Raw genomic sequence first — 250,456 nt, forward strand, 5'->3', positions numbered from 1 at the left:
TTCCTCCCTCCATGCAGTCTACAAGGTAACAGTGATGGCACCTGCAGATTATCTGCAAGATACAAGTGGAAAGAGAAAATAACCCCACAACCAACTAGACTGTAAAAGAATCTCGAATCCATGACAGCGTTACACAAATGACCAAATGAAAGAGGAACTCCGCTGGGGGCCGACTCCGGGACCGGCCGAGAGTGCAAGATGATTTATCTATTTACAATGGGCCGTCGGCGCCAGCAGCTGGCCGGAGCCCGCAGTGACATCACGGGGCCCGGGCGTCCGTCACGTGGTCCGCGAGCCGCTCCGCCCCCTCCTGCTCCTCCTCCTTCTCCCGCAGCCTTCCGAGCACTGGGTCCGGCCGAGGCAGGCGCTCCGAGCTCTCGGGGGAGGCGCAGAGCAAGGGCCGGCGGGCGGCGAGCGGGGCTGGGAGTGCGAGCGGGAGTGGCCGAGGAGCCGGCAGTAGCCGCGCGGCGGGCCCGGACCAACGCGGCCGAAGCTCCTGCAAAGTTGGGCGCGCGCTCGCGCCACTGCGCCGGCGGCCCGAGCGATGAAGATGGTGGCCCCCTGGACGCGGTTCTACTCGAACAGCTGTTGCCTGTGCTGCCATGTCCGCACCGGCACCATCCTGCTCGGCGTCTGGTACCTGGTGAGCGCGGCGGGCCTTGGCGAGCACCGGGACGCATCTGTTTGGGAGGAGGGCGCGTGCCCCGCACCTCGCCGGGACCCCGGCCCGCGCCCCCGCCTCGCTTTTCACGCCCTCTAGTTGGTTCCCGGTGCGGCTTCGGGGTTGGATGATACCAACGCTAATCCGCCTGAAGTTATATTATTAGAAACTTAATTCTCCGGGCGAGCGGTTCAGCGATGCCCCGGGCTCAGCCAATCTGTGGCGAGGGGTGCAATCAGGGCCGGGAGTTCGGGGCGTTTCGGAGGTGCGGGAAGGCAGGGGGCGGCCAGAGCAGGGGGCGCCGGAAAGCCCTCAGCTGGGAGCCGGCTCGGCCGCGGGGAGCTCCGCGGTTTCCGGTGAAAGTGCACTCGGTGGTCAGAGAACTCCGATCCGGTCTGCGGAGCACGTGCTTTCCTTTCCTTTCTTCTTAGCAACACCCGCTGGGCTTTGTGTTTCGACGGGTCCCGACAAACGTCGAGGCGGTGACCGGCACCTCGTGCTACCCCCAGTTGTCGGTCCGGGTTGCGGGCCCGCGTGCCTATTCTCCCTGCCCGCATCTGGCCTCGGGTTTGCTGTCCAGTCTCCTGCGCACCTTCACATCCCCAGTGGAAATGGTTGGGGCTCTTTACCCACACGTTTGTTGTAAAGCCCTTACTCTAGGAAGGGATTTGCTTGTGATTTATTGTGTTTCAATCTGCCCGGGGCAGCCATTTTACACCCACTTGCTTTCCTGCCCCTTTACGGATGATCCCTGTACCTTCTTAGCCAACATCGGAGGAGGCAAATCTGATGTCTTTAGGTTGGAGCTTTTAAGATCTTATTTGTATGGGGAGCAGTGATTATCAGAGGCAGTGAGGAAACCCGATGGAGTCTTGCCCTGTGCCAGCTCCAGGTTGGTTGTTGGCCCCCGAAGACTGCACTGAGTAGGATTCCACTGCATTTCGGTTTTGGTCACATCATTCATGATGGAGAGTTAGACCCGAGCCTTTTTGAAGTGAATATCTCTGCATCATGAGGAAACACCTTAAAAGTGGTAGTAAGATGGCATATAGAACTTTTTGGTGGGAATAAATTCTTTTCTTCTTAGTCATCATAGTTTTTTGGTCGGTTCATAATTCAGTTTTTTGATATATATGGACATTATGTCGAATTGTGAACTCGTTTGTTGTGTCATTTTAAGCAGAACATCCCCCCGCCCCACATGGTGTTCTCTGTGCTATTTATAGTTTCAAGTTTCCTTTAGTCTGTGCCTATCACAGGCCACACAATGGAAATATATGGCCTTAAAAGCTTTCAAACAGATCTTTGGTATGTGTGGGTTCTTACTGTGCACTGTGAATGCAGATAGAACATCTGCGTATTGGCTCAACCCTGATTTTGCTAAAAGCAAAGAAATCTTTACAGAAATTTAAAATTACAGCGGAAGGATAGTGGGTGGCCTCGAAATAGTGCTTTTATTGATGGTCAAGACAGATAATTTTATACACGTCTTGTGTTCTCCTTGAAAATGTTTAAATCTGCAGACTTGCAAGTACATCAGTGAATGTAATTTGTAAAATCTAGGGCACTGCATTAGGCAAATGGACTACATGATCTACAGGAAAGATAAATCTACTTTGAGCCCTGCTGTTGGCTGTAATCCAACTAAACAGTATTGTTGTGATAAAAGGAGCACACTCACATGCTCTGTCTATGGCTTGAGCATGCTCTTTGGGGAAAGTAGTTATTGGTATGCATGTTTCAACATTTGGAAATATATGGCTTTTTGAAAGATAATTAGAAAGCTTTCCAGCAAATGTGAATAAGAATGCCACTTTAGGGAAACCTAATATATGGGAAACCTGCTGGTCATCTTTATAAGGCTTTTGCATTTCACAAAACAATTTAAACTTTTTTAAAAAAATAGTGGGGCTTCTCTGGTGGCGCAGTGGTTGAGAGTCCGCCTGCCGATGCAGGGGACACGGGTTCGTGCCCCGGTCCGGGAAGATCCCACATGCCGCGGAGCGGCTGGGCCCGTGAGCCGCCCGCTGAGCCTGCGTGTCCGGAGCCTGTGCTCCGCAACGGGAGAGGCCACAACAGTGAGAGGCCCGCGTACCGCCAAAAAAAAAAAAAAAAAAAAGTGAGTTTCCCTCATACCTTTAAATATAATTTGGTTATCCAAAACACTGATTAACATGAACGTTTTTAAGATGAAGGAGCCAAAGAATAAGGCATCTCTTCCTCCTTACCTTACCCCCTCACCCCACCAGCCATCTGGCTGGGATGGGGTTACTTATCAGAAAGGGGGAGAGTTTTCAGGAAAACAAAAGGGTAGGAGTATAGATAGGCGTTCAAAAAAGAATCCACTAGAAAGGATAGGTAAAGTGGATCTTTTTTTACACATATTCTAATTGTTTCCTACCATGACCATTTGCTAAGGTCCTGTGTTCCAGGGACTATACTAGATATCTTTTTTTTTTTTTTTTTTTTTTTTTTGGCCGCATCCCACGGCTTGTGGGATCTTAAAGTTCCCCGGCCAGGGGTCAAATCTGCACCCTCGGCAGTGAAAGCTCAGAGTCCTAATAACCACTGGACCACCAGGGAATTCCCTAGATATCTTGACTTGAAAAAAACCAAAATGAACAACGTAAGAACTGTGAGTTGAGTTTATTCAGTGTCTTACTGTGTAAGATAACCCAGAAGACAGCCTCTCAGCTCTGAGAAACCATTCTGAAGAGGTAAGGGAAGAGCCAGGATATATGAATTTTTTGCTGTGAAAAAACCTGTAGTCGAAGTCAAAAGGTGACTATTCATCACAAAGAACAGGCATCTCAGGTTGATGATTTTAGTGCTTTTCTATGTATGGGAAGATGCAAGAATCTGGGGTCATTGAAATTTTTCCTTAGATATGTTTCTTCACTATCTTGGGGCAGGCGTCCAAAGCACAGACTGCTTCCTGTTTGTCTCCATCCTGAATTCCCCTCAGGCCCACAGTCAGTGGGTGACTATAGTGGCTAATGGCTTGATCCTTGTAGAACTGGAATAGCATGCAACATTTTTCTCTACAATGCTTTTTTTTAAATTTTATTTTTAAAAACTCTTTAAAATTTTTGGCCGTGTGGCGCCGCATGTGGGATCTTGGTTCCCCGACCAGGGATCAAACCCATGCCCCCTGCAGTGGAAGTGCAGACGGAGTCTTAACCATTGGACTGCCAGGAAGTCCCCTCTCTGCAGTGCTTTGCATGAGCTTAATTTTTATGTCTTGGTGAGATAGATTTTTTTATTCCCGTTTCATAGATGAAAACTGAGGCTAAGAGACCTTAGGTGATTTATTTAAGATTGGCTTGTGGTTTGAGTGATGTTTTGGTCTGTGCTGTTTTCACAGTTTAACCTTTTAAAAGTTGAGTGTGGGGCCTCCCTGGTGGCGCAAGTGGTTGAGAGTCCGCCTGCCGATGCAGGGGATGCGGGTTCGTGCCCCGGTCTGGGAGGATCCCATATGCCGCGGAGCGGCTGGGCCCGTGAGCCATGGCCGCTGAGCCTGCGCGTCCGGAGCCTGCGCGTCCGGAGCCTGTGCTCCGCGACGGGGGAGGCCACAACAGTGAGAGGCCCGCATACCGCGAAAAAAAAAAAAAAAGTTGAGTGTGTGTTTTGTTTTTGCCTTGGAATTATAAAGGTTTCCTTAAGTCCAGTAAAAAAAAAAAAAAGCATTGATTTCAGGTATTTGTATTAGAGAACTGTTTTGCTTTGTTTTAAGTTTTCCTTTTTTAAATTGAGGCATAATTTACATACGGTGAAAATCACAGATATTAGGTGTATAGTTCATTGACATGACCAATGCATGCACCTTTGTAACCCACACCCTTAGAGAACATTTCCAAAACCCCATTAAGTTCCCTTGTGCCTCTTCCAGTATACCCTTTCACAGACACCACGACCCCATTCGTGAGTTTTGCCTATTCATGTAAATGGAATTATACTGTATGTATTCTTTTGTATCGGGTTTCTTTAACTTAGCATAATGTCTTAAATTCATTCATGGTTTTGGAGTGTATCAATAGACTGTACCTTTTTATTGCTGAGTATTATTTTGCTGTATGAATATACAACAGTCTATTTATTCATTTGCCAGATGATGGACATTTGGGTTATTTCCATTTTGGGGCTATTATAGATAAATCTGCTCTGAACATTCTTGCAAAAAAGACTTTGTGGACATCTGTTTTTATTTCTCTTGAATAAATACCTAGCAGTGGAATTCCTGGTCGTTGTGTGTTTTAACTCTGTAAGAAACTGCCAAGGGGTTTTCCAAGTTGCCATTTTACACTCCAGTCATCAGTGTATGAAGTTCAGTGGGCGTGTAGTGGTAGCTCCTGGTGGCTTTAGTTTGAGTTTCCCTTATGATTAATGAGGTGGAACAGTTTATCTTTGCTTCTTGGCTAATTATATATCTTCCTTTGTGAAGTGCTATTGATTGCCCATTTTTTTTTTATTGGGTTTTGTCTTTTTTTCTTCCTGCTGATTTGTAAGAACTTTATATTTTGGATACCAGTCCTTTGTTAAACATATACCTTGTGAATATTTTCTCTCAGTGTGTGGCTTGCCCACTCATTTTCTTAATGGTATATTTTGATGAACTGGAGTTTTTAATTTCAGTTAAGTTCAACTTGTCATTGTTTTCTTTTATGGCCAGTACTTTCTGTGTTCTAAGAATCTTTGCGTACCCTGAAGTTGTAAAGATATTCTCTTATATTTTCTTCAGAAGCCTTATGGCTTTAGCTTTTATATTTACATCTGTGGTCTAAGTTTTGTGTTACGATGTGAGGTAGAGGTTTGTGTTTAATTTTAAAAGGCAGTTTAATCATTAAACCTAAAAAAGGTTGATTTATCACATAACCTTTAATAGCTACAAATGTTTTTAGAAAGACAAGTAAGATGCTTATCCATCTTCACAGAGAATGAGAACTGACTTGTCCCGGTTTCCAGAGGGATCATGATATGAAAGAAATACTTAAAGCAGAATGATTGCTATGCCGGCTTCTGAGGTTTCCTCTCTTTCTTCAACAAAACTTAATATTCTAAGCCTGAATCCATTAACTTTCTCCCCAAATTTGCACATACTCGAGTCTCTCTTGTCGTGGTCCAAACGCGGGTTGGAAAAGAATTTCCAGACACAAGGCAGAATGTAAAGAAGATAGAATTTGTTAGAGGGAAGGGTCGCTGCCAGAAGAGCAGGCCGACTTCCTAATAGTCTGGGAGAGTCAAGCCTGAACATGAGCTGTTGATCCGTTTTTATAGCCAGAAAGCAAAGAAATGGTCCGAGGTGAAAATTGTGTTTACTGATTGGTCAAGGCACATATACCTTCCTTCTACAGGGTGGGAGTGGGACAGGGCATATACCTTTCCTTACATGGGACAGTTCCCGTTGCCCACGTGGGTCCTTTATTTGAGACAGATCCCAAGTTACCGAGGTGGGCTCAGGAATTTCATAACCATTGCAACATGGTGGTGAGGGAGATTAAGAGTCCGGTAGGGGGGTCTTCCCTGGTGGCGCAGTGGTTGAGAGTCGGCCTGCCGATGCAGGGGACACGGGTTCGTGCCCCGGTCCGAGAGGATCCCACATGCCGCGGAGCGGCTGGGCCCGTGAGCCACGGCCGCTGAGCCTGCGCGTCCGGAGCCTGTGCTCCGCAACGGGAGAGGCCACAGCAGTGAGAGGCCCACGTACCACAAAAAAAAAAAAAAAAAAAGAGTCCGGTAGGGGGTGTAACGCTGAAACCTTTTCAGGCAGGGTCGTCCTTTGTCCTTAGAGCGCCACATCTCTTTCACCCTCTGTCTAGATTTCCCAGTTTAGCTGCCTCTGTTCCCCTTGCCATCTGAATTTCTTCCTTTATTCCGTCTCCATGTCCTGTTGATTTTTGCTCAACCTCCTGGTTACCTTATTCTGTCCTGTTCTGATTCTTGCTACCATTTCCCTCGTTCAGGCTCTCATTGGCACTCACTTGGCTATTATAATAGAATCATAACTGGTCTCCCTGCTTCTAGCCTTGCCATCAATAATCCATTTTTTTCAGTCCATTACAAATGCAGTTTCCAGAGGTATTTTTCTCAAGCACAAATATGAGCTTGTTATCTCACTCCTAAAAAATGTTGGCTTACTATCAGGGAGATGTGTGTATTTCATGACCTGTGTGTTTCAAGTCAACTTAAATTGGCTTACGCAGTTAACAAGTGCAGTGGTTTCCACCACATCCCTTTCCCCCTTTCTCCCATCCCTTCCCCTTTCAGGTTATCTTCCTTTAGGATACAAATGGCCAGCCAGTACTTAAGCCCTGGGTCCTGAGATTCATTCAGATTTGATAACTGTAAGTTATCTGTCCACCCCTGAGCCACAATAGGCCAGGGTTATGTGACTAGAGTTAGACTGATGAATTTAGGTCTGGGATATGCTTCCCTTGAACCGTGTATTGACTAGGAGAGATGTGAGCCTGAGGTGGGATTAATTTAAAACACCAGCTTGAGAGTGGAGGCATGAGGCATTGGAGACTGTTACTGGGAGGAGGAGGAAAGAATGTTTGGAGAATAAATAATACAATAAAAAATCCCTGCTCCACTCTTTTTTTTTTTTTTTTTTTTTTTTTTGCGGTATGCGGGCCTCTCACTGTTGTGGCCTCCCCCGTTGCGGAGCACAGGCTCCGGACGCGCAGGCTCCGGACGCGCAGGCTCAGCGGCCATGGCTCACGGGCCCAGCCGCTCCGCGGCATATGGGATCCCCCCAGACCGGGGCACGAACCCGCATCCCCTGCATCGGCAGGCGGACTCCCAACCACTTGCGCCACCAGGGAGGCCCCCTGCTCCACTCTTTATGCTAAAGCCCGCATTGCTTGTGGAATGTGTTTTGCCATCAGGACCTGAGTTGCTCCCTACACACTCAAGCATACTTTTTGCTTTGTAGTTTCTTTCATCATTTTATCAGGTAATTTTCTTATTGTGTTTTTAAAAGTGGTCCTGGTAGTTGGAAGAATCTGTCATTGACACCTGGGATAGGTCCCCCTTTGTGCATATATATCATCCTTTTTATTATAATCCAGGAGTGTTTTAGGAGGTTAGTTATTCAGCAAATACATACTGAATGCTTCTTTGTGCCAGGCATTATTTGTAGGGGAGTTGGCCATATATCAGATTATAAAGGATGAAAGAGCTCAGGGTAGCTGGTCTCATTGGCTTTATGACCTGGCCTGTCAAATAATCAACTCGTTCACTTTGAAAGTCACAGCTTGCTTGTGTACCCAAGCCTGGTGGGTTCTTTTTGTATCCTTAGAAGTCCTGGTGCGATAACTATTGATTTTTGTCTGTATAGTAATGCTGGATAGTAAAAGAGACATCTTGCATTTGTAGAGTGATTGATAGTTTTCAGTGGACTTCACATTTGTCCTTATTGAGACCTCAAAGCAACCCTGGGGTCAGGCACGATAGGTGGTGATATGCTCCTTTAAGATTAATAGTTTCTTTCCAGCTGTCAGATTCTTGAGCTTGGTCTGTAAGTCCAGGGCAAAATAGGGGCCAATTCATAATATTTCTGTAATCCTTACTACCTAATGTTTTCCCTACTATATAAGACTGTAAAAGACTGAAATTATAAGCTAAAGAGTATGGATTTTATTCTGTAGGCAGTGGGGAGGCACTGAAGAATTATGAACAGGTGTGATCGGGTGAAAGCAGTTTTTAAGGAAGATTGAAAGGGCAGGCTCTTTTATAGATGGCTGAGAAACCAGGCAGGGTGTGGTACAGCCTTCCAGATAGGAGATGTAGCAATGTCAGTTCTTCCCAGCACAGGTCTCTCATTTGCTAATGATGCAAGTAATATGGATGGGAACTTTGATCAGTTAGTCAATGATACCATTGCCATCCAGATTTTCTACGTCTGAATTCAGGAATCGAACAGATTTGGACAGAGAGCGATACTGGATTTTTGAGAGATGTCTAACGAGCCCCTTTTTAAAAGTATAGGCCTCCCTACCCCCAAATGTAAAGGATCAAGGGAAGTTCTATGAAATATTGTCTGGTGAAGATTTCAGTGGTATCTAATACCTTTTTAAACTTTTATCTCGTGTTATCAGATGTTCATCTGAACCATTTACTTTTTTTTTTGGCCATGCCACGCGGCTTGGGAGATCTTAGTTACTCGACCAGAGATCAAACCCAGGCCCTCGGCAGTGAGAGTGCCGAGTCCTAACCACTGGACTGCCAGGGAATTCCCTCATCAGAACATTTTAAAGACCAAGAAATAAAGATTGCCATCATAGTGTTTATTAATATCAATCTCTCTGGGTCCCACTTTAGATACATCTGACGAACTAACAAAGCATCAAGTGTTAAAGTGGTTAACATGAGTTTTGCACCGTGATATGTATATTAACTAAATGTGTGATTTATTTGTTTTGTCTACTTACGTTGAATCTTTTGTCATGAAGGAAGAGGACTCATTTTTCCCTTCCCACTGTACCCCCTTTGTGGCAGATATATTGTTGCTCATAAAGGGATGCTAGTGGAAATAATGGGTGAGCCCTAGCAGCATAACTCACTGCTTTCTCCACTTCCTCCCGGCTCCCTGGCTCTTTTAATAGAGATTCTGGAGCCTTGATGTGAGTTCTTAAACAGCTGTAAACTGGTTTTTTACTTGAAGCAAAATAAAAATTAAGCAAAGATCACACTTCTTCATTTGGTCCTAACAAACTCCCCCCCCACCGCCCCCCACCACCGGGGATTTGAACCTGTGCCCCTTGCAGTGGAAGTGCAGAGTCCTAACCGTTGGACCACTAGGGAATTCCCAGTTCTAACAAACTTTTAAAGGTTTAGAGTTGCCTCTTTGCAGCTGCAGCTTCCAAGGGAAAATTATTTCTCAGGGACATATGTAGGGGCCAAAAATTGCTTGAGGAAATATAATTTCAAATTATTATTAAAAATAAGCTTGAGTGTTTTTATTAACCTTTGAGCTGCTAAAATTACATAGCTAGTTGGTTCCATGGTGAGGGATGGTGAAGCAATAATGCTTGGTACAAGTAGGTGCTGACATCTTTGTTGACTAACAGTAGAGGGCTTGGGGCTGCCGAAGTGGAGGTGTTATTGGTTGGAAGAAAAGAATCACTTAGTGGGTTACCTGGGTAAGGCCAGATGGGACGCATCAGAGTTTGGCCTTTCCTCAACCTTGTTGGACTAGAGATTGGATCTTGTCAATGCCCTAAAGTTGAATGGCTGACTCACACTGACTAAACTTATAGTAGACTGACACATAAAACCAGAATGCCAATTTATTAATATTCGATGGGGAAATATAATCCTCATGGAAATGAATACTCCTGTCCTGAGGCCTGTGTATTCTTTTCCTTTAGAGGACACTAAATTATGATTGTCAGTGATTTGAGTCCTTAATAGTTTTTCTTAAAGACAGCCTGGTGAGGCCAGCTTCAGAAAAGAGATAGCATTCAGTCCGAAAAGGAACAAGTCTCCAGGCTGCAACAGGGTGTCTTCTTCCAGCTGTGCTGCAAGAGGGGTTTGCTTCTTGGATAGTACTTTTTGTTGTCTCAATCTTGATCTAGCCATGAGTGTCCCCCTTGCCCCCCTTTTAAGGTGGCATTGGATTCTCTGATAATCTGGTCTTTTCTCTTTTGTGTTAACATTTAACCTCTGTATTTGCTATGGTATAGATAAAGTGTTGTGAACAGAGGTGCAAAAATGCAGTTTACTTCTCGCTTGTGTTAACAGTTAGGGAGGATTGGCTAGCTTTGTTCCATGAGGCCATCCAGAGATGACCCAGGCTGGTGGGGCAGTTGGGCCATCCTCAATGTGCTGACTCCTCTGGATCTAGGGGGCTGCTTCCGTTATCCTTGTCTGCATGGTTGGAGACATCTCATCAGCACCATGTTTGTGTTCTGGCCTGCTAGAAAGGAGAAGAGTCACCTGGAGGACAAGCAGCTTCATCTTTTTAAGGACGTGAAGTGGAAATTGTACGCATTGCTGTCACTCATATCCCAGTAGCCAGAAACAAGACATACGACCTAGCTGCAAGGGAAGCTAGGAGATAATTATCTTTAGCTGGGCATTGATATATCCAGATAAGCCTATTACTGTGAAAGAAGGGGAGAACAGATTCCAGAGATTCCAGGGGCATCTACTAATCTGACGTGACACCTAACAGCAGCCTTACTGCTGAGATCCTGTTGCCCAGTGGGCACCCAGTACTAATTATAGGAGGCTTTAATTCCAGTCTACAAAACAGTGCTTGTTGGTCTTAGTACTTCAGTTTTCCTCTCTAAATTGGAGTTAATAATTCTAACAATAAACAATTGCAAATAATTATTAAAAAGTATCACGAAACAATTTAAGCAAGTCATAAAATAGTTGCAAATATGGATAAAACTAAGTAGTATTCAAACACACAAATGCATTTCTCCCAAGGTGTGCTGCTTAATGGAGTTTTTAATTGATTGTTAAAAATTATTTTAAAGATAAAATGAGGGTACATGGATGGCATTTTCAGTATGAAAACACATAGTCATCTATGTAAGAAATCAAATGCAGCTAGCTTATGGATCAGAAAACTGTAACTGTGCTTATGGATAAGGACTTCCCGTCTTAAAGGAAAATCATTGTAGAAAATTTATGCCTAGAAGGAATGGCAGTGTGTATCCAGTTTCTTTCTTCTCTCCTTCCTTCTTTCCTCCTCTTTTAACAGATTTGAGAACTTCCTGGGTGTTAGGAACTGTGTGAGGTGCTGGCAATGCAATGGTGATTCAAAATAGACTCAGTCCTTGCCAGCATGGAATCTATGGTCTAGTAAGAAGAAGTTACCAGTAATTAATATATATTAATTAGTAATCACACAAATAAATATTGGAACGTAATTGTGATAAGTGCTGTGAAGGAGAATGTAAGGCATGTGAGAGAGTTTGGGGATGAGTGGCTGTGTTGGGGAGCCTGGCAATCTTTGTCTTTAACTGGAGAAATTAGCCCATTTACGTTAATAGTGGTTAATATATTAGGACTTATATTACTCGTTTCTGTTTTTCTGTCTGTTGTTGCCATCTTTCATATTACCTGAATTTTTTCTTATCCATTTTTTTTGCCTATCTGCTATTTTTTATTTCTATTATTTTAGTGGTTCACTCAAGAAATTTTAACATATGTATTTATCAGAGTCTAGACTTAATAATATCTTTGCCTTTCTTTTGAACAAGTCCTTTAACTCTGGTCATTTCTTGTATATTAGTGTCTTTTTTTTTTTAACTCCCCCAAGACACTGATATATACAATCAATGTTTGCTTAGAGTTACCCACATATTTACACCTCTGTCCATCATCTTCTCTCCTTTTTTTTGCAATCACTCTAATTTTTATTTTAAAAATGGATATTTTAATACCCCAAATGTGGAAAGTATGTGATCCATCATTTTCTTCTGTATCTCAGACCTGCTGTCTAGGGTCACTATCCTTCTGTCTGACGTACATATTAAAAAATTTTCCTTTAGTGAAATCTGTTGGTGACAAACTCTTGACAGTTGTTCTTGGAAAATATCTTTACTTTTATTTATTTATTTATTTTTTAAAACGTAGATTTTATTTATTTATTTTTGGCTACGTTGGGTCTTCATTGCTGCACGCGGGCTTTTCTCTAGTTGCGGCGAGCGGGGGCTACTCTTCGTTGCGGTGTGCGGGCTTCTCATTGCGGTGGCTTCTCTTGTCACAGAACACAGGCTCTAGGCGTGCGGGCTTCCGTAGTTGTGGCTCGAGGGCTTCCGTAGTTGTGGCTCCCGGGCTCTAGAGCGCAGGCTCAGTAGTTGTGGCGCACAGGCTTAGTTGCTCCGCGGCATGTGGGATCTTCCTGGACCAGGGCTCAAACCCGCATCCCCTGAATTGGCAGCCGGATTCTTAACCACTGTGCCACCAGGGAAGTCCTGAAAATATCTTTATTTGACTCGAGTTTTTGAAAGATATTTCAATCCTTGGTTGAGAGTTATTGTCTCAACACATTGAAGCTCCTTCCACGTCTCTTGACTTCTGCTTTGCTGCTGAGAGGTCAGTTGTCAGTCTTGCTGACATTTTCTTCTGATTTATTAGGTCTGGAGTTGGTCTTGTGGGTCTGCATTAGTAACACACTGGGGATGATGCCGAAGCTGCAGGTCTACCACACTTTTGGTAGCAATGGTTTGTGGACTCACACATTTCAGATGCTCATTTCCTTTTCCTAGAATCTTGCCTATGTAGTTAAAACATTGGCTATTTTTATTCCTTCAAAAGGTATTGAACAAAACAAGTAACTGAAGGCTTGGTGATAAGAGTCAAAGTATAGTTACAAGGAACAAACTTAATTTAAAAATTTTCTTTTAATTTTACACTGGAGTACAGTTGATTAACAATGTTGTGATAGTCTCAGGTGTACAGCAATGTGATTCAGTTATACATATACATGTATCTATTCTTTTTCAAGTTCTTTTCCCATTTAGGTTGTTACATATAATACTGAGCAGAGTTCCCTGTGCTATACAGTAGGTCCTTGTTGGTTATCCATTTTAAATATAGCAGTGTGTACATGACAATCCCAAACTCCCTAACTATCCCTTCCCCTCACCCTTCCCCCCGGTAACCATAAGTTCGTTCTCTGAGTCTGTGAGTCTGTTTCTGTTTTGTAAATAAGTTCATATGTATCATTTCTTTTTAGGTCCCACATACAAGTGATATACTTCTCTTTCTCTGTCTGACTTACTTCACTCAGTATGACAATCTCTAGGTTCATGAATGATGCTGCAAATGGCATTATTTCATTCTTTTTAATGGCTGAGTAATATTCCATTGTATATATGTACCACATCTTCTTTATCCATTCCTCTGTTGATGGACATTTAGGTTGCTTCCATGTCTTGGCTATTGTAAATAGTGCTGCAGTGAACATTGTGGTACATGTCTCTTTTGAATTAAGGTTTTCTCAGGGTATATGCCCAGTAGTGGGATTGCTGGGTCGTATGGTAGTTCTATTTGTAGTTTTTTAAGGAACCTCCAACTGTTCTCCATAGTGGCTGTACCAATTTACATTCCCACCAACAGTGTAGGAGGGGTAGGAGCTGTGCCTTTTCTCCACAGCGTCTCCAGCATTTATTTTTTGTGGATTTTTAAAAATTTTTAAATTTAATTTTATTTATTTTTATTTATTTATTTTTGGCTGCTTTGGGTCTTCGTTGCTGCATGCGGGCTTTTTCTAGTTGCTGCAAGCAGGGGCTACTCTTCCTTGTGGTGCACGGGCTTCTCATTGTGGTGGCTTCTCTTGTTGCGGAGCACGGGCTCTAGGCGCACAGGCTTCAGTAGTTGTGGCATGCAGGCTCAGTAATTGTGGCTTGCAGGCTCAGTAGTTGTGGTGCACAGGCTTAGTTGCTCCGTGGCATGTGGAATCTTCCTGGACCAGGGATTGAACCCATGTCACCTGCATTGGCAGGTGGATTCTTAACTACTGTGCCACCAGGGAAGTCCCTGTTTATGGATATTTTTATGGTAGCCATTTTGACTGGTGTGAGGTGATGTCTTGTAGTTTTGATTTGCATTTCTCTAATAATTAGTGATGTTGAACATCTTTTCATGTGCCTCTTGGCCATCTGTATGTCTTCTTTGGAGAAATGTCTGTTTAGGCCTTCTGCCCATGTTTTGATTAGGTTGTTTGTTTTGATGATATTAAGCCACATGAGCTGTTTGTAAATTTTGGAGACTAATCCCTTGTTGGTCACATCATTTGCAAATATTTTCTCTCAATCTGTGGGTTGTCTTTTTGTTTTGTTTATGGTTTCCTTTGCTGTGCAAAAGCTTTTGAGTTTAATTAGGTCCCATTTGTTTGTTTTTATTTCCATTACTCTGGGAGACAGATTGAAAAAGATAACTGCTGTGATTTTTGTCAGAGAGTGTTCTGCCTATATTTTCCTCTAAGAATTTTATAGTGTCCAGTCTCACATTTAGGTCTTTAATACAGTTTTATCTTATTTTTGTGTATGGTGTTAAAGAATATTCTGATTTTATTTTTTTACATGTAGTTGTCCAGTTTTCCCAGGACCATTTATTGAAGAGACTGTCTTTCTCCCATTGTACAGTCTTGCCTCCTTTGTTGTAGATTAATTGACCGTAGGTGTGTGTTTATATCTGGGCTTTCTATCCTGTTCCATTGATCTATTTCTGTTTCTGTGCCAGTACCATACTGTTTTGATGACTATAGCTTTGTAGTATAGTCTGAAGTCAGGCAGCCTGATTCCTCCAGCTCCATTTTTCTTTCTCTAGATTACTTTGGCTATTTGGGGTCTTTTGTGTTGCCATACAAATTTTAAGATTTTTTATTCTAGTTCTGTGAAAAATGCCGTTGGTAATTTGATAGGGATTGCATTGAATCTACAGATCTGTAGATTGCCTTGGGTAGTATAGTCATTTTGACAGTATAGATTCTTCCAGTTCAGGAACATGGTATATCTTCCCATCTGATTGTGTTGTCTTCTGTTTCTTTCATCGGCATCTTATAGTTTTCAGAGTACAAGGTCTTTTGTCTTCTTAGGTAGGTTTATTCCTAGGTATTTTCTTTTTGATGCAGTGGTAAATGGGATTGTTTCTTGAATTTCTCTGTATGATCTTTCGTTGTTAGTGTGTAGAAATGCAACAGATTTCTGTGTATTAATTTTGTAACCTGCAACTTTACCAAATTCATTGATGAGCTCTAGTAGTTTTCTGGTAGCATCTTTAGGGTTTTCTATGTATAGTATTATGTCATCTGCCAACAGTGACAGTTAAACTTCTTTTCCAATTTGGAATCCTTTTATTTCGTTTTCTTCTCTGATTGCTATAGCTAGGACTTACAAAGTATGTTGGATAAAAGTGGCAAGAGTGAACATCCTTGTCTTGAGGAACAAACTTTAACTTAATAACAAACACCAGAGAGCTTTTGTGAAAATGTTTTAAAAATTCAGTAAAATTTCAAAAGGTGCTTTCTTTGATTCTTTCGTTATTTACCTGAGAATATTTATTTGCCTAGTTTTTTTCCCCTACCAGCTGTTTAGAAACTAAATGAAAGTTTCTCAGATAATCCTTTTTTTTAAAAAAAAATTATTTATTTACTTTTGGCTGCGTTGGGTCTTCGTTGCTGCATGTGGGCTTTCTCTAGTTGTGGCGAGTGGGGGCTACTCTTCGTTGTGGTGTGCAGGCTTCTCATTGTGGTGGCTTCTCTTGTTGCGGAGCACTGGCTCTAGGTATGTGGGCTTCAGCAGTTGTAGCACACAGGCTCAGTAGTTGTGGCACACGGGCTTAGTTGCTCCACAGCATGTGGGATCTTCCTGAACCAGGGCTCAAACCCGTGTCCCCTGCATTGGCAGGCAGATTCTTAACCACTGTGCCATCAGGGAAGTCCCTCTCAGGTAATTTTAATATTTGTTCTAAAGAAAGTATGCAAACAGGAATAGAATCTTAAAGATATTTTTATATTTACGTTAGCGACAGTTAATAATTCACTAGATAATCTTTTCATTAGTTTACTTTGAGAATAGCTTAAGAACAATGATCTTCAGAGGCTGTTTACTTTTGAAGTAATCTAATACTGTTTTCTTTTAGCTAAAAGTAACAATATCAGACATTAATGTCACCTTCAAGAGTGTTCCATTACCTAGATTCATAGTAATGAATATTTATGGCATACACTTTATGTGTGGAAAGGAGAAATCATTAACAATTGAGCATTATGATTACAAAACATTCATCTAAGAGTACTAAGATTATATCATTGCATTTTATTTTACTTTGACAAGAGCTTTTAAAAACTTAGCTATCAAGTTATACTTCAGCTGCTTTTTATGCTAAACTGCAAGGCATGTGTGCAAACTAAAAGTGTATGTTTTTTGTCTTAATTTCAAAAGTTGTTGTTTTGGGGTGTATTAAATGTATTGCTATTTCGTAAGAAAACATTTAACTCTAAAGTACAATATAGCACCACTGTTCCTGAATAGAATGCAAACTTTATATTCTAATGGTTAAGTCTGTTACTGCCTCTACACTTTCATTAGTGAAGACATTCTGTTTTATGAGCTTCAGTTTTGTCTTTGGTGAATAGCTGTAGGAATAAAGTATTCTTTTATGTTTGTCTTTGGTGAATAGCTGTAGGAATAAAGTATTCTTTTATGTATTGAAGCTAAACAGGGAATGTTTTAAACAGTCTTCCAAAGCATATTTTTAATGATTATCCAAGTTGTTGGAATAGGATGCTTACAAATAGGGACTAATAGACCTAATGAATAGAGCATATCAGAACACAAAGAGCACCATGTTTGTTGCACTAAAAAATTAATTTAGCCATTTTGCAGTCTATATTTTCTCCTCTTTTTTGGATGCTGGCCTTCTAACCCTCTATTGCTTGATCCTTCCTTATGCACAGAGTTTAGGTCCCCGTAGCCCATTCTAAATTAGGCTCTGGGCTAGGCCTGTCTCTTTATATTCAGAGATCCAGAATGTTCTTTAGGGCATAAAAGGGAACACAGTTGTTCTCCCTGTCCACACCGCCCCCCCGCCCAAGTCTCCTAGTGACTCTTTGAGCAGCCTTCTTTCTGACCTCTGCTAGAGGACCATCCTTCGCCTTCTGTTCACTGTCCAGACATCTTTCTCATCATTCTGAGAGAATACATACAGTGGCGTCTCAGTCTAAGAGTGAAGATCAGAACCTGACCAAGTCCATTCAGGGAAATTGAGGATGCTTCTGCGGGGGTCGCAAGTTGGTTTCACTCTGCTTGCCAGCTTCCTGTCGCCTTGAGAGTGGCTGTCTGGAACACTCCCTTGAAAAGAATTCTGAGCCTGCTGCCAGGGGACTGGTGAGCAGAGTCGCCAGGGCTTGTGAGCCAGGGCTTGTGAACCGGGTGTGGTGGCTTTTGAACCGGGTGTGGTGGCTTTGGGGACGGAAGCTGGGTTACTGGAAGGAGCATGTGTGGCATTTGTAATCAAAGGACCGATGATTGAGTGTCAACTGAAGATGTCATGACCTTGTGCAGGTTTCCCCAAAGTCTGAGAGGCCTCATCTGTAGAGTGGCGTAACAATAATCACACCACATAGGGCAGGCAAAACAGCTTCAGTGATATAAGACAGAAGGTGTAGTGGTGGTGGTTTCTTGATTTAATCTATCACCCATGAGGAAGACATGCCAAAAGGATGGCACTGTGGCCTGCAAGGTGAATCAGAAGGACCTCATTGAATTTGGGGGGAGTATCTTTATAATACATTTAAATAATCTGCCTACTGAAATGGGGCTCTAAGGAAGGATACAACTTCATTTTACTGCTTAAACTTTCTCCTGCACACTGTATAACTTAGAGGATTTATAGCTTCTATTATTGAAAACAGTGGCTGTAATTATAACCCAAGTCAAAGGACTGTCAAAGGGTCGCTTATTCTTATATTTTTGTTTCCTTGAACTTTCTCTTAATAGTTAATTCTTAGTCACTTAGTCTGATTCCCTAAAATTATTTGTGCTGTAATCTTTGTCTCTCAGGATTTCCAAAAGTCTCTTACTTTCTGGTGTTAAGAAAGTCCTCTTCCTGTGGAGGCTTTCAGCTGCCACCCCCTTCTCCCCAGCCACTAGTACAGCAGAATTCCTTTTCATCTAAATGGAACAGCTAATTTGACTGTCTTCCCCCATTAGACAGTAGCCTACCTTGAGGGGGGGAATAATGTATATTGATGTTAGCATAGTGCCTGGCATATATTTGTTGCCTAATAGATAATTTTTGAACAATTCAGTGGATGAATTAATGAATGTTATAATGTTTATTCTGTATTTTACTTGGTTGCTGATGTTTGTTTACCCCCGGACTACTAATCCTTGAGGGCAGGGACCATGCCTTATTCATCTTTGTATAATCCAGTTTTAAGCAGAGTGTTGGGCACATAGTAGATGAACTAATTTAGTCAATTTCTCAGTCAGGTAGGATTTTATGGTAAATCTAATTTTCCCCAGAATATATTTACCACAATTGTTTGAAATGAAATAGCAAGTGTCGGAAATTTATTTTAATATCAGGACCAGGACCAGGTAGACGGGGCTTATTTGAATAAAAAGCACATTTGGATCAGAATTCTAAAATTTGCTTTAAATAAATTTTAATTAAAAAGTCCAAACTTAATTTCATTTTGATTTGCCTGTTGAAATTGTACCCTAGTGAAAGGCACACCTGCTGCCATTAATAGTTTTTATAAAATATTTCCAAATATTGGAGTATAAAAATTAACCAGCTGTCTGAAAAGATTATATTAGATTATAATTTATATTTATTTAAAAATCTTTAGCCATTTTACTGTGAATATTGCACACATACAGAAAGTACGCAAGGTATAAACACCTCAGTTATCACTAAGCAAACACTTGGTGTATCTGCCACCCAACTGTGACTTCTCTAAAAGGTTACCCTAGAGATTACAACGTATACTGTTCACTTTAAAAAATCTCATATTAAGTGGTACTTTAATTCTCTTCCTGGACAATGCAAGGACCTATGATCAGTTCAGTTCCAATTATCCTCTCGAGCTATATGCCATTATTGTGTATTTATATTCTATTTGTATTTTGTGCTCAAATCATTATTGTTGCTATTATTTGTTATCAATATTCACAGTTAACATAATTATCATTTTTGTTGTTCTTAACTTCTTTGTCCATCTTCAGCCTTCCATCTGGTATCATTTTTCTTTTGTCCAAAGAACACCCTTTAATGCTTTCTTTACTGCTCAGCTGCTGGTGACCAATTCCCTTGTTTTTTTCTGAAAGTATCTTTGTTTCATTTTCATCCTTGAAGGATTGTTTTTTTTTTTATTTTTGCGGTATGCGGGCCTCTCACTGTTGTGGCCTCTCCCGTTGCGGAGCGCAGGCTCCGGACGCGCAGGCTCAGCGGCCATGGCTCACGGGCCCAGCCACTCCGCGGCATGTGGGATCTTCCCGGAGCGGGGCACGAACCCGTGTCCCCTGCATTGGCAGGCGGACTCTCAACCACTGCGCTACCAGGGAAGCCCTGTTTTTGTTTTTTTTGTTTTTTTTCTTGTAAACTTGTAGGTGGTCCTTTCATCCCTAGCATTTTGGAGATGTAACTCCATTGTCTTCTGGCTGCTTTTGTTTTTATTAAAGCCAGCTGTCTGAATATTTTCTTCTGTCTTATCCAACTCATTAGTTTTCTTATAACTCTGTCTTAATGGGTTGAACCCATCCACTAAGTTCTTGATTTGGCTACTGTATATTCTATTCTGTAAAAAATCTCTCATATCCTTTTTTTTGTGATTTAAGTTCCCTGGCAAAATTCTCATTTTTAAAAAATCTCTTTGAATTTTGCAAGTGTAGTCACTTTAAAGTGACTACCTTAACTTCAGTATCTAGAGCAGTGCCTGTGGTCTATTTCTGTTGTTTGTTGTTTCTGCTAGTCCTTGTTCTTAGCATTCTGTCTTCTCCTGTTTCTTGTATTCTGGACATTGTATTTGAAAAACTGAAGAAATAATTCGAAGCATGGGATGGTATCTTTTCTCCACTAAGGATTTTGATAGCTTCTTACAGGGGCCTAGCAACTGGCAATTCCCTCAATTCAGTTTCAGGATTCAGATGATGCAAAGCTGGGCCCTGTCACTCTAAAGACTTGTCTTTGCTGGTTCACCTTACTCCAGTGGTGAAGCCCCTTCAGGGTCTTATGGCAAAGCCCTGGGGATTTCTACCCTCCATCCCCATCCAGCACGCCCTGTACTCCCGCTCTTAACTCTGGCTCAGCAAGGCTGTCAAGGTGCTCTCAAGATTTTAGCTCTCATCATGTTTTCTGGAATCAGCAAATGCCCTCACCGGTATTTCTGCCTTCTCCTGGATCTTGGCCCCATAATTCCTCACTGCCTTGCTAGCTAATACCTTCTCACAAGGTTGTTTTTATTTTGTCCAAATTTTCTAGTTGTCCTCAGTGAGAAGATTGGTTTGTATAACCTAGTTCACCATTACTGGAAGTGGCAGATCTCTTAATTGTTATCATTTTACAGTAAGTCCCCTACATACGAACGAGTTCCCTTCCGAGAGCGCATTTGCAAGTCCAATTTGTTCGGAAGTCCACCAGAGTTAGCCTAGGTACCCAACTAACACAATCGGCTATATAGTATTGTACTGTAATAGGTTTATAATACTTTTCACACAAATAATACATAAGAACAAAAAAACCCCACAAAAAGTAAAACATTTTAAATCTTCAGTACAGTACCTTGAAAAGTACAGTAGTACAAATAAAACAGCTGGCATACGGGGCTGGCATCAAGTGACCAGGCAAGAAGAGTTACTGACTGGAGGAGGGAGAGGAGGTGGGAGATGGTAGAGCTGAAGGATCCTCAGCAATGGGAGATGGAGGGCAAGCTGTAATGTCACTCACGCCTGATGTAGATGGAACACATATTTGTATCGTTGAAAGTTCACAATTTGAAGGTTTGTATGTAGGGGACTTACTGTATTTTACTCTGACTTTCTTCTCCTCTGATATACCTATTTCCAGGGGTTTTGTTTTGTTTTGGTTTGGTTTGGTTTTTTTATGTGCTGCGTGGCTTGCGAGATCTTGTTTCGCTGACCAGGGATTGAACCCAGGCCCCCAGCAGTGAAAGCCCAGAATCCTAACCACAGGACCGCCAGGGAATTCCCTATTTCCAAGTTTTAACTTGAATGCCTGGCCATCTTCTTATTAGTAATTTTTTCTCTTTAGAGAATGAGGTGTAGTAATAATATTCTATAACATATTTCATATTAAGAATATTTTTGAAGCTTGAAATAATTTTTCCTGACTATAAAAGCAACTATGCTCATGTTAGACACTCTGGAAAATACAAAAAAAGGTACAATGATAATGAAAGGTACAAGGCGCCTCCAGACCCACCAGATGGTTTATAACATTGTATGTTTTGGTGTTTTTAGTCTGTGATTTATGCATGTGAACATAATAATAAATTGGAATCAAAAATTTTTATACTACAGTTATCAATTAACATTATAATGTGAACATTTTCTTGTCATTAATATTTTTTAATATGATTTTTAATGCTTATGTAGCATTCTCTTATTTGGTTGTAATCTTATTTAGTCATTCTACTTCTGTTTCAGATTTTCATTACTACAAATAAGTCTGCAGTGATCATTTTTGGACACAACTTTCTCTGTAAAATTCTGATTGTTGTGTAATTATTATCTCACTGGGTTTGAGTGTTCTTTTTTTTTTTTTTTTTTTTTGTGAATAAATAAATGTATTATCTTTTAAGACCCTCCCCCGCCCCCCACATTCCTTTAAATAGAAAAATGTGCTAAATGTCTCTTCACAGCCTATTTGGCCATAGTTGTCCCACCTACAGTTTTAAAAACAGACTGAATTTGATCTTCTGAAATCCTTCCTTGAACCGCAGCTCATTCTGTTAAAGAAGTCCTGGGAGAGAGGTCCTACTGGTATTGTTGATAGTCCCCGAAAGGTGAGGATGGTAACTGGGCTGAAGGCAACTGGGAGGGGTCTTCAGCAAACGGAGGACCGTTGGGAAACTGGGCAGAGGCGGACCTTGTCAACAAGATACCAGCTCCTTCGATGAGGGCTAGCAGAATGCCACCCATCGCGGCTGACCCGACCATGGCCACCGGTCCGTTTCTTGCTGCCAGGATGGCTCCTGTTAAGGCACCACTCGTGATGGAGTTCCAGGGATCTTCCTTCCCTCTGACTTGAACCATACTGCAGTTAATCATGGAAAACAGACCTCCCCAAACGGCAAAGCTGCCAAGGCTCGCGCGCGTACTCCTCCATCTTGACTCCGCCGCTCCGCGATGCCGGGCCGGTTTGAGTGTTCTTAAGGTTCTTTTATTGAGGCTTTTAAAAAGTGAGCTGATAATTACATATTACATTTTCAGTTGTTTAGATTCAAGCTGCAAATCTCACTGTTCATTTAGGGTCTGAAATATGATTTAAGGGTGAAGAGCACGTTAGATCCCCGGAGAATATACAGGGACCTGGCACCCCTTAAGTAACGGGACAGACATTGAATTTATTTACATGTGGAAGTAATCATTGTCAGGAACAAGGAAAAAATATGCAACACCACAGGAACACTTCATAAATAGAACAGGAACAGTTGTACATGACCTACCAAAACAGACGAAGAAAGCCCAAATGTTAGTGAGCATTAACTGAACAAGAACATAAATATGCCCTGACTTTCTTTTACATTTAGATTAGCTGTGGTCATTACATAATCTCCTCCTGGCAAGCCTTAACCATCTTCTTGGTTCTCATTTGTGGTGACATTTCATTCTTGGTCAGAATTGATGACTGGGTGATTTCCATTTTCTCTTTTTCGGAAGTACTTCTTACCCACTGTTCTTGGGGGCTTTGACTTGTAGTTGACCTTTTCCATCCACCCATGTTTAGTATCTATCATGGCTAGTTCACTGCCCACCCTCCACCCCTTTGCACAGACCTAGGTCTTCAGGGTCACCCTGTCACCCTACCGTATCCACATCCTCCGTGGAGGGCCACATTCCCATCCAACAACTGAGGTTTCATAGGATAACACAGTAAATATGTGTCAACACACAGACCTTCTATTATGAAGATTTCACTCTGTGATTAAAAGAGCACAGTGGTGAGTCATTTGCGATGTGTCATGGCCTTGCCATCACACCTCTGTGTTATCTGTCTCCTTCCTCTGGACTCTAGGAAGAACAAGGGCAAGTGGAAGGGAACTTGGCCCCAGGACTCTGGTCTCTGCTGGTGGGCACAGAGGGAAGGGCCACAGGCCCAGAGGGACAGGGGAGAGGATGACAGTGACCGGAGCAACTAGAGCACAGCCCAGTGTAGGACCCAGGACACGCTGTGGAGCGAGAACACACGGAACCAGGCGCCAGAACCCTGACTTTGGCAACGATGTGACACGTTCAGAGACTGAGCAGGAGAGCGCGCGGAAGCACACAGGACTAGGCGTGAGGCCGTCAGACGTGGGATAGGCAAACACACATGGAGGGCAGGCCTGAGCACCAAAGGCTGAATAAAAAAAGGAGGCTGAGAGGCCAGACGGACAAGCCAACACATGATTATTCGGACAGCCTGCAAGTACTTTTCCTACCTAAAATCAACCTTGGCATAGTCCTTATTATTTCTGATAATGACAAGCTTTTGTCACCCAGGCTTGACATTTCAGAGTCTCCTTTGCTTCTTTTTTTATCCTTGCAGCTTGTCACTTCCTGTGTGTCTCATAATTCCACCTCCACGTGGAAAGGCCTTGAGGTTCAAACCTTGACTCTTCCACACGTAGGACCTAAGTAACCTCTCAAATTAATGCCTAAGATGACAATCTGACAGGGTTGTCATGAGAATTAGAGAGGAAGTGGATCAGACCCTCATTACTGCTCAGCCAGACTATTGCAGTACTTTCCAGAAGGCTTTCCTGCCTCCGTTTCAGCCTCCCAGCCTTTTCTAGCTTGATCTTCCTAACGACAGCTCTGATCACATCATATCCTGCCTCAAAAACCTTCATTAACTTTTTGGATAAAACCCCAAATTCCTCGCCTGGTTTTGAGGACTCGCTGCCATCTGGCCCCAGCCTGCATTTCTGGTCTCATCCCCTAGCACTTTCCTTTGTCTACTGTGTTTTAACCAAACCGAACTGCTTGCTGTTTTCAGCGCAGGCCCCTGTCCCAGTGGCTTTACTCATACTTGAAATTGTTCTTCTTTCTTATTTGTTTGTTTGTTTGTTTCTGGGGCGGGGGGCACGCTGTATGGCTTGCAGGATCTTAGTTTCCCAACCAGGGATTGAACCCAGGCCCCAGCAGTGAAAGCGCCAAGTCCTAACCACTGGGCCGCCAGGGAATCCCGAAATTGTTCTTTTCTACACCTCTTGGGTTCCAAAACCTTCTCATCTTTCCAGTCCCTGTCCAAATGCTCCCATGTCCACCGCACCTCCCTGCGAACCCTGGTCTCAGCCTCAGGCTTCAGTAGTATCTTTCTCTGACTCTCCATTATTCTTTCTGTGAAGTCTTGTTGTGCTTACGGCTTCATGCTTTGTGTTACTTGGGTGCATGATTTATTTAACCTATTGTGAATCCTGGGAGGCTCTTTCCTAAGCACTTAACAAAGCACCTACTCTAGGAGGCAGCTAGTGGAAGTGTTATGATAAGTAAAGCAGGCAAGGGGGTAATAACAAGTTGCCCAAGACTTGACAGGCCCACTGGAACTGAAAGGACAGGAGAGCAGCTGCATAGCACAGTCTCGGGAGATCTGGGACCAGTAACTTTCTGATGCCAGCCAAGAGCTTTTCTATGGTTCTTGTTAAGGTTTGAAGAGGTGAGGCAACTAATGTGAGTCACTGTTATATGCCAGATACCCTTCTAGGTGTTTTACATAATTTACTCATTTGAACCCCAAACAGATCACATTCTTTCCTTCCTTAATATTCTCCATTGGCTTCTTGTTGCACTTAGAATAAAACCCAAACTCTGTAGCTAGCCCTAAAGGACCCCTAAATCTGGCTTGTATTTCCTAACTGGGTTCACCTCCCTGCCTCACCTAGCCATTTTTCTCTTACCATCTGTACCCCACCCCTTCCTTCATTAAAGCTTCACCCATGAATCCCAAATTTATGTGTTGTTTTTTTTTTTTTTCTTTTCTCCAAACCTTAAAAAACCAACCCCGTTATGATAACAGCAGTAAACACATTGCCTTTGTCTGGTGCTTAACTTTTCAAAACACATTCTTAGGTTATTTTATCTCATCTTAATTTCAGTCCATAATCTTTGGTCTGCCTTTTCCAAAGATAAGAATATAGAGGGAATAGAATGCCAAGAAAACTTGATGATTTGTCAGAGAACATCTTTGCTAAATCGTCTGCCCGTTGTGGAACTAACTCATACTCTCCTTTAAGCTTCAAATATGTTCTGAAAGATTTTCTCCAACTACAGTTTTGCTAATCATACTCTCTTTAAAATGTGCTGTGAAGTTTCTTGGCTCTTTGGAGAGAAACAAGAAACTGGCAGTTCTAGTAGCCACTGTGGGGAAGGTGACAGTCAGATAGGAATAGGAGGGAGACTCAGTTTTCACTACATACCTTTCTGAACGTAAAAAAAGTTTTAACCACAAGCTTGTGGTGTCTATTTAAATTAGTAATATATGTGTATGCTCTGGAAAATTGCCATTCTCATTATTATAACTTCAAAAAGCAATCAGACCATATTAGACAGTTTGGAAAATAGAGGAAGAAAAAAAGGTCATCCCAAATTCTACCACAATCAAAATAACAACCACTTGGGATTGCCATTTCAAAATGGATTCTAGAGTGGGTATTTTTTTTTTCTTTTTTTTTTTTTTTTGCGGCACGCGGGCCTCTCACTGTGGTGGCCTCTCCCGTTGCGGAGCACGGGCTCCGGACGCGCAGGCTCAGCGGCCATGGCTCACGGGCCCAGCCGCTCCGCGGCATGTGGGATCTTCCCGGACCGGGGCACGAACCCATGTCCCTTGCATCGGCAGGCGGACTCTCAACCACTGCGCCACCAGGGAAGCCCCTAGAGTGGGTATTTTGTAAAAGGACTAACCTGACTTCCCATTTGAACCTCTTCTGTAAGTAGGTATTTCCGAATATGATTTTTATACTAGGAAATGCCTTTAGTTACTGTTGTTAGTAAAAGAATTTTCTCTACATAAAAGATGAAGGTTATTCATCTTTCTCTCAGTTTTGACAAGAGTGAAACATAGAGCTCTATCACAAGTTTCTCAGCTTAGAACAAAGGAGAAATAACACCCCAGTCTCAGCTGAGCCTCACCAAACTCTAGAAAACCTGCCGCCCACACCTCTAGCCCCGTCACTGTTGGTCTGTGTGTGTATAAGCAGCCCGGGCAGTTAGGAAGAGTAAAGGAAATAGAAATGCAGCAGTGGAATTGTCAGAATCTCACACTTGGTTGGATGTAAGGGAAAAGGAAGATGGGAAGCCCAAAGATAATCAGGTTTTGAGGAAGAACAGGAGATTTAAGAGATTAAGTTTTGGAATGGGTACTCCTGGATCCCAGTGCCGTTTCTACAGTTTGTTATTTGCCTGATCTTGGGCAGCGTTCTTAACCCCTGAGCCTCAGTTTTCTCATTTACAAAACAGGGATAATTTTGCACCTACTTCATTAGGTTATTGGAGAGCTTAAGAGAGAAATTCCACATAAAGTACTTAGTGCAGTGACTGGGTGTTTTCCACTTTTAATTATTAATGGTGATGCTGGTTTGTAAGATAGAGAACAGGAAAGTAGGAGCAGAGGTGGGAGGTGTTAAGGAAGATGGTTTCCGCTTTGACGGGCTGAGTTTGAAGTTCCCGAGAGAAATATATTCAGCAGTTTCTAGGAGACAGAAATGGGGGCCTGGGATAGAAAGCGGCTTGCCTGTGCTCCTGCAGAAGTAAGGGTCTGCCACGAAGTAGCTTTGCACTCATCCTCTGACACTGCTTCCTGGATGGGCTCAAAGTTCTAATTGTTTGAAGCTGTGAAAAATGTTTGGTGAGTGGCTAGCTGGAGAGGTTTTCCAACCACGGGCGTCAGTGCTGCTGCATGTTTGTTCACTGCTCTAGGGTGCCCGGCCCAGGGGACAGTGAGGTGAAAGCCAACTGCACACCAAGCCATGTGCCCTTGGCTGCATGAATGGGCTAGCAGTGTCTGCCTCAGAAACGTTTGCCTGGGCCTTCCCTGGTGGCGCAGTGGTTAAGAATCCACCTGCTAATGCAGGGGACACGGGTTCGAGCCCTGGTCCAGGAAGATCCCACATGCTGCGGAGCAACTAAGCCCAGGCGCCACAACTACTGAGCCTGCGTGCCATAACCACTGAGCCTGTGAGGCACAACTACTGAGCCCGTGAGGCACAACTACTGAAGCCCATGCTCCTAGAGCTCATGCTCCACAAGAGAAGCCACCGCAATGAGAAGCCTGTGCACCACATCGAAGAGTAGCCCCCGCTCGCCGCAGCTAGAGAAAGCCTGCATGCAGCAACGAAGACCCAAAGCAGCCCAAAATAAATAAATAAATAAAATTTTTTTTTTAAAGGAAATGTTTGCCTGCTCCCTCAATGGGTGGGGCTTCGTGTTGAAAGGCCACCAGCTGTTGAAGTTAAACTCCATGTGGTCAATGTAATGTTCTATTATAAGGACCATATACTGGGGTTACTTACACTTTTTTCTTTCTTGCAGATCATCAATGCCGTGGTACTGCTGATTCTGCTGAGTGCCCTGGCTGATCCAGATCAGTATCACTTTTCAAGTTCTGAACTCGGGGGTGACTTTGAGTTCATGGATGATGCCAGTAAGTACATCAGACACAACTATTGTAGATATTTTGGTATTTTCAAGGGCAGGGAATCCAGCTGCCAGTTCTTCCTATTAAATTACAAATATTGATTCATGGGCCCATTTGAACTGATACTGAACTCTCTTCCCATCATTACAAGTCAGAACAACAAATATTTGTGTGCTACATGTATTCTGCCTCTGTTCTAAGTGTAAGAGTCTCATTAAAATCTCTTTTGTCTTTCTTTTTTTCATCTTAATGTTAACTTAACCATTTTAAAAAATTGTTTCTTTGTCATAACCTTTTTTTTTTTTTTTTTTTTTTTGCGGTACGCGGGCCTCTCACTGTTGTGGCCCCTCCCATTGCGGAGCACAGGCTCCGGACGCGCAGGCCCAGCGGCCATGGCTTACGGGCCTAGCCGCTCCGCGGCATATGGGATCTTCCCAGACCGGGGCACGAACCCGTATCCCCTGCATCGGCAGGCGGACTCTCAACCACTGCGCCACCAGGGAGGCCCTGTCATAACCTTTTTACGCTGGGCCTTTTGGCCTTTTGGGGAGGAGAGGGAGTCAATGGCAGGAAGGAAAGGTCAAATGATATTACATATCTTTTTGTGTCTTCTATTATGTTTCAGTATTTACCATTCTTCCAGGAGGTGATCATTCTCCATTCTAGAAATCCTTTTGATGATTATTTTGTTGCTTTTTCCAGATAAATAGAAATATACACAGGGATGTGGATGTGGGGTATGCAGCCCCTAGCTGGGGCTAGGCCCCCAGCTCTAAGATCATGGAAACCTAAACATCATACAACTGAAGTCAAGCTGTGTCCATGCTAACTGAAAGGGGCAGTGCTGTGCACAGTCCCAAACAAAAGGTCATGCAAATTTATTTTTCATTGGCTTTGCAGAACTTGCAATGCATTAAAAAAAAAAAAAGTGTCTGGAGCAAAGTGAGTAACGTGGAGAGGGGCTGAAGATGTAGTTTTAGGGAATGACTAGGAGCATTCAACAGACAGGGTGAGACTTGTGAAATTTATTCTCGGAGTGAGAAAACCATTCAGTGGTTTTTAGTAATTCCACGGTTATGAACTGATATGTGTTTTCAGAAGATCCCTTTTGTTGCTGAGCAGAGGATACATTTAGGGGACTGGGTGTGTGAGTACAGAGGCCTGGAGACTGGATTGGGGGGTGTTTCTCTGCGATCCAGGCTACACTGGGGATGGGGAAGAGGGTGGGTTTGGAGGTGGGATTGACAGAACTTCCTGGTATGGGCAGTGAGGGAAAGGGAGGAATCAAAGATGACTCCTACTTTTCAACTTGAGTATATATGGTCTGCATCCTTACTGGGGTGAGAGAGTCTAGAGTCAGGAGATGGGAACACACCTTGGAGAAAACTCGACTGACTTTTTTTTTTAAATTAATTTACTTATTTTTATATTTATTTTTGGCTATGTTGGGTCTTCGTTTCTGTGCGAGGGCTTTCTCTAGTTGCAGCAAGCGGGGGCCACTCTTCAGGGCGGTGCACGGGCCTCTCACTGTCGTGGCCTCTCTTGTTGCGGAGCACAGGCTCCAGACGCACAGGCTCATTAGTTGTGGCTCACGGGCCTAGTTGCTCCGCGGCATGTGGGATCTTCCCGGACCAGGGCTCGAACCCGTGTCCCCTGCATTGGCAGGCAGATTCTCAACCACTGCGCCACCAGGGAAGCCCCTCGATTGACTTAAGTGGCTTAGCATAGTTGTTAGGAGTCTGGCTCTGAGGCCGGAGACCATAGTTTGAAACCTGACCCTGCCATGTGTGAAATGTGATAACATTGGGCTAGTTACTGATGTCTGTGTGGCTTAGTTTCCCCCTCTGAATATAGGGGTGATCGTAGTATCTACCTCGTGGGATTGTTGTGATTAAATATGTTAGTGTATGAAAAATGCTTCGAATGGGGTGTGGCCCATAATAAGGGCTCAATGTATTTCACTGTTTCACTCACTGTTCTTACTTAGATATATTAAAGTGGAGAGATTAAAAAGGTAGTTTGATATGTGAACCAGACATCTGGGTGGAGGTAAATTTGAGGATATAAGCTTCAGGATGGTATTTACGTTAGGGAGATAGTAAAGAGAATTTTCCCGAAGGAGCCCTGACATGAGAGGTCAGGAGGAGGAGCCTGAGAAGAGCTGGAAGTGAAGTAAATGCAAAGCCAGGAGATGCTTTATGTCTATCATCTCCTACCACCATTGCTTCTAGTAGATACCAAGGCATTATATCATCCTGGGGTTCGGGACCTTGTCAGACTGAGACGTGACTTCTGCTGTAATATTGCTCATTCTCTCTGTTCTCAATAACCCTGTTACCCTGATGAATTCCTCCAGAAAGATAATGAATTCCATTAATATTAAATTAATATCTCTCTGCCTTCCTTCCCCTGAGTTAAAAGACTATATAACCTATAAATACAATGTTTGACATTTAAAAATAAGTTATCTTTCACTGTTTCCAGTAGCAGGATTCCCTTTCTAAGTAATTGGGGTTAGCAAAGACGTTTTAGATGATTCAGATACAGTTGTATCTGAATCATCTAAAACTTCTTTGTATCTGAATCAGATAGTCACACTGCCTGCCTTTTTCTGATTGCTGGAGATTAAGCTGGGTGGTGAACTGTCTGACAGTATAGGCTTAATTTACCTGACCTCAGAGGCTTGCTGGTACTCAAGACCTTACAATAGTAATTGTTTTGTAATGACCTGGATATTAATTCCAGTGCATTTGCAGTTTCTCTGATATTTCATATATTTGAAAGAAGTGAATGAATAGCTTGTAATTACTTTTAGGACTACCTATTGATCATTTAAATTGCATGGTTAAAAAGATACAAAAGGATGAATATTCATTCATGTGAGTGAATCTTTTTTTAACTTTCCTCTTACATTTTCCTTTCGTATGTTTTGATCTCTTTTTAAAAAGAACTTTGTAGGTCAAAGATCATCATGGCTGACAAACCTTTCTATATTTAACATACATGAGGATACAACTAAATAGTCCTTGAAATGGGTACAATCAATTGCTTTGAATTGTGCTTGAAAGTTATGGTATATAACAATTTTTTTGTTTTGTTTTGTTTTCTCACGGCTTGCGGGATTTTAGTTCCCTGACCAGGGATAGAACCCGCGCCCTCGGCAGTGAAAGCGTGGAGCCCTAACCACTGAACCTCCAGGGAATTCCCGGTATATAGAAATTTTAAGTTGATATCTTTTGGGAATGGTGGTAGTCATCTCAAGATTTTATCCAGAAGGACAGAGCAGGAGTGTATCTCACTTCTCCATGTGATCTTTTCCTAAAATGATCTGGTACATATGGTAGTTCTATTTGTAGTTTTTTAAGGAACCTCCATACCGTTCTCCATAGTGGCTGTACCAATTCACATTCCCACCAGCAGTGCAAGAGTGTTCCCTTTTCTCCACACCCTCTCCAGCATTTATTGTTTCTAGATTTCTTGATGATGGCCATTCTGACTGGTGTGAGATGATATCTCATTGTAGTTTGGATTTGCATTTCTCTAATGATTAATGATGTTGAGCATTCTTTCATGTGTTTGTTGGCAGTCTGTATATCTTCTTTGGAGAAATGCCTATTTAAGTCTTCTGCCCATTTTTGGATTGGGTTGTTTGTTTTTTTGCTGTTGAGCTGCATGAGCTGTTTATAAATTTTGGAGATTAATCCTTTGTCAGTTGCTTCATTTGCAAATATTTTCTCCCATTCTGAGGGTTGTCTTTTGGTCTTGTTTATGGTTTCCTTTGCTGTGCAAAAGCTTTGAAGTTTCATTAGGTCCCATTTGTTTATCTTTGTTTTTATTTCCCTTTCTCTAGGAGGTGGGTCCAAAAGGATCTTGCTGTGATTTATGTCATAGAGTGTTCTGCCTATGTTTTCCTTTAATAGTTTGAAAGTTTCTGGCCTTACATTTAGGTCTTTAATCCATTTTGAGCTTATTTTTGTGTATGGTGTTAGGGAATGATCTAATCTCATACTTTTACATGTCCCTGTCCAGTTTTCCCAGCACCACTTATTGAAGAGGCTGTCCTTTCTCCACTGTACATTCCTGCCTCCTTTATCAAAGATAAGTTGACCATATGTGCGTGGGTTTATCTCTGGGCTTTCTATCCTGTTCCATTGATCTATCTTTCTGTTTTTGTGCCAGTACCACACTGTCTTGATTACTGTAGCTTTGTAGTATAGTCTGAAGTCAGGGAGCCTGATTCCTCCAGCTCCGTTTTTCGTTCTCAAGATTCCTTTGGCTATTAGGCATTTCTCCAAAGAAGATATACAGACTGCCAACAAACACATGAAAGAATGCTCAACATCATTAATCATTAGAGAAATGCAAATCAAAACTACAATGAGATATCATCTCACACCAGTCAGAATGGCCATCATCAAGAAATCTAGAAACAATAAATGCTGGAGAGGGTGTGGAGAAAAGGGAACACTCTTGCACTGCTGGTGGGAATGTGAATTGGTACAGCCACTATGGAGAACAGTATGGAGGTTCCTTAAAAAACTAAAAATAGAACTACCATATGACCCAGCAATCCCACTACTAGGCATATACCCTGAGAAAACCATAATTCAAAAAGAGACATGTACGAAGATGTTCATTGCAACTCTATTTACAATAGCCCGGAGCTGGAAACAACCTAAGTGTCCATCATCTGATGAATGGATAAAGAAGATGTGGCACATGTGTACAATGGAATATTACTCAGCCATAAAAAGAAACGAAACTGAGCTATTTGTAATGAGGTGGATGGACCTAGAGTCTGTCATACAGAGTGAAGTAAGTCAGAAAGAGAAAGACAAATACTGTATGCTGACACATATATATGGAATTTTAAAAAAAATGTCATGAAGAACCTAGGGGTAAAACAGGAATAAAGACACAGACCTACTTGAGAATGGACTTGAGGATATGGGGAGGGGGAAGGGTAAGCTGTGACAAAGCGAAAGAGAGGCATGGACATATATACACTACCAAATGTAAGGTAGATAGCTAGTGGGAAGCAGCTGCAGAGCACAGGGAGATCAGCTCGGTGCTTTGTGACCGCCTGTAGGGGTGGGATGGGGAGGGTGGGAGGGAGGGAGACGCAGGAGGGAAGGGATGTGGGAACAGATGTATATGTATGACTGATTCACTTTGTTATAAAGCAGAAACTAATAAAAATAATAATAATTAAAAAAGTGATCTGGTAGAAGAAAGTCAGATCCCTATGATTTATATTAAAATGGAGCATATAGGAGAATCCACTGAGATAAAGAAAAAAATATAAAGAGTTCTCTTTTTTAAAACACCTATCTCTTCAACGTTTGTATTTTTACATATTTTATATACAAAAATTTGTAATAGATATTTATAATTTACAAATAAACATTTATGTAATCAAAAATTGACTATGCTAGGAAAGTCTGGGAACTGTCCTAGATTGGAGGAAACAAAGGAGATACAACTACATGCAGTACAAGACCCTGGATTAGATTCTGGAACGGAAAAAGGACGTGAGGGGGCAAAGAGAAACAGGTAAAATTCAAATAAGTAGACTTCATGAAATTTTATTTGTGAAATTTTAATGGACTGGTAAGGAACTGTAACCGGAAGTGTTAGAGCCAAACATAATGCCAAAGAGATCATCCAAATTAATTTCTGATTCATTTTGTAGCAAAATTGTCTTTCAAGCCAAACTTACTTTATTCACCTGCCCTGGGGAGGAAACGGCCATAAAAATAATGAAGAATTTGTTTACTGTATATAGGAACCTGGTTTAGGATAAAAACACTACTGCATTTATTGGAGAAAGGACAGTCTTTATAGTCAGTGCTTCTGGGTGAAATCAAGAAGAGAAAAACAGATAACTTCATCAAAGAAGGTATCCATATGACCAATAAGCACATGAAAATATTCTCCACATTATTAGTTGTAAAAGAAATGCAAATTACAAGCACAGTAGTGAATCACTCCAGCCCTTCAAAATGGCACCATGAACAGAACTGACAATGCCACCTGTTGATACGGCTTTGGAACCACTGGATTTCTCAAGCTACAGCTGGGAGTGTAAATCGTTCAACCACTTTGGGAAAACCAAAGCTATATATATACACACATACATACATACATATACATCCACCCTATGACTCAGCAGTTTCACTCCTAGGTATGTACCCTCCAGTAATGAATGCTTGTGTCCATCATTAGCCATGTATAAAAATGGCCACGGTCGCTTTATTCATAATAGCTAAAAACTGGAAACAGTCCAGATTTCCACCAGTGGTAGAATGGACAGAAGTGAAGAGATGAAACAATCCAAACAAAATGGGTGCTGGAGATTCATTATACTTCTGTGTATGTTTGGGAGTTTTGGTAATACAAACTAAGAAATAGAAGGGAAAAGAAGATTGGCTGAGGCTTTCCATATGGCTCTTGGCACCACATTGGGAAAGGCCCAGGCTGCCTACCTGCTGTCTGTTCACATACCCTCAAACCAGCAGGGCACTTGGTCTGCAGAGCTTGTCCACTTGTGCGTGACGTGCCAGTGTCTTGAGGAAATAGGCATACGTATGCGACAGCTGGGAGAGCGGAGCCACAGGACCATCCTGGCCCTTTATTTTCATCCCTCTACCCTCCCGTCCTTCCATCCTGTCATCTCTTTAGCTTTTTCTCTCTTTTTAAAAATATTTATTTATTTATTTATTTATTTGGCTGCACCAGGTCTTTGTCGTGGCATGTGGGCTCTTTTAGTTGCGGCAGGCGGGATCTAGTTCCCTGACCAGGGATCGAACCAGGCCCCCTGCATTGGGAGCACAGAGTCTTAATCACTGGACCACCAGGGAAGTCCCATCTCTTTATCTTTTAAGTCACATGGCTCAAAAGGTTACATATTCTACACCTTGACTACATCTCATTTTTTTTACAAGGATAATTCAATGAATATTTATTTTCAAGATCTTTTCACAAAGATGGAGGTGTAAGAAGACCACTAGGGACGGTGAAGTAATTTGCTTAATCAAGACCAGCTGTTACCATCCCTAGATCTGAAGGAGAGATGGGAGGCAGTGTCTACTAGAGCTAGGAATGAGAGTCATACGGAGTTGAACTCCTTATAAGGAGCAATGCTACCTTTTTGGTCTAGGGCCAACCCGAGGCAGCCTCACAGCAGGGGGCAGCCTCTTCTTCTCCCTGATCCCTTGTCTGGACTCCTCATTGAGTGAACTCAACTAACGCCGCAGGGTAAGGGAGCCCTGTTGATGGCCCATACCGGTGTGCCGGCTAGGGCGGATAACTGGATGGTGAGAGTGGGTTTGGAAAGACAAATGGAAGACATCTGGTAGAATCATTCACCTCCTTATCCGATGTTCCACTTAACCAAACTTGGTGGACATTTCCCCACTTTGCCTACAAGAAAACCATTAAAAAAAAAACACTTTACTAAATCAGTTTTTTAAAATTAGATACATTAAGCCTGTAGAATTCCTTATTTGTTTGAGTTTGCCAGCGACTGAGCAGGAACTAAACTAGCACAGGTGTCCAGTGCTACTTCTCTGATGATGCATTTTGTTGTTGTTTGCATTTCAGTGGTTTTGAAATTAGGATGTGATTTACAATTTAACATAGATTTAGTATTAGGATCATTTTTTTTTTTTTTTACTTCAAATCTTTATTTTGAAAAAATTCAAACCTTTCAGGAAAGTTTCCTATACAGTGAACACCTATCTTGCTGTTTTCATTAACAGTAATTTGGAGTTCCTCATTCTTTATAGGATTACCTCTTATTAAATATTGAATAAGTATAAAACAATGTTTATAAAGTAAGCTGAGTAATTGTAAGTACTTGTGCACCCACAACTTGATTTGAGGAATTGAATTTTACCTTAACTTTCGAAAGAGCCCCTCTGATCTTGGAGATAGCTGCCACTCTTCTGAACTGTTTATCATTCTTTTGCTTTTCTGTATAAACTTACGACGTATATTTGTATCACTTAGTGATCTATTGTTTAAGTTTCATGTGCTTGAACTTTATATTGTGGATTCACACAGTACATCTTCTTCTGAGACTTGCTTTTTCAACTTTACTGTGTTAATGAAAAAATTATTCAGATGCTTGGTAAAGATGATAAGGAAGACTTTATTCAAGATTGGCTACTGTAGTGGGGGCCTTGCAGTAGGGGAGAAAAATCGAGCTCAATTCCCCCTCCAAAAACGACAAGTAGGGATTATAGCCAAGAAGCAGGGTGGAGGTCAGCGAATGGAAATCACTAAGAGGAAACATCAAGGCTGGGGGATTCTTGCTAGATAATTCAACAGGATTCTTGCTAAAGGCAGACCAGGGTGATATGCTATTAAGGGTGAAAAATAAGGAATTTGACCAGATATCAGAGTGATTGGATATCAAGAGTGAGGTATACTAACTCTGTAGGATTCTTGCTAAAACTTGACTAAATGGGCCAAGGATAGAGCCTAAGGTGTTTGGTCAGAAGAGAGAGTCTTTGTTATGTGTCTGCGTCTAATTGGGAAAACCTGTATGCTTCCAGCACCCAGTTGCAAGGGAATCTGGGAAATTTAGATTTTAGCTTTCTAGCCTCTGCAGAATAGGAAGGCACTTTAGAAGGTGGGAATGAAAGCTTGATGCTAATTCACCACCTCTCCTGCAAATATGTGTAGTATATGGTAGGGCTAACCCTACCTTCTTTTTCAGAAATCTTCTAATTATTCTTGATTATTTTTTTCTTCTGTGCTTGAGCACCACATGTCCAGTTGTCAGGAATATTGCTGTATATCTCTGACTGTTAAATTTGTTGACTAGCTTAGGGAGAAGCAACATCTTTACATGTTGTAGTTTGTACATCTTTTTTTAAAAAACGACTTTATTGAGCTATACTTTGTATGCTGTAAAACTTACCCATTTTAAATGTACAACTTCATGATTTCTAGTAAGTTTTTAGAGATGTGAAATCTTTAAAAAGTCTAATTAAAACTTATGCCTTTCCAATTGTGCAAGTCTTCTTTAGTGTCCAGCAGTAATGTTTCCAGAATTGTTGCAAATAGATCGTGCATATTTTTTATTAAATTTATTTTATTTCCTTCTCTTAAGGTCTGGTCACACATCTTGGTTCTCCAGTGACCATAATTACAAAAAATATAAATGCTCCTTATTGCTTTTTCTGTTTTTGTTTTTAAATAAATTTATGTATGTATGTATGTATATTTGGCTGTGTTGGGTCTTCATTGCTGCACGCGGGCTTTCTCTAGTTGCAGCGAGCAGGGGCTACTCTTCGTTGAGGTGCGCGGGCTTCTCATTGCAGTGTCTTCTCTTGTTGCAGAGCACGAGCTCTAGGTGTGTAGGCTTCAGTAGTTGTGGCGCATGGGCTTCAGTAATTATGGCATGCGGGCTCAGTAGTTGTGGCGCGTGGGCTTCAGTAGTTGTGGCACGCGGGCTCAGTAGTTGTGGCTCGCGGGTTCTAGAGCACAGGCTCAGTAGTTGTGGCGCATGGGCTTAGTTGCTCCGCGGCATGTGGGATCTTCTTGGACCAGGGCTTGAACTCGTGTCCCCTGCGTTGGCAGGCGTATTCTTAACCACTGCGCCACCAGGGAAGTCCAGGTTTTTCTGTTTTTATATAAGCAACCTTTATGAGACTTAATTATGTCAGTATAGATTTCTCAATATGAGAATAGCTGGCAGGAGCTAATTTCCTTATCTTAGAAAGTGAGGAGTTAACAGAGCTTCTCTGAACTTGACATTTTCTGTATACTACTTAACTAACTAATCCTTTGTAACTTATAGTTTAAATTTTAACACCTGACAACATGTATGAACCTTGAAAATATTATTCTAAATGAGATAAGCCAGACACAGAAGGCTGCATATTGTATGATTCCATTTATATGAAATGTACAGGATAAGCAAATCTAAAGAGATAGAAAGTACCTCAATGGTTGCCAGGGGCTGGAGGGCGGGGTGGAGGGGAATGGGGAGTGACTTCTAAGGATATAGAGGGTTTTTTTGGGGGAGAATGAAAATATTCTGGAATTAGTGGTGATGGCTGTGCAACTTTATGACTAAAAAACCCACTGAATTATATATATGCTTTTTTATTTTTATTTTTATTTTTATTTTTTATTTTTTAATTTTTTTGTGGTACGCAGGCCTCTCACTGTTGTGGCCTCTCCCGTTGCAGAGCACAGGCTCCGGATGCACAGGCTCAGCGGCCATGGCTCAGGGGCCCAGCCGCTCCGTGGCATGTGGGATCTTCCCGGACCGGGGCACGAACCCGTGTCCCCTGCATCGGCAGGCGGACTCTGAACCACTGCGCCACCAGGGAAGCCCTATATGCTTTTTTAAAGGGTGCATTTTATAGAATGTGAATTATATCTTAATACAAAAAATTTATGAGGGGAAAAAAAAGACCCAGCCCAAATCACCACATCCTCCCATAAATTCTTTTTTGTTCCTCTTGGCTGAAAATATTGTCTCCTCTGAACTCCCCTAGCTTGTTTTCTGTTATCTGCTATTGAATTCTTCCATCCCTTCCTAGTAGATGCTAAGCACCTGAGAGCAAAGATTATGTCCTCTTAATCTCTGCAGCCTCACATTTGTATCCCATGTTACACACCTATTTAGTATTCATGAAATAAATTTTGGGTTTAAGAATAAAGTTGTAAATTAGCAAGTTACAAGAAACCCCTCTTCTCTCTGAATTTACTTCAATAAAAAGTTATAAACAATTGCCACACAAATAACAAAAAGTGTATTAGAGCTTTGCTTCTGTTTTAGGGGAATAAAATTTAGTGCCTTATGCTTATTCTTCCCTAAGCTTTCAACCTCAGAACGTGAGGCCCCATAGGAGGGACTTACCTGGGTTTTGTGTTTACCCCACACAGGGGTTGAGGGCTTTTGTATTATGCTCTCAGTAGCTCATATTGTTGCTGGGAATTCATCTGAAAATAGTTTCTTCTGGACTTAATGGTGAACTATACCCCAAATACTGTTTGTTTTCATGAGCCAAAAATATGGCCGAAAATTGAGCCATAAGAATGACTTGTGACTAGGGAAGTATGATGTGGGAGCATAAATCAGGTGCTCGTTCTCTATCCAGCTACCAGTTTTATGGGAAGGACACAAACCCAAGAAATGTTAAGGAAGAGTAGAACTAGAAATAGATTATTTTAACAAAGGCATTTCAGGGAACTCCTTTATATGCCTACTCTATTTCAATGATTAATTGACTAAGTATCAGGAAATGCTTTCTAATTATGCCTTTGTGGCCTGTGGTATAGCTTTTCTTTGGAACCTTTTCAAATTAGAACTGAGTCATTAAGCCAGGAATTTAATTTAGGAAACACCTTGCCGGCAGTGTGCTCTGACTTTGGTTGGTGGAGCTGCTGTGCATAGAATAAGTAAAGGATATTCCTGTCACCGACCAGTACTTTACTGATTGTAAACATTCCTATATTGTTAGTAGGACCAGTTACTCATTTGCCTGTTGACATAATTATAAAAGAAATGAATTTTCATTCCTCAGAGTAACTCTCATGTTCACCATGGTACGCTGCACACTACTTCAGAGGAGGTGACGTGTGCTCTGGGTTGCTAGGAGATGCAAGGTTCATTAACCTGTTTTATCTTCTCTGCTCTGTGTTTTTATTTGATTTACGCTTTGATCCTACCTAAGCTGTTTTACATGCTTGTGATATATTCAGTCCGTTCAGTGTGGTTGGTGTAGTCATTTATAGGAATAGCATTTTGAAAATTTCCTCATCTCAAATTAACATTTTTTCTGTGGTATCTCATTGTGAGTGGTGATAGGATACTTTATGACTTTCATTTTATCTGTGCCTTTTAAATTTCTCCTGAGTTTTATATTCTTTGAAAAAGATGGGAATTTAAAAAATTTTAATGATTATGGGAGATTTTGTTCTGGAGTGGTTTTCTTTTTTTTTTTTTCCAGAATAGGACATAAAATTATTCAAGATTTTAGTGTTTTTTTTCTGTATTAATATTTTATATTAATAAAGGTTTTATTGATATGCCTAATATTAATATAAAAGATAATTTATATAAATTTTACTATAACATAAATATTAATATAACTATTATATTTATATTTTTAAATAAAGCCTTGGATTTGTTTGTTTGCTTGTTTATCTATCTGTCTGTCTCTCTATTTCTCTTAAGATCTATGAGGGAGTCAAAGAGTATCCTCTAGTGGGCTAGCTTTTATAAAACTAATTTTTTTTCATTATAAAATAGACTTGTACAGAATTTGGAAACCGTCAAAGTAGACAAAAAAATAATAAATTTCTGCCTGATTTCAAGTTTTAGAGATTACTACAAGTTCTGATAGGCTTTGCACATAATAAAGGATGTCCACTCCTTTTAGGGAGGCTCTCTGGTTTCCCAGGACTTTGACCTCCACTACTGCATTTGCTTTACCTCCTTCACAGCTGGGTAGCATGGTGGCTAAGAGCATTGCCTCTGGAGTTAGACTTCTGGGTAGAATAGCTCACCCATCACTTGCTAGCTGGGCAGCCTTGGGCAGGTTACTTGCCCGGCAAAAATACTATGAGGCATACATGAAATGTCCTTGTTGGTACCTCTTCCCTCATAATAAGGGAAGGTGAGTTCATTTAGCATTAAAATTATAAAGTAAACTATAAAATATATATGTATCCTGAGAGAAATCATACTCTTTTTAAATACTGAGTAGTATTAATTACCTCTTGATTCTCTTATAACCTTCATTTTTTTTTGAGAATCAAATTTTTACTCCTTTAGTAAAAGTCATCAGCTTTATTATAAATGTACTGCATTAAATCTAGAGACCATTTTAAGGAAGCTTCATTTTTCTTAAGGTGGCAAATGGTCTTTGTTGATATATATACATCGGACACAGAAAGTACTTTGACCGTATGATTCTGTTTGTAAACCTGCTTAAAATATCCTCTCATCTCTGAAGCTGAGGATATAGTGTGGGTGGCTCTAGAACTGGAATGCTTTCCTTTGGAGAAATACCTGCAGCAAGTGGCAGCCTAGGTTGGTTCATTTGGTCAGTATTTAAAGCTTAAGTAGAAGCAGCATAGTAGAGTAGAGCAGAGCCAAAGATCTGAGTCATAAGAGCTGGATTAGTCATAGTTTAGCCTTTTGATGCACATGCTGTCTCAGCAAGTTACATAACCTCTGAGCCCTGGTTTCATAATCCATTCACTGGGCACAGTAACGTCTACCTCAGAGTAATGAAGACTCAACGAGGTATCTGTGAAAATGCCTTGGAAACTGTCGGCACTGTACAGATACTTTACTGCAAGGGTTTTTGTACTCTCTTAGCCTGATTATAACCCTACACGTTACCTTCAGAAACCCAGATGTACTGTACTTCTAATCAGAATCTCCTAAAGATACGGTAACATGACCTCTTGAATAAGTCTTCAGTTTGTACCTACTGTGAAACAGGCTTTGTACTAGAGCTGCTCTATTCAACAAAGATGATGCCAGCACACAAGTAATTTTAAATTTCTTAGTAGCCTCATTTAAAAAGGTAACAACAAACAGGTGATTAACTTTAATAATGTATTTAACTCAGTTTATCCCAAATATTATTTCAGCTTGTAATCAGTATAAAGATCATTAATGGGATTTTTTTTTTTTGATACTAAGTCCTTGAAATGTGGAGGACATTTCAGTCTTACGGCACATCTCAACGCAGACTGACCACAGTACAAGTGCTCAGCACCCACATGTGGCATCTGTCACCTTCTCAGCGTTGAGGTCGCAGTAGTGAACGAGGCACAGCAGCTCCTTTCCCTCAGGAAGGTTCCTCTGGCAGAGACAGAGAGTACACGAATAGGCAAGATAGTAGTGAAACGTGCTGTAAAGAAAATACAGCAGTCACGTGGGCATGACTGGGAGGGTCACATTAGCTAGGATGGCCAGGGAAGATCTCGGAGGTGTTGAGCTGAATGATTAAAAAGGCGGAGCCAGTCATGTGAAAATATGAGCGACATTTCTTCTATTCAGTGGGAACTGCAAATGTGAGGCCCTGGCGTGGGATGATTTGGCTGTGTTTAGTGAACTAAATGGTATCGCTGGATTACAGTGAGTAAGAAAGTGTGGGATGAGATGAGAGGAGATTGGAGAGGTTGGCAGGCTCTAGACTAAACAGAGACATAAAGGTCCTGATAAGAAAAAGAATACCTCATTTGTTATATATATATTTCGGTGGACCAGAAGACCAAACTTTGAAATATATATACATAGATATATTTATAGATATATTTAATATAGACCTATGTGTGATTTAGGGAGAAAATCTTTTAGGCACTTTGCTTCCATTAACAATCATCGTCTCAGATTCCAAAGGAACTCTGGTGTTTAACTTAGTATAAAGTTCTTGTCTATAATTGGTTTATAAACAAACTGCCTTTGAGGAGTGACTGTAAAAGATGTTAAAACAGTGGAGCTACTACTGACTTTCTTTCTTTTTTAAAAAAAACTTTTTTTGCAGACATGTGCATTGCTATCGCAATTTCTCTTCTCATGATCCTGATCTGTGCAATGGCTACGTATGGAGCATACAAGGTAAGCAGCTTAGAAATAAGGTCCTGGGCCTTTTCCTTGGTCCCTTACACATGTAATCTGTGCAGCTATCTGTAAGAAGTAAGGAATGATTGTTCTTAGTTTCCTGTAAGAATCTTTAAAAGTTTAAATCTCTTGCTAATGTTACGTGGAAAACCAGTGTTGCAGTCTCAGAAGTGTTCACTGAGGCTTGTTGGTTGACTGCTTTTGTTTGGTTTAGCAAGTTGCCATCATGACACGCTTAAGTGAACTTCCACTCCTCCGTTTCCCTTCAGATTAAGAAAAGATTTCTCTGAATTCAAAAAAATAATGTTTTGTAATATTGAACATATTAAATATTAACATCCTGTCCTGTCTTATGTTTAGCAACATGCGGCCTGGATCATCCCATTCTTCTGTTACCAGATCTTTGATTTCGCCCTGAACACCTTGGTTGCAGTCACTGTGCTTGTTTATCCAAACTCCATCCAGGAATACATACGACAGCTGGTATATGACCTTTATAATTACTATGTGTCTTTGTGAGGGAGACCTGGTTAAGATAGAAATATAAAAGATGTAGAGATAAACATACACACACATGTTAATTTGTGGCGTTTTAACTTGCATCTGAGTTACTGATTAGAGATTTTTGAATAAAGATAAGATTTTTTATCTCTTAGAATGCTTTTTGGGAAAACATAACCCCCTGAGGTAGCTAAGTTGGTGATGATGGTATTAGAGGTGCCTGCCTAATTTACAAGCTACTTACTAATTGTCTTATTTTTGTAAAATACAATTTGCTCAATTATCAGCAGAGGATAGCCTTTTGCCTCTGATGTGTATGGGAAAAGTGGAACTCTACTATGTACTGTTTCCTGAACTTATTTGACCATAGAACCCCTTTCTTCTTCAAACTTCTTTTTTTAAAAAGATTTATTTATTTATTTATTTTTGGCTGAGTTGGGTCTTCGTTGCTGCACGCAGGCTTTCTCTAGTTGCGGCGAGCGGGGGCTACTCTTCGTTGCGGTGCGCGGGCTTCTCATTGCAGTGGCTTCTCTTGTTGCGGAGCACGGGCTCTAAGCATGCGGGCTTCAGTAGTTGTGGCTCACGGGCTCTAGAGTGCAGCCTCAGTAGTTGTGGCGTACGGGCTTAGTTGCTCCATGGCATGTGGGATCTTCTTGGATCAGGGCTCGAACCCGTGTCCCCTGCATTAGCAGGCAGATTCTTAACCACTGCACCACCAGGGAAGCCCCAAACTTCTTTCTGGGGCTGGTTTTCTACAATATTAAATGTCCTTTGTGACCATGTGAGTGAATATTGGTGGCTGGCTATTAAGAAGCTCATGGAGGGTGTGAGATTAGAGTACTTCTGTGCCTTCACATTTTTTAATCTTTGTGTTTTAAATTATGTACCTTAAAATTTAATTTCTTCAAAATCTTAGAATGCTTTAAATGGAGAGAATAGAATGTTCAGTTTTCAACAAATCTATGTTTTCGTAGAGTGTAGTGTCAAGAAAATACTGTTGTTATTTCCCATGTGCTAATTTTATGTATCATCTCTTGTGATAACAGCTAAGTGTTTCTGCATGAGGGGGCTTATATGTGATGAACAGGCTGTAGAATTACCTCTGTCTTTAAGGACTTGAATTTTACTCTGTAATAACGATCTGGCACTGAGCTCCTAAAATCATCCTGGAACTGTGGAGGAAACATGATCTCGACAGAGCCCATCACGTGAGGGGGCCGGGAGAGGGTGGTATGGAGTAAGGGGACACCAAGGCAAGTCACATGACAGTTCTGACTACTTGAAGAGTATATTGTGTGCTCCATCCCATGTATTTGGAGATTTATAAGGAGGAGAAAGGCTAATGTGCGGGCCAACGTTTAGAACACTCAAGATACGACCGAGACTTCCTGTTCCACCTGCATTGTTCAGTCACTCTGTACCCAGTTGTGAAGTCATAATATTGGTGGTGCTCACAATAATCCTCATATCAGTTTAAAAACTCACTATCTACTTTTATGTATAATTTTAAACCAAATAGTACAAGTCGGCATCTTCTGCACGTTCGACTTGAAGATCAGTCTGGGCTGCAAGAGCGAGGCCTGCAGGTTATCACAGTGCCTAAGAGACGGCACTGAAAGGGGACATGAAATTTCCACTGATATTGCCCCTCCTGTTGACAAGTTGAGATATACACTGAATCTGGGGAGGCTTATCTGAGAAGGCTGCTAGAGAGCACCACTTAATCCTAGCTCCAGTTCTTTTTATGTGGAGTCTTGTAAAACACAGTTAAAGTAAGTTATGTGTGTGTTTTTATAGGTCTTAACTGGATGTAGAAACCACGTTCACTTTTCTGGGGGAAAAAGTGTAAAGATCTTTGTGGAAAGGCTCATATATTTCCACTGTAATAGCGGTTGTTGTTTTTTTTTTCCATATTCCTGGAAACAATATGATTTTGTGTTGGTCCTGTAAATAACATCGGTTTGTTTTATTTTTGCCCTTTGAGATCAGTACTACAGACAGCCTTTTTAGGCTCCAAGGGCAGGGGCCAGTTTGATGAGCTGATCACAAAAAGTGACTTAGATTTTATTCCTTAGGTATTTTGCCAGAGTGAAAGGAGACTCTGAAAACCACTAGGCGGGGCTCATCCTGGGGAGGAGGAGCCAGGCACATGAGTCATGAGTTTTCTCCTTTGTTATGTCTGGGAATACTGCTCACGTGGGATCCAGACACATAGTAGTGGGTGATGAGGAGAGATGAAGGGTGACCGCACACGGGGCTGCCTTCTGTGCATACTGTGTAAGCCGTTTGCAATGAGAGCTTCGATCAATGCTGAGCACGAGATTCACGGTGACATCCTGTCATTCCCGTGAACCATAGTAGCAGATTTCAGTCCTCCTAAAAGGGTTTCTTTTGACCTGGTAGTTAATCATTATGGTCAGATGGTAGGACTTGTGTTTTTTGTTTTTCGTTTTTTTTTTTAATTTAGGTACAGTTGATTTACAATGTTGTGTTCATTTCTGCTGTACAGCAAAGTGATTGTTATACATGTATATACATATTCTTTTTCATACTCTTTTTCAATTATTATCACAGGATATTGAATATAGTTCCCTGTGCTATACAGTAGGACCTTGTTTATCCATTCTATATAACAGTTTTGATTTTTTTTTTTTTTTTTTTTTTTTTTTGCGGTACGCGGGCTTCTCACCGCTGTGGCCTCTCCCACTGCGGAGCACAGGCTCCGGATGTGCAGGCCCAGCGGCCATGGTTCACGGGCCCAGCCGCTCTGCGGCATGTGGGATCCTCCCAGACCGGGGCACGAACCCACATCCCCTGCATCGGCAAGCGGACTCTCAACCACTGCGCCACCAGGGAAGCCCAGTTTTGATTTTTTAAAAGTGCTGTAGGGCTTCCCTGGTGGCGCAGTGGTTGGGAGTCCACCTGCCGCTGCAGGGGACATGGGTTCGAGCCCTGGTCCGGGAAGATCCCACATGCCGTGGAGCAACTAAGCCCATGCGCCACATCTACTGAGCCCGCGAGCCACAGCGACTGAAGCCCGCATGTCTAGAGCTTGTGCTCTGCAACAAGAGAAGCCACCGCCATGAGAATCCTGTGCACCGCAACAAAGATTAGCCTCTGCTTGCTGCAACTAGAGAAAGCCCGCGCACAGCAACAAAGACCCAACACAGCCAAAAGTAAATAAAATAAAATAAATAAATTTTTAAAAAATAATAAAATAAAAGTGCTGTAAATACCTACTAATATAAAGGTTCTGCTCTTTGAGGAGAAGTAGCATCAGCAAAAATGCTCTATATTGAGAAGGCACTATTTTAATAGGGTTCTCCCCCTTGCCCTATACAAGCGCATTAGAATGGTCCAGAATTGGCAGAAAATCCAAATTTTGAGGTGTTGTAAAGACCATTGACTTCTAACTTTCTATATGGTTGGAGGGCAGAATTACGTCTTTACGCCTCATGAATCTTCCACTGAATTTTCTTTTTGAGAGTTACTGCCTGAATTAAGAACAGACTAGCCTCTCCCCATCACACTGTTTATTAGCTTTTTCATTAGTAGAGGTAGACCAGAAATGTTGTAGTGTCCTTAAATAATAACTATCTATCTGCTTTAATTAATTGCTTTCTGATAAGCACATCTGGTTAATGCTTATGGAATAGAATCCTGGATCATTAATGAGATTTGCTAATGAGGTACTTTTCTTTTGTAGCCTCCTGATTTTCCTTACAAAGATGATATCATGTCAGTGAATCCTACCTGTTTGGTCCTTATTATTCTTCTGTTTATCAGCATTATCTTGACTTTTAAGGTAAGCATGAAGATTTTACTTATGGTCTAAATATTACTAAATGTATTCATGAATGCTAAAGAAGTAAGCAAACTTCCGTTAGTTTGTTATCTTGTTTTAGATTTCTGAACTGCTTTTTGAATTCCTCACAATTCTGTTCCTTCTCTTATCTTTATGAGAGAGATAAACACTAACCAAACTTCCACAGGCCAACCCAGGGTTCTTCTAAAATCTGTTTGGATGGAAATAAATTAATATAATGTTGTACGTTTATGTGTTGTGTATTAAGTACCATAGCATCCATTGCAAGTCTCTGTATACATTATTTTGTAATTTGTGGGGGGTTTTCCTAAATATTTATTTATTTATTTATTTATTATATTTGGTTGCAACAGGTGGGCTCCTTAGTTGCGGCTTGCCTGGCTCCTTAGTTGTGGCATGCGAACTCTTAGTTGTGGCATGCATGTGGGATCTAGTGTCCTGACCAGGGATCAAACCCGGGGCCCCTGCACTGGGAGTGTGGAGTCTTAACCACTGCTCCACCAGGGAAGTCCCTGTAATTTGTTTTTAAAAATGTAATCGATTTTGAACATTATTCTGTTAACAATCTATTATGAATTTATCATTTTTATAAATTAGTTATTATTGGACATTGAGATAGTTCCTACTTTTTCACTTATAAATAGTATGGCAATGAATATATTAAATACATCTTTTGTATACTTATACATTTATTTTCTCAAGATCTATTTCCTGAAATTAGAGGGTATGCGTAATTTGAAGGTTTCTGATAGTTTGTCAAATTGATCTCCCCTAAAGTTGAATGCCTTAACACTCCCATCTGCCATGTTTCCCTCACCCTCATCTGTCGAGTGCAATTTTTCATCTTTGTAAACCTAATAATAAAAACATCATTATAATTTGTGCTTGTGTGCTAGTAATAAGTAGAAAATTCTCAAGTTAGACCTTGAACTTTTAATTCTTAACATCTTTCATTGTCTTTATTTTGGCATAAAATTACCAAATTCTTTAAAAACCAAGCCTTGGTGAGTTTTGAAGAAGCTGCATTTAGGGAGAAAAGTCATTTTAAATGGTAATGTGTTGAAGAGGAGTAGAACGAAAATGATTCATTGAAAGTCACTGAGGTCTGCATTGCCCTCCATACAACATACTCTGCATGGCTTGTTACTGCATTTGTGGCTTAGTGATCAAGGATTTGGGTGAATTTTTTTTTTTTTTTTGCGGTACACGGGCCTCTCACTGTTGTGGCCTCTCCCGTTGCGGGGCACAGGCTCCGGACGCGCAGGCCCAGCGGCCATGGCCCACGGGCCCAGCCGCTCTGCGGCATGTGGGATCCTCCCGGACCGGGGCACGAACCCGTGTCCCCTGCATCGGCAGGCGGACTCTCAACCGCTGCGCCACCAGGGAAGCCCCCCGGGTGAATTTTATACACGGATGTTGAGACTTCCTGCCCCTGCAGCTCCTACCCCAACACCCCAACTTCCTGGCTTCTCAGTCAGACCACCAGCTGTGTGGAGAGTGGGCAGAGCCGCTGGCAACAGGCTTCAGACCCTCAAATCCCACTCACTGCAGTTTGCCACTCAAGGGTAGACTCCCCTTTAGCTTCTGCCTGTTCTTCTCCCCTTCAGCCCTGCTTTCAAGTAGGGTCTGTGTGTCTGTGTGTGTTTATTCCAGATTTTACCATTTTTACCTGGAAGAAGGTTAGTCTGACCAAGCTACCCTGTGCCATTACCCAGAAGCCGGAACCTCCCACTGCTCTCAAAAAAGGCATTTTAACTGTGTAGGCATTTACATCTTTATTGGAAATGCTTACTTGAGATTTTGAGTCAGAGGACCTAGATTTACCTGTGTCACTGCCATATAGCTATGTGACCAGAGCCTTGGTTTCTTCATTTACCAAATAGCAGTAATAGCTAAGAAAACATTGTGAAGGGTGACTGTGAGATTAATTGAGTAAAGGGAACAACGCTTACCACCTAGTTCTGCAAGTAGATGACGGATGTACTCTTGTCAGTGCAAGTCTATTTTGGAAATGTACCAAATATTTAATTTATTCAAGATTACAGAAATGTCAAATAGGAAATAAGGTCATTGAAATAAGTTATTGGTCATTGAAATAAGTTTAGAGACAACAGGCCAGGTTTTTCTCCCATCAGAGTGTTTAGTGGGTGAACGCTCCTTGTGTTGCAGGGGGCATTCAAGAATGCTGACTGAGGGCTTCCCTGGTGGCGCAGTGGTTGAGCGTCCGCCTGCCGATGCAGGGGACACGGGTTCGTGCCCCGGTCCAGGAAGATCCCACATGCCGCGGAGCGGCTGGGCCCATGAGCCATGGCCGCTGAGCCTGCGTGTCTGGAGCCTGTGCTCTGCTACGGGAGAAGCCACAACAGTGAGAGGCCCATGTACCGCAAAAAAAAAAAAAAAAAAAAAAAGAATGCTGACTGGGCGTATGGTGCCCCAGACACTGGGTATTTCCCCTCCGCAGTTTAACCTTCAGTTATAGATTTGTCATTTTGGAGGCCTCACATCAGAAAGAGTTCTTGTCTTAAAAGAACCTTCTGTTCACTGCTAAAATAATGGATGACTGGTTAGCCTTCTTATATAGTACCCAACAGAATATGTCCAAGCATTCCATTTTTATTTGTGTTAAAATTCTCAATGAGTCCAGGGTTTTTGTGTTTGTTTGTTTGTTTTAATAGAGAAGCAAGAGCGTTGTTGAGTAAACTGAAGATTTGAGTAAATTCAACATATTGTTCAAGAAAAATGCCCTTTCCATCTCTTTCTCATTGTTGATCTCTGGTTTCAGTTTATTACCATTCAGAAAACACTTTACTAAAATAGCATTATGCATTTTCATATTAACATTATCACAGGAAGTCTCACTGTAGGAAATAATCACCACCAAGTATGAATGCAGCTTAAGACAGCATTCTGAGTGCACAACAGAACATTTACCTCACTCTTCTGAAAAGTGTTGACAAGCACTCCTTTTGTTGTTAAATGTCTTCTTTTTTTATAAAACAACTTTCTTGAGATATAATTCGCATATCATAAAGTTCTCCCATTTAAGTGTACAATTTACTGGTTTTTAATATATTCACAGAGTTGTATAAACACAGCTCTGTGGTTAAACAATGTAATTTTAGAACACTTTTACCGTATGACATTTGCCCTTACCCCCATCCCCTGGTAACCACTAATCTATTTTCTGTCTCTATGGATTTGCCTCTTCTGGACATTTCATACAAATGGAATCATGTAATATGTGGTCCTTTGTGACTGGCTTCCTTGACATTTCCAAGGTTCATCCATGCTGTAGCATGTTATCAGAACTTCCTTTTTATTGCTGAATTATATTCCATTGTATGAATATACCATACAATGGAATATTTTGTTTGTCTATCCAGTCCTAAGTTGACAGACATTTGGATTGTTTTTACTCTTTTGCTGTTACAAATAATGTTACTGTGAACATTTGTGCACAAGTTTTTGTGTGGACATATGTTTTCATTTCTCTTGGGTATATACCTTGGAGTGTAGCCACCGGGTCACATTTAACTGTTTATTTATTTATGGCTGCATTGGGTCTTCTTTTGTGGTGTGTGGGCTTCTCATTGCGTGGCTTCTCTTGTTGTGGAGCACGAGCTCTAGGCGCGTGGGCTTCAGTAGTTGTGGCACGCGGACTCTAGAGCGCAGGCTCAGTAGTTGTGGTGCACGGACTTAGTTGCTCCGCGGCATGTGGGATCATCCCGGACCAGGGCTCGAACCCGTGTCCCCTGCATTGGCAGGCGGATTCTTAGCCATGGCACCACCAGGGAAGTCCCCACATTTAACAGTTTAACCTTTTGAGGGACTTCCAGACTGCTTTCTAAAGCAACACCGTTTTACATTCCCACCAGCAGTGTAGGAGGGCTCCGTTTTTTTCCACATCTTTAACCTTTTAATCAAAGAATTTCAAAGCTAGAAAGGGGCTTTGAAATCATTTTGTTTTAATCTGATTACACATGATTTGAATGAAAGTACAAAGACTTCGTATTATAAACATCTCCCATGAGCTCATGCTTTATTTCCAGCATGTCTTTATCCTGGACCTTAATTTTAATTATCTTCTGTGGATATTTCATTGTGAAAATGGAAATGTTTTAGTGAATTGTACTGACCACAGAGCAAATTAATGTGCTATGAACATTTTTTTTAAAAAAAAGTTGACTTGTATTATAAAATCATATATAATGATATAGAATAACGATCCGAAAGACCCAGAGTTAAAGTGTGATGAGAATCGGCTAATGAATTGATTGTTCTTTGTGGGCAGTAAGTGTTTGCAGCGATTGCTCCTTTCAACTTCCTTTTCTTGGAAATTCTCTTTCTCCTTTCAGCCCCACCCTTCCCCATCACCTTCTGTGTAGTAAGGCTACAGTATCACCCTTGGCCAGAAAGCTACTATATCCATCATTTGTAATTTTAAAGCCTTTTCGGTTTAGTAGAGTTCATGTGTGTTTAAAATTTACATAAATGAACATTTTGCAATATGGCTTTATCCATGATGATATTGTAAATTGTCTGAACTTTGAAAATTAAATCTCTAACAATCACTACTTACTTACAGGGTTACTTGATCAGCTGTGTTTGGAACTGCTACCGATACATCAATGGCAGGAACTCCTCTGACGTCCTGGTTTATGTTACCAGCAATGACACTACGGTAGGTGTGATGTCACTTCACGTGGAGATCTCCACACATCCACTGTACGATGGCTTCTAAATATTTCTAGTGTTTGCTGCTTTTTTACTGTTGTTGAAACAGATTCATGAGCTGCTTAGTCATCAGAGGATTCATAGTTGAATGAAATGTGTTTTGTTTTCCTTACAAGACATTAAAATCTAGTTGGCTCAACTCTGGTTCATTTAAAAAAATATTACAAATAGATAATATATGTGCCTCTCCACATTTATGTATCTTTTTTTTTTTTTGGCTGAGTGGCATGTGGGATCTTAGTTCCCTGACCAAGGATTGAACCCATGCCCCCTGCATTGGAAGCGTGGAGTCTTAACCACTGGACCACCATGGAAGTCCCAACATTTACGTATCTTAAACCTGCATTATTAAAAAACCATGGTAGGGCCTCCCTGGTGGCACAGTGGTTAAGAATCCGCCTGCCAATGCAGGTGACATGGGTTCGAGCCCTGGTCCGGGAGGATCCCACATGCCACGGAGCAACTAAGCCCGTGCGCCACAACTACTGAGCCTGTGCTCTAGAGCCCGTGAGCCACAACTACTGAAGCCCGCATGCCTAGAGCTTGTGCTCCGCAACAAGAGAAGCCACCGCAATGAGAAGACCGCTCGCGTACTACACAGAAGAGTAGCCCCCGCTTACCACAGCTAGAGAAAGCCCGCGCTTAGCAACGAAGACCCAATGCAGCCAAAAGTAAATAAATAAATTTATTTAAAAAAAAACATGGGGGCCTCCCTGGTGGCGCAGTGGTTGAGAGTCCGCCTGCCGATGCAGGGGATACGGGTTCGTGCCCCGGTCTGGGAGGATCCCATATGCCGCGGAGCGGCTGGGCCCGTGAGCCATGGCCGCTGGGCCTGCGCATCCGGAGCCTGTGCTCCGCAACGGGAGGGGCCACAACAGTGAGAGGCCCGCATACCGCAAAAAGAAAAAAAAAAAAACAAAAAAAACATGGTAGGTAATTCTAGGTATCAATTCTGCATAGTTTGACTATACTATCTCACTTGACACGTGAAATTAAACTTAAAAATGTGATTTTATAGGTAGAGAGATAAGAATGGCAGAGATTACTGTATCTTTAAAACTTGCCCCGCATATGAAAACCTTAGTAAAAGAATTTAGATGATCTGTGTTCTGCCACTAGTTGTTCATACTTAAATTTTTTAAACCTATCAAATATGATTTTGAGAAACATGCCTTCACTGGAAGAGTCCTCAAAATCATTTGTCCTTTATGTAATTATCTTGCCTGGCTCGTGGTAAAAGTACAAGTCCTCTAGGTACTAATCTCCCTGTGTCTCCATCACCACGTGTGATGCTCAGTACACGTAAGTGCTCGAGGAGTGGTTAATGGAAAGGATGGGTGACATGAGCCTGTGGGATGGGTCCAGGTGGATAGGATTGGAGGGGACAGAATGGACAGGACAGATGACAGGATAAATATAAATGGTGTGTCTGTTCTAAGCTGGAATGGAGTTTTGTATTTGGTTTTGTATTTTTTATTTATTTTTTTAAATTTTATTTATTTTATTTATTTATTTTTGGCTGTGTTCGGTGTTCGTTGCTGTGCACGGGCCTTCTCTAGTTGTGGAGAGCGGGGGCTACTCTTCATTGTGGTGTGCAGGCTTCTCATTGCAGTGGCTTCTCTCGTTGTGGAGCACGGGCTGTAGGCACGTGGGCTTCCGTAGTTGCGGCACATGGGCTCAGTAGCTGTGGCTCACGGGCTCTAGAGCACAGGCTCAGTAGTTGTGGCACACGGGCTTAGTTGCTCCATGGAATGTGGGATCTTCCCAGACCAGGGCTCGAACCCGTGTTCCCTGCATTGGCAGGCAAATTCTCAACCACTATGCCACCAGGGAAGCCCTGGTTTTGTTTTTTAAATTGTGGTGACTTGCTTACTCTTTGGCCTTACTGAAGTAATTTAGTCTGTCCCTGACTTGACTTCCCTGTGTATAAAATGGGGATAAAACAACTTCAGACTTTATACTAAATACACAGGTGCAAGCTGATATCACTGAGATCTCTGTGGAATTTCTGAGAGAAAGCGTGTTATACGTGAATAGTTTTCCTAAGTCCTCAGCAAGGAATCATTGGTTTGAATCAGAAGTGCGTGAGCAGTGGTTTAAGAGGAGGCTCTGCCGGGATCAGATGCACAAACCCAGCGTGCCCAGGTGCTGGGGGGCCCTTCAGGGGCCCTGCAGAATCCTTTGCACTGATCATAGTAGACACATCCTGCCTACTAACCCTTTAGAGAATCCCTCTTGGGTCAGTACATCTCTTTAAAGAAGTAACTGTTCACAGTTACTATAATTTTGATAAAATTACTGGTGGAAAGAATTTTTTCCTTCTCTCTGAGTTTCTGAGTATTAGTTATCTATCAGTATCTTTCTGTTTTTCCTTTAAAAAGACATTATTGTCCTGCTGAACTAATGAAAAGTCTAAAAGGTTTGACATTATTAGTTTTGAGGAAAAGTAAAACTGCTAAACAAGCAAGATATGTTAGAGCCCCATCCTAAATGTTATGAATGTGTGGGACTTAACAAAACTACCATCTTTGAAAAGTATCTCAGAGAAGATAATGCCCATATCGCACGTGTTTGTTTGGATATACTTCTGGTGGTTGTTTTTTCATTGCTTTCTGAAGGGTTGTGTGTGTTTTTAGTAGAAGCAAGGTGGAAGGGCTGGGTACACGTTGTATAAATACACCTGAAATCAAAGGATATTCTGAAATTGTAGAAATTGGGGTGCTTAGAGAATTTAAGAATCATGAGTGAGTCCCTAAAATGCATCCAACTAGCTTTCTAGAGGAAGTTTTATTTTCCGCCCTTTGAAAGATTCAAAATTAGGTATGGAGAGCAGGTAAGCTGTATTTAGGCTAACATACACTCAAAAATAGCTGTACTTCCCAGCTGGACATCCTAGCTCTTCTAATAATAGACCTTTCTTCAGAAAGGCTTCCAGCTTGGCAGTAGTTTGTAGTAACTAGGGTTTGGGACCATGGACTAGTGCCAGCTGTGATTGTTTCCTTGTGTGCTGACAAAAGGTCCTGGGGAATTGCTTGATGATCATTATTATCTGTCATTATCTTCTCAGTCATTCTGTATCAACTCGCCATTTTTAAGATAAGGAAACTGATGATATGTTTCTACTTTCTAAAAGTTCACAGCGAACCTTTTTTTCCTTGTTAATACAAAGAATGGTATTCCTGGGGAAGGGAGTTTTATCATTTCTCATAGCTTGCACGGATAGTCTGCTTCAAAATAGGGATAGATCACCACCTGAAGTCTCAGCTTTCTGACAGCGTTTTTTTGGGGGTTTTTTTTGTTTTTTTGTTTTTTTGCGGTACGCGGGCCTCTCACCGTTGTGGAGCACAGGCTCCGGATGCGCAGGCTCAGCGGCCATGGCTCACGGACCCAGCCGCTCCGCGACATGTGGGATCCTCCTGGACCGGGGCACGAACCCGCGTCCCCTGCATTGGCAGGCGGACTCTCAACCACTGTGCCACCAGGGAAGCCCCTGGCAGCGTTTTTAAAGACTGTTTTTTAAAAAATAAGGCTTCCCTGGTGGCACAGTGGTTAAGAATCTGCCTGCCAATGCAGGGGACACGGGTTCGATCCCTGGTCCAGGAAAATCCCACATGCCACGGAGCAACTAAGCCCGTGTGCCACAGCTACTCAGCCTGTGCCCTAGAGCCTGTGAGCCACAGCTGCTGAGCCCACGCGCCACCACTACTGAAGCCTGAGCGTGAGCCTGTGCTCCACAAGAGAAGCCACTGCAATGAGAAGTCTGCATACAACATGAAGAGTAGTCCCCGCCCGACACAACTAGAGAAAGCCCATGCACAGCACTGAAGACCCAATGCGGCCAAAAATAAATAAATAAATATTTAAAAAATAATGGTATTGTGGATATTTTTCTAAAGAGTACTTATTATATCTAAAATAATAATTCCTTAATATAAAATATCCAGTGAGTATTTAGATTTTCAATCGACTCATGTTAATTTTCCTAGCAGTTTATTTGAAACAGGATCTGTGGGTCGGTATGCATTTTAAGACTTTGTAGTTTTTTTAAAGAAACAACTGGTCCACAAACTAGAGTTTACTGATTGCATACCTATAATATAGATCTCTGTATTTCCAGTAAATTAGTAGTTGGGTCTAAATGCTTTCCATATTTCTATTCCCATTTTCCTTTTTTTATAAGATTGCTTTATAGTTGATAATTTTTCTTCCATCAGGATGCAGGTGATGTCTGGTTGATTCTGTCTTTCTGGGATGTCAACAACCATTGATATCATCAATTCATTAGGAATTGCAATATGATGACATGCTATCATTTTTCATTTATTGGCTGGAATATTTCTATAAAGAGAAACTTTCCCTCATGTACTATTATTTAGTTACCCAGTGGTACTTGGGACAATGATAAATATATATGCTTTTGTTCTCTTTATCAGTTTTCAAAATGACACGTTGGTCCATCATTCTCTAGTGATGACCAGTGAGGGTTTTTGTTTTTGTTTTGTTTTTTATGTAGTAAATGAACTAATGAAAAGAGACCTGTTATTAGAAGAGCTGGGGATGTTCCGTTGAAAAGTACAGCTATTTTGATTAATTTTATCAGTAAGCCTAAATAAAATTTACCTACTGTTCCATACCTATTTTAAGACTTTGTAAGGGGAAACCAAAATCTTCCTCTAAACAGCTACAACGTAGCTAACATCCTTATGAGTGTCCTAATTATGCCGTCTTTGCCCAGTTGGAGCCTCTTCAAGTTGGCGTCTGAGTCTTTTTACACGTCTCTGGTAGTGTGATCGCTTCCTTGCTGTTCTGGGCTCATCTTGTTCATAATATGTTCCACACCTGGAATCAGCTGTTTCTCCAAGGACCCCTGCTTCCTTTCAGTAGAGACCATAATCTGTATTTCTAGGGCTGGAGAATAGATTTTTCTTTTAAAGAGGGCTCTGCATATTTAAAGGTTGTTTTGACTAGTACTAAAGGAGTTCAAGAACTAAAGGAGTTCTAATTAAAAAAAAAAATACTGGAGCCTCACTCTGAGATCCTGAGTGGGGCCTAGAATGATCTAGTTCTGTTATTTTCCCTGGTCTCCGTAGCTATATTAAGATCCTCATAGTGTGTCATCATGTATGTTTCTCTTTTGTCCATGTCTTTATTGGGAATCCACACGGACACGTGCCTTTCACTTCCTATCAAGTATTAAGCCAGGTGGCTTTTCTCCCAGGCTGAAGAGTCTCAGGGTGACCTCTATGGAAAGATACTGGGGCTCTTGTTGGTAGAAAATAAATGTGCTGCTTTTTTCTTCTCTAAAACAGTACACATATTATTGGCCAGGTATCTACTTTTCCAAATACTACTCAGGGAGAATAGATAGCGTTATTATATATTGGAGATCACTCTATGGATTAATTGCTCCAGTTTCCTAACTAAAGCAAAGCAAAAACCTTTGAAAGAAATGCCTTAAGACAGAGAGGTCACAAACTCTGTTAGTTCATAATGCCTCTTAGGGTCTTGGTATTTTTTTCATGATGCCCTTAGGCCAGAAGACATACCTAGCTGTTCATTTCATTAAGTAGTCAGGTCCAGACAACTTAAGAGTAGTAGTTAGTGTAGTACCTAGCAGGCTTTGTAGTGTTTTCCTTGGAAATTTAAAATATCCCAAGGTGTCCCTTTGAGTCACTGCCATACACGGTTAGGTACCCTAGAGAGATGCAGCCTTCCCTTTAGAACATTGTATTCAATAGAAATCACATTCTGGATATATAATACATAATACCACATTCTCTCCCCTACCTTCATCAAAATCTGGCCTTAAGAGGAAAAATGTATTCAAATACTAAATAGTAGAAACAGATTTCTTTCACCTTAAAATTTATGCAAATCGAGATTAAAAAAAACCCTTTTGGGCTTCCCTGGTGGCGCTGTGGTTGAGAGTCCGCCTGCTGATGCAGGGGACACGGGTTCGTGCCCCGGTCCAGGAAGATCCCACATGTCAGTGGAGCAGCTGGGCCCGTGAACCATGGCCACTGAGCCTGCGCGTCGTCCGGAGCCTGTGCTCCGCAACGGGAGAGGCCACAACAGTGAGAGGCCCGCGTACTGCAAACAAAACAAAACAAAACAAAAAAACCTCTTAATCTGCTAATACCAGTGCAGACTTGAGTCATGGCAGTACCCAGTGTTGTGTTAAATCCATGAGGAGGGAATCAGTTGGGGCACTTTAAAAGCAGTGAGATGAATGTTTATCCAAAATAGTATCCGAAATTCTGATTTCAGATAAAAGGATCATAGTCTTGGGCAATGTAGGAAAATGGCTATTTAGGGATAAATAGGAAAATTTTAAACTTCATGGAGTCCGTTATGCCATATCATATTGCAGGTGCTAATCTTGGTGAACACTATATACAGGTTTATTGTTCTGACTTCAAAAAAGTGTTTTGCCAGGAAGTCCCTGGAGGTCCAGTGGGTAGGACTTTAACTGCCTGAGACCAGGTTCAGCCCCTGGTTAGGGAACTAAGATCCCACAAGACATGTGGCATGGCAAAAAAAAAAGTGTTTTGTTGTGTGGGGCTGCCTTTTGAGCCTGACTGCTTGAAAAACACAGTTAAGAAAAAAGTCAGTGACCTGGTGAAGGCCAGATTATCTCCCCAGCAGTCATTTCCCTGTAGATATCCCTGAGAGGCTGATATTAATTAAGGCTGACCTTGGGCTGTCAGAAAGCCACAAAACACTCTCAGTTGACTTAGAAGGGTTGGAGGTGGGGTGGATTTATTTAGTAGTCCTCTCAATGACTTTCAAAAATTGTGCATAAAAAATTCCATTGTTTTTTTTCCCTCCTGTTGCTTTTAAAAACGAGTTTGTTCATTACTCCTAGGCATAGGTTACATGTGATTAGAAACAAGTTCTTGACTAGGTGACATGAGTTATGTTTATTCTTTTCCTACATCCCACCCCTAGAGACAGAAGGGGAGGGAATGAACTAAACTGATAGCTGGAGAGATTTTTTAGACTTCAGAAGTTCCTTCATACCTGAGAAACTAGACTGTTACCAAGATGAATGTATAGTCATCATCTTGCAGATTCTTCAGAAAAGTCATAACTGATTTTCGGAAACTGTGAGAAAGGCTTCATTTAAAGGCAGGAACGAGGCTGGCTCTGAAGATCTCCTTCAGTCCTGGGCATTTCAGATTCATGTACATTAAACATACCTCACAAAACAGACCTTTCACCACTGTCACCTGCCTGTATGAACCAGGGGGTCCAGGAGGCAGTGGGGAGGGGGCGGGGGGAAGAAGCCTCTCCACTTACAGGACTTGTACATTGACCAGGACAAGCAGGGGTGAAGCAGGAAAGTAATTCATTTTGATGATTCTTCTCAAGTCAAGCCACAAACTTTCAAAACAGTGAGACTTTTCGTTTTGTTTGCTTATTTTTGCTCTCTAGCACAGGGGAAGGAATGGGAGGGTGGATTAAAGAAAGAGGTGGAAGAAAAGTTAGAAGTAAACTTGGTGACACCAAGGCAGCTGCCTTATTTATTCATTCATTCATTCATACATACATACATATACATATATCTATTTTTTTTCAAGTTCTTTTCCTATTTAGGTTGTTACATAATATTGAGCACTACAGTAGGTCCTTGTAGTTCCCTTGTTGTGTTAGATAGCCCTCCCTTCTGTAACTCAGCCCCGCGCATTTTCCTAATAGCTTCATATGTGCACGTGGCTTCAGACAGACTTGTCCGTTGGTTCTGATAGAAAAGCATCGTGGATAAGATTGGACTGGATGCCCGCTGAGATTTCCTCTGGAAAGTGTTTCCCCTGCTTTAACGTATTCCATGCTGCAAGCTGACAGTGTGCGATGTTAACTCAGCTCGTGTTTCTTTCCCTCCTTCAGTAAAATACAGCTTTTGAAAAAAATAGACTAATCTGATGGAAATTATCTCTGACCCATCTAAGTTTCCAGTTATTTCATCCAGAGAACAACTGGAGCAGTCAAATCAACACATAGATAATTGACACCTACAAGTTCTGGAAGAACAGTTCAATAAACCCAGTTTTCACTGTGAACATGAATAAAGGATATTAATCAATCACTCAATTGTAATCTTCCTATAATAGCAAGTAAGAAAAATTTAGAGTAGTTTTGCAGGGAATCAATTATAAAATCACCCTCTATTTTCATTGTGTTTTACTTTAAAACACACTCAGAACTTGACTTATTTTATCCCACATGTCCAAAATAGAATCCATGTTGATCTTACTCTAGGGACAAAGGACACATTGTATTTTATTTTTCAACATTCTAAGGAAGTTTCTGGGAATATATCTTAAGGAAGTAGTAAAAAAAAAGTGTGTAAGATATTCATGCGGCATTGTTTTTTAACAGCAAAAGTATCCAATTTCATTGTCTAGTAGTTGGGAACCAGTTTGATTAAATAGGGGTATGCCCACTTGATAAAATGTCCTTACTGCCATAAAAATTATGAGTAGTGTAACAGCAGAAGAAAGGCTTATGATGTTTTAAAAGAATATAGAAGTTTGTGCTACAGTTACAGCTATGAAAAAGCAAAGCTTGTGGACAACAGATTAGATTGTAATAGGAAATTACGCGATTGATTTCTTGAATACTAGAAAACAAAGCAGAAGATATTTCTCCCTTTCCATTAATTCGAGGGAGGGAAGTGTGTGGGGAAGGAGAACAGGTAAAATGGGAGTCTGAGATCTGAGGTTCTGAGCAGTCCTTCCAGCCAGAGTACCCTGGCAGCCACTGAGCACAGTCAGCTGAGCACAGCCTGGTTGGCAGCCCGTGCAACACACAGGGTAGAACCCCTTCCCAAAAGAGATGTGCACAGTAGGTGGCGCAGCACAGTCAGGCTTAGGGGAGAGGAAGCAGCTGAGATGCCTGTGATAGGGCATTCCCTCTCCTTCCTCAATAGTTATATATTTTTATTTTAGATAAAAATGTAGTTCTTAAGATACTGATTTTGATAAAGCTATATATATTTTTAAATATAGTTACTTTAGATATATTTATTTGAACATTAGATATTTTAGTGCATCTTAGCTTTCAATTTGGGCTACGGTATTATTTTGGTGTTTCCTGCCCAAATATCTCACCAGTGAGGATTTTTGACCCAATCCGAAAGATTTGAAGTATGAATTCTATATTGTAAGTATAATCTGTGAGAGAATTTGAGTAGCTTCTCTGCTGAGAATTAAGGGAAGTAATGACTTGCTCCTATAAAATCAGGCGAGGACAGTTTATACTGGTTCTTCAGTGAATTGAGGATACAATTACTTTCCGCCTTGTTTGTCTTTGGAAATTATTCCTTCTGTAGGTGGGGGAAGGTTTCACTAGGATCTTCCAAATTTGTTTATGTTCTTCCCGACTCCTGGTGTGTTGAGTTGAGTACAAGATGCCATTGGTTGTTAATTGCACCGTTATCTTAGGTGCTTCTTATTGTTAGGTGCTGTCAGTTACAAGGCAAAGCCTAAATTCAGGCGTTAAAATGTGCAAAAAGGTGTACATTAGAATCAGAAATAAATGGTTATGTATATGTGTGTGTTTACTGGTATATATTATAGGTGGAGTTATTTTAAAAGTTTGGAAACAGTTATTCTAAATGCCTTAAAGATAAGCCCAAACTTCCTGTTTGCGATGATCCTATCCCAAATGCCCAGATGGCTATTTCAGTTAATCTTGGAGATTCATGGTTTACCTATTTCCCCTTTCCTGTTTGGCCTGAGTAAAGGAAGCTCACATCTAAGTAGGCAAATATGGTGTCAATGTAAATGCTTCCTCTTTTAAACAAGGTACATTGTAGACTATTAGGGGTGTAACAAATGGTAAAGGAAAAAAATATTTTGGCTACTTGGGATTAATTTAAATGGACCATTGGAAGATTCAAGTGCCTCTAAATGACACGATTGTTTTGGGGCTTTGTACTTTCACATCTGATATTATCACATCTTCCAAGGTCAGAATTCAGGGTAATGCTTTTCCTTCGTGCAGGTGGAGGCAAACTTCTTTCTGTAAAAGCCAGATAGTAAATATTTTAGGCTTTGCGGGCCATATGGTCTCTGTCATAGCTATTCACCCCTGCTGTTGTAGTGTGAAAGCAGTTGTAGAAAATACATACACAAGCAAGTGTGTGGCTGTGTTGCCCTGAAGTTTGAGGTTTGTTTGTTTGTTTTTGCAGTATGCAGGCCTCTCACTGTTGTGGCCTCTCCCGTTGCGGAGCACAGGCTCCGGACGTGCAGGCTCAGCGGCCACGGCTCACAGGCCCAGCCGCTCCGCGGCACGTGGGATCCTCCCGGGCTGGGGCACAAACCCACGTCCCCTGCATCGGCAGGCGGACTCTCAACCACTGCGCCACCAGGGAAGCCCGCAACGTTTTTCTTTTAAAAAATGTAAAAAACATTCTGAGCCCTCAGGCCATACAAAAATACAGGCAGCGGGCCAGATTTGGCCCATATCGTTCACCGACCCCTGCCTTCGTGGCAATTTAGGCTGAGTTTTCTAGGTGTTTGTAGGACAACTATTTGAACCATCCCAAGGGATTTAGGGCCTGCATAGAGCTTTCCCCTCCTGCAAGTGGGATGGCAAAGAGCAGCACCTAATCTTTTGGTCCTTCTTATAAGGATATTTTTTACCTGAGAAAGTTTCCATTCTCCCATATTTATTATTTCGCCAGTAGTTCTAAATCCAGCTTATATTTAACAAACTATAGTGGAAATCAATAAGAATAATTCACTTGCAAAATAGTTGCTAGCGTGTTGAAAAACCGCAGCTAAAGCTCTTATGCAAAGATAAGAAACTATCTTTTATACAAAGATCCATTCTATAAAGTCCTGTTTTAGTTTACTGCCAGAAAAAAGTAACACACACACACCCCTCCTCCTTACTTACCTCTTTCCCTCTCTCTCTCTATACTTATTTGTCAAAATATGTATATATGTATCCATCCATCCATATATAGAAATAAAAACTTGATAACCCCCAAATTTTCTATTTTGCCTTATTTCTGGGTCATTTTAACATTCATTTGTCTTATTTTGTATCGTGATCAATACAGCAAGCCATCTCACCCTTTCACAAATGTATGGACTAAACTTCAGATTTGTTGAGCCTTAATGCATGCCATGTACTGTGCTAATAATAAGCGAATTACTTGGGTTTATTCATTTCATTAACCTTGTGAGACAGACTGGTATCGTCCCCATTTACAGATGAGGAAGCTGAGGCTTAAAGAAGTGACTGGCCCAAGGCCTCCGAGTTGGGAAGTTTGTCGGCCCACGCGGTTGACTCCACAGTCCATGCTCTTGGCTACTACCTCAGGGTACCCCAGTCTTCTCAACACGGTGGCAAACAGAAAATGCAGCATTTGTATGGCACACTGTTGTGAATGGACACCGGTTGAGAAGCTCTGCACTTCGCCATGGAACATAAACTCTGTTTATCAGACTCCTCCACTAGCACATAAGCTGTTTGCTGGCTCAGACCTTACAGGTGTCAGTGATGTGCTATCCTCAGTGCCTGGTACATAGTACGACCAGCATTTGTTGATGAAATGAATGAACACTATTGAACAAATCATTTGTCTTGCTCTCTCTCTTTTTTTTACTGAGTTGAAGGAAGTAGCTTAGATTTTGTGACCCAGATCAGCTCCGTGCCCATGTCCCCAGTCATCCTGTGGTCATCTCCAGAGAGAGATCACACTGCAGAGCTCACTCCGTTTCTTCCGTATCTGCTTCTTTTCTTAGATTCTAGTGAATGGTAGCAATGTCCACTTAATCACCCAAGCCTGTAACTGAGGCGTCATCTTTAAACTTGTTAGAGTTAGGCTTTTAGCCTCTAGCCTTGAACTCTACTTTCTCTTCAGTTTTTTCTCTCCGTTGCTGTCAGATGGATCTAAAACATAAATCTGGTTTTGTCATCCCTGGATTTAAAAGTCTTCAGGGGCTCTGCTGTTTATAACTGTAGCATTTCTCAACTGTGATGTCACTCCACTTTGCTCTGTGACAGTCATTTGTGACTTGCAGGGTAGTATTTAAAATCTAAGTTTACCAGTGGTTTGCTTTTTTTTAATCCTTTGAATAAATAAGGACAGCTTTAGGATTATCCCTGTAACAACATCAGTCTCAGCTGTGCAGTCTTGCGTTCTAATATTTTCTTGAGGCCAGAGAAGGGAGTGGAGTGATAACTTCATCCTGCCAAGTTCATCTTAATTGTGAAGCAGCTTTGAGGGACTGTTACTGATGTGTTATCAACAGTCCTGGGTCTCGTGAGCTATTGTGCTCTCATGAATACTGTGCCCCTTGCTTCCTACCCACTGCCCCACAAAGGAGCCAAGAAAAACAAAAGGAAAAAGACGTCTCCATTTATAGTGTTGTTGTTTTTTTTTAAATGAACTTATTTATTTATTTTTGGCTGTGTTGGGTCTTCGCTGCTGTGTGTGGGCTTTCTCTAGTTGCGGTGAGCAGGGGCTACTCTTCGTTGCAGTGCGCAGGCTTCTCACTGTCGTGGCTTCTCGTTGCGGAGTACAGGCTCTAGGCGTGCGGGCTTCAGTAGTTGTGGCACGTGAGCTTCAGTAGTTGTGGCATGTGGGCTCAGTCGTTGTGGCTCGCAGGCTCTAGAGCGCAGGCTCAGTAGTTGTGGAGCACGAGCTTAGTTGCTCCGCGGCATGTGGGATCTTCCCTGGCCAGGGCTCGAATCTGTGTCCGCTGCGTTGGCAGGCAGATTCTTAACCACTGCACCACCAGGGAAGCCCTAGAATGTAACTTCTACTCTCCTCCCCATATTCTCTACTGCCTTCATCCACCTAATACAGTCACATCAAATTCTTTGGTTACATCACCAGTTAATGTTTACCTTGATGATGTGACTATTGTTTCATGCACAGCTCTGTCATGTACATTCCCTTTCTTGTACAATTTTTGTTTTCCTCGAGCAAACATTTGCCTTGTTTTTTCAGCTGCCAAGTTTTTAACCTTTTACCTCACCCCGATCTCCCAGATCTTTCAATTACCTATTAATGTTTTCCAGATGTTTGACTCTGTGAGATAACTGGTCAGTCTTCGTTCTTTGCTGGGGCTTCTCCTCCTGCTGCAAGGTGGATGAGGTGCCGCACAGCTGTCATCCTGGGCTTTGATTTCATTTTAACTTACCTCACCCTTATTAGGATGCGGGGCCAGCGGACAGACTTCTGGTGCAATCTACCTTGTGCCTTGTACTGCCCTCCCGCCACCAGTCCTGGACCCCAGAATCTCTGGATGGCTCTTTGAGAATCTAATGAGAGCTCTGAACATTCTCCCCTGGAAAATAAATGCACACACATAAAATTTGGCACATAATTTTGTGAATGTCTAAAGACATTTTTGTAACTTATATGTAATGTAGTCCTAGCAAACTGTACAATTCCAAATGAGCCTTTAGTGCCTTAACTCTGATATTACAGTAAAACTCTAACCATAGTATCCAAACATTTCTTATTTTTCCCAATAAGTAGTTCTTTCCTCTTGAGCGTTTTATTATTTCCTACTATTTGATGGAATTAGTTTTCCAAATTTTAATGACTTGCTGATTTATGGCCAGTTGGAATCCCTTCTATTCCAGGGTATTACATTTTGCAACCTTTGATGTTAATTTATTTCTCCCTCCAACTGTTCTGTATGTTGATGTAGCTGGGAATGAAGTTTCCCTCGAATATTTGTTGGATTGAATTGAAATGAATGCTGAGCTGCTCTCCCACCAGTACATGTCACCTAGCAAAAGAGCTCCTAAGAGATACTATATATAGATGGATGCTAATCTTCCTAATGAACAGATGCCCTTCTGGGGTCATTGACAAGAGGGATTTTCCATCTGTGTGGAAGAGAGTTCCACCATCCGTCACTCTGTGGTTGAGATCCTATTAAGACAAACTCCAAGGGTCTGTACTTTGATTAGAGTTTTGGTTGTATTGAATATTGCTTGAAGTAAAGTGGTGTGTGGCTGAGATATATAATGCATTTGTGTTTATCTACTCATTGAGTAGCTGCTGTTTACCAGACAGCACAGTAGAACGTGACCTATAATTTTAGTCCTCAGAGATTATTTTTTGGTCATTCATTGTTTTATTTTATTTTTTTGGCTGTGTTGGGTCTTCGTTGCTGTGCATGGGCTTTCTCTAGTTGTGGCGAGTAGGGGCTACTCTTCATTGCGGTGCATGGGCTTCTCATTGAGGTGGCTTCTTCTGTTGTAGAGCACGGGCTCTAGGTGCTTGGGCTCAGTAGTTGTGGCTCATGGGCTCTAGAGCGCAGACTCAGTAGCTGTGGCACACAGGCTTAGTTGCTCCGTGGCATGTGGGATCTTCCAGGACCAGGGGTCAAACCCGTGTCCTCTGTATTGGCAGGTGATTTCTTAACCACTGCGCCACCAGGGAAGTCCTGGTCATTCATTGTGAATGATTAAAGTTTTTAAAATAAAAAACTGGGCTTAACTAAATGCCAGCTTCTAAAAATGTCAAAATCATTGTGTTTTAATCAGTTTTGTCGTATGGCATCTTAATTGGCATCTTCTATCTTAATTGACCCTATAGTTATTTTCCCCGATTTCCAAGTACTTCATTGATGTTAGAAGAAAAGAACAATAGCAAGTGTTTTTAGTCAGTATTAACAGACTGTAATAGAAGCAGTATGGCAATCCTGACTTCACCAACCCTTCCTTGAAATCATCATTAAAAATTAACATCATTTAGATAATAAAAAAAGATGACACTGTCACTTCAGAATTTAAAACCAGTTCTGTTTGGAGAACTTTTCATTGAAAGTAGTTCAGAGGACTTCCCTGGTGGTGCAGTGGTTAAGAATCCACCTGCCAGTGCAGGGGACATGGGTTTGAGCCCTGGTCCGGGAAGATCCCACATGCTGTGGAGCAACTAAGCCCGTGTGCCACAACTACTGAGCCTGCACTCTAGAGCCCGTGAGCCATAACTGCTGAGCCCGTATGCTACAACTGCTGAAACCTACGCACCTAGAGCCTGTGCTCTGCAACAAAAGAAACCACCACAATGAGAAGCCCGCGTACCACAGCGAAGAGTAGCCCCCGCTTGCCACAACTAGAGAAAGTCCGTGTGCAGCAACGAAGACCCAACACAGCCAAAAATTAATTAATTAATTAATTAATTATTTAAAAAAGTGGTTCAAGGAGATGAAGTGCTCTGTGAAGAGTATTTTTATGGTCAGCATTTAGTATGTGGTAATGGGGAGGTGAAGACAAGCCTGAGGGTGTCAGAATCTTAGTGAAAGGAGAATGTCTTCACCAGGCATCTTGACTTTGGTTAAAGGGTCCAAGGCAATAGAATATTTGAGAGAAAAAATCTTTAGGGGGCTTCCCTGGTGGCGCAGTGGTTGAGAGTCCACCTGCCGATGCAGGGGACACGGGTTCGTGCCCTGGTCCGAGAGGATCCCACGTGCCGCGGAGCGGCTGGGCCTGTGAGCCATGGCCGCTGAGCCTGCGCATCCAGAGCCTGTGCTCCGCGTTGGGAGAGGCCACAACAGTGAGAGGCCCGCGTACAGCAAAAAAAAAAAAGCCATTAGGATGTTAATGATTCAAAATGAAACTTTAAAACAAGTTTGAAAATAAATGGCCAGGCCTACTATGAAAATAAGTTTTTAACAAGCAAAAGGCAAATGTGCAGGACTTTTTCTTCTTTTTAAAGAAAATTTTGTGTTTAATCATCTGTGAACATTTTGGAGAGTTTGAGTGTTGCATTTTGCTCAGGGAAAAACATAAATTGGATGTGATGGCTGATTTCACTCCCTTTTAAGTAGCTCCACTGTGCTTTAGGGTCACTTCTTCAAGGATAATGATAGATAGGAATCAGTTAATTGTTTAATGAGGTTGGGGAGCATAATGCTGACACTCAGTCATGCAAAATCGAATGTTTCTCTTGCTGATCACAGCTCTTTCTGCTGGTTATAAGTTACCGCATGTAACGTGCACACACATGGGTACTGGAGGCTCAGTCCTTGAGTCAGATGTGCAGACGCAGAGGCCAGGGCTATGGCTTTGGTGTAGAGAATACACTTTGTTCCTCAGCTGGAGCTGGGACTTGTAGGCTTCCTAGTGGAGATACTGCTGCCAAAGACTGGAAAAGCTCCTTAAGGTGGACTCAAGGCCCTCTCCATGTCCTGGTCTTTGCCTGTCTTTCCCGCCTCTCCTGCACCACGTTCTCCCCGAAGCATTCACCTCACAACCCCTCGGTTCCCAGAAGGAGCTCTCCCTCCAGCTTCCCTCCTTTTGCCTGTGCTCCTGCCTCCCCACCTGCAGTGCTGTCCTCTTTCCTCTCTGCCTGATCCAACTTGTCCTCTTGGGGACCGTCCCCGCCCTCCGGCCTAAATCAGTTGTCCCTGTCTGTGCTTTCACACCTCGTCTACACCCACAAGTTGATCACGCTCAGTCTTACCCATTGCACCCATCTCTGCCCTCTCCAGGGTGTGAGTTCCTCAGCAGACAGCGAGGTGTGTTCCGGTTTGTGTGGGCAGGACCCAGCGCCCTCTGCGTCCTCGGTAGGTGCTGGCTTGTTGGGTGCGGAGCATATGGTTTCCTTCTGTGGGGAGCACGCAGGAACGCTTCCTGGCCTTGGACTGGCGTCCTGCGCTGAACGTGCCCTGGGTGCTCCTTCCCTTCTAGCAGCACCCGCAGCCGCACGTCGGCCCTGACTCTGCTTGGGTAACGCCTGATCCGAAGGACTCGGGACACAGGGGCAGCTCACTGCCACTTTGGGGAGCGATTCTCAGGCCCGTTGGCGTCCTCGTGTCTTGCTGAGCCAGTTACCCGCTTCCTCCTGTGCAGGTCCCGCGTTCCCAGGTCGGCCTACCCGGAGCTGGCCCTGTGCCAGTCTCCCCTTTGCCAGCCGCCCCGCCGTCTGGCCTTGTGGGCAGAGTGCTCTGGAGGAGGACGGTGTTTTCTCCCCCGGTCTGTGTGTGCAGTACAGCGTCCGGATCTTGCTGGCCGCGGCCCCCGGGGCAGCGGCACCGGCAGCCCCTCTTCCTGACGGCCTTCCCAGCACACCCCCATCTCAGGCAGTTTCCAGGGCAGGTGGCACCTCCCTCTCCCCGTGAACAGCACCTCTGCAGCCGTGTCTCAGCAGGTGGTTCACTAGCTTGGCCTGAAACGTTTCTACCATCCAGTGGGTTGAGCCAACAGTGTCTGATTCCCAGCCTTAGGGAGGCGACCCCTTTCCACGTTTGTTCCTTTCTTGAGTACCCTCGCTCAGCACTAATATCCGTTAGAGTTCTCTTTTTTCCCCCTTAGTTACTTCTCCATACCTCCAATCCCCTGTGAATAATTCTTTTTTAAGCTTTCTCTGTTCAAACCACTGGGTGGTTTCTGTCTCCTGATTGGACCCTAACCATGCAGATGCCCCCTGCCTAGAATGCCAGGCTCCACCCCTGCCCCAGCACCAACCGTACGGTCTCCAAGGGCCAGCCTAAATGATACCTCACTCATTTATGTGACTAACATCTTCTGAGTTCCAGCTAGTAAATAGGCCCTGGGCCCAGTCCTGGGGTTAAGTAAGACAGGGCTTCAGCCCGACAGGAGCTGTAAGACTGGAAGAAGAGAAAACTAAGTAGTGAACTGTGTTGAGTTAGAGAGGGATATGTGTGTATGTGTGTATGGGGGGAGTAGTGTAGGACAAAAACTTAGAACAGAAGCTTGAAAAGAGAATTTTAGTGTCCTCCCTAAAGGGATAAGAAAATGAAAATTCATGAAATTGATAACCATTTACCACTTTAAGTAATGTCCATAATAGAAAAAGTAACAAAATTTGGTTTTGTTTTCTATTTCATTTGTGAATATACTTTCTCTTTACACAAAGCCCTTGATCTGGGTGGGTTCTTTTTGTTTTGTTTTGTTTTTTAATTTATTTATTTGATTTATTTGATTTTTGGCTGAGTTGGGTCTTCGTTGCTGCACGCAGGTTTTCTCTAGTTGTGGCGAGCGGGGGCTGCTCTTCGTTGCGGTGCGTGTGCTTCTCATTGCAGTGGCTTCTCTTGTTGTGGAGCACAGGCTCTAGGCACGCGGGCTCAATAGTTGTGGCTCGAGGGCTCTAGAGCACAGGCTCAGTAGCTGTGGCGCACGGGCTTAGCTGCTCCACGGCATGTGGGATCTTCCCGGACCAGGGCTCAAACCCGTGTCCCTTGCACTGGAAGGTGGATTCTTAACCACTGCGCCACCAGGGAAGCCCGAGCTGAGTAAGGTTTTAACTCATCTCATCTCTCATTTCCTAAGGGCAGGAACTGTCACATAGTAGGTGTATAATAAATGTTAGTTGACTGAATAAAGGCTAATCATATCGAGTTGATATTCTCTCTGTTTTGTAACTACTCAAGGAAGCCAAAGTCAGCCAACGTTTTTTTAGGTTGACAGTTCATAAACAGTTACATGCAATTGTTTTTATACTTGAAATGTGAACAGAAACGTTATTAATCAACTTAATGCTGATACTTATTCGTTCCTCTCTAGCCGTTTACAGATAACATCTGCCATGTCAGGTGTGTATCACACAGTATGTTAGGTATTTTATAGACCTCTAATTCTCAGCTATCCCGATTGTGCAGGCATGGATATTGAGGTTAGCTAACCTACCCATGGTGTTACTGATCAGATGTGGCTGAGCCCTGGTTTGAGTCCAGATTGGTACCAAAGCCCTTGTGTTTCCCAGTCCACTGCTCAGATGTCACCATGAGGGGCCCCTTGGTCAGTCAGGCACCTGCCCTGTACACACATACACGTCACCCTGCAGCCTTTTTCCCCTTCAGAGCCACCGCCGACTCCTTCCTTGTCCTAGAGGCACCTTTGGACCCCCCAGGCACTGTGACATCCAGGTACAAGTGGACAGGGTTTGGAAAACTCAGAAAGGTCCAAAAGTCTCTTCCCTCTGCCTCTTTAAGGATTCAGAAAGTCTCTCATCAAAGTCTAGCCACTTGCTGGAAAATTGATATTGGTACAGGTTATGGGAAAAGTTCAATTAAAGTTAAAGCTCAGGGGAATGTGTGTGCACCTTTAAACACTAACCCGTGTCTTTTCTTCTTCCCAGGTGCTCTTACCCCCGTACGATGATGCCACTGTGAATGGCGCCACCAAGGATCCACCACCACCTTACGTGTCTGCCTAAGCCTGGAAGTGGGGCGTAGCTGAGAGCGACAGCTTGACTTCCATACATCAGAGCAATAGTTCTTCAATTTTACTTCTGAGACGAGCTCTCTGAGCTTACTTGTTGCTGAAATGCTACAACTTAAAATTTTAGATGTTGAGACTCTCTGTAGTTTGAACCATATGCTTGGCTAGAGCACTGTGATAGAGTAACTGTAGAATTCTTTCTGTGCGAGTGCGGTGGGCTCCCCTAGTCTTTCCTCGGCATTGAAACTAGCCAACAATCCGGATGAACCTTCTGTCCGAGGAGTCTGTTGTACGTGCTGAGCCCCAAAGTTGAAGAATTTGTGACCCTGTTCTCTCCGTTCCCTCCTTTCTCTTTGGAAAGCGTAAAATAAAATCAGAATTATACAGTGCTTCTCTTAGGCCATTCCAGTGTACAGAACAAACCCTTAGGAGAAGAGGAATCGTGGAAGGAGTCCACATATACACATAAATAAAACAAGAATTTCCTTAGATCCTTTATGATTTAAATTCAGTGACACTTTGAGTTCGCTGGTCAAGGATTTTGTCCACGGGCTAAATTGAGACCCTTTGTCCATCCCCAGCAGCGAGGACAGTCAGTCACCACCCCAGTGGCTGCTCTTGTGCACCCACGTCTGGGGTCACGGCGTGGCGTGTTAGAGGGGAACTGGTTGGTACTGTGTGGTATCAGGTTCTCCCTTTCTCGCAGTTTCCTTCCCATCCCCGCTCAGAGCCCCCTTTCACTAAGTGTTCCGCCCTAGCCTGACTCAGGGAGGACATCCATCAGCCTTTGTCAAGTGGAATTGCTGATACGTATTTACCCAACAATCTGAAAAAAGGTTTTCTTCTCTCCCTGCAAGGCACATCCTACTACTTTGAACCAGATTCTGAGTATGCCTTGTCATCTTTTAAAATGAGTGTAAAACAGTCTTCGGAAAGACGGGAGGTGGCAGGGGTGCTTTCCTTGTGAGATGCCCTTATCTTGACTACCCGCATTTCAAGGGACTTTTATATATTCACATGTTCAAAAGTCACAGCTCTCCTGTTTGTTCATTATTGAATGTGCTGTAAATGAAGCCATTTGCAATTAAAGTGAGATTTGCCCACATCCAAGAAAACCACCTTTTGACTCTGGTGATTGTGCCTGGCAACGCTTCTTGCCCAAGTGGGGCTGCGGTAGACACACACGGTTTGGCCTAAGGAGGAGGTTTTATGGCTTGTCTCACACATATGTTTGTTTTTTTTTAAATATTTCAGTGCTGGTAAAATCAGAGCATCTTAGGCCAAGAGAAATGGAGAGAAGCCGACACGAGCTTCCAGCATTCCTAACCCCGCCTCTGCCAAAGGTTTGCCAGCTCAGCTGCTTTGAATAGGATTGCTTTCTGTCCACAGTGCAGTTTTAATAAGCTGTTCAGATCTTACTGTGTTCCAAGGGAGATTAAAATAAGAGTGGTTTTGGCTTGTTCCTGAACACCCGTTATTTATTTCAGATAATTTGGAAATGTAGGATAAAATAAGAGGAGAGGGGGATGACTTTTATCTCTGAGAATCGGCCTCAGTCATTTCTAATGTATCTCATTAGTATTCTTTATAAACTGAACCTTGGAAATTCTGTTCCTTGAAGTTTTATACCCAGAAGATTAACCCAGGAAGGGTTGTTAGGTATGAGAAAGGCCTATCAGGTAACTTCACTGATCCCTGTGGAAGGCACATAGGAAATCACAGTTATTTGCATGTTACTCCCCATGATTTTCCAGTGCTTTGCCTCATAATTTTTTTACAATGTGAAAAATGGCACATGGTCAAGTGGAGAAGAGTGCTGGTTTTGAGACTACGTAGGGTCCTCGGAGAGGATCTTGTTCACGTGACACTCAGTAGCACCACAGGCAACCAGGATGTCACGATGCTGCTGGGCTTTCCTGACATAACAACCCAGGCTGAGCTCCAGAGCCGCCCCCGTACTTACTCTACACAGTAAGGAATTGTCTTCCTGTCTCCACTATGGAGAGGTTGTGATGCTTGGATTACACTGACCCCCCAGAGCCCACTCAGCAATTCGCTGTGTCCTTGTCATTGCTAATCCGGATATATACTTCTCTTAAATGTGTTTTAAACCCCACTTTAATATCCTGCTCCTTTCTTCTATTTTGTTGTCTACAGAGAAACAAAACAGTCATTACCTCAATTGCTCTCGTGCCTGTATACTTTCTGGTCACTTGTCGGAGGGTTCCTCGGGGTTTTTCATCTTGACCCCCCAAAACCCTATTTTAAGGTCATGGACATTCAGTCCAGCACCACCAGGTGTGCAAGTGGGCTCACTGATAAGTAGCCCAGTGGTGGGGGGGGGTGGTTTGAAGACTGTTTGCTGGACAGAGAGAAGAGGAAAACACACCTTTTGGCTTAATGGGGTCTGCCCACCCTAGAAACCAAGCTTCCGTTGCACAAGCCCGTCAGGTTTCTAGAATGGCACATCCCATGGAAGTTTTCAGGCCAACAGACTAGTCAGTCCCCTTCCTGCACCTTCTTCCTACATAAACACATGTGCCGCATCTCCCCTGAGTCTGATGTCCTTGTCCCTGCCCCACCCTATCCTATTGTCCCGCGGAATGCCTGACACTTCCCCCTCCCTTTCTCCCCCCATTTTTTTTTTTTAAACTCTCTTCTGGCCCCAAACAGACATTTGTTTAGTTTGACTGCTTAACTGAACCACACCTCATTGCATTTGTCTTTCCACCCTCAGTTCGTTAATCAACAGTACTTCTCAGTCATGTTCTCAATAGACCATCTTTAGAGACTGTAACCATTAAAGTTTTCTCCATAGAGGGGATATATTGTATTTGAAATGGTCACCATTGGAGAAAAAATCCTGCTGTGCAATCGGAGCTTTTGTGATAGAGGAAAACCGATGAGACTATAAAAACACTATTTCCATTTAAAAAGAAAAGATACGTCAGCTTTTGCAGCCAGTCTGGAAACGGACCTAAATGTTACTAAGTAACATTGCTTCTGGTCACGTAGGCAGACTCCTATGTTCTGGAGGGGAGAGGGCGGATGTAACTTATGTCAAAGGACTGCCTGCGTAAATTGAGCCATGTCAATCCCAGAAGTAGTGCCTGCTGCTGTGTAAAATGAGTTTTGGCCAGCTCGCATGTATGTCCTAAAAGGGAAGGAAAAAGGAGGCATTGCAAGGATGTCTCCACACCCATGGAATTCACTTCAAGTGTTTTTGCACGCTGGCCAGGTTTTCTGCCAGATGACTGGTGTATGGAAGCCAGCCAGATCTGCGACCTTCTGCCCAGAAGCCCACGCATTCCTACCGCTGACTGGTGTGTGGAGACAGCAGAAGAGAGAAACTGTCACCTGGCCAACCCAGAAAAAGTTACGTCAAAGCAAAACTCTCAGCTCTACACCCATCAATATGACCCTAGTTGGCAAAACAGCTGCTGCTCCAGAATGAGGAGTTTGGCTCAAAACGGCACGATGGACTAAGGTTTTATTTATTTTATCCCATCTAACACTTAACACATACTTTTTAAAAAGCCATTAGCAGTAAAAACAAGTTTTTACTTAAGTAAACTTATTAAGATGGGAACCTCTTCAACTCAGCAAATATATATTCCTTGGTGTGTGTCAAGATGTCCAGGGTATACTGTTGCAGTAGAGTTTGGAGAGGAACTGTGTGACCCGGGTAGATTGGGCGTAATTAGCCAGCATCAAGGGACTGAGCCATATTTCTCAGGAAAGCCTAGGAGGGAATGTGCCATCAGATTTTCTGCTAGTCACAGCCCAGTGCTGTGGCATATCAGCTCCCCCCATGAAAAGCCATATGCAACAACAGCTCCTGCATTCCTGGGACCCTAAATTTGGGGCATCCAATCTAGACCTTTTGAAGAGCTCATGAGGCTCCCATCTGTGGCCTCTCCACCTAAGGAAACGCCAGCTCTGCGGAAACGAAGGAACATTGGGTCTGCTCTCTGTGCGACGCGCACAGCACAAAGGACACTCTCTTGGGTGGTGGCCTTTGTGTGATGTCACTTTTCCCCCAGTATTCATTTTAGCTAAACAAATGTATCTTTATTTCACTGTTGTACTTTTGCAAGATCTTCCTTCAGTTCTCTCAATGTTAGGTTTGTTTTTTTTTTTTGCGGTAGGCGGGTCTCACTGTTGTGGCCTCTCCCGTTGCGGAGCACAGGCTCCGGACGCGCAGGCTCAGCGGCCATGGCTCACGGGCCCAGCCCCTCCGCGGCACGTGGGATCTTCCCGGACCGGGGCCCGAACCCGTGTCCCCTGCATCAGCAGGCGGACTCTCAACCACTGCGCCACCAGGGAAGCCCCCATATTAACTCTTTATCTCCATTTTACAGATGAAGAAACAGACTTTTAAAGGAAAATAACTGATCCAAGTTTCCACAGTAAGTGGCAGAGCCAAGATTTAGATGCCAATTGAGTCCATTTAAGCAGGTATTTCATATCTCTGAGACATCCAGAATCTCAGAATTCTGTACCTAACCTCTCAGTTCTTACTGATAAGGTTGAATTCTACTAACTGGAATGAACATATACCAAGAAGCAAAGCCAGTCATGTAAAGCTGTGTGAACTTTGTAAACTTAGGGTGGATTTTTTTACTTGAGGTTTGTATCACAAGTAAAGCTGTCAATTTTCTGTTTAATTAGGCTGAATCGTGTTCTGTGAATATCAGCTTTTAATTCTTATCATAAAGAACTTATTCAACTGTGGTGACCTAAATGGGAAGGAAATCCAAAAAAGAGGGGATATATGTATACGTATTGCTGATTCACTTTGCTGTATAGTAGAAACTAACACAGTATTGTAAAGCAACTATACTCCAATAGAAGTTTTTTTAAAAAGAAGTTCTTCAGGTAGGAAGAAAGATAAACTGAGGTGGGCCTTTTACAGTGGTTAATTGTTTTAAGTGAGCAATTTTCTTCTGAGGAAATTAGGCACAATTTTAAACTGCACTGATTTATCTTTAAGAAGAATATGTACAGTACGTTTTCAAGCATCATAAGGGAGTAGAACAGTGATGTAATGTGTCTGCATTATTTTGGAGGAATAGTTGGGGCCATGAGACCCAACTCCCTTCATTGTCCCCACCCCAGAAAGCCTCTCTCACGGTGTCTGTTTTCACGCCTCTCAAGTAGAGGCAGACTAGAGCAGCCCTCTCCCATGCGGCTGCAGGCTTTCTTCCACCCTGTGAGGTTAATGCAGTAAATCATCTGTGTCCCCGAGAGCCAACTTCCTTAAACATCTTAGTAGTGAATCCAGGTCTGACTCGGGTATCAGGAAACATTATAAATTTGTGGGTTTTTAAAAAATTACATAAGGGAATTCCCTGGCAGTCCAGTGGTTAGTACTCAGCGCTTTCAGTGCAGTGGCCCGGGTTCAGTCCCTGGTCAGGGAACTAAGATCCTGCAAGCTGCGTGGTGCAGCCAAATAAAAAAATAAATTTAAAAGATAAAAATAAAAAAGGACATAAGTAATGTATTGCAAGAAAAAATAGAAAATAAAGCCAGTAACTCATCCTTTGGGTCTCATCTTGAAAGTCACTTCCTTCTGGAAGCCTTCTATGACCCACTAGTTTGGAAGAGATTCATTTTATATTGTACCATAGCAGAGCATACCATAGCATCCCAATCAAGGCTCATTTTACACTCTGGTTCCTGTGGCTTTTCTCTTCTGTAATCTCCCAATAGATAAGAAACTCAGACAGAAGCTGTGTCTGTGTTCCTTTCCCAGCACCTGGCACTTGTTTGGCAAATAGAACGAACTCAAAAATAGTTACTAGAATAGGAATAAAATAAGCATGAGAGGAATTAAAACCACCTGTAACCCCACCCACGGTGATTGTGACTAATTCTTAACAACAACTCAGTGGGGCTCAAGCTCCACAGAAACCACTTCTCCCAGAGGAGACCACTGGAGGAAAAAAAAAAATCTCATTCCTATAGACTGTGCAAGGGAACAAAGGGAGGTCTCCTCCATAGACCCTATGAGCGTGTCTACTGTGGGGCTGGGGCGCCTTCTAGAAGTTGTAAAGGTGATGGGCAAAACTCAGCAACACGGTAATAGAAGGATTGATCTCTGAAGGAAAATTAAAGGACAGCTAAGATGAGGGGCTGGCTGATGCTCTGCCACAATTTGCAGTCAAAAGGAAATGACATTCTTAGCTCTATTCTTGTGATCAAGGTCCTTTTATGTGAGCCTAATTCAGTAGGGCTCTGAATGAAAAATCGCTAGATGTGCCTCTCCCTTGAATTTTCTCTTTTCCCTTTCCTAGTAGATCAATGTATTGTTAAAACAATCAGTGACCAGGACTTCACTGGTTGCGCAGTAGTTAAGAATCCGCCTGCCAAGGCAGGGGATGTGGGTTCAATCTCTGGTCTGGGAAGATCCCCCATGCCACAGAGCAACTAAGCCCATGAGCCAGTACAACTGAGCCCATGAGCCAGTACAACTGATGTGTTCTTCAACTTCCCGGGCACTTCAGATTTAAATAGAACCCCTGAAAGGCTGTATATGATAAAGCATGCTTGTCTTGCAGCCTTTACAAGAGTATCTCAAGATTGCAACAGTAAAGCCTTGCACATTTCTCTGTGGTGGGGACCACAGACACTAGTCCAGAAGTCCCCACCAGCAGGTAAGTCCTGCAGTGGAAAGTAGTAATCAGAGGAGGAGTGTGAACTCCAGAAAAGGTGTGTGAAAGCACAGGAAGGGAAGCTGAGGAATGGGGCAAGAAGCCCCCGTGCCCATGTGCGAGAGACCTGGTTCCAGGAAGGAGAGTGTTTCAAGCAAGCTGTGCAAACATGGAAGAGAGGCAGTCTGATTCAAGAAGAGACTAAATGTGTTTGCATGAGGACTCAGAACTAAAACCTGATGTAATCCACATGCCATAGAATTATATGATTTAATGGTTCTTAATATTATTCAGTGTCTTGCAACCATCACCACTATCAGTTTTAGAACATTTCCATTAACCCCCAAAGAAACTCCACACCCATAAATAGTCACTCCCCCTTCTCCCCCCAAACTTCTCAGCTCCATGGATAGTCTGGAGCTAACGTTGAAGCACTGCGGGTCTGCACCCTCTCATCAGGCCTGGCCAGGGATGCTGAGCTGTCTTAAAACTTGCTCTAGCTAAAAGAAACGCTCAGCTCTTTCACACTTTGGTGATTGCATCTTCTTTTCTACATGTTTTGGTTCAGAGCTAGGGTACATATAGCCAGTAATGTTCTGGCACTTTCTGTACTTGGAAATTGCTTTGTCAATTCTTGTTTTAAATGAGTCAAGACATTTCCATCGCTGCTTTTCAGAGAGTGCTCGACCAACAAAAAATTGTTCACTTTATTGCATTACGTCTTATTTTTCTCCATCTTACGATTTATTGTGTCTCTCAGCAGTTCACTGCCTTATTCCTTATTCCTTATTCTTTCCACTGGACCATCTGTAGCATTCCCCCTTCTGTTGGATCACGGTAATAACCATGTTCCAGTTATTTTCTTCAGCAAGAGAGAACGTGGAAAAGCCACATTCGTTCTTCTGATATTTTTGTTATTCTTCTGATATTTTTGTTATTCTTGAGTTTATTGAGCTTTGCCAGCATGCTGGAAGGTTTTATAGGACAGATACACATACTCATTGCCCAAGTATCTTGCAGTCTGATTTAACACCAGGCAACCGATGCAGACAGAGACTCAGTAATGGCGTGGCGAGAAGGCAGTTAGCTGAGTGTCACAGGAATGAGGCTACTGGCTTCTAATAGCAGGTGGCTCTTTGCCAATTCCTGGGCTTCAGGAGGCAAGAAGCAGCAGTCTGCGTTGCTGAGTGATGCTTCCACACATAGCAGGTCCATCCTCCACTTCGAAAGTGGAAACTAGTCTCCAGGGAGACGGGCAATGTTTCAGCCTTGTCAATATCCAAGGAAACGAGTCAGATTCCGTTCAATCTTGCCCAGGTTTTAAGGCTCCCCACGCCATCCTATTAGCTCATTCTTGATAAGTAGCCTCATCAGCCTGATTCCACAAAAAGCACTCTAAACTCCAGGTTTAAGGCCACAGCAGCTCAGTCTCTTCCACAGCACGGCATAAGGAAGATGTGTAAACAAGCTAAAGGCCTGGTCCCTGCCCTCGGGAGCTCATGATTCAAGACAACATAAAAACATGTGAATCCTCTTTCCAAGGTGGGATTATATGTTTATTTAGAAATCATTTCACTTGGGATGATGGTGCCATCAGCCAGCCTGTCCTCAGGGGGACCTCTGACATGGAACTAGCTGTCCACATTGATGGGGCATCTGGAAGGAAGCACTGCCCCATGTCGGAGGGTTCCTTACCCAAGGCTGGAGTGGAAACCCAGCCACGGCTTGGCAGGGCTCCCCTCTCTACCTTATCTCCTGTTCTGACCAACTGGCAGGTGCCCCAAAGGAATGACAGCTCCTCTCCCAGGGGAGCCATCCTGCCCTTCTGCTTGAGTGGGATAGGGACGGGCTCCAACAGTTTACATGTGACTTAAACATCATCAGTCACCTAGAGAAACAGTGCGAGTGAGGTGACATTGCAATTTTAGATTCTTCCTCATTTGTGTTCTGTGGAGCTGCCCGTTGTGGCCCTATCTTGTCAATAAAATTGATGTTTCTATTTTCAAGAAAAAAAAATTCAGTACAAAAGTTATTTTAGGCTATGAGTTCTGTGAGCCAACCTGTCTGCTCTTTGTTTTCCTTATATTCTGGTCCTCTTCTCTTTGATAGAGTCTCATTTGAATCTGCCCTCTAGGAAGGATTCTAATGTGCAACACAAAGCAAAAGTTCTAATGTTTGCAAGGAACAAATGAATGCTTAGGGCCTCAAAGTCTATATTTGAGGCTATTCATGAATGTGAGGCCTGGGTCAAATGACTGCCCCCCGCCACCCCCAGCCTCATTCTGTTCCATAGTAGACCCCCTGCAGAGACAGAAGTGAGCTGAACCCAGTATAGCTACCAAGGTGTAAGTAATTTAAAGTTATGGATTCTAACTCATGAATTCTAAGATACTACACACCCTCGTTCTTGTCTGCTTGTATGAGTGCCCACCTGAGAACAAGAAATCATACTTTTTCTGAATAAGGTTCTCTACATTAAGCCAGTAGCAGGGCCTCTGGCAGAAAAGGCAAATTTGGGCTTTCCCCAGCAGCCTTTATTATTATCAACTTGCATTCACCCTAAAGGTAACTGGGAAACTAAGCCGTTGTTTTTTCTTACTTGATATTTCAGGATACTGAACTCGCTTTTGCTTCTTCTTCTTCTTTTTTTTTTTCCCCAGCAGACCTGAAGATCATTCCACAAGGTGAACAACTCACTGACCTATTTGACTTGGCCGCAGGCATGCTTTGTACAGAAATTTCCTCTTCTGAAGAATTCTGATAGAACTCCCTGGGCAAAAACATCCATCTTAGTTGGCATACACCAGAATCACTGAAATCTGTTACTACTAAATTACAATTCACTAAAATTTGTAAGGATTTCGGAATTACTGTTGTTTTCCTGGTTAAATTACTGGATCATACTGGTGTCTTGAAATAAGGCAACACATTTAAACTGTAAGTTTCCATAAACTGTAACTTAACTTCCCCAGCTCCTAGGGGATTTTCACTGGCCCAGACTCGGGAAGAATTTTCATTTGTGGGATCCAAGACTTCAGAGACCAAACATTTCCTGAAGACTTTCCTCTGCTTTCTGACTTCCACCTACCTCCTCCCAAAGACATACAAAGAAACTATTTCTGATCAGTGCAGGCAGCCAAGAGTGCCCAGTGGGCCTAAGGTGCAGGGTAAGGGAACATGAATCCAAGATTCTTTCTTGGCCTTAGGATACCACTGAGTTGCCCGATGGCTTGAGTATGTTGACCCCTTGCCTTATGGCTAGGATTTTAATTACCCACCTGGAGCTTTCCTGAAAAACTGATTTTGTACAAGGTTTTTACTCATATTCCAGAAACCAACTCTATCATCAAATAGGAGTGACAACGGTTCGGAGTAAAGGCGGCCAAGAGGACTTCAATGATCAGATTCTGGCACCAGACGTTTTGAAACGTGTTAGTTCTGCTGCCCCTCCCCCATAGCTTGTTAAAACCTGAACTGAGTGGTTGGGTTAATGGCTTGGGGTTGGAATTTTGGAGCAATTATTAGGAGATGTCCTAGCCTGTTGTAAAGACCCCACTCGCCCCCAGCTGCCCAGGAGCAGGGAGAGCTGGTAGAGTGGCATTCCCCAGCCCTTTCCCTGCCACTGACCAAGCCTGGCTTTCGCATCCCTCCAAAGTTCCCTTGGGGACCTCTCAGGGCACGTTCCCCCGCTTTACAAAATTGCAAACATCTTTGCCCATAATTTCAAAAGTCTTCCCCGGACTAGACTTTCTCTGCTCCTTCAGGGTAGGAACCTTGTTTCCTTTCCGTCCTGGCATCCTTAGTCCCGTCCCCACCCAGGGGCCTGGTCTCTGGCCAGTGGACGCTCTGTTAATATGAACTGGCACCGGTGTTCTGGGCACTGCCAAGAGAGCTCCTGGCACTTGTCACCAATTAGCCCAATTCTAACCACTTTCTTCTTCATCATCGTCATCGATGGTCTCCTCCTGTAGATCATGACCCCCAGTTCAGGAAACAGGACCCCCATCATGCCTTTCTCCCTCCAGGAGATGCTCTCCTCCGCTCCCCACCCCACTCCCCCAAGACCCCAAAACTCCTTGTTTTTCTGAGCCTGCGTGCGGCTCCAGACCCCTGGAGTCCGATCCCCGCCTGGGCTTGGGGACGGACCCCGCAGAGCGAGGCGGCAGCAGGCAGGGCGCGCGGCCAGGGTGCCCAGCTCCCGGGGCTGCCTGCAGGGTGGGGCGGTCCTCGCGGCCTATCCCTCTCCGCTCCTGCCCCATCCCCAAACAGTACACCCCTCCTCCCGCCGGCCCGCTCCCCACCCTCCGCGGCGCCGCCTCCCCCGCCGCCTGCCGGCGCTGGCCCAGAGCCGCCCAGGCAGCCAGCGAGCGAGCGGAGCGCTCTGGGATGGGACTCGGAGGGAGCGGCGAAAGAGGAGACAGCTGCAGCACCTCGGGCTTCTTCCTCGGCTCCCACGAGCGATTCCCGAGGAGAGCCGTGGCTCTCGGAGCGGCGAGGAGGCCAGCGACGAAGACCCGGGAGGCTGCGCCCTTGTCTCGCTTCCCAGGCGCCGGCGGTGGCTGCAGGTGAGCGGGGCGCGCTCTCCCCGGGGCCCTGCCTGGCCCCGCAGCCCCGAGGCGCAGACAGACAGACGGACAGACAGGCAGAGCTTGGGCACCCACGCACGCGGGCGCGCCCAAAGGCCCGCGCCCCGGCCCGTGCGGCCCCGCGCGGCCTCTCCCGCCGGACGCCCCGGGCCCCTGGCTCCCGACCCCTCGGGGCAGAAGGCGAGAGGGAGGGCGGCGCTGCGGGACCCCCGGCCGGGGCCAGTTGGGCCGCCCTGGCCGGGCGAGCTCCGCGAGCTCCCTGAGGCCGGCGCAGCGCGCGGCAGCCACCCCGCAGTGCCCCGTGGGGGCGCTGTGCCCCGCCGCGGGGCCGCCCAGACCTGGCCTCCACCGACCCCGGGAAAGGGAGACTTGTTGAGCGGGGATGCTGTGTGATTGCTGTTCAGCTGGCCAGCGGATCGATTCCGACTCCCCGCCTCGGTCGGCTGGTATTTTAATGCCCGTGTCATCTGCATTTTGTTCTTGGTTCTCTAGGACAGCTAAAGCTCCAGCTTCCCTACATTGCGGAGAAAGGAAGGAAAGGGGAGGGCGTTTTGTGGTAGTTGCTAGAAACCCCGAGGGCAGTTTGGAGAGAAGACAGAAAAATGGGGACCCTCTCTCGTTAAGGTCTCCTGGACTGGACGCCCAGGAAGGTAGCTCCTCGGGAACACACACTCCCGCCCGGAACAAACCCAGTTGACCAAGTCCCAAATCGTCGTAAATCAGGGAGCTGGGCTGCATCTGCACCAAGTGCGTTTAATTGGTTTCCCGCTGCGGGGGTGGGGGAGGGGCATGGTCAAGACCAGAGACTCTGGGGTTGGCTTGCTTAGGTTCAGACCCTGGCTGTGAGTGAAGCTTACAGGTTGGCAACTTTGGAGTTACCCAACTGCTCTATGCCTCACTTTCTTCATCTGTCCAATGGGGTTGATAGTACCTAAAGGGCTGTGAGGATTAAATTCAAGTCCTTAGAACAGTTCCAGGCATTTTAAGATTGGTGATTAGCTCCATCACCTGTCTCTCCAGAAAAGCAAGGCGTTCCTACAAGCAGTCACTTCCTCTACAAGTCAGGAAGGTGGGCCCTCTGTGGGTACGTGAGGGTGGCAATTGATCTACATGTATTTAACTGGAGTTTTCCATTCAGGAGTGCATCCTACACGGTTCTCCCTGCCTGTTTCTCCCAGCCTCAGAAAACCATATTGCTGTTCCCTGGTTTATGGTCTGGAAAGTTTCCTCCCAGCCCCTGAAGCTTGGTCCCTTAGAAGCCCCTGTTGAGAATGCAGGTAGATATCTGTTGGCTTTTCACCCTCTGTTTTCCTATCTGCCCAAACTTTTAGTCCTGCCAATAGAATTCAGTCAGACCTCTGTGTTGCCAGGCGTCTCTTTTCTACAGATCCAGGGTTCCGGGCTCAGGAGTCCAGGCCCTGGCAAGCTGGAGGCGCTGAGGCCTGAGCTCACTGGCTGGAGGTACCAGCGTCCACTTCTGAGACACCCTCAGATGGCTGTCATGCTCTAAGCTCTTACCAGCATCACCATATATCTCTGTTCAGCAGGAGGTAGTTGAAATGAGGCCCAAGATTTAAAGAAAAGGAAATAGAAGATTTCTCCTTGAAAGGTAGACAGGAATAAGAGGATCACTGAAGGTTCTACAGAGAAATCCCACAGTTTTCCTAGAATCAGCTCTGCCTGGGGCAAAGAGGGAGTGCCAGTGTAAACGCTGGCCTGCAGGGTGTTGGGTGTGAGGCTGGGTGGGAGGTGAGAAGGAACAAGCTGGGACTCGGGTGAGCAGCTGAGTTTGAGACCCGCCAAGTGAACCAGAGCCTCGAATGCTACCCCTGGGCCGGGACTGGCTCCCCTCTGGTTTTTAGCATGTGTGTTTAAGAGAGCCCTTTCCTGGGACTCCCTGTCTTTAGGGAAGCTCAGGAGGGCACCCCTGTTTAATGTACGTGTGGGAATAAGTCAGGAGGGTCAGAGGAAGAGGGAGGCTGAAGTGCCAAGCATAGAGTGGAGGCTATCATTGCTGTTGCTAATAAACAGTGCCAGGGAAGCCCTTCCAAGGGACCAGTTGCCACTTGGAGCTCTAGCCGTGAGGTCATCTTTACACCCTTCCACGTGGCTCGTTAGACAGCCACCACTGCCTTACCTGGTAGGACCCTGAAAGAGACTCAGAGAGAAAGGCAGGGCTGGGCTCCATCCCAGAGGCCTCGGCTGTTATCAATAATTGGTGGTAATGATGCTGACAGTGATGAGAGGTTGTGGGAGTACGACCCTGATCTTGGCACCTGGGGGACCTGGGTTCCCGTCTCAGCCCTGCCACTCATTACCTGCAAGGATTTTGGAACATTACTTAGACTCCCTGCCTCAATTTTCTCATCTGTAAATGGGAATAGAATTGTTGGGAGAATTAAATTAGTTAACATACATGAAGTACTTAGTATAATGCCTAACTCAGAGTAAGTGCTCAATATTTATTACCTATGCTTATTGTTACTATTATCTGAGCCTCAGTTATATCATCCATTAAATGGGGATGATACGATCTATGTCATAGTGTCGTTATAAGGGTTAAATGAGATAATTAATGTGAATTAATCTGCCAGTGCTCGGAGTGAGTTGATTGAAAATAAGATTTTTACTGAACTATCTGCATGTAAAGTCAGTGGCTGAGCAGGTGGACTAGCTAACATTTTTCGAAAGCTCTTTTTAGAGTGTTGTCAGAGAAAACTTTACTGTTGGAGACCGTGGCTCCATCCCCATTGGAATACGCCACTGCTATTTTAGGTTATTGTACTAGTTTCTTATTGCTGCTGTAACAAATGACTGCAAACTTAGTGCTTAAAACAACACAAATTTATTGTCCTTCAGTTCTGGAGGTCAGAAGTCTGAAATAGGTCTCACTGGGCTAACATCAAGGTGTCGACAAGGCTGTGTTCCTTCTGGAGGCTCTAGGGGGAAATCTGTTCCCTTGCCTTTTCTGGCTTCTGAAAGGTGCCTATGTTTCTTGGCTCCTGGTCTTTTCTTCCATCTTCGAAGCATAGCAGCTTCCAGTTCTTCTCTTCCTTCCCCCTTCTCCCCCCTTCTTCTCCTTCCCCCCTTCTTCTCTCTTTTATAAAGACCCTTGTGATTACGTTGGGCCCACCTGGATGATCCAGGCTAATTTCTCCTTCTCAATATCCTTAGCTTAAAATCACATCTGCAAATTCCCTTTTTCCACAAAGGTAACATATTCACAGATTCTGGGATGATTAGGTCCTAGACATCCTTGGGGGGCATTATTCTGCCTAATAAATAGTTATTATTAGAGAAAATGATTTAAAGCAAAGGATTTTTTTAAAAGATTTATTTATTATTTATTTATTTATTTTTGGCTGCGTTGGGTCTTAGTTGCAGCACGCAGGATCTTCGTTGAGGCATGCGGGATCTTTCCTTGTGGGTGCAGGCTTCTCTAGTTGTGGCATGTGGGTTTTCTCTCTCTAGTGGTGGCACGCAGGCTCCAGGGTGCGCTGGCTCTGTAGTTGTGGCGAGTGGGCTCTGTAGTTGTGGCGTGCAAGCTCAGTAGTTGTGGCACGCGGGCTTAGTTGCCCCGTGGCCTGTGGGATCTTAGTTCCCTGACCAGGGATTGAACCTGCGTCCTCTGCATTGGAAAGCGGATTCTTTACCACTGGACCACCAGGGAAATCCCAATCAAAGGATTTTATCTCACTCTGTTGAGGGCTTATCCTTGCACCTTCCCAGTTAGGTGAGTTTGTTTTCACTTGTCTTAAAGATGAGAAGCTCAAGACCACAGGGGTCAAGACTATGGGTCAAATCTTTTGTGAGCCCTGGGTTGCTTCAAACTCAGTTCTGAAGTTGCTACTTTCACAGTTTCTCCCTTTCTTTGACAAACCCTCAACTTTTAACACTAGCCCCTCAGAATGGTCTCCTTTTCCCCATCAACAGTGTTTGCTGATTTTTTCTAGCTCCTTCTCCTTCTCCATTTCCATTGAAATACAAAGAATGCCCCCATCCCTAAGATCTCCTCTAATAAAATTACCACCTCTCTGAAATTTCCAGACAATGTCTGTATTAGTTTCCCATTGCTGCTGTAATAAGTTACCACAAACTTAGTGACATAAGACAAGTTTATCGGAAGCAACCTATACATCCATCCACAGATGAATGGATAAAGATGTGGTACATATGTACAATGGAATATTACCTAGCTATAAAAAAGAATGAAATAATGCCATTTTCAGCATCATGGATAGACCTAGACATTATCATATTAAGTCAGACAGAGAAAGACAAATATCGTATGATATCGCTTACATGTGGAATCTCAAAAAATGATACAAATGAACTGATTTACAAAACAGAAATAGACTCACAGAAAGAAAATAAACTTATGGTTGCCAAAGGGGATAGTGGGTGAGGGGGGAGAGATAAATTAGGAGTTTGGGGTTAACATATACACACTACTAAATATAAAATAGGTAGACATAGGGCTTTCCTGGTGGCGCAGTGGTTGAGAGTCCACCTGCCGATGCAGGGGACACGGGTTCGTGCCCCGGTCCGGGAAGATCCCACATGCCGCGGAGCGGCTGGGCCCGTGAGCCATGGCCGCTGAGCTTGCGCGTCCGGAGCCTGTGCTCCGCAATGGGAGAGGCCACAACAGTGAGAGGCCCGCGTACCGCAAAAAAAAAAAAAAAAAAAAAAAAAAAAAAATAGGTAGACAACAAGGACCTACTATGTAGCACAGGGAACTATACTCGATATTTTGTAATAACCTATAATGGAAAAGAATCTGAAAGAGAATATATATATATTATATATAATATATATATGTATAACTGAATCACTTTGCTATACACTTGAAACTAACACAACATTGTAAACTATACTTCAGTTTTTTAAAAGTTTATTATCTTATGTTTCTGGAAATCAAAAGTCTGAAATGGTTCTTACTGGGTGAATTGTTCCTTCTGGAGGCTTTAGGGGAGAATCCATTTCCTTGCCTTTTTCAGCTTCTAGAATCTTCCCTTATTGCTTGGCTTGTCCCCTCCTTCCATCTTCAAAGCCAGCAGTGTCAGGCTGAGTCCTTCTCATGCTGCCTCACGCTTCTGTTTTTAAGGACCCTGGTGATTGCATTGGGCTCACCTGGATAATTCAGGATGCTCTCCCTATTTTTTTCTATTTTTTAATTGAAGTATAGTTGATGTAGGGCATCTCCCTATTTTTAAAGTCAGCTGATTAGCAACTGTAATTCCCCTCTGCTGTGTAATGTAACATATCCACAGATTCTGGGGATTAGGACATGGACATCTTTGAAGGGACATTATTTTTGCCCACCCCAGGGCTTGAGAAGGAGTTCCAGGTCAGGACCAGCTGTGCACCCTCATTCTTATCAACACCTCTTCCAGAATGTGCACAATAGCCCACTCAAGAGAGAATACCCATTAGCCTCTCTCTAAAATCTCTGCTGCAGCTCACATCTCTCCCTGAATCCCTTTGTCCATGGCATGATCAGAGAGCAAGGGTGGCAGGAGTAGCACTGCACACTTCTCTTGTTAAGTAAATTTTTAATCAAAAGAACAAACGAAGCAACTGACAAAGGATTAATCTCCAAAATTTACAAGCAGCTCATGCAGCTCAATAACAAAAAAACAAACAACCCAATCCAAAACTGGGCAGAAGACCTAAATAGACATTTCTCCACAGAAGATATACAGACTGCCAACAAACACATGAAAGGATGCTCAACATCTTTACTCATTAGAGAAATGCAAATCAAAACTACAATGAGATATCATCTCACACCAATCAGAATGGCCATCATCAAAAAATCTAGAAACAATAAATGCTGGAGAGGGTGTGGAAAAAAGGGAACACTCTTGCACTGCTGGTGGGAATGTGAATTGGTACAGCCGCTATGGAGAACGGTATGGAGGTTCCTTAAAAAACTACAAATAGAACTACCATATGACCCAGCAATCCCACTACTGGGCATATACCCTGAGAAAACCATAATTCAAAAAGAGACATGTACCAAAATGTTCATAGCAGCCCTATTTACAATAGCCCGGAGATGGAAACAACCTAAGTGTCCATCATCGGATGAATGGATAAAGAAGATGTGGCACATATATACAATGGAATATTACTCAGCCATAAAAAGAAATGAAATTGAGCTATTTGTAATGAGGTGGATGGACCTAGAGTCTGTCATACAGAGTGAAGTAAGTTAGAAAGAGAAAGACAAATACTGTATGCTGACACATATATATGGAATTTAAGAAAAAAATGTCATGAAGAACATAGGGGTAAGACAGGAATAAAGACACAGACCTACTAGAGAATGGACTCGAGGATATGGGGAGGGGGAAGGGTAAGCTGTGACAAAGTGGAAGAGCGGCATGGACATATATACACTACCAAACGTAAGGTAGATAGCTAGTGGGAAGCAGCCGCATAGCACAGGGAGATCAGCTCGGTGCTTTGTGACCGCCTGGAGGGGTGGGATAGGGAGGGTGGGAGGGAGACGCAAAAGGGAGGGGATATGGGAACATATGTATATGTTTAACTGATTAAATTTGTTATAAAGCAAAAAATAAAAAATAAAAAAAATAAAAAGAATGAAATTAGAACACTTCCTAACACCATACACAAAAATAAACTCAAAATGGATTAGAGACCTAAACGTAAGACCAGACACTATAAAACTCTTAGAGGAAAACATAGGAAGAACACACTTTGACATAAATCACAGCAAGATCTTTTTCAACCCACCTCCCAGAGTAATGGAAATAAAAACAAAAATAAACAAATGGGACCTAATGAAACTTAAAAGATTTGGCACAGCAAAGGAAACTGTAAACAAGATGAAAGGACAACCCTCAGAACAGGAGAAAATATTTGCAAATGAATCAACGGACAAAGGATTAATCTCCAAAATATATAAACAGGGCATGCAGCTCAATATTAAAAAAACAAAGAACCCGATCCGAAAATGGGCAGAAGACCTAAATAGACATTTCTCCAAAGCAGACATACAGATGGCCAAGAAGCACATGAAAAGCTGCTCAACATCACTAATTATTAGAGAAATGCAAATCAAAACTACAATGAGGTATCACGTCACACCAGTTAGAATGGACATCATCAGAAAATCTACAAACAACAAATGTTGGAGAGGGTGTGGAGAAAAGGGAACCCTCTTGCACTGTTGGTGGGAGTGTAAATTGATACAGCCACTATGGAGAACATTATGGAGGTTCCTTAAAAAACTAAAAATAGAATTACCGTATGACTCAGCAATCCCATTACTGGGCATATACCCAGAGAAAACTATAATTCAAAAAGACACATGCACCCCAACGTTCATTGCAGCACTATTTACAATAGCCAGGTCATGGAAGCAACCTAAATGCCCATCGACAGATGAATGGATAAAGAAGATATTGTATATATATACAATGGAATATTACTCAGCCATAAAAAGGAATGAAATTGGGTCATTTGTAGAGATGTGGATGGACCTAAAGACTGTCATACAGAGGGAAGTAAGTCAGAAGGATAAAAACAAATATCGTATATTAACGCATATATGTGGAACCTAGAAAATGGTACAGATGAACTGGTTGGCAGGGCAGAAATTGAGACAGATGTAGAGGACAAACGTATGGACACCAAGGGGGGTAAAGGGGGGTGGGATGAATTGGCAGATTGGGATTGACATATATACATTAATATGTATAAAATAGATAACTAATAAGAACCTGCTGTATAAAAAAAGTATGTAAAAAAAAAAAAGAACATGTAAAAAGATGCACAAACCATAAGGGAACAGTACAATGGATCTTCTGCAAAATGAACACTCTCATGTGACCATCTCCTAGATCGGCACCCCAGAAGCCCCCCCTTTGTGCCCACAATTACCCAATTAATTATCACCTCCCCCTGAAGGTCACTGCTCTTCTAACTGAGTTTGCCTGTTTTTTAAGTAAATTTTTTACTGAAGCATACATATAGAAAGGTGCACAAATCTGGCGTGTAGCTGGATTATTTTTCATGAATGTGTAGTCAGCATCCTGAGTAATCAGCAGAACATTCCCAGTACCCCATAATGCCCCCCTCATGCCTCCTTCTGTGCACTGACACCTCAAGTGTAACCACTATCCCGATTCCTAAGACTGTAGATTCATTTTGTCCATTTTGAATTTTATTTTCTTCAATATTATGTTTGTAAATTTATGATGATATTGCACCAAGCGGTAATTCACTCGTTTCTATGGTTGTATAATAGCCATGACTCCACCACAGTGTATCTGTTCTCTTGTTAAGGTTGTTTCCATTCACACTTCAATTTGAAAGGGAGTGATTCCCTCCCTGTATCTCCGTTGTCCTAAACTCAATCCGACCAGCGGCGAGTAAGAGACGGCGAGTAAGAGACATTGTATGGAGCTACTGGGCTGGAATGGAGGGTTAATGTGTGTGTGTGGGGGGGGGGGGTGTGGGTGTGTTGGTGGAATGGATGGGGGTGTTTCTGAGGTTAGCATTGTAAGACAGGGCCAGATTATGGGACTTTGAGCGCTAAGCTAAGGAATCTGGATTTTTTTTTTTTTTTTTTTGCGGTACGCGGGCCTCTCACTGCTGCGGCCCCTCCCGTTGCGGAGCACAGGCTCTGGACGCGTAGGCTCAGCGGCCATGGCTCACAGGCCCAGCCGCCCCGGGGCATGTGGGATCTTCCCGGACCGGGGCACGAACCCGCGTCCCCTGCATCGGCAGGCAGACTCTCAACCACTGCGCCACCAGGGAAGCCCAGCAATCTGGATTTTATCGGCTTGGTATGTAGAAGTCACTGATCGATTTTGAGCAGGCACATGATAAGCATGGTATTATGTTGGGAAGATTGAATTCGGCTGGTGCCAGATGGAGTCAATAGGAGAGACTTAGAAACAGTCAATTAATTAAGATTATGTTCAACTCCAAGTTATACAAAAAACAGAAATGACAGTGACTTGAAGAAGGAAGTTTATTTCTGTCTAGAAGCCTGGAGGCAGCCTGTCCAAAGTGAGCATGGGGTAGGGGACCCACAGTTTTGTGCCCCATCACTTTTACCAAGCAGCATGACTTCCATTTTCATGGTGCCTCGTGGTTCAAAATGACTGCTGGGTTTCCAGCCAGCAGGAAGGACAAAGCAAGGCGCTCATCCCCCCACCCCTCCTTTATGGACACGTCTCTGAAGTTGTACTCGCCGCATCCACTTCCATCCCCCCAACCCCCATGTAGTCACCTGCTAGGAAGAAGGGAAGACTGGGCATCTTGGTTTTTATTCCAGCCCCATTACGTGTCCAGTTAAAAAGTGAGGGTTCTATTACTAAAGAAGGAGGGGAGGATATTGGGGGGCAGCCAGCAGTGTCTGCCAGGACCTTTGTAGTCTCTCCAATATGAATAAGGGGCAAGACTAGGGCTGTGACCTTGGGATGGATGGAAAAGGGAGAAGGCATGCGAGACATCACATGGTAGAACATGGTGCTTGATTGAATGGAAGGGAGAAAAGGTAAGGTAGGAATGACCATATGTTCCAAAATATGAGGTGAGGGTTTTTTTTCCCCCAGAAAATGATTCCTTGGAAAAGAGGAAATTGCTGTATATGTGAGTCCTTGCAAAGTCTCTCAGAGTATGTGGAACTCTGTGAAATATGTTGAACAAAGTACTATTTGGGGAAGACACATTAGTTAGCTTGAAATGTCCTCAATCAGTGTGCTGATTTTGAATGCACGTAGAAGTCAATGACCAAAACAGGAAAAGAAACATCAACTCAAATTTAGTCATTATTCTTCTGGGCACAGTTTCACAATTGCAAGGGCTGGATGACACTGGATACGATACTTTAAGAGCAACACAGTGAATGCGTAAGTTGCAGAGACGGTGAATTTATGCCTCCAGGACATATTAAAAAACCCAACAACTGTCCTCATGTTACATAAGTGGGAACTGGTGGTCTGAGATAAAATTTCCAGTGACAGAATCATATATAGATTCAGAAAGGGCTGTATCTCAGGAGACCTGGAAGTAAAGATGTCAGAAACCAAAAAATCCTTAGCGTCGATGAAATACAGATGTTAGAGAGGCAAGCATTTGAAAACTGTTTTATGACATGAAAGAGAGAAAACACTGTTTCCTGAAACATTTTTAATGAATAAAACATTATTTCTAAATGAATATGTATTTTTTAATTTTGAATGTTTTGAATATGCATGTATGACTAAATGGATACTTTAATTATTATAACTAGATATTTCATCTATAGCATTTAAAAATTGTATATTCAAGGCCAAGAAATCTGGGGCAGAGGCTCCTCCCATCGTAGGAGAGAGCCATTGGGGTTGCCCGCATTAAGGCAAACCGAGTATGTAGACGAAGACCTGGGCTCGGCCTTGGCAGTTGTCAGGTGCAGAACTAGGGCCAATTAGATTCAACATTTATTGATCTTTTGTTGATCAAGAAATGGGTTTATTCAACATTTACCTATTTTCTAAAACTTTAGTTATGAAATTCAGCATCTAGCACATGGGTGTGGTTTCAAGGAACAGTTCAGAGTCTAGGCAGGGAGACAGATATGGAAACAAGAAAAAGAAACAGTGCTAGGGAATTCCCTGGAGGTCCAGTGGTTAGGACTCTGTGCTTTCACTGCGGTGGCGTGGGTTCGATCCCTGGTCAGGGAACTAAGATCCCACAAGCTGCGCAGCGCGGCCAAAAAACAAAAACAAACAAACAAAAAACCCAGTGCTAGAGCAGACAACAAACCCGTTGTCAGGGGTGCCTAGAAAAGTCAATCCTTGCTGAAAATCAGAGAACATTTTAGAGAGTGGGTGACGTATGACTTGAGCCTTTAGGAATGAATGCGTTTTTGAATAATACAGAAGGTAGACCAGGCCAAGGGACCAGCATGGATGAAGGCACCCAGCTAGGACAAGAATCTGAATGCTTTTGGCACCGGTAGCGGGGCTGGGGTGCACGTGGGACTGCCATGGTTGTAGGGCGGGCAGTGGTCTGTCATGGAGGGCCTTGAACATGAATGTTACGTAGTAAGGCCATAGGTGGGTTCTGAGCAGGGAAGGGACAGGACCCAAGGCAGGAAGAGCAGTTCCAAAGCTTCTGGAGAAGTCTGGGTGAGAAATAGACTGGAGCATTGCCGCAGTGGCAGGAACCGTCAGGAGGGCTGGAGCAGGGAGCCGGCAGAGGCGGGAAAGCGAGGGCTTGTGCACCCATGAATGTGATGGTGACGCAAGGGAGACATGGAAGCTGAGGCCGAGTTTCTAGTCCGGGTACCGGAGCAGATGGAGTTACCTTGACCATGAAAGGACTTGAGTCTGTATCTGGAAAGGCTGTGGGCTGGCAAGCAGGCCTTGACCACTGGGTGAAAGTCACAGAAAGCCAACATCAAGTCAACATCTAAATGTCAACATCTAAAGGGAGGTTGGGCTCCATTTGCTGGCCCTGTGGGAGCTGGGGATTCTGGTCTGAGGTGGGAGACAGGAAGGAAGGCTTCTGGGGCTGCTGCGGCCCCAGCCCTGTGTGCCTGGTTCTCACTGAACACAGAGTAGTTAGTATGCACACTTGGTGTGCCAATGGAATGGCCTTTGAGGGAAAAAACTCTTGAATATGATGTCTAAGAACTTTCAGAATTGGAGAGGGGACTCAACATCTCTTTTTTAGCAAGTAGGCTGGCTGCCTGAGAGGTGGCGGGGCTAGAGTCTTGGCTTTGTCACTTAACTAGCTCTGAGACCTTGGAGAGTGTCTTTCTATCTGTGGCCGCCGGTGTTCCTCCCATGAAATTGGGACCTCGTCCACCTCACAGAATGACTGTAGGACCAAATGAGAGAACAATATACAAGTGCCCAGCTCACTTCCTGGCCCATAGTAGGCACTTAGAAAAATATTAGTGCCTTAGCTCCCTTGTCTTCTTGTGCAGGGGCAAGAAGAGGGTATCACGCCCATCTTCCTCAGGGGAGCGGCGTTGTCCTGTCCTGGGCGCCTGTCCTGGGCCTGTGGTCTGGTTTAGGCTGAGAAACGCTGCTTCCAGACCACGCCTCTCATTTCCTGGCTGACTAGTTAAAGCCCAGAGAGTTCAATCACCTAACTGAGGTCGTAGCGTGTTGTGACAGAGCCAGGCCTCTCCTCTCAGGGCCCACAGCACATAGTGTTGGCTCTGATGGGATGCCACGCGTCTGTCGATTTACTTGAAACAGTGATGCTTAGAACAATCTCCTTCTCTCTCTCTCTGCCCCACCCTCTTAGTAAAGCTAAATGAAAAGACTCATTGTCTCATGCAGAGGAGAAAAATTGCTAGAACAAAAGTCAAAGCTGTTTAGTTGTTTAAAAAATATTCTTTCCATGCCCCCAAATGCTTCATGGAATCTGTTCTGATTGAATTAACCTCTATTTCTCAGCAGAACAATTCTTCTCATATGCCTATCCATATGTGAAAGGAACTGTTTCTCAAACATCTTTTTGTTTTCCAGTTGGAACTGGCTCTGGCTCCTGTTCTTCAAATGCTAGCAGCTGTAAATGCCCCCCGAGAGACAATGATTAATGTGGGCTACGTGTACTGACTTATTTTTTCTTGTTTCACTGCCATTGCATTTGTTTTCAAAAAGCCTCTCTTGTCTGATATGAATATTGCCCTGCTGGTTTTATGTTGACTTGTATACAGTATCCTTTTCCCCATTCTTTTAGTTTCTATTAAACAGCTTTTTTGAAGTCAAACTTAAAACAATAAAATTCATCCCTTTTAAGTGTATAATTTGATGGGTTCCGACAAATGTATAGAGCCATGTAACTTCCACCATAATCATGATGTAAGCATTTCCATCACCCCCGAAATTTCCCTCCTGCCCCTTTGTAGCTGACCATCTTCTCCCACCCATCCCACCCCCTGGAACCACTGATCTTTCTGTCACGGAGTTTTGCCCTTTGTTGAATGTCATATAAATAGAACTGTTCAGGATGTATTCTTTTTGTGTCTGGCTGCTTTCACTCAGCCTAATTATTTTGATATTCACCCATTACATCCTTCCTTTAACTGCTGAGTAGTAGTCCATTGTATGGATGTACCACGATTTATTTATCTGTTTGTTAATATACGGACATTTGCATTGTTCCCAGTTTTCAGCTTTTACAAAGAAAGCTTCTATGAGCATCTGAGTGTAAGTCTTTGTGTGGGTGTGTTTTTATAGCTTCTGGGTAAATATCTAGGTTGCTGGTTTGCCCAGTTTGCCCAGGACTGAGTTTTCTGGGATGAAGAACTTTCAGTGCAAAAACACAGGCAATTCTAGGCAAACCAGACCAGTTGGTCACCCTGTGTGTCTCATTCGGGAAGTGTACGTTTAACTGTATGAGAAACTGCTAAATTGTTTCCCCAAGTGGCTATACCATTTTGCATTCTTACCAGCAATGTATTAGGATTCCAGTTTTCCACATCTTCGCCAATACTTGGTTATATCAGTCTTTTTAATTTTTGTTATGCTAGTGGATTTGTCATGGAATGTCATTGTGATTTTTAATTTGCATTTTTCTAATGACTAAGAATGTTGAACATCTTCTCATATGTCTATTTGTTAGCTGAATGTCTTCTTTGGCAATGTGAGTGTTCAAATATTTTGCACATTTTCAAGTAGGTTGTTTGTCTTTGTGTTGAGTTATAAGAGTTTCTGTCTGGAGATAAATGATATATCAGATAATGTTTATTTATTTATTTATTTATTTATTTATTTATGGCTGTGTTGGGTCTTCGTTTCCGTGCGAGGGCTTTCTCTAGTTGCGGCAAGCGGGAGCCTCTCTTCATCGCAGCGTGCGGGCCTCTCACTGTCGCGGCCTCTCTTGTTGCGGAGCGCAGCCTCCAGACGTGCAGGCTCAGCGGCCGTGGCTCACGGGACTAGTCGCTCCGCGGCATGTGGGATCTTCCCAGACCAGGGCTCGAACCCGTGTCCCCTGCATTGGCAGGCGGACTCTCAACCACTGCGCCACCAGGGAAGCCCTCAGATAATGTTTTGTAAATCTTTTCTACCAGACTGTGACTTGCTTTGCCATCGCATTTTGAAAAAAGAACATTTAAAGAAAAATATTTTATTGAAGTACAGTTGATTTACAATATTGTGTTAATTTGTACTCTACACAAAGTGATGCAGTTATACATATACATACATTCTTTTTCATATTCTTTTCCATTATGGTTTATCACAGGATATTGAATATAGTTCCCGTGCTATAGTAGGACCTTGTTGTTTATCCATTCTACATATAATAGTTTACATCTGCTAATCCCAAACTCCCAATCCATCCCTCCTCTCCCTCGGCAACCACAAGTCTGTTCTCTATGCCTGTGAGTCTGTTTCTGTTTTGTAGATAAGTTCATTTGTGTCATATTTTAGATTCTACATAAAAGTGATACCATATGGTATTTGTCTTTCTCTTTCTGACTTACTTCACTTAGTATGATAATCTCTAGGTCCATTCATGTTGGAAGTGGCATTATTTCATTCTGAAAAAGAGAGTCTTAAATACTTTTAGATACTAACATGTATTTTTAAATTATGGATTTGTGTGTCATTGTTTTATTAGAGTAGTCATAAGAAAGCATCAAAGTTAATATAAGGTACATTAAATGGCTCAGTATGACAAAAATTAGCAATGTGTACTTTATATTAATTGGTTTGATTGCATAAGGATGATAATAATAAGTAGCTATCGCTTCTTGAGCACTTACTATGTGCCAGGCAGTGTTCTATGTGCTTTACATATATATGAGCTGATTTAATTCATACAACGAGGTTTCTTCATTATCCCCAGTTTAAAGATGAGGAAACTGAGGCAGAGAGAGGGAAAGTAACCTTCTCAGGGTTAGACAGCTGGAAGTGTTTATTTCTGTTTATTTTTAACTTCCTATCCCTCACCTATCTTCAGGGCCTTTTGGTTAGCCATGGTGACTTGAAAATGCAAACATTTCTTGAAATCCACAGTAAACCCAAGCCACATGAAGTGGTATTTGTTTTTTGAAAATGATAATTATCCACCACATCATGCTCTAAATGTTTGGATTTATTGCAGATGTGTCAGGATGGACGTGCGCCTTCAGAGCATGTTGTATACATTTTAAAAGAAATAAACGTGGACTTTGTATTTGCTCAGATGGGAGGAAGGAGAACATCATTAAAATAATAAATCACATATAAATGACATAACACACTTAGAATGTCACATAAAATGTGATAAATACCAAGGAAACTTGACAGTAAACAGTAGGTTTAAGATAAGAGAAAGAGGCAAAATCTTTTTTCTTCCTTTTCTAAAAAGGAATCTCACAGATTAAGCTATGAATAGGGAACCGTCCAATTAGTAAAGAGTTTAATTTGTTTATAAGGGGTGGGCAGTAGTTATCCGTACTGAACTAGCAACGCTCTGGAGCTTCACGCCTTTATCAGCTACATACCCTTGGGCAAATTATTGAACTTCTCTAGTTACTGTAAGAATTAAATGACTTAATAAATTTAAAGCACTTGGCCAAGTGCCTGACACATAGTAAGTGCTGAATAAACATCTGCTATTTTTAATAGAATTTTAATGCATAGTGAAAAGTGAGCTAGATCAACACAGCAAGTGTGAAAAACTGTGGACTTTGAAGGTCGACAGGCCTGGGTTCATCTCCAGGTCAATTTCTGAAAGCAGTTTGCTGAGCAAACAGTTCACTGAATTATTGAGTATTATTTTTTCATGTTTTAGGAAGTGGTCCCTACCCCTGCCCTGCCCTGTTTCCACCTCTGATGGTGAAACAGCTATGGCCTTTCATGAATTGCCTTCTGGGGACTTGACTTGCAGCTAATCAAGTTTTCTGATAATCAGTGAATCGGCAAATTAGCCTCTTACCCTGGGTTTGAATCCTTACTTTGCTACTTACTTTAGCTGGGTGACCTAGGTCAAGTTACTAAACTTCTCTGAGCCTCAGTTTCCTCATCTCTAAAAAGCAGAAATAATCATTCTGATTTATGCAAGATAAGTATGAAGATTGAATGAAATCAATTGGGTGAAATTGCCAAGCACAGGATGAGGATTTAGTAAAGACTTTACAGGCAGATGATCTTCCTTAAATGTTGTTCCTCCATAAATATTCCCTCCTCCTCACTAATTTGTATAAATTAATAAATTGCTATGACACCCACTATAATGATAGAAACTAGAAGAAAAATACGTTTAAACCTAGTCCCAGGATATTGCCTTCTCCATGAGGGTTTGCCAGGCAGAATAGTCAACATCATTCACCATGTGGAAAGTACCTTTCTCGTCCCAAGTGAAGCACTGAGATTGGCCATCCCGGGAAACCCTGGATCTGACCATGTCGCTTCCCTGCCCAGAATCTTTCCTCCAGAGCCTTCACACCAGCTACTCTCCGGGACCAGTACAGAAAATGGGTAAAGTCTGGTCAAGAGTGTGCTACTCTGGTTGAAACTCCCTCACCCCTGCGGATAGCTGAAACTCAACTCAAGAGTCAAAATTCTTTATGCATCCGAGAGCTTTGTGCTCAACGTTGCGTTTGATCCTATTCTTCTCTGGTCCCCTAACGCTGTTGCTTGTTTGCTTGTCCTCACCTCCCCATGTGTGCCAGACACTATCCTGAATGCTTTCGTTACATGGATTAAGTCACCCAATTAACCATATTCCCACATGGCATGCGGAGTTTAAGCAGGTTGCCCAAGGTCACACACAGTTAGCAAGTATCAGAGCCAGGACACTTCAAAGCCAGGCGGTCTGGTGCCAGGGTCCAAGCCCTTAAAAACACTGCACCACGTTCCCTCTTAATACATGTGTGTGGAAGGCAGGGAGGCTGGGAGGCTAAGTCATGCTAACTTATGCAACCGTATATGTATTCCTTGGGAAACATATATATATTAATTTGTACCATCCACTATTATTAGACTAAGAAAATATTGTTACTTGGAATCCTCAGATGTAGTTTTTCCTTTTTCAAATGCAAGATATAGAATGTGACTATGAATAATTAATAATGAACTTGACTGAAAAGAAACTTCAGGGTAGACTTTTTTCCCCCAAGTTTTCCATTCAGTCTTATAGTGACCAAAGTGACAAAAAATTCCAACTATGCGTGCCCTGCTCAGAGTATCCAAGAACCTACCAGTGGGTCTGAGGGTCATACACACAAATGGAATTTTCAGTACAAGTGGCCTGTCTGATCTGGGGAAAGGCGGGGGGTGAGTCTGCAGCACCTAGCATTCAGGGAGACCCAGAAACCTCACCCAGCCCTCTTCTCCCACTGTGTTTGTCACAGCCTTGCCCCTCTTTCTCTTCTTGAAGATGGAAAAGATGCTGGTGGGCTGCTTTCTGCTGATCCTCGGACAGATCCTCCTCCTCCCCGCTGAGGCCAGGGAGTGGCCTCCTTCCAGGTCCATCTCCAGAGGGAGACATGCTCGGACCCACCCTCAGACGGCCCTCCTGGGTGAGTGACGGGGCTCCACCTACAGAAGTAGGAAGAGGTGGTCGAGGGTGGACCTCCAGACCAGGGGATGGGTGTCCGTCGGGGCAGCTCTCCCAGCCCTGGGTCCCGTGTTGGGCGTGCTGGGGGAGAGGGCATCTCATTGGCAATGAGTGCGTCCTGAGTTGAGAATGTGGTTGTACACGGGTTTTCAAATGAAATTAAACCTCTTCTATTGCAAAGCTTTTCATTTAATCTGAAGCTCATGACTTTTCTCCAATAAGCAAGGGCACGAGTTTTCATCTGAAAAAGTCCTGGTTGGACTTACCTGGACAAGGGGGTTATGAGAATTTTTTATTGGATTTGTCTGGCTAATCTGTCTTAATAATGCTTCCCTGCCTGGCAGCATGGGAAGAAGAGCAGGCGGGTTTGGGGAAGGTGGGAGCCGGCACGAAAGAGAGGTGGAATCAACATATTAGAAATGGAAAATGTTAGAGGTCTGTTAGGCTCACCCAGTGAACGTGTTTTCTTCAGGTGAATTCTTTTCTTTCTCCAAGAGGAAGGAAAGGTCCTGAAAACACACAGAATATAGATGTATGGGCCTGGTTCTAAACATGGGCTCTGGAAAGCCTAGGATGCGGGGGTAACAGGAAGGCTGGCCAGTGGAAGGATGGTGGGTTTTGGCATAGACCTGGCTCTGGTACTGACCAAGTGTGTACACTTAGGCAACATGATCTCTCCGAGGTTCAGTTTCCTCATCCATAAAATGGGAATGTTAATGCTGATCTTGGAATATTTTTGTGAGGAGAAAGCAAGATAATTAATATATGTAAATTATAGGTATGCAGTGAATGAAAGCTTTACCACAACCATCATTCCATGAAGTTGTTCTCCAAAACTGTGTTTTATATCTGTACCCCTTAAAATCTCACCCCCCTGTGAAGGCCACTGAGAGAACTGCCCAGTGCCTGGTCACCTCAGCATCCTAAATGACAGTTAGAGACCAGAGGAACCAAAAGCTCTGTTTTGAGAGGTCAGAACCTTTATGGTGTTAACCTAAACAATGACTCCATGATGCTGGGCCCTCCATGTCTTTAGTCTTTTGAGAATCTTTTTCCAGTGACATAAACATAGGACTTCTGCAAATGTGGAAAGGACTGGGGGATATTTAGTACGCTGATTAAAGGGTTTTAAAAAAAATAAATTTCAAGATGATAAACATATACCATCATATGATAAACATATCTGTCTATCTATCTATCTATCATCTATCTATGTATCTATCATCTATCTATGTATCTATCATCTATCTCTCTGTCTAGAAAGACAGAGGTGGTGGAGATGTGTAGGCCCGTCCCCACCCCCTGCCTCTCTCTCTCTCTCTTCTCTCCCCACCTCCGACACATACTTGTACACACACATGCACACAAACACACACTCACACACTCTCATACCCCCTCTCCCCCCACGGGGCGTCCCCTAGTTGTCAGCATTCACTGCCCTCTCCTTCACCCTGAGCTCAAGCTCTGAGGTAGAAACCCCTTGTCTTCGGAGGTAAAAGATCCTGTATTGCTAAGGGCATCCATCCCACGTCCAGTATCCTCCCCCTCCCCTTTTCTCATTTGGTAGGAGAATGTGTCAGGGACAAAGAGGGGGATTGGATATGGCATATCTCTGCCCCACAGGGGATGGTGTGGCCGCTCCCTGACATGCTGGAGGGCTGCTTTACTTGGGAACATGGTGAGTGAGTGAGAATCGTGAAACCAAAGGCAAACACCGCAACTCTGGCCTGGATCCTCTAGTGCCACCTGCTTTTGGTCTACCTTTGACAGCGAACAGAGATGGAGAAGCTGTGCTTGTTGTGGTCCTTGCCCTGATCACTTTTTTTGTGGCAAATCATTTTGGCTGTATTTGTGATATCCACTGCATGGTGTATTTCCCCAGTTACTTGCTTGCATGGGGTGTCTCTGAAAGTTTAAAAGAGTAGGAGCAGAATTGTTTCTTAGGTTAATTTTTCATTTGAATTTTCTGATTAAAAAAATATATATTTATATTTGGGCTTCCCTGGTGGCACAGTGATTGAGAGTCTGCCTGCCGATGCAGGGGACACGGGTTCGTGCCCCGGTCCGGGAAGATCCCACGTGCCGCGGAGCGGCTGGGCCCGTGAGCCATGGCCGCTGAGACTGCGCGTCTGGAGCCTGTGCTCCACAACGGGAGAGGCCACAACAGTGAGAGGCCCGCATACCGCAAAAAAAAAAAAATATATATATATATATTTATGTCTAAATTCAAGCCAGAGGCCCAGTAACAACTGGAGCCAGTTTAAAAAAATAATGCATATATTTATCTGCCCTCCTATGACTGTTTGCATGTTGTTCGGGCGGTAGCCTGTGATGTGTGTCCATGTGGGCTTCCCTTCTACTTCATTCATTCATCTGGACTTTCTGCTTTGTGCCAGACATGAGGGGGTTAAAGAACAACCACCATCAGGAAGCACTTGTGCAGTGGGGGAGACAGACATGTAAAGAGGTCACTACTTTGGTGGAGTCGGTGTGCGATGGTAGAGGCACAGCTAAGTTACAACTCTACTCTGCCTGCCGTAGGCTCAGTACAAGAAGGTGGTCTCAGGACCCTTGTACACTCACAAATTATTGAGGATACCAAAGAGCTTTTATTTTTGTGGGTTAAGTCTGCTGAGGTTTACTGGATCAGAAACTGAAATGGAGAACTTTAAAAACTATTAATTAATTAATTTAAAAATAACAATAATAAACCCATAACCTAACCATAATGTAAGTAAAAATATTTGTATCATAATATTTTCTAAATAAAAAAATTGTGAGAAGCATGGCAGGATTTTACATTTTTGCAAATCTGTTCAGTGTCTGGCTTAATTAAAGACAGCTGGATTCTCATTTCTCATCCATTCAGTCTGTCATGAAATATTGTTTTGGTTGGGTTACATGAAGAAACTATGGCCTCACACAGACATGTAGTCAGAAAAAGAAGATGTCTTTTAATCGCCTTTTCATGTGATTATGGATATTCTTCTCCGATAGGACACCAAAACTTGACAAACGGTAGTTCCTTAAAGCTTAACTGCAATGTGGAATCTAAAACCACATTTCGAACGATGTTCACACATAAGAGAGTTAGAGTATAAAAGGCAAACATTAGTACTGTTACAAAAATAGTTTTGATCTCATGGACTCTGTGAAGGGAGTCCCCAAACCACACTTTGTAAATGGCTGCTTTCAGGAAACATTCCTAGGGAAAGTTGAGTCCACGTGGAGCTGGGGGATGAGCTGGGAGGAGAGGGGTGAGGATGGAGCACGGAGGCGGGACCTGGTGAAGCCATCGGGGCCACCCTGTCTGTCAGGCAGGTGGTCTGAGCTGGGGACAAGCCCAGAGGAGTTCGGAACCAGCTCACTTAGGACCTCACGGGCTCTGACGAAAAGTCTGGGCTTCATGCTGCAGGGGTGGAAGCCCCTGGGGGACTCAGCTGACAACAGTGTCGATCACTGCTGACTCCTTTTCTACCCCCTACTGTGCCATCTGGACTGCCTAAGCCTTCCAGGGCTGGGGCAAAGGGCAGGGAGAGCCTGCAGTCCCAGGCCACCAGGAAAACCAGTGAGCACATTCTCCAACTCAGAGTCCCTTCAAGGCAACTATGCCGGCTGGTGGAGTTGGAGCCGCAGGGTGTGCTGTGCGCAGAGCCTAAGCTCACGGAAGCCTTCAGGTTCTTCCCTCTGCACCCATCCTGCATCAGTGGCACCCGTCCCCTCCCAGACTCTTCCCTAAGGTCCCCTCAAGGTGGTGCTAACTGGAAGTCCTGTTGCTTCCCATCCTTAACTGCTGCCTGCTTTGCTTGTGCACATTTTTCTCTTTAGTATGTCACAGTCATATGGGGGTGGACCTGTCGCCAGGGCAACCAGTGGGGGCATATCAGCCTTTTCGGAAACCTTCAGCCCCCTTGCCCAAACTCCCACTGTATTGGTGACTCCCCTCACTCCTGGAATGAGAGCACACACTCAAACTGTCTGCGCTTCAGCCCACTGGCTCCCCTGTTTCATCTGTCTTTTAAAACCAAGTCTCGTTGACATGTGCTTTCTTTTCTAATTTTACCAGCCTATCTCATTTTATTTCTACTTCCTTTCCCTATAATAGATTCCCCTTTTGGATCAATAGCACCCATGAAGAATTCATGTTTGTGGGGTTTTTTAATATTAAAAAAATTAAATTTAAAAGGACGGTGACCCCATAGTGTGTTTAGGGGATGGTGGGAGCTGACACTCCCTCCCCCCACACACTCTGCTAGGAAAATTTCCAGAGGTGTGCGAGGGTGGAGGTCACAGAATTTAGTGCAATTTCTCCATAGCAGTTAATTTACTACTTAAAAATAAAGCTAATAAAGCTAATCTAAGAACTCACTGTATACAGCCCCAAATTCTGTTCCTTGGAAATCACAGTACATTAGGAGGCTTTTTTTTTTTTTTTTGCGGTACGTGGGCCTCTCACTGCTGTGGCCTCTCCCATTGCGGAGCACAGGCTCCGGACGCACAGGCTCAGCGGCCATGGCTCACGGGCCCAGCCGCTCCGCGGCATGTGGGATCTTCCCGGACCAGGGCACGAACCCACGTCCCCTGCATCGGCAGGCGGACTGTCAACCACTGCGCCACCAGGGAAGCCCAGGAGGCATTTATTTTCAATTCTGCATACATCTCTAATTAAACCTGACCTCAAAACATGAGTAAGAATGCAATGTGTTTTGTATGAGGAGCTGAAACCGCCTAAATTAGCAATGTGACTGAAGGAGTTGGCTGGCGTAAGTGTAAGAATGTCCTGCTCTGTATTGCCAATGGACGTTTTCGCCTAGGTTGATAATTATTAACATTTTCAAGCATTGGCTGACAGTAAATGAATTTCCACATCCTGAAACAATCCCCCTAATTGACATTTGTTGGCACCCTCAGTGAAGGAGGAAAAGCAGATGCCAGAAGCCATCTGAGCTTCTGGTTTCTGGAAGGCCAGACCCATTGAGGCCACCAGTCTTAAATGCCCTGAAGCCACTTTGTCATGGATACAACTTTTCTCTCCTTCCCTGAGCTTTCCAGGGCTTTGTTCACCCTCTTCTTTCTACCTGGAGTATCTTTCCTTGGCCAAGGCTTGTTATCAGCCAGGGCCAGGCCAAATGCCACCTTCTCCTGCTGCCAGCCAGGCAGGACCCTCCCATCCCGGGATGGGCCACATGCACGGCAGGTCCTCTACCAAGGCGTCAACCCTCTTTGCCTTATTCTGAGGGGTAATAAAGGCACATACCCAAGGATTCCTATTCTGGTGATTTTTGTACTTGCCTTGTTTTGAGTACCGGATTGTACACCCTTGAAGAAAGGGACTGTTTTTCACATCTCATGACACCTCTGGAGGTGCTCTCACTTACCGAGCCCCTGTTGTGAGCAGCGGCAAGCTAGCTCACTTGATCTGTAAAAAAAAAAAACAAAAAACAAAAAAACCAAAAACAAACCACTGCAAGGTGGTTATTGGTTTGTCTCATTTTCAGACGAGGAAGCCAAGGCGAAGAGAAGTAAAGCCATCTGGCCAACTTGTTAAGGCTTCTTTAAACCTAGAATGAAAAGGTGACCTCCCGCCCCCGCCCCCGCCCCTCGCCCAAGGAGAGGATGCGTGACTCAGGAGATGTGTGTTTGAGCAAAGAAAAAGGCACCTCACACTCGAGCTTGATCCCCGACCAGGAGTTTTGAGAAGGACAGGAAATGCCCATCAGTATTTGGAGCTGCTGCTGCTCCTGCGGGAAACACCGGGGTCGCCGACCTCGAGCCCCTGCTTTGGCCCCGCCCACAGCGAAAGCTCCGCGTGTGTTGGACCCCTGAGACGATCCTCTTGTGCATGGTTTCAGCCTCTTAGCAAGCCGCTTTTTCCTCTGAGGTGGCTGATGTCAGGGATCCTTCAGGTCTCGTCTGGGGCGTGGTGACATCAGCGATTCCCACCTTCCGGTTGTCCCTTCTCTGGTTCCCGTAGTGAACCCTCCCCCCCCGCCCCCCGTGCAATCTTTGGCTTTCTTTCCCTCTCTCCAGGTGAGAGGGAGAAGCTTTGAGACGGAGGGGGTGGGGCAACTGAATCAGGCAGGAGGCGGCGGGGGTGGGGGTGGGGGGTGCGTAAGGATCAGGGAACTGAACAGTGGTTCCCAAACTTCACTGTGGGTCAGAAGCTCCTGAAGGGCTCGTTACACGCAGACCGCTGGTTCCCATGCCTGGAGTGTTTGATTCAGTAAGTCTGGGCTGGGGCCTGAGAAATTGCATTTCTGGAGACCTCAGTTTGAGAACCTTCGCAGAAGAGAAATCTAGGAGGTGGGGTGGGGATGGGCAGGAGGAAAAGCTCTTAGGAAGAGGTGCTGTGGGGCACGAGCCAGATGCAGGATGAAAAACATTTGCTGAGAAAATTGCAGCTGGAGAGTATAAGCAAACTGTGAGCCAGGTCAATCAACCCTTTCTGGGGCTTTGAAAATAAGCTGCTAACATTTTTCTACCTAAGGGGAGTTAGCAAAGGGGGGACTCAAGCCTCTTACAGCGCAGCGATTAGCACATATCTAAAGAATCCAGTGGCTGGCGTGTGTCTTTATCATTAGAACTGATTATAAAAATGAAGGTTGATGCGTAGAGCTTATCGAATTGTTTTGACTATAGCAAAGGCTTTTTATTTTTATTTTTTTAAATTTTATTTATTTATTTTTGGCTGCGTTGGCTCTTCGTTGCTGCACACGGGCTTTCTCTAGTTGTGACGAGCGGGGGCTACTCTTCGTTGCGGTGTGTGGGCTTCTCATTGCGGTGGCTTCTCGTTGCAGAGCACAGGCTTTAGGTGCGCGGGCTTCAGTAGTTGTGGCGCACGGGTTTAGTTGCTCTGCATCATGTGGGATCTTCCCGGGCCAGGGATCGAATCCGTGTCCCCTGCATTGATAGGCAGATTCTTAACCACTGTGCCACTAGGGAAGTCCTGTAGCAAAGGCTTTTTAAAAAATAAACGCTTTGAAGTAAAATCATCCCCCCCCCTTTTATCAGTCCCCCTCTATGCATCCTCTGTAATACGGTTGGGACGGAATTATGGACCTGATGGAGGGACTGTCATGGCTGCTGCTCAGCCCAGATGCAGAAAGTACATCTCATCTCATCTCTCCCTGCCTGTGCTTGTTTTACGTATAAACTAACATCTCTGTTATCGTTCAATTTTTAGAAACTGTATGAAGTGAATTCTTCATTCCAATCTTGTAATTAATACTGGGAAAACTCCAAAAAGCATTAGTATCTGACTTCTAACAAGCCACAGAGTTAAAAGCTTTCCTACCCCATGAATGTATAACTTGATTTTTTTTTCTTTTACAGACTCTCTCTCTCACCTTCTCTTCTCTAGTAAACTCTTTATCCCCTTCCTTTTCCATAACTTTCCATTATCCCTTCCTCTCCATTCACTCCCTCCTTCAGTTCCAGGATGTTTGATCCTCAGCTTGCCCACGTGTTTGGCACCTGCAGTGTGTATGTGTGGGGGGATGGGGTGGAGGACGTTCCCTCGGTGGGTGACATAGCCACCGTTCTTTTCTCCTCTTTGATGGCTGCTGCTTTTGGGGGGCGAGGCATACAGCCTTACCCCTCTGGAGGCAATTGTGTCCCAGGTTTCCCCACCTGATGATAATAATGATAATAATGGTAACGATGGCTGCCCGTTTGGGGGAAACATCTACTATGTGCCAGGCACTGTGCTAGGCAGTTCACCCTTCCCTTCATGGTATTATTATCCCCATTTTACAGATGAAGAAACTGAGGCTTAGAGAGGTTAAATGTTTTGCATAAGGTCATGCAACCACTGAGCAGCAGAGGCGGGGTTGGAGAAGCCAATGTAACATTTCCTCTGCTCAAACCCTTTTTGGCAATCCTACCTCCTCTGTTTCATCCAACCGAATTGGACTCATCTTTCGGGTCTATGTGGAAGCAGCCCTAATCTTCTAGGTTGGGATTAAGTACCCCACATCACATCCCCGCAGCATGCCCGTCTGTCCCAGCCCAGCGCTTGTCAGCCTTGGTAGTGATTGATTCCTGGCATCGATGTCCGTGTTGTCTTGGCGATGCTAATAACGTGCCAGGTACACGACAGACGCTCAGTAAATTCCTAGAGGAGGAGAAAATGAACCAACAAATGAGCAAAGAGGAAAAGTCTCTAAAGCCAGGGCACGCGGAAAAGAGTTGAAAGACCTGAGGATGTTTAGTTTGAAAAAAAAAAGTGAAGATGAAGGGCTCTCTGAAGGCTGTGTTATGGCAGAGTTTAGACTTGTTAAGACCTTAAAGAGGAGATGGGGACCCAAATACCTGTGCTTTTTTCTAAAATAAATAAATTTATTTATTTATTTTTGGCTGTTTTGGGTCTTCGTTGCTGCGTGCAGGCTTTTTCTAGTTGCAGCGAGCAGGGGCTACTCTTCGTTGCGGTGCGCGGGCTTCTCATTGCTGTGGCTTCTCCTGTTGTGGAGCACGGGCTCTAGGCGTGCAAGCTTCAGTAGTTGTGGCTCATGGGCTCTAGAGCGCAGGCTCACTAGTTGTGACATACAGGCTTGGTTGCTCTGTGGCATGTGGGATCTTCCCAGACCAGGGCTCAAACCTGTGTCCCCTGCATTGGCAGGCAGATTCTTAACCACTGAGCCACCAGGGAAGTCCCAATACCTGTGCTTTTAAGGAGACAGATTTTTCTTCCATATGAAACTTTGTAGCCCCTGGATCAGCCCAGGAAATGAACTGGCTCCTCAGGCTTCAGGGACGTTGAAGGCCTTGTGTGCAGGGGGTTAAATAAACCTCTCATCTGCAAACCATCACATTCCAGGATTCTGGGGAGGTGCTTGCAGAATTAGGAAATGAACTCAAAGATAAGGACTTTCTCCTCTATTTAAAAAAAAAAAAAAAAAGCTAAATATTTGCTTTCCAAGAAAAATCTGCCTTAGGAGCCTTTGAAATAACATTTTTTTTTTTTTTTTTTTTTTTTTTTGCATTACGTGTGCCCCTCACTGTTGTGGCCCCTCCCATTGCGGGGCACAGGCTCCGGACGCGCAGGCCCAGTGGCCATGGCCCACGAGCCCAGCCGGTCCGCGGCATGTGGGATCCTCCCAGACCGGGGCACGAACCCATGTCCCCTGCATCGGCAGGTAGACTCTCAACCACTGCGCCACCAGGGAAGCCCCCTCAGCAAAGCATTTTTAAAGGCCAGGTGAGGAGGGGCGTCCCAGAGCATGTGATCAGCTCATTCAAAGTTCCCTTATTTGTTGATGGTGCGGTAGCAGGGTGGTTAACGTTATCGATCCTTAGATGCCAGAAGGTCTGGGGGCTACTTGCTCATGATCATCAAGTAGTTAATTTTTTCTGTTTGGGTGGTGGTTTTTAGTATCTGAAAAGCTCCGGAAATATGCATGAGATACTATTATCTGGCTACTTCAGAGAGGAGCTAGAGCAGAGGATATGGGGAGGGGTCTGTCCCAGGAAGGCCCCGTAGGGTCCTGCTCAGTTACAGTGAGGCCTCTCATCTGGGCTTGCAGATGGCCACCCGCATCCTGTGTCCTCACACGGGCTTCCCTCTGCACCTGTCTGCGTCCACATTTCCTCTTCTTGTAAGGACGCCAGTCATATTGGATTAGAGCCCACCCTAATGGTCTCTTTTCATCTTTATCACCTCTTTAAGGACCTTATCTCCAAATACGGTCACGTTCTGAGGTTGTAGACTTCAACTTATGCATTTTGGGGACACAGTTCAGCCCGTAACAAGCTGCTTTGCTTCCTGCTTTTCCAGTTTGTGGAGGACAGTATGTCTTCTCCGACATGTTCCTAAGTAGCCTCTTTTTCCTTTCTGTTCCCTTTATCTTCCCTTTCAGGGTGGTAGAACTGTTACTGACATATGCCAGGGAAGCATGTTCAAAGACTTCAGTGGTGTGGTACTTACTAATTTACCACCGTGCATTTCTGAGTCTTTAAAGCAGATTGGACAAGCCCAGGGGATTGGGCAGCCAATATCCTCGGGCTGCAGATGGGAAACCAGTGCAGTCTAGCCAGGATGTGAAACCAAGTCCGAGTAAGATCTTTCAAAAGGCAGGAATTAAAACCACTAGCTCAGACAAGCTTCCTTTCAGTATATCCAGAGGAGGCTGATTTATAGGGAAGATGAAAGGAGAAAGGAGGGTAGTGTGTGTATTTTGGCGGCTCACAGGATGGTGGGGCTGAGAAAGGAGGAGGAGGGAGAAGTTGTCGTAAGCCCGCAGGCAGTCAGTGAGTAAGAACATCAAAGAGGGAGCTGGATGGCCAGATGTACAAAGAGCTGATGCAGGGGAATGGGCTGGGGGAGAAACAGGAGGAACGTAAGCATCTGACCGCTTGGGCTCAGAGCCAGGAGGGACCTTTGGAAAGGCACAATGGAGTAGGTGCAGTGAGGGGCATTTGGCCATGAGAAACCCTGGGAGGATGAGCCCCTGAGGCTTTCAAAGTCAAGTTGGACCACGAAGTAAACTGCAGAGGAATCCTGTCCAAGGGGCTCAGGTCTGGCCAAGCCTGTGAGAGGCTGCTTTCCATCTCCAGCTCTTAATTCCCCAGGCCTGACACTGGGCCTTCTTCCAGTCTACTCCATCCATTCATTGAATAAATATGTTAAGAGAGTCCCCATGTTCCAGGCGCTGTGCTAAGCCTGGTGCAAGGTGAAGAATCCTTATATCTTTGGGACTCGTTGAGGGACAGCCAGGGAAGCATCCCCTCCTCCTCAGGGTACCATTCACCCGTATGCACTGGTGCCAGTGTCTTGTGGCTGTCCTGTGTGTGATTGTCCCAACCACTGAAGGTAGCAGGCTCCTTCACTCCCCTCTTCCAATCAAACTTGAATTTGTCTCCAAAATGAAGAGGAATAGGCAGACCACGCAATTTACGTAGCTGTTTTTCTCTACCAAAGTAGTTTAGTTCTAATACATTGTTTTCGTTTCATAATTTGCCTCAGTTTTATCATTTATTCATACATTAAAGGAACACACGTCTTTAGGGTTTGGTACACATCCCACAGTTTCAGGCAGCATGGGTCTTTGGGGGGGAAATTTGTATAGGATCAGTGAGAGAAGACGTCCTCAAGAGCTAGTAAAACTTACTCATAAAACCATCTAGGGGCTTCCCTGGTGGCGCAGTGGTTGAGAGTCCACCTGCCAGATGCAGGGGACATGGGTTCGTGCCCTGGTCCGGGAAGATCCCACATGCCACGGAGCAGCTAAGCCCATGAGCCATGGCTGCTGGGCCTGCACGTCCAGAGCCTGTGCTCCGCAACGGGAGAGGCCACAACAGTGAGAGGCCCGCGTACCACACACACACAAAAAAAACCATCTAGACTTGATGCCTTCTGTAGAGAGGATATATTGGACAACTCATTCAGTTTCTTTAAGAGTCATTAGTGTGTTTAGGTTTTCTGTTTCTTCTTGAGTCTATTTAATAATTGGTATTTTCCTTAAAATGATCTGATTTGTCTGTATTTTCGAATCTGCTGGCATACATCATAGTTCATAAAACTATGTTTTTACACGGGGCATGGTATTCTTTAACAAAGGGGGCCCAGTGTTTTGTTCCCATAGTTCACAAAGATCTGAGCAAAAATCCTGAAGGAACCCTGAGCCCTGGGGGACGGGCGTGCAGGGGATGGGGCAGACGTCTTCGTGGACTCTTAGATTTCCCTGATACTTCCTGGCATTTACAGAGAGCTTTACAGTTTTACAAAGCTCCTAGTGCTTTCCTTACCTCCCTTTCCCTCACAAAGCCCTTGAGAGGCAGATTTTATAATAATCACCAGCTACAGATAAGAAAAAAAACTTATCAGAGATGTTAATTTATCCATAATATTCAGATGAGCCAGAAATCCCCGCTAGATCACACCGTTTTAATTAGAAGAGAGTTTAGAGATCATCTCGTTGAGAGGTTTTTAACCTGGGGTCCATGGGCCTCCACACATCCCTTGGAGAGACTTCAGTGGGTCCGTAATTTGGATGAGCAAAAATAACATCCTTTTTCACTAACCTCTAACTGCAACTTAGCATTTCCTTCTATTACGATTGTAAACCACAAACCACAAGAGTAGTAGCAGCGCCGTCTCAGCAATAGGATCACAGATCTGTCCACGGCACATTATAGTCGTGAGAGATCACTCAAAATGGTGCTTACACTCACCACTACTTCAGAATTACACTAGTTAGTAACCCATCTTTTCATCTTGTTATTTAGTGTTATTTTTTAAAGTCAGTATGGTACTATATCTTTTTAATATCTTTAATATCTTGATTCACTGTAGTTCAAATAATTGGCCTCCTTTCTTGTCCTTTGGATTTATTTATTTCTTTGTTTATTGTTTTAATATATACATAAGATAAAATTAACCATTTGAACCATGTTAAAGTATACAGGGGACACGTAGTTTTAGAGGGCAGGAGCCCACTGTGTCCCCCTTTGCCTGAGAAAGTAATAAAGCTATTCTTTTCTACTTCACCTCCCGCCCCCCAAAAAATGTACAATTCAGGGGCATTAAGTACATTTACACTGTGGTGCAACCGTCATCACTGTCTATTTCCAGGACGTTTTGAATATTTTCATCATCCCAAGTAGAAACTTTCTACGCATTAAGAAATAATTCCCCATCCCTCCCCCTCCATCCCCCAGGAATTTCCTTTCTACTTTCTGTCTCTATGTTGCCTGTTCTAGATACCTCATGTAAGTGGAATGATACCATATTTGTTCTTTTGTGTCTGACTTTTTTCACTTAGCGTAACATTTTTAAGGTTCAGGCATGTTGTAGCATGTATCAGAACTTCATTCTTTTTATGGTCAATAGTCCATCCTATGTATATACCACATTTTGTTTATCCATTCATCTGTTGATGGACACTTGGGTTGTTTCCACTTTTTGGCTACTTGAATGATGTTGCTATGAACACTGGCATACAAGTATCTGTTTGAGTGTCTGCTTTCAATTTTTTTTGGATATGTACCGAGGATGGAATTGCTGGGAAACATGGTAATTCTATGTTTAACTTTTCTGAAGAACTGCCAAACTGTATTCCATAGCAGCTGCACCATTTTGCATTCCCACCCATAATGCACAAGAGTTCCAATTTCTTGACATCCTCACCAACACTTGTCATTCTCCATTTTTTCTAATTGCCATCCTAGTGTGTGTTGCATTTTATTTTGGACATCTAACAACTGTATTCTGAGAAGGGGTTATGGGCTTCACCAGACTGCCATGGAAGTCCCTGGTACAAATAAGGGTTAAGGGTGAGGGAACCAGAGTCCAGAAATATTCCTTCTTGCTCAAGGTGAAGTAACTTACCAGCAGCAGCCTAGGGCTTAACACCAAGTCTTCTAGGGCTCAGGGGAGCCCTTTCCCCTCCTACCACATGGGCTGTTCTCATGTAGACGTTTGCCTCAGCCAATGGTCAGACTGAGTCAGGACTGGAGCAAAGCCATCAACCAACCAGCCACTGAAGCTAAGGCCAGCCCCAGACACAGACGAGATGGACATAATCCGTGTCTGCAAACCGCTGCAATGTAAAACTGCCACACACAACCACAGTAGCTATATTTTTATTTGTTCAACAAACATTGAGTGCCTTGTGTGAGTTCAAACGCCATGTTCAGTTGGAGTGTCTAGGGGGCACCCAAGGGGACATCCCTTGGAGAAGCTAAACTGATAGTTTGGTTTACATGTTAAAGTTCAGGAGGGAGAAATAACCCTGCCTATGTTTCCTTTAAATACAGAATGGTGTCCTGAACTGTCGTTTCTCGATCAGGAGCCTCTAGTTCTGCAGAGGCAGCCTAAGATGGCTTCCTTTGTCCTGACAGTCTCATGGCCCCATTTTCTTACTGACCTTCCAATCAACCGTGGCTCCTGAACGTTTCCACACCTGCCACCACACTTGTCAGCTTGGTTTTACAAATAACCATAGGTAACTTTGAACAAATGTGAGCTCTGGCTTTCCACTGTGTGACCATGAGTAAGTAGCAGAATAATCCTAACCCCAGTTGTCTCGTTTGTGAAATGGGGATGATAATGGCACCTCCCTCAGAGTGGGAATGAAGATGGGATGAGATCATGCAGATAAAGGGCTTGGCCCAGATCCTGGCATGGACTTAGCTTTCAATAAATGCTTGTTGCTGTTATTGTCGATTTTAAAGTTTATTTTTAGGGCTTCCCTGGTGGCGCAGTGGTTGAGAGTCCGCCTGCCGGTGCAGGGTACACAGGTTCGTGCCCCGGTCCGGGAAGATCCCACATGCCGCGGAGCGGCTGGGCCCGTGAGCCATGGCCGCTGAGCCTGTGCGTCCGGAGCCTGTGCTCCGCAACGGGAGAGGCCACAACAGTGAGAGCCCTGCGTACCGCAAAAAAAAAAAAAAAGTTTATTTTTAAAACACAATTTGTACATTGCAAAGTGGTGTTAACTCTCCTGTGCTCCCACTCTACTGTGAGATCTTTAAAACTAGGAACTAGGTCTTTTCGTCTGTGGGTATAAAGCATCTGGTGTAGCAGCCTCACAATAAATGTGTACTGAATAAATGAATGAGAGATGACATTTATTAATATTATTAGTATTGTTAATTTTTATTTATCTCTTTGAGCACCTACTGATTTAAATATAAAGTAGCAGTTTTTTTCTCTTTCACCCTTAAATCAGATATTGATCTTAGAGAAGGATGTCTAAAAAATTGATTACATGAGCATTTCAGAAAATATGTGTAATTAGCAAAACAGTTTAATACATTTTATTTTTAAAGTGTCAAAAGTTGTACCATCAGATTCATTCCTTCATACGTAGAACAAACACATTTTTGTTGAGCAGCTACTCTATAGCAGGCTTGATATCAGTAGTGAAATCTCTGGGTATTAGGTAGGGTGCAATTGGAATAAGCTAACAGTGTTTTTCTTAAAAGGTATTTGAATATCTTACAAGAAGTCTGGAGATCAGTGATTCCCAGTTCGTGGCAGTGGCTCAGCTTTATCTTTGAGGCCAGGGCTATTTCCAGCTGAAGTGACCTCATCCCAGGAGATTGGCTTTCCTTTCTTAGGCTTCTGCCTTAATAATCACAGGGTGGGGCTTCCCTGGTGGCACAGTGGTTGAGAGTCTGCCTGCCGGTGCAGGGGACACGGGTTCGTGCCCTGGTCCGGGAAGATCCCACATGCTGCAGAGCGGCTGGGCCCGTGAGCCATGGCCGCTGAGCCTGCACGTCCGGAGCCTGTGCTCTGCAATGGGAGACGCCACAGCAGTGAGAGGCCCGTGTACCACAAAAAAAAAAAAAAAAAAAAAAAAAAAAAAAAAAAAATCACAGGATGGCTGCTGCAGTTCCAAAAATCACATCCTTCCATGGTTATGGTCAAGGCAGGAAGATAATAAGAGTGGACGAAAGAGGACTTTTTTGTCCCTTCACTCACTCCTTTTATCAGAGACCAAAATCTTCAGTAGACTTTCCCTTACTCCCCGTAGGCCAAAACCGGATTGTGTGCCTACTCCAGCTACCTCGTCTGGAGACTGGAATAACCAAGACTGTCTTCTTCCAGTAAGGAGTCGTTCCTGGTGGGGATGGGACCTATCCTCGCAGAGGTCATGGTCACTTTCTTGCTGCTCGGGATCTTAGCAAGGAAGCAGGAAGGGGCTTAGTAGAGAAGTGAAGTTTAAGTAGGCAACACTAGTATCATCCAGTCTACTGTGTTAAGGCATTTTCTTGAAGGTGGTGAGGGGACAGTCGCTGAATCCAGGGGAAGAATGTTCCAGGCTCTCCTGAGTGTTTAGAACAGCAGTGCCAGTGCAGTGTGGCTCAGGGAAGTAACATGGGGACCCTGGTGAGTCGTTGTTAGGTCTTTGGCTTTTCTCTGAGAGAGGTGGGAACCATCGGAGGGTTTTAAGCAAAGGAGTGACATGCTTTCACTTGTGCTTAAAGGATTGTTCTGGCTGCTGGATTGAGAACAGTCTGTAGAGGAACAAGGCAAAGGCCGTTTAGGAGGCTAACGACATCATCCCGGTGAGGGATGTTGGTGGAGATGATCATCCCTGGAGTGTAATGAAGAACTAAGAATTATTTTATTTGTGGCAAGTTTCCCAAAACTTTCTTGAATAGTACCAGTTGCTGCGAATTTATGTAAAGCCTGCAGAGTACCTACAGTTACAATGAGGGAACATTAATGTGATATAAAGTCATGCAGGTTGTACCCTTCTATAGCTGTGTGTGTACATTTGTTGTTTCCTGTAGATTAATCATCAAGAGTATGAATTCTAGATTCCTGGATTTGAATCTTGATTCTACTACTTACTAACTGTGTGACCTTGGACAAATTACTGTAAACTCTCTGAGACTCAGTTTTCCCACCTGTTAAATGGGGATAATAGGTTGTTGTGAACATTAAGGAGTTAGTGCATCTAGCATTATATTGATATATAATCGTTGCTCAATCAATATTAGCTATCATTATAGATACGGATATAACCACTTGTAAAGGTCAAGGAACATCCCTATTTAATTCATTTTACTTAAAACCATAGCATGCGAGAGCTGGAAAGAAACTGAGAAATTATTTAGTCCAACCCTAGAGATCAAAGTAACATAGCCACCCTCCCCCTCTCCAAAAAAAGAAGGTTATGTGGCCACTGTCACCTTGTGGGTGGCAGAGTGGGGACCAGAACATGGGTCTCTGGACTCCCAGTCCATAGCAGTGCTTTCTTTGCTATGGCCATGTTGCTTCCATACAGCCCTCAACACAATACCAGGTGGAAATAATAATAATAACAAAAATAATTATTTGACTCTTACTTTGTGCCAGACACCATTCTAAGTACTTTACACATATTCACTTACTTAATCTTCATGGCACCCCTCTGAGGCAGGTACAGTCATTGTCTCCATCTTGTAAAAGAGGAAACTGAAGGTTAGAGAGAGTAAGTAACTTGCCCAGGATGGAGAATGTGTGTGGTGTCAGGGAACATGGGCGGCCTGAGAGTCAGGAGGCTGCCCCACCTTTACCCTGCATGACCTTCTCCATTTGCAGAATACGGAAATTGAATCCAGCCTTTAAAGTTCCTTTTCAGTGTTAAAATTTGCATATCCTAAGTGCTTTGTGATGATCACGTCTGATCATTTCATCATCATGAAACTTGCTATCTTATTAATTGCTCTTCATGTTAATGATCAGCTACAAGAAAGACTATTTGTAGAACAGCCTAGAAACCAGTCACCCAGGCTGTGAGGGATTCCTGAAATGTTATTTCTGGTTTCCGTAGCAACCCTGGCATTGGGCATTAAGCTTAATTGAGTCAGCTGCAGCAGCTGGAGCCCAGTGTTTGCTCGAGCACCCCGAGTGATGAGGAAACAAATCTCTGGCTCGGTAGATTTCCTTTTGTGTAATATACTGTCTCGGTGTACTTAGGGAGTGGAAGCCTAAGCCAAGTTAAGTAAGGATGGAGGAAATGAAGCATTGTATCAGAGTGGAGAGAGAGAGGACAAGTTTCCAAAGGACATGGTGAGGAGAACTATCTAGGTTCCTGATGGAGTCACTGTAGAGAAGAGGAGGGGATAGGCAAACAGAGGCTTCAGGGGAGGGGAGGAAGGTTGGCCCCGCTTTCACAAAGCTTGGAGGGACTAGGTCTCCAGGTGAGCTTTGTGAAGAGGACTGAGCATGCCTTGTATTTTTTTGTTCCAATGTATTTGGAGTTTTCATCAAGACCTTACTGTAGATGAGGGAGGCATCAAGAAGGCAGAGGTATTGAGGAGCTGAGGGGACCACCAGGGCCAGTGCAGGAAACAAAGCTCTCTAGGTATTTGATTTTATCTTTTTTGTTGTTGTTGTTTGTTTGTTTGTTTGCGGTACGCGGGCCTCTCACTGTTGTGGCCTCTCCCGTTGCGGAGCACAGGCTCCGGACGCGCAGGCTCAGCGGCCATGGCTCACGGGCCCAGCCACTCTGCGGCATGTGGGATCCTCCCGGACCGGGGCACGAACCCACGTCCCCTGCATCAGCAGGTGGACTCTCAACCACTGCGCCACCAGGGAAGCCCCTGATTTTATCTTTTTATAAATTTATTTATTTATTTGTTTTTGGCTGTGTTGGGTCTTCATTGCTGCGCGTGGGTTTTTTCTAGTTGCGTTGAGTGCGGGCTACTCTTTGTTGCGGTGTGCGGGCTACTCATTGCGGTGGCTTCTCTTGTTACAGAGCACAGGCTCTAGGCGCATGAGCTTCAGTAGCTGCAGCACGAGGGCTCAGTAGTTGTGGCTCACAGGCTCTAGAGTGCAGGCTCAGTAGTTGTGGCGCACGGGCTTAGTTGCTCCGTGGCATGTGGGATCTTCCCAGACTAGGGATCAAACCCATATCCCCCGCATTAGCAGGTGGATTCTTAACCACTGCATCACCAGGGAGGTCCCTCTCTAGGTTTTGGGTTTTTTTAAAACATGCACATTACTTTTTTTTTTTCAATTAATTAATTTATTTTTTGACTGCATTGGGTCTTTGTTGCTGCGTGCGGGCTTTCTCTAGTTGCAGCGAACGGGGGTTCCTCTTTGTTGCAGTGCGCGCACTTCTCATTGTGGTGGCTTCTCTTGTTGCAGAGCATGGGCTCTAGGTTCACGGGCTTCAGTAGTTGTGGCTCACGGGCTCTAGGGCGCAGGCTCAGTAGTTGTGGCGCATGGGCTTAGTTGCTCCGTGGCATGTGGGATCTTCCTGGACCAGGGTTCAAATCCGTGTCCCCTGCATTGGCAGGTAGATTCTTAACCACTGCACCACCAGGGAAGTCCACCTCTCTAGGTATTTTAAGCAGAAAGGGATTTTATACAGGGACTTAGGTGCTTGCATAATTAATGGAAAGGGTGAAGGAGTGGAAGTTCAGGGCCATCACCTAAGAACCCATTGCTGGGATCAGGATGCTGTTGCTGCCGTAACTACATCTGTGAAGCTGGTGAGCAGACACTAGAACACCGAGTCTGTGTTTCTACCACCTTACTTGCCAGCAGAAACAGGCTTCACCTCACTTCCTCCTTTGTGAGTGTATGAACTTGGTGTTACCGAATTCTCACCCAGGACCCTAGCTGCAAGGGAGTCAGTGAAATGTGCTTCTTGTCTTTTTAACGTCTGCAGTACAGGAAGGCTCATAAAAAGAGGTGGGAGTTCATGCTGAGTGCTAACTGACCTTCAATCAACAGTTATTTCCTTTGAATATTCAATTAACTAGGGAGAGAAATAACAGTAGAGGAGTTGGACACCCAAGAGGGATGAGTTGGAAGGGGCCAACTGCTGACCTAAGCTTTCTGCTCTACCAGCTGAAAGTCCTTCAGGTAGACCCACTCCAGGGTTAGATAACAAAGGGGCAGAAACTCAACTCCTAAAGACAAAGGAGTTGTCTTTAAATTCTCCCTGGTCAGTGCTTTGTGACCACCTAGAGGGAGGGTGGGAGGGAGAGAGAGGCAAGAGGGAAGAGGTATGGGAACATATGTATATGTATAACTGATTCACTTTGTTATAAAGCAGAAACTAACACACCATTGTAAAGCAATTATACTCCAATAAAGATGTTAAAAAATAGGAAGTAATAAATTCTCCCTGGTACCTTCTCTATAGTATATACATAGGGGACAATCATTTATACCTGAGACCATGCTGGGAACTCCAGTGGGAGGGGCTTTGGGTTGGGCCAGGGATGGAGAAGAGTGAAGTCTGGGCTGAATCAGGAGCCCTTAGAATGTGCCCTAAAAGAGGATGGGCCCATTTAAAACCCTTCCGTGGCTCCCCATGGGCTCCTTAATGGAGTCCAAACTTCTCAGTAGGAGGTACATGCAGCCCTCCCTGTCATTCCCATCCTGTCCTTTAAGATCCAGCCATAGCACCCTACCTGCATTACCCATGCACATGGCACCCTACTCTGTTCTGGCCTCTAGGCCTTTGCTCATGCCAACCCTTTGCCTAAAATGCCCAACCCAACTCTGCCTGGCCAATACCTGCTCATCCTTTAATAATGGAATAATATTTTAAGACAATATAATGTGGTACCCTTCAGCTTCTTTAGGAATCTTCCCACCCATCATCCCGGGATCGTGCTCTCCTCCAGGCTCTAGTTGCACTTGACTTTTATGAATCTTATGAAGCTGTCTTCTCTACAAGGTTGTAAGCGTCTCCTGGGCTGAGATTGGTTCTTGTGCTGTATCCCCAGCACCTGGCACAGAGAGGAGGGTTCTACAGTGTTTGCGTAACTCAACCAAACCGAAATGGTGAAACTTTTCCTTGGCTGGTACAGGTCTGTGGAAGCTTCTGCCCCTGCCTCTGTGTGTGCCTGCACCCCTCCCCTTCCAGGGAAGAGCTACAAGACTGCATCTAGCAAGGCCTCTTCCTCGTGGCCCTCACCCCTCCCCAGCCCGACCCTATTGCTATTCACAGGTCTCTGCTCTGCGCCTGACTTCCATCTGGACACTCAGAAAGCAGATGAGGCAATTGTCCAATGTATTGATTTAAAATGCTCCTGTGGGTGAAATGCCAGTTTGCTTTCTAAAAGCCACCTACACTCTTTTTCACTTTGCAGAAAGGAGAGATCACCTGTTTCCCAGTACTTTCTGTACTGTCTTGTATTGGGGGATGGGTTGTGCGTGTGTGTGCGTGTGTGTGTGTGTGTGTGTGTAGATTACAATTTTAAGATATGAGTCATTTCTCAATTTGAGGAAGGAAGAAAGCTGGTGAGAAGGGTTTTGATAGAGAATACCAAACTGATTCTGTATCTGTTCAGTCAGCTCAGTGAATTTTAAAACCATCGACCATTTCAGGGCTTCTTTATCCTTCTTTTCTCAATTAAGAGAAAGCTTGTTTGTAGGCACACTGAGAGTAGGTGTGAGGGGCATTTTTTTTTAAGCGAAACTTTAGCAAACTGCTTTACCTTGCAAGGAAGTTCAATTCATTGGAAACTTTTTTCTCCAGGGCTAAACTGGGGAAGCTTTCTCTGTGGCTCCCTCGCAAAGAAAATTGTCCAGGGTTCTGGAAACCACAGTTGTCGAACTTCATACGATGTCTCTTTTCTTTTAGCTCATGTAAGAGTTATGAGAGGAGACTGGTGTGATGTGGCATGTTTTTTCTTTCTTCTCTTTTTCTTTTCCATTTTGCTGGCTAGTTGGGGCGTACTCCCTGAGGGCCTTAGAGAGCTGCGTTCCTAAAGGAATTTATGAGGGTCAGCAGGGACAAAGGAAATTTGAGCTGGTGTCCACCCAGGATCCCTCAGGGCGCCACTGGCCCTTGTCTCTGGTTTATGGAGCACCATTGCTAACCAAAGATGCAGGCTCATTCACCAGAACCTTCTTTTAAATAAAAACAAAACCCAAAACAAACTCATTGTGACATTGGCGAGTATATTTTGCATAAAAACTTCCCAGTGTGGATCTCCACGAGCAGACAGAATCCATCCTGCAAGTCTCTCTCCCACCACAGCCTTCTCTTTCTGCCCTGCAGGGGTTCCCCTTGGTTTTGGTTAACGTGTACACAGGTCAAATCTGACAGTAAGTTTCAGTGCTTGCCTGTGAACTCTGGTTCTGCTTGTAGGTGTCGGAAAGGAGTTAATAGAATGAAGGTTGACATTCAGACCGTATCTCGGGTGTTCATGAGGGGAGCACATAAGTGGTATCAACTGGCATTCAGAGCAGTTGTGGGTGGGAAGGAGATCACAGAAATCATCTCCGTCTGGATGTACATCGTTGCTTTCGTTCTCAGTAATCGGCCAAGAGATAGAGATGTGTTTGCTCTGTACCTCTGCTGGATTCATGCCTCCTTGTTCATCAGTGCAGTCTCTACTGACCTTTGTGACGGAGGGTTCAGCTGTTCTGGCTATAAGCGTATGTTATGCTTCCTGAATAGTAATTCATTTTCCCTGCCTCGTTCTGCAGCCATCTGCACGCTCGTGTCACTGCCTGCCTGGGCTGTAAGCCGCCTAAGGCCAGGCCCGGCATCCTCTGGGTGGCAACAGCCCCACAGCACCAGCACTGTACAGACAGACCTCGTTTTCTTGGGTTTTGCTTTTGTTGTGCTTCGCAGGTACTTTGTTTTCCACAAATTAAAGGTCTGTGGCAGCCCCGCATCAAACAAGACCATTGGTGCCGTTTTTCCAACGCATTTGCTCACTTTGTGTCTCTGTGTCACGTTTTGGTAATTCTTGCAGTATTTCCGGCTTTTTCATTGTTATTCCATCCGTTACGATGATCTGTGATCGTTGATCTTTGATATTCTATTGCGAAAAGGTTACAACTTGCCGAAGGCTCAGATGATGGCGGGCATTTTTTAGCGATAAAGTATTTTTAAATTAAGGTAAATTAACGTACACTTTTTTAGACATAACGCTATCGCACGCTTCATAGGCTACAGTATAGTGTACACATAACTTTTATACGCGCTGGGAAACCAGAAAGCTCGCGTGACTCGCGCTATGGCGATATTTGCTCTACTGCGGTCGTCTGGGACCGAACCTGCAGCTCCTCTGAGATGTGCCTATATTTTGCCCATAGTGCCTTCGGTTCACTGCCTTCTATGTGCAGCCCTGAGCCAGGCATCCGTGAGATGAGGATGCGCGAGGCCCACTCGCGACCTCAGAGGTTTGCCGTATGGTTTGGTGGGCTTGCAGGCCAGCACATACGGAATTTGTGGGGTGACGTCACTGCACATTGTTCCTGGTTGCGTTACTCTCATCACTGCCTGGGGGTGCGGAAGGCAGTTGTGGACTCGAGTAGGTGCAGCGGCTGCGCGCGTAGGTATCAGGAAGAACTCAGTAAAATAAAGGTGAAGCTCTGGGGCCGAAGGCACTGGCCCAGGGCAGAGGGTGAAGAGGACTTGGCACTTGGGGGAGTGTGTCTTGAGTTGAGCTTTAACTCCTGAGTCTCGTTCAAGTCTCTGCCGTTGGCCCTCCCAGATATTAACTGGGGTTTAATGTGTTAACTGGTGACTGGGAGAGTAAGTTCATAAGCCTCTCCTCTGGGACGTTCTTCTGTTCAGAGGAGACACTTCACACTAGGTCACCTGCTGGGAAACGGGGGCTAAAAATGCAGGTACTAGAATCAGACTGGCTTGGATGTGAAATCCCTGTCTCGTACCACTCATACTCCCCACGCCAGTGAACTTGTCATTTAGCCTCTCTAAGCCTCAGTGCCCTCATCTGTAAGTTGGAAGTAATAATGGTGCCTACCTTGTTCATTTTCTGAACCTAATCAAAAGCCAGGACACAGCTGACCTACACATGATCTGACAATGGACCAGATGTGGATCAGAACCCATGAGAGAATCCAGGATGTAAGGTTTCCATATTTACAAGGTCTCTCCTGGTCTTGCGGAGGAGGGTGCTGAGACACAGGAAGGGGTCTCTTCTGGACTCTTGCTCTGTGGCCTCTTTGATGGTCTCTCAGGCTCCCATGCCCCTTGGGATAGAGTCTTCCGATTTGTCACACCTATGAATCATCTGGAACAGTTGTCTAAGTGCAGATTCGCGGGCCTCAGCCTCAAAGACTCTAATTCACTGGGTCGAGGGTGCTGCCCAGGATTCATCATTTTAAGTAAGTACCCCCAGGCGTTTCTGACGTCACCAGGACATTGAGGATCCCCACTGTGGGCTGTTTTTATTGTACCTCCACTGACGAGCTCCCCTAGCCCACTCTGGCTCGTGGAGGGGTATGTGCAACTTCTCCCTTCTTTGCCCTCCTACCCCTCCCATCACATAGGCACCCTGAAGGAAAGAAGCCAAGACCCTACTGAGCATCTACGCGTGTTGCACTCTGCTGGCTACTAGGGATTCATAGAAGACACTACATGTGGCCGGTAGCCCCATACATGAGATGCTGGTAGAAGAATGCTCAGACGTAGGTGACCACAGGGCCAAGGCTTCAGCTGAGGAGGCAGCGGGGAGAGGATGGCGTGTAGGGAACTACAAACCGTTAGCTATCACTGAGGTGTAAGATATAGGGCAGGGAGTGGTGGGTGGGTCCAAGAGGCTAACGAGTTCATTAGTTCATTCTCCCATGACCTTGCTGTCAGTGACCCTTAGGATGGTGGCTTTTGAAGAAATTGCTTTGACAAGACAGCATCCTGGGCTCATTTATCCTGAGAACTCACAGCTGCCAAGTTGAGCTACTGTGACTCTGATGAAACTCACCAAAATATTTCGTCATCGGAAAGTTCTGCTATGAAGAGGGGAAGGATAAGGTCCATTTGTGGAGAGAGTCTCTCTACTCTCCCAGGCCAGGAAAACCATCGGAGAGATGATGGGGCATGAAGGCCTGGGGGGCTCTAATGGGAGTGAGTGGAGAGAATGTCTGGCTGGCAAATTGGTTTTGTTTCTCAGGCCCCCTCCAGGCACTGGGGGGGTGGGAAGGGGATGGGGGATGCTGTGCCCAGAGGACCCCTGTGGCTGAGCTTTGATTCTGAGGCTGGGATTGATTAGCGGGGGTGGGGGGGGTTGGTGTCTCACAGATGCTGGAGTTGGGGGTCTCAGGGCCGGCGTGCAAGGCTTGGGATTTGCTGTCCTGGCTCGAGATTTTATCATGTGCCTAGCTGTCAATCCAGATGTCTCCTTTCTGTGGTTTATACAGTTGATTTTTTGAACCTTATGTTCAGGGCTTGACATTTATACCACTTAGATTTCCTCTTGTTCGTTTTTTTTTTCTTTTTTAACATCTTTATTGGAGTATAATTGGTCTACAATGGTGTGTTAGTTTCTGCTTTATAACAAAGTGAATCAGTTATACATATAAATATGTTCCCATATCTCCTCCCTCTTGCATCTCCCTCCCTCCCACCCTCCCTATCCCACCGTCTGGGTGGCCACAAAGCACCAAGCTGATCTCCCTGTGCCATGCGGCTGCTTCCCACTAGCTATCTGTTTTACATTTGGTAGTGTATGTATGTCCGTGCCACTCTCTCACTTCGTCCCAGCTTACCCTTCCCTCCTCTTGTTAGTTTTGACTCATTATTCCAGCCCTCAGAACTCCTTTCTGGTCCTGACTCTGTTATTCAGCTTTTTAGCGATTCCTTCCAGCATCGTGTGTAGTGGTGTAGTGAGAACCACAAATGCCCCCAGAATTTGGAAAACTGTCTGGAAAATGTTACCAAGTGGGAACTGATTTTCTAATGTGTCTACGATATGTCTTAGATCCCATTAAGAAGTCCAGGGTGTATCCATGATATAATATAATCAACTTTTCAGGCCACTCCCCAGGGGTTCTTTAGGAAGATGTGAGTGGAGCATGACTGATTCAGAGGAAGCCATAGCTCATCATCTGCATTGTAAAACAGCTGGCGTGAGGTAATGCAGTAGCCAGCAACCGACTAAGAAGGTAATTAGAGGGGGAAGAATTGAAATGTGGTCCTTTCAGCCCTGGCCAAGGACCATGGCACCCTAGTCAAGAGCCCTAAATACAGGGGAGTTGCAGGTTAAGTCGCGTTGGAGGCAAAAATCAAAGGTACTCCAAATTGCCTCTGAAATATCCATGAGATCACCTGTAAATCACAGGGCTGGTCATAGTCTAGAGGCACATGGGGATGGAACACATGAGGTAGCCACGGGGGCCACATCTCAGGCGTCTGTGAGCACAGGCTCATTGAGTGTGATGGTGGGTGTTACGCGGTAGTCTTTTCTCTCAGTCAGTCTGTCTGTCTTTGTTAGGCCCATATAGTTCAATACACGTAAACCAGTTGCTTAAGGGATGCAATTTCCTTGAATTCTGATGTGCTATTTTATATTCTTATAGTGGAGGATACATACCACTTGTACAATTTGAGGAGACTATTTCTTTTCTTTTTTTATAAATTTATTTATTTAATTATTTTATTTTTGGCTGTGTTGGGTCTTTGTTGCTGCGCGCGGGCTTTCTCTAGTTGCGGCGAGCGGGGGCTACTCTTTGTTGCGGTGCGTGGGCTTCTCACTGTGGTGGCTTCTCTTGTGGCTCATGGGCTCTAGGCGCGTGGGCTTCAGTAGTTGTGGCTCACAGGCTTCAGTAGCTGTGGCTCGAAGGCTCTAGAGCGCAGGCTCGGTAGTTGTGGCACACGGGCTTAGTTGCTCCGCGGCATGTGGGATCTTCCCGGACCAGGGCTCGAACCCGTGTCCCCAGCATTGGCAGGCAGATTCTTAACCCACTGCGCCACCAGGGAAGCCCGAGGAGACTCTTTCTTAGGAAATTTCTATTTCCTTTGCTCTGACCCCATGCCCAGTAGCAGCCTTCCATCATAAGTGTGACTTTATCTAAAAGTTCATGTGCAGGCCATCGACGTGGCCACCCTTATTATTTCTCATTGAATAGTAGTAAGTTAGCACTAATTATCAGATAATGTCTCAAAAGTATGATTAGCTAACTTACCTTTATTCAGTTTCTTAGAAGTAGATAAAATTGAGTACTTCAACCTTTGTGGTAGAGCCCCAGACTCTAAAACCAGGTTGGCAAAATGATTCCATTTCATTGTCTGTAGGTACTTGCAGGGCAGTGTTGAAAGGATCCTGAGGCTGAGTCCAGGCTGAGTGGGAGAGGGTGGGAATTGATTCATAATGTCTGCCAGGGACAAGGTAAAAAAAAAGGGGGACATTGCTAATCCTGCCCTGGAGCCTGGGTACCCACACCCAGAGGTAGTCAGCCATGCTCTCCCTTTCTCTCTGAGCATTCTACTTATCTTTTTAGTCTGCCTATTTTATTGTATCCTGTTATTATGTGTCTGTATGCCTGCTGTTAACAACTGGGAGTCTTCCTTCGTTATATTCCCAGAGCCTGACACACAATAGGTTCTCACTAAATATTTGTTCAAAGATTGGCTTTAGGGCTTCCCTGGTGGCTCAGTGGTTGAGAGTCCGCCTGCCAATGCAGGGGACACGGGTTCGTGCCCCGGTCCGGGAAGATCCCACATGCCGCGGAGCGGCTGGGCCCGTGGGCCGTGACCGCTGAGCCTGTGCGTCCAGAGCCTGTGCTCCACAACGGGAGAGGCCACAACAGTGAGAGGCCCGCGTACCGCAAAATAAATAAATAAATAAATAAATAAAGATTGGCTTTATTTAACTGTTCTACCTAACTGGTCTAAGTATGTGGAATCTGCATTTCTTCCTCATTGGAGTCAATTATTTGTCTTGCTGAGATCCTAACTAGAGATTTCCTCTGATTCTCCTGATCTGTCCTAGCTAGGAGTAAAGACACAAATTGTGCATGCTTTTTTTCCCTTCTCAGTCTCCTGCTGGCTCAACATCATCAAGTTCTCCCTACCGCCACCCCTGCTTTCTGTAATCATAAAACTGCTTTTCTCCCTTTGAAACTCTTGGTGAGCTAGTTTTTTCTCTGTCCCTTTATGACCTTTGAATCATGTTCCAAAGTGTTTCTGGTCACTCTTAGGGAATTAAAGAAACCCCTCTGGTTAGTCCTAGTTGCAAAACGAGTTTTAGCTCTCGGCTCCTTGCCACTTTCTCCAACGTTACTCTTGTCATACTTCTTGGTGATTTCAGTATCCACATGAATGATGCCTCCTTTGGGGGATCATTACTGGAGTATTCGTGTCCTCCACCATATCTCAGCCATTTACCTCTCTTACTATATTCCTGACCCTGTGATTAGAATAACTGCAGTCCCTTCCTCATCTCAACTTAAACCTCCTGTTTCCCCAGCTAACCCCTTCTAGGATTCAACAATCCTGTGACCTCATCTGGACTTTCAATCCACTGGCCCTGCTGCTTTTTCTCTGTCCTTTACCCCTTCCTGTCTTCTACTTCCTGCTCCCCCAGTTTAATTCCAGAGGAAATCTTTATAGTCGTTCTGTTGCCTGCCTTGGTCACTCTCCTGACTCATCACTCTCGCTTGGCTAAATGACAACCCTGGTTATATCATCTTCGGCCTGCTGCTCCCGTGTTCCTGTGCAGCTGAGTGTAGCCGGAGCAAGACACACCACATGCTATCGGTATCCCTTCAGTCTCATGCTCACCACCCTCAAGTTGGCCTTTAATGTCACCTGGAAATCACACTTCAGTCCCCTCGTCCATCCACTCTTGCACTGTCCTAGAAATTATTCCATTTTTCCCCCTTATATCATTATATTTTTCCCAGTTCTTTTTTTAAAGTGTCCACAAACCATCTACTTGTGGGAATTTTGCTGGGAATTGTTAGGAAGCATCACATCTTCTGAAATCCATTTCCCTTCTCCACCCCACCCTGGGCATTTGCCTGTTGTCCAGATCATGTTTCTCCTGTTCCATCAACGATCAGTGATCCACTTTCTGTCACACCTGTCCCATTCTTCTGTCTCCCCCAGGGCCCTGCTTCTACGAATCTCACAGTAGGCAAGTTAAGTGCATGAGAATGTGAACCACTAACAGCCTCATGTGCTGAGCCGCTGCTATTCAGAGAGGCAAGCATCTGTTTTCATCATTTTATTAAATCTTAAAAAAATACAAATAGGCATTTAGCAGGGGAGAAGCAGTTGGCAGGAGACAGGCAATTTTGAGCCATAGCTTTCAGGCCCTGATTCCAGGGAAGGAAAGAATTGACCCCCAGAGAGCCAGTGCAGTTCTGGTGCATCTTGAGTGTGCTGGGAAAGGCAGGTCTAAAAGGACAGAATCCTTTCTGAGCATTGCTTGGTGGTTAAGAGTGTGGGCTACGAAGCCAGAGAAGATGAGTTCAGATCCGGGCTCCTCCTAAGTATGAGGCCCTGAGCTAGATATCTAACCTTTCTAGACTCATTGTTCTCATCTGTAAAATGCTAAGTTGGGTGTGAAGAATAAATAAGCCATCCCATGTAAAAGTACTCTGAACAAGGCCAGGTACTTATTAAGTGCTCAATAAACAGTAGCTATAAATTATTATTATATTCTCTTTTGAGTATCCCGATAGCCCTGTGAGGTATTATTATTCTCATTTCGCAGAAGAAGAGGCTGAGGGTCAAAGAGGTGAAGGAGAGGTTTAAGACCACATGGACAGAAAGTGGCATTGGCTGGGCTTGCCCTGAGGTCATAGGACTCTGCTGCTGTTTCACTGAGCATTTCAGAGCCCCTTTCAGTCTCTGGATGAAATTATTTTACCCTTGTTATCAAGGTTCACATACCTTCCTTCTCCAAACATGCCCTGACCTCTCCAGGCAGATAGTACCAAATATTTACTGTACAATTACACGGCCATAATTAAATTGAGCTGCAGCAAGGGAGACCAATCAGCAACAAATCTACAATCCTGAGAGGAAGGGAATAGTTCCAAGGCTGCACGTTGTAATCCTGCTGGGGTGGGAATGTTGCTTAAAATTGTTCTGGCTCAGGTTCACCTTCTCTGCAGGGGGAAGAGACACTTGTTTGCCCATTGAGTAGGCTGTAGAGTCAAGCTGACAGAACTGGAAGTGCTGTTCACAAGGCTCAGACCGTTACTCTTTTGGTTCAAGGGATGACTTTTTTTGTGTGTGTGTGTGGCCTCTCACTGTTGTGGCCTCTCCCGTTGCGGAGCACAGGCTCCGGACGCACAGGCTTAGCGGCCATGGCTCATTGGCCCAGCCTCTCCGCGGCATGTGAGATCTTCCCGGACCAGGGCACGAACCCGCGTCCCCTGCATCGGCAGGAGGACTCTCGACCACTGCGCCACCAGGGAAGCCCTAGGGGATGACGTTTTTATGATGTGCCCAGAAACCCTCTTCCAACTGCTGTGGAAAGTCTGTTGTGAGGGGCGAGAAGGAAGATCGTGTGTGTTCTTCTCACAGGCTGAGACAGGGAGGGAGGCTGTTTATCAGAACGAGTATGTGAAAGGAACACGCACAGAGGAGAGTCCATTTTCTGGAAACATCTCTCAGCAGTCCCCGTGTGGAGAAACTGTGAGGCAAATATTTCAGAATGTCCCCAAGTATTTACAAAGCTTGTATTGTAATGCCAGCAGTATTGAGAGTTTTCCCCGATGCCCACCTTGACATGGGGGAAAGGCACCAGGATGGTCCCAGGTCTGACCCTAATGAGCCATGAGGCCTCGTGGAGATAGAGTCACCTCCCTGGGCCTCAGTTTCCCCTTCTGTAAAGTGAGTAACTTGGACTCTATTTATGTTTTGTTTGTTTTTTATTTATTTACTTTTTTACATCTTTATTGGAGTATAATTGCTTTACAATGGTGTGTTAGTTTCTGCTTTATAACAAAGTGAATCAGTTATACATATACATATGTTCCCATATCTCTTCCCTCTTGCGTCTCCCTCCCTCCCACCCTTCCTATGCCACCCCTCTAGGTGGTCACAAAGCACGGAGCTGATCTCCCTGTGCTATGTGACTGCTTCCCACTAGCTATCTGTTTTACGTTTGGTAGTATATATATGTCCATGCCTCTCTCTTGCTTTGTCACAGCTTACCCTTCCCCCTCCCCATATTCTCAAGTCCATTCTCTAGTAGGTCTGTGTCTTTATTCCTGCTTGGACTCTATTTAGACCCTCCAGCTCTAAGATTTTATTAGTCTGTGAGTCCACGGACCAGAAGTTCAAAAGTGGCTATGCTCCCTCATAAAATGGCAAAGATTTGGGTCCTAGAATCTGTGACTCTGTTAGCAGGACCCAGAGACCTGCTCTAGCACTTTTTGACTTTGTGGTTTTAATCCACCTCCTTGAATTGCCTGCTCTGACTCAGTCCCTTCCACCTGAAACCTTGCTCCACCACCCAGAATTCCATTTAACTCCACAGATGTTGACTGAAGACTTACTGGATTCCCACCGCATGGCTATAGAGATGATTAGTTCCCCACGTTGGGGAATTCACAGTGAGATATGAGGTCAAGACTTGCCAGAACTTCGTTTCTCCGGAAATCTCTCTAGTTCCTAAACTAGTGGTTTCTCAGAGTGTGGTCCTTGGGCCAGTGGCATCAACTTCACCCAGGAACTTGCTAGAAATGCACATTTTCAGGTGCCAGCCTAGACCTACAGAATCAGAAACTCTGGAAGTGAGGCCCACTGACCTGAGTTTTTAACAAGTCCTCCCAGGAACTGGGAGGCACCTCGAGTTTGAGAACCACGGAACTGGCCCTTTCAGGGACAAGCTGAAGAGCTGTGGTTCTGAGCTCTCGACGGACCCGAGGAGACATCCTGAAGAAACTCAGTCGCTTGGGCTGCCAGGACTCGTCGTTTTCAACTCACAATCACTGCTCTCTGGAGGTTCCCTCCAACTCCATTTCGAACCTCTGTGGTGTTTTTGTAAATGCCAAGCATTGTGGAAACTCCCCATTTGTTTTGATGGGAACTAATCCAGTTGAGCACATACTTCCCCATGGAACTTCCAGGCTTCCCTTTAAATTGATTGTGATGCTTCCTGGGATGCTGACACCATGACTAAGACCCACAGTAAGAATCCCAGTCGCAGACGACCCCCTGCTTCCAAAGATCGCCAGAGGAGGAGAGTTCTTAGGGAGCCAGTCTTCAGACTCTAACCCTCTCTCCCTTCCAAGGAGTCTTTCATTAATATCCTCCTCCGTGGCAGGGTCTGGGCTGGTTCCGGTCCTCCTGAGCAGGTGGAGATCATTGGGTTACATTTTCCCTGCATGAAGTTCCGACTGAAATGGGGGGCAGGTGGCTCCTGGAGTGGCCTCAGTCCTGGCCCGTGTCCTCTTTCCTGGGACCTGCAGGTCTGTCATGCTATGCTCTGGCCCGGGACCATCTGCTAGACCATAGACACCTTTGTGAAAATTAGAGAAAGGCACTCCCTCCAGGTGCCTCTCACGGTGGACGCAGCCCCTGAGGCTCAGGGCTAGCATGGATTTCAGGCCCCTCGCTTCCCTGGGCAGGTGCCTGTGTGCAGCACAAACTACACAGCAGCAGCAGCTCTGCCCCTCCCCAGCCTGGGCCTAGGAAGGTATGGACTGCGGGGGGCGGTGTGGGCTGAGCAGAGCCTGCATGTGCAGCTCCCACATATTGGGGGTTTCCACATGCTGGGCCCAAGGCTAAGCTCTTTACCCACAGCATTTCCTCAGATCCTCACAACCACCCAGTGAGGTGGGTGTTGGTATTGTCTCCATATAGGTTTTCTTTTTCTAAATTATAAGAGATTTTCCAACTCTCAGTGCCTTCATGTTCTCATCTGTCCAATGGGTATGGTACTCCTAGCTCTTAAGAGCTTATTCTGGAAATCAAATGAGACCATAGTGATGATGAAAGCTCTCTGGAGTAAAGATGTTAAAACACCCTGCAAATGTCAGGGTTGATATTGATCTTATCCCCGAGTCCTCAGAGGCAGTTTCTGGGAGCTCTGGTTTGAGAAACTCACCTTAAATTCACCCAGCCTCCAGTGTTATATGTGGGTGCCACAGAAGGTTGGCTTTCTGCCATGATGCTGGCATGCGGGCGTGCTTCCTCCCCTAAAACTGTTAGACTTGTGAGACTGCGATGGATCAGGTGTGTATGCAGGTGCTCAGGGGCGAATCACGACCTGGCAGGCCCGCGTGGATGGGATGACCCCACCCGCCTTTCCCACTTCTCATTTCAATGACTGGGTTCACTGCTTCATTTTTGGTTTTCTCCCTCTTTCTTGCAGCTGCAGTGATTGGGATTGAGGGCAAGCATTTGAGATCCCTTTTCTAATCCCTATCAAATCCGGATTTAGCAGTGGGAAGTCTGGGAAAGGGGGGTGGGGAGGGGCTGGAGGCCATAGCTCAGAACATCTGAGAAATCCCAACAGGAACGTCCAGCCTCCACCCTGTGAGGCCAGAGGCCTCTTATCTCATCCAATCTCACCCGCTTCCCAGAATGCCTTCTTGCTTGCGCGCTTGAGGAATGAGTACGGCGATTGTGGTGGTAAGGGGAGACCTGGACATTTGCCTTATTCCAATTTAACTGTGCCCTTTGTTGAAATGTTTCTTGGCCAGGTACCTTCTCCATTTACACTACTGCCCCCACCTCCCTCCCCTGACCACCCACCCCTGGTTGAGATTAAGTTTCTCTCTCAACCAGATTTGTGCAAAAATGGTCTGGATCATCCACCCTGCAAACCCTTGCCTGACTCAACTGTTTTTTGTGGGTTTTTTTTGGTTTTTTTAAAAAAACTGAGGTATAGTTGATGTACAGTATTTTATAAGTTACAGGTGTGCAACATAGTGATTCACAGTTTTTAAAGGTTATACTCCATTTATAGTCATAAAATATTGGCTCTATTCCCTGTGCTGTACAATATATCCTTGTAACTTATTCATTTTATACATAGTAGTTTGTACCTCTTTATCCCCTACCCCTATATTGCCCCTCCCCCTTCCCTCTCCCCACTGGTAACTACTAGTTTGTTCTCTACATATGTGAGTCTGTTTCTTTTTTGCTTTATTCACTGGTTTTATTTTTTTAGATTTCACATATAAATGATATCATACAGTATTTGCCTTTCTCTGTCTGACTTATTTCACTTAACATAATGCCCTCCAAGTCCATTCACATTGTTGAAAAGGGCAGAATTTCATTCTTTCTGTGGCTGAGTAGTATTCCAGTGTGTGTATGTGTGTGTATATATATATATATATATATACACACACACACCATATCTTCCTTATCCATTCATCTGTTGATGGACACTTAGGTTGCTTCCGTATCTTGGCAATTGTAAATAGAGTTGCAATGAACCTTGGGGTGCATATATCTTTTTGAATTAGTATTTCTGTTTTTATCAGATATATCCCCAGGAGTAGGATTGCTCGGTCATATGGTAGCTCTCTTTTTAGTTTTTTGAGGGACCTCCAGACTGTTCTCCATAGTGGCTACACCAGTTTACATTCCTACCAACGGTGTAGGAGGGGTCCCTTCTGTCCATATCCTCTCCACAAACTTCTGCCCCACTCAGTTGGCTTTTTATTACGTAACTTCCCTACAGAAGAGATACGTTACATAATATAATGCTAATCATATTATGCCCATCGCCCGTGGCATCGTGTACACATTTCAGTCTGAATTTAAAGTCATTTTGTAACTGGCTTCATGCTACCCCTCCAACTTAATTCCTATCCATAACTCCTAGCACGGCCTTCATCACTCGTTCTTTTATCCACTCTATTCATGCCATCTTGGGCTTTTGTTCATGTGTCTGTCTCCATGTGTTCCTTCTCTCAGTCCAAACACTATGCATCTGTAAAGCCAGCTTATGTCCCATCTGCTTGACTCCAGCCCACTGATATCCCTGTTCTTTGAACATCTAGTGTCAGCATCACATAGTTTCATACTAGTTATTCTTTCCTTGTTCCAGTAATTAAGTCTCCCCAGGTAGACTGTAAGCTCCTTGATTTGGGTCGCCCCCACCAGGTGTCTTCTTTTTTTATTATTATTAATTTATTTATTTATTTATTTTATTTTTGGCTGTGTTGGGTCTTCGTTGCTGCGCGCAGGCTTTCTCTAGTTGCAATGAGTGGCGGCTACTCTTGGTTGCGGTATGCGGGCCTCTCATTGCGGTGGCCTCTCCTGTTGCGGAGCACGGGCTCTAGGCTCGCAGGCTTCAGTAGTTGTGGCTCGTGGGCTCTAGAGCACAGGCTCAGTAGTTGTGGCACACGGGCTTAGCTGCTCCACGGCATGTGGGATCTTCCCGGGCCAGGGCTCGAACCCGTGTCCCCTGCATTGGCAGGCGGATTCTTAACCACTGCACCACCAGGGAAGCCCCCCCTAAGTGTCTTCTATACTCCCTGCAGTATCCAGCCAAGCCTATGTGCTGTGCAGTAAATAATAAAGTAAGTTTGACCCTGCTCAGGTGTTTGCCCACCTGAAAACTGCATTGATGACTTTCTAGAAACTGAAGTTCATTTATCTTGTAAAAAGAAATAGTATCTTTGTTGCCAATACCCATGATCACCCAGTCATGCACATATACACCCTTACAACCTTCCCAAGGGGGGGAAGAAAAACAATGAAGATGGCAGGTTTGAAAGGTGATCCCTGGCCCTAGGATTTCCAACCTGCACTGGGTCCTTAACACTCTTCTTTTCTTTCCTTTCCTTTTCTTTATTTTTAATTGAAGTATATTTGATTTACAATATCGTGTTAGTTTCAGGTATACAGCACAGTGATTCAGTTATACATATATATGTATATTTAACTTCTTCAGATTCTTTTCCCTTATACATGATTACAAAATATTGAGTAGAGTTCCCTGTGCTATACAGTGGACTCTTGTTGGTTCTCTATTTTATATATAGTCGTGTGTTTATGCTTAACACTCTTCTGATGCGTTTGCCCTCCCCTCTTTCCCCAGAGAGCTCCTGTGAGAACAAGCGGGCAGACGTGGTCTTCATCATTGACAGTTCCCGCAGTGTCAACAGCCACGACTATGCAAAGGTCAAGGAGTTCATCGTGGACATCTTGCAGTTCTTGGACATTGGCCCTGACGTCACCCGTGTGGGCCTGCTCCAATATGGCAGCACCGTCAAGAACGAGTTCTCCCTCAAGACCTTCAAGAGGAAGTCCGAGGTGGAGCATGCCGTCAGGAGGATGCGGCATCTGTCCACGGGCACCATGACGGGGCTGGCCATCCAGTACGCCCTGAACATCGCATTCTCAGAAGCAGAGGGTGCCCGGCCACTGAGGGAGAACGTGCCGCGGGTCATAATGATTGTGACCGATGGGAGGCCCCAGGACTCGGTGGCCGAGGTAGCTGCAAAGGCCCGGGACACAGGCATCCTGATCTTTGCCATCGGTGTGGGCCAAGTGGACTTCAACACGCTGAAGGCCATTGGGAGCGAGCCCCACGAGGACCACGTCTTCCTGGTGGCCAACTTCAGCCAGATTGAGTCGCTGACCTCAGTGTTCCAGAACAAGTTGTGCAGTAAGTCCTGTTTCTCTGTGGCTCTTCTCAGGGGATCATTAGGATGAGTTCATTCATCTCCCAGTGTTCATTCTGTGCTAAACCGGTCCCAGGTACCGGGCTGGCAAGGGGTGTTTAGCAAAGGCCAAGGTAGACACAGTGCTCTTTTGGGGCTCACGCTCTGGCCAAGGAGACATATTAAGGGTGCAATTACACAAATACGTAAGTAACTGCAGTTGTAACACTGTAACGGAGGAAGAATTCAGGACAGGACCTGACCTAGGCCAGGGGGCTCAGGGAGATTTCCCTGAGGAAGGGACATTTACACTCAAACTGCAGAATGAGGAACAGTAGGTAGGGGGAGTTTTTCTCCAGCACATTGGCTTGCCCTGGCATTCCCTAGGTTGGAATTCATGAGTTGTAGTAAGCATGGGAATGGGAGGGCCAAAATAATAACATAACTTCTCCTTGGATGGTGTGGAATACTGAGCATTTTTGCCCCATGGTGGTGCTAGCAGTGGATGTTTTCTCAACTCAGAAAGAGGCCCAGTGTACGGGGAAGACCAAGACGTGCTCCTGGTACCTTCCTGCCTGGTAGGATGGCAGGTGCCTCCCGACTCTTCTGCAAGGACATGCCTCCCCAAGTCCTTGAGCTGCATTCTTCTGCTTTAAGGGTCTTCTTCCCCGTCTTGCTTTCTAACCCTGCCCTCCACAAGGCTTCTTTCACACTTTCTTGCCACACTCCTCCCACTTACCTCCAAGGCGAGCTCCTGCCTCAGCTTTCCCAGCAGGTCAACTCGCCCTCTCCCCAGTTTCCTGCTTCTGCCACCATCTTCTCGTCCTTTTCTCCTCCAGAAGGGCAGGGCGCCAGCCTGCCAACCCAGGCTCCACACTGGTCCCTGGAAATGGGAAGCAAGCCTCCTGACCTGGCAAACGGTGTCCAGTCCAGCTTTGCCCACCCCTATTGGCCCCTGACCCCTCCAACTGCCATGCTTCTTTGATGGGAAAATAAAAGCAAGTATCTCTTCTGAAATGACCAGTATTTCCCTGGAGTCTGCATGGAGAATGACCTTAAGGACCAGACTCATCTCCAACTTACCGGGAACAGGAACCTTTAGACCAGTTCTCAGAATGTGACAAAGCCTAGAAACACCCCCCACACACACCAACCTCCCCCAACCCTGTCAAAGCCTCAGGAAGGAAGTATGGTGTGCTTTTGACGTCTTTTAAAAAAATTCTCTGCTGAAAACTAACTTCAAAAAGCAGAGACCCCATTAATTCTTGACTCCAAAATCAAAAGTTTTACTTAAAAAATCAACGCCATGAAGGAAAAAGAAACTTCTGCTCTGCAATGTCACTTGGAAAACATTCAGAAGTGCCATTTCCCTGGCGCCGCAGAGGGGCTGGGTCTCTGTGGCGCGCCGTGGCCTGAGTCACCTGGAAAACTTCAGCCAGTAGAATGCACTGCAAACGTTTTTAAGGTTTACGACTTTCAATGACTTCTGCAGAATTTATATTCCCTCTTTCCTGGAAATAGTAAAAAAAGAAATTGGTTCTGTAACAGTTTTGACGTGTTTATTCAGTTGTCTTGGAAAAATGTTAATGGATGAGTTCTTTTATAAGCTCTCTGAATTGCTCAGCAAAGGGAAAGGTAATATGATGAGGCTGAGGATGTGGACTTATTCATAGAAGAACCTTCTCTGTGCTTTGTGGCCTGGCAGCAAAATTAAAAGGCAGCTTGGCTACTCCCGTTTTTGTAATCTTGAAGCCCTAAGAAAACATCAGTATTGTGCCATTCATTCATTCATTTGTTAGGGCCCGGGAACTGAATCACCCTTCCTGCCCCAGAGAAGACCAGCTCCTGTCTCTCCTCATCACAGGGCTGTGCTGAGCAGACTTGTCAACTGTCTTGGAAGGTGAAGGAGGCCCCGGGGCCTCTTCATCAGCTGTGCAGTAAGGATCGCAATAACTAACATTTACAAAGCACTTTCTCTTGTGTCTTCACACTTTATCCTCACGAAAATCTGGGGAGGCAGTACGACTCTATCCCTCCCGTTTACAGGACTGTAAACTTGTGACGTGAATTCCCAAGCAGCCAGGAGATGGTGGGTTCTACTTCCAAACCTCTTGCTCATTTCATTCCTCTTTGCATTGGGAGATAGAAATTCCTCTTTTAAGGTAAACAGTTTTCTGCAGGCAACCTCTGCAGTCCAGCCATGCTAGGCACACCAGCTCTGAGGTTGAAACTCACCTCGGAGTTTGATGGGAAGCCTTTGTGATGGGGAGGGGCAGACCGAGGTTTCAGTGACCCCACCTGCCAGATGTATAGACGCTGAGCAGATCTGTAAACTGGGGATTTTACCTGCGGAGAGTAGATGTGTGAACAGGCGTTATAAACTGTAGAGCCCCATTCAGTGTGCACCATGTTGTGTATGATTACGGTCAAACACACGGAGGACCAGCAGGGCAGGCAGATGGCCTCAGCTTTGACCTGCCCTCCAATCCTCAGACAACAGCGTCTACCATGTTGCAGATGGCAGTTCTCTGGGGTTTTGGAAGTCTCATTTGTTCCTTAAACATTTATGGAGCTACACTCTGAGAATAAGAGCCAATTTTGTCCTGGGCTAGGTACTTTCCAATATGTTATTTCATTGAATACTTATAACAGCCCTGTGAAGCAGGTACTATCATTATCCCATTTTACAGAAGTAGAAACTGGGGCTTAGAAAGGATAAGCGGCTTCAGGCGGCAGAGTTGGAGTCTCTCTGGCTTCAGAACTCTTACCCTCCACCTGCCGGGTCTGAGGGTTTCAGGCTGGTGGGAAGATGCTCTCATCACAGAGAAATGGGATGTTGGCTATATGAAGTATGCACTTCAGAGGCCTTGGGAAGTCACCTGGCACTGGGGGCCCTCTGATCAAAGAATGCCAGGGTCTGCCTAGGGAGTCCAGGAGAGCTTTAAAGAGATAATAATGATTATAACTAACACTTAATGATATTAATATGTGCATGTGCTGTTTTGCGCTATTAACGTATGTTAACTCATTTATTCTCACAACAAACCTGTGAAGTAGGTGCTGCTATAATTCCCATTTGACAGAAGAGGAAATAGAGACCCAGAGAAGTTCGGTAACTTGTCCAAGGTCACATAGCACTAAGTGGCAGAGTTGAGGTGTGAACCCAGGCATTCTGGCTCAGAACCTACATCTTAACTACTATGTGCTACACAGACTTGAAAGAGGAGTAAGGGGGACTTCCCTGGTGGCCCAGTGGTAAAGAATCCTCCTTACAATGCAGGGGATGCGGGTTCGATCCCTGGTCAGGGAACTAAGATCCCACATGCCGCCGAGCAGCTAAGCCTGTGTGCCGCAACTACTGAGCACACGCGCCTCAACTAGAGAACCTGCGTGCCGCAAAGTACAGAGCCCACGTGCCCTGGAGCCTGCGCGCCACAACTAGGCAAGAGGAAACCCGCACGCCACAACTAGAGAGAAGCCTGCACACCGCAACGAAAAGATCCCGCGTGCCTCAATGAAGATCCTGCGTGCTGCAACTAAGACCCGACGCAGCCAAAAGTAAATAAAATAAATATATAATAAATAAATCTTAAAAAAAAAAGAGAGAGAGAGTAGGAGTTTGCCGGCTAGAGATATGTAGGGAGGACGATTGCAGTAAGCCAGGAAAAGAATGATATTTTTAATAGTTTTTTCTATTTCATTTAAAAACAAAAACAAAAAAATGAGTCCAGAGTCTCTGTTAATTTCATGACCTGCTACAGAGACATAACCCACAGCTTGAGAAATGCTGATGAGAGGCTAGGCAGGGACGTGGAGGTCAAAGTGCACCTAGAGAAGGGATTTCAGAGGGAAGCTGAGCTGAGGCTCGTGTGCTTTTGGGCAGAACCAAAAAACGCTGCTGGATCTGTGGATCGGTGGGGACAGGGTATCTCCAGGAGCGATCAAGACAGGAACCTTTATCATACAATTAGGAAGAGATTAGGCTCTTGTGCTCACTGGCTGTGTGGCCGTGAACTCAGGCACAGCAGTGGCTTTGTACCCACAGGCAGTGAATTCCCACACCAGCCACAGCTGGGAGCAGGAGGGCTCCTGAGGTTGCATTCTCAGGCCACTCCGAGACCTCCAAGAGAATCTTAGAGGCCTCCTGTGAATGAGGCCCTGTCTACAAGATGACCAAAACCTACCCATCCTGGGGCCCACCATTTTTGCCACCCAGTGAGAGAGGACACTTGAATCTAGGGGCTGAAAAATGCATGTCTGTCCTGAGCCTTCTGATGACTTGCAACCTGGGCAGGGCTGCCTTTCTTTTTTCTTTCTGGCCGCACCAGGCAACTTGCGACACCTAGTTCCCCCACCAGGGATTGAACCCTCGCCCTCGGCAGTGAAAGCACAGAGTCCTAACCACTGGACTGCCAGGGAATTCCCAGGGCTGCTTTTACTTAACCTCTTGGTATCTGCTTTATCAGCTTAGCCTGGTATTTAAAGCCTGGAGGCTGGTTGTTCCTACCCTAAGAGCCTCATCCCGCCCAGGCCAGGCACAATAGAAGGCACTAACAGTGTTCCTAAGACACACCTCCCATCAACCAGCCCGGGTAAAGTCCACACTTACTGCAGCCCTTCAAGGCCCTGTTGCTAAGTGGGAGGCCAGATGGACTTCCACAGGCCTTGACTTTCCGTACCTAGTAATTGTTCCTTTCAAGACCCCCCGTCAGCCCACCACTCTTTTTTTTTTTTTTTTTTTTGCGGTACGCAGGCCTCTCACTGTTGTGGCCTCTCCCGTTGCAGAGCACAGGCTCCGGACGCGCAGGCTCAGTGGCCATGGCTCACGGGCCCAGCCGCTCCGCGGCATGTGGGATCTTCCCAGACCGGGTCACGAACCCGTGTCCCCTGCATCAGCAGGCGGACTCTCAACCACTGCGCCACCAGGGAAGCCCCCACCACTCTTTTGATCATTCATTTAGTCAATGACACATTCATTAATAAACATTTATTAACATTCAGATTGCCTGGTTAAAAATCCAATCCTGCCAAAGACTTAGTCTGCTGATGAGTGATTTCTTCCGCCGAATGCAAAGCCTGGACCCAGCTTCCACCTACAAGGCCTTCTGAGGTGTGAGACCACCTGCAGGTCGCCGTAGGAGGCAGGACTCTTGTGCCCCCTTCAGTCACATCATAAAGGCCTGCCCCACGGGAGGGCAAGGCATTGGGGCCAGATGCTCTCAGTATCACCGGTTCCTCATCTATAGAATTTTACAGGTGGAAAATTTTTATACTACCTTAGTAAAAATGTTTGGGATTCTTCTGGTTGAAAGTAATAGAAATTCAACTTGAACTAGCTTTAGAAGGGTGGATTGTGTTATATTACTCATGGAAATAAGGAGACGCTTAGTGAATGACAGCTTTGCTTTCTCTCCATCCCCACTCTGCTTCTCCTTGGACTTCTCTGGTCCAGGGGCAGAGAGCATGCACCCTGTCAGCCCCCAGATATGCTTGCCCTCGGTATAAACCCCCTTTTCCTCAATTCTAGTGGCTAAATGCCAAGAAAAGACTCTGACTGTCAGACCCTGAACACCCAACAGTGGCCAGGAGAGGGGCTACCTCACACCAACACAGCCGCTCCCCCAGTCAGCACGCATTTGGAATGAGAAGGAAGGCAGCTTCTAGAAAATAATTAAGTGTCTGTACTGAAGGTGCCTGGACATCATACATGTGTTTATTCTACAGGTAAAGAAATAAGCCAAAAAGAGCTATTCAACTTACATGAACTTCCCTCACTTGTTCGAGGCAGAAGGGACCCAGAGCACCTGTCTTCTGGCTTCTAACCCAGTGCTCTTTCCAGTACACCAAGTTTCTGGTTTCAGTTTCTTTTGGGGCACGTGGGACAGTCTCCTGGTTCCAATTTCTTTTATCATACATGGCCAAGACAAGCCTTAGTAACAAGCTGTCACTCCAAAACCCTATGCAATAGTTCTTTTAATTTCCCTATTTGACAGGTGAAGAAAGTGGAGTTCAGAGAAATTAAGTAATTCATTACAAGGTCATGGTGAAGCTCAGCTGTAGTCTTATTTCCAGAAGCCTTTCTCATCACCACTGCGCTGTCTGCTGCCCAGCAGGTATTTTCTCTGCCTCACATCTCCTGTCAAAATAATTATCTGTCAGGGTCTCGGTGAGAAGTCAGGCAGCAGACTCATTACTTGGGCCTCATGCCAGTGTATAACTGCTGTGTTGCTGGTTGTCTAGACTTTAGATTTTCTTCATTATGGAGGAAAATAGTGTCATGCTGAGAGTTGCATAAGAACGCCTCTGTGCCCGTGGGTAATTTGACTCCAGCAGCCTAGGAAAAGAAGAGAGCCTTCCAGGGTGCAAAGCAAATGCAAATTAAAAACAGGATAATGATTTTTCCCTCTTAACATGGTCAAAAACTTAATGTTTGGTAATCCTGAGTGCTGAAGTTTTGAGGAGGTGGGAATCATTACTCTCATGCATTGCTGGTATAAATTACCTTGCAAGACAGTGAGGTGATATCTATTTAAAGTAGGACCCAGGAACTTCCCTGTGGCGCAGTGGTTAAGAGTCTACCTGCCAATGCAGGGGACGTGGGTTCGAGCCCTGGTCTGGGAACATCCCACGTGCCGCAGGGCAACTAAGCCCGTGCGCCACAACTACTGAGCCCGCGTGCTGCAACTATTGAAGTCTGCGCGCCTAGAGCCTGTGCTCTGCAACAAGAGAAGCCACCGCAATGAGAAGCCTGCGCACCGCAACGCAGAGTAGACCCAGCTCGCCACGACTAGAGAAAGCCCATGCGCAGCAACGAAGACCCAACGCAGCCCAAAAAAAACAAAGTAGGACCCGGTCCTAGAGAAGCAACTGCACATGTGCTCAAGGAGATGTGTTTAAGAGGGTTCATCACAGCATTGGGAAAGCAAAACTGTGGACTGGTGGGGAAATGGCTAAATATAATGAAGACTAGTCATATGACCAATGGATAAAGCAATTAAAAGGAATGAACTAGATCAAATGTATTTGATCAAAGCTAAGGTGTATAGTTGATTCTCCTTGTTCTTGGTAATTACGTCCTATAACGTCATGGTGAACACTGACTGAAGTGGCAAGTACTGAACCACAGCTCCTAGGGGAAATACAGAGTTAGGTTCCTCGGAGCCTCTGGTCCGACATTGTTGTCAACTGATCGATACATAATCTTGTTTTATGTGTGTTTCTGTGTAAAGACACCTTCTTTATATATTGTTGATTCATTAGCATTGAATTCACAGCCAGCAGCACTATCACTCTTGCCCGAATGAAATTTATCAAACACACATTTTTCTCCATACGGCACATCATAGCTTCCTTGCACTTAGGAACACCAGACACACTTCACTTCAGCAAACACCAATACTCCAGCACCACACTTGGGGCCATTTTAAACAGCAAAATCATCAACAAAAAGCACAAAAATGCGAACAGTGTGGCACTTGAAAAGAATACTCATTCACAGTCTGAGAGCAGAAACAAGAATGCAGAGCATCATCTTGTTCAACCTCAGCTGGTGACCTAAATTTTTCATCCCTTGAGTGTGTCTACAAATGAAGATGAAAGCACTCTGATTCTTTAACACTGGACCACCAGGGAAGTCCCAGAAATTTTTTTTTAACATCTTTATTGGAGTATAATTGCTTTACAATGTTGTGTTAGTTTCTGCTTTATAACAAAGTGAATCAGCTATACGTATACATATATCCCCATATTCCCTCCCTCTTGCGTCTCCCTCCCACCCTCCCTATCCCACCCCTCTAGGTGGTCACAAAGCACCGAGCTGATCTCCCTGTCTTATGTGGCTGCTTCCCACTAGCTATCTGTTTTACATTTGGTAGTGTATATATGTCCATGCCACTCTCTCACTTCATCCCAGCTCACCCTTCCCCCTCCCCGTATCCTCAAGTCCATTCTCTATATCTGGGCCTTTATTCCTGTCCTGCCCCTAGGTTCTTCAGAACCATTTTTTTTAATTTTTAGATTCCATATATGTGTGTTAGCATATGGTATTTGTTTTTCTCTTTCTGACTTACTTCACTCTGTATAACAGACTCTAGATCCATCCAGAAATATTTTAAATTGAGACATAAAGATTATAGAAACATATGAGTGCATTTTTTAACTCCAAAAATTTTTATAATACTTTTGCCTATTAAAAAATTACATTACTCTAGGGATTTATGATCCTGAGAAACTGTTAATTCTTTACCACATCCTCATTTAACTAATAGCTTTTCCTCCAAACCCGCTGTTGCCTACCAAGTCCACACGTTAGTCAGAGCCACCCCTGGTATCAGCAGACTTTCTGATCCTTCTGCCCACCAACTGGATGTTATTAATTGCACTGTGAAATTTCTGTTTTTGTAGGTCGTTTTTGACCTGTTTTTAGTTGGATATTCAGCAATCTCATATGGCTCAGCCTAACATCATTTCCCTTTGACGCTCTGCGGCCCTCTATGTATATATTGCTGATGGCATTTATGTAGAACTGTCTGGTCCTACCAGAGGCTACCTCTTGAGGGTAGGGACTGCAGCTTGTTTCTCTTTGAGTCCTGCTCGTTCCTTCACAGCGTAGATTCTGGATGAATGTTTGCGAGGGGGATGAAGTTAGAGAAGGCATCATTGTTGCCTTAACTTGCCATGTCTTCCCTTTCAGTGGTCCACATGTGCAGCATCCTGGAGCATAACTGTGCCCACTTCTGCATCAATACTCCTGGCTCGTATGTCTGCAGGTGCAAACAAGGCTACATCCTCAACTCGGATCAGACGACTTGCAGAAGTAAGATTGCTTTGCTGATGTATTTGTCCTGTCCTCCTCTGCTCTCCCACTCTCTCCTCTTTTTATTTATTTATTTATTTTTTGCGGTATGCGGGCCTCTCACTGTTGTGACCTCTCCCGTTGCGGAGCACAGGTTCCGGACGTGCAGGCTCAGCAGCCATGGCTCACGGGACCAGCCGCTCCGCGGCATGTGGGATCTTCCCAGACCGGGGCACGAACCCGCGTCCCCTGCATCGGGAGGCAGACTCTCAACCACTGTGCCACCAGGGAAGCCCCTCTCTCCTCTTTTATCTGGGCCCATTTAATTCATCTGTGGCCCCTCCCCCAACCAAGTCATCATTTCCCTAAGGACAGAAACGAGGTTTTGTAACTCGCGTATTTTGTGTTGACCCCTGGCCCCCACTCTGCCTTCACAGCGCTGAGGCCACAGCCAGGCACACAGTAGGCCATCAGGAAGAGTTTGGAAGATCGTTGGAGGCTCCTTCTCAGAAATAGCCTCTTTGAATTCGTGAGCTGCTGTCCTTTACTTCCAAGCTGTTCTTTAGGGGGGAACCGCTGAAGAGCCTTTTCATCCGCTGTCTCTATTGACTGTGCCCTGAGGAATTGCTTCTGTATTTTATTCTCTTCCCTGAAGCGTGGATTTAGGATGAGCTACTGACATTGGCTGGGAATGATTATTCGAGTTCTGTTTTAGAGGTGTGCGGGGACCTCATTGCTTTCGTGAGGGATGCTTTATAGGTCTCCTACATAGAAAAGGACAATCAGATATAAAGTGTAATAGAATGCACATTCTCTTTTTTTTGGCCAAGCCCCAAAACTAGACAACATACCGACATTTGAAGCACATGAGGTAATCCGCCTCTTAGAGGAGAGAACTACCCATACACCAAGTGTTGTGCCTATAATTTTTTTTCAAGTTATAAATAAAGCCACTGTGTTAGCCCACAGACAACCGGACTTCCTCAAGACATGAGGAAGACTGGCCCACATGGAGGCAAATAAAACTCAGCTAATCTGACATGTAGGTCATGCAATGCGTAATTGTTATTATACCACATGGTAAGCAATTAAGCACTAATGGAAAACAGTTTGCACAAATGGCTGTAATTAGTATCCCGTTTATAGGGCCAAACCACATTTTCCTTTTGTCTTCTCACTTTGGGTTGAGAATGGTTGGCTAGGGGCCCCCTGACCCCCAAGATTAGGGAACATCTGCTCGACTTCTCCGGTTCTGTGGCCTGTAGAAGCCCAAAGCCCTCAGGCTATGTAAGTCCTGGGGGACCCTGTGTTCTCCGGCTCCTCCAGGATGCCAGATTGTTTGTTTGTTGGAGCCTGAATCATCCTGGCCTCCCACTTGAGCCTCTGACCCGTCTTCAGTTTCCACAACGAAAATCACTCGTACCATATGCTCATGGGTTTAATAGAATTTACTGGAGGACTGGGGGAGCCCAGGCAAGGTTGCCTCGCATACCGCTCAGCAAACAACCTAAACATCTTCTCAGACGTGCCCCGTCCTCTCCAGGAGCCTCCCACTCAGCGTTTCTCTGCAGAGCGCTCAGCCTCCCTCCACCTTGCTAACTCCCAGCCTGCCCTGCCCTTCTCGGGAGCACAGAAAGTTCTCCTTGCGACCTGCCCCGATGATCCGCTGGGATCCGGTCATCTGCCGATGTCTACTTTCCATGGCCTGGCTTAGTCAATCCTGAGGAATTTCGAGACCAGCAACTAAAAAATAAAAAGTTTGATGTCATGACCTGGGCCTTCCCCACACAGCAGGTTTGCCAGCCCCCGCCTGGTCCCACCTCAAGTCCTGAGGCCCCAGGCTCTCCCAACTGTCGGTCTGGCCTTGGCTCCCTCCTGTTCTAGGGCTGTGGGTGCAAAGAGCGTGATGCAGAAACTGCCTGGGTTCAGACAGACTGATTTGGGTGGAGGAGCAAGGAGGCCCGGGTCAGAGGGGCCTGAACCCAGGCAGTGGTTCTCAAGCTTCAGTAATTAAGAGTCACCCAGGGGACTTCCCTGGTGATGCAGTGGTTAAGAATCCGCCTGCCAGTGCAGGGGACATGGGTTCGATCCCCGGTCTGGGAAGATCCCACATGCCGTGGAGCAAATAAGCCCGTGTGCCACAGCTACTGAGCCGTGATCTTGGTCTGGTGAACAGTGCAAAATTGTGCCAAGGGGAGGCTGTTCTGAGCCGCTCGTGGGGGCCTGTCCCTGCCGACGTGGAGAGAGACTCACTGGGCCTGGAGGGGAATGAGACACAGCTATTTCCAGTTTTGAAACTTTAAGGTGTTCCAGGCACCGTACAAATTACTAGAAATCAAAGAGTGAATAAAACAGCCGTGTTTCTGCTCTCTTGGAGCTACCTTCTTGCATGGCAGTAAATTGAATAAACAGCCAAGGTAGTTACGGTCCAAAGTGGTTGCAGCCCCTGCCCAGATCAGTGTGCTGCACAGGACGTCTGGCCTAACTACAGCCACTCATTAAGTGTTTACCACGCGCCAGGAGCTCTCCTGAGTGCTTCGTACTCATCATCTCATTAACTCTGACACTGAGCTCTTCAGGTAGGTTTAGCATCCTCATTTTACAGGCAAGGAAAATACGGTACCAAAAAAAGTTAGACGATTTACTCAAGGTCCTGTGGCTAGTAATGAGACCAAACCAGAACCCAAATCCTATTATGTGTGACTGCATGGGCCTAGCTTTTACTCACCATTTGATACTGTCCCATGATCCTTGAGGTGGAAGGCAACCCTGCCTCCAAGCCCACGAGGACAGGCAGGTTCAAAGGCTCACTGTTCCCAGGGGAGACTCAGAACTAATTCACCAGGACTAACATTCAAATGATGGTCGTTCCCCCAAGTTAACTACCAACTCCTGTGATATTGTCATTGTACAGGATGATTGTGAGAGGGGCTCTTAGGCGATGGCCTTCAAACACACACACACACACACACACACACATACACACACACACACACAGACACTATACCCACCATTTTCTATTCCAACCCTGCCTGTGTGGAGAGAGTAGGCAGACACGGCTGATTCATAGGATCTTCGAGTGGAAACAGACCTTGTCTGTCAGACTGTTAGCTCTCTTTCCCACTTAACCCAGGAATTCTGTTTCTTCCCGGTGTCCCACAGTGATGGTGCATGTCCAACCATCATCACCCATCTGGAACACCAGGTCATTACAAAGCACCTGTATCCCACCTCCAGATAGCCTGGATCAGTGGTTGAGCTGAAGTCCTACTCTCTGTAATTCCCACCTTTGATCCTATTTCTGCCATCTGAAGCTATATACCAAAAAGTTTATTTCCTTTTCCAACTAAAAAGAGAAAGCCCTTTGATTATTGAAGAGTGTAATCCCCCACTCCCCATTAATTTTCTCTTTTTCAGGGGAGGCATGAATACATCTTAAGATGACTCGGATTTGGGTCTTTTCACTGTCCAGAAACCCTCTTCTGGACACCAGTTAGTCAGTGTCTCAACCCTCTTCTGGACACCAGTTAGTCAGTTCATTCCCTGGTGGTGCAGTGGTTGAGAGTCCACATGCTGATGCAGGGGACATGGGTTCGTGCCCCGGTCTGGGAAGATCCCACATGCCGCGGAGCGGCTGGGCCTGTGAGCCATGGCCATTGAGCCTGTGCGTCCGAAGCCTGTGCTCTGCAACGGGAGAGGCCACAACAGTGAGAGGTCCGCAAAAAAAAAAAAAAAAAAAAAGAAGAAGGTAAAAGACCTGTACTTGGAAAACTATAAAGCACTGATGAAAGAAATTGAAGATGACACAAATAGATGGAAAGATATACTGTGTTCTTGGATTGGAAGACTTAATATTGTTAAAATGACCATACTACCCAAGGCAATCTCTAGATTCAGTGCAATCCTTATCAAAATACCAGTGGCATTTTTCACAGAACTAGAGCAAATAATTTTGAAATTTGTATGAAACACAAAAGACCCTAAATAGCCAACACAATCTTGAGAAAGAAGAACAGAAGTAGAGGAATCACACTCCCTGACTTTAGACTGTGCTTCCAAGCTACAGTAATCCAAACAGTATGTACCAACACAGAAACAGACGCATAGATCAGTGGAACAGAATAGAGAGCCCAGAAATAAACCCACACACTTATGGTCAATTAATATATGACAGAGGAGGTAAGAATATACAATGGAGAAAAGACAGTCTCTTCAATAAGTGGTGCTAGGAAAACTGGACACCTACATGTAAAAGAATGAAATTAAAACATTTTCTAACGCCATATACAAAAATAAACTCAAAATGGATTAAAGACCTAAATGTTAGATCAGAAACCACAAAGCTCCTAGAGGAAAACACAGGCAGAACACTCTTTGACATATATCATAGTAATATTTTTTTTGAATCTGTCTCTTAAAACAAAGGAAATAAAAGCAAAACTAAGCATATGGGACCTAATTAAACTTAAAAGCTTTTGCACAGCAAAGGAAACCATTGACAAAATGAAAAGCCAACCTACTGAATGAGAGTATTTGCAAATGATATGATCGGTAAGGGGTTAATATCCAAAAGATATAAACAGCTCATACAGCTCAACATCAAAACAAACAAACAAACAACAACAAAAAAAACAAACAACACAATTGAAAAACAGGCAGAAGACCTGAATAGACATTTTTCCAAAGAGAACATGCAGATGCCCAACAGGCACATGAAAAGAAGCTCAACATCGCTAGCCATCAGGGAAGCGCAAATCAAATTCACAATGAGGTATCACCTCACCCCTGTCAGAATGGCTATCATCAAAAAGAACACAAATAACAAATGTTGGCGAGGATGTGATGAAAAGGGAACCCTCACACACTGTTGGTGTAGCCACTGTGGAAAACAGTATAGAGGTTTCTCAAAAAACTAAAAAAAGAACTACTGTATGATCAAGCAGTTCCACTCCTGGGTATATATTAAAAAGAAACAAAAACGCAATACATGCACCCCAATGTTCATAGCAGCATTATTTACAATTGCCAAGATATGGAAGTAACCTAAGTGTCCATCAACAGATGAATGCATAAAGAAGATGTGATATATGTATACAATGGAATACTCCTCAGCCATAAAAAAGAATTAAATTTTGCCATTTGCAACAACATGAATGGACTTGGAGGGTATTATTACGCTAAGTGAAATAAGTCAGACAGAGAAAGATAAATACTGGATGTTATCACTGATATGTGGAATCTAAAAAAATACAACAAACTAGTGAATATAATAAAAAGAAACAGACTCACAGGTATAAAGAACAAATTAGTGGTTACCAGTGGGGAGAGGGAAGGGTAAGGGGTAAGGGGAAGGGGTAAGTAAGGGTAGGAGATTAAGAGGTACAAACTATTGTGTATAAAATAAGCTACAATGGACTTGCCTGGTGGCGCAGTGGTTAAGAATCTGCCTGCCAATGCAGGGGACACGGGTTCGATCCCTGGTCTGGGAAGATCCCACATGCTGCGGAGCAACTAAGCCCATGTGCCACAACTACTGAGCCTGCGCTCTAGAGCCTGCGAGCCACAACTACTGAGCCCACGTGCCACAACTACTGAAGCCCGCGCACCTAGAGCCCATGCTCTGCAACAAGAGAAGCCACCCGAGTGAGAAGCCTGCACACCGCAACAAAGAGTAACCCCAGCTTGCTGCAACTAGAGAAAGCCCCTGTGCAGCAATGAAGAACCAGTGCAGCCAAAAAAAAAAGACTACACACACACACACACACATACACACACACACAAAACTACAAGGATATATTGCACAACACAGGGAATATAGCCAATATTTTATAATAATTATAGAGTAAAACCTTTAAAAATCGTGAATCACTGTATTGTACACCTGTAACTTATACAACATCAACTATACATCAGTAAAAATCAATATAATTCAATTCACCATATTAACAGATAAAAAAATGAAAAAATATAGGATCATTTCAATAGATGCCAAGAAAGCATTGGACAATACCCAACATTCGTTCATGATAAAAACTCTCAATAAACTAGAAATAAAAGGGAAATTCCTCAACCTGATAAAGAGCACCTATGAAAACACCTACAGTTAACATCATACTCAAGAGTAAAAGACTAAGTGTTTTCCTTTTAAGATAAGGAACAAGTAAGTACATCCACTGCCACACTTCCATTCAACACTGGACTGGATGTTTAAACTGATATAATAATGAAATAAAAAGAAATTAGAAAGTCATACAGATTGGAAAGGAAAAGGTAAAACTGTCTTTATTTACAGACTATGTGACTGCATATGTAGAAAAGCTAATAGAATCTTCAAAAAAGCTACTAAAATTAATTAATGAATTCAGCAAGGTTGCAAGATAAAAACTCAATATACAAAATTATTTGATTGTATTTTTATATACTGGCAACAAAAATCTGAAATAGACATTTAAAAAGTACCATTTTACACTAGTATCAGAAATATAGAAGTTAGGGATAAATTTGACAAAAGATGTACATTGACAAAGACAAAAGATGTCTGCAATAAATTAAAGAGGACCTAAATAAATGGAGAGATATGTCAAATCATCGAACAGAAGACTTACTATTGCTAAGGTGTCAGTTCTTTCCAAAATGACCTATAAGTTCAAAGCAATCTCTATCAAAATCCTAGCAGAATTTTTTGGGTAGAAACTGATAATCTGATTCTAATATATAAATGAAAATGAAAAAAATTGAATAGTCAAATGCGATTGATGCTTTTTTTTTTTGCGGCACACAGGCCTCTCACTCTTGTGGCCTCTCCCACTAAGGAGCATAGGCTCTGGATGCACAGGCTCAGCGGCCATGGCTCACGGGCCCAGCCGCTCCGCGGCATGTGGGATCTTCCCGGACCGGGGCACGAACCCGTGTCCCCTGCATCGGCAGGTGGACTCTCAACCACTGCGCCACCAGGGAAGCCCACAATTGATTCTTATTATTCACGATAGTTATGGTTTATAAGTCTCTGTTAACATTGAAATAGTGATTACTGGATCATCGTTCCTAGGGGAAGTACAGGGTTCGTTTCCTGAGAGCTTCTGGCCACAACATTTCGCCAGTCAATACAGAACCTTGTTTTATGGGTGTTTCTGTTTAAAGACACCTTATTGAGTGTATATTGTTGATTCACTAACATTGAACTCACAGCCAACAGCACTATTACTCATGCCAGAATGAAGCTCATCTAACACACATCTTTCCTCCAAAAGGCACATCACGGCCTTCTTGCCTTAGGAATACTAGACAGCACTTCAACACTACTGTTAGGGGCCATGTTACACAGTGAGGTCACCAATAGAAAGCACAAAAAATTTTAAAAATATGGCCCTAAATAGAACACCAAAAAAAAAAAATGCTTATTTACAGTATGAGAGCAAAAACAAGAAGTCAGAGCATTGCTTGTTTGACCTTCACTGGGAAAGTGCATTAGGTGGCTCAATTTTTTCACCACTCTGTATAGATCCATGAATGGCCCTGAAAATGCTACAAGTATTGATTTTGGGTTCCAAGAAAAATTGTATCAAGTAGGTGAATTCACAAATTCAGAATCTGCAAATAATGAGGATCAACTAAAACTCTGAAATAAAGTTGTGGGGATCAAATTATCTTACTTGAGGACTGACTGTAAAGCAGCAGTAATCAAAACAGTGCGGTATTGGTGTAATGATGGACAACACCTGAGCAGAATATAGTCCAGAAATAGACCCACACGTATATGGTGAAGTGTTCTTTGACAAAGGTGCCAATGTCATCAACAGATAGTGTTACAACAATTGGATTGCCACGTGCCAAAAAATGCACATTGACCCTTACATCACACCATACACAAAAATTTATTCAAAATTGATTTCAAATGTTAATATAGAGTAGAAACATTTAAAAGTCTAGATAAAAATGAAAGAAAAAATTTTGATGACCCTGGGTTTGGCAAGAATTTTTTAAATAGGACACAAAACATAAAAGAAAAAGTCAGTAAATTGAACATCATAAAAATTAAAACATTTGCTCTTCCAAATACACTGCTACTAAAGGGAAAAAGTCAAGTCACAGACTGGAATTAAATATTTGCAAATATATATCCAACAAAGGACCTTAGAATTTATAAAGAATTCTTACAACTCAATAATAGAAAAATAAACAGCCCAGTCAAAATGGGCAAAAGATTTGAATAGACACTAAACCAAAGAAAATATATGAAGAAGAGATGCTCAAACTTATTAGATACTAAGGAAATACAAATTAAAGCCACAATGAGATACCACTATACTTCTACTAGATTGGATACATTTTAAAATATTGACCATGCCAAGTATTAGCAAAGTTGGGAACAGAATTATCATTGTTCCTGGTAGGAATGTAAAATGGTTCAACCACTTTGGAAAACAGTTTAGCAGTTTCTTACAAAGTTAAGTATGTACCTACCATAATTCCACTTTTAGGTATTTACTCAAAAGAAATTAAAGTTTATATCCAAACAAATGTTTATAGCAGCTTTACTTGTAATAACCTAAAACTGGAAACAGCCCAAATCATCAACAGGTGAATTCTTAACAAATTGTGATATATGCATACAATGTAATACAACTAGGCAATGAAAAGAATGAACTATTGACCCATGCAGCAAGCTGGATGAATGTCAAAATAACTGTGTTGAGTGAAAGAAATGAGACCCCCCCAAAAAAAGAGTACATATTGTAGGATTCCATTTATATGAAATTTTAGAAAATGGTAACTAATCTATGATCAGCAGATTAGTGGTTGCCTGGGGCCAAGGGGAGAGAAGGGACAGGTGAAGGGATTACAAAGGGGCACTAGGAAACTTTGGGGACCTGGAGGTGATGGATATGTTATCTCGACTATAGTGATGATATGTTGATCTGTCAAGTTTACCAGCTTGTCTATGTTGAATATGTGTAGTTTATTGTACCTCATTTAAATTCAATAATATAGATGTATGTATATCTATGTATTTTCAGAACAGGGTGGTTTGGGAAGGTAACTGGTGCTGAGACAGAAGGCTGCAAGAGAAGAGATTGGAGAAAGTCATGGAACAATCAGGGAAGGCTTTGGGGCATAGGGGTTTTTCTAGCAAGTCAAAGAAGAGAAGAGAAATGTAGAGCTTGTTGTCTTTAGGGGATGCTAACTGTACAGACTGCCTATTTGGAATAGTTTGTTTGGGACATTAGTGGGGGATGGGGAAAGGAATTTAAGCTGGAACAAATTATGGAGTGATTTGATTCTCAAGCTGAGTTCCAGCTTCTGTCTTTGGTGGATAGAGGGGCTGAACACAGGGTGTCAAGGGGAAAACCACATTTTAGTAAATTGACCGTGGCAGTAATATATACATAGGATTAGAATTAGGATTAGATAATAGGTGCAGAAATACCATCCATCCATCCACTCATTTGTTCATTTATTCATTCAATACTTACTGATTCCCCTCTATGAGCCAGACGCTCTTGTGGTGTGTGGGAGAAAAATAAGTGTTTCCTCTTATATGTTTGAGACCCAAGACCCTCCAAGAACACTCAGATCTTGGCTTGCCTTGTGCTCTGCACGTGCAGAGCAGAACATGGACGATGAAATCAGTTTACAGTTCAAATCAGTTCAGTCAATTCAGTGCATGTGTTTCTTATGCCCATGGAGTTAATTAGGATATCACAGCAATAATCCCCACCCCAGGGAGGAGTTTATGACCGAAGATGGGGAATGGTGGGTAGGGGGTGTTAGAATTTAAACTGATAAATAACTTAAGAGAGGAAACCTGGTTTTGCGGGGAAAGCAGTGAGTCCGGGCGAGAGCCCACACAAGTGGTTGGATGCAGCTGGAGATGAGGGTTAGCGTTCAAGAAAAATGCCTGGCTGGATACGCTTGGTGGTGATAATTGACCCTGAAGATGGATGGAATCTTGGAGGGAGGAAGGGAGTGTGGAAAGGGGAGGTCAAGGTCTCAGCTTTGGGGCAGCCCACAAAGCTGAGACAGCGCGGAGCAAGTGCAAGAGCGAGCAGGCTGCGTGCGTGCACACAAACAGGCGGCTTTGCAGGTAAACTTGTTAGGAATGCAAATTCCCAGGCCCTACTTACCCCAGACCTACTGAATCAGGGACTCCAGGGATGCAGCCTAGGAAGGTGTCTTTTAACAGCCTTTTAAAGCCCTCTAGGGGATTCTGGTCAAGTTTGAAAACCACTGCCCCCGCTGTTTTAAACTAGATCTCTCCCTGGGAGATTCCACTCCTCAGGGAGTTCATCTTGAGAACGTGATGATGTGACTGACAGCCATTTGGAAATTGCAACGCGCTCTGCCTGACTAGGGCGTTATTCGTTCACGCTTATTTATTATTTTGATCAACCTCATTCAGTCAGATTTACTTATGTTTTCAGGCTTTGTTTTGGGGATCCTCCTCTTTTCCCCTTCTGAAAAGAAAACTAAAATCTCGTTCATGAATAGGAGAACTGATTGAAAAAGAATGAAGCCGTTGGGGGAGGAGGGATGCGAGTTTGGAGCTGGAATTTGCCTGGAAGGACCCGTTTGTTTTTCTGGGTGACATGGGGTTGGTGGTGTTTCTTCCAGCAGAGAAGCACAAGGCTGCTGACTCACATTTACTGCTGAAAGTCTTCAAATCCAAACCGCAGCTGTCAAAATAAGATTAGGGCCTTCAGACATGATGAAAGGAGGGGGATGGTCCCCAAAATGCAGGCTTAGGTTTGGCAGGTGTTTGCAGAGCCTTAAGTCCAAGTGAGTTTTCGGGGTTGGAGCAGGCAGAAATGGCATTGTTTCCCAGCTGAGTGAAATAACAGCTCTAATAATACATTTCTCTTCTCTCTCACTGTGATACATAATTTCCGATTTCTACATCTCAGGCTAAATAGCAGCAGGAGCCGTAAAAAAAAAAGCGGAGCATGTCTTTAAAGGTGTCCGTTTTGCTTTAAGTCCAGAGGAGAAACTAAACTGTCGTTGATGTCCATAGCATGCAATGCAGCTTGTCTAAAATTCTGAAAAGTCAGTAAAAAGCCTTTGATTTCACCCAGGATGATGTCAGGCACAGCCACTGCAGTCTTTGTCCCGTGCTTCTCATCCAGTGTAACCAGATGGAAGTTTTCCAAGATCTTCGGCCGAGGCGCTGTGCTAGGGTTTCAAGATCACACACTGAGGAAGGCCCTTAAATCTAGAATGGCTGAGAGCCTCAGGGGAGTGCTAGGGAAGGATTTGAGCATAGCCCTGGGGCCCTTAGTTATCAAATCCTCACTGATTTATTTCACTTAGGAAGACTGAGCAGATGCAGTTAACATCCCTCCTAAAATTCTCCAGGAAACTAGAGAAGCAATCGGGGCTTCCCTGGTGGCTCCGTGGTTGAGAGTCCGCCTGCCAACGCAGGGGACACGGGTTCGTGCCCTGGTCTGGGAAGATCGCACATGCTGCCGAGCGGCTGGGCCCATGAGCCATGGCTGCTGAGCCTGCGCATCTGGAGCCTGTGCTCCGCAACGGGAGAGGCCACAAGAGTGAGAGGCCCGCGTGCAGCAAAAAAAAAAAAGAGAAACAAGCGGATTTTGCTGACTGTCAGCTATATACACGCTAACATTTGCCCTCTGGCAAGGCATTATTTGAGTTTGTTGAGATCTTTTGTTATAAAATTCAAAATTGCCTACTTTGCTGTGTCAGATCAATTCAGCATAGAACTCACAAACCAAAACTTAGTCACGGATACATTGATGTCATTTAAAGAAATCTGAATCTAGTTGGGGGTTTCATAGGCACCCAATAAAGTGATATTATATTAGAATTGTGATGTAGGCAAAATTCGGTTGGGGTTCACCTTTCCTCCATGCTTAACTAGGCCTGCACCACCAAGACCTTTCTTTACCCTAAACTAGGAAAAAAGGAGACTAACATTTGTTGAGTACCTCCCATCGCTCAGATGCTTTATCATCTATATTATCTCATTTAACCCTGTCATAAGATGTTTTCTCCACTTAATTCTTTAACCTCTATGAAAATTCAATCTCATAGAAATCACTTATATGAAGTCACACAGGTCACCTCGCTGAAGCCAGGTCTGGCTCCAAAGGCAATATTCTTTTTTTTTTTTTTTTTTTTTTTTTTGCCGTACGCGGGCCTCTCACTGTTGTGGCCTCTCCCGTTGCGGAGCACAGGCTCCGGATGCGCAGGCTCAGCGGCCATGGCTCACGGGCCCAGCCGCTCCGCGGCATATGGGATCCTCCCAGACCGGGGCACGAACCCGTATCCCCTGCATCGGCAGGCGGACTCTCAACCACTGCGCCACCAGGGAGGCCCCAAAGGCAATATTCTTTTCATTATATCTGATTGCTTCCCTTAAGCCCTATGGAAAGAAACATAACTGCCCCTTATCTCCTCCTCCAAGATTCAATCCCCTTGATCCCTGCTTTTTCATATTACCTCCCTCAGGTCCTTGTATAAAATAATCTTTTCTGTGAGACCACCTTCTGACCACACTATTTAAAACAGAAGTTCCCTTTCTTCCACACTCCCAACCCCCCTTTCCTGCTTAATTTTATTCTGTAGCACTTCTAATATCTGACATAATATATATTTTACCCGCTTATGTTGTTTATGTCTGGCCCCTGTCCATGGTATATGCTAGTAACTGTTTAACATCAGGCCTCCAGGGGGCAAAGCTCCAGTTTGCAATGTTCACCAATTCCTGTGTTGTCAATACGACCACCATGGCTGATTTCAAGCTACCCACTTGGCCTTGCTGAACACAGAGTTGGGAAGAGGTGGGCACGATCTGTCAGTGTGAGTCAGTAGGAGCTGGCTTCCCACTTGAATATCCGCTACATGGGGACAGAGATTGATTGATTTTTTTAATCTATTTTATCCACTGTTTTTTCCCCAGCAGTTTGAGCAATTTGACAAATGAATGAATTCAGTCATTCAACGATAGTTTTAAAAATTGACCACATGCCAAACACCATGCTAGTTATTTGAGCTGGAGGGCTGAACAGAACAAGCACTGCCTTCAAATGGCAGGGGAAGTAGACATGAAATTAACAATTGCCAATTAAGGGTTAAATTATAACTGTGGTAAGGGAAACCGTGAAGGGAAACTTGACCTCTAAAAGGGAGTGATCAGATAAGAGCCCCCCATCCCTGAGTACTCCAGGCTGGTGACTGTCAAGTCAGATCAACACATGTCCACTAAGCACCTGCTGTGTGAAGTGTGTGGTATCACAGGCACCCTGAACACCACCGAAGACTTATCCTGTGCCTTTCAGAGCTTACAGCCTGGGTAAGACTGATGAGTGAGGAATGACTGACAACCCTGTATTTCAGGTGTTGGGTCCATTCATCCATTCACAAGCACTTAATGAGCACCTACAATGTGCCAGGCACTGTGCTAGGTACCAGGGATGCAGCAGACAGCAAGGCAACTGGTTCCTTAGCTATCATGAGAATTCTGGTGTCTACAGCTGGGGGTGGGCTCCCCGATGTCACTGTACTCTTCTGGAAGAGGAATATCTCTTGCTGGGGACGAGGAGAGGTACAGAGACTCGGGAAACATTTTATTCCCATCTCACTCATCTTCCCAGGACCCCATTTCTGATGGAGGAGATATTTTAGGACTCTAGAAACATCCCTGTTGGGAGGCAAGGGGTATGGGACTTTGTCACTGTTCATTCAGTAGGCGAACACTTATGGGGCACCAACTACATGCGCTAGGACACTGGGGAATCAAAACTGAGTCAGACCAGATCATTCTCATGGGGCAGACAGACCTGTGATCCGGTCCTTCTAATACTGTGGGCTAAATGCATAAGTGCTCTAGTGGAGCTGTGTGTATAGGGCTAGAGGAGCCCAGAGGAAGGAGACTCTAAGCCCAGCCAAGCTGAAGAAGGCTTCCTGGAGGAGGTGACATCGGGCTGAAGTCCATAGCCATGAGTGGGGGTAACGGGGTAGAGAAGGCTTGGAGGGGTAACGGGAACTCTGAATCCACTGCTTCTCCAACGCCCAAGGTTTTATGACCCTTCAGTGAAATCCTCCCAGGCTGTGAGAAAAAAAATTCCTGTTTTCCTAAAGAATAAGGAATCATCCAAAAACATCTGTATTTGTTTCAAATGGAAGCGACTACTGCCAGAAAAACAACAAAGTTGTTTTGTGAGAACCTAGTCTGTATTCATTCCTTACTCTTTGTTTAATTAAATTAATCCTCCATGGTTTCCTTTGGGACAGTACAGATCACTAGTGGCCATAAATCCCCAGTGTTCTAAAAACAGTATGAAAGGCCTGAGGCCAGCTGGCAGGCCTGCTGTTTGTGGGATCGTTCTTCCGGAACTCCTGTTCCTACCACACTTTGCACCCTCACTTAGTGTCCGGGGTCTTTTAGCCACTTGGAGAGGGGTCCAAGGACAGCAAAAAATTCTGAGATTTGCTTAAAAGAAGAATCTGAGCCTGCAGACTCAGTTGATAAAGGGGGAGGCTGACTCTTGCATCTGGGCCCCTTCCCCTTGGATGATTGTGAGGAATTTTATCCTGTAGGTTCAATGGCTCTCAACCTGGCTGCACACTGGAATTATCTGGGAGCTTTAGCAAACAGTGTTGCCTGCATCCCAGCCCCAGCTGTCTGATTTAAGGGGTTGGGCTGGGCATCAGGATTTTCCAAAGGTCCCCAGATGGTTTTAATGAGCAGCCGAGGTCATGCTCTGGTAGATGGGACCCTGTAGTGACTCATGGCTGTCCTGTTCCGGAAGGCATAAGCATCTCATTGCCTCTCTACCTACCTTATGGGGGGAAGTCTTGGGGGAAAAATGCTTACTGCTTCAAGATCCTGGTTCACTGCTTTTATTTTATTTTATAAAGACACACTTTATTTTTAATTTTTTTAATTTTTATTTTTGGCTGTGTTGAGTCTTCCTTGCTACGCACGGGCTTTCTCTAGTTGCGGCGAGCAGGGGCTACTCTTTGTTGCGGTGCACGGGCTTCTCACTGCAGTGGCTTCTCTTGTTGTAGAGCACGGGCTCTTGGCACACGGGCTTCAGTAGTTGTAGCACGCAGGCTTCAGTAGTTGTGGCTCGCAGGCTCAACTTTGGCTCGCGGGCTCTAGAGCGCAGGCTCAGTAGTTTTGGTGCACAGGCTTAGTTGCTCTGCGGCATGTGGGATCTTCCCGGACTGGGGGTCGAACCTGTGTCCCCGGCACTGGCAGGCGGATTCTTAACCACTGCACCATCAGGGAAGTCCTCACTGCTTTTAAGATGCTACTTTCAAAGGGGTTCTTTTGTAACGTTGATTGTTTTTCATTATTATAAAAGCTCTTTGTATAAGCTCTTGTTAGAAAATTCAAAAACAGATCATTATAAATAAGAGAAAAAAATTACTTAAACTGCCACCACCCCTTTGTAACCACTGCTAGGCAGGATTCCTGCTGGACACAGAGAGGAGGCAAAGCAGCTGTGGGAGCTGAGAAGGGGGACCCAGGTGGAGAAGCTCCTACCCCCCCACCTTCAGAGATGGGCTTGGGATTTGGGAGTATGTTGTTCCAGTGTACTGGGGTGTCATTTTCCAGCCACGAGGACTTTGTGCAGGGACGCTCTCCTCCCAGTTAGGGAGCCTGGCAAGGGAGACACAGTAAATACATTACTACATAAATGCCTATGTGATTAACATTGTGATACATGCCAGGAGGGAGAAGTGCAGGGGTGCACTGACATGCACTGACAGCCGATGGGCGGGGCCAAGAGCTCTGAAGAACAATTGAAGGTCCTCCCGTCAAGAGGTTGATTTTCCCATCAACGTGCAAGCAAACCCAAGCTACTTTGGCTTGGAATTCAGAAAACTACCTCTGTTACCAAAGCAGTGATTTTCATTTATCTGTTCTAGAAGTCCTTTATATTTCCCAGAGCTAAAAGAAACTGTGATGCAAACAGATTTATCCTTCCAAAGCCCAACTCAGGTAAAATGGCCCATCTCCCTTTTTAAGGCTTTGACCTTGAGTGGTCCCCACTGCCTGCTGAGCACAGTTCAGACCACGCAGCCTGATTCCAGGCCCTCTGCCATCTGGTGTCAATTGTCCTTCCGATGCTCCCTCCTGCTACTTCCCTTGGAATTCCCAGAGTGGAATTCAGCTACCATTCCTGTCCTGCTTTCCTCTGTTTCTGCACATTTACTGTTCCCTCCGCCCTGGGTCCATTTCCCTTTCTCCATTCTCTCCCGCTTGGCCTGCCAGCCTTTTCTGATGGATCCAGCCTTGGCTGGCAGTAATCCATCCCCGTTCTGAACTCCCACTGTATTGGCAGCACCTCTCTTCTGGATTTCTAGCATGTTCTATTTTGTATTTTAGTTATTTAGGATGCATCTGATAGCTACTCTGGCCTTCCCAGTCCTCAAATGGGGCTAGTTTGTTCTACCTAAGGGCCTTTGCATTCACTGTTCTCTCAGTCAGAAACACTCTTTACATCCAGTATTAGTTTCAGGTGTACAATGTAGTGATTCAGTATTTTACTTTTTTTTTTTACCTTTTTTTTTTTTTTTTTTTTGCGGTACGCGGGCCTCTCACTGTTGTGGCCTCTCCCGATGCGGAGCACAGGCTCCGGACGCGCAGGGTCAGTGGCCATGGCTCACGGGCCCAGCCGCTCCGCGGCACGTGGGATCTTCCCGGACCGGGGCACGAACCCGTGTCCCCTGCATCAGCAGGCGGACCCCCAACCACTGCACCACCAGGGAAGCCCTACATTTTCATTATATACTTTTTGAAATAATCACCACAATAAGTCCAGTTACCATCTGTCACCATACATAGTTGTTACAGTATTATTGATTATATTCCCTATGTGTACATTACGTCCCTGTGACTTATTTATTTTATAGCTGGAAGTTTGTACCTCTTAATCCCCTTTACCTATTTCATTCATATCCTTAACCCGTCCCTTCTGGCAACCACCAGTTTGTTCTCTGTATCCATGAGTCTATTTCTGTTTTGTTATGCTGTTCAGTTGTTTTGTTTTTTAGATTCCACATATAAGTGAGATCATATGTATCTGTCTCTCTCTGTCTGACTTATTTCACTTAGCATAATACCCTCAAGGTTCATCCATGTTGTCACAAATGGCAAAATTTCATTCTTTTTTTATGGCTGAGTAACATTTCATTGATTATATGTAGCACATCTTCTTTATCCATTCATCTGTTGATGGACACTTAGGTTGCTGCCATATCTTGGCTATTGTAAATAATGCTTCAATGAACATAGGGGTGCATATATCTCTTTGAATTAGTGTTTTTGTTTTCTTTGGATAAATTCCACTTCTGAGTTTTTATCAGAAATTCTCTTCCTAGAACTTCACATTACTAACCCTTAGAGTACAAGCTGTGTGTCGGCAGGAACCCCTTTATCTGTTTGGTTCGCCACTATAGCCCCAGTGCCTGGGATAAACTAGGTGCTTCATTGACTGAATAAATGAAAAGTATCTGATGATTCAGATTTTTCTTAGGTCTCTGGCTTAAGCTTGTAACTAACTGTAAATTTTGTCACTCTTTAATTATTCACCATAATTTTTGCATGAGCTGAAGTTTTTTCTGATTCTTGCTATTTTCCTTATATCTGGATCCATGGGAAATCTCACTTGGAGTTCCCAACTGGAAATATAAGATAGAAATAGACTGGTAAGGGAGGAATTTGCATCTATAATTTTTTCATCTACTTTATTGATTGGGGAATGAAAATAATTCTTTTAGCATTTTAAAACCAGAATCCTTATTTGTGGAATCTTAGACCTAAATGTTTTTTAATCTTATGATGTAGCTTTTATTTTTTTAAAAAATTTAATGCATTTGATAGAGGTGATGAATATATCAGCTTTTATCTTTTTAATCAACTTGATATGTTATAATTATCTGAAAGCATAATAAACTATTAAAACTCAGAGACCTCGGAGATTACATTAAAGTATAGCCATTGGATTCAGGGATGGATCCAGCTTTCTATGTATTAAGTTTTTACCATAGTTGTCATTGTGGTAACTTTTAACCAGAGGAAAACAATTTTTAATATATTCAATCCCTTTAATGCTCTTTGATTTTCTCCAACTTTAATGGTAAAGTCACTCAAAGAGCTAGTTATGAAACCAAGCCGTTCTCCTTGCTGAGAAATAATGCCGTCATGTCAGCCTGTTTCTTCAAAGGAGAGACTGAGTCGGTGATGGAGTGAAAATGCCTTTAACCGTTTCATCCTCTGATAGATTCTTAGTTCCACGGCAGTAAATGCACTGCTGTGAGTGTGTTCTTACATTGCATTTGAGTAAATAGCCAGGGCCTAGCGCTAATAAATATTTGACCAAAATAGAACTGTTAATAGCCATCCATTCATTTCTCCCTAGTAATCTGTGTTACCTCTACCTAACCTCCTTTGGCTTCCCATTTTCCTCATTTATGGGATGACTAAGTAGAGCACAAAGAGGACTTTGAAAGGTCCTTCTGACAGAGAAATGGAATGAGGAAAACGATGTCCAAAGAGACTAATGAAGACTTGGGAATAAGAGGCTCTTCTAGACCTGCCATGTTTTTGGTGGAGTAGCAGGTCTTTTCACTGTGCTCTCTCTCAGCTTCTGCAAAATGTCAAAGACAGCACCAGATTACCTTGGTGAGACTGTGTATATCGGTGTGTACCTTGGTGAGACTCTGATTACGAAGCCTTTTAGTTCTCAAAGAATAGGAATGGTACTTGATGCAGACAAGCGCAAATACCTGCTTGTGATAACTTCAGTCCAAGAACCATCAAATGTTTTCAGAACACTTTCATTGAGGTGGGAAAAATACAAATTCGTGGGTTTTTTAAATTAATTTATTTATTTGGCTGCACTGGGCCTTGGGTACGGCACGCAGGATTTTCGTTGCCTTGTGCAGCATCTTTAGTTGTGGCATGGGGCTCTTTTAGTTCTGGCATGTGGAATCTAGTTCCCTGAACAAGGATCGAACCCACGTCCCCTGCGTTGGGAGCACCAAGTCTTAACCACTGGACCACCAGGGAAGTCCCACAAATTGATGTTAATTTTAAATTATTTAATGCATTTAATAGAGATGAATAATTCCAACTTTGAAAAATGAGTTTTTCTATATACATAGAAACACGCCCGAGTGTTAATAATGGTGGCCTCTGGATGGTAGGACTGCAGGTGGGGGGTTACAGGTGAATTTTCTTTTCTGTTTTTTTTCTATGTTTCCCAAATTTTCCACTATGATCTTATAATGTTTGCAATGTTTTTAAAGGTTATTCTTTTTAATTAATTAATTTATTTTACTTATTGATTTTTGGCTGCGTTGGGTCTTTGTTGCTGCGTGGGCTTTCTCTGGTTGTGGTGAGCGGGGTCTCCTCTTCATTGCGGTGCGCGGGCTTCTCATTGCAGTGGCTTCTCTTGTTGCGGAGGACGGGCTGTAGGCACGCGGGCTTCAGTAGTTGTGGCTCATGGGCTCTAGAGAGCAGGCTCAGTAGTTGTGGCGCACAGGCCTAGCTGCTCTGCAGCGTGTGGGATCTTCCCGGGCCAGGGCTCAAACCCGTGTCCCCTGCATTGGCAGGTGGATTCTTAACCACTGCGCCACCAGGGAAGCCCTATAGGTTATTTTGACAAGTGCTGTAGAGTTGCTTGTTGATGGCCGAGGGTCACCGAGGGTCACCTCCTTGAGAGCCATGTTCTAATGGTATGGCTTTGCCCCAGTCCAGGACCTGTGTGCGGCGGAGGACCATGGCTGCGAGCAGCTCTGCGTGAACCTGCTGGGCTCCTTTGTCTGCCAGTGCTACAGTGGCTACACCCTGGCCGAGGACGGGAAACGGTGTGTGGGTGAGTATCCCACCCAGCCTTGCTTGATGGGGAAGCCCAAGAGAAGCTAGTAAGAAGGGAGGGGGGTGCCCACATATCCATTTACTCTCCTTTGAGTTTCAACAAAGTGCTCCAAGTTCTCTGGTCTAGTTGTTAGTCAGAATTTGAACTTTAAAGACTTCGTTTGTGGCTGAGGTTAGCATTTTCTCATTCTGGGTCCTCAGCAAAAGGCATATTTATGATAATCTATGTAAATAAAAATTGTCCGTTACTGATTGCCTCGGAAAGGACTGGGCGGATTTTCGTTCCGTGTGGAAGGTATGTCTGGGCTGGCCTGCCTTCAGTATAGCTCACGTGTTATACATGAGGTCCAGTTGGTGGTGGGTAAGGTGGCTGAGTGGCACCTCGAAGAGGCAGGCAGCCTTCCTTCTAAGTACGGATCTGCAGCTCAGTGACAGCCCCAGTGATGGCCAGGTGTGAGAGGCCAGCTGTGTGTAGTGAGACACCACGGTCAGAGAAAACAAATAGCAGCCTCAAACGCTGGTCCTGGGTAAGAAGTCTCAGGGGCAGTGCTCAGGACTACAGGCACAGGCTCACAATCAGCTGAGCGGTTTCCCACTGAGCAGCAACTCCACATTGCGAGGGCCGGGCCGGTGAGAGGTGGGGGGATGGCACCTAATTTCTTCGGTGACGGATAATGGTTTTCATCGGCACCTGCAGGGCAGACCAGCGAATCCCTAATATGCACGTGGCCCCTCCCAGGTTGTCTACAAAGCCCTTTAAACTTGCACAGCCTCATTTATCTTTCCACCAACAAACAGTGCCTGGCAAATAGTAGGTGTTCAGTAAACTGAGCTGGATACTTATGAGGCAGAAAATCCATAAGGAAAGGAAGGAAAAGAACTTGACTGACATCAGAACTGGAACCTTCATTTGCTAACTCTGAATACCTACATGTCCTGTTCCATATTCTGTTGTTTTCAGAGGACCTGTTCTGTTTTGCTTCCCGCAAACAGTCAATGATGATTTTTTTGCACATAGAACTTACGCTTTCCAGCACACTGTGATTCTTAGCTGAGGATGGGAAAGGAAAAAGCAACAAAACAAAAGTGCGGGTGGCGCCTGTTCTTTGCAGGTGATGATGAGAATAAAATGGGTTTGTTTGTTTGTTTTTACACACGGATGGAGATTAAAACGGCCCTCATCATAAATCCACAAATGGAATTGGTCTCCTAAGCCTGCGTTGTTTTTTCCCCCTTATTCTGTGGGTGGTGACCGTGATAGGTAGCAGGGTACCACATCCATTAACACTGGCAAAAAAGAAGCCAATGGGGAAACACCAGCTTTTTTTTTTTCTTCATTCATTTTTATTATGCAAGTAATCCATTTTCATTGAGGAACTTAGACGAGAAAAGCACTAGTAATAGCTTGTTGTATTTTCTGCCAGACCTTTCCCCACATAAATATCTACTTCTGAACATTTTGTTAATGTTTACCAAAATGAGGTCATACTCTCTATTTTGTTTTACGTATATATTTTTTCCCTTACCGGTTGTTAAATGGGGAGAAACTTTGGATGCTGTTGTGTCAGAAGGAAATCAGTTGGAAGTAAGGCTGAGCTACAGGATACAGGTTGAGGGTGTCTGGTTAATTAGGGTGAGAGAAAGAACAGGGAGGGCCCAGAGCTTGTGTGAGTGACGGGGAGCTGGCAGAGCAGGGGCATTAGGGGCCATGGCTGGGGCAGGAGACCAGCCTTGGCCCTCGGGAAACTGGAAGGCAGTGGGGAGCCCAGGTCTCTGGGTGTTGCCAAATAATTGCCTAACGGTCCTCTGTAGTAGACAGCCTTTGAGTCTCTAAGGGTTTTGCTGAAACTTCTGGAGTCTGACATTTACTGAAGAGCAACAAGCCTGAGAAGAAATGCTGTGGTTGCCGGGGAGCTGACGTGAGCTGTGTTTACCAGAGATGCGTGTTGCTATTGAATTGTCAGTGTGTAAGAATGTCTGCCTTCCTCAGAGCAGGGGTTCAAGCTGAAGAATGGGAAACTGGGAGAGACCATGTGTGACCCCGGCCTGATGCATCAGAGGTTCTTATTCTCATCCTCTTCCACCAAATGCCTGACCTGTTAGAGGCTGGGAGTCAGATGACTAAGTGGCCCTGGACTTTTGTGGCCAGTTGCTTTGGTTAGGGAGACTGAACAAACTTGCAAAATGTCAGTTGCTGCTCGACGGGGCTGTGCTGAGTGCAAAGCAAATGACAGAGGTGATAGAGGCCACAGGAGGTCAGAGAAGAGGGACAGACGCATGGCTAGTGTGGGGGACATCTGGGTGAGGAAGGACGGGTAGCAATGGGACAGATGTCTAAGGCAAGGGGAGGCATGAGGGCAGTGACGGTGTAGAGGTGCGGACTGAGACCGGGCCGGGAGGGCCAGGTCGAGAGCTGGTAGATCAGGAGAGACGGTCACAGTGAGAAGCCACCAAACTGAAAGCTAAACCGGCGGCCGAACCTGAAGACATCAATCTGAAGGGACTTGTCAAAGTGGAGACTCCAGGTATCAGACTTAGAGCAGGACATTTAGAGGAGAAACAGAGGCTGTTAGGGACCCTGGAAGCATTCCATTAGCCCCTGGTCTGAGTGGCCTGTATGTAGATGGGCAGAGAACGGTATGAATATGGGGAACCATAATCCCAGTTAATCCAGGAGGGTCCCAGTTTATGGCTGTTGGAGATTGGGAGGAAGACGGCGGAAGAGTAAGATGCGGAGATCACCTTCCTCCCCACAGATACACCAGTTTATGGCTGTTGGCCCACTTCTCAAGAGCACTGCCTTTCACTTTCAAGGGGGTTCCAGTCTGAACGCGAAAGTATAGGCTCACCCTAGTTAAGGCCAACCTGACTTCAGCAGTTGAGGAGACAAACTCTGTTGAAGCAGAGAATCCCTGCAGGTGAGAAGTAGGAGATGAAGTTGAAGACCTCAGGTGGAATCAGAGTATACAGGGCTTTGAAAACCAGGCTAAAGGGTCTGGACTTTATCTCTGAAAAAGAGACACTAAAGGGTTTTTAAGTGGGACTGATAAAGGCAAAGCCTCATTTTAGGAAACTTAATCTCGTGGTAGAGGGCAGGATGGATTCCAGGAGGAAGATAGGGAGGGCTGCAAAGACCAGTTAGGGCTACCAGAGGTAGCCCTCTGGTGAGGGGTGACAAGAGCCAGATTTGAGTAGCGACCGTAGAAATGAAGAGAGAAGGAAGGGGTGAGGAATGAGAGAGGGTGTGATGAATAAAGAGGGGGAGGAAAAGTCACAGTCGAATCCTGGGTTTGAGCTTCCGTGACTCTGAGGGTGATGGCAACAGTGATGAAAGAGTGATGGGATTTTTAGAAAAGATGATGAGGAGTTTTAGGCACAGTGGGTTTGAAGGTGAGATGGGACACCTACAAGGACACGTCGAGACGGAGCAGAGGCAGCGATAACACCGCGAGGAGAGAGCGGAACCAGCGGTGCAGGCAGGAAGCAGCACGGTCCATTTCCTTCCGAATTTTAATTTCCGTTTCCGGTGTTCACTTACGTGTTTGTTTTGGACCTTCAGTACAGCGAGACCTGGGCTCAAATCCCAGTTCTGCGACTTGCTAGTCATGTGTCTTTTTATTTCTGAGCCTTGGTCTTCTCATCTATAACATAGAGTAAAAATACCTACATCATAGTTTGTGGGATTAAATAAGATAACGAGTAAAGTTCCTAATACACGTTAGACAATTGTTGTTATTGCTGTTGTTATGATTATAACACATATTAGTATCATCATCATCTCCTGGATGCCCTGAAGTGTGGCCTTAGGAGAGAGTGAAGCCTGAGCCTTGGGCTGCAGCCACATGCGGGAAGCAGGAGGGAGAGGTGGGGCAGGAAGAATATCCACGAAGGGACCGCCTAAGGTGGGGCTGGAGGAGTTGGGGAGAGGTGGGCGAGAGAACCAGACGTCATGGAATATGATGGGAAAGAGAATTTCTAGGCCAGGTCAATATTAACGTCATGCCCCAGCGAGGCCAAATGGAACAGAACTTAGAGAAAAAGCCACTGAGTTGAGTCATTGATTCATCTCAGCAGACATTTCCAGACTCTACCAGGCACTCTGCTAGACATTAGGGACACAAAAATGACCAGGAGGCCATTGATAATGATCAAGAGGGGTGGGGTAAAAGGACAGATTTCTAGGGTGGGGGGAGAAAGTAGGGACAGCAAGTCTCATCTCTTCATTTAAAGAAGTTTGGTAGAAATTCACCATAACCAGCTACTGGTGAATGGACCCAATGGGAGTACTTTGACTCATCCCAGAATTATGACTGTGACCACAAGAAAATTCAATTCTTAGCCAGACTCAGGACCTTTTAGCCAACATTTCCACACTTTTGAGTTAGTGGAACTTTAATTTCAAGTGCTAGAGTCCCATTTCCCTAACTGCTCATTTAACTCTGGTTAGAACTGAATTTGTTTCAACATTCAGGTGATAGAGTGGATTACTGACTAACGGAAGTCCTCGTTTTGCTTTAGTTGAGTCCTGGTGTTTGTAATCCATCGGCTTCCACTAAAGCTGTGTTAATTTCCATCCAAAACTGTACATTTTTCCAAAGACCATTTAGCTCTATCTTTTTTTTTTTTTTTTCTTTTTGCGGTATGTGGGCCTCTCACTGTTGTGGCCTCTCCCGTTGCGGAGCACAGGCTCCGGATGCGCAGGCCCAGCGGCCATGGCTCACGGGCCCAGCCGCTCCGCGGCATATGGGATCCTCCCAGACCGGGGCACGAACCCGTATCCCCTGCATCGGCAGGCGGACTCTCAACCACTGCGCCACCAGGGAGGCCCTAGCTCTATCTTTGAGGGTAAATTTTTTGCTGAACTTGCTCTCCTGATGTTTACTGACTGCCTTGTCTTTTGGGGTAGCTTTGGTCCTGTTTGCATCTTATCTGCCCAAGCAGATTGCAAACCCATGGGGGGCAGAAACCAATTTCTATACTTGTCATCTTTCACAGAGTAGACTTGCAAAATGTTTTTCTTGAATCATTGACTGAGACTGAGTGATCACAACCTCAAGTATTCATGTTTCTTTTTTAAAAAAAACTTTTCCACTTCATTGGTTTTTAAATTACAAAATCAACGTTTGCTTATTAAAAAAAAAAAGTTAGAGTACAGATGTGTATAAAATCAAAACCTGAAAGACATTACTCCTCAATTTCACTTCCTGGAGGTAATCACAGCTAAAAGCCTGGCTTCTCCTTCCTGCCTTTCTTCAAAGATGTCTTACCATCTTAACCGGTTTGCAGGACAGAAATTGAGACACAGATGTAGAGAACAAACGTATGGACGCAAAGAGGGGAAAGCGGTGGGGGTGGGGGGGGTGGTGATGAATTGGGCGATTGGGATTGACATGTATACACTGATGTGTATAAAATGGATGACTAATAAGAACCTTCTGTATAAAAATATAAATAAAATAAATTTTTTTTAAAAAAAGATGTCTTGGGCTTCCCTGGTGGCTCAGTGGTTGAGAGTCCGCCTGCTGATGCAGGGGACACGGGTTCGTGCCCCGGTCTGGGAAGATCCCACATGCCTTGGAGTGGCTAGGCCCGTGAGCCATGGTCGCTGGGCCTGCGCGTCCGGAGCCTGTGCTCCGCAACGGGAAAGGCCACAACAGTGAGAGGCCCGCGTACTGCAAAAAAAAAAAAAAAAAGATGTCTTACCATCTTAAGATGCTATTTGCTTGTCATTACCATCCAGGATTTAGCGCAATGCCTGACACATAGTAATTGCTCAGTAAACGGTTGTGGAACAACTGAGTAGCATTAAGGTATCTCTTTACTCCCAAATTCAACCTTATCTGATTAGGGCACCAGTGTGATAAAAATATGATCTACACTTCTTTAATGTTACTAAATCCTAGGACCTGTTTGAAACCTTTTACTTATAATTGCAACAATCCTTTGAGGTAGGTACTATCGTCATCCACATTTTATAGGTCTCTTGACCTCTCTGTTTCAGTGGCTTCATGTGTAAATTGAGGAAAACAATACCTACCTCCAAGGTAGGTGAGATGTGAGGGTGAAATGCGTTAATGTATGGGAAGCCTCAATACTCTGTAATGACCTATATGGGAAAAGAATCTAAAAAAGAGTGGTTATATGTATAACTGATTCACTTTGCTGTACACCTGAAACTAACACAACATTGTAAATCAACTGCAGTCCAATAAAAATTTTTAAAAAATATATGGGAAGCACTTGGAACAGTGCTATACATGGTCAGCTGAGAAACAGTTGAATCTGAATTTCTATATCCTTTATGAATTTTTGTCTTCTTATGAATGCTTGCATTTAATAATGCATCAAACATATGGAACATTTGAAAAATCATATTGAGGTCCATACCCAGAATGACGGTGGTACATACATGGGAATTTAGCATACTGTTATTGCTGCCCTCAAAACTTTCCTCCTATATTCTCCTGTATCAGTCACCTTCAGTGAGAAGGGGATGGTTGATATTTAAGTTGGTGACAAGGGATGGGAGGATCAATCTTTGTATTGAAAGGTCAGATTTTCAGCTTACTTCTCATGCTTGAAGCATGATCTCCCCCAGTACAAGGATTTCTCCCTGTCTTAGTTTGCTAGGGCTGCCGTAACAAAATACCGCAGAGTGAGTGTCAATAGAAATCTATTTTCTCCCAGTTCTGGAGGCTAGAAGTCCAAAGTCAAGGTGTCGGCAGGGTTGATTTCTTCTGAGGTTTCTCTCCTTGGCTTGCTGTTTCTGCATGTGGTCTTTGTTCTGTGCCCATGCATGCCTGGTGCCTCTGTGTGTGTCCAACTTTCCATTTCTCATAAGGATACCAATCAGATTGGCTTAGGATCCACCCTAATGGCCTCATTTTAACCTAATCACCCTTTAAAGGTTCTATCTCCAAACGCAATCACCATCTGACCAACTGGGGATTGGGACTTCAACAAATGAATTTAAGGTGGGAAGACAGAATTTAGCCCAGAACAATTCCTTATTGTTATCAAAATCAATAGGAAGCTTTCTCTGAGTTTTGAACTCCTACATGTAAGAATTCAGTCATGCCCTGGGTAAGAGAGGTTTTGTGAATCTGACTCTGTGAGTGTGTCTTATATATACTCATCAAGTAAGTTGTTTCTACCATTTCTCTAAATGACAAATTTGGTTTTTCTTACTCTGTCATCAACACACTTAAAAACCCAAACACTCCTCCGTAAAATATCCTGTTTCTTCTAAGGCCATCCTCTTTGCAGACTGATCCCTGCTGAGGAGACCTTGGAATCTGACCAGATTGTAAATCAGAGACTGTCAATCTTAGGCTTTATTACCTTGCACCAAATAGGAGACAGATGAGTGATTTCTCACAAGTTAGGCCGAGCCTGGCTTCCGACCCTGAGATCTCAGCACTTCGTGATCTGGAGGGCCGAAGGACTACAACCAAGGAATTAATCTTTCTGGTTGTAGAGAGTAGAATTTTCAGGCAAAATGACCAAGAAAGGATTTCATTGAAGTAGGAGAGGACTTGGAACAATAGTCCTCTGAGTTACACACATAAGTCACCTCCTCCATATATCCACCCCCTAAACTTGGCCTCTCTTTTTATAAGTACAATTTGGCAACCAAGGAAGTTATGCAAAGAACCCAAAACACGCAGCAAAGGATGTCAGAGTTGAACGGACTGGAACTCTCTCACCCTTAGAAAGCTTTTAGGTTCACATGCCCAGAAGTGGGCTCTTCCATGTCTCTCGATGCCCTTCTCTGCTGTCCCCAGACGTCTGGCAGTGAGCCAGTGGGTGGCCCTCAAATCAAAGTGGGGTTTGACACCTTCAGGTTTTACAGGCCAGGGTCTTGGGACCCAGGAATGCTTGAATCCTGCCTTGCCAATCTCCCCTTTTCCTTTCAGTTCCCCAGAGAGCTATGCACACTAGAAACAAAACCAACACGAGAATCAAAGTCCAGGAGAAAACGTCTTATCCTGTGAGATTGGCTAATTGATGAAAAATTTCATTTAAAGAGCAGAACCATGCAAAATGCATCTCCAAACCTACCTTAAGCATTTACATTTTCTTTAAAACACATAAATGTACTTATAATAAAAATTGCTTTTGATTACTCTTCCAAAAATTACTAATTTTAAGTTCATTTTTTAAATATATGATTTAAAAAGATCTTTCTTGCGTAAATCATACCCATAATGTGTTGTCTATGGTTTTCAATTTTGATTTTTTTAAATTGGAGCAAGAAGTTGAAGACTTCGGGCTTCCCTGGTGGCGCAGTGGTTAAGAATCCACCTGCTAGTGCAGGGGACACGGGTTTGAGCCCTGGTCTGGGAAGATCCCACATGCCGCGGAGCAACTAAGCCCGTGCACCACAACTGAGCCTGCGCTCTAGAGCCCGCGAGCCACAACTACTGAGCCCGTGTGCCACTACTGCTGAAGCCCACATGCCCTAGAGCCTGTGCTCTGCAACAAGAGAAGCCACCGCGATGAGAAACCCACGCACCGCTACGAAGAGTAGCCCCGCTCACCTCAACTAGAGAAAGCCTGCGCGCAGCAATGAAGACCCAACGCAGCCATAAATTAATTAATTAATTAATTAAAAGAAAAGAATTTGAAGATTTCTGTAAAACAGTCTAAGGGCAGAGTCTGTAAATTTTTATGAAATTTTCCTTAGTCCTTTACATGTTTCATCTATGCCTGGTTCTAGAGAAATTTTGGTTAGCAGATTGCCTTAATTCTTTCCAAAGCTTTCAACTTGGTTTTTTCTCTTTTTAAAATTCAATTCGGGGCTTACCTCGTGGCACAGTGGTTGAGAGTCCGCCTGCCGATGCAGAGGACACGGGTTCGTGCCCCAGTCCGGGAGGATCCCACATGCCGTGGAGCAGCTGGGCCCGTGAGCCATGGCCGCTGAGCCTGCGCGTCCGGAGCCTGTGCTCCGCAACGGGAGAGGCCACAGCAGCAAGAGGCCCGCGTACTGGGAAAAAAAAAAAATTCAATTCGTTTTAGTGCTTACTTATATTTAATCGGGTTTTATAGTATTTCAATTAATGACAATAATGTGTAACAATGGCATATAAAAGTTTGGAAACAAAAACAACTTTGATTCATTTTAACAGTCGTTTTTAAATTTTCACATGCATCAGAATCATCTGGAGAGCTTGTTAAAACACATATTCCTGGACCCCATACACAGAGTTTCTGATTCAGTAGGTCTGGGGTGGGGCCTGAGAGTTTGCATTCCTAAGAAGTTCTCAAGGGATGATTGTTGCAGTTGGGTCACCACCACACTTAGACGACTGATGCTTTATAAGTGTACAATCAGTCAATAGGAAAAGTATATAGGTGCTCTGGAGCACAAGTGTTCCTCCAGGGCTGCTTTGTAAGCATGAAACCATTGACTTCGCTGGTGTCGCAGTGGTTGGGAATCCGCCTGCCAATGCAGGGGACACAGGTTCGATCCCTGGTCCGGGAAGATCCCACATGCTGCGGAGTAACTAAGCCCGTGTGCCACAACTACTGAGCCTGCGCTCTAGAGCCCGCGAGCCACACCTACTGAGCCCGCGTGCCACACCTACTGAGCCCGCGTGCCACAACTACCGAAGCCTGCGTGCCTAGAGCCCATGCTCTGCAACAAGAGAAGCCACCGCAATGAGAAGCCCATGCATCGCGACGAAGAGTAGCCCCCCACTCGCTGCAACTAGAGAAAGCCTGCATGCAGCAACGAAGACCCATCGCAGCCAAAAAGAAAGAAAGAAAGGAAGAAAGAAAGAATAAGCATGCAGCCCAACCAACAAGAGAAGTGCACAGGTATTCGAAAGCACAGGGGTTCCAATAACCTTGAGCATTTAGCGTGTTCTGGGCATCGGGTCCCATATTTTCAGAGGGCATGAAAAGCAGTGATTGATCGGAAGTTCGTTGAGTGGAGGTCAGTTAAAAGAGCTGCTTCTGTGCAACTTTATTAACACCTCATCCAATATTGGATACTGTGCTCTAGAGCATTCTGGGAAGAAAGGCGAGATTGGAGTATGTGGCTTAGACTTTAGGCCTAAGCAAAGTTTCTAGTCTCTCCCCAGTCTAATATGGGGCCAGTGTCTCTCTTAGGGCTGGGCACAGAGATTATACCCCATGGTGTGTAAGAGGAAGTTCGAGAGAGAGGCGGAGTCTGAGTTTCCGCCTTTTAGGTACAGTGACCTGCCCACTCATCATCGTGGTGCTGTCAGGGGCATGGAACGTGGATGTCAGGTAGATTAGCAGCTCTTCTGTTTGGAAGGGATACTAACGAGTGGGTGGCCTGAGGTGGGCGCAGCTGACTGACAGCAGACACCCATATCAGGGGTTGGGAGATTTGCAAGATGGCAGCTCAGGCCCAGCACAAGGAGGCTGCAGATGGGGAGTGTCTCCTGCTACTACAGTTTAGTGTGGGCTACAGCAAGGCCCACTCCTGTGAAATGTGGCCTGGGGCGCGTGCCAGGGCTTGGTATCCTTTATCTGTGCCCTCAGTGTCCCCGGTTATTTGTTTAATGACACAGTGATTCTTTTTTTTTTTTTTAATATTTATTTATTTGGCTGTGCTGGGTCTGAGTTGCAGCATGTGGGATCTTTTAGTTGCGGCATGTGGGTTCTTAGTTGCAGCATGTGGGATCTAGCTCCCCGACCAGGGATCAAACCCAGGCCACCTGCACTGGGAGCGTGGACTCTTAACCACTGGACCACCAGGGAAGTCCTGATACATTGGCTCTGGAAAGATGAGACATTAACTTTTAGAAAGATCTGTTGCTAGCTCAAAATTTATATTTTGACTCAACTCCAGGAACTGGCTAATGTCCATGATATTCAGATCCTAAGACTGTATGAATGCACTGTTCCCACCAAAATTGCTTGCGTATTAAAATCACAAATATCAGGCGCCATTAGAACTCTTTAGGGAGTGAAGTTACAAAAAAACAATAACTTAACAGAAACTTAATGAAGCCTGGGAGCAAAAGAATAAACACAACACATGTTATTACCCTTTAAAAATCTTTAGCTTTTCCCCTTGCATCTTTTGATTACCGTGTTAAGTATGTAATATCTTCTCAATGCGTGGTTTTGCTTTTTTAAATTGTGCATGAGTATTGATTTGCAGGTTCCATTTCCTTGTTATTATTTACAAAGTTTTGATATTCAGATATCCTAAATCATTATATAGAGGGAAACATTTTTTAAGGAAAAAAAATATCATCCTTAATCCTACTACCTTGCCTACACAGCAAGCATTTTTATTTCTAATTTTCAGGTTTTGCCTTAGAGCCATATTTTACCTGGATATAATCACTGTAAATATACAACTTTCAGATCTACTTCTTTCACCAAATCGTACTTGTCTTCCTATTTACAGTTATGTTAGAATTATAATGTTAATAACTACCTACTGCCCCAAATGGAACTCCTGAGCGTTCCCTGCAAAACCTGCACCTTCCCCATCCCTGAGTCCACCTTATTCCCTCCCTTTTTCCCTCACCTCACCTCTAATCTGACAGGAATCTTACTGACCCCACTTTCAGCCTGGTGTATTATTGACAGTTCTCTAGGGCTGTCCCAACAAAGAACCACAAATCAGGTGACTGAAAACAACAGAAATGTATTGCCTCCTAGCTCTGGGGGCTGGAAGTCTGACATCAAGGTGCTGGCAGGACCATGCCCCCTCTGAAACTTGTAGGGGAGAACCCTTCCTTGCTTCTGACAGTGGGTGTTGGTCCTCAGCACTCCTCAGCTTACAGCTGCATCACTCTCATCTGTCTCCACGTGGCATTCTTCTTTAGGCCCCAGACTAATGACCTCATCTTACCTTGACTGTATTTGCAAAGACCCTATTTCCAAATAAGCTCACATTCACAGGTATCTTTTTAGGGGGACACAACTCAACCCAGAGGACCACCCCTCTCTCTCCGCCCCACCTCCTTCCTGCACTGTTCTGGCTTACCTCCCCCCCGGCCCTCCAGTTCCTCACTGGGGTTATTGTACTAGCCTCCTCGCTGGGTTTCTACTGTCACGTTGTCCTGCTATGGTCTATTCTTTTTTTTTTTTTTTATGGTCTATTCTTGATTCCTTTGTTCAGAACCTTCCAGAGACTCCCTACTCACCCAGAGTAAAAGCCAAAGTCCTGGCAGTGGCCCTACGGTCCCTCCTGATCTGCACTTGTTCTCATCTCTCACCCCTCTCTGCTCCAGCCACTCTGGCCTCTTTGCTGATCGTCCAGCTCACCAGGCATGTTCCCACCTCTGGGCCTCTGCACCTGCTGTTGTTCCCTTTGCCCAGGATGCTCCCTCCCAGATACCCACAGGGCCCATGCCTCATTCAAGACCCTGCCCAACTGCCACCTTCCTGACCACTGCTATGACATCATGCCCTCACTCTCACCCGCCCCGCCACAGTCTCTATTCCTTTGTGCCATTTTATTTTCCTCCAGAATACTCTCCACCTTCTAAGAGACTGTGTTCTTTACTTGTTTATTTTCTTTTTTATCTACCACCACCACCCAAATGGAAGCTTCTCTAGGACTGGAGTTTTTGTCTGTTTTGTTCCATCCTTAGCACCTAAAATAAGGCCAGGCCCACAGTAGGTGCTCAGTGATTATTTGTAGGATTAATGAGAAATAGGCCAGCACATTTTCTCGTAAATTACTAAACCATTTATCCTTATTAAATGTTCATCTTATTTTCCTAATTTTTTGGTCACTGTAAATAATGCTGCTACAAATAGCTTCTTCTGTATAGTTAATTTCCTCCTTTTTTTCAATTATTTCTTGGGGCCACATTTCCAGAGTGAATATTGTCAAATGTCCTTCCAGAAGAATTTTCATCAGCTCATAATGCCACCCACTATTAATAATCGGACTCTGTTTCCATGCTGCCTTGCCACCATTGGATTTTTCTTTAAATTAATTAATTAATTTTTGGCTGCATTGGGTCTTCATTGCTGCACACGGGCTTTCTCTAGTAGCAGCGAGCGGGGGCTACTCTTCGTTTTGGTGCGCGGGTTTCTCATTGTGGTTGCTTCTCTTGTTGTGGAGCACAGGCTCTAGGCGCGCTGGCTTCAGTAGTTGTGGCACGCGGGCTCAGTAGTTGTGGCACGTGGGCTCAGTAGTTGTGGCTTGCGGGCTCTAAAGTGCAGGCTCAATATTTGTGGTGCACGGGCTTAGTTGCTTCGCGACATGTGGAATCTTCCCGGACCAGGGTTTGGACCCGTGTCCCCTGCATTGGCAGGCGGATTCTTTTTTTTTAACATCTTTATTGAAGTATAATTGCTTTACATTGTTTTGTTAGTTTCTGCTGTATAACAAAGTGAATCAACTATACGTATACATATATCCCCATATCCCCTCCCTCTTGTGTCTCCCTCCCACCCTCCCTATCCCACCCCTCTAGGTGTTCACAAAGCACAGAGCTGATCTCACTGTGCTATGCGGCTGCTTCCCACTAACTACTTATTTTACATATGGTAGTGTATATATGTCCATGCCACTCTCTCACTTCATCCCAGCTTCCCCTTCCCCTTCCCTGTGTCCTCAAGTCCATTCTCTATGTCTGCGTCTTTATTCCTGTCCTGCCCCTAGGTTCTTCAGAACCTTTTTTTTTTTTTTTTTAGATTCCATATATATGTATGGTATTTGTTTTTCTCTTTCTGACTTACTTCACTCTGTCTGACAGACTCTAGGTCCATCCACCTCACTACAAATAGCTCAATTTTGTTTCTTTTTATGGCTGAGTAATATTCCCTTGTATATATGTGCCACATCTTCTTTATCCATTCATCTGTCGATGGACACTTAGGTTGCTTCCATGTCCTGGCTATTGTAAATAGTTCTGGCAGGCGGATTCTTAACCACTGTGCCACCAGGGGAGTCCTGTAAGTTCTTTAGTATCTTCTGATATGAACTGTCTGATCCAGACTCCTGATTTATTTTTTTTTCAGAAGGGAGGTTTTAGATTCATATTTATCTATCCATCCTCTTCTGGGGGCAAAAATATTAATCCTTACTTATATTTGTTATAAGTATGTTTCCATTCTACAATGCCCTTTACCTCTGTTTGTGTTTCTACTTAAACTCTGTGTTTTAATCTTTACAGCTGTGGACTACTGTGCCTCAGAAAACCACGGATGTGAACATGAGTGTGTAAATACCGACAGCTCCTACTTTTGCCGGTGCCCTAAAGGATTTGCTCTTAACCCAGATAAGAAAACATGCACAAGTAAGTTACACACATACACACACATTTTTTGATGCTAGCGCTATAAGCACTGTGGCTGAGGAAATCTTCCAAGCACAGAGTAGCACAGGATTATGTGCTGGGGTTAGGGGGCCTTTTACCTTCTGCTCTATTCCTCCTTTGTCAGGCCTTTCTTATCTCAGTGTCACCCTTCACAGCATCTGACAACAGTATGTATCTTTGATCAGATACCACATGTCGGAGTGTTCCTCCAGCATCTACAGAGCGTGATGACAATCAGACCATCTTACTTCATGCTGGCTCAGCCTGCCTGTGCCCACCAGTGTTAACAGGGCTTAAGAAATACTTTCACTGAAGCTTTGTGGCTTGTGGGCTGCAGCTCTGACTCCACACAAGTAAAGGAAGATCTCTGAGCCAAAAGGAGTTGACTGTGCCTGCCCCTGGGTTGGGGAGGAGTTGGTGGAGGGCATTTTGCAGAGAACTGCTCAGTGTTTGTTTGAGCTATTTAGTTCTATTTGTTTGAGCTATATAGTTCTATTTTAGTTCTATTTTAACTATACGCATCCACATCAGAATTAATTTGAGCTCCCCAAATCTGACCATAACAATTTATAAACTGACGGTGGTCGTTCGTTTTGTAAAAGGATTCCAAAAACATTCTTTTAAGTGTAAAGACATGTCAGAGCACTTAAGGGATTGTATATGGATAATTATCATCCTATAGAAAGGTTCACCTGAGAAAGTTTGTTTTTAAAGTATTGGGGCCCAGCATATTTAAAAAGTGACATTTAATAGCAATTTAGAATAAAGTCACCTCTGAAACGTCCGTCAGTGAGAAAACAGGATTTCAATTCATAAAAAGTTCATGTACCCACAGCCTTTCTAACTACATCTATTATGTAAAGCAGGATATGCCTGCATAGTTTTTAAAAAACATCCCCCCAAAACTCCTGAAACATCAACTTGCTTTTCAGTCCCTGCATATCAACAGTTTATAAGCACCAGAGCTAGAGGCAGGGGTGGAGGATAAAACTGTAAGGGGCACAGGAAGTCAAAACATACATTTCTGGACCCCAAACCACATGCCAATAGCAATGAATAAGGCCAGGTCCTTCCTGGAGGAGATATCTCGGCTGAGTCTTGAAGGCAGAGCCATCCTTCACCAGGTAAAGAAGAGTGAGATGTAGGTGGCCAGGAGGAGGAAAGATGTGCAAAAATATCAGCCAGGCAGACCCATCTCCACAACTGGCCTACAGTTGCTTATTGAACGAATAAGAGAAAGAGTGAATGGACTGTTCTGTTCCTAGTCTCCCTTCCTTTCTGAATATTCTGAGCTATGAGCCAGCGGCCTGGGCTGGGGTAGTGTTCAGGGAGTCGTGGCTGCTGGGCTGATGAGTCAGTTCGGTCCATCAAAGGGGAGGCCACATGCCGCCGAGGGCAGTTCAAACCCCAGTTCATCTGCATTTTTGCTGGATGATCTTGCCTCAGTTGCCTCAGCTGTAACAGGGGAGATAATACCACCTACTCCATGGTGTTGTCTTGAAGGCTAAATGAGAGAATTCATCTAAACCATTGAGCACGTGGCCTGGTGCCAAGCAAATTCTTGAAGGGATGACACTGGCTTCAAAAAGACTTTAAATTGGGATCTACTGAGCATATACCACGTGCCTGGGGTAAGTTTAATAGCGCCTAAAAAATTCAAAATTCAAGACTTCTGCTGGAGGCTGCTTGGGAACACAAGCCACACAGAGCAGCTCAGTCACCTGTGAGGTGTTATATGACCAAAGGCTCCCAGGGTGACACAGACAAGACTCACGGTAGGAGTTAAGGGAAGGAGGAGACCAGCTGGACGAGAAGAGGTGGGGATGTGGCTGCCACCCTGGGACGAGGCCTGGAGGGACACATGTATCCTCTCCAGTCTCCTTCCTGCCTCTGTAGCACTCCTTCCCTGGCTGGGGTTGCCTGACCTCACCGCCAGCCCCTGTTCCCAGAGCCTCACCATCAACATGTCACCTATCCAGAATCTCAGGGGATGTGGAGAATGACAAGCCCCAGGACAGTACAAACGAGGAGACCCTAGAAGTAGATAGTGCTGTGCAGGGGACCTGGGACAGGAGTTCCAGCTGAAAGTCAGGGGAGGGAATGGTCCAGCTGTGAGGTCTCACCAGCTAGGCACGGAGCCTGGCAGTTCAGCTGTCTCTGGGCCCTGTTGGAGTCAAGACCCAGAAGTGGGCCCCCCCACCAATGTGTGGGCAGAGAAGAGTGCTGGGCAGTCAGCCTCCGGGAGATGAGTCCCCTAGAAGGGTCCCCTTCCTGCTATGCTTGGGGGCAGGGCAGGGAGCCAGACCTGGGGAGGGTACTGGCAAGAGAGTAGAAACCGCCCCCGCCTCCGGAGGACTTGGAAGGCTGTGAGAGTAGGGAATAAGGCAGTTCAGTTGTAAGAACCAAGACACTTGGGAATGCTCCAGATCTCTGACAAAAACAGGAGCACAAACTGAGAAATAGGGACCAGTTAAGAGATCAGAAACACAGGATGGAGGTGAAAGCTCAGAATCAAGGCAGGGATCCTGTTTTTAATTAAGGAGGTATCACATCAGCTTCCAGCCAAGTCAGAGCCTGGCTGCTGCTGTGATGTTGAGAGATTTAAAACAGTTTTTTTCCCATTCCTCATCAACTTGCCGAAAATGAAATAAAAGAAACTCAGTTCCTTAAATTTGAGTCTCTATTTTTTTTTTTTTTTTTTTTTTTTTGCAGTACGTGGGCCTCTCACTGTTGTGGCCTCTCACGTTGTGGAGCACAGGCTCCAGACGTGCAGGCTCAGCGGACATGGCTCATGGGCCCAGCCGCTCCGCGGCATGTGGGATCTTCCCAGACTGGGGCACGAACCCGTGTCCCCTGCATCGGCAGGCGGACTCTCAACCACTGCGCCACCAGGGAAGCCCTCTATTTTTTTTTTATGAATTTATTTATTTATTTATGGCTTCCTTGGGTCTTCGCTGCTGCGTGCGGGCTTTCTTTAGTTGCCATGAGCGGGGGCTATCCTTTGTTGCCATGCACGGGCTTCTCATTGTGGTGGCTTTGCTTGTTGAAGAGCACGGGCTTTAGGCACGCGGGCTCAGTAGTTGTGGCTTACGGGCTCTAGAGCACAGGCTCAGTAGTTGTGGCGCACGGGCTTAGTTGCTCCATGGCATGTGGGATCTTCCCAGACCAGGGCTCGAACCCGTGTCCCCTCCATTGGCAGGTGGATTCTTAACCACTGCACCACCAGGGAAGCCCCTGAGTCTCTATTTTTAACCAAAAGTATATTTTAAAGCTAATCCAATTAGTAAGTGTGCAATTTTTATCTAAAAATTATAGACTTGTCAATGTAATATACCAAGCATGATTAATTTATGATTAAGCTAAAATGTACATAATAGAGCTTTATGTTCCTGAACAAATCATATAATTAAAATATGTAAGGAGTGTTCAGTTCTTTACCCTAAAGCATCCCATACAAATCCATCTGAATATTTTCTAGAGGGGAGAAGGGTAGAAATATGCAGGTGCCATCAATTAGCAAAATATTGGCAAGACATTTTTTTTTTTTACTGTGGTAAACTATACATAATATAAAATTTTCCATTGTAACCATTTTAAGTGTACAGTTCAGTGGCATTAAGTACATTCATGCTGTTGTACAACCCACCATCCAGCTGCAGAACTTTTTCATCTCCCTAAACTGAAACTCTGTACCCATTAAATAACAATTCCCCCCTCCCCTTTCTTCCCCACCACCCCTGGCAACCACCATTCTACTTTCTGCCTCTTTGAATTTGGCTACTCTAGGTACCTCATGCAAGTGGAATCATACAATATTTGTCCTTCTGTGACTGGCTTATTAGCATAATGTCCTCAAGTTTCATCCATGATGTAGCATGTGTCACAATTTCCTTCCTCTTTAAGGCTGAATAATATTCCATGTATGTATACACCACATTTTGTTTATTCATCCTCTTGTGTTGCTTACACCCCTTGGTTATTATGAATAATGCTTCTATGAGCATGGGTGCACACGTATCTGTTCAAGTCCCTGCTTTCAGCTCTTGGGCGTATACTTAGAAGTGGAATTGCTGAATATTATGGGGACAAGATTTTTAGAGGTCCATAGAAACCATTACTCCTGAGCTGGCGCGAGAACATTCTCAGATGCTCAGGGTCTTTTCAGGAGATAGGATTTGTGTCTTTGGTGTCAAGGAGACTGTGGGTTTCATGTCTAATGGTTAATCATCTAACACCTGTAACGTTGAGTAAAGGCAGTTGTCGACATCGTATTTTGCATCTTGCTGTTTATTACTTACTGGCTTTGAGATCGTTTTACTCATTATTTTTCAGGCTCCATTGATAACTTGGTTGACACTTCTATCCTTATTTTTCAAATAGGAGTGCTTTCACAAAGTACCAAATGAATACTTATACTTGCATTAAAAATGAAACACAGACATAGGAAATAATTTTTGACTGCATCAGCAATAGACGAACTAGAATGTATCAGTCTTTGGGTTTCCTGGCCAGCTTGTTGTTAACCTGCTGAGCCCCAGTATCTTCTTACAGCCTGCAATATGCCACTTGCTTTCGTAAGACCTGTGTGCATGAATCAAAGACTCTGAGTTGGTAACAATAGAGTTGCCATATGATCCAGCGATCCCACTCCTGGGCATATATCCAAACAAAACTATAATTTAAAAAGTTACCCCTATGTTCATAGCAGCACTATTCACAATAGACAAGACACGGAAACAACCTAAATGTCCACTGACAGATGAATGGATAAAGAAGATGTGGTACATTTATACAATGGAGTATTACTTAGCCGTAAAAAAGAATGAAATAATGTCATTTGCAGTTACATGGAAGGACCTAGAGATTATCATACTAAGTGAAGTAAGTCAGAAAGAGAAAGACAAATACCATATGGTATCACTTATATGTGGAATCTAAAATATGACACAAATGAACTTACCTACGAAATGGAAACAGACTCACAGACATAGAGAACAGACTTGTGGTTGCCAAGGGGGAGGGAGGGTTGGGGAAGGGTGGATTGAGAGTTTGGGATTAGCAGATGCAAACTATTATATATAGAATGGATAAACAACAAGGACCTACTGTATAGCACAGGGAACTATATTCAATATCCTGTGATAAATGATAAAGGAAAAGAAACTAAATGTGTTTTCTTTAAAAAAAAGACTCTCAGTTGAAAGAGACCTTCAAGTTCAACCTACTTCTAGCCCAACCACCCATCCTACAATATCCTCACTGTGTCATCATCCAGCCTCCACTTGAATACCCCTACTGACAGGACACTCACTACACCCCCTGCAGTGCATTTCACTTTATACAGCTCTGACTCTTAGAAAGTGATTCCTTACACTGAGCTGATCACTACTTCCTTGCATTTTGAGACCAACAGGACAAATTAAGCTTCTCACATTTTCCTGTTCACTAAGAATGAGTCATATCAGAATAATTTTATTTCATTTAGTAGACTAGCCAGGCATGGAAAATGTGGGAGCAACTATCTAGACTCTAACAGACATTCCATCAATTTGCTAAAGAGATCCCCATGCCCCATAGACCGGATGGAGAAATGTGTGCTGGATGAAAGAATCATTGGTTGAGTTCATAACTGGCCGAATGTCTGAGCTGAGATCCTCCTGGAGGGAAGTGTTTAAACAGCCTGGCCAGAAGCATCAAGGAGTGTTCACGAGCTGTCTTCTGTTCTTAGTGACTCCTTGTTGGTTCTTAGTGGGCAATGTTTACACATCTAAACTTTCACAAAACACTCCATTAAGAGTAACACCAGTAACCATTTATTTATTCAACAAATACCTGTCGATCGCCTGCTATATGCTAGATACTTTTGTAGATACTGGGAATGCAGTGGTAAATAAAACAGACCAAGAACCTCTTGTACTTATGGAGCATACATTCTATTGGAGCAGGGTAACAGAGGATTACAAGTCTCAACAAGAAAGTGACATTTGGTCAAAAACTTGAAGCAGGTGAGGGAAGGAGGAAACTTTTGAAGTAGAGGAAACAGCACTGGTGCAAAGGCCCTGAGGCAGAAACTGTGATGCCTGGCAGTGTTGAGGGACAGCAAGAAAGTCCATATGACTAGATTAGAATGAGAGATGGTGAGGCAGGTGTTATGGTCCATAGTGCATATAGCTTGCCCTCTCCACAGTCATACATTCGCTTCCTATCTCCCCAAATTCCAGCGATCCCTGGGAGCTCATGGTCACTCCCCTATGCTGAGCTCCCAAACAGGCTTTGTTTGTTTGCCTGTATCTTGTGTGTCAGATAGACATCAGAAGCTATTCATATTGTTCCTAGCAAGGTTCCCTGATTATTTTCTTCTCCAAATTACTGGGCACCTCCCACACCGTTCTTTTTTCTATTTTATTTCTGCCATTTTCCATGGCAACTAGTCTCACAATTATGTATATTTATTTTTAACACCTTTTCTAATTGCAAAAGTAATATAGACTCATTGTAGAAAACTGGATAGTATAGAAATGAAATTGTATAAAATGAGATGATCTGTAATCTTATCACCCAGCAATAACCATTGTTAATACTGATTTGCTACATTTCTCTTGGTCTTTCTTTTTTTTTTTTTTTTTTGCAATACACGGGCCTCTCACTGTTGTGGCCCCTCCCGTTGTGGAGCACAGGCTCCGGACGTGCAGGCTCAGCGGCCATGGCTCATGGGCCCAGCCACTCCACGGCATGTGGGATCCTCCCGGACCGGGGCACGAACCCGTGTCCCCTGCATCGGCAGGTGGACTCTCAACCACTGCGCCACCAGGGAAGCCTGGTCTTTCTTTTTAATGCTTATGTATATATGTTTATAGGTTGAGATCATAGAGTATAACGTTAAATCATGAGTATTTTCACATGTAATTTAAACCTCATCAAAAGCATTTTAATGTCTGCGTAATATCCTATTATATGTATGTATCACAGTTTGTTCAGCACATTTTTTGGCTGTTCAAATTGTATTGTGATAAATGTTCTTGCATATAAATCTTTGCATTTCTGATCATTTTCTTAGGAACAAAACATGAAAGGAAATTTATTGAGTCAAAGGCTATTAACATTTTTAAGGCTTTTGATGTATATTACAAAATTATTTTCCAAAAACTTTGTACCATTTTTTTATACTACACCATAAAATTGCCTGATTTTTCTTTTTTCTTTTTCTTTTTTTTTTTTTTGCGGTACGCGTGCCTCTCACTGTTGTGGCCTCTCCCGTTGCAGAGCACAGGCTCCGGACGCGCAGGCTCAGCGGCCATGGCTCACGGGCCTAGCCGCTCCGCAGCATGTGGGATCTTCCCGGACCAGGGCACGAACCCGTATCCCCTGCATCGGCAGGCGGACTTTCAACCACTGCGCCACCAGGGAAGCCCAAACTGCCTGATTTTTTTAAATAAATTTATTTATTTATTTTTGGCTGCGTTGGGTCTTCATTGTTGTGTGCAGGCTTTCTCTAGTTGCAGCAAGCGGGGGCTACTCTTCGTTGCAGTGTGCAGGCTTCTCATTGCGGTGGCTTCTCTTGTTGCAGAGCACGGGCTGTAGGCGCGTGGGCTTCAGTAGCTGTGGCTCGAAGGCTCTAGAGCACAGGCTCAGTAGTTGTGATGCACGGGCTTAGTTGCTCCGTGGCATGTGGGATCTTCCCAGACCAGGGCTCGAACGCGTGTCTCCTGCATTGGCAGGCAGATTCTTAACCACTGCGCCATCCGGGAAGCCCAAATTGCCTGATTTTAAAATTTTTTGTTAATTTACTAGGAGAAAATTTTTTCTCATTGCTTTATTTATTATCATGTCTTTAGTTACCGTTTCTTCATAAAATTATGTATGTCCAACTTATAAATGTATATTTGTTGGTGTTATTTGATTAACGAACAATCTGTTCCATTATAAGAGATTATATATAAGTGACTCCTATAAGTTCCATGAAGGAAAGGACTGCACTTTTGCCCGCTGCTGATTCCAGTGCCTGGGCCATGGTAGATGTTCAGAGAATATTTATTGAATGACTTAGTGAATAGTGAGGTTAACACTTTTTCATAAAGTTAATAGACATTCAAAGAAAGGAAGTATATATCTGAGCTGAAATGAAAGAAATAGATAATAGGAAACCGACAGAGAAGACTGGTAAAATCAAAAAGTGGTTTTTTGAGATTAGTAAAATTGATGAATCTCTAGCCGCACTGGTCAGGGGGGAAAAAACAGAGAAGACACAAATTACCAATATCAGGAATGAGAGAGTGGACATCACTGCAGATCCTATAAACACTGGAAGGATAATAAGTGAAAATGATAAACAAATTTATGCCAATAACTTCAGCAACTTAGATTAAATAGACAAATTCCTTGAAAGACCCAAACTACTGATTGTTTTTTCTTTTCCATTATGGTTTATTACAGGATACTGAATATAGTTCCCTGTGCTATACAGTAGGACCTTGTTGTTTATCCATTCTTTATATAATAGTTTGCATCTGCTAATCCCAAACTCTCAATCCACCCTTCCCCAACCCTCCCTCCCCCTTGGCAACCACAGGTCTGTTCTCTGTGTCTGTGAGTCTGTTTCCATTTCATAGATAAGTTCATTTGTGTCATATTTTAGATTCCACATATAAGTGATACCATATGGTATTTGTCTTTCTCTTTCTGACTTACTTCACTTAGTATGATAATCTCTAGTTCCATCCATGTAATTTCAAATGGCATTATTTCATTCTTTTTTATGACTAAGTAACATTCCATTGGAAATAAGTACCACATCTTCTTTATCCATTCATCTGTCGATGGACACTTTTTTCCATGTCTTGGCTATTGTAAATAGTGCTGCTATGAATACAAGGGTACATGTATCTCTTTGAATTATAGTTTTGTTTGTATATATGCTCAGGAGTGGGATTGCTGGATCATATGGTAACTCTAGTTTTAGTTTTCTGAGGAGCCTCCATACTGTTCTCCATAGTGGCTACACCAATTTTTGTTCCTACCAACAGTATAGGAGGGTTTCCTTTTCAACCTTACCAGCATTTGTTATTTGTAGACTTTTTAATGGTGGCATTCTGACCAGTGTGAGATGGTACCTCACTGTGATTTGGTTTGCATTTCTCTAATAATTAGTGATGTTGACCATCTTTTCATGTGCCTGTGGCCATCTGTATGTCTTCTTTGGAGAAATGTCTATTTCTGTCTTCTGCCCATTTTCTGATTGGGTTGTTTGTTTTCTTGTTATTGAGTTGTATGAGCTGTTTGTATATTTTGGAAGCCCTTGTTGGTCACATCATTTGCAAATATTTTCTCCCAGTCCATAGGTTGTCTTTTTGTTTTCTTTATGATTTCCTTTGCTGTGAGAAAGCTTATGTTTGATTAGGTCCCATTTGGGTTTTTTTGCTTTTATTTCTATTGCCTTGGGAGACTGACCATTGGTACGATTACATCAGAGAATGTTTTGTCTGTATACTCTTCTAGGAGTTTTATGGTGTCTTGTCTTATATTTAAGTCTTTAAGCCATTTTGAGTTTATTTTTGTGTATGGTGTGAGGGTGTGTTCTGACTTCATTGACTTACATGCAGCTGTCCAGCTTTCCCAACACCACTTGCTGAAGAGACTTTTTCCCAGTTCTATATTCTTGCCTCCTTTGTTGAAGATTAATTGACCATAGATGTGTGGGTTTATTTCTGGACTCTCTATTTTATTTCATTGATCCAAATGTCTGTTTTTGTGCCAATAGCATGCTCTTTTTTTTTTTTTTTTTTTTTTTTTTTGCTGTACGCGGGCCTCTCACTGCTGTGGCCTCTCCCGTTGCGGAGCACAGGCTCCGGACACACAGGCTCCGCGGCCATGGCTCGCGGGCCCAGCCGCTCCGCGGCATGTGGGATCTTCCGGGATCGGGGCACGAACCCGTGTCCCCTGCATCGGCAGGCGGACTCTCAACCACTGCGCCACCAGGGAAGCCCATGCTCTTTTTTTTTTAACACCTTTATTGGAGTATGATTGCTTTACAATGGTGTGTTAGTTTCTGCTTTATAACAAAGTGAATCAGCTATACATATACATATATCCCCATATCTCTTCCCTCTTGGGTCTCCCTCCCTCCCACCCTCCCTATCCCACCCCTCTAGGGGGTCACAAAGCACCAAGGACCCTGTGCTATGCAGCTGCTTCCCACTAGCTATCGGTTTTACATTTGGTAGTGTATATATGTCCATGCCACTCTCTCACTTTGTCCCAGCTTACCCTTCCCCCTCCCCATGTCCTCAAGTCCATTCTCTAGTAGGTCTGCATCTTTATTCCCGTCCTGCCCCTAGGTTCTTCATGACCATTTTTTTTTTTAGATTCCATATATATGTGTTAGCATACGGTATTTGTTTTTCTCTTTCTGACTTACTTCACTCTGTATGACAGACTCTAGGTCCATCCACTTCACTACAAATAACTCAATTTCATTTCTTTTTATAGCATGCTCTTTTGATTACTGTAGCTTTATAGTACTGCCTGAAGTCTGGGAGGGTTATGCCTCTTGCTTTGTTCTTTTCCCTCAGGATTGCTGTGGCAATTCTGGGTCTTTTACGGCTGTATATAAATTTTAGGATTATTTGTTCTAATTCTGTGAAAAATGTCATGGGTAGTTTGATAGGGATCACATTAAACATGTAGATTGCTTTGGATAGTATGGGCATTTTAACAATACTAATTTTTCTAATCCAAGAGCATAAAATATTTTCCCTTTATTTATTTATTTATTTATTGGCCACACTGTGTGGCATGTGGGATCTTAGTTCCCCGACCAGGTATCGAACCCGTGCCCCCTGCATTGGGAGCATGAAGTCTTAACCACTGGACCACCAGGGAAGTCCCCATTTTTTAAAATCATCTTCAGTTTCCTTTATCAATGTTTTATAGTTCTCAGCATATAAAACTTTCACCTCCTTGGTCAGGTTTATTCTAAGTATTTTATCTTTTTTGATGTAATTTTAAAAGGGATTGTTTCTTTCTTTTTTTAATATTTATTTATTTATTTGGTTGCACCAGGTTTTAGTTGAAGCAGGTGGGCTCCTTAGTTGCGGCTCACGGGCTCCTTAGCTGTGGCATGCATGTTGGATCTAGTTCCCTGACCAGAGATCGAACCTGGGCCCCCTGCATTGGGAGCATGGAGTCTTATCCACTGCACCACCAGGGAAGTCCCCAAGGGATTGTTTCTTTACTTTCCCTTTCTGATATGTCATTGTTAGTGTAAAGAAACGCAACCGATTTCTGTATGTTAATCTTGTATCCTACTACCTTGCTGAATTTATCAGTTTTAGTAGCTTTTGTGTGGAATTTTTAGGGTTTTCTGTATATAGTATCATGTCATCTGCATATAATGAGAATTTTACCTCTTCCCTTCCAATTTGGATACCTTTTATTTCTTTTTCTTATATGATTGCTGTGGCTAGGACTTCCAGTACTATGTTAAATAGAAGTGATGAGAATGGGCATCCTTATCATGTTCCAGATTTTAGCAGGAAGGCTTTCAGCTTGTCACTGTTGAGTATTATGTTGACTGTGGGTTAGTCATAAATAGCTTTTATTATGTTGAGATACGTTCCCTCTATACCCACTTTGGTAAGAGTTTTTATCATGAATGGATATTGAATTTTATCAAATGCATTTCTGAATCTGTTGAGGTATCATGTGGTTTTTGTCTTCTTTTGTTGTATCACACTGATGGATTTGCATATGTTGAAACATCCTTGTGATCCTGAGATGAAGCCAACTTGGTCATGGTGTATGATCTTTTTTATGTGTTGTTGTATTCACAAACTCCTAAAATTAGCTCAAGAAGAAATAGATAATCTGAATAGGCCTCTATCTATTAAAAGAAATTGAATTTGTACTTGTAAACCTTCCCACAAAGACAACTCCAGGGCTAGTTGGCTTAACTGGTAAATTCTACCATTTGAGGAAGAACAAATACCAATTTTACACAAATTCTTCCAGAAAACAGTAGAGGAAGGAGCATTTTTCAGCTTATTCTATAAGGCCAGCATTATCCTAATACAAATCCAGAAAAAGACATTACAAGAAAAGAAAACCAGGGACTTCCCGGTGTTCCAGTGGTTAAGACTCCGTGCTTCCATTGCAGGGGGCACCGGTTCAATCCCTGGTCAGGGAACTAAGATCCAGCATGCAGCATGGTTCAGCCAAAAACAAAGAGAAAACCACACAAATATCCCTCATGAAATACATGCAAAAGATCTTTAATTATTTTTAGCAATAAAATTCCAAAATATATAAAAAGGATAATACCTCATGAACAAGTGGGATTTATCCCAGGAATTCAAGGATGATTTAACATTCAAATGAAATTTAAAACATTAACATACTAAAAAGCAGAAACTATATGATCCAAGTCAATAGATACAGAAAGAGCACTGGACAAGACCTAACATTCATTTACTATTTAAAAAAAAAAAAGTCTCTCAGCAGACTAGGAATGAAGAGAACTGCCTCAACCTGATAAAGTGCATCAATGAAAAAACTATCAACTACCATCATACTTAATGATGAAAGATTGAATGCTTTCCTTATAAGATGAGGAACAAAACAGGATACCCACTCTCACCACTTCTATTTAGTATGGACTGTAAGGTTCTGGCCATTGTAATAAGGAAGAAAAAAAGAAAGTAAGAAATGAAACCTAGATTGGAAAGGAAGAGTTAAAAGCATCTTTATTATGGTCATTGTAAATATAGCACTCTCCTGTGTTCTGTGAGTGATTCTAATAAATTATTGAAAGGAGTGAGTTGTGGGAGACCCCAAAATTGTAGGTGGCTGTGCAGAAGTGAAGGTGGCCTGGGGACCCCACTGGAGGCTGGTATCTGAAGTAAGGGCAGTCTTACTGGGGACCTTACACTTTACCTTGTGAGACTGCATGTTAACTCTGGGTAGTTAGTGTCAGAATTGAATTAAATTACAGGGCTCCAAATTGGTGTTGGAGAATTGTCTGCAGAACATATTGAAGCAAATGAGCCTAACTGTATATGAGTTTGTTAGCATAATCACCCAGAGAATTATTTTAAGTGACAGGCAGGGAATATGTTGACTTTACATTCCAAGTGGCAGATATCCGAAAAACAAAAGAGCTTTAACTGTTTCCAGTAGTATTGGCATTAATAATAGAATTGTTTTCTTATTTTGAAATTATATATATACACATATAAATATATGATACAATAAATATATATAATGTTAATGTCACTTTGTACCTATACTTTCAGCATAAGAGAAAACAAATACAAATATAAAATCAAAATGATTAAGTAACACATTTCAGGGCTGGTTTCTCTGTTCATATCCAATTCTGGTGCTTAGGAACAGGGACCTATGCTGATGCCCAAGGGCAAAAAGCCCCACTTCCTTTAAGAAAGGGAGCAGGGGCTTCCCTGGTGGCGCAGTGGTTGAGAGTCCACCTGCCGATGCAGGGGACACGGGTTCGTGCCCCAGTCTGGGAAGATCCCACATGCCGCGGAGCGGCTGGGCCCGTGAGCCATGACTGCTGAGCCTGCACGTCCGGAGCCTGTGCTTCGCAACAGTAGAGGCCACAACAGTGAGAGCCCCGCGTACCACAAAAAAAAAAAAAAAAGAAAGAAAAGAAAGAAAGGGAGCAAGCCCGACCCTGATACCCAGTAAGGGGCAACCCTAGGCTTTTTGTTTTCCTTGCTTTTATTCCTTTTTGTTGGCCCTGTGCTGGGTTTGTTTATAAAAGATGTTTTTTTGTTTAACCAAATATTAAAAATGGAAAACACTATACAAAAAACGTGATTAAGTAAAACAAACAAACAAACAAACAAAACCTGTCTTTATTAACAGACAATATCTCCAACGGAATTTACAGAAAAGCTCTAGAACTATTAAGTGAGTTTATCAAGGATGCAGGGTACAAGGTCAATATACAAAAATCAATTATTTTTTATATGCTTTCTTTTTTTTTTTAACTGAGTCTCTTTTACTCTGTATGTCCTCCTTCCCTCTTTTTTTCTTTGCCATTCATTTGTTTTATGTTTTGTTTTGGCTGCTTTGGGTCTTTGTTGCTATGCACGGGCTTTCTCTAGTTGCGGCGAGTGGGGGCTAATCTGTTGCAGTGTGTGGACTTCTCATTGCAGTGGCTTCTCCTGTTGTGGAGCATGGGTTCTAGGTGCGTGGGCTTCGGTAGTTGCAGCACGCGGGCTCAGTAGTTGCAGTGCATGGGCTCTAGGCACGTGGGCTTCAGTAGTTGTGACACGCATGCTCAGTAGTTGTGGCTCGTGGGCTCTAGAGTGCAGGCTCAGTAGTTGTGGCACATGGGCTTAGTTGTTCCACGGCATGTGGGATCTTCCCGGACCAGGGATTGAACCCATGTCCCCTGCATTAGCAGGCGGATCCTTTTTTTTTTTTTAACATCTTTATTGGAGTATAATTGCTTTACATTGTTGTGTTAGTTTCTGCTGTATAACATTGCCAGGCGGAATCTTAACCACTGCACCATGAAGGAAGTCCCTTTTTATATACTTTCAATGGAAAATCACAAATTTACATTTTAAAATGCTATTTATAATAGCATCAAAAATATGTACTACCTAGGGATAAATTTGACAAAAGATGGTGAAAACCTTTACAATGAAAGTTACAAAACATTACTAAGGGAAATTAAAGAAGACTTAACTAAATAGATATATTTATGGATCAGAAGACTCAATACTGTTAAGATGTCTGTCCTTTCCAAATTAATCTATATAGATCACAGTATTATCTATCATAATCTTAGCATGCTTTTTTTGTAGAAATTGACAAGCTGATTCTAAAACATATGTAGAAATGAAAGGGACTAAAATAGCCCTTTTTGATAAAGATGCACAATGTTGAAGGACTTAAACCACCTGATTTTTAATACCAATTATAAAGCAACTGTAATCAAGACAGTGTGGTATTGGTGTAAAGGTGGAGTATAGATCAATGGAACAGAACAGAGTCCAGAAATAGACTCACACATATATGGTGAAAGTATTTTCAACAAAGGTACTTAGGCAATTCATGGGGGAAAGGATAATGTCTTCAACAAATGGTGCTGAACAATTGGATTGCCATGTGCAAAAAAAAAAAAGGAACTTGACCCTTACCTCACACTACATACAAAAATTAACTTGAGGGGGCTTCCCTGGTGGCGCAGTGGTTGAGAGTCCGCCTGCCGATGCAGAGGACATGGGTTCATGCCCCGGTCCGGGAAGATCCCACATGCCACGGAGCAGCTGGGCCTGTGAGCCATGGCCGCTGAGCCTGCGCGTCTGGAGCCTGTGCTCCACAACGTGAGAGGCCACAACAGTGAGAGGTCCACATACCACAAAAAAAAAAAAAAAAAAAAAAAAAAAAAAAATTAACTTGAAATCAGTTTTAAACTTAAATGTAACATTGAAAACTATAAAAATTATAGAAGGAAACATAGGAAAAGATCTTAGTGACCCTGCATTTGGCAAAGATGCCTTAAAAGAGGACACAAAAAGCACAAACTATAAAAATTAAAAATGAATAAATTGAACTTCATCAAAATTAAAACTTTTGTTCTTCAGAAGGCACTATTAGGGGCTTCCCTGGTGGTGCAGTGGTTGAGAGTCCGCCTGCCGATGCAGGGGACACGGGTTCGTGCCCCGATCCAGGAAGATCCCATATGCCGCGGAGCGGCTGGGCCCGTGAGCCATGGCCGCTGAGCCTGCATGTCCAGAGCCTGTGCTCCGCAATGGGAGAGGCCACAGCAGTGAGAGGCCCGCGTACCGCAAAAAAAAAAAAAAAAAAAAAAAAAGGCACTATTACTAAAATGAAAAAGCAAGCCACAGACTGGGAAAAAATATTTGCAAAATGTATATCCAACAAAGGATTTGTATTTAGAACATATAAAGAACTCTTCAAACTTAGTGAGAAGACAAACAACCTAATAAAAATGGGCAAAAGATTTGACCAGACACTCCAAGAAAATATAGAAATGGAAAATAAGCATATGAAAATATATCCAACAGCATTAGTCAGGAGGGAAATGCAAAATAAAACCACAATGAAATAACCACTATGTACTTACCAGAAGGGCTAAAATTACCAAGTGTTGGTAAGGATGTGGAGCAACTGGAACTCTCATAAACTGCTGGTGGGAATGTTTAAGAAATTAATACATCTACCATACAACACAGCCATTCTACTCTTAAATGTTTACTCACAATGAAAGCATATGTCTATGGGAGTTCCCTGGTGGTCCAGTGGCTAAGACTCCACGCTCCCAATGCAGGGGGCCTGGGTTTGATCCCTGCTCAGGGAACTAGATCCCACATGCCGCAAGTAAGAGTTCGCATGCTGCAACTAAAGATCCTACATGCCCTAACGAAGATCCCACATGCAGCAACGAAGATCCTGCATGCCGCAACTAAGACCAGATGCAGCCAAATAAATAAATAAATTTTTTTTTAAAAAAAGAAAGAAAGCATATGTCTACACCAAGACTTGTTCATGAATGTTCATAGCTGGTTTATTTGTGATAGCCTCAAACCGGAAACAACTCAAATCCCTCCAACAGGTGAATAGACAAATAAATTGTGTTATATCCATATAATGAAATACTACTCTACAGTAAAAAAGAACAAACTGTTGACATACCCATGAACATGGATGAATCTCAAAATGAGGAATGAAAGAAGCCAGACCAAAAGGAACACAACTGTATGATTCCATTTATGTGAAATTCTAGAAAATGTAAACTAATTTATCTTGACAGGAGATAACGATTATTTGGGGACAGAGGGAGTAGGAAGGAATGAATTAGAAAGTGTCTTGAGGAAACATCTGAGGGAAATGTGTAAGTTCATTACCTCGGTTGTGGTGATAGTTTCATGGACACATATGTATGTCAGAACATCAAATGTCCATCTTAAATATGTGCAGTTTCTTTTTTGTCAATTGTACATCAATAAAACTAAAAATGAGTGGGGGAGACTGTTTTATTTTAAAATGTTAATGTCATAAAACACAAAGGCTGTGGAAGTGTTTCTAGACTGTTGCTACTGGATAGAACACTCTGTGATAGTGAAAATGCTCTGTATCTGCACCATACAATATAGTAGTCAGGAGCTACTGTGGCTACTGAGCACTTAAGGTGTGGCCAGTGCAACTGAGGAACTGCATTTTAAATTGTATTTAATTTTAATCTATTTTATTTTTTTAAAAAATTTTATTGAATTATAGTCGATTTACAGTGTTGTGTTTAATTTCTGCTGTACAGCAAAGTGATTCAGTTATACATATATATCAACACGTTCTTTTTCATATTCTTTTCCATTGTGGTTTATCACAGGATATTGAATATAGTTCCCTGTGCTATGAAATAGGACATTGTTGCTTTCCATCCTATATATACTAGCTTGCATCTGCTAATCCCAAACTCCCACTCCTTCCCTCCCCACCTCCCCTCCCCCTTGCCAACCACAAGTCTGTTCTCTATGTCTGTGAGTCTGTTTCTGTTTCATAGATGTGTTCATTTGTGTCATATTTTAGATTCCACATATAAGTGGTATCATATGGTATTTGTCTTTCTCTTTCTGACTTACTTCGCTTAGTATGATAAGCTCTAGGTTCGGGCTTCCCTGGTGGTGCAGTGGTTGAGAGTCCGCCTGCCAATGCAGGGGACACAGGTTCGTGCCCTGGTCCGGGAAGGTCCCACATGCTGCAGAGCGGCTGGGCCTGTGAGCCATGGCCGATGAGCCTGTGCGTCCGGAGCCTGTGCTCCACAACGGGAGAAGCCACAACAGTGAGAGGCCAGCGTACCACAGAAAAAAAAAAAAAAAAAAAAACTCTAGGTTCATGCATGTTGCTGCAAATTCCATTATTTCATTCTTTTTTATGGCTGAATAACATTTCATACTGTGTGTGTACATATATATATACACACACACACATCACACCTTCTTTATCCATTCATCTGTTGATGGACATTTAGGTTGTTTCCATTCCATTTTAATTTAAATGGCCACATTAGACAGCATGGTTCCAGATTAAAGGAAGCTAAGCATACATGAATATTAAATATAATCTCTGACCCTCTATTGTATCCTATACTGGAGGATGAAAAATGCTACAAAGAACATTATTAGATCAACTTAGAAGACTAGAATAAGGATGGTAGATTAAATAAAAGTCTTGTATAAATGTAAATTTATGAAGTATGGCTACACTGTGGTTATATTAGAGAATATCCCTACTCCTAGGAAGCACACACTGTGTTTAAGGAAAAAGGATGGTGATATATGTAACTTACCCTCAAATAATTCAGAGAGATAAGCAAATGATAAAGCAAATGGGATAAAATGTTAACAATAGATAAATCTGGGTAGAGCATATATATGTGTTTCTTGTACCTATCTACTTGTATTTTTATGTTTGCAACTTTTGTAAGTTTAAAATCATTCCCAAATAAAAAGTCTTTTTAAATACCTTTATATGTGATTGTGGTATTGCAGTTATATTTTTTAAAGAGTTCCAGTCCTTTAGGGATACATTATGAAATATTTATAGACAAAATGATATAACATCTGGGGTTTGCTTTCAAGTAATATGGCATCTTAGCATGGGGGATGGGAGTATACAGGAAACAAGGTCAGCTGTAGATTGATTCTCTTGAAGTGATATGCACGTGGATTTATTATACTAGTCAGTTCATGTGTTTATATATGTTTAAAATTTTCCATGACTTTAAATTCGGAAGAATTGGCATTTTCTCAATATTTTTTCGTTTGAGAATATTGTATGCCTTTCTCTTACTCGTTTCGTTTCCTTTGGTACAGGCTGGGAAAACTCATTTATACCAAATGCTTCATTAGGAAAATGATATATGTGGTTCATATATTCCTTAAAACAATAAAAATCCTCATTAAAACAAAAAGACACCTTTTAAGACCCCATCAGTGGCCACTTATTTCAAGCCATTTTAGACAATGCACCCAAGTTCCACTACAGCAAAATACTTGGTGCAGACCTGTCAGTAGAACAGTCCTAATCCATATCTAAAAAATACTTATACAAGTAAAATTTCACTATTAAAAATTCCATGTGACCTTTGTTTCTGAATATTTTGGTTTAAATTAATGTGTACCTAGAGATCACATTCCCTGGCTGTGAAGCCTTGAGATGATTTAAGTGTAGATGAGGCCAATGACGTTAACAGGGGAGGTGTTTTGCCCTCAAAATATGCCTTTCACTCCCAGGCCTTCTTTTTCCCAGGATATCATTTTTATCCTATTTGGCTCAGTGTTTCACTCAGTTAAGTGGTTTAAAGTTTGACTTGGGGAAGATTTCATTATTTTAATTGCATAAGTTCAGTAAAATATTCAGCTAAGCTCTCTCTTCCCAGCCTGTGACACAACAAACAGCACCCAGTCACACACTTTCATTTTAGTGGCTCTGACGTGAACCAAGACAAGGAAAGCATCTTCACAAAGCATAAGCATTTTGTAACATGTCAAGAAAGTTCTCTTCCTGGGGGGCCGTATCCCTAAACATGGCAATACCTTCACTGATAGATCCCTCTATGGCATGAGTGTTTGAGGTCACGGGAATGTATCTGTTTAGGAAAAGTTAAGACTGCAAATCCTTTGACTTTTCTATGCTAGATTTCTAGTTTTGTTCCTCATTCTGAGTTTTCTTTCTTTTCAGAGATAGACTACTGTGCCTTACCTAACCATGGATGCCAGCAAGAGTGTGTTAACACAGATGATTCCTATTCCTGCCGCTGCTTAAAAGGCTTTACCCTGAATCCAGATCAGAAAACCTGCAGAAGTAAGTTGCACTGGGTCTTGAAGAAGGGCTTGTTCCTCAGATGGCCCTGTTGGTTTTCCTTTCCCTTGCAAATCTCAACCAGGTGCACTTGTACTCAGTATTTGTGTTTGCTAACAGTATTCTGCCTTTTATTTTACCTTTTGTCTCACCTGATCCTGTGATGGGGATAATTTTTAGAGACCGCATAGACTGGGTCTGCCCATCAGATTCATTTAGTGAAATCGAGGCCCAAGCTGAAGCTCCCACCTATTTGAAATGAGGGCACATCCTCCCTTCTTTTTACCCCCCACCCCCCCACCCCCAACCTGCAACAAGTATTTGGGACTTTGAGAAAGAAAAGGCTGGGTCCAGAGTTGGAGGCAAAAGGAGCTGGTTTCTTCCAGTCCTACAAGATGAGACACTTGATGGCTGCTAAGAAAGGGGAAGTTGCAGCTTTTCCTCTTTGTTATGAAGGAAGGAAAAATAGAAGACTCTGGGGCATCCCTGCAGCATTCAAGAGGTACTTGGTGTGAGCAGGATGACATTAAAGATGTGCTGAGTGACTCAGATACTGTCGTCTAGCACCTCAGAGGGCTTGACCGGGGATCTAGAGCACGGACCCCCAGTGGGATGTCTTTAAGAGATCTGTCCCTGAGAGGCTGCTAGAATGCAAGGTCTACAAGGACAGAGATTCTTCTCTTCTTCTCACTCGTGAATCCTCGTCACCTCAGTGTTTGGCGCATGCTGGTGTGACACAATATTTAGTGAATGAACGAGCAAATGGATCTCTGAGATTTATCATCCTGGAGAGATGGCAACTATCGTCTGAATTACTCTATCTTGTTAGAAAGATGGCCCTTTTAAGGCATACAAGTGTTTTCTCAAAAAGCATTCCCGAAGTTAGTCCACACATATGCGCACTGAATTGTACACATTCTCCCAACAGTGTCATTCACAGAACTCTCTGGAACTCCCATTAAGGGACATATTCTCATATGTGTCCCTTCATTCACTTCTCCCTGGTGGTAAGTACAGCAGCGTTCTGCATCACAGGACCGGATTTTCAAAAGTTTTACCATATATCTTTTTTGAAAAGCTTTGTGGTTTATAGAATTGAGTCCACAAGCTACAGTCTGCTTACAGCCCATGTTAACTCACATGCTCACTCTAATACGTGTTAAACCTTGTATGGTGGCAGAGGGTAGCAGAGCCCATATTTTGAAACTGAGCCTCTCTTATAGAAAATGATTCCCAGGGCTTCCCTGGTGGCGCAGTGGTTGAGAGTCTGCTTGCCGAAGCAGGGGGCACGGGTTCGTGCCCCGGTCCGGGAGGATCCCACATGCCGCGGAGCGGCTGGGCCCATGAGCCATGGCTGCTGAGCCTGCACATCCGGAGCCTGTGCAACGGGAGAGGCCACAACAGTGAGAGGCCCGCGTACCGCAAAAAAAAAAAAAAAAAAAATGATTCCCACCACCTTGCCTGGATGCAAACCCCGGAAACATTCAAGCATCGGACGGGAATTTTAACTGAGAGCGTTCAGAATGTGAAAACAATCAGATGGACAGTTTTCCATTAGACCACACATGCATGCAGTACGTGGGAAAGGTCAGCCTGGCCACTCCTCTCTGTGCTATTTACACCTTTTTCTAGGGGTGAGAGTGTCAGTGGCTGACTTCACCCAGGGAAAAGCACTCACCATTGGACTCCTTTGTGAACCCAAATCCCTTACATGGGGGATAATTAGATCTGGTTCAACTCAGACACTCATTGGAGTTGCAGGCTTCACGGTGTGTCGCTTTTGGAGGGAGAAGGAAGCGAGCTGGGCATGTGTCCATCAGCGGAGGGGACCTGGCTTGAAGCTCTGCATCTCTTACAATCATCTAGGGGTCCCTCGCCCTCTGCCCCTCCCTCCCCATCCTGCCTAGAGAGGCACTGGAGTAAGAGAAGAGTCCAAGGCATGGCCTGCACAGTTGTCAAGGGAGGAGGCAGGCCAAGAACAGAAGGACGAGCGCAGAGCAAGGGACCATTTGGGAGTAGTGTGACCACCGCCCGCAGACAGCCAGTCTCAGGCTGCGGCCCAGCTGGAGTCCCTAACGCTCATTCATATGTATTCAGTGATAGCTCCATTTCCTCTTGAGCCAGGTGCCCTACTTTTCATCCAAGAAAAATGGAATTTGTTTTTTAAAACCCAATGTCCTCATCAGCCCTTCTCCCAGCATCCTGCCTCATCATTACTTTTTCCATTGTCTTTGCTACACACCCAGCCCTCCACTCCCGAGGTCCCTCTGAAAGCCACTTCGCCCTAATGGACACACGCCGGCAGTTAGGGCAGAACGGAAAGTGAGCGCTCACCCTCTCTCTGGAGCATTACATGGAATCGGGAAGCAGAGAAATGGGGCTTAAAATCTGGAGTTTCTTATTAGGAATCTGAGGATCTCGAGAGCGTTGAAGATCTCAAGCGCAGGGTACAGCCATTCACATTTAATCGGCAGTTGATGGATGTGGACTATTTTCAATTCTAATAAGAAATCTATTTTTCAAAGGAATTTGATGTCATCCAGTTAAACTGGAAAAAAAAGAAAGTTCAAGGCAGAATCCTACTGAAGAAAACAGTCTTGGCCAGGATTTGTTCTTCCTCCTAATCCAGGCATAATTTCTTTTTCTGGAAAGTGCTGTCATCAACTTAAAGCATAAATCATTAAGGCAGCGACACAGAGACCAGGACTGGTGGTCTAGACGGGGACCCCAAGGTGGAATCAGAGGTGGGTGGGACCCTTGTGCTGGACTCCAGGATTGCTCACGCTGGCACCATGGCTGAGACATCCCATTCTTTTTTTTTTTTGGCCGCACCGTGCGGCATGCAGGACCTTAGTTCCCCAACCAGGGGTCGAACCCGTGCCCCCTGAATTGGGAGTGTGGAGTCTTAGCCACTGGACCACTAGGGAAGTCCTGGAGACATCACATTCTAAACAGCTGGGGCGGGGGCCACAGGTTGAGCCGGGGGACGCGAAGGCCAGTCTTGGCAGTGTCACTCATGCTGGCCATGTGACCTTGGACAGGCTGCTTTGCTTCTCTGGACCCCGATTTCCTAAACTGAAGGAACACGACTTTCTGCTTTAACATTTTGTAGCCTGTGCAATTTTTCTAAAACTTACTCTCTGTGCCACTCAGTTGGCATTACAGTTTACTGTCTGGGTCACTAATCTTTCATGTTTTTATTTCTCATCTTCTCAGTGAGGTCTCCAGCTCCTTTGCGAGTTGGCACTCATAAGCGCTGTTTAATTGGTCATCTGACAATCCTGCCATCTGACCTCACAGGGTTATTGGACACTCCAGGCTTTGCCAGATAAACCTACACCCAAGCCTGGCCCATGTATAGCTCATCACAGTTAGGGAGGAGACTGGACCAGATGTGGGGGGCATAGTAGGTAGTCAATAAATACAGATTGAATGAATAAATGTGTGAATGACTAAGTAACATGTGAAGAATTGTGACTGAAGCACATAAAGAAGGCAAAGATCTACAGTTAAACCTCTGCTGTAAAGTACCATTTGGAGAAGTGGCATTTTTAAATTGCTGTTTGCCAGATAGCTGAGTGATAACCTCTTTAAGAATCTTCATGTTTTTGGGGCTTCCCTGGTGGCGCAGTGGTTGAGAATCTGCCTGCTAATGCAGGGGACACAGGTTCAAGTCCTGGTCTGGGAGGATCCCACATGCCACGGAGCAACTAGGCCCGTGAGCCACAACGACTGAGCCTGCGGGTCTGGAGCCTGTGCTCCGCAACAAGAGAGGCCACGATAGTGAGAGGCCCACGCATCGCGATGAAGAGTGGCCCCCACTTGCCACAACTAGAGAAAGCCCTCACACAGAAATGAAGACCCAACACAGCAAAAATAAATAAATTAATTAATAGACTCCTACCCCCAACATCTTAAAAAAAAAATAAGAATCTTCATGTTTTTTAATTTAATTATTGTGTGTAAATCTTTCTTAAAGACAATGTTGGCCCTTTAAAAAATTGTGTTAAAATATACATAACAGGGCTTCCCTGGTGGCGCAGTGGTTGAGAGTCCGCCTGCCAATGCAGGGGACACGGGTTCGTGCCCCGCTCCGGGAAGATCCCACATGCCGCGGAGTGGCTGGGCCTGTGAGCCATGCCTGCTGAGCCTGCGCATCCGGAGCCTGTGCTCCGCAACGGGAGAGGCCACAACAGTGAGAGGCCCGCGTACCGCAAAAAAAAAAAAAAAAAAAAAATATATATATATATATATATACATAACAAAATTTACCATTGTAACCCTTTTTACAGGTACAGTTCAGTGGCATTAAGTACATTCATATTGTTGTACAACCATCACCACCATCCAGCTGCAGAACTTTATTATCTCTCTGAACTGAAACTCTGTACCGATTTTCTCTCCCCCCAGCCCCTGACAACCCCCCATCCTATTTTCCATCTCTATGACTTTGCCTACTCTAGGAATCTCATATAAGTGGAATCTTACAATATTTGTCCTTCTGTGACTGGCTTGTTTCGCTTACCATAATGTCTTCAGGGTTGATCCATGTGTGGCATATGTCAGAATTTCCTTCCTTTTTAAGGCTAAATAATATTCCACATTATATAACAGAAATAAAAACAAAAATAAACAAATGGGACTTAATTAAACTGAAAAGCTTTTGCACAGCAAAGGAAACCATAAACAAGACAAAAAGACGACCCTCAGAATGGGAGAAAATATTTGCAAATGAAACAACAGACAAAGGATTAATCTCCAAAATATAAACAGCTCATGGAGCTCAATATCAAGAAAACAATCCAGTTAAAAAATGGGCAGAAGACCTAAATAGACATTTCACCAAGGAAGACATACAGATGGCCAAGAGGCACATGAAAAGATGCTCAACATCACTAATTATTAAAGAAATGCAAATCAAAACTACACTGAGGTATCACCTCACGCCAGTCGGAATGGCCATTATCAAAAAAGCTAGAAACAATAAATGCTGGAAAGGGTGTGGTGCACTGTTGGTGGGAATGTAAATTGATACAACCACTGTGGAAAACAGTGTGGAGGTTAAAAAACTAAAAGTAGAACTACCATATGACCTACTACTGGGCATATACCCTGAGAAAACCATAATTCAAAAAGAGACATGCAGGGCTTCCCTGATAGCGCAGTGGTTGAGAGTCTGCCTGCTAATGCAGGGGACACGGGTTCGAGCCCTGGTCTGGGAAGATCCCACATGCCGCGGAGCAACTAGGCCCGTGAGCCACAACTACTGAGCCTGCGCGTCTGGAGCTTGTGCTCCGCAGTAAGAGAGGCCGCGATAGTGAGAGGCCCGCGCACCGCGATGAAGAGTGGCCCCCACTTGCTACAACTAGAGAAAGCCCTCGCGCAGAAACGAAGACCCAACACAGCAAAAATAAATTAATTAATTAATAAACTCCTACCCACCCACCCCCAAAAAGAAAAAGACCCTGTCTAGTTCTTTAAAAAAAAAAAAAAAAAGAGACATGCACAACAGTGTTCACTGCAGCACTATTTACAATAGCCAGGACATGGGAGCAACCTAAGTGTCCATCAACAGATGAATGGATAAAGATGATGTGGCACATATGTACAATGGAATATTACTCAGCCATAAAAGGGAACGAAATTCAGTTATGTGTAGTGAGGTGGATGGACCTAGAGACTGTCCTACAGAGTGAAGTAAGTCAGAAAGAGAAAAACAAATACCGTGTGCTAACGCATGTACATGGAATCTGGAAAAAAAAAAAAAAAGAAAAGAAAATTGGTACTGATGTACCTAGTTGCAGGACAGGAATAAAGAGGTAGACATAGAGAATGGACTTGAGGACATCGGGTGGGAGGGTGAGGCTGGGACGAAGTGAGAGTAGCATCAACAGATATACACTATACCAAATGTAAACTAGATATAGCTAGTGGGAAGCAGCAGCAAAGTACAGGGAGATGGGCTCCGTGCTTTGCGATGACCTAGAGGGGTTGGATAGGGAGGGTGGAGGGAGGCTCAAGAGGGAGGGGATATGGGGACATGTGTATGCATATGGCTGATTCGCTTTGTTGTGCAACCGAAACTAACACAGTATTGTGAAGCAATTATACTCCAATAAAGATCTATTAAGGGCCTCCCTGGTGGCGCAGTGGTTGAGAGTCCGCCTGCCGATGCAGGGGACACGGGTTCGTGCCCCGATCCCGGAGGATCCCACATGCCGCGGAGCGGCTGGGCCCGCGAGCCATGGCCGCGGAGCCTGTGTGTCCGGAGCCTGTGCTCCGCAACGGGAGGGGCCACAGCAGTGAGAGGCCCGCGTACAGCAAAAAAAAAAAAAAAAAAAAAAAAAAAAAAAAAAAGATCTATTAAAAAATTTTAAATAAAATTCTGCAAAAAAAAAAATTCCACATTACGTATATACCACATTTTGTTTATCCATTCATCTGCCAATAGGCACCTGGGTTGCTTCCATCTTTTGGCCATTGTGAATAATGCTGCTATGAACATGGATATACAAGTACTGTTCAAGTCCCTGCTTTCAGTTCTTTTGGGTACAAACCCAGAAGTGGAATTACTGGATCACATGTAATTCTATGTTTAATTTTTTTGAAGAACCTCTATACTGTTTTCCATAGTGGCTGAATGCTGGCTTTTAAAAACAGTGTTTACTGAAAATAATTTCACTTTTCTCTACTGGTGTAATTAAGTGTAGGATTTGCAGGCCCTACACTATGTGGCCCCGAACTGTGGGACCCTTTGTGTTCTGTGTCTGTTTGCTTGGCTTTTTGTTTGTCTGTGTGTCTGTGGCCGGAGTTTTATCGCCGGGCCTGTTATTCTTCACTGAAGCTCTTTGCTTGTTGCCTGGCATTCAGTCTGTTCTGCACAGGTAAGGCTGTTGATGAGCTGAGAAATCACGCACAGCTAACAATATTCTGCCTCCGTCATGCGGAAGGGATGAGGTACAGAGAGAGTGCCAAGGGGTCCATGACCCTCGTGGTGTGACCTCTTCTCTCAGGCCAGCCCCTGCATGTCGTGGGAGTTCCTTCCCTGTGCTCGGTCTGCAGCTACTTCTGCTCGTGCTCTGTGCACGTGGAAAGTTCCACCCACTAGTCACATGGGAGGGCACAACATGGACCCTTTAAGGGATAGTCTGAGGTCCCTCGGCTGTGGGTTTCATTTCATTTCTTTTCATACATCTTTGTCTTTTCAGGAAGGGAAATCTTTCCTAGGGCCCCCAATAAATTCCTCCTATGTCTCATTGGCGAGAACTAAGCATATTCCCAGCTCTAGACCAATCACCGGCAAAGGAAAACATGGTTGCCAGGCTGCCTTAGACAACTCATGACTCATGCCTTGGGAGTCAGGATTCTGGTTTCAAGAAGACAGGGTAATAGTTGTTGGCAAGGCAACCAACAATGTCTGCCACATCCCCAGGAAAAAGAACAATGCAGTTAAATGGATCCAGCTCAGCCCCTGAGGTTGCTGGTGACCATTTCTCACAACACCAGTCTCATAGAGGCCCTCCACAAGCTTATTTTATTTCCCATTATAGTTCTCCATCTCTCCTATTACCTTCTCCGGTGTGTGTGAGTTGTGGGGGGGTGGGGAGTGGCCTATCTTGTGGTTTTAGCATTTTCTACCAGAAAATGAAACTGCTAATTGGCTGCTGGTTGTGACGCTGCTTCCCTCTGCTGGCAGAAACACAGCTAGGATGGGGTGAATGTTACCACAGGACAGACCTGCAACTACCTGGGCCAGTATCAGAGATGCGTCGTCTCCAGTTTCTTGATTCCTTTGCTGTTATGCTCTCACCCAGAGCCAGGTTGAGCACTGGATCCTTCTTAAGGCAACTGCCTTTTCCTGCATCTCCTAAATAGCTGGGTATCTTGTAAGATCAGCTGTTGTGTATTCTGCCTTGTGTTGTCCCATGTCGCTGTCAGATGTCACTGCCAACAGCAGGTCCCTACATGTTTTGAGCCCTAGTTATCAGGTTAACTGTAAGAAGAGACTGAATTTTCCCAGCTTTTCCATCTTTCTTGGGGGGAGATGGGCTGGGAACTATGGCGCTCAACCCATTTCACCAGCTTTTTGGCCATCAGTTGGGGAAGAGACCTATGCTGGAGAGTGCGGAGGCTCGCTGCAGGTGCCAGGTTTTCTTTCAGACAAGCTCATGGAGAGCAGGAGCTGTTGTCTCCATCCTGTAGAGCAGCAGTCCCTAACCTTTTTGGCACCAGGGACCGGTTTTGTGGAAGACAATTTTTCCATGGACTTGGGGGTGGTGGGGTGGAGGGGAAACGATTTCGGGATGATTCAAGGGCATTACATTTATTGTGCACTTTATTTCTGTGATTATCACATTGTAGTATATAATGAAATAATTATACAACTCACCATAGTGCTGACAGGAGGCGGAGCTCAGGCGGTAACGTGAGTGATGGGGAGCGGCTGTAAATACAGATGAAGCTTCGCTCACTCGCCTGGCGCTCACCTCCTGCTGTGCGGCCCGGTTCCTAACAGGCCACGGACCGGTACTTGTCTGTGGCCCGGGGGTTAGGGACACCTGCTATAGAGCATCTTACTTACTGAATATTTACTGTGAGGGGCTGACCTCAGCCCTTGGAGAAGCCCCAAGCCTGAAGTAGGGTCTGCCCTTTCTCCCCTCAGGGATCAACTACTGTGCGCTGAACAAGCCGGGCTGCGAGCATGAATGCATCAACACGGAGGAGGGCTACTACTGCCGCTGCCACCGGGGCTACACCCTGGACCCCAATGGCAAGACCTGCAGCCGTGAGTGTGCCCAGGGCAGGGGCTCTGATGGGAAGGCCAGGTTCACACACAGGCCCCCAGGCTCGCTAGCAGCCAGTCACTTTTGAGGCCCCTGGGTTTCCAGTGAGCCTGACGGTCCGACAGGCTTAACGGTCCTGGCCTCAGTTTCATCACCTGTAAAATGGGACTACTCATGCTACCTACCTCAGAGATTGGATTGTTTAGTACCACATAGTAGACGTGTGACCCCAGGCAAGTTCTCCAAGCTTTGACTTCCCCATCTGTTTAAAAAAGTGAAGATAATAATAGTATTGGTCTCCTAGAGTTGTTAAAGGGAATAATCAGGACCATTTCCATCTCTTAGCACTGTGCCTGGCCCAAGGAAAACATACAGTTAAAGATAATAGTTCCTTATTGTCATGGAGCCTGGCAGAGTAACCAGTGCTGGCCCCAGGGTGAGGCAATGGGACGGAGGAGACAGACCTCAGAGAGAACTTGAGCTACCACAGAGCTGATCTGAGGGCAGGGTTGAGAAACATGGGACTTTTTATGAAGACTTTTCTTAATTTTCTTTTGTAAGAGGCACAACAAACCTCCATTTGGTGATGTAAATGCGCGGAAACGTGCAGGCTTTGCCAGCTGGATGGCTCCGTCGTTTTTTATGAGGCACAGTCTCCACTGGTCCAGGCCAGCGGGGGTTGGGGGGGCGCATGACGCTGCGGTGGAGGCCTGTGACCCTGGTGCGCTGGAGAGGGGTGCAGTGACGTGACCAGCATAGAAGGGGCCCTTTGTGTCGCTTTCCACCCAGCAAGCCGCACAGCTGCTCCAGCTTTGGGGACAGAGATAGATTGTGAATGAGAACAGTGCAGCTGTTCAGCACTCGGACCTTAAACTGCCCGGAGGGGAAGTTTCACAGATGAAGTATTAGATAGAGAGCAGTCCTCAGGAAAGCTAGCGCCCCGTCCGTCTCCAGAGGGAACAAAGTGCCTCGATTAGGCTTTCTAAGGATCGATCTCGGAAATCAAAGAATTTTTGAACCAGAAAGTTGGCACTGCTCTGCATTTGCCTCTGGAAGTCTCTGAGTCCTTATGAGAAGCCAGTGGTGAGGAAGAGTGCTTCCACTCTTCAAGAAGATGCCCTGGTGAAGATGGATCTGTGTACAGTCTGCCTTCTTCCAGGAGTGCGGGGTCCGCCAGCTGACAGCTCTGGAAGGTATCCCAGGGCAGGCTTGGCATGACCTGGATGAGCCCACCTAGAGCCCCAGGGGCCATGACCTGCCTCCTTTCTCTCTGGGATCTAGTAAGAAGGACCATCTCGTCAGCTTCAAGAAAGTATAAACCAAGCCATTTCTTCCCAGGGGTCCCCAGAGAAAGGCATGGTATCCTCTTCCCCATGGGGGCTCAGGGAGCCCCCAGGCCGTCATGACAGGAAGCCCTTACAAGGCACCTGCTCTGTGCAGGCACGGCCGTGAGCACTTTCCGGGCACTCGCTCACTTGACCTGCACCGGAGCCTTATGAAGCATCGACATTCTTATCCCTGTTTAAAGATGGGGAAAACTGTGGCACAAAAAGATTAAGTTTCCCGGGGGTCACATGACTGGGAGATGGTATAACTGAGATGTGAATACAGGCCTCTGGCTCCTGAGATCCTGCAAGTGTTTGCAGTAGGCAGATCCACTGGTGGCATGTTCCAGAAGGTACCAGTCCCAGGCCCTGTGGGAGTCAAAGAGGCCCCCCTGGTGGCCCTGCACAAGGCCTCCAGTGTCCCTCCAGTCTCCGGGTGTGCGTTTCCTCCATCGAGGAAATCTGGGAGGCAGCCTGCAGGGCTGTCCTGTGGGAGCCGTTCACCGCAGCTGTGTGTCTGTTATCCTAGCGGAGCCAGCTGTTCAGGGCCCCGGTGCCAGGATCAGCCACGCACGCAGGCCTTGGCTTTGGTTTGTTTTCTGAATCTGGGTGTCCTGGTTATGGGAGGTGACAACACTTTGTCATTTTCAGATATAAAGAAACTATACAATTAAGTCTTCCCCAGCAATGTACCAGTAATAATGAGCGTTCAGGAAGTAATTACTGTATGCCAGCCACTGTTCTGAGGGCTGTAGATGAATCACCTCCTCTCACCACGTTCCTCTAAGAAAGTAATCGTCAACCCCATTTCTCAAGTCATGAGGTGACGGCAGAGAGGCCAGATGACGGCCCAGCAACCCGCGCCTGGGAAGCGGCGAACGTGGGGTCTGAGCCCAAGTCGTTGCGTGCGGAGCCCTCATTCTGACGCACTGTCTGTCAGCTGCGGGCTGTGGGCTCAGCAGCTCGACTTTCCTGAGCCTGGCTCTCCTCTCTGTGACAGTGGGGAAGGCACCTGCTCTCAGCGTTGCCCCGGCATGGCAGGTGATGCGTGCCCAGGCCTGGCACAGAGGGCTGCTGTCATGACCACCCCTGACAGGAGTCGTATGCACGTTACTCCTCAAAGAAATGCGAAGAAAAACGAACAAGGCCAGTGGCACAGGGTAGAATGAAACCTTCCACGTCACTCTTTTTGAAGTGAAATAGCCCAGCAGGGGCTCCCTGGGAGGTGGTTTTGATTTTTAATGCCCCCTCGCTGGTGGGCGCAGCGCGCTTGGTTACGGTTTTTTTTTTTTAACATCTTTATTGGAGTATAATTGCTTTACAATGGTGCGTTAGTTTCTGCTTTATAACAAAGTGAATCAGCTATACATACACATATATCCCCATATCCCCTCCCTCTTGCGTCTCCCTCCCACCCTCCCTATCCCACCACTCTAGGCGGTCACAAAGCACCGAACTGATCTCCCTGTGTTATGTGGCTGCTTCCCACTAGCTATCTATTTTACGTTTGGTAGTGTATATATGTCCGTGCCACTCTCTCACTTCGTCCCAGCTTACCCTTCCCCCTCCCCGTATCCTCAAGTCCGATCTCTAGTAGGTCTGCGTCTTTATTCCGGTTACGCTGTTTTCGTGTGATTGCCTCAGGGGTGGATCACTGCGCCGAGCAGGACCACGGCTGTGAGCAGCTGTGCCTCAACACCGGGGACTCCTTCGTGTGCCAGTGCTCGGAAGGCTTCCTCATCAACGAGGACCTCAAGACCTGCTCCCGTGAGTCCCCGTCGCGCTTCTCTTACAGGGCAGAGGTTTTCGCAACAGGCGTGAAAACTGTGACGACGGCACAGGACAGCAGGCCCCCTCTGTCCCCTGCTCTTGGCACCCTGGAGATCGTAGGGGTGTCTCCTGGGGACTGCGTGTCTTCCCGGTGCAGAACCTGGGGCGGAGGTGGGGGCGTGGTGTAAGCACGACAGTCACTTGATTCCCATGCTCAGTAGCCCAGGAGCCTCGAGGACCTCTCACCGGGCTGTTGGGTTTTGCAGGAGCGGATTATTGTTTGCTGAGTGACCACGGCTGCGAATACTCCTGCGTCAACACCGACAGATCCTTCGCCTGCCAGTGTCCCGAGGAACACGTGCTCCGCAGTGACGGCAAGACCTGTGCCAGTGAGTGTTCCGAGGTCGGACGAGCGGGACTCGGCACAGGCGATCGTGGGGGGGGGGGGGGCAGTGAGGACCGGGACCCCCGGTGTGTCCGCACCCCGGGTTTCGTGGGTGAAAGTGCGTGAAGGCCTCTCCCAGAGACTTCAGCGCCGGTGGCTGCTGCTCCCCCGGCCCCGAGCTCCTTTCCCCACTCCCTGAGACAGCTGTTCCCTATTCCTGTCTGCCTCGCGGTCATTTTGGAGCTGGTACATGCGGACGCATTACTGACTGGGGACTTCAGGCGGGGCCCTGTGCTGACCACATGCTTTGTCCGGCCGCCGCCCCGTGGAATCCCCATCTTCCGATGAGGTCACTGCAGCTCAGATGAAGTAAAGAGCCTAAGGTTACCAGCTATTAAGTGATGGGTTCAAACTCTGGGCTATGTGACTCCAAAGTCAGCTCTGGGAGAAGGGGAAGCTGCTGAGAACCTCAGCCCCAATCCGGATAATCTGGCAGCAGATGGTGATGTTTCCTGGGTACATACTTCCCTGCAGCTGGCCCCAATTTCTGTCTCCATTACTTAAAAAAAAAAAAAAAGACTCCCAGATATTCTTCTCTTCTTCACTCAAGAATGCTGTGTTTTCTGCCCTGCGATCCTGTTTCCAAGTCGGCCTAGATAAAGATTAAAAAAATAGTCCTTTTGAGAGAAGGGATCAGAAGTGGAGGGAAAGGATCGTAATGTTCCTTGGCTGTCCTGCTGGTCTTTCTGGTTATAGGGCCGACTCCCCTGACCCCTGATACAGTTGTGGCCACAACTTGTCCACCGTTTTATATCGTCTGTTCTCTTGGGCAGGTGAGCCCATTGCACAGCTGGCTGTGCCTCTCTAACTCTGCAGCCCGTGAGAAAGTGTTGCCCCCATTCGGGATGGAGTCTTGAGTCTTATGGCTTGCTTGTGGCTGCCTGCCCAGCTGCCTCGCAGCCCGCTGCTCTGGCCAGCACGGCCAGCACGGCCGGCACAGGGACGGACTGGGTATGGGGGTGCAGAAAGAGGGTGGGTGTGTCGAATTGTATCTACCTTGGACTGCATGCCAAAGCCAGAAGCACACCTTTGAACTGGTTTGTTTTAATTCTCATCATCTTAGATTATTCATGCCTTTCTTTGGTCCTCCCCATTACTGTGAGGGCCAAGAGCTGACTGTAAGAGAGTTGCAGGACTTCTACGAAATGCTCATGGCCCTTCCAAACAAATGCTACTCCTTTCCTTACAGTCGCGTGCCCGTCTCCCTCCCTCCCTACATCCACATCTGTTACGGCCACTGACCCTTTTAAATGTTGCCCATTTTCTCATTTATAGTGTTTGTAACTAACGATACAGTGATATCATCCACATGAGTAAATGTTCAACAATGCCATTAGAAGTGAATTTTGATAAGTATTTATTTATATATGGTGTGTCCGTATGAGACGTGAGATGATCAGATGGGTTAGAGTTATCCCATCCTGAGGCAATGGTGGTATGTAAGAGATGCATTTTACCCATACATATCTGTTGAGCTCGTCCCCTCATTGAAGACTCTCTGTCTGCCCAAGGACGATTCAGTCTAGCTGCCCTGTCCTGAAATAATGGGCCGTGTTTTCGGTGTGGCCGTAGTTAACTGGGGTTGGGATGTATGTTTCCCGGCTCCACGCCAGATCACAAAGAGCCTGATGCCATGACTGCATCTTGTTTTGTAAATTGTGCTGGGCTCTGGATGGGGAGGCAGCTGGGTTCAGCCAGGCCTGGCTCAGGAGCTAAGGGTGTCCTTGGCCCTTCATAAAGGCAGCCTCCACTTAGAGCCTTGATAGCAGGTGTCCTGAAGAACACTGCACTCGCTTTATGGAAGGTTCTCTGAAGCATGAAGAGCAGGCCCAGTTTCCAAGGGCCCGGGAAGGAAGTAGACACGGTTATGCCTACAGCCCTGCAGGCACCCTTGGGCTCTCTGGCCTCGAGCGTGATGCCCATCCTCCCTTCCTCTAGGTCCCCTGGCCCCCAGGCTGTGGTTGCCCATAGGAGCCTTCCTTGCCTTGGAGGGTTCTTCCACAGACTGGGGGGTAAGGTGGGGAGAGGAACGGGGGAGTCTCTTCTACAAGCTGCAGCTGAGAGGACTCCTCCCATCTCTACCTCCTGGAAATTTCCCTGAGATAGACCTAGTACAAGGGCATCCCAGCACCAGGAAAGACTCTATAGGCTAGATGTGCATGGAACACACAGCCCACTGCCCTGCGAGCTCCTGGAGGTTAGAGACTGGATCTTATTCGGAGCCTGGGTTCCAGGCCTGGCCCACAGGAGATGCTCTGTAAAGTTCAATGAATGAGAGAGTGAATGGACAGAGACCACCAGTCTTTTCACCCTGTGGCACCTGGCACAGGGTCCACCCCTGCCCAGTAGCCTTCAGTGGCTCTCCACTGTCTCCCCCAGTTTCCAGTCGAGTGCCTTGATTTGGCAGTGATGGAGAACCCCTTCCCCCCCTCCTGAGCCGCACCCAGGTCTTCCCTGCTCCCTCCAGGTCTTATGGGGGCAGCTCCCCTATCCTCTGAGTAAGCCCTGTACCTCCAGCCCATCCTGGCTCCACTTAGGACAACGTCCCTATCCCACCCTGCTGGCGGAAACCCAGCCCAGGGCCAGCATCACCCCCATGGGGAGCTTCCTGCCCCTCTCGCCTGCTGGGAGCAGCTCTGCCCCGCCCACTGCAGGCAGGCTCCACTAGGACCTCTCGTGGCCCCATCTCACTCTGTGGCTGTCTGTGCCCAGATCTAGAACCAGCGTGGCAGAGTAGAAAGAACACTGAACTGAGAGCCCAAAGACTGGGTTTAAATCCCGTAGCCCCCATGCTGGGCAAGGGAATTGACCTCTCTGGATCTGATTGTTCATATGTAAACTGGGAATGATCATTTCTGCCTCTCTCTCAGGGTCTCTGTGTGGCACAGGGAGAGACATTCATTGGGAAACTTGTCAATTGCCATAAACCGTAAGGTACTCTTGTTATGGTCTTGCTTCCCACTGCTGGACTGCCCAACGCTGAGGAGAGGGCCGAGGTGGCATCCTTGCCTTGCTGCCTGGAGACCCACTCCCAGGACCAGGCCTGCCCCCCTTGTGGGGCTCCAGAGATGGACCACCCTGGGAGGAGTCAGACTCAGGAACCCAGGGACTACCTTCTTCTAGCAAGTGGAGGGTGCTGATGGGGATCTGAGCCACAAGCATAGGGCACTGGGAATTTCGGGTGCGGATACTCCTACTCTGGCCACCAGAGGTGGGTGTGCAAATGTAAAGGCCTTTTCCCACCTGATGCCCCCCAGCTTGACTTTGAAGGACAGAAGCAACTCTGAGCAGGGCAAGGGGAGTGTATTAGTCTGCTTAGGCTGCCATCATGACATACTGTAGGCTGGGTGGCTTAAACAGCAGAAATGTATTGTCTCACAGTTCTGTAGACTGGAGGTCCAAGATCAAGGCGCCAGTATGGTTAGGTTCTGGTGAGAACCCTCCTCTTGGCTTGCAGATGGATGCCTTCTTGCTGTGTCCTCCCATGACAGAGAGAGAGAGAATAAGCTGTCTTTTGTCTCTTCTTAGAAGGGCACTAATCCCATCTTGGGGGCCACGGCCTCATGACCTCAACTAACCCTAATCACCTCCCAAAGGCCCCACCTCCAAATACCAGCACACTGGGAGTTAGGGCTTCAACATATTAATATGGGGGGAAACACAATTCAGTCCATCACAGAGAGTTAAGGCAAAAGACCACCTTTACCCTCGTGTATTCACATTAGAGGTTTAACGGAACAGAAGGAAACTTAAAGATCTTTCCTTTCTTTTGTGGGAAACAGGCACAGGGAGAAAACCAGTGCCCTCAAGCTGGCTCTGGGGGTCAGTGACAGAGTCAGGACTAGAACTGGGGTCTCCTGACTTCAGGATCTCTTACCCAGTGTGAGATGCCCTTTAAAAGTACATCTCAGTTCAGCTGCTTCTGGTCTCTCTGAGAAAAAGCCTACACAGAGTTAGCAAACGAATGGCTGCTCCTAGTTTTATTATTTTAAAAAGCCAATAATGGTGTAATTCTATCTCTCGGCCTTGGTTACCCTCTTGGCAGGTGGCCACTGTGGCTATCTCCCTCTGGGGGTTGGGGTTGGTTTTAATAACCTCCTACATGGAGCCCCAGACACAGGATTGCTGTTTGTCATTGCCACAGAGGTGCGAGTCCTCAGAACACATCACCCCATGACTACTGCACCACAGACGTGCATGAGTCACCATGAGTCACGTGCATGTGGAATCCAGATGTGAGGAGCGCAGGCTGTATCAGTGTATGGGGCTGTTAGACACGGGCCCTAAAAACCTGTGCTATGTCCTGAAACTTCTGCTCACCTTGATCACAAATTGCAGACCCCATTCGCGATGAGGGTTTAATTAATGTGTAGACCTGCCTCCTTACATTTAAAAAAAAAGAGGATCCTTCTTTTAGAGGGAAAATGTTTTCTTCCTGCACCCTGAGATTTCTCCTAAGTCCTCTCATCCATTTCGCTTAAGTGATGGTTCCCAATCAAGTCTGTCCTCACTCTCATCTCTGGATTTGAGTCTAGGTACTTCCTTAAACTCTTGGTTCATTGATTCTCAGTCTCCACAAGTATTTACCATGTACCTGCATTTTTGTGCTGGTCATATTGTGCTGGGCACTGGGCACCCCTGGGGTTGATGAAGGTTCAGTTTCTGCCCTGACAGTGTTTAAAGTTTCTCAGAGAGGAAGGATATTAAAGATGGATCATCCATTCTGTGTGATGAGAGTCATGATATGGGAAGAAGAGCTGTCACAGGGGCGTGTGGCAGGGCGACCCTCACCTAGTCTAGAGAAGGTCTCCTGAGAAAGAGATGTTTGATCCAACACCTAGAGATTGATGGAGGGAGCTAGCCAGAGATAGAGGGTGTTATGGACTGAATGTTTGTGTCCTCCCCAAATTCATATGTTGAGAGTCTGACCCCCAAGGTGATGGTGTTAGGAGGTGGAGCCTTTGGAAGGTGATTAGGTCATGAGGGTGGAGCCCTTATGAATGGGATTTGTGCCCACAGAGCTCTCCAGCCCCTTTTACCATGTGAGAATACAGGAAGTCTGTGACCTGGAGGAGGGCTCTCACCCCGCCATGCAGGTACCCTGATCTCAGACTTCCAGCTTCCAGAACTGTAAGCAATACATTTCTATTGTTTATAAGCCACTCGGTCTGTGGTATTTTGTCATAGCAACCCGAAAGGACTAAAACGGAGGGGAGCAGTCTTCCCAGGAATAGGAAATAGCACATGGGAGCCCAGGGTCCAGAGAGTGAACTGAAGGAAGCTGAGTACAAAACATTGAGTACTCAGTACTAAGTATTGAGTGCTGAGTGTGAGAGGGAGACTGGAGAGAGGTGAGCCTGGAGAAGCCGCTGAGACAAATCACCTGCAACATTTAGAGTTACATTAAACTATTTAGAGACCCAGCCTCCCTTGAGAAAACCATTTTAGTTTGTCTTCTGAGAATCTACCAGCCTATCTGAGCAGACTCTGCTGACCCTGCTGGGCTAGGATGACCACTGGATGTGCAGCTGGACCAGGGAACCTGGAGGTGATAGACTTGTGATCTAATCACGCCTCTGCCCCCAGCACAGCTGACACTAATCATCTCTGCAGGGTAAGGGGCCTTGCGAAAGTCACTTCCTCTCTGTGGCCATCAGTTTCCTGGACTCTAAAGGAAGGAGTTGGATCAGTTCATCCCCAAGGTCCCTTCCAGCCCGAGAATGAGGGTAGAGCCTGGCAGAGTAAGTGCTCCGTTAACACTTGCTGAATGAATGAATTCTCGTCGGGGTGCCCACCGTTCTCCCCAGGCTGAAGGCACCCCATGATCGTGAGTCAGGGATGGTGGCTCTCTTTGCCTGTTAGGGAACCACTGAAGTGCTTTCCTAGTGGGAGTACCTTTGGCTCTGGGGAGAAGCTGACTCCAAGCTGGTTTCCAGACTTGGTGACTGGAGGGCAGCTAGAGCCTGTGGTCGGGGAGTTACCACGTGTAGTTCTTTAATTATGAGTGACCGGAATGTCCCTGATGTGCAGAAAGTGGACATTTTGCTGAACAAATATGAATTGCGTTCCGCAAGGCTGGTACGTGGGAGAGAAAGGGGAGCCCAGCTGACCGCCAGCATCCCCACCGCATGGGGTCTGATTTAAAACACCAGCACAAAACCCCTGGGCGGTGGATCTAGTTACCCTCGGTTTTCAGAGTAGAAAACTGAGGAAATGTTTCCTTGTACTCAGCAGGCCTTTGCCGAGGACCTGTCGTGGGCCAAGCATTAAGTTAGGTCCACAGAGAGGAGGGCAGATGCAGCCCGTGGTCCCCTGGAGGTCAGAGCCCGTGGGAGCGTGGTCCAGTGAGGAGGTGGGCACAGATCCAAAGCCACCACATAACTAACTGTTCAGTGACAGCTGTGATGTTACCAGAGGGGGCAGATGCCTGGTGCTTTGGGCCCTATGCGGGGGGGCGGGGTCTGGGAAGACTTCTGGAGGAGGTGGCGGACGAAGGAGAGGCAGGGGAACGGCTGTGCAGAGCCCTGTGCGGGGAGAGCTTCTGGCTTGGTACTGAGGTTCTGAAAGAAAGCACTCAGAGTTGGGGGAGCGTGGATGAGAGGACGCAGCAGGGCAGGTCCCGCGAACCTCACCGACGAGTCTATGTCTTATCCAGACTCTTGGACGCGTTAAAAGATCTCAGGCAGAGGGAGGGAGTGATGGGAGCAGATTCACATTTTGGAAAGAGGACTTGGGCTGAATCGGGGAGGATGGGCTGGAGGGGGCGGAAGTAGGTTTGTGGAGACCCCGTTAGTGGACGATGTAATAATAATAGCCCAAGAGAAAGACGATAGCGTGTGGTTCATGATGGTGGAGGTGCAGAATCGTCTGGACACTTGGGAAGGTCTCTGAATATAAGTTCTGGGTCCAGTGCCAGCATCTCACCCCTGGTGGTTTACTGGAATCATCTGTGGGGCTTTTAAAACATCCAGAAGCCCAGGCGGCACCCTGGACCCCCAGAAATAGAGATTATATTACGTGATTGATGCAACCTCCTTGGAGGACAGTTTGGAAACACGTATCCAGTTGTAAGTGTTCATTCCCTTTAAGTAGGCAATTCCACTTCTAGACGTTTATCTTTCAGACATGCTTTCACATTGTATGCAAAACTACAGGTACACGAATATCCATTGCCATAATGTTTGTAATAGCAAAGCCTAGGAACCACCTAAATGCCCTTCCAATAAGAAACTGGCTAGGGGACTTCCCTGGTGGCGCAGTGGTTAAGAATCCCCCTGCCAATGCAGGGGACACAGGTTTGATCCCTGGTCCAGGAAGATCCCACATGCCGTGGAGCAACTCAGCCCTTGCGCCACGACTACTGAGCCCGCGTGCCTAGAGTCTGTGCTTCGCAACAAGAGAAGCCACCACAATGAGAAGCCCGCGCACCGCAACAAAGAGTAGCCCCTGCTCGCCACAACTAGAGAAAGCCTGCGCGCAGCAACGAAGACCCAACACAGCCAAATAAATAAATTTATTTTTTTAAAAAAAAGGGGCTTCCCTGGTGGCGCAGTGGTTAAGAGTCCGCCTGCCGATGCAGGGGACACGGGTTCGTGCCCCGGTCCGGGAAGATCCCACATGCCGCGGAGCGGCTAGGCCCGTGAGCCATGGCCGCTGCGCCTGCGCGTCCGGAGCCTGTGCTCCGCAACGGGAGAGGCCACAACAGTGAGAGGCCCGCGTACCGCAAAAAAAAAAAAAAAGAAAGAAAAAAGAAAAGAAACTGGTTAAATGAATCATGGTGCAGCCTTTAAAAATAATGCTGTAGTCTGTCAAAGGTGAGCAAGAGGAATACTTTTGTAAGTTTTTTTGTTTAAAGTTTATTCTATTTTTAGAATAGGTAAAAGGTTTTTACATGGTTTAAAAATCAGAACAATACGAAAAGACGTACGTTAAGAAGTTTGGCTCCTACTCTTGCCCTTCCACCCATCCCCTACCTCCACTTCCCATCAGGAACGGGTGGTGGGCAGCCTCCAGGGCGGCCCCCAGCAATCCCCATCTCCTGAATTCACACACGTGTAGTCCCTCCTTCATTGTTGGTCTGTGTGACCAATAGCATATGGAAATAATAAGGAGGTCACTTCTCCAGTTACGTTATCAGAGACACTGTGGCTGCTCTCTTGGGAGCTCTCTCTCACTTCTTGAATCACTCACTCTGGGGGAAGCCATGTCGGGAGCAACCCTGTGGAGAGGCCCACATGGTGAGGAACTGAAGCCTTCAGCCAACAACCAGGGAGGAACTGAGGCCAGGGAATACATGAGTGAGGTCAGAAGCAGATCCTCCAGCTCCAGTCGAGCCTTGAGATCAATGCAGCCCCAGGGGACAGCTCAACTGCAGCTTCTTGAGAGACTCTGAGCCAGAACCTCCCAGCTGAGCCACTCCTGGATTCCACAACCTCAGAAACTGTGTGAGATAATACATGTTGCTTTAAGCTGCTAAGTTTTGGTATAACTTGTTTCATAGCAACAGGTAGCTAATATTCCATTTTTATTTGTGTATTATTTATCCTCTGTGTTTCTGTGTGTGAATAAAGGCCAATACAAATATCTGTTTATATTTTTTCCCCTTTCCTTACACACACACACACACACACACAAAGTGGTGCACTGTATACCCTATTCTATGCCTTTTTTTTCCTTCATTCAATGATACTTATTGGAGATTTCTTCAAATCATTAACATAGAGAACTGCCTCATTCTTTTTACAGCTGCATCGTGTCTCATTGTACAGAATATTTATTCAGCTTGTCTCCTGAGTAGTCGTGGACACTTGGGGGGTTTCCCACTTTTTGTTATTACAAACAATGCTGCCGTGAATAACTTGAAAGTATACCAGGGGCTTCCCTGGTGGCACAGTGGTTAAGAATCGGCCTGCCAATGCAGTGGACACAGGTTTGAGCCCTGGTCTGGGAAGATCCCACATGCCGTGGGGCAACTAAGCCCGTGCGCCACAACTACTGAGCCTGCGCTCTAGAGCCTGTGAGCCACAACTACTGAGCCTGTGAGCCACAACTACTGAAGCCTGCGCGCCTAGAGCCCGGGAACTACAACTACTGAAGCCGGCGCGCCTAGAGCCTGTGCTCAGCAACAAGAGAAGCCACCGCAATGAGAAGCCCGCGCACCTCAACGAAGAGTAGCCCCCGCTCACCGCAACTAGCCCGCATGCAGCAACGAAGAACCAATGCAGCCAAAAATAAATAAATAAAATAAATTTTTTTAAAAAAGTATATCAAATTATTGATACACTTCGTATGTGCCAGGGTATCTGCAGGAGAGAATTCCAGAAGTGAAGTTGCCGGGTCAAAGGTACATTTTGTACTATCGGTAGATATTGCCAGATACCCCTCCATAGGGGAAGTCTGCCCTTAATATATTCGAATTTTGAACGATGGGCCTGTTTTGCCTTTAAAATAATCTCTGCAAGTGACTGATGCTCACCAGAGGGTGAGAACCACAGCTCTCCTCTCTCTTGATCACATGCTCTCAGGGGGTGAGGAGGGGAAAGGTTAAAAACCCAAACTCTCTACATGCTTTTAAAGCATGCACCCAACAAAATTTCCAAACAGCTATTAGTACAAAAGCCCAGGAGAGCTCAGAAGCTGGGCTGGGAGCTCCTGGGATAGTCTGCAGCCAAGAGTGAATATGCCCCCTGAGAACAGGGGCTTCAGGCTCAGCAGGCTCCTGATAAAGGATAGCAGTGCCACTCTGCCTAGTACAGGCTCAGACCACCATGACTCGGCGTGGGAGAACCTGGGCGCCGATGACCTTTCAGGGTCCCTGCACCGAGACAATTACTCTTCAAAATTGCAGCCTGAGATGGAGCTACGGGGACAGGACAGGGCATGGGGGAAGCTCCAGAAAGAAGGGGTGTGGGCTTCCCTGGTGGCGCAGCGGTTAAGAATCGGCCTGCCAATGCAGGGGACACGGGTTCGAGCCCTGGTCCGGGAAGATCCCACATGCCGCAGAGCAACTAAGCCCGTGCGCCGCAACTACTGAGCCTGCGCTCTAGAGCCCACGAGCCACAACTACTGAAGCTGCGCACCTAGAGCCTGTGCTCCACAGCAAGAGAAGCCCGCGCGCAACAACGAAGACCCAAAGCAGCCAAAAATAAAAATAAATTTATAAAAAAGGAAGGGGTGTGCTCAGGGGGGTCTGTCTGGATTATGGCTTGGCAAGACTGGACTGGAAGAGTTATGTATAGCTATTGTATTGCACTGGAAAATGGAGTCTTCTGAATAGAAATTCATGGTGAGGAAAGAAGTGCTTGCCTCCACAGCCAGCCAGCTGTCTGTATTATGGATCACTCAACTGCATTTCCACTCAACACTATGTGAGGGATTACCCCAAGCCATCGGGTGATGTTCTGCATTAATAATGAGTCTAGATTGTGCCCAGAGAAGTAAGTCATGTTCAGAGCAAAGAGGAGGGGACAGCTCTGCTTTGACTCTCCTCTGAAGTTATAATGTTCGTTGATAGAATGCCTTCCCATTGTACAACGATTTTGGCAGCGCTTCTGCCCAAACGAAGACAAGCACAATTCCCTTCATGTTTGGAAGCTTACTTTAGAATATAGCAACGCAGTGTAGCTAGGGAAAACATTTATGTAGCTAGGGATTTATTATCAGAAGATTACATGTTTAATCTGGTGCTATCACTTATTAGCATTTGATGTTGGCAAGCCATTCATCTTCCCAAACCGTAGTTTCCCTAGCTGGTAAATGAGAACAACAACAGCTGCTTTAATTAACGCATAGGGTGGTTCTCAGGACTCCCTTCCAAAAAAGATACTGCAAAAATGTCTTAGAAAAAAGCGTATGGTCTGTGCCTGACTGTAAAAGTGATTATGCACTTTGGAGCATTTATTTAATAACCTCAAGTCATATCCATTGTAGAAATTCTCCTCGATCTGAAATGATAGCATTGACTCTCAGAATTATGTTTGGTTCTTATAAAAAATCCTTCCCACCTATCCTCAGTAAGGGGTTTTTTAAATATCAGCCTGGTTTTCACAGGTTCACAAACCTGCTTCCGCAGAAGCTGCCCCAGCCATGTGGACGGCAAAGCCATTCTGCAGTTGCTCAGTCCTGTAACCTGAGTCACCTGTGACTCTCCTGTCATATCCATATGAAGATAAACTCTTTATATCAACCCATCGGCAAAGCTTGTAGGCTCTACCTTCAAAGTACAGGCACAGTCTGACCCCTCTCACCAGCCTGTCTGGGCCACCAGGATCAGTGCACTGGGTTTCTTCCATCTCGCCGTGCTCTAGCCTTACCTGTGCCCCATTCTGTGCACAGTAGTCCTTTAAAAATAAAGTCAGTTCATGTCTCTCCACTGCTGAAAACCATCCAGTGACCCCTTCTTACTTAGATGCAACCACTGCCTGTGACTCCCATGTGCTCTATCCTGGCTTATCACTTGCCTGGCCCCCTGGTCTCCTTACCTTTCCTGAAATGTGCCACACCCACTCCTACCACTGCCATTTGCAGATGCTGTTCTCCTTGGGTGCTGTTCTTTCCAAACACTACGTATTCACTCATCTCTTTCTTCAGGGCTCTGCTCAGTGTCACCTTCTCTGACTGCAGCATGTAAAATAACAAGCCCTCCCTAGGCCCCAAACCAGCGGGTACTCTCCATCCCCCTTATCCTGCTTTTCCCCATAGCACCTTCCCCATCTAACATATATATTTGTTTGTGTGTTGTCTTGCCCCTCTTTCATCCCACCCTTGCCACCAAATGTAAACTTCACAAAAGCAGAAACTTGGTTTTATTCATTGTTACATCCCCAGACCCTAGAAGAGTACCTGACTCAGAGAGAAGGGACTCATGAAATATTCCACAACTCGGTGAACAAATGAATGAATGACTGGATGGATGAATGACCAAAGTAGGGCACATACATACATACATAAGCAGATATGTAGATAAGCTGACATTACAGTTATATGATAATCAATGATGTGGAACTTATTTTCTAATATTTATAGGCCATTTTTATCTCTCTTGTAACTTTTCTTTCCATGTCTTTTGTTCATTTTTCCTATGGGATGATCATATTGTTTTATTTTATGTGCTCTTTATATATTAAGAATTTTTGCTCATAGACATGCTTTCTATTTTGAAATGTGCCCTGTGGGATAAAGTACTGCTTTCATTTAAGGTGTCTGAAATGTCTTATAAGATTGAATAAGTAACTAATGTATGAATCATTTCCTTTTTCTCTTTCTCTAATTCCAATTGGATTGTCAGAATTGGACTCTTGTGCTTTGGGGAACCATGGTTGTGAACATTCGTGTGTAAGCAGTGGAGGCTCTTTTGTGTGCCAGTGCTTTGAAGGGTATATACTCCGTGAAGATGGGAAAACCTGCAGAAGTAAGTTTTTATTGGAGTGGGCTAACATTACTGTATCTGACCTCTGCATGAAATCCACCATCCTGATCTCTGTGTATCAATTACTCTCAAAAACCAATGCCACAAGACCACTAAATGTAATGTGGGATCCTGGATCGGAAAAAAATGACTTTGGCTTAAAAACTAAGGAAATATAAATAAGCTATGGACTTTAGTTGATATTACTGTATCAGTAATGGTCCATTAATTGTAACAAACGTGTCACACTAGTATAATATGTTAATAATAGTGGAAACTGGGTATGGGGTTTATAGGACCTCTCTGTACTATCTCCAATTTTTCTGTAGATCTAAAACTGTCCTAAATAATAAAGTCTATTAAAAAGAAAACAAACAAATGGACAAATGAAAAAAGTCAGTGCCAGAGCTACAACCGAACGTATTCATTTATGCCCTGTGGAAAGAAATGACAGGTTGGCAGTGTGCTCTACTGGAAAGATGTACAGTCTGAAATCCAGTATTCTATCAGCTTCTAGCTCTGCAATTTATTAGCTGGGCAAGTTGCTTAACTTCTCTGAGCCTCTGTTTCTTTATCTTTAATAGTATTGTTGTTGTTGTTTCTGGTGGCACAAATCCCTCTTAGAGACCACCTTATGATGAGTCCATTCTACGTCTCAGAAAGCAAGGCCTCTTAGATGGGGCCAAGACACGTCTCTATATAGTCAAAGGGGAGTGTGTAAACCTGAGCAAATGATTCCCACCCCTATCAGTCGTCTTTTTCTCAAGCTTCTCAAAAGTACTTTACAAAGAACAACTCATATTTCACATTTGAAGAAAAGATGGGTAACTGAAGGTATTTTTCTCATTTTTCAGAAAGGAAAGGTAAGGTTAAGCCATTCTCCAAAGTCAGATGTCAGGGAAAAAGCCAAAATTAGATTTCAGTACCACTAATCTAAATTGAGGTTTAATCTCCTAAGTAATCATAGCAACAGTGTTTCCTTTCTTTTATCACAAACTGCATCTGCAGAAAGCTGATGATGGATTGCATATTTATGAGACACTGAAGCAGGTGCTGGTGAATGACAGTGGTGGTGATAGTGAGGAAGTTGGGAGAGTGAGCCCGAATGAGAGCCGCTGAAGTTCATCCTCAGTTTGACCTTCCTCCCCAGAGATCACTGAGCTCAGGTGGCCCTGGAGTCCAGTGGCTGAGATGGATGGAAAGTCCCAGGTGAAGCCCAGGGAAAATCGATGTTGGTAACATTTAACTTGCTCTGCTATTCACAGGGGAAGATGTCTGCCAAGCAGTAGACCACGGCTGTGAACACATGTGTGTGAACAGTGGTGAGTCATACATCTGCAAGTGCTTGGAGGGATTCCGACTCGCTGAGGACGGGAAACACTGCAGAAGTAAGTGGCTTCAAGGTAGAGGTGGACTTTTCCATCTCTGGGTCTTGGACAGTTGGAGAACTTCATTAAGCATTGAAAGTCTTCCTTTATAATCAGTGTCACTATTGTTAAGTTCCTGCCTTGGGTGCTCTGAAACTGTTGTGCTAGTGATCAGTACAATAGACCCTTAGTTCTTCAACAATTTCTCAGTCAAGATCCTGGGTTGTCAGGCTCTTCGCTGCTTTTCACTTTCTCCCAGCTGTAGGCCCTTTCCACAAGAGTTGTGTGGATGCCCAGAGCCTAGCACGGTGCCTGGCTAGTCATTGGATGGGATGAGAATCTCTGCCAGCAATCTCTATGAGGATCAAAGAACAGTTATAGTGCTATTTCTTCTTGGAAAACCTTATAAGTAAGGGCAGAAGGTGCGAGAAGGGCCAAAAGGATTTTCTGTGAGTCTTGTTTATCCATTCTATCATTTGCTTCTGTAGGTCACTCAAAACAGATTCTGAGAGTTTACTTAGAAGGTATATTGGTCAGGGTTCTCCAGAGAACCAATAAAATGGATGGGTGTGTGTGTGTGTGTGTGTGTGTGTGTGTGTGTGTATAGATCGATAAACAGACAAGGAATCTGTAGGGCAGGCTGGCAGGCTGGAGACCCAGGGAAGAACCGATGTTGCAGCTGTAATCCAAAGGCAGTCTGGAAGCAGAATTCCCTCTTCCTTTTGGGGAATTTAGTCTTTTTTTCTCTAAAGGTCTTCAAAATAAGGCCCACCCACAATATGGAGGATAATCTGCTTTACTCAAAGTCTCCTGATTTAAATATTAATCTCATCTAAAAAAAGTACCTTCACAGCAACATCTAGACTGGTGTTTGATGCAACAACTGGGCACCATAGCCTAGCCAAGGTGACACATCAAGTTAACCATCACAACCCCCAACAGAAGAGACAGGGTTGGCTGAGCTCAGTGAGGTGGGCAGTAGACGAGAACAGGGTGGGGATTTCCCTCCACCGTGAGATTCTGAGCTGTTAATCCCTACTTTGGGTGATCTTGACACTGTCTACTTGTTTTTGTGATACTCTGCTCCGGTGGGCAGGACGTTCCTTTTTTTAGTTTAAAAAAAAACTTCACTTGCTGTTGAGGTTGATTTGGGGGAATATCCTCATGGATACCCGACATAACTGGGGGCCTCCACAGGTCAGCCTTCGTGGGGTTGGGGAGAACTCATTCCTCGTTCTTCTGCCAGGAAGAGGGGCTTCTACTGTTAGTGAGAAGTTCTGTCTGAAAATCCGATTCCTGGGATGCCCGTGGGTCCATGGCCTGACTCTGCAGGGCTCCCTACACTAGCCTATGTTTTGCCTTCACAAGGGGGTGTCCTTCTACGGAGCCCATGGCTGCAGTTCTGCCCATTATGTCTGCCTGAGCCATTTGTTCATGCTTCTCTTTCTGTAAGCAGGGGCACACATGTGCATCATTTCTTCATTTAACATATTTTTTGCTCAGTAAGTTGAGCTATTTGTACACAGTTGTACACAAGGCACAACTTCTTCCTGTGATTTGATTGCTAAATCAAATCCCACCATTCCCACTTCCAGAAGGATCTATAGTCACTGATTCCAATTTTGTAGGAAGCTTCTCCTTTTAGGGAGCTAATGATAGAAAAGAACCAGAGAACCAAAGGCTTTCATGCCGTGGAGGAGGACTACTCAGGACACATCCTGCTTCAGCTGTGTCATCAACTGGTTGTATGACCTTGGGCAACTCTGTGAAACTTCGTCTCTTCATTTATACATTGGGTATAATTATCCCTGCCCTCCTCTTTCCACAGGATGTTGTGAAGATTAAAAGGCTGTGACTACTTTGGAGAGTTTAAAGTATCTCACACATAAGAAATGTTCATCAGACAATTAAAACTGAAGCGTTTGGGATGTCTATGGGGAAAAATCAGTAGCTTGGGAAAATCAAAACTCAAAGCACATCGAACAATTCTAAAAATTAACAATAAATCCAGGACACCTGATCACCCATCTTACCATTCAGTTTCATGGGAACTAGAGCTTTCTGAGAGGTTTCCTTTACCATGGCCTATCCTGAGTATTAGACTGAAAAGGGGGATGTTATAGAGGAAGTTTGAACAGAGATTTTTTTTTAATGGATTATTTCTATGATGATCTGTCCTGACATGACTGTTCAGTCCAGCTCATTTCCACATTGATGAGGTTGCTTAACTTCCTACATTACCCTCAGGGAAGGATGTCTGCAAATCAACCTACCATGGCTGTGAACACATTTGTGTTAATCGTGGCAGTTCTTACATCTGCAAATGCTCAGAGGGATTTATTCTAGCTGAGGATGGAAGACGGTGCAAAAGTAAGTGATCTCAACTTGGTTTTTTGCCTTAATTTGGTTTGGGAGCAATTGCTCTTTGGAGTATTTGCAGGAAATAAATCCCTCACCTCTGCTTCTACCATAGATATAAATGTGTATGCATAGATGCAGAATGGGGAAGAGAGAGCTTAACTGCACCTATGAAAAAACTTCTGGTTTTAGTTGACAGTAAGTTCACTATCAGCTAAGAGGCTAGAATGATCCTAGCTGAATAAGAATATCTGGAATGAGGGAGGTAAGACTTGTGCTTTTAAACTTAAAAAATAATACCTCTAAAGTAGCAGAAAAAATCTTGAGTTATTTTATAATCTCAGAGTAGAGAAGAACTTTCTAAACATGACATGAAACATAAAAGCCATAAAAGAAAAAAAAGGGAAAATGTACAGTGAGAGATTAAAGCTACCATATATTTTTTTACCTGTTAGTTATCAGAGTTCAAAAAGTTTGATGATTCCTTATATTGGCAATGGTGTGTGTGTGTGTGTGTGTGTGTGTGTGTGTGTGTGTGTGTGTGTGTGTGTGTGTGTGTGTGTGTGTGTGTGTGTATATATATATATATATATATTTTTTTTTTTTTGGCTTCACTGGGTCTTAGTTGCAGCACGCAGGATCTTCATTGCCAAGTGTGGGGTCTTTTAGTTGCGGCACACGAACACTTAGTTGCGGCATGTAGGATCTAGTTCCCTGACCAGGTATCAAACCCAGGCCCCTGCATTGGGAGCATGGAGACTTTAGCCACTGGACCACCAGGGAAGTCTCCAGCAATGCTATGCTGTAATAGGCAATTGTAAATTTATCACTGGGTGTCTGAATTGGTACAACTTTTAGGAGGGCAATTTGGCGATATTTCAAAGGCAGTTCCAGTTCTAGGAGTTTATCCCACAGATAAGTGCATGTGTTCTTATCACATAAGAACACATAGCCATATTTAAAGGGATATTTTGTGCAGCGTTATTTGCAGTAGCAAAAATGGGAAATAAGGTAAATGTCTATCCATAAGATACTGATTAAATAAATTATGGTACATCTATACAATAGAATACTATACAGCTGTTAAAAGGAATGAAGCAGCTCTAGATGTATCCCCAAGATATTTTAGGTGAAAAAAGCATGGTGCTGAATGGTTTTTATAGTATGTTACCATTGATGTATTTTTCAAAAGGCTCTCTCTAACCTATATTCTCTCTCTCTCAATATAGATATAGCTATATAGGTAGATAGAGATGGAGATATATAGATATAGATACCCTTTGTAGTGTTTGAACTTTGTTCCATGTGCATGTAATATTTTTTTTAGAAAAAAAATAAAGAAAAAGGATAGAGACAAGATTTAGAAAGCATCATGGTGGGGAAGTTCAATACGATGTCAAGTGAAAAATAAAGGAAGATCTATGTAGAAAAAAAGACTTGAGGTACCTTTCAAACGCCAAACTGACAATCTCCTCACCCATTATTTATATGACACTCCCCCCGCAAACCCCAGGGAAAGAAAGGACATTGGGGAGAAGCTACAGCTGAGTATGAGGACAAAGACACTTTGTCTCAGAGAAGTTGTGTGATTAATTAGTTAAGATCATGAGCTTCGACAGACCTGGATTTGAACACCCAATCATACATTTGTGTGACCTTGGAGAAATTATTTAACTTGAGTCTCAGTTTCTTCATATAATATGAAGATAATACCTCACAGAATCGTCATGAGGAATACATGATATCATGTATTTAAAGGTGTTTAGCCCAGTGCTGGCACATTCCAATTGCTTGACAAATGATAGCTACAAATGTAATCATCAACAGCAGAGCCATCTATAGATGGGGCTTCAGTGGTGAAGTGATGAGTTCCTCATCAGGAGAGGTGTTCAGGTCCAGGCTGAATGAATGGCTACTGGTTAGGGATGCAGTAAAGATGTGAGCAACAGGGGTGGCTGGACCAGTGGCTTTTAAAGGTCTTGTCCAACCCTGAAATTCTGGAACTCTGTGAAAATTAAGTTCAGAAAGCAAAACACTGCTCCGTTCCAGTCTCATTGACTTAACTACCAAAAGAAAACATCCAAGGAAGGCTGAGTGACCTTCCTGCAAACAAGTAGCCAGCAAGAGGGACTGTCATTCTGCCTGGATCTGAAAGTGAGAGTCTGGCACCTCTCACCCTGATGCTCTCCTACTCGACTTGGATTCTTGTTTCCTGGCGAAGCCTTCTACACCCCTCTATGCATGGAGGCTGCAGGTGTTGGTTTCATTCTGTAAGAAAAGAGTATATGGGGAAGAAGAGAAAACAGATTCGCTGCTGGAAAATTATTTCACTATTTCTGAAGTCTGCTGGAGAGTCACGTGCACACTCCTTGAGATTCGGGCTATGAATGTAAATGAAGCTCTGAATTGGCCTTTTCCTCTTTCATTAATAACAGATCAATAGGTTGGGTAAAGAGGACAAGCACTAATGAAGAAAGAGAGGAACCCAACTCTTCCAACACACACACACACACAATTACATTAGCATGTTAGTTAAGCCCAGGAATAGAAATATTTTTGCATGTGTGTCTTTACTTCCTAATATTGCTGTGCTTCATTTTCAAATATTAGACAGCTGATTGATATGTAAAAGAGAATGTATATTGCATACTGTAGACTGTTTGAAATGAGGTCACTCATTTGGGATCTGTAAATTTTTCTTATGCAGCCCTAAATAACAAAAAAATCTCTCCACACCCAGTTTGCTTACGTATTTGCATAAAGCTTTTACTGTCACCCATCTGAGTTGCCTGGAAAACTTCCATATAGATAAAGAATTCACAGTGGTAATTCATTTTAAAACTTTAAAAGGTCAATAGGGGGGAATTCCCTGCTGGTCCAGTGGTTGGGACTCCGTGCTTTCACTGCCAAGGGCCCAGGTTCGCAGAGGGCCCAGATGCGGTCCCTGGTTGGGGAGCTAGGATCCCACAGGCTGTGTGGCTCAGCCAAAAAAAAAAAAAAAAAAAAAAAAGTCAATAGGATACTTACGGGTGTGCTACCCAATGGACACCACCTCCTTTGTTTATTCTGTCAACAAGCATTTATTTAACAACTATTGTGTGCCAGGTATTGGAGGTACAGAAATTAATGAGAAATGGCTCCTGCTGAGGAGGAACTGGCAGACTAGAGGAGGAAACTGACACATAATTAACTAGCTGTTGTACAGTGTGGAACACTGCACAGAGTACATTGGACTATAAGCAGTGTGGTGTCAGGGATTTTGCTTTGGTCACTGTTGCAATCCTGCTGCACTGACTGCCTTACACAAAGCAGGTGCTCAATAACAATTTTTTGTCGACTAAATTAGTAGTGTTAGGGCTACACAGAGAGTAACTAAGACAAGCTGGGTTACTAGGAAATCTCCCTGGAAGAGGTGATGGCCGAGCTGAACTGGAAGACTTTCCAAGTCCGTTGTCTGTCAGATGCCAGCACCGGGGTGATATCACCCGCCTGGAGTAAAGTTACTGGAATCTTTTGGGTGCTGTCAGACCCTTCAGAGTACTGTACACGCAGTCCCTCCCAGACCTGGCTGCCGGCGACCCAGGGTACAGTGTGGACCTGGTTTCCAATTTGTACATCTGCTGTGTGTTTTTGCTTGTGGAAAATACTACTTTTTAACAATTTGACAAGCTGCATATAAAGGCAATTCTGAGCATTATTGTTGCTCGTTACTCTCCCTACACTGTCTGTCTGTCCTGTGTATTATGTAAAGAATAAAGGTGGCTCTCCCAAGTGGTTATGCCTCCAGTGGAAGCAGTTTTCTTCTCCTCTTGTGCATAAGTGACTTTTATCATTTGACTACCTCAACTTTCCTTTCATTCCTGTAGGATGCACTGAAGGCCCAGTTGACCTGGTCTTTGTGATTGATGGATCCAAGAGCCTCGGAGAAGAGAATTTTGAGATTGTGAAGCAGTTTGTCACTGGAATTATAGATTCCTTGGCAATTTCCCCAAAAGCCGCTCGAGTTGGGCTGCTCCAGTATTCCACGCAGGTCCGCACAGAGTTTACCCTGAGAAACTTCAGCTCAGCCAAAGACATGAAAAAAGCTGTGGCCCACATGAAATACATGGGCAAGGGCTCTATGACCGGACTGGCTCTGAAACACATGTTTGAGAGAAGTTTTACCCAAGCAGAAGGGGCCAGGCCTCTCTCCGCACAGGTGCCCAGAGTGGCCATCGTGTTAACAGATGGACGGGCTCAGGATGATGTCTCCGAGTGGGCCAGTAAAGCCCAGGCCAATGGTAATATGGGATGGAGGTGTGGTTTACACCACTCAAGGTTCGGGTTTCTTAAACTCACTTGGTGTTCACATGGGGCCACAGGAGTGAGATTCTTTGAGCGGACAGAAAGGCTTCCTGTCACCACTGTTACACACCTTTACTAAACTGCCACCTAGTGGCCTTAAAGGCACCCCACAGGAGTTAAAGGACTCGGGAAGGATACAAAAATCTTGCGGACTGGAAGGTTGGTCTACACACAGACTATACCTGAGTAATCATCTACTGTGATTTACTAGCCAGGGTGTGACCGCCAGAGCAGAGAATCAATCCTGCACGTGCGATTTAACCAGAGAAATACACAACAGTTCCCAGACACTGGTCTGGTTGCTTTAGAGTCACCTGAAGAGCTTGATAAAAATAGACTCCTGGTAGGAGGAACGCTTACCAATACTTTTCTTTTTTAAGCAATGCTTCCAGTGAACACTCTGGGAGTGCAGTAGCCTTAGGACAGCGAATACTCTTGTGTTTGCAGGAGGCAAAAGTTAACTTTTGAGAAAATCAAAATGTCAGACAAGATCGTAACTCTAAACTCTTGTTGCTCAGTAGAGCTCAGCCTCTTCTCTGAGGTTTGCCTGACTCCATGTATAATGCAGGGGGGGACTTGAGGTTACTTCATTTGTGTATAGATGTCAAGTGTGGCGGGGGAATATGGCTCCTGATGAAAGGAAACCCAAAAGCTGACGGTTGGTGGAGAGAGCTTGAGGGAAAGTGTCTGGATTCCTTGGGGAGATGAGAAACCTTGAGGCTGTGAAGCAGTTTGCTTGAAAGCTGCTTTCTTTAAGAACTTGTCGAGGGCACATTGCTTCAGCAGGTCCTGTAAGCGGGAAAGGATATGTACCAACCAGGCTTCATCCAAGACTTTATGGACTCAGTGCCTCCATCAGGCATGGAACACAGTACATGTGTGACCAGTCCTTGCTGAGTGAATAAACAAAGGATGAAAGTGCTGGCAATAGCATTAGTGAACTCTGTTCCTGCTCACAGAAAGGCTGGTTCATGTCCACATTGTCACTCTCTTCACAGAGGAGGCCGTTTTATTGATATTGCTTACGTCACTTTTTTTCTGAACCCAATAGAGTAGGAGCCACAAAGTGTCCTGCCTGAATTATCTGGGTGGATTTTAAAACTGGCTGCTCACACCCAGTTCCCCTGCTTCTAGAGTAGCTTACCTGAGCCTATGTCAAACCCACAGGCCCCTCTAACCTGCATTCTTAAAATGAATAGGGGAAAGCACCCTGTCTCCAAAGACAGTTGTCAACCCTTTTATTTGTCTCATTAAAGCCAATCTACCTTACTCGTACCCACTCAAATTTCCACGAATCCTCCAAAGACAGGTGGTGGAAGAAACATGTTTACTTGGTTCTTGAATCAACAAGATTTATCTGAAGTGACATCCTCTAATGAATTTAATTACTCCTATGTATAGCTAACACAATCTTAAAATAGTAGTTATCCTTTTTAGGAAGTTGTGCATAAAGTCACTGGGCTCTCAAGACAAATATGCTGAACTTGGCTGTTGACCTGACATAGACTTTAGAATGAGGCCAACTCTTGCCCTTTGGCTTGAAGAGCCATTTTTATGTCTATTTAAAAAAAAAAATCTAGTCTAATGAATTAGCCAGAATAAGATACCGGCTGAAAAATGTTGCAAGTCAAGCAGAACTTAAGTTCTTATTATGTTTTACTTTCAGTTGAAGAGGATATTGGGGAAGGGAGTCTAATGATCAATTTTGTTTAGAAAAGCTTTTGGAACAATCTCATATGCCTCTTGAAATCTAAGGTTGATACTTGGGTTTGTTCTTTTTTCTGACTTAGGGGATTTCCATTGGTCTGAAGATTCTCCTTTTCAGCTTAGCACCTCCTCACAAGGCTTTGTCCTCCCAAGATGGGTGGGCAGAATACAGCTTCGCTTGGCCACAGGTCACTTAAAGTTCCTATCTGTACCTCTGAGAAGTAGAAACTAGGTTACAAGGTCATAAACTGACCTTGTTTCTTAGAATTCTCCCAGAAGAGATTCTCATTTAGTAAGCCATAAGGTAGTGCTCTTTTCTACTTTACCCACAAGGCTAATTCAGGGAAAAGTTGAAGATTTGTTAATGACCTTGTCCAGAGCTGAGCAACAGGTTGGTGATCTAGCTCCCCAACCTCTCCTTCATGCCTCACCTTCCCTTCTCTTGGATCCCCGTCTTTTGCTCACAAGGCCAAAATAAAAATGATGCAAAAGTCAAGGGAGGTTGATATGGACCCCTCAAATCACACCACTTATTAATATCTAGCTGGCTTTGGGTGCAGTACACACAACTTCCAGATCCTGGGAATACAACCCTAACTACTGTGTTTTTAATTTAAGTAAAGTTGGCTTACAATGTTGTGTTAGTTTCAAGTGTACAGCAAAGTGATTCAGATTATATACATATCACATATATATAATCACATAGATACATTATTCTTTTTCAGATTCTTTTCCATTATAGGTTATCATAAGGTATTGAATATAGTTCCCTGTGCTATACAGTAGGACCCTGTTGTCTATTTTATATATAGTAAGTAGTGTGTATGTTAATCCCAAGCTCCTATTTTATCCTCCCCCCACCTTTCCTCCTTGGTAACCGTAAGTTTGTTTTCCACGTCCGTGTAACTACCCTGTTCTTAATGTGCTCTGTTCCTTAGGTGTAACCATGTATGCTGTTGGGGTAGGGAAAGCCATTGAGGAAGAACTACAAGAGATTGCCTCTGAGCCCACAGAAGAGCATCTCTTCTATGCCGAAGACTTCAGCACGATGGGCGAGATAAGTGATAAACTACGGAAAGGCATATGTGAAGGTACTATAGCTTACATCTAGGAGAGACCTTGGCAAACAGAGCAGCAGGTGAATGAGAAATTCTCAATCCATTCCTTCAAAGTGCTCAAAAAAGTGCCTCCCTTGTAGGCAGGGCCAGTGATGCCCAGAAACACTAAGCACAAAAAGTGGAATAGGGGAGAGAGAAGACAAAATAATAGCTAACGTTGCTTGAGCACCTGCTCTGTACCGAGCAGTGTGATAAGTGTTCTGACACATGGCAAAATGCTTAATCCTCACAAAAACCCTATGGAGATGATCACGTAACTAGAAAAAACCGTTATATGAATCAGGAAAGCTGATGCACAATTTTGGGATACACCTGTAACGAGAGTGGAAAGGGATGGTAGTCCTTCCAAGCTCACTGATGAAAATTTAAAGAATGCCCTCTTGCATAGACTACTTCTGTTTACAGAACATTAAACTGCCCTTTAGAATTTAGATTTTCTTATGTATAGGAGCCCCTTGTGCTTTTCTCCAGTTCACTATGGTGCCGGGTGTCCTTGCATATAGCAGTTCTGCCCATTTTTCCTTTTACTCCTGTCCCAGCTTCAGTCGCCAGTAAAATCCCAAAGTGATGTGTCTTACTCCTTCACAGGAAAGAGCACTGGGATAAAGAGGCCAGGAAGGGAAGGCCTTTCAGATTTCCAATGCAACTTGATAACGTTTTGCCTCAAAGCTCCTTCATTTAAGCTGAAACGCCTCAAGTGGAGCTGCTGCCACTGCAACTTAATCCTTGGACAAACTTCATTTTTTTCCCACCCTACCTTCTAGACGTAACATTTTTGGGGATATTCTTAAGATGCATTTAAGGGATCCAGGCTTCTCTTACTAGAGAGAACTGCCCTAGAAAGGTCTTAGATTATTGGGGGAACCAAGTGCTTTTGTGAATCGGTGGTGTTACCAAATCAAACCAGAACATCCTGGGTGGTGGCAGGTAGGTAAGGAGTTGGTCTGGGACCAGTTTCCTAAAGAACACATGTGCCCATGTGGACAACTGTCACTCTTCTGGTCATCTTTTACCTCTCAGCTCTGGAAGACTCTGGTGGAAGACGGGATTCCCCAGCAGGGGAACTGCCAAAGAGGGCCCACCAGCCAACAGGTACATTTTTTAAAAGCAGTATTTTTAGAATCTTTGGTTCATACTCGCACCATGGTTTCCCCACAGAAGGAAAATTCTGTAAAATTCTGTGGGGAACAACTTCCCCACAGAAGTTGTTCCATCACACAGGAAACATTTACTCTACACAGTTTTAGCCATAGTTGGTAATAGCCTCTCTGCTGACAGTCTTTCTGCCATAGTATGTCCCGAAATAAAGCTACGTACCCCATTCTAGGAATACCAAGTACCTTACTCTGACAGTCGATGGCTGTATTATAAACACAGCCATGTTAAACAGGTTTGACTTCAGTTTTCTCTCTCTTTACAGAACCTCAGCCAGTCACCATAAACATCCGAGACATACTTTCCTGTTCTAATTTTGCAGTGCAACACCGATATCTGTTTGAAGAAAACAATCTCGCACGGTCTACACAAAAACTTTTCCACTCGACAAAATCCTCAGGTAATTCCAAGTAAAATATTTATAGGGTAATTTGCTATCAGCCTCTCAATTTGCCAACACACTCAGCTTAAGGGAGGACAGGAAAGGAGGAAGTAGGAAGGAGGAGAGGGGGAAAGAGAAAAACTTAAGAAAAACGAGAACTAAAAAAATCAACTACAAGAAAGTGGAGTAGTCTTCCCGCAGTCCACAACAAAGGCCACTTCCAGCATTGGAAGCACATACAGCCCTTTCCTGGTATTTACTGGATCTGGCTGCATGGAAAAAGCTGAACCTTTCTTTCATTATGGTTTCCTTCACATGCTGATTCAGTCCTACTGTTATGCGTCTGGGAAGTTTGGTGGGTTATAGAGTTGAACACTTTCCATGTGCTTTCTTAGGAAGTCCTTTGGAAGAAAAACACAATCAATGCAAATGTGAAAACCTTATAATGTTCCAGAACCTTGCAAATGAAGAAGTAAGAAAATTAACGCAGCGCTATATCCTTTTCTAATGTTATGCTTCTGTATGGAATGCAAAGAATATTACCACAACTTCAAAAAATTCTATATATGGGTATATATCAAATGAAGTCATTTCCATAAAGTCAAGAACACTGAACTCGAGGAAAGGCTTTTTCTTAAGCAGACTGATAGGTGCTTGAGAGCCAAGGGCAAGCCAAGCTTCCGGCACAGGTCAAGCACTTAGCTGCTACCTGCGGTTGGTTCTAGGAGGTTCAACAGTAAGGCCAGCCAGCCAGTCAGTATGCAAGGTTAAGAAAAAACAGACTTATTTAACTCCTTCTCTGCTGGGAGGAAATGAAAGCTATATACCAGATCTGAAGTGCATTAAAGATACAGTGCGTACAGGCAAAGAATTATGTAGAATGAAGAGGTTTCAAAGTCTTTTACCTAAACCCCAAACCCTTCCTTTGGCCCCAAGCCACACTGCGGCCATATTTGGTCAGCGTGTAGGTTCTAGAGGCCTGGGGTGGGGGTTTTTTTGTTTGGCAGCAGAGATCTTTTATATCAGCACTCTAAGATGAAACATTCTACCAAGGGAACAGCAGGATCCAATGATTCATTAGAACAATTATTACAAATAAAAGGGATGCTTTGGGATAATGGAGAAATGAGGATTCAGTGCTTTTATACACTGAACACCCTGCCAACTGCTCTGAACTTAAAATTACAGTAAGCTTATTAAAGCTGCCTGATATCTAGCTCAACATGCATCAACTAAAGGGAAATGGTTTAATTCTGAATTATTTGTGCAAATGGGTTTGTAAAATAAAGAACAGCATATAGCCATTCCCTCTCTGAAAACCGGAAATAGGCTCCATAAAGTAAAATAATCTGACAGTGTTTAATACAGGTGATGAATCCAGGCTTTCATTCTGCCATTGAGCGAGCAGGTGGAGGGTATTAAGAAGCTTCAGGAAGGAAGATACATGTTTATTCTAATGCTCCTCTGCTCGGCCTTTTCCCAGCCCACCTCTGAGGGTTTACTTCACAAGAGAGTAAGGCAGTTACATAGAAAAGAGAATAGGTTGGGACTTCCCTGGCAGTCCAGTGGTTAAGACTTTGCCTTCCAATGCAGGGGTGCGGGTTCAATCCCTGATCAGGGAGCTAGGATCCCACATGCCTCGCGGCCAAAAACCCAAAACATAAAACAGAAGCAATATTGTAACAAATGCAATAAAGACTTTAAAAATGGTCCACATCCAAAAATAGAAAAAAAGCTTAAAAATAAAAAAAAAATAAAAGAGCATAGGTCTGAAGTCTTCAAGGCTGCTGCTACACTTTGGTCCTATCATCATTGGTGAAAACTCCCCATCTTTCTTCATCTCTTCTGAGGTCATATCTTACTTTCCAAGGCCTAATCCTTTTGTTTTCTTCTCTTCACCTCGTTCCCAACATCATCCGTTTGGCTTCAAGAGGTGTGCTATGGCAAATTAATTTATAAGCAACAGGGGTGTGAGTAGAATTAAAATTTTTAAAAAGAAAATTTTGAACTGAACTACCTGGCTCTAAAGTTAAAAAAAAAAAAGAGTATTTAACCCCATACAGATTTATAGTCTTGATAGCATGTGCTAATGAGTTACTATAAACTTGTAAGTCAGAATTTTAAAATACTTAACAGAAATGGGGGAAAAAAAAACCCCAAAAGCCTTAGATTTTTCAGGATACAAATTCTTATGTAGATAAATCAAGTTGATTTGAATGTAAATAAATATTGGCCATTCAGATTCCTCTTCCTTAATTTGAGATTTACTAGAAGAAATGACACAGAGAATGGAAGCCCTGGAAAATCGCCTGAGATACAGATGAAGATTCAAAATGCTACATGTATTTGTATGTCATTGTATCAAGGATTACAGTGAAACAGTTCCGAGCCCCAAAAGCTCAAGCTATCATTAATTCTGTAAGGTTGTAAACTAAAACATAACTAGTACTGAGAAAGCTGGTTTGCTATATAGAGCAAAGGCAAAAAGTACACACTAACTTGTATAAATTCATTGAGAAAAAAAAATCTTTCAGAATCCTAAAATGAGTTTATCAAGTGAGAACAAATAAGCTATGCAAGATATTCTGTAATATACTGTGGACACATTTGCTTTTGCCTTGTTCTGCCTTAGTGTTGCAATCTTATTTGACTACAAAATAAAGTTTGCACAGTCTTTCTTCTGTAGAACACTGGCCATGGGAAAACTTTTTTTTTTTTTGTATTGGACCTTACCTTGATATATGTATATGGATGTATACATAAAGTCATAGAACATATGTATTGTGTAACAAGTTCGATTTTTTAATACAATATTAAAATTCACTTCACAGAATGGTATTTTGTGTAAAATTCTAAGTTTAACTTTAAGTGCAAGATATGTATACATGAGAAATGGCTAAAATACATATGAAAAAAATGTTGAATCTCACTGATAATCAGAAAAATGCAGGTTAAAACAATCAGCTTGGCAAAAGTTAGCATGTCTGACTATAGCATTGGTAAAGATGTGAAAATACGGGGCTCTTGTACACTGCTAGTGAGAACACAAATGGGCAGCCTCTGGAGTATAATCTATCAACACCTAGTAAAACTGAAAATGCAGCCCTACCCTGTACTACAGCTACTGCAGTTACAGGTATCTAACTAGATTTTAGCCTCCTCGGTAGTGTATGCAGCCTGTTGCCTATACGGGTTGCCTTAAGGGACCTTGGAGACAGCCCTTTCCAGTGTACATTAATGACTGGCATGCTGTCCCCTATCTAGGCTCCAGACAGGTATGCGCGGTACCTTTGGAAAGCGCCAGGGAACAATGGCCAGGGTCCACATTGGCCAAATCATAATGTCCATCAGCACCAAGCTGCAGAACAAGGAGCATGTGATTGAGGCCCTCCGCAGGGCCAAGTTCAAGTTCCCTGGCCGCCAGAAGATCCACATCTCCAAGAAATGGGGATTTACTAAGTTTAATGCAGATGAATTTGAAAACATGGTGGCAGAAAAGTGGCTCATCCCAGGGCCTGTGGGGTCAAATACATCCCTAATCGTGGCTCTCTGGACAAATGGCGGGCCCTGCACTCGTGAGAGCCTTGGTGCTGTCCCCTCCTTACTCACGCCCACCAATAAATCCTACTTTCTTGTCCAAAAACAAAAAGAATGTTACTCGAGTTGATAAAAGTTAACAAATTACAAATAACCTAATCATCCTCAGAGGGGGAACTGATAAATTGTGGCATACCCCAGAAATACTATGCAATATTTAAAAGAAATGTATTGGGCTTCCCTGGTGGCACAGTGGTTAAGAATCTGGCTGCCAATGCAGGGGACACAGGTTCGAGCCCTGGTCCGGGAAGATCCCACATGCTGTGGAGCAACTAAGCCAGTGTGCCACAACTACTGAACCTGCACTCTAGAGCCCATGGGCCACAACTACTGAAGCCCGCATGCCTAGAGCCCATGCTCTGCAATAAGAGAAGCCACGACGAGAAGCCTGAGCACCGCAACGAAGAGTAGCCCCCACTCGCCGCAACTAGAGAAAGCCCACACGCAGCAACAAACCCAACGCAGCCAAAAACAAATGAATAACATAAATAAAAAATTAAAAGAAACGTATTGTCTACACGTATACATGGTAAAACTCAAAAAGATGAATTTAAAAAGTCAATGGCAAACTGTGTTTTAGCATACCATTTCGGTAAATGAAAAAAAACAAACTACACTGCTAGTTGTTCAAAGATACGTAAATATGTAAATTTAAGTACAAAAAAATGTCCCAGAAGGATATACACAAGAGTGGTGGTGTCCCTGGGAAAACAAGGAGGTGGGAATTGCAACAGAGTCGAAGGAGACTTCAACTCTATCAGCTCAAGGCACTTACAGGATCAAGAAAATACAAGTGGCAGCTTCTTTAAGAAATGAAGGCCCCCCCCCAATGACATCCATCCTATGGAAGCTACTGTATTTTTGAGGCCAAATGATGCTTTTACAAACAAAACACCTTGAATAAGCTTATGTTTAAACACTTCAAGACAAGCGTTCCCATCAAAATTTCCTCCCAAAGGGCAGTGTGGTAAACTAGGAAGAACATCTCCTGGGCCACAATCCTATCTGGAAATCATCTAATTCTTTCCAGGTATAAGAGTTGTGATTCGAAGTATTAAACCTTCAGTTTATATTCATATTTGAGTCCTCCGAGTGATCCTGAAAACAGGTTTTCATTAGAAGTGCTGATTTGGGTTGGCATTACCTTTTGAAATGTAATCACAGTTTAGGCACTGCTTCCAGCTGGAGCAAATCTGTCTTCTGTTGAGTCCTGGCTCCCTCTAGTGGCTCTAGACTGTGCACACACAAACACACAACCACCACTCCCACACTTCAGCTATTAAATACATGTTTCAACTTTCTCCAACTTGGGAAGGAATATGCCTTCGTGGGAGACAAAACCTCCAGCCAATCCAACAAATTTACATATTAATATAAGATATTTAACTTGAATATTGTCTAAAATTTGAAATAGTTCTCCATTTTCCTTGTTTTGCTCTGTGTACATCTCAGGCATAAAAGTTTTGCTTTCCAGTTTCATTATTTGTGTGACCTTTCCAAGCTTTGATTTCCTCATCTGTCAAACAGTACTATCTCGGGGCTCTAATCAAGATGGCGGAGTATAAGGACATGGAACTCACCTCCACAAATACATCAAAAATACATCTACGTATGTATTCTCACAGAATACCTACTGAGCACTAGCAGACCTTAAACACCTGAAAGGACAAGAAAGATCTCCCCGTGAGCCCGTGTAGGACGGGGCAGGGGTGGGAGTGGGGGAAGCGGGATGGGACCTGCGCCCCTGGGAAGGAGCTGTGAAAGAGGAATCAGCGGCTCAGAGGGGAGCACAACCACGTGCCACCTCCCCGTGCTCCCCAGCCTGAGACGCCCACACCTGTGGGTACAGGTGGGGGCTGGGTGCTGAAACTCGGGTTTAGAGGACAGACCTGGGGAGAGGATTGGGGTTGGCCGTGTGGAGACAGCCCGAAGGGGCTGGAGCGCAGTACGGCCGCAAGCAGAGGTGTACACAGAAGCCCAGGACCCCCAGAGAAGCAAAGCGCCACTGTTAAGCAGTGCACGAAGGAAGGGGCAGGGCCCAGTGTGGCAGCCTCTTTCCTCTGTGCACCAGCCACTGCCCCAGCGGCCTCTGGGATCAGGTGCCGGAGGCTGTGCAACTTAGGAGGCAGGGCTGCACCTCTCCTCAGGGCTGCATGAGACACGGGTTTACACCTCCACCTCCAGCTTTGTAAACTCAGCACTACGGGACGTGGAGCAATAAACGGGTGTCCCCGTGGCTGGGACAGGTCTGGGCTGCCTCCATAGCTTCCACAGAGGGTCCAGGTGCGAGACTACTGCAGTCCTGGGACCTGACTTCAGTGGATCTGCGCTGGTGGCCTTGTGAAAACACCACCTCGGGGGTACCAGGGCCAGGTGCCAGCACTCCTACGGCTGAGGCAGGACAGATGGCAGTGCCGGCAGTGTCCTCTGTGAGCCGCACAAAAGGACGACGGGTGCACAACAGAGCGCAGCTCCGGCGGAGGAAGACCCAGTGGCTCTTCTCCCGGTGGGAGCACTTCAATCCCACCTACCTCGCACCGCAGCTCAGAAGCGCAACTCAGAAACGGATCTGGAGACTTGTGCTCCAACAACTAGGGAGCAGACACTGCCCCTGACAGGGTTATGACAACCACAGAGCAAAAAGAAGGCCCCACTTAACATCCGGTGCAGGCGCTGGTCACCACACCACCAGTCACACCCCCTTATCAAGGAGATATGGGCCAGGACACACTGAGCAAAGAGGTGGCAGGCATCCATACTAAACATAGCCCTCGCACCAAAAATATTAAACCCACACAGGCTACAGAGGGACGCTCCTACATAGCCCTCCAAGATCACAGTAGATTAACTGTTTCTCCTAAACTCAGAGTAAGAGAAATACAAGTAAAATGAAGCAGAGGAATGACCCCCAGTTAAAACATCAAGAGAACTCCCCTTGAAAGAACAAACATCTCTTCAGTCTGATAGACACCAAGTTCAAAAAATAGATAATGAAAATACTGAAGGAATTAAGAAAGGCTACCAACAGAAATATAGATTACTGTAAAAAGGAACTAGAAACTCTAAAGAGGAGCCAAGAAAAATTAGAAAACTCATCTTCAGAGGAGAGCTAAAGGCAGTGAACAGATTGAATAGTGCAGAAGAACCAAGATAGAATAATAGAAACCACCCAATTAGAACAGCAGTCAGAAAGCCAAATGGAAAATAAAAAAAGAAAGCAATATAAGAGACCTATGGGATAATATAAACTGTGCCAATCTATGCATAATAGGAATTCCAGAAGAAGAAAGAGAAAAAGGGATCGAAAACGTATTTGAAGAAATTATGGCTGAAAACCTCCCAAACCTAGAAAGGAAACAGATATCCAGGTACAGAGGGTCCCAAACAAGATGAACCCAAACAGACCTACACCAAGACATATTATAATTCAACTGGCAAAAGTTAGATTCTAAAGGCAGCAAGAGAAAAAGAGTTAATCAAGGGAACCCTCTTGCTGATTTCTCTAGAGAAACCTTACAGACCTGAAGGGAGTGGCAAGATATATTCAGTTAAATCCTGAAAGGGAAAAATATGCAACCTAGGATACTCTACTCAGCAAGATTATCATCTAGAATAGGAGAGAGAAAGAATTTCTCTGACAGGCAAAAACTAAAAGAATACAGCAATACTAAACCTATCCTCGGGACTTCCCTGGTGGTCCACTGGCTAAGACTACACGCTCCCAATGCAGGGGGCCGGGTTGGATCCTTTGGTCAGGGAACTAGATCCCATATGCTGCAATGAAGAGTTCGCATGCTGCAACCAAGACCTGGTGCAGCCGAATAAATAAATATATTTTTTTAATGCTTAAAAAAAAAAACACTGGGCTTCCCTGGTGGCGCAGTGGTTGAGAGTCCGCCTGCTGATGCAGGGGACAGGGGTTCGTGCCCCGGTCCGGGAAGATCCCACATGCCGCGGAGCAGCTGGGCCCATGAGCCATGGCCGCTGAGCCTGCGTGCCGCAATGGGAAAGGCCACAGCAGTGAGGGGCCCGTGTACCGTCAAAAAAAAAAACAAACAAAACACTATCCTAAAAGAAATACTGAAAGGTCTTCTCTAAATAGAAAAGCAAGAAGCTATAGGAAAGAGAAAATAAGCCAGTATACAGATTAAAAGAAAAATTTTGTCAAAGCAGTGATAACCACAATGAACAGCAAAAGGATAAACATGAAGATGTAAAAGAAGACCTCAAAATCATGAAATGTGGAGGAGAGTAAGAAAATGTAGGGTTTTTTAAGAATGTGTTTGAGCATATATGAATATTGTCTATAGCACGTAAAGGAAGGGGTTAACATACTTGAAAAACAGGATAACCACAAATCAAAAACATATAAGAGACTCACAAAAACCAAAAAGAAGAGAACAGGGCTTCCCTGGTGGCGCAGTGGTTAAGAATCTGCCTGCCAATGCAGAGGACACAGGTTCGAGCCCTGGTCTGGGAAGATCCCACATGCCGTGGAGCAACTAAGCCCGTGCACCACAACTACTGAGCCTGCGCTCTAGAGCCCACGTGCCACAACTACTGAAGCCCATGCTCCTAGATCCCGTGCTCCACAACAGGAGAAGCCACCACAGTGAGAAGCCCACGCCCTGCAACAAAGAGTAGTCCCCGCTCGCTGCAACTAGAGAAAGCTAGTGTGCAGCAACGAAGACCCAACGCAGCTGAAAATAAAAAAATATTTTAAAAAAAGAGAACAAAAGGGCCTCCCTGGTGGCGCAAGTGGTTGAGAGTCCGCCTGCCGATGCAGGGGATACGGGTTCGTGCCCCGGTCTGGGAGGATCCCATATGCCGCGGAGCGGCTGGGCCCGTGAGCCATGGCCGCTGAGCCTGCGCGTCCGGAAGCCTGCGCATCCGGAGCCTGTGCTCCGCAACGGGGGAGGCCACAACAGTGAGAGGCCCGCATACCGCAAAAAAAAAAAAAAAAAAAAAAAAAAAAAAAAAAAGAGAACAAAAGCACAATATAAAAGGAACTCATCAAAGCACAAAAGGAAAAACAAAAAGAAACAAATAGAGAATCAACTGGGAAACAGGGTTTAAAATGGCCATAAATACATACCTATCAATAATTACCTTAAATGTCAATGGACTAAGTGCTCCAATCAAAAGACACAGAGTGGCAGACTGGATTAAAAAAAAACAAGAGCCCACAATATGCTGCCTGTAAGAGACCCACTTTAGGACACAGACTGAAAGTGAGGAGATGCAAAAAGATATTTCACTCAAATGGAAATGACTAAAAGTGGGGGATCACAATGCTCCTATCAGACAAAATAGACTTTAAAACAAAGACCATAAAGAAAGACACCATATAATGACAAAAGGATCAACACAAGAAGAGGATATTACACTTGTCAACATATATGCACCCAACACAGGAGCACCCAAATACATACAACAAATACTAACAGACATAAAGGGAGAAACTGAAAGGAATACAATAATAGTAGGAGACTTTTAACACCCAATCACATCAATGGACAGATCTTCTAGACAGAAAATCAATAAGTCAACAGAGATCCTAAATGATACAATAGAACATTTAGACTTAATTGATATTTTCAGGACATTATATCCAAGAAAACCAGAATATACACTCTTTTCAAGACACTTGGAACATTCTCTAGGTTTGACCACATACTAGGGCACAAAATGAGCCTCAACAAATTTAAGAGTATAGAAATTATTTGAGTATCTTTTCTGACCACAAGGGCATGAAACTGGAAATCAACCACAGAAATAGAAATGAGAAAAAAAATGATTACATGGAGACTAAACACGCTACTAAAGAACCAATGGGTCAACGATGAATCAAAGAGGAAATTAAAAAATACCTTGAGACAAATGACAATAAAAGCACAACCATACAAAATGTATGGAATGCAGCAAAAGCAGTTCTTAGAGGGAAGTTCATAGTGATACAGGCCTTCCTTAAAAAACAAGAAAAATCTCTAACAACCTAACCTACCACCTAAAAGAATTAGAAAAAGACCAAACAAAACCTAAAGATGACAGAAGGAAGGAAATAATAAAGATCATAGAGGTGATAAATAAAGGATGTTTCAAAAATAGAAAAAAATAAAATAAAAACAAGAGCTAGTTTTTTGAAAGGGTAAACAAAAATTGACAAACCTCTGGCCAAGCTCACCAAGAAGAAAAAGGACCCAAATAAACAAAATAAGCAACGAAAAAAGAGAAATAGCAACCGATGCAGCCGAAATACAAAAAACTCTGAGAATACTATGAAGAATTATATGCCAACAAATATGACAACCTGCAAGAAACAAACAAGTTTCTGGAAACATTCAGCCCACCATAACTGAATCGAGAAGAAATAAATTGGGACTTCCCTGGTGGCGCAGTGGTTAAGAATCTGCCTGCTAATGCAGGTGACACGGGTTCGAAGCCCTGGTCTGAGAAGATCCCACATGCCACAGAGCAACTAAGGCTGTGCGCCACAACTAATGAGCCTGCGCTCTGGAGCCCATAAGCCACAGCTACTGAAGCCCACGCACCTAGAGCCTGTGCTCTGCAACAAGGGAAGACACTGCAATGAGAAGCCCACGCACCGCAACGAAGAATAGCCATCGCTCACTGCAACTACAGAAAGCCTGCACACAGCAATGAAGACCCAATGCAACCAAAAATTAATTTAAAAAAAAAGAAAGAAATTGAACAGACTGATCACTAGACATGAAATAGAACCTGTTTTAAAAAAAAAAAAACAACTCCTTACAGACAAAAGTCCAGGACCAGATAGCTTCACAGGTGAATTCCACCAAACATACAAAGAACGTATACCAATCCTTCTTGAACTCTTCTTCCAAAAGACTGAACACGAGGGAACACTCCCAAAGACATTCTACGAACCCACCATAACCCTGACACCAAAATCAGACAAAGACACTGCCAAAAAAGAAAATTACAGGCCAGTATCTTTGATGAATATAGATGTAAAAATTCTCAACAAAACATTAGCAAACTGAATCTGACATCACATAAGCAAGGAGCAAGTTGGATTCATCTCAGGGTCACAAGGATGGTTCAACATACACAAATCAATCAATGTGATACACCACATCAACGAAAGACGACAAACACCCATGATCATCTCAACAGATACAGAAAAACCATTTGATAAAATTCAACATCCATTCATGATAAAAACTCTTACCAAGAGATATAGAGGGAATATGTCACAACATAATAAGCTATTTATGACAAACTCATAGCCAATATAATATTCAATGGTGACAAGCTAAAGCCTTCCTGCTAAAATGTAGAACATGACAAGGATGCCCACTCTCACCACTTCTATCCAACACAGTACAGGAAGTCCTAGCCACAGCAATCAAACAAAAGAAATAAACATATTCAAATTGGAAGGGAACAGGTAAAATTGCCATTATATGCAGATGACATGATACCATATATAGAAAACCCTAAAAACTCCACACAAAACTACTAGAACTGATAAACGAATTCAGCAAAGTAGCAGGATACAGCAAACATACAGAAATTGGTTGCATTTCTTTACACTAACAACAAAAAATCAGAAACGGAAAGTAAAAAAAACAGTTCCCTCTAAAATCACATCCAAAAAAGTAAAATACTCAGGAATAAACCTAACCAAGGAGGTGAAAAGTCTTACATGCTGAGAACTATAAAACATTAATAAAAGAAACTGAAGATGATTCAAAGAAATGGAAAGATATCCCCTGTTCTTGGATCAGAAGAATTAATATTGTTAAAATGGCCATACTACCCAATGCAATCTACAGACTTAATGTGATCCCTATCCAATTAGCCATGACATTTTTCACAGAACTAGAACAAGTAATCCTAAAATTTATGTGCAACCACAAAAGACCCAGAATTGCCAAAGCAACCCTAAGGAAAAAGAACAAAGCAGGAGGCATAACCCTCCCAGACTTCAGACAATACTACAAAGCTACGGTAATCAAAATGGCATGGTATTGGCACAAAAAGAGACATATGGATCAATGGAACAGCATAGAGAGCCCAGAAATAAACCCACAAACCTATGGTCAATTAGTCTTCGACAAAGGAGGCAAGAATATACAATGGGGAAAAGAGTTTCTTCAGCAAGTGGTGCTGGGAATGTTGGACAGCCACATGTAAATCAATGAAGTTAGAACACACCCTCACACCATACACTACAATAAACTCAAAATGGCTTAAAGACTTAAATATAAGACATGACACCATAAAACTTCTAGAAGAGAACTTAGGCAAAATATTCTGACATAAACTGTACCAATGGTCAGTCTCCCAAGGCAACAGAAATAAAAGCAAAAATAAATGAGAACTAATCAAACTTATAAGCTTTTGCACAAACAAAGGAAACAATAAACAAAACAAAAAGACAATCCACGAACTGGGGGAAAATATTTGCAAATGATATGACTGACAAGGGCTTAATTTCCAAAATATACAAACAGCTCATACAACTCAATGTCAAAAAAACCCAATCAAAAAATGGAAGACCAAAATAGACATTTCTCCAAAGAAGACATACAGACGGCCAACAGGCACATGAAGAGATGCTCAAAACTGCTGATTGTTATAGACATGCAAATGAAAACTACAATGAAGTACCTACCACCTCACAACAGTCAGAATGGCCACAATTAAAAAGTCTACAAATAACAATAACAAATGCTGGAGAGGGTGTGGAGAAAAGGGAACCCTCCTACACTGTTGGTGGGAATGTAAACTGGTGTAGCCACTATGGAGATCAGTATGGATGTTCCCGAAAAAACTAAAAAAGGGTTGCCATATGATCCAGCAATCCCACTCCTGGGCATATATTCAAACAAAACTATAATTCAAGACTTCCCTGGTGGCACAGTGGTTAAGAGTCTGCCTGCCAATGCAGGGGACACAGGTTTGAGCTCTGGCCTAGGAAGATCCCACATGCCATAGAGCAACTATGCCTGTGCACCACAACTACTGAGCCTGTGCTCTAGAGCCCATGAGCCACAACTACTGAAGCCTATGCACCTAGAGCCTGTGCTCCTCAAGAGAAGCCACTGCAATGAGAAGCCCGCGCACCACAATGCAGAGTAGGCCCCGCTTGACGCAACTAGAGAAAGCCTGCGCGCAGCAACGACCCATCGCAGCCAAAATAATAATAATTCAAAGAGATACATGTACTCCTATGTTCATAGCAGCACTATTTACAATAGCCAAGACATGGAAACAACCTAAGTGTCCATCAACAGATGAATGGATAAAGATGTGGCACATACATACAATGGAATACTACTCAGCCATAAAAAATGAAATGCCATTTGCAGCAACATGGATGGACCTAGAGATTATCATACTAAGTGAAGTCAGAAAGAGAAAGACAAATACCATGTTATCATTTAAATGTGGAATCTTAACTGTGACACAAATGAACTTATCTATGAAACAGAAACAGACTCACAGAGAACAGACTTGAGGTTGCCAAGGGAGGGTGGGATGGGGGAGGGATGGAGTGAGAGGGTGAGGTTAGCAGATGCAAACTATTATATATAGGATGGATAAACAACAAGGACCTACTGTATAGCACAGGGAACTATATTCAATATCCTGTGATAAACTGTAATGGAAAAGAATATAAAAAAGATGTATATGTTTAACTGAATCACTTTGCTATACAGTAGAAATTAACACAATATTGTAAATCAACTATAGTTCAATAAAAAAATAAAATAGTACCACCTCATTGGATTGTCACAAGGACTGAATGGGTTAACACGTACAGTACTTACAAGTTACGTTAGATGTTTTTACTCTTCAGCAGCCAAGAGTACTGCACACAAGGATGATACTTTTAACTGTATGTTAAATGGATTCTTTGCTTATCATATCTGAGGAAAGTACTTTGGCAGACTCCCACTCCTACATTATCTTTTGAAGCAAATAGATAGGAGGTAGTAAACATAATAAATAGTAGATGTACAAGATGTTCAAGACCTACTATCAACAAGAAGAGGGAAAAGGGAAAGAAACAAGATGCCACTGAAAGCAGAGGGAGTGCGTCTAAGGGTTAGCTGGAAGTAAGAGCTGCAAGAAATCAAAGAGAACTGTTTTCTGTGAACTAGATGATCGTCGTCTAGAAGGCCCAACTAACTGCATTTGCCACCAGCCTAAAGTTTTCTTTCTTCTCTATATACCTTTTGCTCCTGCTTCCATATCATATTGATTGCAATTAACGTACTCCACAATATCCAAACTCTTCTTTGGGACCTTCCTATTTCTAGGCCTAAAAACAGGTAGTTCAGCATTAAGTATGGATTAAGTCCAATTGATTGGAATTTCCTGCAGTCCTTGCATATTAGAGCTTCCTGGCCAAATACATTACTGTAAGTCCCCTACATATGAACCTTCAAGTTGTGAACTTTCAAAGATGTGAACCTGCCCTGTATGCCAGCTGTTGTACTGTGCTATTGTACTTTCCAAGGTACTGTACTGTAAGATTAAAAATATTTTTTTATTGTGTGAAAAGTATTATAAACCTATTACAGTACAGTACTGTATAGCCGATTGTGTTAGTTGGGTACCTAGGCTAACTTTGTTAGACTTACAAATAAATTGGACTTAGGAACACGCACTCGGAACGAAACTCGTTCATATGCAGGGGACTTACTGTACTTTCATTATAATCAGAAAAATGTATTTTAAAATGCCACCTTAGACCTTATTTTCTCCAATTCTGGCAGCACTTTAATGGCACTTCATCACAGTTGCCCTAGGCCAGAATGAATGAGGTATGTTTCCCATCTACTAGTTCTAAACTCCTTTCCTCTGAACTTTTAAACTTTCTGCTGAAACAATGAGTGCATAAAAGGCACATATAAAAAGGTAAAATCCAAATGGTCTTACAGCATATTAACACTACCTAGAAGGTCCTAGAAATCATAAATTATTTTTCTAAAATCCATAATTCCAAAATGCCTACAGCCAAAGTCATGCAACAGAACCTTTACAAAGAAATGGTACACTGGTAGTCACAATACTGTATTCTTCAGGTACCACCCAAACCTTAAGAAATTAATTGGAACTAGTCAACCTTGAGGGGGAAAATAATCCAAAAATAACCCGAAGGGACTTCCCTGGTGGCACAGTGGTTAAGAATCCGCCTACCAATACAGGGGTCACAGGTTTGAGCCCTGGTCTGGGAAGATCCCACATGCCACAGAGTAACTAAGCCCGCGCCTAGAGCCCATGTTCTGCAACAAGAGAAGCCACCACAATGAGAAGACTGCACACCGCAACGAAGAGTAGCCCCCGCTCACCGCACCAGAGAAAGCCCATGCACAGCAATGAAGACCCAACGCAGCCAAAACAACAACAAAAAATACAAAACCAAATAGCATGAAAGGTCAATTTGAAAGAAGAAATTGACCAAGTAATAATCACACAAACTTCCTTAACCAAAAGACAAACATTTGAACGACCATGGAAATAGACTAACAGCATGAGAAATCAGCAGTAGTCTGACCAAGGAATTCTTATCAGAGATAAAGATTTTATAACTGTGGCTCTTAACCAAGAGATGCTGTGAAAACGTGGTGATGCTTGGGGCTGTTGTT

At 44.2% G+C, this 250,456-nt stretch overlaps 2 protein-coding genes and 1 pseudogene across 4 annotated transcripts; all 3 read left to right on the plus strand.

Annotated features, from left to right (window-relative positions):
- The first annotated feature begins 323 nt into the window (after positions 1-323).
- LAPTM4B (lysosomal protein transmembrane 4 beta) lies at positions 324-72,988 on the plus strand. Its single transcript, XM_060116260.1, has 7 exons — positions 324-643; positions 27,877-27,988; positions 42,508-42,581; positions 42,945-43,067; positions 46,792-46,890; positions 51,497-51,592; positions 70,724-72,988. The coding sequence occupies exons 1-7, from the start codon at positions 545-547 to the stop codon at positions 70,799-70,801; spliced, it is 681 nt and encodes a 226-aa protein (XP_059972243.1). The 5' UTR covers positions 324-544; the 3' UTR covers positions 70,802-72,988.
- Positions 72,989-81,815: 8,827 nt separating this feature from the next.
- MATN2 (matrilin 2) lies at positions 81,816-237,939 on the plus strand. 3 transcript variants are annotated; one of them, XM_060115607.1, is made up of 19 exons: positions 81,816-82,024; positions 99,363-99,530; positions 134,735-135,304; positions 143,992-144,114; positions 163,818-163,940; positions 178,063-178,185; positions 197,938-198,060; positions 206,720-206,842; positions 209,810-209,932; positions 210,202-210,324; positions 222,667-222,789; positions 224,052-224,174; positions 226,401-226,523; positions 230,378-230,791; positions 233,501-233,653; positions 234,701-234,772; positions 235,101-235,235; positions 235,613-235,711; positions 237,486-237,939. In XM_060115607.1, the coding sequence occupies exons 2-19, from the start codon at positions 99,389-99,391 to the stop codon at positions 237,539-237,541; spliced, it is 2,871 nt and encodes a 956-aa protein (XP_059971590.1). In that variant the 5' UTR covers positions 81,816-82,024; positions 99,363-99,388; the 3' UTR covers positions 237,542-237,939. The 3 variants fall into 3 exon arrangements, with proteins under 3 accessions (XP_059971590.1, XP_059971589.1, XP_059971591.1); XM_060115606.1 differs by having other exon boundaries at positions 99,389-99,530; XM_060115608.1 differs by having other exon boundaries at positions 99,389-99,530; positions 235,158-235,235.
- A 393-nt stretch (positions 237,940-238,332) lies between these two features.
- LOC132501130 (small nucleolar RNA SNORA70) lies at positions 238,333-238,437 on the plus strand (annotated as a pseudogene).
- Positions 238,438-250,456: the final 12,019 nt, after the last annotated feature.

This window comes from Mesoplodon densirostris, chromosome 13, assembly GCF_025265405.1.
Source record: "Mesoplodon densirostris isolate mMesDen1 chromosome 13, mMesDen1 primary haplotype, whole genome shotgun sequence".
In the NCBI taxonomy this organism is placed as follows: domain Eukaryota; kingdom Metazoa; phylum Chordata; class Mammalia; order Artiodactyla; family Ziphiidae; genus Mesoplodon; species Mesoplodon densirostris.

Bases quoted from the DNA above. Each gene is read 5' to 3' on its own strand.
- LAPTM4B (XM_060116260.1), top strand. From the start codon at position 545: ATGAAGATGGTGGCCCCCTGGACGCGGTTCTACTCGAACAGCTGTTGC. The intron at 27,989-42,507 runs GTAAGTACATCA...CTTTTTTTGCAG, and splicing joins TGAGTTCATGGATGATGCCA to ACATGTGCATTGCTATCGCA. The intron at 42,582-42,944 runs GTAAGCAGCTTA...TCTTATGTTTAG, and splicing joins CTACGTATGGAGCATACAAG to CAACATGCGGCCTGGATCAT.
- MATN2 (XM_060115607.1), top strand. From the start codon at position 99,389: ATGGAAAAGATGCTGGTGGGCTGCTTTCTGCTGATCCTCGGACAGATC. The intron at 224,175-226,400 runs GTAAGTGGCTTC...CATTACCCTCAG, and splicing joins GGACGGGAAACACTGCAGAA to GGAAGGATGTCTGCAAATCA. The intron at 235,236-235,612 runs GTAATTCCAAGT...GTGCTTTCTTAG, and splicing joins CCACTCGACAAAATCCTCAG to GAAGTCCTTTGGAAGAAAAA.